At 43.3% G+C, this 288,358-nt stretch overlaps 13 protein-coding genes and 1 pseudogene across 29 annotated transcripts; 9 read left to right on the top strand and 5 right to left on the bottom strand.

The window, feature by feature from the left end:
* Nucleotides 1-11,204: 11,204 nt before the first annotated feature.
* On the bottom strand, nt 11,205-14,667 carry LOC115176885 (thioredoxin-interacting protein). Its single transcript, XM_029737242.1, has 6 exons — nt 14,146-14,667; nt 13,688-13,763; nt 13,431-13,578; nt 12,593-12,952; nt 12,164-12,478; nt 11,205-12,015 (listed from the first exon to the last, which is right to left on the bottom strand). The coding sequence occupies exons 1-6, from the start codon at nt 14,399-14,401 to the stop codon at nt 11,956-11,958; spliced, it is 1,215 nt and encodes a 404-aa protein (XP_029593102.1). The 5' UTR covers nt 14,402-14,667; the 3' UTR covers nt 11,205-11,955.
* A 27,063-nt stretch (nt 14,668-41,730) lies between these two features.
* smad10b (SMAD family member 10b) lies at nt 41,731-55,686 on the top strand. 4 transcript variants are annotated; one of them, XM_029736619.1, is made up of 11 exons: nt 41,731-42,536; nt 43,634-43,874; nt 51,636-51,810; nt 51,966-51,989; nt 52,935-53,111; nt 53,262-53,465; nt 53,567-53,668; nt 53,773-53,829; nt 53,989-54,172; nt 54,349-54,656; nt 54,763-55,686. In XM_029736619.1, the coding sequence occupies exons 2-11, from the start codon at nt 43,638-43,640 to the stop codon at nt 54,981-54,983; spliced, it is 1,689 nt and encodes a 562-aa protein (XP_029592479.1). In that variant the 5' UTR covers nt 41,731-42,536; nt 43,634-43,637; the 3' UTR covers nt 54,984-55,686. The 4 variants fall into 4 exon arrangements, with proteins under 4 accessions (XP_029592479.1, XP_029592478.1, XP_029592476.1 ...); XM_029736618.1 differs by having other exon boundaries at nt 52,926-53,111; XM_029736616.1 differs by having other exon boundaries at nt 51,966-52,037.
* A 1,997-nt stretch (nt 55,687-57,683) lies between these two features.
* On the top strand, nt 57,684-66,586 carry LOC115176559 (synaptotagmin-11-like; annotated as a pseudogene).
* A 16,885-nt stretch (nt 66,587-83,471) lies between these two features.
* On the top strand, nt 83,472-98,959 carry LOC115176546 (uncharacterized). The gene is given in 9 exon segments (XM_029736599.1): nt 83,472-83,632; nt 84,389-84,434; nt 84,528-84,726; nt 84,906-84,988; nt 85,474-85,495; nt 85,498-85,710; nt 86,742-86,923; nt 92,863-93,129; nt 93,475-98,959. Coding segments are annotated over 8 exon segments (5,850 nt in total). The 5' UTR covers nt 83,472-83,632; nt 84,389-84,404; the 3' UTR covers nt 98,329-98,959.
* Nucleotides 98,960-99,046: 87 nt separating this feature from the next.
* On the bottom strand, nt 99,047-100,964 carry zgc:171704 (RERG_RasL11_like domain-containing protein). Its single transcript, XM_029736600.1, has 4 exons — nt 100,786-100,964; nt 100,487-100,540; nt 100,314-100,390; nt 99,047-100,196 (listed from the first exon to the last, which is right to left on the bottom strand). The coding sequence occupies exons 1-4, from the start codon at nt 100,898-100,900 to the stop codon at nt 99,780-99,782; spliced, it is 663 nt and encodes a 220-aa protein (XP_029592460.1). The 5' UTR covers nt 100,901-100,964; the 3' UTR covers nt 99,047-99,779.
* Nucleotides 100,965-102,813: 1,849 nt separating this feature from the next.
* Nucleotides 102,814-116,838, bottom strand: trim33l (tripartite motif containing 33, like). Of its 5 annotated transcripts, XM_029736626.1 has the most exons (15): nt 116,600-116,838; nt 116,304-116,493; nt 114,862-114,977; nt 114,594-114,729; nt 114,108-114,228; nt 113,748-113,864; nt 110,630-110,744; nt 110,360-110,506; nt 106,912-107,023; nt 104,413-106,034; nt 104,076-104,275; nt 103,841-103,943; nt 103,635-103,703; nt 103,330-103,464; nt 102,814-103,186 (listed from the first exon to the last, which is right to left on the bottom strand). In XM_029736626.1, exons 2-15 carry the CDS (start codon nt 116,491-116,493, stop codon nt 102,908-102,910), a joined length of 3,462 nt encoding a protein of 1,153 aa, XP_029592486.1. In that variant the 5' UTR covers nt 116,600-116,838; the 3' UTR covers nt 102,814-102,907. The 5 variants fall into 5 exon arrangements, with proteins under 5 accessions (XP_029592486.1, XP_029592487.1, XP_029592489.1 ...); XM_029736627.1 differs by lacking the exon at nt 114,862-114,977; XM_029736629.1 differs by lacking the exons at nt 114,594-114,729; nt 114,862-114,977.
* A 562-nt stretch (nt 116,839-117,400) lies between these two features.
* On the bottom strand, nt 117,401-141,134 carry dcst2 (DC-STAMP domain containing 2). 2 transcript variants are annotated; one of them, XM_029736597.1, is made up of 18 exons: nt 141,057-141,134; nt 140,683-140,954; nt 139,673-139,843; nt 139,368-139,469; nt 139,038-139,232; nt 136,316-136,381; nt 135,922-136,135; nt 135,302-135,459; nt 134,881-135,045; nt 134,170-134,337; nt 127,282-127,382; nt 124,232-124,362; nt 123,886-124,013; nt 122,828-122,921; nt 122,323-122,553; nt 121,256-122,206; nt 118,964-119,095; nt 117,401-118,013 (listed from the first exon to the last, which is right to left on the bottom strand). In XM_029736597.1, the coding sequence occupies exons 1-16, from the start codon at nt 141,083-141,085 to the stop codon at nt 121,933-121,935; spliced, it is 2,499 nt and encodes an 832-aa protein (XP_029592457.1). In that variant the 5' UTR covers nt 141,086-141,134; the 3' UTR covers nt 117,401-118,013; nt 118,964-119,095; nt 121,256-121,932. The 2 variants fall into 2 exon arrangements, with proteins under 2 accessions (XP_029592457.1, XP_029592458.1); XM_029736598.1 differs by having other exon boundaries at nt 122,323-122,484.
* dcst1 (DC-STAMP domain containing 1) lies at nt 122,108-151,946 on the top strand. Its single transcript, XM_029736535.1, has 20 exons — nt 122,108-122,130; nt 122,388-122,490; nt 134,867-135,034; nt 139,663-139,845; nt 140,839-140,965; nt 141,505-141,630; nt 141,726-141,800; nt 141,901-142,029; nt 142,144-142,283; nt 142,831-143,002; nt 143,121-143,264; nt 143,364-143,485; nt 143,715-143,872; nt 144,245-144,344; nt 145,394-145,489; nt 145,696-145,822; nt 145,910-146,026; nt 146,358-146,500; nt 150,683-150,793; nt 151,307-151,946. Exons 1-20 carry the CDS (start codon nt 122,108-122,110, stop codon nt 151,544-151,546), a joined length of 2,604 nt encoding a protein of 867 aa, XP_029592395.1. The 3' UTR covers nt 151,547-151,946.
* Nucleotides 151,947-152,045: 99 nt separating this feature from the next.
* adam15 (ADAM metallopeptidase domain 15) lies at nt 152,046-182,637 on the top strand. Of its 5 annotated transcripts, XM_029736591.1 has the most exons (25): nt 152,046-152,924; nt 154,377-154,480; nt 160,959-161,035; nt 161,285-161,363; nt 161,504-161,580; nt 162,531-162,747; nt 162,910-162,975; nt 163,127-163,198; nt 164,718-164,887; nt 165,036-165,120; nt 165,248-165,396; nt 165,622-165,799; nt 166,401-166,493; nt 166,850-167,045; nt 167,451-167,559; nt 167,741-167,936; nt 168,094-168,171; nt 168,296-168,407; nt 168,598-168,757; nt 169,813-169,927; nt 175,663-175,728; nt 175,946-176,011; nt 178,157-178,225; nt 180,008-180,177; nt 180,335-182,637. In XM_029736591.1, the coding sequence occupies exons 1-25, from the start codon at nt 152,660-152,662 to the stop codon at nt 180,399-180,401; spliced, it is 3,036 nt and encodes a 1,011-aa protein (XP_029592451.1). In that variant the 5' UTR covers nt 152,046-152,659; the 3' UTR covers nt 180,402-182,637. The 5 variants fall into 5 exon arrangements, with proteins under 5 accessions (XP_029592451.1, XP_029592452.1, XP_029592454.1 ...); XM_029736592.1 differs by lacking the exon at nt 175,946-176,011 and having other exon boundaries at nt 152,047-152,924; XM_029736594.1 differs by lacking the exons at nt 175,663-175,728; nt 175,946-176,011 and having other exon boundaries at nt 152,047-152,924.
* A 20,889-nt stretch (nt 182,638-203,526) lies between these two features.
* Nucleotides 203,527-207,160, top strand: LOC115176574 (membrane-spanning 4-domains subfamily A member 4A). The gene is made up of 7 exons (XM_029736642.1): nt 203,527-203,732; nt 204,247-204,488; nt 204,706-204,807; nt 205,143-205,199; nt 205,474-205,659; nt 206,121-206,258; nt 206,686-207,160. Exons 2-7 carry the CDS (start codon nt 204,288-204,290, stop codon nt 206,806-206,808), a joined length of 807 nt encoding a protein of 268 aa, XP_029592502.1. The 5' UTR covers nt 203,527-203,732; nt 204,247-204,287; the 3' UTR covers nt 206,809-207,160.
* A 5,758-nt stretch (nt 207,161-212,918) lies between these two features.
* Nucleotides 212,919-217,832, top strand: LOC115176877 (nucleoside diphosphate-linked moiety X motif 17-like). 2 transcript variants are annotated; one of them, XM_029737229.1, is made up of 8 exons: nt 212,919-213,910; nt 215,545-215,658; nt 215,845-216,028; nt 216,121-216,146; nt 216,317-216,409; nt 216,603-216,701; nt 216,842-216,978; nt 217,144-217,832. In XM_029737229.1, exons 1-8 carry the CDS (start codon nt 213,836-213,838, stop codon nt 217,313-217,315), a joined length of 900 nt encoding a protein of 299 aa, XP_029593089.1. In that variant the 5' UTR covers nt 212,919-213,835; the 3' UTR covers nt 217,316-217,832. The 2 variants fall into 2 exon arrangements, with proteins under 2 accessions (XP_029593089.1, XP_029593090.1); XM_029737230.1 differs by having other exon boundaries at nt 212,941-213,910; nt 215,567-215,658.
* A 3,722-nt stretch (nt 217,833-221,554) lies between these two features.
* On the bottom strand, nt 221,555-230,476 carry LOC115176977 (flocculation protein FLO11). Of its 2 annotated transcripts, none has more exons than XM_029737403.1 (8): nt 230,132-230,476; nt 228,603-228,799; nt 228,005-228,072; nt 227,750-227,892; nt 226,447-227,603; nt 226,157-226,282; nt 224,633-224,699; nt 221,555-222,664 (listed from the first exon to the last, which is right to left on the bottom strand). In XM_029737403.1, exons 1-7 carry the CDS (start codon nt 230,181-230,183, stop codon nt 224,640-224,642), a joined length of 1,803 nt encoding a protein of 600 aa, XP_029593263.1. In that variant the 5' UTR covers nt 230,184-230,476; the 3' UTR covers nt 221,555-222,664; nt 224,633-224,639. The 2 variants fall into 2 exon arrangements, with proteins under 2 accessions (XP_029593263.1, XP_029593264.1); XM_029737404.1 differs by having other exon boundaries at nt 221,555-222,661.
* Nucleotides 230,477-238,553: 8,077 nt separating this feature from the next.
* LOC115176752 (metaxin-1) lies at nt 238,554-258,760 on the top strand. Of its 2 annotated transcripts, none has more exons than XM_029737012.1 (8): nt 238,554-238,669; nt 251,974-252,043; nt 252,511-252,590; nt 253,506-253,598; nt 254,202-254,384; nt 256,325-256,401; nt 256,521-256,678; nt 256,812-258,760. In XM_029737012.1, exons 1-8 carry the CDS (start codon nt 238,574-238,576, stop codon nt 257,042-257,044), a joined length of 990 nt encoding a protein of 329 aa, XP_029592872.1. In that variant the 5' UTR covers nt 238,554-238,573; the 3' UTR covers nt 257,045-258,760. The 2 variants fall into 2 exon arrangements, with proteins under 2 accessions (XP_029592872.1, XP_029592871.1); XM_029737011.1 differs by having other exon boundaries at nt 256,809-258,760.
* Nucleotides 258,761-260,435: 1,675 nt separating this feature from the next.
* Nucleotides 260,436-287,685, top strand: LOC115176756 (thrombospondin-3a). 2 transcript variants are annotated; one of them, XM_029737029.1, is made up of 22 exons: nt 260,436-260,599; nt 277,040-277,243; nt 277,530-277,777; nt 278,146-278,248; nt 278,362-278,394; nt 278,508-278,590; nt 278,703-278,754; nt 278,877-279,025; nt 279,317-279,457; nt 279,568-279,642; nt 279,921-280,073; nt 280,220-280,438; nt 280,553-280,712; nt 280,931-281,049; nt 281,179-281,231; nt 281,828-282,009; nt 282,180-282,358; nt 282,631-282,679; nt 282,881-283,077; nt 283,383-283,555; nt 286,438-286,577; nt 286,694-287,685. In XM_029737029.1, the coding sequence occupies exons 2-22, from the start codon at nt 277,048-277,050 to the stop codon at nt 286,753-286,755; spliced, it is 2,766 nt and encodes a 921-aa protein (XP_029592889.1). In that variant the 5' UTR covers nt 260,436-260,599; nt 277,040-277,047; the 3' UTR covers nt 286,756-287,685. The 2 variants fall into 2 exon arrangements, with proteins under 2 accessions (XP_029592889.1, XP_029592888.1); XM_029737028.1 differs by lacking the exon at nt 260,436-260,599 and adding an exon at nt 275,285-275,596.
* Nucleotides 287,686-288,358: the final 673 nt, after the last annotated feature.

The raw sequence follows: 288,358 nt of genomic DNA, 5'->3' as shown, positions 1-288,358 counted from the left end.
ATAATGTGGTCTACAGCTTATCATGAGAAACTCTACCTCAGGCAAGCAAAACCTCGAGACTTCCTTAGATTTCGTGCACCAGCTGTTGTTTAGAAATATACATAGACCGCCCCCCTTGTCTTTACCAGAGGCAGCTGTTCTATCCTGCCCAAAAAGTTTAAAACCCGCCAGCTGTATGTTATTCATGTCATCGTTCAGCCACAACTCAGTTTTTGAAGGAACTCGGCAGGTAGGTTGGCCCAAACATTTTGGAGAACTAACCACAGATCTTCTGTGGATTTAGGAAGCCTCAGGTGCTTCTCTTTCTTCATGTAATCCCAGGCAGACTTGATGATGTTGAGATCAGGGCTCTGTGGGGGCCATATCATCACCCCAACTCCATTTGCAGAAATGCAGCCCCAAACTTGCAAGGAACCTTCACTATGCTTCACGGTTGCCCGCAGATGCTCAATCGTGTACCGCTCTCCAGCCCTTCAGCAAAACAAACTGCCTTCTGCTACAGCCAAATATTTCACATTTTGACTCATCAATCCAGAGCACCTGCTGTCATTTTTCTGCACCCTAGTTCCTGTGTTTTCGTACATAGTTGAGTCGCTTGGCCTTGTTTCACGTCGGAGGTATGGCTTTTTGGCCGCAAGTCTTCCATGAAGGCCACTTCTGACCAGACTTCTCCGGACAGTAGATGGTTGTACCAGGGTCCCACTGTTTTCTGCTAATTCTGAGCTGATGGCACTGCTGGACTTCTTCCGATTGCGAAGGGAAGTAAGCATGATGTGTCTCTCATCTGCTACAGTAAGTTTCCTTGACTGACCACTGCGTCTACGGTCCTCAACATTACCCTTTTCTTTGTGCTTCTTCAAAAGAGCTTAGACAGCACATCTGGAAACCCCTGTCTGCCTTGAAATTTCTGTCTGGGAGAGACCTTGCTGATGCAGTATAACTACCTTGTGTCTTGTTGCTGTGCTCAGTCTTGCCATGGTGTATGACTTTTGACAGTAAACTGTCTTCAGCAACCTCACCTTGTGAGCTGAGTTTGGCTGTTCCTCACTCAGTTTTTTTCCTCCTACAAAGCTGTTTCCGTTTCAGTTAATGATTGTATTTCAACCTACATATTGAATTGATGATCATTAGCACCTGTTTGGTATAATTGTTTAATCATACACCTGACTATATGCCTACAAAATCCCTGACTTTGTGCAAGTGTACCTAGAAGAATGTATGCTATTTTGAAGGCAATGGGTGGTCACACCAAATATGGAATTGATTTAGATTTTTCTTCTGTTCAATCACTTTGTATTTCGTTAATTGATAAATATAATCTATTAACATGTCTATTTTTTAAAGCATTCTTACTTTACAGCATTTTTTCACATCTGCCTAAAACTTTTGCACAGTACTGTACGTGCTCGTAGTTCGTCTATTTTATTATCCAATGATTGTACATTGGCTAATAGGACAGATGTTAAAGGCAGATTACCCACTTGCAGTCGGATCCTTACAAGGCACCCAGACCTACGTCCCCGATATCTCCGTCTCTTTCTCCTGCGAATGACGGGGATGAGGGCCTTGTTGGGTGTCTGAAGTAAATCCTTTGCGTCCAACTCGTTAAAGAAAAAAATCTTCTTCCAGTACGGGGTGAGTACTGGAAGAAGATTGTCACTGTCCTGATATCTAGAAGCTCTTTTACGTCATAAGAGACGGTGGCAGAAACATTATGTACAAAATAAGTTACAAATAACACGAGAAAAACACACACAATAGCGGTTAGCGGACCGTAAAATGGCAGCCATCTCCTCCGGTGCTATTATCAAACACCCCACTTGTCTATTGTACATTCAACATATTCTTTCAATCCTTAATGGTGATGGTGAATGTGCCGTGTAAAGAACGTGTTGCCCATATGAGACAGACGCTAGAGCCACATTTCCATGGCACAAACTGTGTGTTATATGAGCTCATGACTAGTACATTGGGACTTCACTAACCTGTTAAATATGGCATATATACTGAGTGTCTCAGTTTCACTGCTTGGGGTCATGACCCTGCCTCAAATGCTGTAGCTCAGTAATTACAACACAACATTGGTACAGAATGATAGTGACAAGTAAAGTATTCCTCTCATAACATTCGAATGATAGGTACGGTTATTGAATCTCATCAGCATGCAGTTCTTGCTTGCTTGAGTAGAGTGAGATTGTCCTTGTCAAGAAATAAAGAAAATTCACAGGCATCCGATGATCAACTACAATACATTTAGAGTAGACCCTGGCAAGCTATGGCAGTATTTGTAGATGGTTATGCCAATACCCACAGGCTGGTACGTCACGGTAAACCCCGTCAGCCCGTGGTGGTTGTCATGAAGTTGATTTGAGCTATATGAATGTTCTCAAGGTCACAGAATCGAAAAAGCAAAACACTCATATAAGAGGTCAGACTCAAGTATTGTTTTCACCGTTTGGGTTTTCCAGACAAAGGACAAACACTCCACTATTACCTGATATCTCTGACTTACCAACTGCCCAATATCATTTCACCACTATCAGCACAACTGCTGTTGATATAATAACCCTGCTGACATTATCAGGATAATAGAAAGACCATATACAACAGGGTAAGCTGAAGAGTATGTTTAACAAATAGGTTTTATTGTCATGAATTTGAATTAAACTAGACTAACTTTATGAGGACATCATGTTTTGGACGGTGTAAATTGCATTAAATGTTCACATAGTCAAGTAACAATGTAAATGTGTACACGTAGACTGAGCACATCTTGAATTGTGTCTATCCTGACCTTGCATGTCTGCTATTGTTTCTGGTTTTGGCACTCACAATTCAGTGTTTATTCCAGACTTCAAGGCTTCCCTGATGTCCTCAGTGTGTGTGTGTGTGTGTGTGTGTGTGTGTGTGTGTGTGTTGTGTGTGCCATTCTTGATATCCTGTTTTGACTGAGATTGTATTATTCAAATTTAGTTTCTTGCAATGTGTTCTACTTTCAGGGGGGGTGAGTTAGTTATAAACTTTGTCTCATAAAATTATGTTATAAAAGGAGTATGAAACATAGACAGGGTCACTGCCATCTGTCACTGCCAAATGTGTACAGCATGCAGCAGTGTGAAGATTAGCCAGGATGTAGGGAATACACCCTCACCCACACAAAAATGAACACGCATGTCCTAGTGACTGTACTCACGAACACTATGCCACATCCAATGGCAGTAGAGGTCAACTTTGAAGAATATTGGCTGTGAGTGGTTGTAATATTCCTGAAAACATGAGATGAGTGCATGTTCAGTTCATGGGGAAAATGAAAAGTGTGCCAACTTGAAGAGTGGGGGCAGTTGGTGTTCATCCCCATGGCTCAAACACGAGAGGTATGTGGCAGGGTCTACAGTCAATCACGGACTACAAAAGAAAAACCAGCCCCGTCGCGGATCACGATGTCTTGCTCCCAGACAGACTAAAAAACGTTTTTGCTCGCTTTGAGGACAATACAGTGCCACTGACACGGCCCACTACCAAAACATGCGGGCTCTCCTTCACTGCAGCCAACGTGAGTAAAACGTTTAAACGTGTTAACCCTCGCAAGGCTGCAGGCCCAGACGGCATCCCCGGCCGCGTCCTCAGAGCATGCGCAGACCAGCTGGCTGGTGTGTTTACGGACATATTCAATCAACCCTTATCCTAGTCTGCTGTCCCCACATGCTTCAAGAGGGCCAACATTGTTCCTGTTCCCAAGAAAGCTAAGGTAACTGAGCTAAATGACTACCGCCCTGTAGCACTCACTTCCGTCATCATGAAGTGCTTTGAGAGACTAGTCAAGGACCATATCACCTCCACCCTACCTGACACCCTAGACCCACTCCAATTTGCTTACCGCCCCAATAGGTCCACAGACGACGCAATCACCATCACACTGCACACTGCCCTAACCCATCTGGACAAGAGGAATACCTATGTAAGAATGCTGTTCATCGATTACAGCTCAGCATTTAACACCATAGTACCCTCCAAACTCGTCATTAAGCTCGAGACCCTGGGTCTCGACCCCGCCCTGTGCAACTGGGTCCTGGACTTCCTGACGGGCCGCCCCCAGGTGGTGAGGGTAGGAAACCACATCTCCACCCCGCTGATCCTCAACACTGGGTCCCCACAAGGGTGCATTCTCAGCCCTCTCCTGTACTCCCTGTTCACCCACGACTGCGTGGCCATGCACGCCTCCAACTCAATCATCAAGTTTGCAGACGACACTACAGTGGTAGGCTTGATTACCAACAACGACGAGTCGGCCTACAGGGAGGAGGTGAGGGCCCTCGGAGTGTGGTGTCAGGAAAATAACCTCACACTCAATGTCAACAAAACAAAGGAGATGATTGTGGACTTCAGGAAACAGCAGGGAGAGCAGCCCCCTATCTACATTGACAGGACAGTAGTGGAGAGGGTGGAGAGTTTTAAGCTCCTCGGCGTACACATCACGGACAAACTGAAATGGTCCACCCATACAGACAGCGTGGTGAAGAAGGCGCAGCAGCGCCTCTTCAACCTCAGGAGGCTGAAGAAATTTGGCTTGTCACTAAAAACACTCACAAACTTTTACAGATGCACAATCGAGAGCATCCTGTCGGGCTGTATCACCGCCTGGTACGGCAGCTGCTCCGCCCATAACCGGAAGGTTCTCCAGAGGGTAGTGAGGTCTGCACAACGCATCACCGGGTGCAAACTACCTGACCTCCAGGACACCTACACCACCCGATGTCACAGGAAGGCCAAAAAGATCCTCAAGGACAGCAACCACCCGAGCCACTGCCTATTCACCCCGCTATCATCCAGAAGGCGAGGTCAGTACAGGTGCATCGAAGCGGGGACTGAGAGAATGAAAAACAGCTTCTATCTCAAGGCCATCAGACTGTTAAACAGCCATCACTAACATTGAGTGGCTGCTGCCAACATACTGACTCAACTCCAGCCACTTTAATAATGGAAAAATTGATGTAATCAATTTATCACTAGCCACTTTATATAATGTTTACATACCCAACATTACTCATCTCATATGTATATACTGTACGCTATACCATCTACTGCATCTTGCCATCTTGATGTAATGTATCACTAGCCACTTTAAACAGTGCCACTTCATATAATGTTTTCATATCCTACATTACTCATCTCATATGTATATACTGTACTCCATACCATCTACTACATCTTGCCTATGCCGTTCGGCCATCACTCATTTATATATTTTTATGTACATATTCGTATTCATTCCTTTACACTTGTGTGTATAAGGTAGTTGATGTGGAATTGTTAGGTTATATTACTTGTTAGTTATTACTGCATGGTCGGAACTAGAAGCACAAGCATTTCACTACACTTGCATTAACATCTGCTAACCTTGTGTATGTGACAAATAAATTTGATTTGATTTGAGTAGCTTTGTACCCTAGATATCACTATTACTGCATTGTAGTTATTGCTTTACTAAACTCAGTATTATGAAATCTTTCAGTGCTGTTCACAAATATCACCTAGGTCATAGCCATTCTGATGTACCACCATTCTGATGTACCAGCATTCATCATATGACATGTTTTTCCTCTGGTGTTGAATTCAAGCTGAGTAGATCTGGGCTCAGGAAGGACTGGTGGTACGGGATAGTCAGCGACCCCCAACATGGATAGGTAGATAGTCACTCTCAAATGTCACCAGCCCAAGATATTAGTGACTTTAAACAAACAACTACATCAATCAGTCGCTAACTGGATGGCTAAGAGAAACAACCTTCGTTTAACCTTTTGTCCTAAATGACTACATGAGGAGTATGTCATAGCTGAACATTGTAATGTATCAACAACCAAATACAGATGTGCTTTGCAATTCAATAATATGTCATTCAGGGACGATTGCGTCACTTCATTATAAGTGATATTGCAAATCTATTATAGTTGACAGTATCTTTTATTAATCTACAGTATATAGCTCCATTGATTATGTTGTGACTTGTAATGATTGTGGTAAGTGGTTGTTTCACTGTCCATTCTACTAAATTTCTCAGATGTCAAATTTTCTAAAAACCAGGGGCTATGTAATATTTGCTAATGGTACATACCTATTTTGCTCTTATCAAAATGAATGCTAAAAAAGCGACCAGGTACATTATTACAGTAATGTATGTGAAAATGCATATATACAGTATACAGTACCAGTCAAAAGTTTGGACACACCTACTCATTCAAGGGTTTTTCTTTATTTTTACTATTATTTGTACTAGTGTGCAAAGCTGTCAAGGCAAAGGGTGGCTACTTTGAAGAATCTAAAATACATTTTGATATGTTTAACACTTTTTTGGTTAGTACATGATTTCATATGTGTTATTTCATAGTTTTGATGTCTTCACTATTATTCTACAATGTAAATTCATCAGAAATACAATGTAGACATTGTTAATGTTGTAAATGACTATTGTAGCTGGAAATGTCTGATTTTTAATGGAATATCTACATAGGTGTCCAGAGGCCCATTATCAGCAACCATAACTCGTGTTCCAATTGCACGTTGTCTTAGCTAATCCAAGTTTATAATTTTAAAAGGCTAATTGATCATTAGAAAACCCTTTTGCAATTATGGTAGCACAGCTGAAAACTGTTGTTCGCGTTAAAGAAGCAATAAAACTGGCCTTCTTTAGACTAGTTGAGTATCTGGAGCATCAGCATTTGTGGGTTCGATTACAGGCTCATAATGGCCAGAAACAAAGACCTTTCTTCTGAAACTCGTCAGTCCATTCTTGTTCTGAGAATTGATGGCTATTCCATGCGAGAAATTGCCAATAAACGTAAGATCTCGTACAACGCTGTGTACTACTCCCTTCACAGAACAGCACAAACTGTCTCTAACCAGAAAAGAAAGAGGAGTGGGAGGCCGTGGTGCACAACTGAGCAAGAGGACAAGTACATTAGTGTCTCAAACAGACGCCTCACATGTCCTCAACAGGCAGCTTCATTAAATAGTACCCACAAAACACCAGTCTCAACGTTAACAGAGAAGAGGCGACTCCGGGATGCAACTAAGAGTTGTGAAATTTTACCACATACTTGTGAAAATAGTACTAAAGCGATAAAAAAACAGTAAAAGCCCTGATCTCTAATTTACATGGCATGTCATCATCATCACACACTGAATTAATGTAAATTAGACGTCCACCAACCACAGACTACGTGACTGGCACTATTGGCCAATAGGGTAGTGAGGATGGCTCATTATCACAGAAAGGTGATATCATGGGTGAGGGGGAAATAGTGTGCTTGAAAAGAGGGTGAGGGGCATTGTACGAAGGCAAAGTGAGGTCAAATGCAAAATCAACCCAACTCTCGCAAAGGGACCCTGAATGAAATGGTTGGCCTTTGAAGAGCTGTTTCTTTTTTTCCCGAATTTCATGTTTAACCTTTGGAGGAAGTTGTAGCAATTAGCCTATATTTAGCGGGTTTGTTGACCATCTCTTCTTATCTTAATTTCCTTTGCTGCAGGATTTGCTTTCAAGGTAGCTATTGGGACATCTTGGGGTGGGTTACCTATAGTGCCCTTTTAGGCCAGCACATTTAGGTGAGGAGCATAGATGGGTATATGTGTTACCTTCTTTATAACAGTAGCTGAAACAGAAGTATGATAGAATGCATGCACACAGTCCTATAACTGTAACAAGTCAAACCTTTAAATCATATAGGGCAGATGTGAGTGAATAAGTCAACCCACTTAAAATACAAAATGGATGTAAGGTTGATTACCGGCCATATAGACTGCAACAGTACTGAAGGACAATGATACAATATACATGTGAGATTAAAAGGACATAAATTAAAGCGTTTCAACAAACTGTCTTTGTCAGAGCAACTGATTTTCATTGTGTTGCACAGTACAGCTATGATTGAGCAGTGGTTCAAATGGGCGACATGCACGCGACGGGAGACGTCAGTCACAATCTCGAGGAAAGTTCAAAGTTTAGCTGGTTATATAAACACACATGGTTGAAACACAATGTCCAACGGACCCCAGAGGACTTTTTCACCATAGGACCAAAAGTTTAGCGCGATATTATTAGACCCCAACTAAGTTTGATCTGCTATGCTAGTGCTATATCGAGAGGTGTCAGCTTATAATGTTATCACAGTGGGATATACTCGTTGATATGAGAAGTGTGTCATTGTACTACAACACATACTAACAGTTCTAGGGATATAAAATATTGGGTTATTTTTAAGTACTTATGTGTGTCTCTCTGTGTGTAATATAATTGTTTTGATGCATACAGGTTAACAAAAAGAATGTAGTTCTGTTTGGCCAAAAGGTGGCTTGTGCCAAATCATGCCTTGAGATTCCTAGTTGGGTAGGGTTTAGGTGGGCATCAGCCATACTCTAGAGGTAGATGGGGTGTAGTGACAACAACTTACTTGGCAAGATTCTTTGGGATAGCATTGAGTTGGTGGGTCCTCAACAGACAGCTAGCAGGGCAACTAGGAAAGAGAGAGCGAGAGAGAGGCTTTTTTGAGAGGGGTTGCTCTTTGCGAACAGCTGTAGAAGTGAGTAAACAACAGCATAGGGTTTCTGGTGGCTTGCTGCCGGCTACCCAACTTGGTGTGGTTGTCATTAACCACCACCCCAGCCCTCTGCTGTGTAGGCTAACGCATGCATAGAGAGTGCTACATGAATGCCACTTTACGATCCTGTATGTAATGGGAGCAGCGGTAACCTCGATGGGAGGGGGGAGTGAGCCGGCAACCTACTGCTGATATTCCCTTGAGCAAGGAACTTAACCCCCTAAACTGCTCATTTCAGCTAATCAGAAACTGTGTGTGTGTGTGTGTGTGTGTGTGTGTGTGTGTGTGTGTGTGTGTGTGTGTGTGTGTGTGTGTGTGTGTGTGTGTGTGTGTGTGTGTGTGTGTGTGTGTGTGTGTGTGTGTGTGTGTGTGTGTGTGTGTGTGTGTGTGTGTGTGTGTGTGTGTGTGTGACAGATTGATGCACTGGGTTATTTTGGTCAGCCTATCTGTTCATTTCCATCACTCACCTTTATATATAGTGTATGCTGATTAACCTTTCCCCTAATTCTTCTTGAGGTCTTTATAATTAGTGGATTCGTCTATTTCAGCCACACCCGTTGCTGACAGGTGTATAAAATCTAGCACACAGCCATGTAATCTCCATAGACAAACATTGGCAGTAGAATGGCCTTAGTGACTTTCAATGTGGCACCGTCATAGGATGCCAACTTTCCAACAAGTCAGTTTGTCAAATTTCTGCCCTGCTAGAACTGCCCTGGTCAACTGTAAGTGCTGTTAATGTTATGTGGAAACGTCTAGGAGCAACAACGGCTCAGCTGTGAAGTGGTAGGCCACACAAGCTCACAGAACAGGACTGTCAAGTGCTGAAGCGCAGTGTAAAAATCCTCTGTCCTCGGTAGCAACTCACTACCAAGTTCCAAACTGCTTCTGGAAGCAACGTCAGCACAAGAGCTGTTCGTCTGGAGCTTCATGAAATGGGTTTCCATGGCCGAGCAGCCGCACACAAGGCTAAGATCACCATGCGCAATGCCAAGCGTCGGCTGGAGTGGTATAAAGCTCGCCGCCATTGGACTCTGGAGCAGTGGAAACGCGTTCTCTGGAGTGATGAATCACGCTTCACCATCTGGCAGTTCGACGGACAAATCTGGGTTTGGCGGATGCCAGGAGAATGCTACCTGCCTCAATGCATAGTGCTCACTGTAAAGTTTGGTGGAGGAAGAATAATGGTGTGGGTCTGTTTTTCATGGTTTGGGCCTGGCCCCTTAGTTCCAGTGAAGGGAAATCTTAACGCTACAGCATACAATGACATTCTAGATGATTCTGTTCTTACAACTTTGTGGCATCAGTTTGGAGAAGGCCCTTTCCTGTTTCAGCATGACAATGCCCCCGTGCACAAAGCAACGTCCATACAGAAATGGTTTGTCGAGATCGGTGTGGAAGAACTTGACTGGCCTGCACAAAGCCCTGACCTCAACCCCATCGAACACCTTTTGGATGAATTGGAATGCCGACTGTGAGCCAGGCCTAATCGCCCAACATCAGTGCCCGACCTCACTAATGCCCCTAACTGAATGGATATAAGTCCCCGCAGTAATGTTCCCACATCTAGTGGAAAGCCTTCCCAGAAGAGTGGAGGCTGTTATAGCATTAAAGGAGGGACCAACTTCATATTAATGCCCATGATTTTAGAATGAGATGTTCGAGGTGTCCATATACAGGTGTCCATATACTTTGGTCATGTAGTGCACTTATTCTTCCTTTATATTTCCTGGGGTATTTGAATAAGCCAAATGTATATTCTCTTGCTCTTTGATATTTACAGAAACTGTGTGAACAACTTTATGGGAATAAGAAGTGTTCTATCATTTGAACGTTTTTCTATGTAGTCAATAATAATAAAGCCATGTTTGTTTTCCATGTGAAAAACATCTGAGCAGTTTGAATTTATGACATTTCATTGGTATCAGTGTCTAATTTGGTCATGAGTTACAGTTCATGGTCAGTGAACTACAACAATAACATCTCAACATTTCATTCTGCTGATGAACAGTGGTTCAACTAACATAAAAGGTCATTCGCAGCAGGTATGTTAATTTCGTCTTGATTCCCTGTTGTCAGCTGTCAGCTCCATAATTATATCATTTTCCATGAGTTACTGTTTAGTAAGGCTGAATAAGTGACTTAAATACTAAAGTGTTGCGCTACGCTTCCTATTGTTTCAATGACCTTGTCAATATGCAGCCCCTCTGCTGAGGTCATTTATGAAGGGCCATTGGTAAAATGCACTGGCATTGTGGTTAGTGTCCACCCTGATATTGGAAGGTTGGGGGTTTGAGTCTTACCAAAGACGCCAAAAATGGGACCTGATGCCTCCCTGCTTAGCACTCAGCATTGAGGAGATGGATTTGGCGTAAGGCCCTGTTAACAGACTAGCGTCCTCTCCAATATGTACTTGTACATCAAGCTGCAGAAACAAGAGATAGGCTCCTGCCGTTCTGGCTTGGACAAGGGTTACTTACTGTTCAAATGCATTGACAACCTTGCTGGAATAGAACCAGAACACATTCCAATTTGTCAAATCTAGAATAGAGACAAATATGTTTCATTCCTTGAAAGAAAGCAAATATAATAAAGGCAAAGAGAGAGGGAAACAATTCAGAATGTAATATATATTTTTTCTTTGCATAGAAAACCAACCCATAGGTTCTCCTCATATAAAATACTTCTCGCATTTTCACATACCCAAATTCAAAACATAATGTAGATCTCTCATTTAGTCATTCCCATTCGACAAGATTGGTCGTTACCATGAAAAGTCACTCTCTTCTACCATAAACCACTGAGTTAACATTCATGCTAAATGATCTGGAAGACTATTATGAATACAAAAATATGTCATTTTTCATTATCTAATTACAGAGCCATTTATATTAATATAAAGTGCAATAGAATATAACATTAAAACACTTTCTATCCCTTCATTACTTTTGCATGGTCACAGCAACGTATCTGTCTGACCTAAAATGATAGCTGTGCACACTCAATGTATGGATGTGAATTCTAACATTGTTTCATTCCTCTGAGAGAATATGGCAACTGTCAAAATGCTCAAACACACTGAAGTACAGAACTACTGTGGAATGGCAAGAGGGTTACAGACAGACATAGAACAATCCGTTTCTGAAGACTGCAATGGTGATAGTGAACGTGGACACCAACATCTACAATCCATATTCATTCAGCCTGAATAATTTCACTTAAACTTGACTCTCAAGTCCACATCTCAGTTCTGTTTCTTGAAATAAACTTCAGGGCTAGGGTCCCCCACTCTTTCTGCTTCACAGCTGTGCTGCTCTTTAACCAGTCACCAGTCCGTTCCCTGATCTCACTCAGGCAACTCTTACTCGTGGTTCAGCAGACCTGAAGAACATGGCCCTTGCTGTTTGAGATCCTCGTCGACCTGAGAGAAAGTTGGAAAGAGAAACAGTTGTAAAGAAAATAATTAGACTACATTTGCAACGGTACAAATTCAGTGCTATCTGCTTCACTTTTCACTAGTAACTGACTATATCTGTTAAATGTCCATCTTCTATTCTCCATCTCCTTACCTCGGAGTAGGCAGGGGGAGGAGGGTACCAAAGCTCGGGGGCGCGCATGAACAGTCCTTCATCCTCATCTGCGTCGTAGTCGACCAGCAGTGGTGTGAGGGGGGAGTCGATACGGCAGTCGCGGGAGATGTTGCTGTAGCTGGGGGGTTGTGACGGGAGGCGCAGCGACCCAAAGCTACTGGAGGGGGTGTTCAGGGACTCTGCCTGGCTGCTCATGCTGTTGGTGCGGCTGCCAAAGCCATTGAAGGGGATGGTCCCGATGACCAGGGGCAACTCTAGGACCACCTTGTCACTGCCGGGAATGTGGACATAGATCTGATGGATAGACAGATATATGTCAAGCCTAGGTCACAAGTCCTTTCATTCATTTTCAATGTGAGGTTTATGGTATTAAATCAAGCAACAAGTTGTCTCAAGTTTATGACTCACCCTAAGGGCATAGTCCACATGAATGATGTCGCACCCCAGGAGTGAAGGCTTGAGCCTGGGCACTCGGATGGTCTTGCCCTGCCACATGTCACACATGCCTGAGATGATATGGTTGCCCCTCACGACTGAGAGCTTCTGCCCTAGGACCTTGGTCCGGCCATTTGCCTGGTAGGTGTGCTTGACCATGATGGCTGCCTTGGGCACCACGATGCGTGAGCAGGTGTTTTCAAACTTGGCATTGATGCAGATGTCCTCGCCCTCGCAGAAGCCCTTGCGGTCGATCTTGGCACTGATGGACACATGTCCATCTGGGATGAACATGCAGGTGAGCTTCTTCTCCTTCGTACCTGCAGCTGGAGCCTGGATGAGAAACAATGAGAAACATTAACATGAGTTAAACATAAATCACCAAGCATGTTGATTCCAAGTCAACCATTAAGCCTAACACCAACCGCCCAGACCTCAAAATCTCTCACGTATAGCTAGTTATGGCAAAGTTATACAATTGTCATTAACATTATTAATTTTAATATCGAACCTTTATTTAACAAGGCAAGGCAAATTATTATTTACAATGACGGCCTAGGAACAGCGGGTTAACTGCCTTGTTCAGGGGCAGAACGCCAGATTTTTACCTTGTCAGTTCGGGGGATTCGATCTAGCAACATTTCAGTTACTGGCCCAACGCTCTAACCACTAGGCTACCTGCCACCATGCATTAAGCCATGCATCATCATTACATGGCTCATTCAGGAGAACAAGGTGTATAATGTAATAACTTTCAAGTGGCATATATTCCTTGTGGTGATAATTATGATGTGAATGAGCTGTTATGTACCAGGAGGTCAGGGGTGTTGACGTCCAAGGGCTCCTCCACCTCAAAGTGTTTCTCGCACTGCAAGGCAGGCTGGGAAGGCCTCTCTATCACGGCCCTGACATAATACTGGACACAGCCAAACTTCCCCTTGTAGGAAGACACCAGTTGCCTGTTACAAAAGCAGGAGGAATTTTTATTGTGGGATGCTGTCATTATTACATAATGCTATGCCTTTATAGGTAACAAACAACAAGGTTTTTACAGTCCTTGATGCTTACCCAGCATGCGGCAGCTCGAAGCCAAACATGTACTCATATCTGTTCCCTGGTCTGAGAGTTACCGAGCCATTGGAATCTGAGGATGAGAGAAATACACGATGGTCCATTCATTAAACTATGAACAGGTTCATATATTTTAGTCTATTTGTGCAATCCACTGTAGACCACAGCACACCCTTGGTCCACTTCTAGTGCTTATCGGCCAATAACAACCACCACTGGCGCATTTGATCACCCATAAACATAGACGTATGCAAATAAATCATACAGCAAGTCCATAACGCATAATTTCTCATGCTCCATCTTTGCGTACTGTACTCGCAGAATTCAGTAGCCAACTAGTGGCAGTGCATAAAACCTGAATGACACAGGGTGTAGCCTGCCGACTGCAGTGAATGTCTATATTCACATTCGATACAGACATTTACTTGTGTTTATATTTTAGTTTATAATATTACCTCTAGTCTGGTGGTCCAGATAAATGGTATCTTCGTATTTCAGATAGTCAATGTCTTCACGGCATCTGTGCTTTCCTTTCGCGTACTCTACTTTTGCGCATCCAATTCCAAACACTCTCATAGAGGACACGGTGGTCACCTCGGACACCTCAACCACAATATTCCCGGCTACCTTGTCGCCACTGGAGTAGAAAGCCTTAGTAGGGTCATGGAAAACGATCTCAAATATCTTCAATTTCTTTGTAATGATTACCATTTTAATATTCGTTTAGTGTGCCAGTGGGTAAGAAAATATAAGTGGAAAATAGCCGACCACTATTATTAGCTACTATTGAATTCCACGGATGAACAAATGTCCAACAGTTTGATTGCAATCTAAATCACTATACTGTCACAATGTTAGCTACTTATCGTCATAAACCGTACAATTCGGAGCTGACTGTAAACAGCAAGACTCCGCTTTGGTTTTATATGGATGGGGAGTGGACATCCCGACCCAGTCTCGCCGGCTGCATACTCACTATCCTGTTACGGGACTGTGCATGCTGTCGGTGAATGCACAGTCTGAACTGCTGCATGTACAGCGTTCTCATTGGTAAAAATATATTGTTTGTGCCCCTCCTTGCCAATCAGCACACAGAAAGACCGCGTGGACACCTCATGGTAGAGTAACGAAGAAGAGTAGATATATCTCATGTATGGGCGTGGTTCAGGGGTTAGATTCATCTAGATATTGTCCTCCAAAATGAGTCAACCAATCATTACCCAATCAATACCCAACATACACGTGTTAACAGAAAATGTTCTGTCTCTAATAATAAAATGTTGATTGAACGCAAGCATGAACAAGTTTGTTACCTCCAACAAACACCTTTCATTTGGGTAGGTAGCCAAATATGTCTCTGATGGTAGGCTATGCTTGCTGACGGTCAACAACACGCAAAAGGTACGTAGCCAATAGGGTAGAGAGTCGGGTTCAAATCCCAAATCTGACAGGAAGATCTGGTGGGATGTGACAGGATGTTGCAACATGGTCTCAGAGCATTTCGTATTGTAGTGACCCGCACAGACAGCTATGAGTTATGCTGTTTGTTTGTTGTGTTGTACTTACCAGTACCCAGTATTCCGACATGCCAGTCAACCTGCTATCTGCCAGCCTGGAATGTTCCGGTGCGGGCATCCTTGTGGTTGGTGGAGCGGTGGGGGGGTTTGGCAGGGGGTGGAGCACCGCAAGTTTAAGACCATGCTTAGCCATTGTTCTCTCTCTTAAGTTTTGTCTTAAAACAATGTCAAGTCCACGGGATGGTTGAGCTAACATAGGCTAATGCGGTTAGAATGAGGTTGTAAGTAACAAGAACATTTCCCAGGGAATAGACATATCTGATACTGGCAGAAAGCTTAAATTCTTGTTTATCTATCTGCACATTCTAATTTACAGTAGCTATTACAGTGAAATAATACCATGCTATTGTTTGAGGAGAGTGCACAGTTTTGAACATGAAAAGTTATTAATAAACAAACTAGGCACATTTGGGCAGTTTTGATACAACATTTTGAACAGAAATGCAATGGTTCATTGGATCAGTCTAAAACGTTGCACTTACACTGCTGTCATCTAGTGGCCAAAATCTAAATTGCAGCTGTGCTGAAATAACACATTATGGCCTTTCTCTTGCATTTCAAAGTTGGTACAAAACAAATACAAACGAACTGTTGTTTTTTTCTTTGTATTATCTTTTACCAGAACTATTTTGTTATATTCTCCTACATTCCTATCACATTTCCACAAACTTCAAAGTGTTTCCTTTCAAATGGTACCAAGAATATGCATATCCTTGCTTCAGGACCCGAGTTACAGGCAGTTAGATTTGGGTATGTCATTTTAGGCGAAAATTGAAAAAAAGGGATCCTGAAGAGGTTTTAACAAGAGATGGTCACTGTATTGTGATCCTTGATTTATTTGGCGTGGGCTACGGCCAAACAGTAGCCTGTGTTGAGTTGGGTTAATAAACCGGGAATTCGTCAACTCAAGCCTCTGTCTCGACATTTGTTCATTTATGGTCTAGCCAGGTCATTACATTGGTGTCAGAAGTAAAAACAAAAAAGTTTGCACGCTGGTTGGAGGATCTTCAGTCGTACGACTTCATAGTGGTGCACAGGGCAGGGGCATGCCACTCCAACGCCGACACCATGTCCCGTTGGCCCTGTACTGCAGACAGGTGCCGCCACTGTGAGTGGAGAGATGCCTGTGAGAGAGAGCAGTGTGCGGAGGAGGGGGTCCGGCCCACAGTGTGTCGGGCGAGCGGGCCTGTCTGCTCTGAGCCGCAGTCTGTCGACGTGGCTGAATGGGGGCAGCAGCAGGGACGGGACACAGACCTACAGCCAGTGCTACAGTGGGAAGAGATGGCAGCTCTCTCACTCACGACCAAAGGGTTGTGGTCAAAGTTTGAGAGACTGTGGCTGGCTGATGGTGTGCTACAGCGGGCATTAAAGGAGCCAGCTACGAGAGAGAGGTGGCGGGTGGTGGTCCCAAAAGCACTGCGGTAGGCTGTGCTCCATGGCATTCATGGGGGGGTGGGGACTGGACACTTTGGGGTCACAAAAACCCTCCACCGCCTCCGCCAGGGCTTTTACTAGGGGCAGCACAAGAGGGATGTGGAGGACTTTTGCCATTCTCATGTTCGGCTCCAACAGTTCCCAGTTGGGGCTCCCATGGAGAGGGTGGGAGTGGATGTGGTTGGGCCATTCCCCACCACAGACAATGGAAACCGCTGGGTGCTCACAGCCATGGACTATTAACAAAATGTCCTGAGGCCTATGCTCTGCCCGACCAGGAGGCAGAGACCATCATTGACGGGGAATAAAGGTGGCACTGCACCGGGACAGGCTAGCCCCATACAGAGGGGCCTCTTCTCCCCAAACCCCAGGGACCCCCACAATTCCCCCCTCTGGCAATAACATTCCCCAAGCACCAGCACCCAGACAAGGCTCCAGACAGCCCACTCATCAAGTCTTCCTCCCTGTGTCACCGAGTGGTTCCCCGGAGCCACGGACTGTATCCCCTTGTCACGACTGCCGCCGAAGTCGGTCCCTCTCCTTGTTCGGGCGGTGTTCGGCGGTCGAAGTCACCGGTCTTCTAGCCATCGCCGCTCCACCTTTCATTTTCCATTTGTTTTGTCTTGTTTTCCCGCACACCTGGTTCACATTCCCTCATCAGACTAAATGCATATTACCCTCTGTTTCCCCTATGTCTGTGTGTGGAATTGTTCTTTGTGTAGGGTGTTACGCTACAGGCTGGCTTGCACTAGGTTTGTTTGTTTTTGTTTAATCCGGTTCATGTTACCGTGGTTGTGCTTTGTGCTGCCTCGCCTGTGCCTTTGGCCTAGGGTGTATATTAAAGTTCTCCTGTTATCACCCATCTCTGCTCTCCTGCGCCTGACTTCCCGGCAACCAGTCACTCACCCCGTTACACCCCTGTTCCCTCATCCTTGGGGGAGGGGGGGGGGGGGGGGGGGGGTGGAGCACCACAATTTTAAGACCATGCTTAGCCATTGTTCTCTCTCTTACGTTTTGTCTTAACAAGAGATGGTCACTGTTGTTTTATAATAATCCTTGATTTATTTGTTGTGGGCTACGGCCAAACAGTAGCCTGTGTTGAGTTGGGTTAATAAACCGTGAATTTGTAAACTCAAGCCTCTGACTGGACATTTGTTCATTTATGATCTAGCCAGGTCATTACAGTATTATTCTGTAAGTTTATCTGAGACACTCCATTTTGTATGATATGTTACATTTCGTATGGTATGTATTAATTTCTGGATGTCCATCATCCATTTCTTATGATATGTTACGAATTACAATTCATATGATACTCTACGAATTGCAATTTGTACAATATGTTACATATTTGCAAAATGTACAATATGTATTGAATTTGCAAAACATGTTAGGAATTCCAATTTGTTATGGCTAATGTTAGCTAGGTGGCTAACACTAATGTTTTCTAGCTCTAGGGGTTAGGGTTAGGAGTTAAGGTTAGGAGTTAGGTTAAAAGGTTAAGGCTAGGGTTAGGGTTAGCTAAAAAGGTTTGGGTTAGGGGAAGGGTTAGCTAAAAGGGTAATGGGATAGCTAACATGCTAAGGAGTTGCAAAGTAGCTAAAAAGTAGAAAGTAGGTGCAAATTCGCTCAAATTGTCCGTAATGAGATTCGAACAAATAACCCTTAGGTTGCTAGACTTTCTTGTTATATGCCCACCCCGAACAACCACCCTCCTTTTAACTTTTTAACCATACCAAACCAAACGTATATCCTACTAATTTGAGTGTCCCGGATTTACATTTACTATGTTACGTCTAGTCTATAAGACCAGTCTGGATAATGGGTTGTTGCTGGTTTAAATCTTTTAACGCATTCATAAAGCTCCTGTGGTTCCCTTTGCAAGGCATGGTCATAAAGCCTGGTTGCCTGGTTGCTATCTGGAACAGTGAAAGACAATTTTTCACTACACAATCAGAGGTTAAACATAGGCATAATAATTTCACAGCGCTGAGGTAACAAGTAACAACCTTCAAAGGCATGGACACACCTGTAGCGTTTGCCGGCAGAGTGTACTTGACAGAGATTTGGCTACTTGGCACCTTTGGAACAGAGTGCAGGCTGTAATGTGCAAACCAAGAGCAAACCCATTGTACATTTTAGAAACGGGTGAAAATGTTAGCAGTCAGACACCTACCTAGATTTGTTTCAGGAGAAAAACACATCGCACTGAATGACGGTCTGCCTTGCCTAGAACGTCGGTAAGCCTCTGACTACTGACATTTTCCCCTGAATCCCCTTACGAAAAAAGATTGCAGTCAGAGAGCAGTATAACTGCAATATGCTGCAAATACTGCGTCCAAAATAACACAGTTTTTTTAACTGTAGTAATTTTGCAGTGTAACTGCAGTTAGAGTGCAGTATAACTGTAGTTCACCTGCAGTACACTGCAGTTATTAAGCAAATACTAGGTCCAAAATACCACAGTTAAATCAAATCTCGAATCAAATTTTATTTGTCACATGCACCGAATACAACATGTGTACCTTACTGTGAAATGCTTACTTACAAGCCCTTAATCAAGAATGCTTTAAGCATTTAAGAAGAAAATATAGATAAGTAAACAAAATTGAAAACAAAAGTAACAAATAATTAAACAGCAGCAGTAAAATAACAATAGCGAGGCTATATACAGCGGGTACCAGCACAGAGTCAATGTGCGGGGGCACCATTTACTTGAGGTAATTGAGGTAATATGTACATGTAGGTAGAGTTAAAGTGACCATGCATAGATAATAAACAGAGAGTAGCAGCAGTGTAAAACAGGGTCTGGGTAGCCCTTTGATTAGCTGTTCAGGAGTCTTATGGCTTGGGGTAGAAGCTGTTAAGAAGTCTTTTGGACCTAGACTTTGCATTCCGGTACCGTGCGGTAGCAAGGAGATTAGGGTGGCTGGAGTCTTTGACAATTTTTAGGGCCTTACTCTGACATCGCCTGGTATAGAGGTCCTGGATGGCGGGAAGCTTGGCCCCAGTGATGTACTGGGCCGTACGCACTACCCTCTGTAGTGCCTTGCGGTCAGAGTTCAAGCATTTGCCATACCAGGCATTGATGCAACCTGTCAGGATGCTTCGATGGTGCAGCTCTAGAACCTTTTGAGGATCTGAGGACCCATGCCAAATCTTTTCAGTCTCCTGAGGGGGAATAGGCTTTGTTGTGCCCTCTTCACGACTGTCTTAGAGTGTCATGATAGTTTGTTGGTGATGTGGACACCAAGGAACTTGACATTCTTTACTTGCTCCACTGCAGCCTCGTCAATGAGAATGGGGGCGTGCTCGGTTCTCCTTTTCCTGTAGTCCACAATCATCTCCTTTGTCTTGATCACACTGAGGGAGAGGTTGTTGTTCTGGCACCACACGGCCAGGTCTCTGACCTCCTCCCTTTAGGCTGTCTAATCGTTGTTGGTGATCAGGCCTACCACTGTTGTGTCATCGGCAAACTTGATGATGGTGTTGGAGTTGTGCCTGGCCATGCAGTCATGAGTGAACAGGAGGGGACTGCACCCCTGAGGGGCCCCCGTGTTGAGGATCAGCGTGGCAGATGTGTTTTTACCTACCCTTACCACCTGGGGGCTGCCGTCAGGAAGTCCAGGATCCAGTTGCAGAGGGAGGTGTTTTGTCCCAGGGTCCTTAGCTTAGTGATGAGCTTTGAGGGCACTATGGTGTTGAACGCTGAGCTGTAGTCAATGAATAGCATTCTCACATAGGTGTTCCTTTTGTCCAGGTGGGAAAGGGCAGTGTTGAGTGCAATAGAGATTGCATCATCTGTGGATCTGTTGGGGCGGAATGCAAATTGGAGAGGGTCTAGGGTTTCTGGGATAATGGTGTTGATGTGAGCCATGACCAGCCTTTCAAAGCACTTCATGGCTACAGACGTGAGTGCTACTGGTGTGTCTGTGCCTTTAGTATGGCCATCCCACTGGGCACAGACGTCAGTTCAGTGTCTAGTTTTGATTTACATCAGTTTCACGTTGATTCAACGTCATCACATACATTTCTGGGGGTTGAAATGGAGTGGAAACAACGTTGATTCAACCAGTTTGTGCCTAGTGGGATGGCTCCTGTTCAAATTCCTGCCAATTCAATCAAAACATGCCAGTAGCTGACTATGGCCCAGTCCTTTCTGTGTTTTTTGAGAGTAGACTACTGGAGAGTGGTGGTCTCTATGGATGTATAATGTTCTGAAACCACTTGTGTCTGTTGCATAAAATTAGCCAGACCAGGTAACGTTTGACGAGTGACTGCTGAGGTAGAGGAAATGGGCTTGTTATGGTATGGCGCCATCTAATGGTTAGATTAATTGGGGTTTGGTGTTCAGAATGAATGTTCAGAGCTCGACTTGTCAGTTAAAGCAGCCGCATAATTACCACAACTGTCTGTCTGTGAAACTACTGCAGTTATTTTTGAAATTCACATACTATTACTTTGGCTATCAGTCCTAAAAATATACCCCCTAGGGCAGGTCATCCTCATCGTGAGCCTATAACGCCCGATTCATACCCGCTAACATTCACCCCCTTGTACCTCCTCCCCCACAAGAGACTGCCCCACATTGGGTGCCATTGTAACGGGCCGGATCTAAACCCTGGTCTCCCATGGGAGAAACTAACATCTTGACCATTAGACCAAGAGGAGATTCCCTTTGGGCTGAGGGTGACACTTATTTTGAAGTCGCAGGCAGGGCTACCTCATAACGAGAACTTGAGCCTGACTCATGTCCACTACATAGAAATTTTGTACACATACATGTTGGTTGGTGTAATACCGGTAAAAAGCAATAAAGATTCAAACAAATTGGTTTGGTGACATCAGAGACTCTGACCATGAAGGGTATTGCCTGGGTCACACATCAGCTGGGCCGAATCATGTAACCCCCTCAAGGAAGGCCCCAGTGATAATTGAACTTGCGAACCCTGATTAACAAGACCAGTGTTCTAACCCTGCTCCTCTTCTAGGCGCTGCCCTTCACAGTCGATGGCGTGACACAACCAATGGTTGATGCAGGCGGGTTGATGCAATGAAACGCCTGCGCATTTAGTTGGGCAGGAATTAGACCTATGGGGGATGATTTGTGCCAGAGTTAAGCCTTGTGAAGCTACTGATACCTCTCACCAAGTCACCTAACATCTTCCTAACGCCATTAAATACCGGCATGAATTAACATGCTCTGTCAATGGAGACGTCAAGGCGTCAAACTGCTGACGCGTTCCAGTCACGTTCATGTTACGTGACACGTACACGTCATGTAGACGTAGTGTTCACGTCATGTAACGTGGCACTGACACGTCAAGTGTCAGTTTGCTTGTAAGTTTACTATTAAAGATCCCACCATGAATGCCTTAAAAATGTCTACATGGCATCTACGTGTACATCATGCTTTCACGTTGTGTACATGTGACACTTACGCATCATGTGTTAGTTTAAGTGTGTTTAGTTTATTATAAATCTCACCATGATCTTTGTAACAAAAATAATAATTGCCAGAGTAATCTAATCAATTTCATTTGTCTATTTAGCTAAAATAGGCATATCACTTCAATACAAATGTTATTAGGCTAGTTGATTTGCAGCCAGCCACCATTACTGTGCACTGTAGATATGCATATTTCTCAAATCAATATGGACACAAGGGCTTCTTTGTTGGAGGTAGCCCTATTCAGAAATAAGAGTTAACCTAGGTCTCAAGGTGCACATTCAAAACAACTCAAAACTTGTCAATCTCTGACTTCCGACATCAGTAAAGTCGTGGGCAAAAGTTTTGAGAATGACACAAATATTGATTTTCACAAAGTCTGCTGCCTCAGTTTGTATGATGGCAATTTGCATATACTCCAGAATGTTATGAAGAGTGATCAGATGAATTGCAATTAATGGCAAAGTCCCTCTTTGCCATGCAAATTAACTGAATCCCCAAAAAAACTTTCTACTGCATTTCAGCCCTGCCACAAAATGACCAGCTGACATGTCAGTGATTCTCTCGTTAAAACCTCTCTAGGGTATCGTCCCACCTAGTCAACAGCCAGTGGAATCGAGTGGCGCGATATTCAAATACCTTAGAAATGCTATTACTTCAATTTCTCAAACATATTACTATTTTACACCATTTTAAAGACAAGACTCTCGTTAATCTAACCACATTGTCTGATTTCAAAAAGGCTTTACAACGAAAGCAAAACATTAGATTATGTCAGGAGAGTACCCAGCCAGAAATAATCACACATCCATTTTTCAAGCTAGCATATAATGTCACAAAAACCAAAACCACAGCTAAATGCAGCACTAACCTTTGATGATCTTCATCAGATGACACTCCTGGGACATTATGTTATACAATACATGCATGTTTTGTTCAATCAAGTACATATTTATATCAAAAACCAGCTTTTTACATTAGCATGTGACGTTCAGAACTAGCATTCCCACCGAACACTTCCGGTGAATTTACTAAATTACTCACGATAAACGTTCACAAAAAACATAACAATTATTTTAAGAATTATAGATACAGAACTCCTTTATGCAATCGCGGTGTCAGATTTTAAAATAGCTTTTTGGCAAAAGCACATTTTGCAATATTCTGAGTAGATAGCTCGCCATCATGGGCTAGCTAATTTGACACCCACCAAGTTTGGCGTTCACTAAACTCAGAATTACTATAAGAAAAATTGGATTACCTTTGCTGTTCTTCGTCAGAATGCATTCCCAGGACTTCTACTTCATCCACAAATGTTGTTTTGGTTCAAAATAATCCATAGTTATGTTCAAATATCCTCTGTTTTGTTCTTGCGTTCAAGACACTATCCGAACGGTGACGCGCGGACGCATGTCGTGACAAAAAATGTCAAAATATTCCATTACCGTACTTCGAAGCATGTCAAACGCTGTTTAAAATCAATTTTTATGCGATTTTTCTCGTAAAATAGCGATAATATTACGACCGAGAGATGTCTTTTTCGTTCAAAGACTGAAAATGTAAAATGGACTCTTCACGTGCACGCGCGCACCCGTCTCATTGTTCTCAGATCGACCACTATCCAAATGCGCTACTGTTTTTCAGCCAGGGACAGCAGAGTCATCATTCAACGTTCTGGCGCCTTCTGAGAGCCTATGGGAGCCTTAGAAAGTGTCACGTTACAGCAGAGATCCTCTGTTTTCGATAAAGATGGTATAGAAGGCCAAGAAATGGTCAGAGAGGGCACTTCCTGTACAGAATCTTCTCAGGTTTTGGCCTGCCATATGAGTTCTGTTATACTCACAGACACCATTCAAACAGTTATAACAGTATATTTGGATGGAAAACACTCTGAAGTTTCTAAAACTGTTTGAATGGTGTCTGTGAGAATAACAGAACTCATATGGCAGGCAAAAACCTGACTAAAATCCAAGCAGGAAGTGGAAAGTCTGAGAATTGTAGTTCTTCTTTTGATTCTCTATCGAAACTACACTGTCTGTGGGGTGACGTTGCACTTCCTAAGGCTTCCATTGGTTGTCAACAGCCTTCAGAAAGTGGTTTGAGCATTCTCCTGTCACTGGGAAGATAATAGGAGCTCAGTTTCTGAGTGGACTGCCTGGCAACAAAGGGATTGGATATGCGCGGTCACGCGAGCGCGCCGTTACTTCTTTTTCTTCTTGAATGAATATGCTATTGTCTGGTTGGAATATTATCGCAATTTTACGAAAAAAATACCATAAAGATTGATGTCAAACAGCGTTTGACATGCATCTAAGTACGGTAATGGAACATTTTGACTTTTCGTCTCTGGTTCCGCGCTCGCGTGTTATGCCTTTGGATAGATGATCTGTACGCACGAACAAAACGGAGGTATTTGTACATAAATATGGATTATTTCGAACAAAAACAACATTTCTTGTGGAAGTAGCAGTCCTGGGAGTGCATTCTGACGAAGATCAGCAAAGGTAAGAAAATATTTCTAATACTAATTCTGAGTTTAGGTACCCCGAACTTGGCGGGTGTCTGTATAGCTCGCCGTGATGGCTGAGCTATGTTCTCAGAATATTGAAAAATGTGCTTTCTCCGTAAAGCTATTTTAAAATCTGACAGAGCGGTTGCATCCAGGAGTAGTCCATTTATAATTCTTTAAATAATTGTTATATATTTTGTCAACGTTTATGATGAGTATTTTTGTAAATTGATGTGCACATTCATATATATATATATATATATATATATACACACACACCCATACATATACACACACACACACACACACACACACACACACACACACACACACCATTTTCCTCTCCCCGCTCGGCACTTCTCTCACCCCATCCTCATCATTGCGTCTCTCAATACATACATTTTAAAGAAACATACAAACAGAAATTAAAACCAAAAAAGCTCAGTTTAAACCAAGAAGTTAGGTTCCCCACATGGAACGTACAGTGTAGTTCTGAAATACATAGATCACCACCATTCTAAGAGAATCCATTTACATCTACATTTACGTCATTTAGCAGACACTCTTATCCAGAGCGCCTTACAAATTGGTGCATTCACCTTGCAGCATAATAGCTGATACTTCAGGTTCTAGGTAATTTAGGTAAGGTTCCCATACTTTGTAGAACTGATCTGTCTTAGAATGCAATGTACATGTCAAATATTCCAGTGGCACCCATTCAAATAGTATCCTATGCCAATCTTTAATAGAAGGAACCTTATCACTAATCCACTGTAAAAGGATGTTTTTCCTCGCTGCGAAGGTAAGGATGTTGCCGAAGTAACATGCCTACTAGGGAGACCTAACAGTAGAGAAACTGGGTCCAATTCTAGATCGACCCCTAGGATCTTTTACATTTTTTGCAGAACACCAGACCAGTATCTTTGTATTTTGGTACATGACCATAAACAATGTGTTAGGGTGCCTGTATCAGTTTTACAATTGAGACACTGAGGAGAAGAGGAAGAGGGGCTAAAAGCATGTCTGCGATTTGGGGATATATGCAATCTGTGTATTATTCTTAATTGAATTGCTCTAGTACGTTTACATATAGATATTGTTTTTGCATATTTCCAAATGTCCTCCCACATCTCTTCGTCAATAGTAACAGACAATTCTTCTCCCACACTTGTTTCACCCTCTGTGTGTCGACAGCAGCAAAGGACCTTAAAGTATCATAAAACAGACTTACAGACATTTTCCTTTGTGGCAAGAAAAGCATTATTTCAATGACAGACATATCAGGGTTGCCAATTAAGGTGGTGCTCTACAGAATATAATGTCTTACTTGTAGGAAGCGGAAAAAGTCCTGCTTTGGGAGTCGATATATTTCTCAACCGTTTGCTCAAATGACAATAAAATCTTATCAGCAAATAAGTAATTTAGTCTGCGTATGCCCTTATTAAGCCAGAAGTTAAAGCCAGCATCCAGAAATCCTTGGCCAAAATCTGGGTTGTTAAGAATTGGGGTAAGAGCAGAGGTTAGTTTGGACCTTCCCAGGAAACGTTGAACTGGCCTCCATACTTTGAGTGTGTTAAGTGTAATGGGGTTATTACAGTGATCTTTTACAGACTTGAAACTTCTGAAAAATAAAAGATCCTGTAAGGGGTATTTTGAAAGAGAAGTCTCAATGTCTAACCAAATAGAGGAGTCATCATTTGTGATCCAGTCAGAAATATAGCATAGGTGGGCACACCACTGATAGAACCTGATATTGGGCAGATCCAAGCCGCCCATAGAACTTGGCAGCTGCAATATTGCCATCTTAAGTCTTGGCTTGCGTTTACTCCATATGAAAGGAACTTAACCATCCATTTACATCCTTTATTACCTTATTGGAGAGTGATACTGGGATCATTTGGATTGGGTAAAGTAGTCTAGGTAAAATTTTCATTTTCAAGAGGGATATTCTACCCAACCATGACATCGGAAGAGAGTTCCAGTGCTCCAGATCCTGTCTTATTGTATCAAACAAGGGAACAAAATTGGCTTTGTACATTTGCTGGAATTTAGGGGTTACAAATATACCCAGATACGTAAAACCTGAGGGAGACCATTTAAACGGGAAGGGGGAGAAGTATTAGGTACAGAGTGAAGGTTACCAAGTGGCATAGCCTCTGATTTAGTTAAGTTAATCCTGTAGCCTGAGAATTCGCTGAATAATTCAATAATATTAATAAGAGATGTGATTGAAGTCTCAGGACTAGAGATGAATATCAGGACATCATCAGCATAAAGCTTATTTTATGGTGAACATCACCAATGAGCAGCCCCTGTATAGCAGGCGTTACCCTGATGGCCTCGGCCAGTGGTTCCATAACAAGTGCAAATAGGAGGGGGGACAGAGGGCAGCCCTGTCTGGTACCTCTGTGTATAGAGAAGCTATTTGACCTTAGTCCATTAGTAAGGACAGCAGCCTGAGGATCATCATATAAAACTTTCACCCATTTTATAAAGTTGTCCCCTAGACCAAATTTATTTAGAGCAAAGAATAGGTAAGACCACTCCACACGATCAAATGCTTTCTCAGCATCTAGGGAGAGCACAAGACCATCCATAGCACTTCATTGGTAGGCTTGAATTACATTAAGAAGCCGCCTGACATTGTTGCATGACTTACGGCCCTTAACAAAGCCAATTTGGTCTCCTTTCACAATTAGTGGCAGTGAGTCCTCTAATCTTGTGGCTAGAATTTTAGAAAGCAATTTTCTATCCACATTCAGAAGGGAAATTGGTCTGTACGAGGAACAAGACTCTGGACATTTTCCCTTTTTGAGAATAAGTGATATGTTGGCTTCTCTCAACGTTTGGGGGAGCTGGTCATTTGAAAATGAGTGGTTAAACATCACGCAATGGCTCAAGGATCAGGCCATGGAACTCTTTATAGAACTCACTACGAAACCCGTCTGGTCCTGGGGCCTTACCATTTTGCATATTCTTAATTGCGAACATTATCTCTTCCTCGGTAACAAGGGCATTAAGGAGAGACCCTTTTTCTTCGGAGATAGTAGGGAGCTCAATCTTAGAAAATAAGTTCTCCATTAACTTGGGTGCATCATTTGGCAGTTCTGAGGCATAAAGATTTGCATAAAATGTCTTAAATGAGTAATTTATCAATTTATTTTCATATAAATGATTGCCGTCAGAATCAGTAATAGTAGCAATTGACTGTGAGTCAGCTCTCTTTTTAGATAGGTACGCCAAGTACTTTCCTGGCTTATCGCCATGTTCATATAGCTTTTGCCTGACAAATCTCATTTTCTTTTCAGCGTCCTGTGTTAGGAGAGAGTCCAACGTTGATCTAAGGACTGATATTTATTTTAATAGGGCAGGAGTGGGAGTTTTAATGTAGTCCTTCTCTTTAGTACCTAATTCACCGTCTAACGTTTTTTGCATTTCACGCTTTTTCCGCCTCTTAGTGGCTGTGTATGACATAATCAGACCCCTGGCGTACGCTTTACAGGTTTCCCAAAGGAGCGAGGGGTTATCTGTTGATTGAGAGTTAATAGAGAAAAATGCTTTAAACTCTGTAATAAAATATGATGTAAATGTATGGTCTTTAAGAATGGTTGTATTCAACCTCCAATGTCTTGACTGATTGAATGCCCCGTTGAGTTTTATGTCCAGGATCACCTCCGCATGATCAGATATGACTATGCTTCCTATCCTAGCGGATAAAACAGACTGCAAAGACGTCCTGGGCATAAAAAAGTAATCTATTCTAGTCTGACATCCATGAGGTGCAGAGAAAAAAGTGAACTCTCTGTTGGAGGGATGAAAAGTTCTCCAAACATCAGCATACCCCAGATCATCACAAATAGCTTTAAGTGACTTACCCTGAGGAGAGAGTGAGGCTATACCGCTGAGAAACTTATCAATAAGGGGGTTCAACAAACAATTAAAATCTCCTCCAACCACTGCAGTGTCTGAGTTTAATTCTGAAAAGTCTAGAAATACCTTAGTGAGGAAGTCAGGGGGGTGGGCAGGGGGGGAAGTAAATATTCATTATGGAAATGTTCTGCCCTTGTAAAGTACCATTAATTATAACAAAGCGACCCAATTTATCTTTCACACAATTCAAGACCTTAAGTGGTAGGTTATTTTTCACAAGAATTGCTACACCTCTACTTCTGGATGTAAATGATGAGAAAAACACTTGACCAAACCCCCCTTGTTGTAATTTCAGATGCTCCTTATCATCCAAATGAGTTTCTTGCAACAGGTAAATATCAATATTTTATTTTTTCAAAAAAGACAGTACCTTCTTCCTTTTAATGGGGTTATAGCTCCCTCTAATGTTCCATGTACATACACGTAGTCTGTTACCTACCATTGCGCTTTGACCATTCAATATCCAGACTGAATCCTACTGTAAAAATGGGGTGATACCTTTTTCCATGTGTTGAACTCTCTTCTATCTCACTGAGCATAAACAAACGATATGAACCCTGAACTCGAACTATACTAAACCCAAAAATGAAACATGTAAAGATCCAAAAGGGGGTTTTCCCACTAGCTAACATGCAGGGGATTTCAACTTTCCAATGTAAACTCTTAAGTCCGCATTGCCACTCACTAGCCTCATCCTTTATATATATGGAAATGAAAATCAATAGAAGAAGATTGAGGCTCTTCCACCTAAAACCAAGCCTGGGCACCAATATAGATTCACACATATCTCAGTCTGAGCTACGGCGGCAGTTACTTTAGCAAGAAAAATAATACCGATACGAATATTACTGAACAGGAGCACGTGAGAACTCACACCACTGTTTCATGCTCAGATTCAAATAAAAAGTTATCCAATGCTGCGGAGGTGCAGCTTAAAGTTATTTACCCGAGCGAGTCAATAAACGCAGCAGCCTCTTCAGGTGTGTAGAGTTTTTTAGGCGATCCGTTGACCATAATCTTCAATGTGGCCGGGTACAGCAGTGCGTAGTCCATCTTCATTCTCTTGAGTCGAGCCTTCACCTCATCAAACGCTTTGCGCCTTCGTACAACCGCTGTGGAATAATCATTGAAGAATGAGACCTTTGGACCTTTACGTTGACTACCGTCAGAACCGATGTTTCTAGCCGCATCCATGACGCGCTGCTTGTCGGTAAAGTTGTGGAACTTTATAACCACTGGCCGTGGGCGCTGGTTGGGACCGGGTATCGGTGCTTGTGAGCGATGGGCTCTGTCCAGCTTCACACGACCAGCCTTAGTGTCCATTTGTAGGTAGCTAGGGATCCATTCCTCAAAAGATTTTACTGAACGTGTCCCTTCAGAATTTTCCTGGAGTCCCACAACACGAATATTGCATCTGCGTCCTCGATTATCCAAGTCGTCAATGTGCTCCACCATTTCGCGCACCTGTTTCTCAAGTGCTTTTATCTTAGTGTCCATAGATGTAGTTGAAGTTTCCACTGTAGCAATTCTTCCTTCCGCCTCATCAACACGTTTGACAACCCTCTGTAGTTCAGCTGAATGGCCTGCTATTGCTTCCAGGACCATTCTTATCTTAACATCGATCACTTTAGTAATGTTATCCGTCATCCTTTGAATCACCAGGTCCATTGTGCCAGGATCCGCAATGGTGTTAGCTTCGCTAACGTTAACTAGCTCCTCCTGCACATCTACAGGGATGGTGGTTTTGGTCGAGTTCTTAGTAGTTCTGTTGGGCATGTTGTCGGAGATTTTGGAGAAATAGCCGTCAAGACTCATTGTAGGGTAACTTATTTAGCCAATTCTACCACTTTTTCAAGCTAGGAGATTAATGTAAGAATATAAATTTACGAATGCCACGTGAGCTCGCTGAAACACCGTGTTCTCTCTACGGCGCCATTTTTCTCCCCCCTTTTATTTAATTCTAAATCTTTAGTACAAACCTTTTTAAGACATGTTATAATTATTTAAACAATTTTACTGCGCAATATTTAAACATGCACGAATGTTTTATGTATAAACATTGTTGGACTACAGTTGTACATCATTACCACACACAATACTACACTTTAATAACCTTTTAAATATTTATGTTTATAACTGGCTGTTGTAGGAAGGACTGTATTCGTATAAAATAATACATTGTTTTGAAACGCACAGACCCATTTTCCCTGAAAAGCCTTTCTCTGCGAGAGAGAAAACGACCGATTCCCGTTCGTTAAAGGGTGAGATACAATTTTAAAACCATTTATTTAATTCTAAATATTTAGTACAGACCTTTTAAAACATGTTGTAATTAATTAAACAATTTTACTATTCCTTTCTTACAGATAAAGGGCCCGGTTCTAGGTTTATACATCCTGCCGTTTCCAATTCCCCGTCGTCAAGACAGGCTCTCCTGCTCGCACGATATCCCACACAAGCCCCGCTCCGTAGGTTTTCCTGGCACAAAGTAGTTCACATCCAGACAGGCTTTGGAAAATACATACGAACTAGCAGATTTTGTAGCATCTCTATTATATCTGACATGTTACTGTGGTCTTTTTTTAAGTCAATAAACATGTGTGTAAAGTATACACTTTTGTTTCACAGTAGATTTGTTTAAGACCACCAAATTACCCTTTCAAAAAGAGGCTGGCATGATTGACTGTGACAGGCCCCACCCTGGAGACAGACACACACACACACACACACACACACACACACACACACACACACACCACCCCCACCCCCCCCCCGGATAGATCAAATGCATACACATGCTTTAACATATACAGATGCACTATCTTGTTAAATAAACACCTACTAAAGCGTGACAGCTTCAAAGGAATAGATGCACTATATGCATAAATTAACACTCACTCTAAGGCGTGAGAACAGGAACAGGATGTCCTGACAGGATGCCCATATATTGGCACTCCCTAGAGCACATGATATCTTCCCACCAGGATGTCCTGACCGGATGCCCAAATATGGGCATGCACACGTCATCCGGACAGTGTCATAAATCAAACTTCTGACGCGTGCCGTCTACTTTATTCTCTCTTGCCTGGCTACAGTGTTTTCAGGAGAGACAGGATTGAAGGAAGAGGAGGGGATCTGATGATTTACATTAAAGAACATATCCAATGTAAACAAATTGAGTGGTCATGTGATAATGAACTAGAATGTATTGTCCTGAACGTTACACTGACTCCCCAAATGTCTTTTACCCTTATTGGAATATATAGACCACCTTCCACCAAAAGTGTGTTTTTTTATCAGTTTAATAACATGCTTAGGGAATGTGATTTTGGGAAAGAGGTCATCTTAATGGGATATTTTAATATTAATTATGAAGACAAGTCTTGTAGGAAAACCCTCAAATGGATCACTAATACCTTTGACCTTACACAGCTAGTTAAAGGGCCGACCAGGATGACTTGCTGTTCTAAAACAGATTGATTTGGTGTTCAGTAATAAACCAGAGAGAGTGACTAAATCATTCAATGTGGTTAATGGGCTGTCTGATCATAATCTGACACCTATAGCCAGAAATCTTTCCAAGAACAGTTTTAACCTCTCTACTGTTAGAAAGCCTGATCAGCTCAGAATACCTAAGAGTGAATTAAATTATTTTGAAAATGCAATTAAGGGAATTAACTGGAATGATCTCTTGTCCTATACAGATGTGGAAGCTGACAGTCAGGTGTTTCTATCCACAATCCAGACTACAATAAATCCAAACCTGGCCAAAAGAGCACTCCTCCTTGGCTAAATAGAGAAATCTGGAAACTGATGAAAGAACGAGATCATGTTCTAAAAACAGCCCTAAAGTCCAAATTAGAGCATGAAATCCAACAGACCAAGGCAAGCTTTTTTATCAACATAATTGGTGAAGCAAAGGGAAATTCTAAATTGATCTGGGAGAATCTAAAAAAGTTAACAGGGAAATACCATAGTAACACTGCAAAAAGACTAGAAATCATGGTGAATGACAATCTAACACAGGATGCAGTCAAAATAGCAATAGCCTTCAATTTCTACTTTGTTGACTCTCTCATGGTACTGACACAGAACCCCTCCACTGGTTTCTTGGGCTCAGTGCTAGTGAATGACGTTCAACCTGTCTTCATCATAAGGGAGGTTTCTGAGTCAGAGGTGAACAAGGTGATTAGCTCACTAAAGAACTCTAAAGCCAAAGATGTGTTTGGGCTGGACTCTACCTTTCTTAAAAACTACAAAGAGTCACTCATTGGCCCCATTACTAAGGTCACCAACACATCTATTGGTCAGGGGGTGTTTCCAAGGGTCTGGAAGTCGGCCATAATAGCAGTCATCTTTAAATCAGGTGACCCTGCTGACGTGAGTAATTACAGGCCCATTAGTATACTACCTGTGGTGTCGAAAGTTGCTGAAAAAAGTGTGTAGTAGAGCAACTGATAGCCCACCTCAACAACAGCCCCTTCACATTACACGCCATGCAGTTTGGCTTCAGAGAAAAACACTCCACAGAAACGGCCAACTGCTTTCTTCTGGAAAATGTGAAGTCCAAGATGGACAAAGGGGGAGTTATTGGGGCTGTATTTCTAGACCTAAGGAAAGCTTTTAATACGGTTAACCATGAGGTTCTCATCACAAAATCGTCCAAGTTCAACTTTTCCCCCGATGCCTTGAGATGGATGAAATCATACCTTGAAGGCATTACCCAGTGTTTCAGATACATTTGAAGTTCAAATGTATGCAGATGATACAGTGATATATGTGCATGCAAAAAGCAAACATCAAGCTGCACAATAACTCACTACTGTAATGGTCCAGGTTACAAAGTGGCTCAGTGACTCGTGTTTGCATCTCAATGTGAAAAAAAAACAGTTTGCATGTTCTTCACAAAGAGGGCAACTGATGCTACTGAGCCAGATGTCTATATGTCAGGGGAGAAGCTCCAGGTGGTATCTGATTTTAAGTACCTTGGCATCATACTTGATTCAAACCTCTCTTTAAAAAGCAGGTGAAAAAGGTAACTCAAATAACCAAATTCAACCTATCTAAAATCCAATTTATGCGAAAATGTTGATTACAGAGGTAGCAAAACTGTACTTCAAATCTATGATACTCCCCCACTTAACATACTGCTTGACTAGTAGGGCCCAAGCTTGCTGTTCAACATTAAAACCCATTCAGTCTGTCTACAAGCAGGCTCTCAAAGTGCTTGATAGGAAGCCCAATAGCCATCATCACTGTTACATCCTCAGATAGCAGGAGCTCCTGCGTTGGAAAAAAATCGATGCAGGTCTTGTATTCAAGATCCTAAATGGCCTGGCTCCCTCCGCTCAGTACTTCTGTTAAACAGAAAACCCAAATCCATGGCAGCAGATCCACAAGGTCTGCCATGAGAGGTGACTGTATAGTTCCCTTAAGGAAAAGCACCTTTAGTCAATCTGCTTTCTCTGTGAGAGCTTCCCATGTCTGGAACACACTGCCATCGGACACACACAACTGCACCACCTATCACACCTTCACAAAAAACATGAAGACATGGATAAAGGCCAATCAGACTTGTGAACATAATCCCTAGCTGTGTATTGTCGCTTTCCATGTTGTCTGTAGCTTGTGAGATGTGGAAACACTTTGTTGCTTTTATGTATTTTGTTTTGTTGCTTCTTGTGCTATTGCTCTGTCTGCATGCTACGTGTTGCTTGTCCTATGTTGCTCTGCGTGTGCTCACTGCTCATTGATTGTCTGTACTGTTATTGTAACTGTTTTTAATAACCTGCCCAGGGACTGCGGTTGAAAATTAGCCGGCTGGCTAACACCCGCACTTTTACTGAAACGTTGATTCATGTGCACTGTCCCTGTAAAAATAAAAAATAAACACCCCACCACCAATTAACTTTTTTTTTTAACAGAAAACCACAGAACCACCACTGCAATATAGGCCTACACTATCTACAACCTAAAAGGATTATTTCGCTGTCCCCATAGGAGAACCCTTTTTGGTTCCAGGTAGAACACCTTCTGTGCCTAGGTAGAACCCTTTTGCGCTCCATTCCACAGAGGGTTCTACATGGAACCAAAAAGGGTTCTCCTTTGGTGATAGCCAAAGAACCCTGTTGGAACCCTTCTCAAAGAGTGTACCCAACAAGTTTATCCTATTAAGTTTACACCATTTAATTCTGTACTCAAACATCTGCCTGGTATTCAAGATAACACGCAACATAGCACCACCACCTTTGAAGGTTTTCGTCAACCTCTGCTCAGACTTAAATAGCAGTGTTCCAAGAACCTCCACCAGGGGTGACTGTAGTATCCCATTCACTATCTCTGCCATCTTCTCATGTCTTTTCTTGGAACTCCATTCATCCATCCACCCACGCACGCACACACGCACGCACGCACGCACGCACAACTGTAGCATCTTGTTTACATTTCTCACATTTTAGGTGTCCAGCTGAGGCCTTGGATGGATCATGTTACACTGAGATGGGCACAGGTGTATATGTACAGTCATTTTCAGTGTGGCGGCAAATTAGTTGAACAGAAGAAGAGGATGTGGTTGCTTGTGGAGGGAGATCAGTGTGGGTGGTGGGTAGAACAGCTGCAGTGATGCTGATTGGTTGCTCTCGCTCATCACTTCTTGACTAAAAGAAAGATGGATATAGAAATTAGTTTGACATTGCCATAATTCAACAGCTGAAAAGCCTTCATTAACATACTCCCAGAGATAGCAAGAAATTCAGTATACACTGAATGAAATACCAAAACCTGCGGGGTCTCCTTCACTGCAGCCAACGTGAGTAAAACATTTAAACGTGTTAACCCTCGTAAGGCTGCAGGCCCAGACGGCATCCCCGGCCGCGTCCTCAGAACATGCGCAGACCAGCTGGCTGGTGTGTTTACGGACATATTCAATAAATCCTTATCCAAGTCTGCTGTTCCCACATGCTTCAAGTGGGCCACCATTGTTCCTGTTCCCAAGAAAGCTAAGGTAACTGAGCTAAATGACTATCGCCCTGTAGCACTCACTTCCGTCATCATGAAGTGCTTTGAGAGACTAGTCAAGGACCATATCACCTCCAGCCTACCTGACACCCTAGACCCACTCCAATTTGCTTACCGCCCCAATAGGTCCACTGACGACGCAATCGCCATCACACTGCACACTGCCCTAACCCATCTGGACAAGAGGAATACCTATGTAAGAATGCTATTCATCGATTACAGCTCAGCAAGTAACACCATAGTACCCTCCAAACTCGTCACTAAGCTTGAGACCCTGGGTCTCGACCCCGCCCTGTGCAACTGGCTCCTGGACTTCCTGACGGGCCGCCCCCAGGTGGTGAGGGTAGTAACAACATCTCCACCCCGCTGATCCTCAACACTTGGTACCCACAAGGGTGCGTTTTCAGCCCTCTCCTGTACTCCCTGTTTACCCACGACTGCGTGGCCATGCACGCCTCCAACTCAATCGTCAAGTTTGCAAACGACACTACAGTGGTAGGCTTAATTACCAACAACGACGAGACGGTCTACAGGGAGGAGGTGAGGGCCCTCGGAGTGTGGTGTCAGGAAAATAACCTCACAATCAATGTCAACAAAACAAAGGAGATGATCGTGAACTTCAGGAAACAGCAGAGGGAGCAGCCCTCTGTGTGTATGCAGTTCCTCGGCATACACATCACGGACAAACTGAAATGGTCCACCCACACAGACAGCGTGGTGAAGAAGGCGCAGCAGTGCCTCTTCAACCTCAGGAGGCTGTATCACCGCCTGGTACGGCAACTGCTCCGCCCATAACCGGAAGGCTCTCCAGAGGGTAGTGAGGTCTGCACAACGCATCACCGGGTGCAAACTACATGCCCTCCAGGACACCTACACCACCCGATGTCACAGGAAGGCCAAAAAGATCATCAAGGACAACAACCACCCGAGCCACTGCCTGTTCACCCCGCTATCATCCATAAGGCGAGGTCAGTACAGGTGCATCAAAGCAGGGACCGAGAGACTGAAAAACAGCTTCTATCTCAAGGCCATCAGACTGTTAAACAGCCATCACTAACATTGAGTGGCTGCTGCCAACATACTGACTCAACTCTAGCCACTTTAATAATGGAAAAATTGATGTAATAAATGTATCACTAGCCACTTTAAACAATGCCACTTTATATAATGTTGTCATACCCTACATTACTCATCTCATATGTATATACTGTACTCTATACCATCTACTGCATCTTGCCTATGCCGTTCGGCCATCACTCATTCATATATTTTTATGTACATATTCGTATTCATTCCTTCACACTTGTGTGTATAAGGTAGTTGTGAAATTATTAGGTTAGATTACTTGTTAGATATTACTGCATGGTCGGAACTAGAAGCACAAGCATTTCGCGACACTCGCATTAACATCTGCTAACCATGTGTATGTGACAAATAAGATTTGACTTGAAGTAGCCTACCCATCCCCATTTACAATTTCATTCATCAAATTTCTTGTTAACAAACTATAGTTTGGCAAGTCGGTTAGGACATCTACTTTGTGCATGAGACAAGTAATTTTTCCAACAATTGTTTACAGACAGATGATTTCACTTATAATTCACTGTATCACAATTCCAGTGGGTCAGAAGTTTACATACACTAAGTTCACTGTTCCTTTAAACAGCTTGGAAAATTCCAGAAAATTATGTCATGGCTTTAGAAGCTTCTGATAGGCGAATTGACATAATTTGAGTCAATTGGAGGTGTACCTGTGGATGTATTTCAAGGCCTACCTTCAAACTCAGTGCCTCTTTGCTTGACATCTTGGGAAAATCAAAAGAAATCAGCCAAGATCTCAGAAAACAAATTGTAGACCTCCACATGTCTGGTTCATCCTTGGGAGCAATTTCCAAATGCCTGAAGGTACCACGTTCATCTGTATAAACAATAGTACACAAGTATAAACACCATGGGACCACGCAGCCGTCATACCGCTCAGGAAGGAGACGCGTTCTGTCTCCTAGAGATGAACGTACTTTGGTGCGAAAAGTGCAAATCTATCCCAGAACAACAGCAAAGGACCTTGTGAAGATGCTGGAGGAAACAGGTTCAAAAGTATCTATATCCACAGTCAAACGAGTCCTATATCGACATAACCTGAAAGGCCGCTCAGCAAGGAAGAAGCCACTGCTCCAAAACCACCATAAAAAAGCCAGACTACGGTTTGCAACTGCACATGGGGACAAAGATCATACTTTTTGGAGAAATGTCCTCTGGTCTGATGAAACAAAAATAGAACTGTTTGGCCATAATGACCATTGTTATGTTTGGAGGAAAAAGGGGGAGTCTTGCAAGCCGAAGAACACCATCCCAATCGTGAAGCACAGGGGTGGCAGCATCATGTTGTGGGGGTGCATTGCTGCAGGATGGACTGGTGCACTTCACAAAATAGATGGCATCATGAGGAAGGACAATTATGTGGATATATTGAAGCAACATCTCAAGACATCAGTCAGGAAGTTAAAGCTTGGTCGCAAATGGGTCTTCCAAATGGACATTGACCCCAAGCATACTTCCAAAGTTGTGGCAAAATGGCTTAAGGACAACAAAGTCAAGGTATTGGAGTGGCCATCACAAAGCCCTGACCTCAATCCCATAGAACATTTGTGGGGAGAACTGAAAAAAAGTGTGTGCGCAAGGAGGCCTACAAACCTGACTCCGTTACACCAGCTGTCAGGAGGAATGGGCCAAAATTCACCCAACTTATTGTGGGAAGCTTGTGGAAGGCTACCAGAAACATTTGACCCAAGTTAAACAATTTAAAGGCAATGCTACCAAATACTAATTGAGTGTATGTAAACTTCTGACCCACTGGGAATGTGATGAAAGAAATAAAAGGAAATAAATCATTCTCTCTACTATTATGCTGACATTTCACATTCTTAAAATAAAGTGGTGATCCTAACTGACCTAAGACAGGGCAGTTGTACGAGGATTAAATGACAGAAATTGTGAAAAACGGAGTTTAAATGTATTTGGCTAAGGTGTATGTAAACTTCCGACTTCAACTGTATCCTATAGCACCATGTGTATATTTTCATTTACAATTTAATTAATCCATTAAATAAATAATACCAGCACATCAAATTACTTTATTATTGTACACTAGCCTCCTCCCCTATCGACACAGTAAATAATATTGCCTACGTGCTTTCGACAATACGTTATCAACTTGTGTAGTTGATCACTATGTGTTCTCTCCCTGGTGCTTGTAAGAGCGCAGGTGACAGACAGGTAGGATTCAAATCAATTTTATTGGTCACATACACATATTTAGCAGATGTTATTGCGGGTGTAGCGAAATGCTTGTGTTCCTAGCTCCAACAGTGCAGTAGTATCTAACAATTCACAACAATACACACAATTCCAGTTGAGGTAGTTTAATGACGCTGATTCACATAGAGCAGGAACAGTATAGTGTATGGCTTGACAATTGTGTTAACCAAGAGTGTGTGTGGTTCTGAAAAGGGGGAAATTAAATACAATAGTAAATGGCAGGTATAAACTTAATACAACCTCCAATTACATAAGCTATAAATAATATGGCTACAATAGGTTATCTGCTGCACAGGGCAATACAACCTAACAACATGGCTGCGACTTCACTAATGAATGATCAGAGGAGTGCAACTACACAGCCCTACCAAGCAGCACCATCATCCTCACACAACTGGATGAACTTGAATGTATATCCACAAGGCTCATTGCTAACAAAATACCCACATAATATATACAGTATATCAGGTAAGACCCAAGTGCAGACAGTGTTGAAGTAACAATGTTTATTGCAACAACAGGGGCAGGCAAACGACAGGTCAAAGCTGGCAGGGGTCGATAATCCAGAGTAGTGGGGCCAAGGTACAGGACGGCAGGCAGGCCCAGGTCAGGCAGAGGTCGGTAATCCAGAGTAGGGGCAAAGGCACAGGACGGCAGGCAGGCTCAGAGTCAGGACAGGCAAGGGTCAAAACCAGAGGGACGAGAAAAAGAGAGACTGGGGAAAAGCAGGAGCTGAGACAAAACGCTGGTTGACTTGAACAAACAAGACGAACTGGCACAGACAGACAGAAAACACAGGTATAAATACCCAGGGGATAAGTGGGGAAGGGGGGTGGAGACAAGCACAAGGATAGGTGAAACAGATCAGGGCGTATACATCCATACAACCACAGCGCATATTAGACTAGACACTGATGGACATTATACTATACACTGAAATTCTAAATGTCTGAAATGAGATAACAGAAATAACAGGGTTAGCAAGCTTACAGTTGCTAGCTCGCTGGTAAAAACACTAATTAGCATAACAAAGTGGAGTGTGTCCACAATACATGAATAGTAAGAAATATGAACTCACATTTTTGAAGGACGCACACTGGCCTTGGCTAAAACAAAAAATGCTAACTAAAGGTAATCACAGAAGATGGCTGGAACTTATCACTTGGCTTGTGTACTTTCTCTAGTTACTTCCTTCTCCTTAGTTAGAGATCGCCTAGCATGCTCTGTTCCACATCACCGGTGGGCGGAGCTACAGCTCTCCTATGATGAACTAATATTTACTCTCAATAGTCTTTCGTACAACTCGTTATCAACAAAAAGTCATTATCAACACAGTAGGACTAAATATTTCCTAACGATATCAAAACTTAAATATTGCGTACTTACTCCTCAATCGGATCAAGGACATTTTGGTAATTATTTTCATCGTCTCTAAGGAAACTATCTGGGGCAGACACTCTCGAAAATCGCATCTGCATCTTTAAAAAAAAATTTATGTCTGCGTCGCCACCGAGCTCTCAAATATCATGCCCGATGCCCGTCTCTCACTCTATGAACGGTCACTGCTATCCAGATTCTATCCAGATATCCAGCTATCCAGATTCCTTGTTACGTCCCTAAATTGAACCCTGAACTATAACCCTTAACTAACACTAAACTAAACTATTTTACATTTATACTTGATTGAGGTAGGGACATCCCAAGGAACCCGAATAGCACGGACCTTCTGGGAAAGACTATAAACTCCTCTATTTGACTAAAAGCCACTGACAAAACTCTTATTGGTTGTCTGACACTGGGAACTGGTAACAACACAGTCTGTGATTGGCTAACAACATTTAGATCTGTATACAGCGAGATAAGATAACATACCATTCCATGAGGTGTTGAGGGAAAGACAGACCTATAGATGACCATAATATTTTCTAGGCCATTAGCGATAACAGGAAATACACAAGCCGTAGGCTACACTATAGCTCAAGGTGGCTACATCGGAATGTCGGCTTGCACAGGAAAAATGTTACTTTTCTAACATTTATGGTTAATATTTAATTCATATAAATATAAACTATGCACCTTATGACTTTCATTAACACGTAGATGTTAGTAAGGCATTGGTATCATGTCATGTCAGTCAGACGTTCAATGGCAGGCGACAGCCACACGGTGGTACGGTTGTCTAGGTTAAATTCTGGCACTTATCACCCCCCATAAGACCGTTGCCAACTAATCGACAAGCGTAAGGCCACACCTCATGACACTCACTCAACCTTACTCAGCTGTTAGTGCAGTCTGCCCCAAGCAGCTAAACAGGCTGTTAGCAAAGTCAACTACTCTAGGCTTGAGTGTCTGCAGGTTTTCAGTCTTTACATTACATACAAATGTGATTCTAAGAAACATACATTTTTACATCGCAATTTGATCAGAGAACACACACGCGCGCGTTCTCCTAGCCACTAGAGAGCAGCAACAGACCATAAGATGCAGAGACATTAATATACAGAAAACAAACACCTCGAGGTGATGGGTCCATACTGCTATCTGACAGTTGCCCTCCAGCGGAAATGGCCGTCAATGGCAAATCCTTTGTAACCTGGAATCAGGTAGAGGATTCAGGACCACACCGCATGATTTGATGGACAGACAACACCATTGAAATTCACAAGAGTACTGTCCCTGTACCACCTCTGGGTAGTTAAGAAAACCATATGGGTTTGTTGGGCAGGTAGCCTAGCGGTTAGAAAGGCGAGCCAGCAACTGGAAAAATTTGAAACCTTTATAAATTATGTGTGTCTTTTTGGAGTGGTTGGGTTAAAAACGGAAGTCAAATTTCAGTTGCATAATTTACCGATAAAATGATTTTAATCTTAATAATTGCGATGTGTTGGCGGAGTGTACCATCGAGTCACTATCAGTCGATACTTGAAAAATGTTCATTCGTTAATCCTTACCTTGTACCTACGTTTGTCCAGTGTAACTGCGTTTTTTTATTTGGGTGCTGCAATCAGTAGTTTTAGTTAGACACTACATTTGTTCTGTGCCGCAATCGGCAGTGTTCGTTAAAAACTTAATTCTACACACGGTTGTTTAGCTATCGGGGAACGGCGTCCAGAGTTTGGTCACACAGGCACTCCGTTTTTTCTACACAGAGAGGAGATCCACTGGAGTTGGTGGGACTAGAGGGGAGCGAGAATGGGCGGGGTAATCTCACCGGCGCCACTTTAAAAAAAAACAGCCGCACAGACCTGTCAATCAACAAGCAACCCAGACAGACATCAGCCCCCGGTGGCTGGCTGTGAGCTGTAAGAGAGCAGCGTCATAGTTGGCGGAGAGCCCCACCGTCTGGAATGAAACGGGCGCAGCGATTGGCTCGACTTTTTGCCTGAGACAACTCACGCGTACGATGTTCTCTCTCTCCCCCCTTTTGTTATTGCAAGCAAACTAGAGAAGAGCCGAGGGAGCAGCAGGATGAACGAAGGGAGCGAGAGAGGGTGATAGACTGACAACAGTCGAGACAGACAGCTCCACAGAGAGAGGGGTAAAGGGGGAAATACATTTGGAATACTGCTTCAGAGCTCCCTCTACATATTTGTCCAGTTCTCCTGTTGATTTGTAAGTAAACTACATTTTGGTATTGATTATTCCCATAGGGATTTTTTAGCTGACCAAACCAGTCTGAGTCACATGGAATGTTGACAGACCTATAGCCTACAGTTAGTGAGACAGACAGCCAAGACAGAGCCCCCCCCCCCATCCAACTACTCTCAAGTCAATGTGTCTATCCTCTGTCAAAGTACTGTGTACACTGTAGCCAACATGTAGCCTACACATAACGTTGCTTTGCTTGTAGAGGTGATTATGTGTTTTTCCCCAGTAGGCCTACATGCTTTTGTAAACATGTAAACAAATTACTTTTGACCTTCTAAATGCTCTTAGAATTTCTTGAGTGGAGCGTTTATGTTTATTATAGTTTATTACAGTTGTATTATCGTTATCAAAGTGGATTGTTATATAGCCTACTTTAGGAAATCACAAATTTTCTGCATTATTGTTTTTTTCAGACTAGTTGTGCAAAGCAAAACAAGCTCAACTTCATCACTAGTACGACACACATGGAGCGATGTTTGTAAACAACACACTCAGTCACCTACATTTACATCATTTAGCAGACTCTCTTATCCAGAGTGACTTACAAGAGCAATTAGGGTTAAGTGCCTTGCTCAAGGGCACATGGACAGATGTTTCACCTGGTCGGCTTGGGGATTCAATCCAGTGACCGTTTGGTTACTGGCCCTACGCTCTTAACTGCTAGGCTACCTGCCGCCCTACACTTCAGATGGATCATAAGAATGTCCATTTTCTTTAGGTTCATGTAATGTATTTTCAAATAAGTAGTAAATACCTATTTAAGGATAAAGTTATTTTGGCCAACTCAATTCTGTGTTTACATGGCCTGCTTTGTATCTTCTGCTTTGTAAAAGTCCCATACATTTTGTGTTGTTAATACTGGTAAAGTTGTTATTGGATTGTTATAGGGACCTTGGTTGCCAATAGCCAATAGCCTATGACTTGAACCTTGATCTGAAGTACCATCTCAGGTCCAGACTTCAGTGTTGTGTCAGTGATCAAACAACGATCAAATAAATAAATTGCATTCGGTTGCTTCACCATAGTGGTCTCTCACCTCCTCTCAACCCCCCTCAACCCAGGGAGATGTCAGTGAACCCCCCCAACAGCAACGATGCCTGCCTGAGCATCGTGCACAGCCTCATGTGCCACCGACAGGGCGGTGAGAATGAGGGCTTTGCCAAGCGTGCCATAGAGAGCCTGGTAAAGAAGCTGAAGGAGAAGAAGGATGAGCTGGACTCGCTCATCACCGCCATCACCACCAACGGAGTTCACCCCAGCAAGTGTGTCACCATCCAGAGGACGCTTGATGGACGCCTGCAGGTAGGCTACTGTTATGTTGGGTTGAATGAGGCTTAGGCCGGTATGGTATCACTGATTATAGAGGGACTGTAGAGGGACTGTTTATGAAATCAGTGGATCTCTGTAACGATCGTCGTGCAGGAAGGAAGAAGTGGACCAAGGCGCAGCTGGGAGCGAACACATGTTATTTATTTCAGACTGAAATAACACGGTCAAAACAGAGAATAAACGTATCGCTACTGCTCAAACAAAAAGAGACAACAACCCACAAACATCGTGGGGGGAAAAGGAACTTAAATATGATTCCCCAATCAGAGGCAACTAGCGACAGCTGTCTCTGATTGGGAATCGACATAACCCAACATAGAAATACGCCCCAAAGCAAGGCTATACCAAAACATAGAAAATAAACTATAGAAATGCCACACCCTGACCAAAATAGAAGAGTTCACCTGGTCAGGGCGTGACAGTACCCCCCCTCCAACGGTGCGTACTCCCGGCGCACCAACTTAAAGTCTATTAGGGGGGGGACCCGGGTGGGCGCCTCACCCTCGGTGGAGGCTCTGGCCCCGGGCGTGTTTCTCCCCCTGCCTCCACCCTAGCCCTACCCCTCTGGCCCGGACTGGACCACGGTGGAGCGGCATGCTCAGGCTCCGGAGCGGAGCCGCCGACCGGAACAGGACTGGTCACCGGTGGACCGGACACAGGCCGTGCCGGACTGTGGACACGCGCCGTGGGCCTGGTGCGGGGGACAGGGACGGGCCGGACAGGACCGGGGACACGCACCACCAACCTGGTGCGGGGAGCAGGGACGGGCCGGACTGGCCTGGGGACACGCACCTCCGGCTTGGTGCGGGGAGCCGGGATGGGCCGGACAGGACTGTGGACACGCACCACTAACCTGGTGCGGGGAGCAGGAATGGGCCGGACAGGACTGTGGACACGCACCACTAACCTGGTGCGGGGAGCAGGAATGGTCCGGACAGGACTGGGGACACGCACCACTAACCTGGTGCGGGGAGCAGGGACGGGCCGGACTGGACTGGGGACACGCACCACTGGCTTGGTGCGGGGAGCAGGGACGGGCCGGACTGGACTGGGGACACGCACCACTAACCTGGTGCGGGGAGCAGGAATGGGCCGGACAGGACTGGGGACACGCACCACTAACCTGGTGCGGGGAGCAGGGATGGGCCGGACAGGACTGTGGACACGCACCACTAACCTGGTGCGGGGAGCAGGGACGGGCCGGACTGGACTGGGGACGCCTGGCAGCTCGGGACAGTCTGGGCAGTCTGGCAACTCCGGCAGTTCAGGGCAGTCTGGCCACTCCGGCAGTTCAGGGCAGTCTGGCCACTCCGGCAGTTCAGGGCAGTCTGGCCACTCCGGCAGTTCAGGGCAGTCTGGCCACTCCGGCAGTTCAGCGCAGTCTGACCACTCCGGCAGTTCAGCGCAGTCTGACCACTCCGGCGACTGTTGACTGGCGGGCAGCTCCGACGACTGTTGACTGGCGGGCAGCTCCGACGACTGTTGACTGGCGGGCAGCTCCGACGACTGTTGACTGGCGGGCAGCTCCGACGACTGTTGACTGGCGGGCAGCTCCTGCCCCGTCAAACAGCCCTTGTGCCCCCCCCCTAAAAAATTCTTGGGGATGCCTCTCGGTCTCCCTAAACTCTTCCATCGCCCTGGAAATGCTCCTCCTTAACTCGGCCCATGTCCGTCCTTCCTCTTCGTTCCTCTGCTGCTTGGTCCTGGTTTGGTGGGTTGTTCTGTAACGATCGTCGTGCAGGAAGGAAGAAGTGGACCAAGGCGCAGCTGGGAGCGAACACATGTTATTTATTTCAGACTGAAATAACACGGTCAAAACAGAGAATAAACGTATCGCTACTGCTCAAACAAAAAGAGACAACAACCCACAAACATCGTGGGGGGAAAAGGAACTTAAATATCATTCCCCAATCAGAGGCAACTAGCGACAGCTGTCTCTGATTGGGAATCGACATAACCCAACATAGAAATACGCCCCAAAGCAAGGCTATACCAAAACATAGAAAATAAACTATAGAAATGCCACACCCTGACCAAAATAGAAGAGTTCACCTGGTCAGGGCGTGACAATCTCATTAATGAATTATTCACTGATGAATTGTTATTGGTGGTATGGCACAAAGACGCTGTCAACTCAGTGACCAATAGCTGGTCGCTTTTGATGACTGACTAATACACCTTTCAGGTACTGCCAGCAACAAAGCCTATACTTTTATTTCAGCCAGTCACGATTGCGGTAATACACTACATGACCAAAAGTAGGTGGACATCTGCTTGTCGAACATCTCATTCCAAAATCATGGACATTAAAATGGAGTTGGTTCCCCCTTCGCTGCTATAACAGCCTCTACTCTTCTGGGAAGGCTTTCCCACTGGAACATTGCTATGGGGACTTGCTTCCATTCAGCCTCAAGAGCATTAGTGAAGTCAGGCACTGATGTTGGGTGATTAGGCCTGGCTCGCAGTCGGTGTTCCAATTCATCCCAAAGGTGTTCGACAGGGTTTATGGTCAGGGCTCTGTGCAGGCCAGTGAAGTTCTTCCACACCGATCTCTGCAAACCATTTCTGTATGGACCTTTCTTTGTGCACGGGGGCATTGTCATGCTGAAACAGGTAAGGGCCTTCCCCAAACTGTTGCCACAAAGTTGGAAGCACAGAACTGTCTAGAGGAGGAGGAATAATGGTCTGGGGCAGGTGTTGCTTACAGGCTGTTTTTCATGGTTCGGGCTAGGCCCCTTATTTCCAGTGAAGGGTAATATTAATTCTACAGCATACAATGACGTATGCTGTAGAATTAATATTACCCTTCACTGGAACTAAGGGGCCTAGCCCGAACCATGAAAAACAGCCCCAGACCATTATTCCTCCTCCACCAAACTTTACAGTTGGCACTGTGCATCAGCTGAGCCGTTGTTGCTCCTAGACGTTTCCACTTCTCAATAACAGCACTTACAGTTGCAGCTCTAGCAGGGCAGACATTTGACAAACTGACCACGTTGAAAGTCACTGAGCTCTTCAGTAAGGCCATTCTACTGCCAATGTTTGTCTATGGCTGTGTGATTTTATACACCTGTAAGCAACGGGTGTGGCTGAAATAGCCAAACACTAATTTGAAGGGGTGTCCACATACTTTTGTATACATAGTGTATGTTTAAAAGTCCCGCCAACCCCTCAGTAAACGTCCCTTTTCATCTTACCGGTTTTGGATTGCTTTAAATCATGAACATTCTATTGTTGTTCTCAGACATCAAACTTGTCCTTTTCATTATGAAAAAGTATAAACAAAACGTCAGTCTGCATGCAGCAACGTTACCTGCTCTTATGTTTTGCCCCCAAAAAAACATTTGTTAAAAAATGTATTTAGGATATGTAAATCTAGCAAGCCAGGCAACTAAAAGCAGCTTTCTGACAATGTTTTGGTTTGTTGCTAGCTTGTTAGCTAGCTAACTTAGCTAGCTAGCTATCGATCTGGCTAGCCAGCTCATATAATTTAGGGTGTCCACCCACTTTTTGGTGATGAAATTCACTTCCTTATGTTATAAAATACATTTTATCAAGACAAATATGATTATTCATGTTTTGAATCGTTCAGTGGGGTCTTTCTTTAACATTTCATTAACAGTAACCTAATACATCCAATAATAAGCACTGAGCTTTGTTGACATAGCGGTGCATGTTTCTCGTAACAACTTTTGAGGATTTTACATTTTGAGGTCGTTGTCTTCAAAGTTGTTTCTGCTGGTCGCAAAAAGCAAAGTTATCATGACACAAGAAGAATTAAATGTAAAAGGCTTTGAAAATAAAAAGCTTGTTATACGCTCAGTGCACCGTTGACATTTCTCAAAGACACGCTTGCTTGGGCAAAAATCCGGTGTTTCTATGTCAAACGGTTTTGTCATATTTCAGTCTTCTGTGATGTGTATAAAGTGTAATATTGTGACGCAAAATCAATCCTGAATACATTTCAACTCTATATCTGACATGGTACAGGTGTCTTCCTTTTTTTAAGCCCATACCATGTGTGTGCAACCTGGTGTCAGAGCATTTCATATTATTCTGTACATAAATCTGAGACACTTCATTTAGTATGATATGTTACGTATGGTGTATATTCATTTGTGGATGTCTATCACCTATTCCGTATGATATTTTACGAATTACAATTCGTATTATATGTTATGAATTTGCAAAACATACAATATATTATGAATTTTCTAAACTTATGATATGTTACGAATTCTAGCCATGTGGCTGTTAGAGTTAGGTTTAAGTTTAGGGGAAGAGTTAGCTAAAAGGGTTAAGGTTAGGGGTAGGGTTAGCTAAAAGGGTTAGGGGTAGGATTAGCTAAAAGGGTTAGAGGAAGGGTTAGCTAAAAGGGTTAGAGGAAGGGTTAGCTAAAAGGGTTAGAGGAAGGGTTAGCTAAAAGAGTTAGAGGAAGGGTTAGCTAAAAGAGTTAGGGGAAGGGTTAGGGGAAGGATTAGCTAAAAGGGTTAAGGTTAGGGGAAGGGTTAGCTAAAAGGGTTAGGGGAAGGGTTAGCTAAAAGGTTTAGGGGAAGGATTAGATAAAAGGGTTAGGGGAAGGATTAGATAAAAGGATTAGGGGAAGGGTTAGCTAAAAGGTTTAGGGGAAGGATTAGATAAAAGGGTTAGGGGAAGGGTTAGATAAAAGGGTTAGGGGTAGGATTAGATAAAAGGATTAGGGGTAGGATTAGATAAAAGGGTTAGGGGTAGGATTAGATAAAAGGGTTAGGGGAAGGATTAGCTAAAAGGATTAGGGGAAGGATTAGATATAAGGGTTAGGGGTAGGATTAGATAAAAGGATTAGGGGTAGGATTAGATAAAAGGGTTAGGGGAAGGATTAGCTAAAAGGATTAGGGGAAGGATTAGATATAAGGGTTAGGGGAAGGACTAGCTAAAAGGATTAGGGGAAGGATTAGATATAAGGGTTAGGGGAAGGGTTAGATAAAAGGGTTAGGGGTAGGATTAGATAAAAGGATTAGGGGTAGGATTAGATAAAAGGGTTAGGGGAAGGATTAGCTAAAAGGATTAGGGGAAGGATTAGATATAAGGGTTAGGGGAAGGATTAGATAAAAGGGTTAGGGGAAGGGTTAGATAAAAGGGTTAGGGGTAGGATTAGATAAAAGGGTTAGGGGTAGGATTAGATAAAAGGATTAGGGGAAGGATTAGCTAAAAGGATTAGAGGAAGGATTAGATAAAAGGGTTAAGGGTAGGATTAGATATAAGGGTTAGGGGAAGGATTAGATAAAAGGGTTAGGGGTAGGATTAGATAAAAGGGTTAGGGGTAGGATTAGATAAAAGGATTAGGGGTAGGATTAGATAAAAGGGTTAGGGGTAGGATTAGATAAAAGGGTTAGGGGAAGGATTAGCTAAAAGGATTAGGGGAAGGATTAGGCAAAAGGGTTAGGGGAAGGATTAGCTAAAAGGATTAGGGGTAGGATTAGATAAAAGGGTTAGGGGAAGGATTAGCTAAAAGGATTAGGGGTAGGATTAGATAAAAGGATTAGGGGTAGGATTAGATAAAAGGATTAGGGGTAGGATTAGATAAAAGGGTTAGGGGAAGGATTAGCTAAAAGGATTAGAGGTAGGATTAGCTAAAAGGATTAGGGGAAGGATTAGCTAAAAGGATTAGAGGAAGGATTAGATAAAAGGGTTAAGGTTAGGGGTAGGGTTAGATAAAAGGGTTAGGGGAAGGGTTAGCTAAAAGGGTTAAGGTTAGGGGAAGGGTTAGATAAAAGGGTTAAGGTTAGGGGAAGGGTTAGATAAAAGGGTTAAGGTTAGGGGAAGGGTTAGATAAAAGGGTTAGGGGAAGGATTAGCTAAAAGGGTTAAGGTTAGGGGAAGGGTTAGATAAAAGGGTTTACCGGAAGGATTAGCTAAAAGGGTTAAGGTTAGGGGAAGGGTTAGATAAAAGGGTTAAGGTTAGGGGAAGTATTAGCTAAAAGGGTTAAGGTTAGGGGAAGGATTAGCTAAAAGGGTTAAGGTTAGGGGAAGGATTAGCTAAAAGGGTTAAGGTTAGGGGAAGGATTAGCTAAAAGGGTTAAGGTTAGGGGAAGGATTAGCTAAAAGGGTTAAGGTTAGGGGAAGGGTTAGATAAAAGGGTTAGGGGAAGGATTAGCTAAAAGGGTTAAGTTTAGGGGAAGGGTTAGCTAATGTGCTAAGTAGTTAAAAAGTTGAAAAAAGTAGTAAGTAGTTGAAAAGTTACTAATTAGCTAAGTTGTCCGTGATGAGATTCGAACTCAACAAGTGAATCATTCAACACGTGGGTTACTTACACACTTCAGGGAGGAGGAACAGGAGAAAACATTCAAGGAGTTTAGGTCTCCCTATAGGCTAACTTCTAGAGAATGAACATACTATTGAATATGTAGAAGTGTAACCCACAAGTTGCTTACAGAGAGAGCGAGGGAATGAGAGAGGAGACAGAGGGAGTTCCCCTCCCCCAGCTCTTGTGAGGGAGAGAGAGGGAGGGAGTGCTGGAGGGGTAGCGCGGGTTGTTTTGTCTGAGACACAGGAAAGGGGCAGGGTTATGTTAAGCCTGTCTGTCTCTGGTGTGTGTGTGCGTATGTGCGTGTGTGTTTGTGTCTGGAGTTTTTCAGTGTTAAAATTTGTGGAACTATATTTGTAATCTCAGACATACCACAATATTTTGTGTGTGTGTGTGAGATTGTGATTATGAGAGAGAGAGAGAGAGAGAGAAAAGTGTTTATTATTGAATGCAGGTTTTGACTTACATCAACAGTTTCTACAATTGAGATTGCCTGTGGATATATGGATGTTAGTGACACGTATTAATGTGGTGTGAGAACTAGATATGAGAATGTACTGTATTATTCTCTGTTCAGGACTACAGGCTGTGTGTGTGTTTGTCAGTCTGCTGGCTGGAATTGGGCTGGCACTCTGCCAGCTCTGACTCTTTGTCTGAGGAAGGTCACTTTGGTTTTCAAGAAGAAAGAATAATAAAAAAGAAAAGGTAAAAGTTTATGGAGTCCATTTTTGCTTTCTCTTTATGTTAGTGGAGAAAGGGTATGTTGATCCCAAAATACTGATCTCTCTCTATCTCTGTCTGTCACACACACACACACACACACACACACACACACACACACACACACACACACACACACACACACACACACACACACACACACACACACACACACACAGAGCAAAGGTGAGACAATGTCATTCCTCTCCAGCTCAGCTTGTTGAGTTAACCCTATACCAGCTCCTTCTTTTGTCACACTCACACTCTTCCTCAATAGCAAATACTCAGATAGTCACTATTTGTGCTATTCATCTCAGTCTGAGATGTTTTAATGGCTCCAAGGCTATTCTTCCCTACCCAGAGTGTGTGCCTGGAGAGAGTGTGTGTGTATGTGAGTGTGTTTAAACGTTGATGTAAATTTCCATTCATGACCTGTTTCCTCGACCACTCCCTGTCTACCAGCTCCCTCTTGCTGTCCTCATTCTCATTCTCCCTCTCCCATCTTTTCTCTCCGTTTCTTTCCCCTTTTCCCCTCCACTTAGATTCCCCACAGTTACACTCCCTCCATGCTCAAATTCCAACCCCGTCAAAGCCTCCATACTGTCCCCCATTCCCTTTCTGAGACTCACCATCCTATTGTAAATAATCACCCTAAAATTCCTGGATGGATGTTGGAAAGGAATTACCTCCATGCCCTCATTCTCCATTCTCTCTCCTCTGTCCCTCCAGGTAGCTGGGAGGAAAGGATTCCCCCATGTGATCTACGCTAGGCTCTGGCGCTGGCCAGACCTCCACAAGAATGAACTGAAGCATGTCAAGTTCTGCCAGTTCGCCTTTGACCTCAAGTATGACAACGTGTGTGTCAACCCCTACCACTACGAGAGAGTGGTATCGCCAGGCATTGGTGCGTCTGTTCACAATTTCACTTCCTCTAATGAAATAGAAGCACAAATGGGGAAGGGGAATATGAAGTTGTTAACAGGCTCTTTGGGTCACAGGCTTTTTCAGAACTACCATGCTGTTTCTAACTTTGTTTCCCTTTCTGTCCCTCTCCTCAAGTTGGTCTCAGCATTCAAAATGCAGGTGAGGAGGAAAACACTATTTTCAGCATCATCAAACATCATCAAAATGGTAATAAGCAATAGCGAGTCATTCTAACCAATCTGTTTTTATCGCATTTCCCAAAGTGCACAGGCAATACTACTGTTTTGATACAGACATACTGTAGATGTGCTCTTGGCAATCTGAGGAAAAATATGGAATGCAGAGCTTCCAAACCAGCCAGATTCATACCTGTCTGAGCTAGTCTACACTACAAGTAGGACACCTCAATCAAATTGCAACAAGGTGTCTCAGGCTGCATGACAGGGCAAAAATCACTCCCAGATAGAGGCAACAATAAATAGGATCCATCAACTTGATCTAAATTACAGTAAATTCCAGAATTTATTAAAAATGTCAAGGCAGGCAGGGGTCAGTAAACCAGAGGTGAGGCAACGGTACCGAATGGCAGGCAGGGTCAGGGTAGGCAGAGGTCAATAAACCAGAGGTGGGGCAAAGGTACAGGTCCACAGGCAGGCTCAGGGTCAGGGGCAGGCAGAGTGGTCAGGCAGGCGGGCCCAGAGTCAGGACAGGCCAGGGTCAAAGTCAGGAGGGCAAGAAAAAGAGAAACTGGGAAAAGCAGGAGCAGAAGCAAAAACGCTGGTTGACTTGACAAACAAGACAAACTGGCAACAGACAAACGGAGAACACAGGTATAAATACACAGGGGATAATGGGGAAGATGGGTGACACCTGGAAGGGGTTGGAGACAATCATAAAGACAGCTGAAACAGATCAGGGTGTGACAATAATAACATGACATGACTCATGCCTGATTTCTGCCTGTCTCTGTCTATCTCTATCTCTCTCTCTCTCTCTTGCTTTCTGTTTCTCTCTGTTTCTCTCCCTCGCCATCCCTCCCTCTCTCTCCCTCCCACTCTGTCTCTCTCTCTTTCTCCCCCCTCCCTTCATTACAAGGTCCTCCAGGTCGGCTGATCAAAGAGGAGTACATCCATGACTGTTATGAGATGGACCTCCCCCCCAGGATGCCCCCCCAGCCCGAGCACTACAACCAGCCCCTCCCCCCTCTGCAGATGCCCCCCGTGCTGCCCCGCGCCCCATCCTCCGTCAACCTCTACCCCAGCATGCCCCTCTCTCCGCCAGGTGAGATAGACTAAAACTGAACTTGGTAATAAGAAGTACTACCGTACAAGCAATTCAGCTGAGAAGAACTAGACTCTTTTGCTTTCATGTCTAACTCTATCCCTTACAATTTCCATCCTTTGTTCCCCTTCCCCCATCTCCCTTCTCCAGTGAGCAGCTCCATGATGGGGCCCATGTCTGGGAGCCACGGCGAGGGCCTGCTTCAGATCGCCTCTCCCCAGATCCAGGGCATGCCCCAGACGCCGCCCCCCACCACCCCCACACACGGACCACCCCCCCAGCCCCCTACCCCTCACAGCCAGAGTGACTACAGCAGCAGCTCCAAACACACACAGACACAGAGCTCCTATCACAGTGAGTTACTAACGAACCACGTTGGCAGTGTCACAGAGATGGTGTCAATTCCATGGTGTCAGTTTCAACTCTGTTTGTTCTCTTCCTTCACAATCTTCCAGCGACCTGGACAGGCACCAGCACGGCCTCCTATACCCCTGTAGGACCCCAGCAGAATGGGCGTGGCCACCAGCAACCACCACTGCACCACCCCAACCACTTCTGTATGTCAATCACCTGTCAATCAATCTTTCTGTCAGAAATGAAGGACTGTTACTATATTTATATGGTAGCGTTGTCATATTTGCTAATTAATTTATCTTAAAAGGGTCTCAGCAACATCACAGCGCACCCGCCTTTCCTCAGCCAGTCTCCAACCATCCAGGTACACACACAACGTTTACCCACTCACACACACTTACCCACACACATGGTGTTGGGCATCTCACCCCATCCACCACCAATGTACAGTACCCACATGAGGGACACATGGCAGCCATTTTGCAATGTTTCATATTATATTTCATGCTGTGTGTGTTGCCAGGTCCAGAGTTCTGGTGCTCCATCTCCTACTTTGAGATGGACATCCAGGTTGGGGAGATGTTCAAGGTCCTGGCTAACTGCCCCGTGGTGACAGTGGACGGATACGTGGACCCCTCGGGCGGCGACCGCTTCTGTCTGGGCCAGCTCAGCAACGTGCACCGCACCGACGCCAGCGAGAGAGCCAGGTCTATCAGAGTGCCCCTAATATACCCACCATGCCTAACCGCTAGCTATTGGAGAACTTTGTTGGGGTGCAGAATACACAGGGCAAACGTATTTATCACCTGTATAGAAATAAATACAATCCCCAGTGTCTGTGATTTTCTCTTCACTAGTGTGAACTCCCATCTCCATTTCACAGGTTGCACATTGGGAAGGGGGTGCAGTTGGAGTGTCGTGGTGAGGGGGATGTGTGGATGCGTTGCCTTAGCGACCATGCAGTGTTCGTACAGAGCTACTACCTGGACCGGGAGGCGGGGCGAGCCCCGGGAGACGCAGTTCACAAGATCTACCCTGGGGCCTACATGAAGGTGTTTGACCTGCGTCAGTGCCACAGGCAGATGCAGCAGCAGGCAGCCACGGCCCAGGCTGCAGCAGCAGCACAGGCTGCAGCAGTGGCAGGCAACATCCCAGGGCCTGGCAGTGTGGGGGGAATCGCCCCGGCAGTCAGTGAGTGCTTCTGTCCTTCTCTCTCACTCTCTTTCTTTCTCTCTTGCTCTCTTTCTTTTTTCCTCTCTCGCTCTCTTAATCACTCAGTAAATCTCTCTTCTCCCAGGTCTGTCGGCAGCAGCCGGGATAGGTGTGGACGACCTGCGGCGGCTGTGTATCCTGCGGCTCAGCTTTGTGAAGGGCTGGGGGCCCGACTACCCCCGGCAGAGCATCAAGCACACCCCCTGCTGGGTGGAGGTCCACCTGCACCGTGCCCTGCAGCTGCTGGATGAGGTGCTGCACACTATGCCTCTGGCTGACCTAGGAGGACATGGACATGTCAACTAAGCAGTGTGTGTGTGGGTGTGTGTGAAAGAGAGGTGGCGGTGTCTCAGTTGCTTGGTTTGGATGATAACCTTCATGAACACTACAGTACGTTTTGGATTGGATACCCTTTTCCTCAGCACCTGAAACAAAGACTGTAGACTTTAATAGAAACTTGTATCGAACTTCTATGGTATTTTAATGCTTTTATATATTTTCCTGTTTGAATCGCCTGATTTTCCTGAAGCAGTTTAGACTGCAAAATGTACTTGCTCAACAGCCAATCTTTTCACAGAGACTGGAACTTGCACTAAAGGCATCAATGCTTTTTAGTAGTGGTAGAGACTGTAAGGGATGGACTGTGTCACAACAATGGAAACTGGCCTCGCACCGCCAATGACCTGGTAACCTGCCTGGATAAAACACTTTGGCAATTGTTCAGAAAGTCAGAATAATAGCACATGTGCTGCAGTGGATTCTCACTTAAGCAGTGTTAGAATGATGCCTTTATTACAGGGCAGCAGACTCAGACATGTATATTGCATCTGGAGAATGCTGCTGTCCTTTAACTGCCTTCAGTAGGGTCTTTTGTTCTTCAGGGAGAAATTGAAATAATAGTCACCACAATCTCCATCAACCTTTTCTCTTATCAGTATTTTTAATTAACCTGCATCATGTGACTCAGTTATATTTATACTGAACAAAAATATAAAACGCAACATGTAAAGTGTTGGTCCGGTGTTTCATGAAAACCCTGAAATTTTCCATACGCACAAAAAGCTTATTTTTCTCAAATTTTGTGCACAAATTTGTTTACATTCATGTTGGTGGGCATTTTAGCCTTTGTCAAGATAATCTATCCACCTAAGAGGTGTGGTATATCAAGAAGCTGATTGGACAGCATGATCATTACACAGGTGCACCTTGTGCTGAGTACAATGAAAGGACACTCTAAAATGTGCAGTTTTGTCACACAACACAATGCCACAGATGTCTCAAGTTTTGAGGGAGCGTGCAATTGTCATGATAACTGCAGGAATGTCCACCAGTGCTGTTGCCAGAGAATTCAATTCTCTGCCATAAGCAACCTCCAATGTCGTTTTCGAGAATTTGGCGGTACGTCCAACCAGCCTCACAACCACAGTTCTCATGTAACCACGCCAGCCCAGGACCTCCACATCCGGCTTCTTCACCTGCGGGATATTCTGGGAGTGGGGTATTTCTGTCTGTAATAAAGCCCTTTTGTGGGAAAAAAAACTAATTCTGATTGTCTGGGTCTGGCTTCCCATTGGTTGAGCCTGGCTCCGAAGTGCGTGGACCTATGTGCTCCTTGGCCCACCCTAGGCTGCTCCCCTGTCCACTCATGTGAAATCCATAGATTAGGGCCTAATGAATTTATTTCAATTTACTGATTTCCTTATATGAACTGTGGCTCAGGAAAATCTTTGAAATTGTTGCATGTTGCTTTTATATTTGTGTTCAGTATAGCTACCAAAAACAAGAAATGGAATATCAAGAATCTCATTGATTATATTTATTGATGGAAGGTTCTACACAGTATTTGTAACGTTTTCTTCATTCAGATAAACAGACCAAAGTTGTCAGAAAGTGAAAGATTTTTCACTGCTATTTTATGGCCATAAAACCTTTGCTGAATGTGCCTATATTCGTTTTGTGTCCTGGCTTTGTTCAACCAAAGCATGTATTTGTGTTGATGTATGCCAAGATATGCCTTTAACTAAAGTACTTCTAGGCCTAATTAAAGAATCGGTAATTAATTCATTAAATTGGTGCCTTAATTTTGAAGTACTGACAAAAGATTACAAACCCCACAGAAAACAATGGCCGTTGGTTTTCTCAGTACATTCCTGCTTCAATGCTCCTCCTGTCAGCCAAAGTGATGTATCTACTGCTACTTAAGATTGTGTGTTAGTAAAGTGAGAAAACAAATAGCCTCGTGCTGTACATGTCATACAGGATGACTTCATTGGCTGTATTAAATGTGTCCAGTAGGACACCTAGTGAACTTTCTGGGTACTACGTGCATTTGCAGTCCATGTTGATGTTGGGCCTGTGACTGGTTTACTTCAACAAAATGATATATCCAGAATATAGTGGTTAATAAAACAAATGTATTGTTTTATAATGTTTATTTATGTCTAATTTGGGACACTTATAAAACACACATGAGGGTCTCTGCTTCTCTTCAAGCTCCTAATGGTAATCATGTGAGGGTTAAAGATGAGAACATATCTATAATATTAAATTATTTGTTATGTGTTCTCCTTGTAAATCATAATATTAGCAGCAGTCATTGTTTTTTACAGTATACTTTCAGCTGTCTGTAGTCAGCTTGTTTAGGTTTCTAGTAGATAACAATATGATTTATTATTGAGTTAGAATTGACCAAAATATACTATTTTGCATTAGTCTTGAACATACTTTATAATGGTTGTTTTAGTGGGGGGGGGGGGGGGGTTATGTCAAATGATGTGCTTTCCAAATGCTGTATGTATGTTATAACTATTCCAAAGTTTGCCAAGAATTAAACAGTTTTTATAAAATCTGTATGGTGCTTAGACCTATTGTGTAATGTTGCCAAGCAGCTATTTGAATGAAAGTGTGCTACCCATCCACCAGTAATTGGTCATTTACATACATACACTGTATCATACAAGAAAAAAATGACATTCTGACGCCACCCGGGGGCGGGTCTAAACCCTCCTGCGTGTCCGTGAGTACCAGTCTCGAGCCCCACGCAGCATCCGAGATATAATAGCATCATTGAGTTTGGCGTATAGAGAGCGAATAGACCATATGAAAAGAGGAAGACAATCATTATTTATTAACCTGTGAGCTCATTTACTGGAATATTTGGTTGAAGTATCGTTACTCATTCTCTATGGATATAAAATAGGGACAAACCATCTTTATATTCTTTCATTTACCCTTTTTATCTGGACGGCCAGTAAAGCATCTTGCGTTAATTCTCAAAATGGCTGAGATTACAGAATTACGACCTGCATATGGTAAGTAGCAGACATTTTTCGGAATTATTTAGCATTTTGCTTATTGTGTCGTCAGATATTAACGTTATATGATATCTGGTATTTACATTACGCTAAATGTTAAAATAATGCCCATTCGTTTTAGAAATAAGGCCATATGAGAGTGAACACACCCAAATAGCATGATTAACTTTATTGCTACCATCAAAGATTGCCAAATGTAAATTTGACATTTATTCATTACCATGGCCTATGTTCATGTAAATAGCATCGAATGTAATTTGGAAATTGAACGAAACTGATTATACAGGCCTATTCAGAGATAGTAACATTACTAGGCACAGACGTCAATCAATTCAACGTCTATTCCACGTTGGTTCAACTTAATTTAATTGAAATGACGTGAAAACAACGTTGATTCAACCAGTGTGTGCCCAGTGGAAGCATATTATTACAGTATTTGCTATTATGAAATTATTTGTTTTCAATCAGTGAGTAATTTGGTCCAACAACATAATAATTGTAGGCCTATTCTATCAAAATGTATTGAGTACTGCGGCCCATTCGCAACATTGTCACTTCTCCCCGTGATCTTCAATGTGCGCGTACGATGGGGTGGATAGGATGACGTGATGTCTATTCCTGCATAAGCATCGCCAGCCCCCGTTCCTTTGTTTTTGTTAAAGCAAGCATCCCGGAACTAGGAGCTTGGCCAAATTGACATCTTTTCATTGGATCAGACCTCGAGCTTTAAATTAAGATCCTTGAACAGTAGTTTAATGCCACATTGCCATAATAAAAAGTGTAGTGCTCTGAAGGCAAGGGATGTTGGTGACCAAAACAGTGCCAGATCCTCTCAGCAAGTGACATGAATAGGTGATGGAGAATGGGGAGGGTTATGGATATTATATCATCAGAAGAATAGGACAACCCAAGTGCAGAAACAAAACGGATTGTTCTAAACCCTAAAAACCAAGAAAATATAAACCAATAAGCATATTAACACTGTCAGGAATGGGCCTGTAACCTATTGGAGTTGATTAATGTCCATGTGGAAGAGGAGGCTTTTGTTAATAAAGGCATTGTCACATTTCTTGGTTGATTTAAGATTAAACCATCAAGAGCATCTAGACATTGAACTGCTTGAAGAACCTCATTACAACAAGCAGTTGGCCTCATCTCAAACAGGCTCAAGATAAACAGTTGTGCAATCAAGGCTTGAGTGTTAGAGATGTGTTATTGCAAACATAATGTTGGCCCTGAGCCTGCTGGATGCAGCAGAACATTTCATGGCAGCAAAGAAACAAGAGAGTACTGGAGTTGGATATCTGCAATTCAGCCCAACAGGCTCCAGAAACCCAGATTACAGCCAATGATCTAATCTGGGTCACTCATCAGGATTAAGACACATCTGGTCCACATCACAATCTGAGTTCTGCAAATCAACTGAATCTTATGCTCACAGGCGGTATACAATAAGACATGTTGCCAATGCAGACAGATTGTCTCTCAGTGCTCCATGGTCACTCAGCACTGTTTCCCAGGCTGGTGGATGATGGGGTTTATGCTGTACCAACCGGTGCCAGACAGGAAGAAAGACAGGCAGTTGGTCAGAAGTTGGATAATTTTGTATTCTTTAAACACCAGAAACAGCTTTTCTTGCAATCTAGAGCCATAGTCATTATGACTACTTATATGTCAAAACTATATCTATTTTTCTGCATAAATTATCTAAGCATATCTCCTTACCTGTTCAATTGTCATTTTAATTAAGGATGCACATTGATTCTTTAAGAACCGTTTTGCCTTAGAAGTTTAGTACAACTGCCACACTGGTATATTGTATCATAACCCAATAATTAAAGCAATTGTAGTCAATTATGTATCAATTTATTGTCATTTGAGTTTTGAAAAGAACAATCAAAATGTCTGTCAATCTTTGCATGCATAGCTCTGTCTATGAACAGTGGTTACATTTCCCCAGCCCTATTACTCAGTTTATCAACAAAGTGGAAGGGTCAGGCACTGGAAATGGCTAAAATCAAATCAAACGCTGTGTGTGTCACTCTACACTCTCTCCTCCTCCACTGACGATACCTCACACACTAGAGTATCTAGCGTCCTGCCGAGGCATCTCTTTGCTCTTTGCACCTTGGAAGGAACCACTTAATAGGGGAGAATAGGTAGGGGGGTACACTTTGCCTGGTCCAGTCAGTGTGCCCCCTGCACAAAGTACCGCTGACATATCTTTTTATAAATAATTATGATCAAATTCATTTTAAAACATGACAAATCTTAGGGGGCACATTACTTTGTGTCCCCTATAGGCATGATGCCACTGACAGTAGCTGTGCATATTTATACGAAAGGATGTCTTGAACTCGGCATGTGTGTGCTGTTCATATTTGGAATGTCAAACTACCTACACAGTAGTGTGGTCTGATCTGTAATCTATGGTTAGATATAATTGCATAATTCCTTGCAAATCAAGCTGATTTCATGATGAAGGATCTGAAATGGGTTATGCAGAAGGCTAACAGATGGAACCCACAGAAAAAATATCTTTAAAGTTACCCACAGAAACAAAAACTGAACTGAGGAGATTGGCATTGTGTCTAATTAGTAAAAAAATGTAGGGTGTATTTTTGGTTCTGTTAATCGGCACACTCAATTTATGCTTTTACTTAACACATTTTGTGAACAATGCCTGGACCCACTGAAGCAGAAGATTTGAGAGCTCACTACTGCCATCCCCCTGGGGTATGTTTCCAGGGCAACGGGCTCAGCTGGCATTAAGCTCCTTCCAAAATCTGACATCATCCTCCCGGTATCCCTACCCAGAAGGCCAATGAACAACAACAGGAAGGAAGGGCACAGTATTTTGTTGAAAGACAGACAGTTGAAGGAGGGAGAGGAGAGACAGATAAAGACAGATGAAAATGGAGACGGGAGAGAGATAGAGAAAAACAGACGTAATATAAATATAGTTCAATAGCTGAGGTAAAGAGGGTGAAAGATAGAGTGTGTGCGTGTGTGTGTGCATGCATGTGTGCCTCGTGCGTCATATATGTGCATGCTCATGCACATTCACTGTATAGACTGACAAGTTTACCAATTGGAGTATGGTGACATGCTCAGAAGGCCAGCGCAGCTAGGGAAATGTTCCCTGTGGTGGGGTGAAGGGGGGAGAAGGCAACAATGCGTCTCTTTTCAGGGGCTTGGCCAAACAAAGGGCCCTCTCCCGGCCCTCCCGCCCCGCTGCAGCAGGCTCTGTCCACTGAGTCCCATTACAGCTGGGATCAGCACAGTCAGCCTTACCATGTGCGCACAGCACATAGTCACAGTCTCACATTAACCTCAGCAGCAAATGAGTGAGTGGGGGCTCACACACACATTCACACATAGATTCATGCGTACCTGCATGTGCACAGACACTTAGACCCTCACCCCTCGCACATACACAGACACACAGAGACAGGGTATGGGACTATACCTCCCAGACACATTGAGACAGACAAAACACGCCCTTGTCTGGTGTAATGACCAGCCCTGGAACACGGTCTGTCTGCTAGATAAAGCACACCGTCACTGGGATCAATTAAGGGAGGCAAATGACTTATGACTTAAATAAAGAGGTGGACTGTGTGTGTGGATGTGTTTAACTATAGTAAACTAACACTAAAACATTTTTTATCAACTGGGGACATTTTGTTGGTCCCCACAAGGTCAAATGATATTTCTAGGGGGTTTAGGGTTAAGGTTAGAATTAGTGTTATGGTTAGGATTAGGTTTAGGGTTAGGAGCTAGGGTTAGTTTTAGGGTTAGGGTTAGGAGCTAGGGTTAAGGTTAGGTTTTTGTTTTGGGGTTAGGGTTAAGGTTAGGTTTTAGGGTTAGGGTAAGGAGTTCGGGTTAGGGAAAATAGGATTTTGAATGGGACTGAATTGTGTGTCCCCACAAGGTTAGTTGTACAAGTCTGTGTGTCATTGTGTAAGTGCGTGTGTGTATGTAGCCTGACCTGGCTGTGTGTGTTTCCACAGACTGCTCCTCATGCTCCTTTTTACCCTCCAGAGTCAGACAGACATAGTTGCACTTGCATGCAGTGCATGTGTGTGTGTGTGTGTGTGTATGTGTGGTGTGTGTGTGTGTGTAGGTGTGTGTGTGTGTGTGTGTGTGTGTGTGGGTGTTTGTGTGGTGTGGGGGGCTGACATTTTAGCAGCCTGGTGACACCTGGTTGAATGGCGTCCATATTGCTCATGTCTTTCCCACTCACACCTTGCCTTGTGCTCTGTGACACTGTAGTGAAGTCACTCCTGCTGTATGGCACAGTCACAGTATTGAGTCACAGTGGAGTCACTCACCCTGGGTGGTGTGGTCACACGACTTACATTATTTAGCCTACCTGACAATAATGAGCCACTGGAGGGCAGTTACATGATTTCCTATTTGATGTTCAGTGCTGCATCACTTGGTGCAGCTGAAAGAGTTGAATTTCTTTAATCTGAGTCAGTTCCAGTTCATGGCTGAACTAAATGCAACCGACAGTATGACTATCTACTTTATTTAGAGACTTCAGTATAAATATTTCTTACACCAGACATTGCAAACACATCCCAGTCTAGACTGTGCAAAGGTGTTAACTCATTCTATCTTCACCTCTCTTTTAGACATGTCACCGGTGCTGGCTGGTTTTATCGGTGCAGCGGCGCTGGTGGTTGCCGTGGTGATCCTGGTTCTCCTGTGGTCCTTCTGCCAGCGTCGCAACCTCCGGGTGATGGGCCGCTACAAGCCCCATGGCAATCAGTACTGTGACTCGGCTGAATACCCGCCCTACAAGTTCATCCACATGCTGAAGGGCATCAGTATCTACCCAGAGTCCCTCAGCAGCAGCAAGAGGATAGTACGGGTGGCCAGGCGTGCTGGGTGGCAGGGGGAGAGAGACAGAGAGAGGGGTGGTGGCCGCGGGATGGTCCTGGTGGATGCTGAGAACAACATCCTGGATGCGCCTACCCATCTCCAGATGAGCCACCTGGTGCCCCCTGCTGGCCAGCCCAGAATGGAGCGGGCACTGCCCGTCAGGGCCGACTACTGCTGCCTGGATAGCTCAGCTACCAGTAGCGAGAACAGCAGCAAGACCGTTTCACCTTTCACCCCCGCATCCTCCGACCCAGAATCAGAGCCTGAAGTCAGCCTGGGCTCCCTCAGCCTGGCTTTAGACTACAACTTCCCCAAGAAGGCCTTGGTGGTGACCATCATTGGAGCCCATGGCCTGCCTGCAGTAGACGAACAGGGGAACAGCTCCGACCCCTACGTGAAGATGACCATCCTCCCTGAGAAGAAGCACCGGGTGAAGACCAGGGTCCTGAGGAAGACGCTGGAGCCGGTGTTTGACGAGACGTTCACGTTCTATGGCGTGGCCTACAGCTCGCTGCCCGAGCTCACACTGCACTTCCTGGTGCTCAGCTTCGACCGCTTTGCCCGAGATGATGTCATAGGGGAGGTGGTGGTCCCGCTGACAGAGTTGGAACCCAGCACGGGGCGGGTGCACATCACCCAGCAAATCAGCAAGAGGAACATGCAGGTGAGGAAGGGGGGGGGCGACCTAGACATGTTTAAAAGCATGAACAGACAATTCCGACATATCAATCATTCTTAAAAGTAGGGGCCCGGCTCACACATACACACACACACATACACACATGGAATTGAGCGCAGTGCAGTACACCGAGGCGATTGTCTGACAGGAAGGTCAATGTGTCTCTATTGATTCTGTCCCCATTCAAGTCTTAACTGCAGCCAAACTGAGGAGACAAAAAAAACACCTCCATGTAATCTCTCAATGCAGCCAGCCATCCATCAGGCTCCCTTCATCATCACAGCCACACGTGTGCATGTGAGTGTGTACCCAACTCGGACTCACCAAGAACTTGTTTTGTTTTTTGTTCCTACATGTACCTGTGGCACTATTCCTCACTATGTGGCCATTGTGTATAACCCATCTGCTGTTCAATATAAGAAGGGATTGATATGTTTTGTAGGGATACAATGCAGGAGTTATTACTTCCTCATTGAAAGAAGACGTCTGATCGTAAAAACGGGTGATGTTCCTTAGTACACATTGTGGAGGGCAAGGTATTGCAGTAGCATGGGGGAAGTCGATACACCATGCATGGGAATCGACCTCATACCTGACTAGGATACTAAGTTGCAGGTGTCTTAAAACTACACTAGAATGAGAACAGAACTTTGGCTCACTGAAGTGGCGTCAGGGCACATTTGTGTGGCTAAGCTTTCGGTCAAACAACCTTCATCAAAGCAATGTCATCTTCTTGCTTATTGAAATAATCCATCATAAGCATACAAATCACCAGGACACTCACCTAGGGATTTTTCTCAGCAAATCCTCATTTTATAATCATTAGATAAGAAAATGCCCTTTTAGTGATGGGTTGGAATAATATGAAATCAATTGCAAGTCAGTGAATATGAGAAAGTGCATGTGTGTGCTGGTCTGTAGCATCATACATCATGTCAACTTACTGTCTATTAACTATTAATATATACAGTACCAATGTCTGATTTATATGGATATAGAGTGTAAAGGCCCGGCATGACAGATTATTTTCACAGTTTATCTGATTCATTGTTTAATTTCCTTGCTCTTACTATGCAGAACACCTAGATTATACAAACCGCTATACTGTATACGTTGTGCTGTTTCTCACATATACACTAAAAGAATCACACTAGTCTGTTTCCACACGCAGATATGTATGGTATATTTACAGTCAGGGGAAAAAGTATTTGATCCCCTGCTGATTTGGTACGTTTGCCCACTGACAAAGAAATGATCAGTCTATAATTTTAATGGTAGGTTTATTTGAACAGTGAGAGACAGAATAACAACAAAAAAATCCAGAAAAACGCATGTCAAAATTTTATAAATTGATTTATTCTGTTATTCTGTCTCTCACTGTTCAAATAACCTACCATTAAAATTATAGACTGATCATTTCTTTGTCAGTGGGCAAACGTACCAAATCAGCAGGGGATTAAATACTTTTTTCCCTCACTGTAAGCAATAAGGCCTGAGTGGGTGCGGTATATGGCCAATATACCACGGCTAAGGGCTGTTCTTAGGCAAGACACAATGTGCCTGGATGCAGCCCTTAGCCAAGGTATAATGGCCGTATACCACAAACCACAAATACCACAAACTTATTCCTATAATAAACTGGTTAACAACGTAATTAGAGCAGTAAAAATAAATGTTTTGTCATACAGCCAATCAGCATTCAGGGCTTGAACCAGCCAGTTTATAATTGTGCATGTAGAACAAGGTTGGCAAATAGATAATCCCAAAGACTGCTGAGTTTTATTGTCTTGGCAGTTGGTGCCCAATTACTCTTTTAATCTATGACTGTACGATTATGGCTGTTTCATTGTTGTATTGTGTCTTAAAGGCTGAGTAGGTGGGTTTGATGATTGTTCCTCTTGAATGAATCAATAGTTAAATCCTCTATGTGTCTGTCTCTTCCTGCAGTGCGAGAGCCGTGGGGAGCTGTTGGTGTCTCTGTCCTACCAGCCTGTCTCCCACCGCCTCAGTGTGGTGGTGCTGAAGGCCAAACACCTGCCCAAGATGGACATCTCTGGCCTGTCTGGAAGTGAGTTCAACCACTGTGTATGTCAGTGTGTGCGTGTGTTCCTGTGGACAATTAAAAAATGCGGAGCTTGTGTAGATGTTCCCTTTACATATGACAATATTCCAAAATGTCCTTCTCTCCCTTAGACCCATATGTGAAGGTCAATGTGTTCTACGGACGCAAGCGCATCGCCAAGAAAAAAGACGCACGTGAAGAAGTGCACGCTAAACCCGTCTTCAACGAGTCCTTCATCTACGACGTGCCCCCCAGAGCTGCTCCCTGAGATCTCCGTGGAGTTTGTGGTGGTCGACTTTGACCGTACCACTAAGAACGAGGTGGGTGGGGCGTCTGCCCCTCGGCCTGCACAGCCCCTGTCCCTCTGGCGCCGCCCACTGGCGGGAGGTCTGCGAAACCCCCGTCGGCAGATCTCAAAGTGGCACAACCTCAGTGAATACTAGCTCCTCACAACACCTAATGCATATAGTTCTACCTGTGTATAGGGGGAGGTGGAGGAGGGGAAGAGAGGGACTTCTTGCCGAGAGAGTGGCTTTTCCTCATGCCATACTTTCTCTTGTGAATAATACCAACAAAAAATGAACCACATTCCTGGTGGGACTTGTACAGTGGACTTTACAGTGGTTAAGGTTCAAATACAGGATCGAATCAAAGTAACAAACATGCATACAGATAAACATACACATATATAACCACACCACTACAGAATTATAGAAACATAGTCTCAGCATTTGGTTAAGAGTAATGAAAATAAAAAAGTTGTTGTTAACCAAAATCTGACCAGGATCACACATTCAAGGCTGTTATGAATTATTGTCTGGCCATGTTGTATGAAGTTTAGGTGACGGGATACATGCAAATGCTTAAAAAAAAAGAATTGTCAGACTTCAAAATCCTGCCCTTGACATTATTGTACTTCATTTCATTGCATGTCTGAATTAAACAGAAATATCATCAAATCAAATGTAGTAAGGAAACAGAAGTATTGCTTATATTGATAGTGAGAATTTTTTTCTTCCCTCTTAAAATGAGAAAATCTCATGCAACCGACTCTCTGTTGCAGTTTCTCTAAAGGTAGCAACAAATAGCTAGAAATTTCTACCCATGAAATGTTTTGGGGCCTAACTGTTGTCGTTTAGTGGCATTACCATATTTGATGACAAGCTCTGTATCTAACATGAAAACAAGGTTTCAAACCAATTGATGCTTTGTTGTTAAGACAAATGTGGTTTCACTGCAAATCAATTTATTTTGGGTCCATTTTTAGAACTAATTCGGTCTGAAAATATGAATGTAATAACAACCACAACATTATTACATGGATACATGTGATCACAAGAAATATGACATCTTCTCATACTGTGGCATTAAAAAAAGCATTCACCACAGTATAAGCGAATATACTGAAATATCACTGCAGGAGGTTAGTCTTAGTACTGTAATAACCAGGTAATAACACATGCTAGTTAGGAGCTTGTCGTGCCAGAAGATATTTTTTGAAAGTCACTGATATTATTGTGAAAAATGGTTTTGACATGAAGAGTTGTAAAGGGTCATATTTTGCTGTGTGGTTTCCAAAAGGTTTATACAGTATGTTCCACTATTTTTGCCTTTGCTGACATGCTCATCTTTAGGACTCGATTCAATCCGAATCACCGAAGTTCTGCGCTATAGCGAGCTTGAAATGTAAATGTAATTTTTTATTGAGCTGACATATGCAGCGTTTACCGTGAATGCAGTCTTTGCGAACTTGGGAACATTGCCTTTACATTGCCTTTACTTTTCAATAGCACTGAACTTGAGCGATACGGATTGAATCGAGCCCTTCGTGTATTTTTGCCTCTTTCATTTGGCTAATTTCAAGAATATATTGTATAAAAGAACAGTACTTTATATCTTGAAGGCAACAATTTTCTATAGTGAATAGCCTCACAGGTTGAAGCTCCTGTATGTTGTTGGTGATACTCTGTGTGTGTGTGTGGAGACTGCAGAGCCCAGGTGCACTGTTTAGAACAATATAAGTGGTGATGGGGTTCAGAGCAGGACATGGCAGTGGGGTGGCTACTGCTAGCTTCTGGCTTGGCTAGGCTTTTGACCAGAAGGACGAGACACAGGTGGGCAAAACCCCCACGCGTCCATTGTCACCAACCGCTCCATCCTCTCTTCCTCCTCTTTTTCTCTCGCTCTCCTCTCACTCTCTCTCACCCTCCTTTGCACTTTCTTTCTAGCTCTCTCTTTACAGTCCCTTATTTCCTCAATCTCCTTCGTTTCTCCCGTCTCCTCTCTTTAACTCTTTCTTTGCACCTTCTTTCTTTGTCTTTTTATTGGATAACTAATATCTCAAATTCTTTTTAATGCTTCATTCCTCATAATGAGAGAAGCCACAGTATTTGACAGATTAGTGAACCCATCATAACACCTATCACACCCTGTGAGGATTTGGCTGTATGACTGTGATGCTCTGTCATCATTGTACCCCGTCCAGGGGGTGTCAAACTCATTCCATGGAGGGCCTTGTGTCTGCAGGTTTTTCTTTTTCTTTCATGAAGCCCTAGACAACAAGTTGTGGAGAGTTCCTTACTAATTAGTGACCATAATTCATCAATCAAGTACAAGGGAGGAGCGAAAACCTGCAGACACTCGGCCCTCTGTGGAATGAGTTTGACACCTGTGCTGTAGGCCTACTCAGTGGAGACATGGGGAGCTGTAAGTCTAGCTGCAATGGCTTTACATCACACTGTGTAACATTTACTGCAGTGCAGTCTGGCAAATTGACTGTACAAACTCTGGGAGGACAGTAATCTCAGTGAAGCCAAGGTGAAAATACTTAAGTAAGACTGCAGGTTTGTGTCTTGACAGGGCAAGGGGAAGGCATAAAATTGTGTTGCAATACATATAAGCTGCCTTGTTTGCTTATGGCAGCAAAGTCCTGTGATCAGAACCCCCACCATTTGACTGTCTATAGCCCCGTTTATACCTGGCGCTAACATGGGTCCTTTGTCCTGATCTTGTCTACATTCTGATTGTGCCCAGCTTCCAGAAGTGTGTCTACACATGGTATTAAAATGAGTCTGTTATCCGTCACTGTGTCTGCATTGTGACCAGAGTTCCTGGTCCCTTCCTTTATGCAATCATTTCACAGCTAGAATATTTGTATATGTATTTACTGTAAGACACATATTGATGTAATCAGCGTAAACTGATTTTAGAGACCGGAGTAATGATGATTTAAATGGTTTCTCTGTCCAGATCTGTCTACACTTGTAAGATGTCCAGACACAATAAGATCACAAGCAGATCACAATGTTCTTTTGATTGTCAACACCTGTCTAAAAATCTGGGCACAATCAGAATGTGGACAAGATCAGGACAAATGACACAAGTTAGAACCAAGGTATAAAAGGGGCTTACTTCACCTCGTCTCCCCACCTTTGACCTTCAGTGTAGCTATTTCCTTTGTTGAAATACCCTTGTTAACTAATTGGAATAAAATATGAAACGTAATGTACACAAAACTGTAATAATGACTGATCGTGGACTGGTACAAATTATTATTTCAAGGTATCTTCTGTCCAAATACATGGAGTTAAACTATGTAATGAAATACTTGCCAGTATGCAATCAGTGTCTAAAACTTTAATTTTCCTATATGCTGAGTATATTAGCGCGGATACTAACTTGTGTGTTTTTTTTCATTAACAGTACTTCAAACGTGCAAATAAAAAGTTATACTCCAGTGTTTGCAGCTAATTTAAAAAAAAACAGCTTACTTCACAGAATCTTTGACACACATGCATGGAGGCATGCGTGCACACAGGCTTGTAAGCATGTACACACACTCACACACTCCTCATAACTGAGCTACATTAAGCACAATATGCAACATGAAAATATAGAAAATACCATGACAATCAACACCCTCTTCTGGTGTAATCTAGTTCTAAGTCCTGGACTGAAGTAACACTAGTCGTCTGTGTAATTGAAGAAGGGGTCACATACATGGATCAGTGGAATAAAAGTGTTGTCATTGGTCCGTAACGATATTTCATTTGAACTGTTACAACAACAACGAAAAAACAGCAACAATATTCATACAACTGTAATAGAGTAGCAACAAGGATAACTTCAATAATCATAGAAGTAGACATCAAGTTCAAATTTAACAACAAAAGAATCATGTAGAAACAAGATGTGGAATATTATGTGGATTATAATTAATGGACCATTTTGTAGGGGTTATAACATTTTTCTTAGTGCAAATCAAGTCTGAAATGGTAAAGTGGAAATTACAAACTTAAGAAGTGTTACAACCCTGATCTGTTTAACCTGTCCTTGTGCTTGTCTCCACCCCCCTCCAGGTGTCGCCCATTATCCCCTGTGTATTTATACCTGTGTTTTCTGTCTATCTGTTGCCAGTTCATATTGTTTGTTCAAGCCTACCAGCGGTGTTCTCTCAGCGTCTGGTTTTCCCTAGTCTCGTCTTTTCTCGTCCTCCTGGGTTTGACTACTGCCTGTCTCTGAGCCTGCCTGCCGTCCTGTACCGTTGCTCCATCTCTGGATTACTGACCTCTGCTGACCTGAGCCTGCCTGCCGTCCTGTACCTTGACCTCTGCTGACCTGAGCCTGCCTGCCGTCCTATACCTTGACCTGAGCCTGCCTGCCGTCCTGTACCGTTGCTCCATCTCTGGATTACTGACCTCTGCTGACCTGAGCCCGCCTGCCGTCCTGTAACTTGGCCTCTGCTCTGGATTATCAACCCCTACCTGCCTTGACCTGTCATTTGCCTGCCCCTGTTACAATAAATATTGTTACTTCACACAGTCTGCACTTGGGTCTTACCTTGATTCCTGATAAGAAGCCTTTTTAAAACTTGAATACACTGCTGTACAGGAAAATGTTTCGTTACAACAGAGATTCGGTACCGGTAAGAGGCATGGGGTGGATCACCTGATTGGAGGAAAGATGGCAGAAGCAGATGCTGATGTGGATTGTGAATCTAATGGCAGTAGACTCAAGGAGAATTGGAAATATTATCCCAAAAAATTGACATTATCTTGTAGGCGCACTGTTTGTTAATGAGGAGCAGCTGATCAGATTACCAATCTTGAAGAATCCATTTACGATATCCAAACTGGTGGAGAGAGTACTGGGTAATGTTAAGGTTGTGAGGATCACGAGAGGCAGGCTTGTTTAGATTTTTTTGTACTTCTGAGGATCAGAAGGAACGTGTGTTGCGTCTCACCCGATTTGAGAAGTTTGACGTGTCGTGGGTGTCTCGAGGGAAGTCAATGTTGAAGAGATTAAAAATATTCCTGGAGTGATTGATGCACGTCAGATGAATTGTGTGGTGAAAAAGTGAAGAGTCTCTGTTCTTTTGTTTTTTGATATGGAGTCTCTTGCTACTCAAGAGCAGTTGGGGTATATCAACTACAGATTCAGAGCATTTATCCCAGACCAATGATCACTGTAAAACTTTTGGACATGTTTCAAGTGTTTGTAGAAGGGAGAAGCCAATATGTCCAAGTTATGGAAAAGATAATGTGTTTTAAAAGGGATAAAAATGTGACAAGTTGCAATTGTGGTTGGAATCCTGAAGCCACGTCTTTGGAATGCCCGACAAGGGTAAAATAGAATGAGAATGAGGTGGCCAAAGTCAGGGCTGTCCAGAGCATTTCATATGCAGCGGATGTTAAAAGGGTTTGAATGGTGCTCCTGAAGAGTCCATAGTGGTGGATAGGCCTTCACTGCAGACTGTATGTGGACACCCCTTCAAATGAGTGGATTCGGCTATTTCAGCCACACCCGTTGCTGACAGGTGTATAAAATCGAACACAGCCATTCAATTTCCATAGACAAACATTGCAGTAGAATGGCCTTCCTGAAGAGCTCAGTGACTTTCAACATGGCACAGTCGTAGGAGGCCACCTTTCCAACAAGTCAGTATGTCTCAGCTGCGAAGTGGTAGGCCTCACAAGCTCTCAGAATGGGACCACCAAAGTGGTTGGAGTGTGGTTGCACTCACTACCAAGTTCCAAACTGCCTCTCGAAGCAACAGCACAAGAACTGTTCGTCGAGAGCTTCATGAAATGGATTTCCATGGCTGAGCAGCCATACCCAAGCCTAAGATCAGCATTCGTAATGCCAAGTTTCGGCTGGAGTGGTGTAAAGCTAGTTGCCATTGGACTCTGGAGCAGTGGAAATGCGTTTTCTGGAGTGATGAATCACGCTTCACCATCTGGCAGTCCGACGGAAAAATCTGGGTTCGACGGATGCCAAAAGAATACTACCTGCCCCAAGCATAGTGCCATCTGAAAAAGTTTGGTGGAGGAGGAATAATGGTCTGTGGCTGTTTTTATGGTTGTCGGTCCAGACCCCTTTGTTCCAGTGAAGGGAAATCTTAATGTTACAGCATACAATGACATTATAGACATTCTGTGCTTCCATCTTTGTGGCAACAGTTTGGGGAAGGCCATTTCCTGTTTCAGCATGACAATGACCCCGTGCACAAAGTGAAGGTCCATACAGAAATGATTTGTTGACATTGGTGAGGAGAACTTGACCCCTGACCTCAAGCCCATCGAACACCTTGAGATGAAATGGAACGCCGACTGCGAGTCAGGCTTAATCGCCCAACATCAGTGCCTAATGCTCTTGTGACTGAATGGAAGCAGGTCCCCACAGCAATGTTCCAACATCTAGTGGAAAGCCTTCCCAGAAGAGTGGAGGCTGTTATAGCAGTAAAGGGGCGACCAACTCCATATTAATGCCCATGATTTTGGAATGAGATGTTCGACGAGCAGGTGCCCACATACTTTTGGTCAGGTAGTGTAGCTATGGTGATTAATGGCACTGCCAAGATGGAGAGGAGGTCCAGGAAAATAGATTTCAGTGTGGATGAGAAAGGAGCGGTTTTTGGGACTGAAAGATTTCTCTGTGGAGGAGTTGCATGGAGTATTGTCACAAGCCGTACCACCCTCTCAGGCCCTAGAGCCTGAGAAGGGAGATATGGAGATTTGAAGGAAGGAAGAAGTGTCAGGGATTTCTTCGTCGTTTGACGATATAGCGAAATCATCGTCGGAAAAAAGATGACCAATATGCAGCAGAGTTGTGATAGTTCATTTTGAACATTTAATAAACTCAAAAAACGAACATACAAAAATAACTCACGATTTACAGACAGTCCTGTTAGGCTCACTTACGCTAAACAAGAACAATCTCCCACAATTAAACAGACAACAAACCCACTAATATAGGACTTCCAATCAAAGGCAACACCACACAGCATGCCTTCAATTGGAAGTCCACCCCAATTAACCAAACATAGACATACACTAACTAGATCAACATAGAAATACGTAAACCAAGGAACAGTGCCCAAAACCCCGTAATACTTAAATCAAATGCCCTTTTTAGAAAAAACACCACCCCTAACCACATAAAACAAATACCCTCTGCCACGTCCTGACCAACTACAATACCAATTAACCCTTAATACTGGCCAGGACGTGACAAGAAGTGGTCTTTTTATTTCGTTTTTTCAATGTACAATTATTTGGGGGGGTGAGTAAGTTAGTTTTCCATATCACGCATGGATTTTCTTTTAATCTTGTTTGAGTCCTATACGGGAGTTGCAGCGATGGGACAGGACTGTAACTACCAATTGGGGAGAAAAAAAGGAGAAAAAAACTGTGGTTATATGTAGAAACCAGAACAACAAAGTTTTAAAATTAAGCCTCTAAAATAATAAATCAACATACAGTATCCCCAAGCAACTAGGAGAGAATTGAGCGGTCAGTTATGTACAACAGCGAACCAATCAGTTGTAAAGCGCCGCCGTGACACAATCCACAAACCCGCAGAGGAAAAGACAAGGAGCAACTAGCAGATGCAAAACTAGAGTAATGAACAGTTAAAGGATATCCAGGAAAACATAGCTAAATGATCTCAATGCTCACCTCACCAAAACAAACAAACTGCTACAATAAAAGTAGAGGCTATCGTGTCAGACATGCACAAACAAGGTGTGCGCAAGAGCAAACAACACAACAAATGTTTATTTTGGAAACAAGTTGCAAACTTAGAAGATTAATTGACCAGCAAGATAACCAAAACAACATGAGAATATTGTCCTTACCGTAAGATGAGGATAACGGAGACCTTTCCAGCTAAGTGGTCAACTGATATCAGAAACTTGCATGGGTATATCAACCAGACAATCTGGAAGCATGCCATAGGATCACTGTGAAACAGAAGAATGCTAAATAGGTTCACTGTGGCTCAGTTGGTAGAGCATGGTGTTTGCAACGACAGGGTTGTGGGTTTGATTCCCACGGGGGGCCAGTACAAAAAAATATATATATATTAATAATAAATTTTAAAAATTAAAAAAACATTTAAATAAAATAGTAAACAAAACAAAATGCATGATATAAATGTATGAAATGTATGCATTCACTACTGTAAGTCGCTCTGGATAAGAGCGTCTGCTAAATGACTAAAATGTAAATGTAAATGCCCTCTCATGGTAATCTTCAAACTGTAGAACTATCAGACCAAATCAACATGCTGATGGCACAAGGGGAAAGGAGATCAAAATCCACGGCCAATCCATTCAATTCACCCAGGACCTGTATGCTAGGCTGAGAATAAAACCAAGGATACAGTTCCGATCCGACAATCATTGGAGAAAAGGGGATCAAGTCTCAGCTCAGATTCCAGCGTGCTGTGGGTATAGAAGGAAACGCATAGGATGGAATTCACAAGCGCCGATGAAGCCCTAGTCAAACTGCAAGAAACCTTTCTAGTTGAAAAGAGGAGAGCCCCCCATACTGAAGAGAGGACGACGAGGGAAAAAGTGATAAACACAGTAGGCTAAATACAGTGACGCCTGATACCAGTTTATCGTAAATTGAGACAATATTTTCCCCCTCTCTCCGATACAATCTACTGTATACTCTACTTTCCCCAAGTAAATGTTATTTTCTATGAAGTAACAATAGAAGTAGTCGATGCCAATGTGTCTCACAGTCTTATGTCAGAATTATACATTCATCCATGTTTCTCAAACGTCAAATTTTGAAGTGTTCAAGATTAAGTTCAGGCATTTTTCCGGTTAGGGTTAGTTTAGGCATTAACTCTGAAATCTTAAAGTTAGGCATAAAATCTGAATGGGTAATTTAAGGGTTAAGGTTTGGGATAGGCTTAAAACAAAAATAATTGTATATGCTGGATTCAAACTTGAAACCTTTGAAATCAAAGGCAGATACTTACAACCCATCCACCATCCCCGTTCAACAACATGCTAGCAAAACAGAAACCTACTTTGAAGGTAACAGCGCTCACTGTTGCCCTAGTGGCAGGTTTCCACGTCACCTCATGATCCCTCCGACATGGATCGACGTCGAACACTGACTTGTATCACGGGTGACCTGGCTGGAAATATAGCATGTATGTCAATAACTCTTCTATGTTTCTCTCTGTTGTTGTGTGGTGCGTGCGTGCGTGTGTGTGTGGTGCGTGTGCATGAATGGGAGTGTGAGGGATGGTAAATATGAATATGTGTAGGAGGGGCGGGAGAGAATGGGTGTGTGGATGCATAGAGTGAGTATATGTTGTGTGAGAATGGATTAGTTTGTAGACGGATAGATGGGTGTGAGTGTCTTTGAGAGGAAGGGAGTGTGGGAAAAGATGGGAGGCTCTTATCCAGAGTAACCTACAGTAGCGATGCATACATTTCATTTTCTGTACTGGTCCCCCGTGGGTAATCGAACCCACAACCCTGGTGTTGCAAACACCATGCTCTACCAACTGAGCCACACGGGACCAGATTCAATGGTTGGTTATTGGTTATTTGGTGGAGATTGGGAAGGGGTGGCTAGGAGGGCATCGACACTTCTTTGAAGTATGTGTGGTGCCGCCCTCCACTCATCTCACTTCGGTCTCTTGGTGGACCCACTCTCCCCAAGTAGAGCCCACCAGCCACTATACTTCAACTGATTCACAAGGTATTACAAACTGACCTAAGGACTTAAGTGGTAGTCTTTCTTCAATGTATTGTACAATGACATCCAGTTGAAGTCGGAAGTAACATACACTTATGTTGAGTAATTAAAACTCGTTTTTCAAAACACTCCACAAATTTCTTGTTAACAAATTATAGTTTTGGCAAGTCGGTTAGGACGTCTACTTTGTGCATGACCAAGTCATTTTTCCAACATTGTTTACAGACAGGATTAGTTCACTTATAAGTACTGTATCACATTCCAGTGGGTCAGAAGTTTACATACACTATGTTGACTGTGCCTTTAAACAGCTTGGAAAATTCCAGAAAATGATGTCATGGCTTTAGAAGCTTCTGATAGGCTAATTGACATCATTTGAGTCATTTGGAGGTGTACCTGTGTATATATTTCAAAGCCTACCTTCAAAACTCAGTGCCATCTTGCTGTCATCATGGAAAATCAAAAGAAATCAGCCAAGACCGCAGAAAAAAATTGTAGACCTCCACATGTCTGGTTCATCCTTGGGAGCAATTTCAAAATGCCTGAAGGTACCAATTCATCTGTACAAATAATTGTACACAAGTATAACACCATGGGTCCACGAAGCCGTCATACCGCTCAGGAAGGAGACGCATTCTGTCACCTAGAGATGAACGTACTTTGGTGCAAAAGTGCAAATCAATCCCAGAACAACAGCAAAGGACCTTGTGAAGATGCTGGAGGAAACAGGTACCAAAAGTATCTGTATCCACAGTCAAACGAGCCCTATATCGACATAACCTGAAAGGCCGCTCAGCAAGGAAGAAGCCACTGCTCCAAAACCGCCATAAAAAAGCCAGACTATGGTTTGCACTGCACATGGGGACAAAGATCGTACTTTTTGGAGAAATGTCCTCTTTCTGGACGAAACAAAAATAGTCATGTTTGGCCATAATGACCATCGTTATTGTTTGGAGGAAAAGGTGGAGGCTTGCAAGCCGAAGAACACTATCCCAACCGTGAAGCACGGGGATGGCAGCATCATGTTGTGGGGGTGCTTTGCTACAGGAGGGTCTGGTGCACTTCACAAAATAGATGCATCATGAGGTAGGAAAATATCTGGATATATTGAAGCAACATCTTAAGACTTCAGTCAGGAAGTTAAAGCTTGGTCGCAAATGGGTCTTCCAAATGGACAATGACCCCAAGCATACTTCCAAAGTTGTGGCAAAATGGCTTAAGGACAACAATGTCAAGGTATTGGAGTGGCCATCACAAAGCCCTGACCTCAATCCTATAGAAAATGTGTTGGCAGAACTGAAAAAGCGTGTGCGAGCAAGGAGGCCTACACACTGACTCAGTTTCACCAGCTCTGCCAGAAGGAATGGGCCAAATTCACCACCTTATTGTGGGAAGCTTGTGGAAGGCAAGTTAAACAATTTAAAGGCAATGCTACCAAATACTAATTGAGTGTATGTAAACTTCTGACCCACTGGGAAATGTGATGAAAGAAATAAAAGCTGAAATAATCATTCTCTCTACTATTATTCTGACATTTCACATTCTTAAATAAAGTGTGATTCTACTATCTAAGACAAGGAATTTTACTAGGATTAAATGTCAAATATGTAAACATTATTAAGTGAATGAGATACCGTAGAAGAGTATAGAAAACAATATACACATATGAGATGAGTAATGCCAGATATGTAAACATTAAGTGACTAAGATAACAGTAGAATAGTATGGAGTACAGTATAAACATATGAGATGAGTAATGTAAGATTTGTAAACATTAAGTGACTAATATACCATAGAATAGTAATAAAATACAGTATATACATATGAGATGAGTAATGCAGATATGTAAACATTAATAAAGTGCCTAGTGTTCCATTCCTTAAAGTAGCCAGTAATTTCTAGTCTAATGCCCATGGGCAGCAGCCTCTAATGTGCTAGTGATGGCTGTTTAGCAGTCTGATGGCCTTGAGATAGAAGCTGTTTTTCAATCTCTTGGTCCCAGCTTTGATACACCTGTACTGACTTGCCTTCTGGATGATAGCGGGTGAACAGGCAGTGGCTCGGGTGATTGATGACCTTGATGATCTTTTGGTCTTCCAGCTCAGTAGGGTAAAACTAACCTGTCTCACGACGGTCTAAACCCAGCTCACTTTCCCTATTAGTGGGTAAACAATCCAACGCTTGGTGAATTCTGCTTCACAATGATAGGAAAGCCGACATCGAAGGATCAAAAAGCGACGTCGCTATGATAAATACAAATTACATGGTATAACATTATGGGATAAAACAGTGGTATAAAATGGGGTATAAAAATACACTATAGAAACTACATAGAGTAACATAACATGCAGAAACGAACCCTCTTCATCAGGTGTCCTGGAGGGCGGGTAGTTTTCCCCCCAGTAATGTTTTGTGCAGACTGCACCACCCTCTGGAGAGCCTTGCTGCTGCGGGCGGTGCAGTTGCCGTACCAGGCGGTGATACAGCCCGACAGGATGCTTTCAATTGTGCTTTCAATTGTTTTCATCTGTAAAATGTTGTGAGGGTTTTAGGTGACAAGCCAAATTTCTTTAGCCTCCTGAGGTTGAAAAAGGCTCTGTTGTGCCTTCTTCACCACACTGTCTGTGTGGTCAATCATCAAGTTTGCAGACGACACAACAGTACTAGGCTTGATTACCACGATGACGGGACAGCCTACAGGGAGAGGTGAGCGCTCTGGGAGTGTGGTGCCTGGAAAACAACCTCTCACTCAAAGTCAACAAAACAAAGGAGATGATCGTGGACTTCAGCAAACAGCAGAGGGTGCAACCCCCTATCTACATCGACAGGACCGCAGTGGAGAGGTGGAAAGCTTCAAGTTTCTTGACTATAGCTCAGCATTCAACACCATAGTACCCTCCACCTTCAAATAATATTTTTGCAGGAATCTCCTTGCGAATGATTTTGCCGAAGATTGTATCTCCGCCGGCCTGGGCAGACCTGAGCTTTAGTTGTTTTTTATGCCTTTGTATTTCAAGCTATATTCTAGGATGTGTTTGCAGTTCCAATTCCAAGTGTCTTAGTTTCTATGCCTTGGTGTGTTGATACCATGATTTTAATATTAGTTGCATGAGTTGCATGAGTTGCATGATTTGTATGTAGGTGGAAAACTTGAGCTTTCCACCTTCTCCACTGCGGTCCTGTCGATGTAGATAGGGGGTTGCACCCTCTGCTGTTTTGCTGAAGTCCACGATCATCTCCTTTGTTTTGTTGACTTTGAGTGAGAGGTTGTTTTCCAGACACCACACTCCCAGAGCGCTCACCTCCTCCCTGTAGGCTGTCCCGTCATCGTTGGTAATCAAGCCTAGTACTGTTGTGTCGTCTGCAAACTTGATGATTGAGTTGGAGAACGTGCTTGGCCATGCAGTCATTGGTGAACAGGGAGTAAGGAGGGAGCTGAGCACGCACCCTTGTGGGGCCCAGTGTTTGAGGATCAGCGGAGTGGAGGTGATGTTTCCTACCTTCACCACTTGGGGCGGCCCGTCAGGAAGGTCCAGGACCCAGTTGCACAGGGCGGGGTTCAGACCCAGAGCCTCAAGCTTAATGATGAGCTTGGAGGGTACTATGGTGTTGAATGCTGAGCTATAGTCAATAAACAACATTCTTACATAGGTATTCCTCTTGTCCAGATGGGATAGGGCTGTGCCAAAGTGATGGTGATTGCATCGTCTGTGGATCTATTGGGGCAGTGAGCAAATTGAAGTGGGTCTAGGGTGGCAGGTAAGGTAGAGATGATATGATCCTTGACTAGTCTCTCAAAGAACTTCATGATGACAGTGGTGAGTGCTATGGGGAGATAGTCGTTATGTTCAATTACCTTTGCCTTCTTGGGTACAGGAACATGGTGGACATCTTGAAGCATGTGGGGACAGCAGACTGGGATATGGAAAGATTGAATATGCCCGTAAACACCCAGCCAGCTGGTCTGCGCATGCTCTGAGGACGCGTCTAGGGATGCCATCTGGGCCGGCAGTTTGAGAGGGTTTACAACATTTAAATGGTTTACTTACGTTGGGCTAGGAGAAGGAGAGCCCACAGTCCTTGGTATGGGCCGGCGTCGGACGGGCACAGTCTTACTCTCAAAGCGTACGAAGAATAAACTTAATGATGGGGTTGGAGTCGTGCCTGGCCTTGCAGTCAGGAGTGAACAGGGCACGCATCCCTGAGGGGCCCCCATGTTGAGGATCAGCGTGGCGGAGGGGTTGTTACCTACCCTTACCAACCTGTGTTTAGTGTTTAGGTCCCAGGGTCCTTAACTTAGTGATGCGCTTTGAGAGCACTATGGGTGTGAAAGTTGAGCTGTAGTCAATGAATAGCATTCTCACATAGGTGTTCCTTTTGTCCAGGTGTGTAAGGGCAGTGTGGAGTGCATCATCTCTGAATCTGTAGGGGCGGTATGCAATTTGGAGTGGGGCCTAGGGTTTTCCTGGGATAATGGTGTTGATGTTGAGCCATGACCACCTTTCAAAGCACTTCAGGGCTACAGACGTGAGTGCTACGGGTCGGTAGTAACTTAGGCAGGTTACCTTAGTGTTCTTAGGCATAGGGACTATGGTGGTCTGCTTGAAACATGTTGGTATTACAAACTCAGACACGGAGAGTTGAAAATGTCAGTGAAGACCCTTGCCAGTTGGTCAGCGCATGCTCGGAGTACACGTCCTGGTAATCCGTCTGGCCCTGCAGCCTTGTGAATGTTGACCTGTTTAAAGGTCTTACTCACATCGGCTGCGGAGAACGATATCACACAGTTGTCCGAACAGCTGATGTTCTCATGCATGTTTCAGTGTTACTTGCTTCGAAGCGAGCATAGAAGTAATTTAGCTTGTCTGGTAGTCTCATGTCACTGGGCAGCTCTCGGCTGTGCTTCCCTTTGTAGTCTGTATAGTTTGCAAGCCCTGCCACATCTGACGAGTGTCCGGAGCCGGTGTAGTACGATTCAATCTTAGTCTTGTACTGAACTTTGCCTATTTGATGGTTCGTTGGAGGGCATAACGGGATTTATTATAAGCTTATTATAGCTTCAGTGTGGATGTTGCCTGTAATCCATGGCTCTGGTTGGGGTATGTACGTACAGTCACTGTGGGGACAACGTCATCGATGCACTTATTGATGAAACCAGTGACTGATGTGGTGTACTACTCAATGCCATCAGAAGAATCCCGGAACATATTCCAGTCTGTGCTAGCAAAACAGTCCTGTAGCTTAGCATCTGCTTTATCTAACCACTTTTTAATTGACAGAGTCGCTGCTGCTTCCTGCTTTCATTTTTGCTTGTAAGCAGGAATCAGGAGAATAGAATTATGGTCAGATTTGCCATGGAGTCATCTGAGAAATTCAGCAGGGTTTCTGGAACTTCCACTATACAGAAGTCCATTCATGTCAAGTGATTTCAACTCCTTGAAATTGAAATGATCTAAATGTAAGATTTGGCTTGAAATAAGAAAAGTGTATTATGTGAATAACCATTGCCTTAAGCTAGCATCTTGCCATCTAAACTAAGAATCAGCCTTCAACTGTGATAGGATTGGGGAAAATGACAGTAACAGTGTTGAAAAGAAAAAAGTTTTACCACAGTAGGCCTTCTTTGTTCAGGTCAAGTAGTTAGGCCTAATCAAATCAAATCAAAATAAATTGTCACATGCGCCGAATACAACAGGTAATTATTTATATTTAGGTATTTATTTATAAATATTTAGGTATTTACCCCTAAAATGCTTCCTTACAAGCCCTTAAACCAACAATGCAGAGTATTTAAAAATTAAGTAAGACAAACTTGTTAAATAAACTAAAGGAAAAATAGTACACAATAAAAATAACAATAACAAGGCTATGTAGAAGGGTTACCGGTACCGAGTCAATGTGCAGGGTTACGGTGTAGTTGAGGTAAGTAAGGTAATATGTACATGTAGTAGGGGTAAAGTGACTATGCATAGATAATAAACAGAGAGTAGCGGCAGCATGAGAGAAGAGTGTGAAGGAATGTGAATGTGTGTGTGTGTGTGTGTGTGTGTGTGTGTGTGTGTGTGTGTGTGTGTGTGTGTGTGTGTGTGTGTGTGTGTGTGTTGTGCATGTGTGTGGTGTGTGTGTGTGTGTGTGTGTGTGTGGTGTGTGTGTGTGTGTGCGTGTGCGTGTGTGTGTGTGTGTGTTGTGTGTGTGTGTGTGTGCGTGTGTGTTGCGTCAATATGCATGTGTGTGTGTGTGTCTTGTGTTGTGTTGTGTTGTTGTGTTGTGTGTTTGTGTGTTGGAGTGTCGGTGTAGAATGTGTGGGTGTGTGGTAATGTGTGGGTGTGTGGTTAGAGTCCAGTGAGTGTACATCGATTCTGTGCAAGAGGACAAAATCCTGTATCATTGCAACAAATAATAATAGATAAGAATAAAACAAGGGGGTCAATGCTGACAGCCATTTGACTGTCAGGGTAGCCATTTGATGAACTGTTCAGTAGTTTTATGGCTTGTGGGTAGAAGCTGTTAATGTCAGTGAAACTCTGTTTAAACGATATCTGTGGCATTTTCAATTAAATTAGCTTTGGGTAACTAAGAACATGTAAAGAATGTAGGTTTCACACAATGTATCCTCTGTTAAAATTTGGAGATGTCCAGATATTAGTTACCCGGAAAGGTTCTTGGGTTGTTTTTCCCATATCCTCACACGTCATTTTTAAACTGGTTCACATAATTGAGTCATTAGAGCTGACCAACTTTAATAGCCTCCTCAAGTGGGGCTCTGGTGCTGTTTTTTATTTTGTTACTTAACCTTTATTAAACTAGGCAAGTCAGTTAAGAACAAATTCTTATTTACAATGACGGCTTACCCCAGCCAAACCCAGACAACACTGGCCAATTGTGCGCTGCCATATGGGACTCCCCAATCATGGCTGGGTTGTGATACAGCCTGGAATCAAACCAAGGTGTTTGCAGTTGACACCTCAAGCACTGAGATGGAGTGCCTTAGACCGCTGCGCCACTCAGGAGCCCACATTATGTTAGCCTACCAACCAGGATCCCTAAGTCATGGAGTTCAGCGGCATAGCTATAGTTGGCCATGTTTAGCTAGACACTAATCAATGTATTAGTCTACCTAGACGACTAATAAGTTTGTAGTAAGCTTTCAGATACTTTAAAAAAACTTTTCAAAAGTGGTAACATCATCTACTTTGTCAAGGTCAAGCCCTCTAAGACCTTGAGCAACTTCATCTCTAAATAATTTCAGTAGTCACAGAAAGTTGACTCAATCTTGTGCCTGTAGGCCTTGTCATGTTTTCTGGTTGAACCGGGTATGGTGTTTCCAATGATGCTTTGGAAATCAAATCACTTATGCATGTCAAATGTATTTATTCAGTGACTGTTGCAAAAGATAGGACATTAAAAGCCCCTACTTCAACATTACGTTTCTAGTACAGTTTTTGAAGGGCTAAGTAGTAGGCCATTGCTTTAATTTAGACTGAGCGCTCAGGCTTTAGAATCCTGTTCAGCCGTCTTGGAATACCTGATGTTCAAATGCTGACCCTTCTACCTCCGGAGGGAGTTTTCAGCTGTTATCGTGACTGTTGTAGACATTCCACCACAGAACAAGAAAAATAACAAGCTGGCACTTAACAAACTGTACAAGGCTATAAACAAGCAACACAACAAAATACATCCAGAGGCTGCTTTTCTGGTGGAGTAAAGCCTAATGCATGAAATATCAATGCAGAAGCAAACGTATCTGTCAATTTGATATGCTCCTCTAATTGCTGAGAGCAAAACTGTGATTCGCAGTTCAATCACATGCGCATCCTTTCCAAATTGCAAAGATGTCATAACCTGCGCACTTCAGCAGCGATACTTATTTGGTGCTGGACGGCTCTGGAAGCTCGGGAGTTGATAGGCCGAATTGAAAGTTGTGCAAGCCAGACCTGCATTAAAACTTGGAGAAGAGTTTGTTAAATTTGATATTATACTTCAAATCTTTAAAACTATACTTTTCTGAGGTAAGAACGTTATTCCATTGTTTTTATCAGCCTTCAAGAAATGTTTTCTTATTTGCCTAGGCGAGGCTACCTAGTTGGTCAATCTTGAGGCAGATGGAGTCATTAGCCTGGGCTACAACAAGGTGTTAGTGGTAGCCTATGTTGGCATATAGTTTTATATATATCATTGACAGTAATTCTATCCAAAGCTCTGCTTACTTGATCTTATTCCAAGCATATAATTGTCTTGTCTTTCAATATTTTCCTTTAAATTTGATAGTCTGAGCAGAACTGCTTTCTGTGTTCATGTTTCTGGTCAATACCACTAGGCTGTGGCGTAATATTTGATCATACTGAAACCTTGATGTAAGGATGGATGACCTCTGGTTTATGTAAATATTTATTGAGTTCCTTATTGTTGCTAAATTAATTACAGAATGGTTTGAAATGGTTTCTTCATTACAACACTTCTGAACAGTTCATTCCCTTTCATGACTCCCATTGTTCACTGTCATCCTCCTTGGGTATGGTCAGCACCCACTGAAGGGATAACTAGATTTCCATGCTAGGAGCATAGAACAGCTGTTTTCATTGTGGCACCCTAGCAGCTGACATTACCATGTAAGCAGGATGTTAGATTCAAGATAAGGAAGTCATTATGAAACAGATGTGGGAAAGAGCGCTTGGGGTATTCTGCTTTGCTCCCTGTGTCCCTATGAGGTGTTTGCCTGACAGTCACTAAGGTAATTCACTCTTTCTACATATTCTGTTTTACAGGATTGGTGAAAAAGACATGTCGTACACAAATAATCATCACATTGAGGTGGGCTGGAAAATATATAAAAACAATAACCAGGGGTTAAACGTTTGATTCCAAGGGAGTAAATTGTTCTCTTGGCTCTCCTCCTTTCTCCAGGCCAACGCCGTGCAACGGCTGGCTAGTCTGCCGCTCTTCGACTCCGCCCTGAAATCTGTTGTTTCAGTTTACACGGACGTAAAGGGCCGTTACCCGCTCCTGGGTGTGGTGGGGGGCGTGGCTGAGATTGGGGTGCGTAATGTGTCCCAGGCTGCCATTCTCCGTGCCACCCCCCTCCTACTTAGTCTGGAGCCCCAGAGTAAGTCCACTGAATACTGAAAACTTTACTGATTGATTCTACCCTATGCCTTATAACTCTCATCTGCCATCAAATATAAAATGTAAAATGTAAATAACTTTAACATGAATGCCACCGCTGCCATCAAATAGCTTTTGGTTCTCATCCCTCACCATTGCTTCCCCTCCTCCATATTGCAGTTGAGGTCGTCAATAACTATGCTTGTATGGGCTTGGACCAGCTGGAAAAGAACTTTCCCGTCCTGCACCAGTCTACAGAGGAGGTGGGTGTCTCCTCTCTCTGTTTCTGTTCTGCCTGGCCCAGTGGGTGATGATGCAGTGTGTGAGCCTGACTGACTGGTCTGTTATAGTAGACACATTCTGATTGTTCCAGCATTAACTGACCTTTCACACCACTTTATAGTCTATTAGATGCATTACCAGAGTTCAATAGTTGACATTGGACATTGAGTTTAATGACGTTAGACTATGTGGAAGGATACTGCTATTGACCATCAGTCATGTGGATGGATTCCATTTATAATATCCTACTATTGCTCTGACTGATTATTTCTCCCCTTTTCTAAATTACAAATTGTCCTCTCTCCTTTCTTTCTGCCTTATCATCTACAACTATTCTACCACTCCCACCTCCCCCTTTTTCTTCACTCGCTATCTTTCACTTCTTTCATTATCTCAACACCCTGCTACTTCTTTATCACCCTATTCCCTACAACCCTCCTCTCCTCCACCCCCATCCTCCACACAGGTATTGGGTAGCCTGAAGGATGCCTTTTCCTGGCCCTGGATGACGTGCAGCTGCGTGTGAATGACGAGCTGGACGGGATGCAGGGGCGCTGGGACAAGCTGACCGATGCCACCTGGTACTACCTCCTGGCTCTGCAGGAGTCACAGCTGGGTCAGATGGCCACCTCGGGCCTGGACGACATCCTCACACGCTCAGAGGAGGCCATGGTCAAGTACACGCCCCTGACGGCTACACTGCGTGAGTTTGGGTGGAGGGTAGTGGAGGGGCTAGTGCACTTTACAACAGTCTTTGCCGAATGGTGGATTGGGAGGCTGTCTTTCCGCTGAAGGTGTATTCATGATGCTTTATGAGGTCTTTGGTCTAAAGTCAGGTTACAGTATACAGTGTACACCACAATCTGAATGGTCATCCTATTGCGTCTTTCTGAACTTTACCACAGGGGGGCGTTAATGCTCTTCAAGTGGTTGATAATGTCCCTACTAATTTGCTTTGAGGCTGTTCTAATACACAATGATATCCATAACAACAGACATGAGAATAAAAACTTATTTTCAAATCTTTCTATTGTGTTGTTTTGTAATATTTTAATCATAGGAAAAATATAATAAATAATTCATTAAAATAGAGTATAATTGATATCCTGCTGTCTGTAAAGGAGATCAAATCAATATGAAAACCAGATTGATGTGATGCACTGTTGTCTTGGTAATATTGCAGTACATTATCAAATCATACTGACTCATATCCTCACTTGAAATATAAAGTGTGCTTGGAAATTCAATTTCCTTTCATCATTCATCAACTTGTAAACAGTCAAGCATGTTTTTAGATGATGGTGTGTAATTGTAGAGTGCATAGGACTGTTTTAATCACACAGCGTGTCACACTGATAACGCTCTGTGTGTGTGGGAAGAGGTGTTTGGAAGGGGTGATAGGAGTTGTGACGTCTGTGTGAAAGAAATGACACAGCCTACCGTGCAAATACAACCAAACTACTAGTAACCCACTGGGCACAGACGTCAATTCAACGTCTACTCCACATTCGCCATTTCATTGAAATGACGTGTAAACAACTTTGATTCAACCAGTGTGTGCCCGGTGGGAAGTACTAACACCTCGCTCTGTCTATATGGCTATGTCCAGTCAGCTTTGAATATTGGACACTACAGTTACGAGGGCAAGTTTTGGCAACAAAGACACATCTACATCTTTCTGTTGAGTTGACCACACCATATTTGTGTTTTGACTTGCCTCTGTGTGTTCCCCAGGCCTAGAGTGGGAGAGGAGGACACAGCAGTATGAGGATGAAGACGGGGAGGATGAGCCTGGGTTGAGGACGCGGTTCCGAGGCCTCCTGCTCTGTCTGAGCCTGCAGCTGTACCACCGCCTGCTGAAGCTCAGAAACAGGCTGGAGCGGGCCATGGGGATGCTGCAGGATGCTACCGACAGGGTGAGAATCACCTAGAACCCTCTCTATGGTTGTGTCCCTAAAACAAACCTTTGCCTGCTTTCGTCCCCTGTAGTCTCAACTACAGGCCTCTTGCTTTACACTTAATCACATCCTAGCCCAGGTCAATCTGCTCTCTCCTCTTCGTCCTTTCTCACACTCTCCACTCTCATACATCTGAACAACCCATCCTTAGCCACCGTCCGTGTCTCACTCTCCTGTGTTTTTTGACACCTTTCTCTTCCTTCTCGTTTTCCTCCACCACACCCATCTATTCCTCATATCTGTCAGACATCTCATCCATCATGATAAACTATACCACCCTCCTCCTTATTCAATCAGGGTACAGCACAAAATCAAACAAGGTATTAAAGACATTTAGATGTACCGTTAAAATAGTCTAACATTCAGACAACATAATCATTTATACAAAAAGTGTACATAATGATAATAACAATGTAATAATAAAATAACAAAACAACAGAATAACTTTAAATGGATGAATAAAACAGAGCATTTTCAGGCAGCACCTCAGCTGCTCTTTGTTGACCTCCTCTGTAATCACTTGATGCTTGGTCCCTCGGGAGGCTGTCTAGTCACCACAACATCCTCTGCTGTCTCTGTCTGCTTTTATTGGGTTTGGGGTAAATAGAAGCAGGCTACGTGCCCAGAGACATGGTCAGTGCTCTCTGTGAAGGCTCTAGGGCACTCCCTGCATTTCCTGTCTACATGGGCAGAGGGCTGGGGCTCAGTATTACCCTTACCCAGGCACGGATTTCTGAGCACATAGATCCATCATTAAGATGTAACAGACTCAAATCTTCTGGGGCTTTAGCAGACTTTATGGCTTAGGACAGAAGGAAGGGACAGAGAGATTATGAGACAAGTGACAAGGCAAGTCAGTTAAGAACAAATTCCTATTTACAATGACAGTCTAACAGGGAACAGTGGGTTAACTGCCTAGTTCATTGGGAGAACAACAGATTTTTACCTTGTCAGCTCAGGGATTCGATCCAGAAACCTTTCAGTTACTGGCCCAACGCTCTAACCACTAAGCTACCTCCCGTCCCAAGAATAGTCCCTGTGGGATTTGGCCTACGTGAGGTTTTGAGCCTACCACTGCCCCTGCAGCACAAACTCAGACAGACAAACACACAGAGCGATGAGGAGATCCGAGAGCTGGGGGGCAAGACTTTGATGGACCGATAAGACACAGACTGTCACGATCGTCGTAAAGATGGGACCAAGGCGCTGCGGGAATGTGTAAACTCATTTTATTTATTGAGAAGAAAATGTGAACACAGAAAAACAAAATAACAAACAATGACGAAGACGCTAACAGTCCTGTAAGGCACAACACTATACCAGGAACAACGACCCACAAAAACCCATGAAAAAATACCCTACTAAATAGGACCTTCAATTAGAGGCAACGAGAAACAGCTGCCTCCAATTGAAGGTCAAACCAATAAACTAAGCATAGAAATAGATAAACTAGACACAGACATAGAAATAGACTAACATAGAACATTGCCCAACAAACCCCGAAACACATTAAACAAACACGTCCTGCCACGTCCTGACCAAACTACAATAACAAATAACCTCTTTACTGGTCAGGACGTGACAGTACCCCCCCCCCCCCCCCCCCCCCCCAAAGGTGCGGACCCCAGATGCACCTCAAACAAAAAAATTAAATAAAATAAACACAAAAATAAACACCAAAACAAAAATACTCCAAAACTAAAGGGAGGGAAGGGTCCCCAACCTAACCTGTCCACCCCGCTGAAGGCTCAGGGCTAAGGCGCGTCGCTGGAGACCTCGGGCTGATGCGCGTCGCTGGAGACCTCGGACTGGAGGGCGACTCTGGGAGCTCCGGACTGGAGGGCGACTCTGGGAGCTCCGGACTGGAGGGCGACTCTGGCTGCGCCGGTTCCGGACTGGAGGGCGACTCGGGCTGCGCCGGTTCCGGACTGGAGGGCGACTCGGGCTGCGCCGGTTCCGGGCTGGAGGGCGACTCGGGCTGCGCCGGTTCCGGACTGGAGGGCGACTCTGGGAGCTCCGGACTGGAGGGCGACTCTGGCTGCACCGGTTCCGGACTGGAGGGCGACTCGGGCTGCGCCGGTTCCGGATTGTAGGGCGACTCTGGCTGCGCCGGTTCCGGACTGTAGGGCAACTCTGGCTGCGCCGGCTCTGGACTCTAGGGCGTCTCTGCAGGCTCCGGACTGTGGGCCATCTTTGCAGGTTCCGCACTGTGGGCCGTCTCTGCCGGTTTCAGACTGTGGGCCGTCTCTGCCGGTTCCGGACTGTGGGCCGTCTCTGCCGGGCCAAGAACAAGTACTGGAGATCTGGAGCGCACAGCCTGCACAAACCGTCCTGGCTGGGTGGTAACAGTAGCCCTGCACGGGCGGAGTGCTGGCACAGGGCGAACTGGGCTGTGCAGAGGCCTGATGGCTGCTGTGCGTAGAGCAGGCGTAGGGTAGTCTGGGCCTAGGAGATGTACTGGTGGCCAGATGTACTGCGCAGGCATACTCCTACCTGGCTGGATGCCCACTCTAGCACGGCACTTGCAAGGGGCTGGAATCGCTCGCACTGGACTGTGCGTGCGCTTGGGCAAGATCGTGCGCACTTCCGCATAGACCGGCGCTCTTCTGATCCGCTGCTCCCCATAATAAGCACGGGGAGTTGGCTATGGTCTATTGCCTGACCTAGCCACACTCCCCGTGTGCCCCCCCCAAAAAATTTTTTATTGGGGGTGCCTCTCGGGTTTGCCAATCGGCGCGTATAATGCCTCGTAACGGCGCCGCTCCGCCTTGGCTGCCTCCAGCTCCTCCTTAGGGCGTCGGTATTCCCCAGCCTGGTGCCATGGTCCTGCCCCATCCAAAATCTCCTCCCATGTCCATGATTCCAGATACCTCTGCTGCTCTCCCTCCTCCGCTGCTTGGTCCGTTGGTGGTGGGTAGTTCTGTCACGTTCGTCGTACTGATGGGACCAAGGCGCAGCGGGAATGTGTAAACTCATCTTCTTATTTATTGAGAAGAAAAGCATGAACACAGAAAAACAAAATAACAAACAATGACGAAGACGCTAACAGTCCTGTAAGGCACAACACTATACCAGGAACAACTACCCACAAAAACCCATGAAAAAACACCCCTACTAAATAGGACCTTCAATTAGAGGCAACGAGAAACAGCTGCCTCCAATTGAAGGTCAAACCAATAAACTAAGCATAGAAATAGATAAACTAGACACAGACATAGAAATAGACTAACATAGAACATTGCCCAACAAACCCCGAAACACATTAAACAAACACGTCCTGCCACGTCCTGACCAAACTACAATAACAAATAACCTCTTTACTGGTCAGGATGTGACACAGACTGTAAACATACACTGCTCTCTGAAAGCAAGAGTTGTGGAAACTAACAAAAAACAGTATGGTGGCATGTTTAGAAATGAATTCATTGTGAGGCTTGTTGTTTTATGAAGCTAAAACTAGGTTTAGGTCAGTTGAAATTGGGGGATATTTTCAATAACAGGATCACTATATGGGTCACCTCAAGGAGGCTTTTAGGAAAGAGGATGAACATTGAGAAGAATAACTACTAGAATTTCAATGGATTGTTTTATAACACATTCATTTTTAGGTTTACGGTTCTCTGAACTCAAATTGGGTTTATAGTGAAGCTGTCAAAGTAGTTACTGAATAGAAAAATATAATAATAAACAGTAACACTAGGAACTGTTGAATGAACTTTCATAGAGAGATTTTTTACAGCACATTGTAATAAACCACATCACATTTGTAAGGATTAGAATTTTACAGTTTGGTAAAGTGTCAAAGCAATTTGAAATAAAAAAACAACCTTACAACTATAGGGTTTCCAGCAGTCTCTTTGCTTGAACCTCATGTAATGTGCTGTGAAGGAACGACCTGAGCCACATTTTTCCCAGAATTTGATTCAGGGGTAATTGGTGCTAAATGACCCTAACTGCTGCTGCAGGCTGCTGGCTGGAGAGAGAGGAGAATAGGCTGGTGCTGAAAGCCCACCAATGAGGGTCGGCCACATCAGACAAACACCCTCATTATGGCTCCTGCACACTATCCCATAGAGACTGAGGCACTGGGAGAGAAACGTGTGTGTGTGAGAGAGCGTTTGTGTGTGTGTGTGTGTGTGTGTGTGTGTGTGTGTGTGTGTGTGTGTGTGTGTGTGTGTGTGTGTGTGTGTGTGTGTGTGTGTGTGTGTGTGTGTGTGTGTGTGTGTGTGTGTGCTGTCCTCAGATGTCCTACATCGATGAAATTTGGCAGCGGGTACCATGCTGCATTGTTACGTTTGCCCTGAGTCTGTCCCCAGGCTACTTTGGGCCAGTGTCCTGCCCCCTCACCAGAATCCTTTGTTTGGTTTCACACAGCAGAAACAGAAGGGGATTGCGTGTCACTTAGCTGACCCAAATACCTCTTCCACCTCTTTTTGTCTTCCCCACCAAAACTGTGGGACTTTTGGCCTAGTTCTAGAGACTTGGTAAAATGTGTTTGCCTATCTGGAGCTGTTGATCCACACCACAAGCTCACATGTATAAAAGCCTGGAGGATGGTGGGATTTGATCTGCTTCTAAACTCAGCTAAAAAAGAAACGTCCTCTCACAGTCAACTGCGTTCATTTTCAGCAAACTTAACATGTGTAAATATGTGTATGAACATAACAAGATTCAACAACTGAGACATAAACTGAACAAGTTCCACAGACATGTGACTAACAGAAATTGAATAATGTGTCCCTGAACAAAGGGGGGTCAAAATCAAAAGTAACAGTCAGTATCTGGTGTGGCCACCAGCTGCATTAAGTACTGCAGTGCATCGCATCCTCATGGAATGACCAGATTTGCCAGTTCTTGCTGTGAGATGTTACCCCACTCTTCCACCAAGGCACCTGCAAGTTCCCGGATATTTCTGGGGGGAATGGCCCTAGCCCTCACCCTCCAATCCAACCTGTCCCAGACGTGCTCAATCTGATTGAGATCAGGGCTTGCCATCCTGTAACTGTCCCGCAGGTGTGATGTTCGGATGTACCAATCATGTGCAGGTGTTGTTACACGTGGTCTGCCACTGCGAGGACGATCAGCTGCCCGTCCTGTCTCCCTGTAGCGCTGTCTTGGGTGTCTCAAAGTACGGACATTGCAATTTACTGCCCTGGCCACATCTGCAGTCCTCATGCCTCCTTGCAGTATGCCTAAGGCACGTTCACGCAGATGAGCAGGGACCCTGGGCATCTTTCTGTTGGTTTTTTTCAGTCAGTAGAAAGGCCTCTTTAGTGTCTTAAGTTTTCATAACTGTGACCTTAATTGCCTATCGTCTGCAAGCTGTTAGTGTCTTAATGACCGTTCCACAGGTGCATGTTCATTAATTGTTTATGGCTCATTGAACAAGCATGGGGAACAGTGTTAAAACCCTTTACAATGAAGATCTGTGAAGATGTTTGCATTTTTACGAATTATCTTTGAAAGACAGGGTCCAGAAAAAGGGACGTTTTGCTGAGTTTAGTTCCACGTTACTGCTGCGGGTAAACAAGATACGCTGCCAGGCATTTTTTCGCACCCACATCGAGCCAAGTGATGGGATATGTCAGATCTTATAATACAGAAGAGAACAGACGTATAAAGAATGAGGCATTTCAACAGTGGTCATATTCAAGTGTCCTCCAGGTCAGATGACATCCTCTTGGCAGTGGATGGACATTGATTGTTTTTTATGGGTTAATGACTAGTTTTACAGTAGCTGTCAGTTTGTCATGTTTGTTTTTTCAACTTCACAAATAGTGGCGAGAAATTCATTTAAAGGGTCCTTCAACAATTTCCCCAAAGACGGATTCAATTCATATAACTGCCATTATAAGTCTGTACGTCTTCAGCTAAGTGCCTTATCATTGTATCATCAGATGGGCCTGAGCAGGCTGCTGGAGGTGGTGGGCTCTGTGCTCCAGATGCTACAGCTGTTCTACGTGTCCCAGGTGTTGCGTCTGGAGGCCATGAGGAGGCTGGCCCTGGACCAGCTGAAGGCCCAGGTCTGGGTCCTGGCTGAACTGGGACCCATCAATCAGCTGCTGGGACTGCCTGCTCAGGTGCAGCTTGTGGTGGCCGACCTGCAGGAGCTGGGCAAGATCCTACTGCAGCTGCTGGTCAACAACACCCCTCTCTACAACATGGTGAGCATTCTAGATTTTAGTTGCACCCTTCCTTACTAGGTTATTTAACCTTCCTCATTGTATCAACTCCCCTCGTCTAATCTCTCCTTTATTTGCCCTTATATGTCTCTCTGTATGTATATTCCCAACAGTCTTAATCCCCTGTGTACCCCCACCTTTTATCTCGGTCGCTTTCTCTCTCTGTCTTTCTCTCTCTCTCTCTCTCTCTCTCTCTCTCTCTCTCTTTCTTTGTCTCTGTCTCTGTCTCTCTTTCTCTGTCTCTCTTTCTCTCTCTGTGTCTCTGTCTCTCTGTCTCTCTTTCTTTCTCTGTCTCTCTTTCTTTCTCTATCTCTGTCTCTGTCTCAGCTCCAGCAGCCAAGTGATCAGGATGTGGAGGGCTTCCTCAACCAGCAGGAATCCATGTCCTCTGACTCCACTTGCCGCAGTTCTGCCAGTAGCCTCTTTCTCAAAGCCATGGACGGCCGCCCACACAAACGCAAGAGCTCGTATGCCCGCTCCCAAACGGGCTCAACCAGTGCCCCCAGTCCAGCCTCAGCCAAATCGCCCAATGGCAGCCGTGGTAGCCAGAAGCAGGATGACCAGACTCTTTCTCTGGAGCTCAAGAAACAGGATCTCCCTTCCACCATCGCTGCGTGTCGTCGGTCTTCAGTACGCAGGGGCTCATCCAGCGGCATCAATCTCCCAGACCCCAGCCCAGTCCCCGGCCCAGCCCCGGCCAACACAGCCAATGACGATGACCAGTCTCTCTCTCGCCAGGGCAGCCAGAAGCCTGATGACCAGCCTCTTTCTCGCCAGGGCAGCCAGAAATCTGACGACCAACCTCTCTCTCGCCGGGGCAGCCAGAAGCAGGAAGACCAGCCTCTCTTTGTGGAGCTGGACAGCACTGTGTGTCGCCGCTCCTCAGCCATCGAGTTCCTCTTAGCCCCCATCATTCAGTACCTGAGCCCTGAGCAACTATCAGATGAGACTGATATACCTGAGGTGGAGACCACCAAGTTCCATGCAGACACAAGAGACGAGAGCCTACCCAGACACCAGAGCCTGTCTGCCCGCTCACAAAGAAGCTCATCAAGTGCTGGCAACCCGGATGACCAGTCTCTCTCTCGCCGGGGCAGCCAGAAACAGGATGACCAACCTCTCTCTCTGGAACTGGACCCCCTGGAGCTTCCTTCTACAAGCACCATGCGTCGCCCCTCCTCGGCTGCCGAGGTCCTCCTAGGTTCCATCCTCCAGTACCTGAGCTCTGAGCCACCCTCAGACGAGACCATTATACCCGAGGTGGAGACCACCGAGAACCACACAGAAACCAGAGACGAGAGCCCACCCAGACACAAGAGCCTATCTGCCCACTCCCGCAAAAGCTCATCAAGTGCTGGCAACTCGGATGACCAGCCTCTCTCTCGCCGTGGCAGCCAGACGCCTGACAACCAACCTCTCTCTTTCCGGGGCAACCAGAAGCCAGACCAGCCTCTCTCTCTGGAGCTGGACCCCCTAGAGCTTCCTTCTACCAGCATCGTGTGTCACCCCTCCTCGGCTGCCGACGTCCTCCTAGGTTCCGTCCTCCAGTACATTAACTCTGAGCCATCCTCAGACGAGCAAGGCTCAGATGAGGCCATTACACTTGAGGTGGAGGGCATTGAGTACAACTCAAACACAAGAGACATGAGCCCACCAAAACGCAAGAGCCTGTCTGCCCGGTCCCGTCAGAGCTCGTCCAGTGCTGTTGCACCCGAGATGGAGGCATCTGAGGGCCTGAGACCTGAGAAAGTCTCAGATGAGATCGTTGCACTTGGAGAGAGCACTGAGTACTACTCAGACGCAAGAGAAGAGAGCCCATCCAGATGCAAGAGCTTGTCTGCCCGCTCCCGCAGAAGCTCATCAAGTGCTGGCAACCCAGATGACCAGCCTCTCTCTAACTGGGGCAGCCAGAAGCCAGACAACCAGCCTCTCTCTCGCCAGGGCAGCCAGAAGCCAGACGACCAGCCTCTCTCTCGCCTGGGCAGCCAGAAGCCAGACGATCAGCCTCTCTCTCTGGAGCTAGACCCTCTGCAGCTCCCTTCTACAAGCACCATACTTCGCCCCTTCTTGGCTAGCAAAGTCCTCCTTGGCTCCATCCTCCAGTACCTGAGCTCTGAGCCACCCTCAGATGAGACCATTAAACCCGAGGAGGAGACCACAGAGAACTACACAAAAGCCAGAGACGAGAGCCCACCAATACGCAAGAGCCTGTCTGCTCGCTCCTGCTGGAGCTCGTCCAGTGCCGTTGCACCTGAGGTGGAGACCACTGAAGACCAGAGCCCTGAGAAAGTCTCAGATGAGGCCGTTGCACTCGAGGGGGAGAGCACTGAGTACTACTCAGATGCAAGAGACATGAGCCCACCCAGATGCAAGAGCCTGTCTGCCCGGTCCTGTCGGAGCTCGTCCAGTGTTGTTGCACCCGAGGTGGAGACCATTGAGGGCCTGAGACCTGAGCAAGTCTCAGATGAGGTCATTGCTTTCGAGGTGGAGAGCACTGAGTACTACTCAGACGCAAGAGACGAGAGCCCATCCAGACGCAAGAGCCTGTCTGCCCGCTCCCGCAGAAGCTCATCAAATGCTGGCAACCCGGATGACCAGCCTCTCCCTAACCGGGGCAGCCAGAAGCCAGATGACCAGCTTCTCTCTCGCTGGGGCAGCCAGAAGCCAGACGATCAGCCTCTCTCTCTGGAGCTAGACCCCCTGCAGGTCCCTTCTACAACCACCGTGCTTCACCCCTCCTCAGCTTCCGAGGCCCTCCTAGGTTCCATCCTCCAGTACATTAGCTCTGAGCCACCATCAGATGAGCCTGTTGTACCCGAGGTGGTGACCACCAAGATCCACACAGAAGCTAGAGACGAGAGCCCACCCAGATACAAGAGCCTGTCTGTCCGCTCCCGCAGAAGCTCAACAAGTGCTGGCAATCCATCCAATGTCTGCCAGGGCAGCCAGATGCGGAATGACCAGCCTCTCTCTGTGGAGTTCGACATCCTGGAGGTCTCTTCTACCAGTGCTTTGCGCCGCCAATCCTTGGCTGCCGAGGTCCTCCTTGGCCCCATCCTCCAGTACCTGAGCTCTGAGCCACCCTCAGACGAGACTATTATAACCAAGGTGGAGACCACAGAGAACCAAACAGAAGCCAGAGACGAGAGCCCACCAAGACCTAAGAGCCTGTCTGCTCGCTCTCGCTGGAGCTCGTACAGTGCCGTTGCACCCGAGGTGGAGACCACTGAGGACCAGAGTCCTGAGAAAGTCTCATATGAGGCCGTTGCACTCGAGGGGGAGAGCACTGAGTACTACTCAGATGCAAGAGACATGATTCCACCCAGATGCAAGAGCCTGTCTGCCCGGTCCTGTCGGAGCTCATCCAGTGTTGTTGCACCCGAGGTGGAGACCATTGAGGGCCTGAGACCTGAGCAAGTCTCAGATGAGGTCATTGCTTTCGAGGTGGAGAGCACTGAGTACCACTCAGACGCAAGAGACGAGAGCCCATCCAGACGCAAGAGCCTGCCTGCCCGCTCCCGCAGAACCTCATCAAATGCTGGCAACCCGGATGACCAGCCTCTCTCTAACCGGGGCAGCCAGAAGCCAGATGACCAGCCTCTCTCTTGCTGGGGCAGCCAGAAGCCAGATGATCAGCCTCTCTCTCTGGAGCTAGACCCCCTGCAGGTCCCTTCTACAACCACCGTGCTTCGCCCCTCCTCAGCTTCCGAGGCCCTCCTAGGTTCCATCCTCCAGTACATTAGCTCTGAGCCACCCTCAGATGAGCCTGTTGTACCCGAGGTGGTGACCACCGAGATCCACACAGAAGCTAGAGACGAGAGCCCACCCAGATACAAGAGCCTGTCTGTCCGCTCCCGCAGAAGCTCAACAAGTGCTGGCAACCCATCCAACGTCTGCCAGGGCAGCCAGATGCGGAATGACCAGCCTCTCTCTGTGGAGTTCGACATCCTGGAGGTCTCTTCTACCAGTGCTTTGCGCCGCCAATCCTTGGCTGCCGAGGTCCTCCTTGGCCCCATCCTCCAGTACCTGAGCTCTGAGCCACCCTCAGACGAGACTATTATAACCAAAGTGGAGACCACAGAGAACCAAACAGAAGCCAGAGACGAGAGCCCACCAAGACGCAAGAGCCTGTCTGCTCGCTCCCGCTGGAGCTCGTACAGTGCCGTTGCACCCGAGGTGGAGACCACTGAGGACCAGAGTCCTGAGAAAGTCTCAGATGAGGTCGATGCACTCGAGGGCGAGAGCACTGAGTACTACTCAGATGCAAGAGACGTGAGCCCATCCAGACGCAACAGCCTGTCTGCTGGCGCTCACAGAAGCTCATCAAGTGCTGGTAACCCGGATGTCCAGCCCCTCTCTCGCCGGGGCAGCCAGAAGCCAGAAGTCCAACCTCTCTCTCGCCAGGGCAGCCAGAAGCCAGACGACCAGCCTCTCTCTCTGGAGCTGGACCCCCTAGAGCTTCCTTCTACCAGCACCGTGCGTCGCCCCTCCTCGGCTGCCGAGGTCCTCCTAGGTTCCATCCTCCAGTACATTAGCTCTGAGCCACCCTTAGAGGAGCCTGTTGTACCCGAGGTGGACAACACCGAGAACACAGAAGTCAGAGACGAGAGCCCACCCAGATGCAAGAGCCTGTCTGTCCAATCCCGCAGAAGCTCATCAAGTGCTGGCAACCCATCCAACGTCCACCAGGGCAGCCAGATGACGAATGACCAGCCTCTCTCTGTGGAGTTCGACATCCTGGAGGTCTCTTCTACCATTGCTTTGCACCGCCGATCCTTGGCTGCTGAGGTCCTCCTTGGCCCCATCCTCCAGTACCTGAGCTCCGAACCATCCTCAGACGAGATCGTAATACCCGAGGTGGAGACCACAGAGAAGAATGCACAGTTAAGTGATGAGAGCCCACCCAGACGCCAGAGCTTGTCTCCCCGCTCCCGCAGGAGCTCGTCCAGTGGAGGCAATGCTCCAGCCCCCCAGATAACCCCGGACAACCCACACAATGACCTCCAGGGCAGCCAGATGCAGGACAACCTGGAGGAGTTAGACACCAACGCCGTGCATCGCCGTTCCTGGGCTGTCGAGGTCCTCCTAGACCCCATTCTGCAGTACCTGAACCCTGGGCACTCAGAAAAAGCCGATATAGAAGAGGCCGAAATACCCGCGGTGGAGGCCACAGAGCACTAAGAAGTCACCAGTGTCCTAGAAATGGGCCCCCTTTGAAGGCCCAGGTGTAAGACTCAGTTGATTTTAGTTTGTGGGTACACATAGGAGGACCATAGTTCAGCAGACATAATCTGTGATATATCCATTGTAATACACAATGTGTCAATGCATGTGACTGAAAGATTCAGCCGCTCTACTTCATGTACAGACACCAACCCAAATTTGTTTTGGTTTCCTGAGCATCATGTGACATTATACACCTTGTACCCCATTATATATTAGACCTAACTATTCTTAAATGACGTGCTAACCTGATGTCGCATTCTGTTTTCTATTTCCCAAAGTAGCCGTGAGAAACAAAGCTTGTCATGATTAAAGGTAAAGTCTGGATTGATTGGCCTAAATATGGATGATGGAAGGAAGTTGAATGTGTTGAGGAATGAGCATCGAATAGACAGTAGAAAATGTGTCTTTATTACAATTTCATAACATTTAATATTTCATAACATATAATACATGACACATTTAGATTGTCCTACAGTATACATCAACATAACATTGGTTGTATTCAATAAATAAATAACATTTGTATTGCTGATGTGAAATGTATTGAGGTTATGAAGAGTGAAATAAAGTGTTATTTCTCCATCTACAGTACAGTATTCAGCTCATACATGTACTTTCCCAGATGAACCCATTCCGGTTTCATGCATTGTATAAACATTACAATTACAACATATAACGTTTCCCCAAGATTTATTACACAGAAATGAAATAGTTTTATCCACATTTCAATATATTCATTTATTTATTTACAATTCTCAACAAACGTGTGCACAGCACATATAAGCATCAAGTCTGCTAGAACTTGTAACATAGAATTACTAAATTTAACGTTGTTCGTTTTCAGATTAAGTATAATACTGAAATGTAATTGTTTGCTGTTTTGCATTGCTGATTATACACACATCAAGCCTTCAACATTTTACAAACTTTGAGTGTACATTGTCACTGAAAATAAATTCCCTAACAATTGGCAATGGGTAGGACTTCCATCAGATCAACAGTATTGTCAGAGGTCAGCTACTCCAGATTCCTGCTCATGCTTCACATTGAATACCTATGATGGAAGCGCACATGATTTCTCATACAGTTTATCTACAGTACTGTATACCTACTTTTCAACTTCAAAAAGTAGAATAAATTATTGATTGACTGCTTCCATCTGCAATTCAAACTTTTGTGTAACTCTACAAAAGAACCAATTTCTCCTCTCTTAAAAACGTCCCAATTAAGTTCCCTATCAAAACCTGTTGAAGTTGTTAGAACGCAACTGCTGTTGGACTACAACCTGCCATAGACCATTTTTCTCAATTGCGCCTCAAAGCCTGCATTGGCCAACCGCGTAGCATACCTACATGTTCTGACTATCCAAATCCCATTGCGCATAATGTAGTCTATCCTGTGGTAGATTACTCTGCACGTTTCTTCCCGAATACAGCTGACATGCTTCTCACTATACTTTTAATACCCGCGGCACCTTTCCGCAGAGCTCTCGACTCTTTGATTAGATCTATCAGTCCATGGAACACAAGCAAAACACCGTGGTATGTTTCAGCTGCGGATATCTCGAAAAATACGCAGTCTTCCGAGAGAGCAAGGAGTCGGCCCTCCTCACTTGAGACTGTCCGTCGGTGCTGCAAATCGCGTTTGTTTCCAACAATGATGATGGGCGCTGTTGCAGACATCTTCCTACTGGCGTGGCGGATGCGCTGCACTTGTTGACGCACTACCTCGAAGCTGGAGCGGTCGCATATGCTGTATACCAGTATCACGCCGTCTGCCCATTGAAGCTGTTTCTCACTTATCGACTCAGTTATTGCACTGTCCTAAAAACACATAAAAACATGACATATGATTGGTCACTATGGCTAGATGACAAACATTTGCCAATGGCAAATGCGTAATGATGAATGGCGACATTTGGGTAGTCCAAGAGTGTTTACCTGTGGGTAGAGCGAGTCCCATATGTTGAAGGATATTTCCCTCCCGTCAACTGTGTCAATATGACTGTAAATTGATTCTGACGGAGACACATATGAATTAAATCAAAAACATCATAATGTATTAAATAGTCAGCATTGCGCACAAGATGTATGTACTCATTTGGCAGGCTTACCTATTTCACCGTACTCGCCAATAAATCTTCTGGTAATAAATCGGACGGTGAGCGCTGGAAAAGACAAAAAGTTGTGTACAGTTAAATCAAAATGTATTTTAATGGCTTGTACAAACTTTTGAGTGTACATTGTCACTGAAAATAAATTCCCTAATATGCAGTTGGTAGGTAGGCCTTCCGTTAGAATGCCCGTTGAGTGAAGGATGGCAAAGCACATGATAACTCGTTAACTGTTGAAATACCTCTCTGTGAACATTGCAAGGTGCATATTAAACACAAAGACAAGAACACATTCTTACCTGATTTCCCTACATTTTCAGCCCCAAGTAATAAGATATTAGCTTCCACTTTTTGCTGAGTTCCCTCAATTGTCTTGCTGCAGTGATGCGAGCTAGGTTTGACTTGGACAACCATTTGGAATGGATTATGCTTCAAAAAGCTCTTTTAATTACCCTGTTTTAATATAGGGTACTGTACAGTGACAAGAAATATATACAGTTTGCAGAGCTGGAGGATAGGTGGAGCCATTTATGAACCAATGAGAAGATAGCCTGTTTAAGTGGGCTGGGTCACAACTCTGATTCATTTGATAGGGCTGTTATGTGATCATGATGGCTAGTTTTCTTGTGATAATTGAAATAAGTTTTTCAGGTTGGTTTAAATCTTACATTCAACATTTTTCATTACTTTGATCTATTGGTAAATCCCCTCTACACAAACCTACTGAAAATATGAACATGTCAAAGAAATGTGAATCACTAACCAAATCATTTTATAAACATTTTGATAATTTTAGACTGCTTTAACTTTGGGAGGGCAAATGTGTGCACTGCACACACCATTGACAGATATTAAAATCACTGATTCCCCAGTGTAATATATCAGTTAAGGGAAAATCAAAAACCATCAAGAATGCAGCCCTCGAGGACAGCCAGAAGTTGTTCACCCCTGATCAGTGTGCTTTTACTCAGGCGCCATCTGGTGGCGTTGTATCAGCATCGCCAAGACCACTGGTTTAATCTTTGGCTGCCTTATTCTCATGCAGTGCACCTTTCTAGGCCAATTTAAGTACGTTCGAAACACAGGCATACATAGAATATTTTATATAAACTCAGCAAAAAAAGAAACGTCCCCTTTTCAGGACCCTGTCTTTCAAAGATAATTTGTAAAAATGTAAATAACTTCACAGATCTTCATTGTAAAGGGTTTAAACAGTTTCCCAAGCTTGTTCAATGAACCATAAACAATTAATGAACATGCACCTGTGGAATGGTCGTTAAGACACTAACAGCTTACAGACGGTAGGCAAATAAGGTCACAGTTATGAAAACGTAGGACACTAAAGAGGCCTTTCTACTGACTCTGAAAAACACAAAAATAAAGATTCCCAGGGTCCCTGCTCATCTGTGTGAACATGCCTTAGGCATGCTGCAAGTAGGCATGAGGACTGACGATGTGGCCAGGGCAATAAATTGCAATGTTCGTACTGTGAGACCCTAAGACAGCGCAGACAGCTGATCGTCCTCGCAGTGGCAGACCACGTGGAACACCTGCACAGGATCGGTACATCTGAACATCACACTTGCGGAACAGGTACAGGATGGCAACAACAACTGCCCGAGTTACAGCAGGAATGCATAATCCCTCCATCAGTGCTCAGACTGTTCGCAATAGGCTGAGAGAGGCTGGACTGAGGGCTTGTAGGCCTGTTGTAAGGCAGGTCCTCACCAGACATCACCAGCAACAGCGATGCCTATGGGCACAGACCCAACGTCGCTGGACCAGGCAGGACTGGCAAAAGGGCTCTTCACTGATGAGTCGCGGTTTTGTCTCACTAGGGGTGATGGTCGGATTTGCTTTTATCGTCGAAGGAATGAGCGTTACACCGAGGCCTGTACTCTGGAGCGGGACCGATTTGGAGGTGGAGGGTCCGTCATGGTCTGGGGCGGTGTGTCACAGCATCATCGGACTGAGCTTGTTGTCATTGCAGGCAATCTCAACGCTGTGCATTACAGGGAAGACATCATCCTCCCCCACACCAGATACTGACTGTTATTTTGATTTTGACCCCCCTTTGTTCAGGGACTCATTATTCAATTTGTTAGTCACATGTCTGTGGAACTTGTTCAGTTTATGTCTCAGTTGTTGAATCTTGTTATGTTCATGCAAATATTTACACATGTTAAGTTTGCTGAAAATAAACGCAGTTGACAGTGAGAGGACGTTTCTTTTTCTGCTGAGTTTACTAGCGTACAGTACAAAGGCTACAGTAATGCATAGTATATTGCATAGTTGTTACAAATGTGCAAAAACAAAGTCACACATAATCCCTTTTGTATTTAATTTAATGAAAAAAGTACAATGTCAGTTGTATATAATTGACTAACAACATAGCATTTCTCCACTTCAAATGGCCATTATTCAGTCTGCATCTTTTTTCATTTTTTTCATATTAGTTTCATTTTCATCTGTTGCAACTCTGACCTGGGAGTGACGTTTCTTAGCTTTTGGCACTTTGGTCATATTCAGCAAATCCCTCATCCTCTTCAGAGACTCTGCAGCCGTTGGTTCCTCAGGTTCCCCCGTCTCAGTCCAGCTGCTGTTAGGGTGGCTGAGGAGGGAAGGGTGGAGAGCTGTCCCAAACACTTCCCCTAACTTCCTCTGAAAGCTGCCCCGTAGCTTGACAACCAACTCCTGGTCCTTTGAGATAATAAAAAATACACATTCAATGTCATTTGCCTGGTATTTTTGTCTGTAAATTCTCAGGTAATTTGGTAGTTTAGCAAATGCTTTCAGTAGTGATTTTTTGACTATATAAATTACATTTTAGAAGATGTGACAACCTTTGAGTTCATCAACATGGTGTCGAAAAGGACCCAGACGTCAGAGACAAATTCGGAGGGGGTACGGTAAGGGGGTGATCGATGTTGTAGCAGCCTTCCATGTATGGAGTCAAGACATATTGAATCTGAGGTGGGCTGAAGAGACAAAAGTATGAGAGCTCTCATTATAAATGTGCTAAATAATAGCAACAGATAAGATTATTTACAAATATCATTAATGCCATTGAGTTACAATAAGCCATTTTGGTCAGGACAGCGTAATCATAAAAAAATAACATGTTTTTAATATATATTTTCATACACACCTCAGCCGTGCTGCAAAGGATGTTTCTGTCATTCTCACACCTTAGAAAGAGTAGGAGATGCTCACATTTCTGTTAGCAAAGAAAATAACAAGATCTGGTTAATGCCAGCATTGAATCTAAGAAGTTGCAGGTCCAAAAGGTCAATTTAAATGCTATCCGACTCAGCAGGAGGATCCGTATTCAAATGCACAACGGGCAAATTTTACCCGCTGGTCTGCTAGGCTGAGGCACATAGTCCTGTGCCTGTCATCACTGTAGGGGTCTGTGGTGTCGGCCAGGTCCTGACAAAGTGAACACTTCCATTCCTCCCTACCAGAGAGGGAAACAGACAGCACACAGCTTTAACACAAGGAACTCAGACTAGAGTATTCCCTCCATATCAACTCCACCAAACTGGAACTGTACACAGAAACTACTACTGTAAATCTTTAGGGAGATTACCAGAAGGAAGGACCAATGGGTGGGATATGACAATCTTGGTGGTAGCCCCTCCCACACTCTACACAGAATAGCGAACCGCCAACAGTGTGACAGGCCGCACAGGTCACATACTGGAGCAGTGGGGGACTCTCTGGGGAGGACAGGGCCTTGGTCCAGAGGAGGCTGTCTGACTCTGGTGGTGTGATGTCATCGCCATGGGACTGCAACAATAGCGGAGGGGATAGATCATCATCATCATTATCTTGCTAAGCTAAAAAGGGAAGTAAAGTGCTTTATCACTAACCTTAACCCAGACTTTAAATCAAGAACAAAACATGTAGTGCAGCAACGTGCTTACCTGGTGGTCTTCTGCAATCTCTTGCAGAATAATCTCATCTTTGCTGGCCCCTTGGACGAGCAGGAACTGAGGAAGAGCGCATCCAGGAGTGGGGGTGGAGATGGGTAGCCGAAACATCAAGACCCTGGGTTGCCAGGACCTTGAGTTGTTAACATTGTTGCCATTGGTCAAGCTCGGTGGCTGGGTGGTGTTGGGTTGCCTGGTTGGCATTTCAGTGGCCACCACCGAACCTGTCCTGGTGGGGAGTGGAGAGGGGCCCTCCAGTAGCACTCTAATGCGTGTTGGCAGCTCAGTTCTCCAGTTATTCACACGCCGATGAAGTGACCTGATAGCCTTAGCGTCCTCTTGTTGTTGGTCATAAGCTATTTTTTTATTGTTGTGGGGGGCAGTATGGGTCCTACCCACAGAATAGGGTTTACTGTTAGGGTCTGTGTCAGTTTCTTCTTTGGGGTGGTGGGTGTGGGTTAAGACACTGTAAGAGAGATGATTAGAGGTCCTCTCAGTAGACAAAGTCCCTGTGAACGGCAGATCTGAAGAAGTACTGTCCGAGCAGGCAGCTGCCTTACTATCAGCCCAGGCTGATGGGACCTCCAACTCCATAGCACTGTCTGCCTCTGTGTCAGTCTCCAACTCAGTGACAGTAGAGGTGGGCTCGTTCTCCCTGGCCTGAGAGTTTGGGTCAGGGTCTGCAAGACCAGTAGGAGGCAGGCTTCTATCACAGGGGGAGTCTGCTAGGGCTTTCACCGGGAGGACAGGGATGGGGTTTACAGAGGGAGGCTGATGGAGGATCCACAGTAGCTGCGATTTTGGAAAGTTCCTATTCTGATGCTGAGCTACGGCTGCAGGAGAGGAGGAGCCAGAAGGTGGGTGGCAGATCTCTACAGGTGAGTATGAGTGGAACGTCCAGGACTTTCCATCCTTACCTCTCCGAGATCGTCCAGGTCCAGGTGGAGGAGTTGCCTTGAACATACCATAAAGTCTAGGTGTGGCCTCGATCAGTGGTTGGAGAGATGGGGAGGTTGGAGGCTGAACAGGGGATAGCCGGGCAGGGTTTGTGGGGACCAACGGTGACTGGACATGAAGTGCAGGAACAAGTGATGGCTGGGCATGGTTTGTGGGGACCAACGGTGACTGGGCATGAAGTGCAGGAACAAGTGATGGCTGGGCAGGGTTTGTGGGGACCAACGGTGACTGGGCATGAAGTGCAGGGACAAGTGATGACTGGGCAGGGTTTGATGGAAGACAGAATGGTGGATTATGTATATTCATGGAGGGGTGAGATGGGGCTAGTGTAGACGGGCAGGGCTGGGGTGTCACAGGATGGCTCAATGGAAGTCTTGAAGGGGTGTGGACAGGCAGGGAGCGATAAGGAGGAGGCTCACGGGAGGTGGAGGGCTGGGAAGTTGAGGGCTGACTGAGGGGGTTGGATGGGGCAGTGTAAGAGGGGCGTGGGGGATGGAAGACAGGGTTATGTGGAGGGGGAACAGAATGGATGGGCATGTTAGGAGCACTGGAAGAGGTCTGGCCAGAGGGAGCATTGGGTCTTTCTTGGTTTTCCAGGGGGTTGTTGTCTTGACTAACATGTGATTGGGCAAAGGGAACAATATCACCCAAAAGTTTACCTGGAAAAAAGGAAGAAAAATAATACTATCGTAGGAGCAATGATATAAATGAGATGGTCAAGACCAGGCGGTCTCAAGCTTGTGTCCTGGGGTCCCCATTCCCAATGACAAAATTCCTTGGGTTCATTTTGGCATGTTATTTTAACAACACTAAATGGGCAATACTGGACTACCACATCGTTATGTGGCAATCAATGCTAAAACCTTTTTTTCTTGATTTAATCTAAGAATTTTGTTAAGATCCAAGCCAGCACAGTGTAGGGGAAGGGTACCAAAGACCCTCCCCATTATTGATTAAGGGGACCTTAAAACTCATATGCTTGCTACAGGCCTTATAATAGCAGGTCTCACTATTATACTGTTGCTGTGTGTCTGAACTCTGCCACTATACTTTGCATAAGATATCTATATTAGTCATTGTGGTTAAGACCTAGTTGTTGCAAGAACATGCCCGCAGGCTAGGCAAGAGACCGGAACTAGATAAAGAGCTGAGAAGTGAACACTGTCTAGGTTGGCCACTTTGATCTCGTGCGACAGTGGAAAATGCTGATAATACTTTGAATTCAGAGAATGTACTGTTCTAGGTATTTGCATTAAGGTAACCTCAACTCATTGGACATATACATTGACGAAGGTGATCACACCACCAGGGAGGGATCACTGGTATATAATCAGCTGAGCCCTTTGCTGAGCCCTTTGCTGTGTTTCCATTGTTAACTTCTGTCTGCAATTGCATTAATAAAGAGGTTTGATTGATTTACTTAAAGAAGATATTGTCTGACTGCTGATTTCACCAATAAGCCAATGATTGACAGGGAACAAGGAACCTACCCTGACAACAGCCTACATGAATAGGAGATTGAGTATCTTGACTTACCAAAGGAAGCTATTTGTTTCTTGAAGTCATCCGTAATCACCAGCTGCAACTTAAGCATGGTCCCCGGGGGCTCAGTACTCTGAGTCAAGAGATGCTGTAACTGGGATCCAATCTGTGGAGTGAGAGGAGCATGTGTCCATAGGGTTGCACATGTGTATTAATGTGGTAATGTTTGTGACGCAGGATTGGGGTCAATTTGGAATTTCTGAATTAAATTCAATTTCGAACAATACATTTGAATTGAATTTGAATTGGCCACACCCCACAGAAAGCAACATTTGAATTGAATTTGAATTGAAGGAAGTAACGTTTAATTCAAACTAGAGGTCGATCGATAAGTTCCTCGGCGTACACATCACGGACAAACTGAAATGGTCCAACCACACAGACAGCGTGGTGAAGAAGGCGCAGCAGCGCCTCTTCAACCTCAGGAGGCTGAAGAAATTCGGCTTGTCACCAAAAACACTCACAAACTTTTACAGATGCACAATCGAGAGCATCCTGTCGGGCTGTATCACTGCCTGGTACGGCAACTGCTCCGCCCATAACCGTAAGGCTCTCCAGAGGGTAGTGAGGTCTGCACAACGCATCACCGGTGGCAAACTTCCTGCCCTCCAGGACACCTACACCACCCAATATCACAGGAAGGCCAAAAAGATCCTCAAGGACAGCAACCACCCGAGCCACTGCCTGTTCACCCCACTATTATACAGAAGGCGAGGTCAGTACAGGTGCATCAAAGCTGAAACCGAGAGACTGAAAAACAGCTTCTATCTCAAGGCCATCAGACTGTTAAACAGCCATCACTAACATTGAGTGGCTGCTGCCAACATACTGACTCAACTCCAGCCACTTTAATAATGGAAAAATTGTTGTAATAAATGTATCACTAGTCACTTTAAACAATGCCACTTCATATAATGTTGACATACCCTACATTACTCATCTCATATGTATATACTGTACTCTATAACATCTACTGTATCTTGCCATCTTGATGTAATGTATCACTAGCCACTTTAAACAATGCCACTTTTATATGTTTACATATCCTACATTACTCATCTCATATGTTTATACTGTAATCTATAGCATCTACTGCATCTTGCCTATGCCGTTCTACACCATCACTCATTCGTATATATTTTTTAATGTACATATTCTTATTCAGGTAATTGTGAAATTGTTAGGTTAGATTACTCGTTGAATATTACTGCATTGTCGGAACTAGAAGCACAAGCATTTCACTACACTCACATTAACATCTGCTAACCATGTGTATGTGACAAATAAAATTTGATTTGATTATGATTTTTCAACGCCGATACAGATAATTGGAGGACCAAAAAATGCAGATACTGATTAAATCGGACTATTTTTAAATAATTATTTGTAATAATGACAATTACAACAATACTGAATGAACACTTTTATTTTAACTTAATATAATACATAAATTGATTTTATTTAGTCTCAAATAAATAATGAAACATGTTCAATTTGCTTTAAATAATGCAAAAATACAGTGTTGGAGAAGAAAGTAAAAGTGCAATATGTGCCATGTAAAAACGCTAACGTTTAAGTCCCTTGCTCAGAACATGAGAACATATGAAAGATGGTGGTTCCTTTTAACATTTTAGGTTGTAGTTATTATAGGAATTCCAGGACTATTTCTCTCTATACCATTTGTATTTCATATACCTTTGACTATTGGATGTTCTTATAGGCACTTTAGTATTGCCAGCCTAATCTCGGGAGTTGATAGGATTGAAGTCATAAACAGTGCTGTGCTTCAAGCATTGCTAAGAGCTGCTGGCAAACGCAGTAAAGTGCTGTTTGAATGAATGCTTACGAGCGAGCTGCTGCCTACCACCACTCAGTCAGACTGCTCTATCAAATATCAAATCATAGACTTAATTATAATATAATAAACACACAGAAATACGAAACTTAGGTCATTAATATGGTCAAATCCGGAAACTATCATTTCGAAAACAAAACGCTTATTCTTTCAGTCAAATACGGAACCACTCTGTATTTTATCAAACGGGTGGCAACCCTAAGTCTAAATATTGCTGTTACATTGCACAACCTTCAATGTTATGTCATAATTATGTAAAGTTCTGGCAAATTAATTATGGCCTTTGTTAGGAAGAAATGGTCTTCATACACTTCGCAACGAGCCAGACGGCCCAAACTGCTGCATATACCCTGATTCTGCTTGGACTGAACGCAAGAGAAGCGACACAATTTCCCTAGTTAATATTGCCTGCTAACATGAATTTATTTTAACTAAATATGCAGGTTTAAAAATATATACTTGTGTATTGATTTTAAGAAAGGCATTGATGTTTATGGTTAGGTTTATTGGTGCAACGATTGTGCTTTTTCTTCGCAAATGCGCTTTTGTTAAATCACCCGTTTGGCGAAGTAGGCTGTGATTAAATGATAAATGAATAGGCACCACATCGATTATATCCAACGCAGGACAAGCTAGTTAAACTAGTAATATCATAAACCATGTGTAGTTAACTAGTGATGTTGTTAAAATTGTTTGTTTTTTATAAGATAAGTTTAATGCTAGCTAGCAACTTACCTTGGCTCCTTGCTGTACTCGCGTAACAGGTGGTCAGACTGCCACCTGGCTTGCAATGTAATCGGCCATAATTGCCATCCAAAAATGCGGATTACCGATTGTTATGAAAACTTGAAATCGGCCCTAATTAAATCGGCCATGCCGGTTAATCGGTCGACCTATAATTCAAACCAATTGAACTAAGACATGAAAGCATCATTAATTTGACAAGTATTTTATCAAAAAGGATATGCCACTTATTAATGCAAAGAATACACACATACCATTTCAAATATTAGTTTGATTATAACTCAAAGATGTCATTTTCTTTGTCATGAGATGTTAGATTATTCCCTTCCATACTGCAGTTTTTGACAAGATGCATTCTGGGAAATGTATTCTGATATCTAAAAACATTAAGGGAATGATGAATTATTATAGAAAACCCACAACAGGATCTTAAAATATTTCCAGACCACTGTAATTATTTTAAATGGTTTTAGGAGAATGAGTTTTAAAAATGAAAATGTTCAACCTTATGCTACATGGTATTGGTAACCATACATTATGTGAAAATAAACATTTCTATGGTGATTAGTTGAAAAAAATAAGCCATTTGAATTTCATTTCATTTTATAGAATTCAATTATACTTCCTTTCATTCAAATTCAATTGAAATTCTGCTTCATGTAGGGTGCGGCCAATTGAAGTTCAATTCAAATTCAATCATTTAAATTAAAGACAAATTCGCAACTCAATTCAGAATGAAGTGTCTTTGGGGGAGATGGGGGATAAGGCACTCTCATATAAGCCAAAAGAAAAACAAGGATAAGTGTGAGTAGCTTTGTACAGGCAGAACAAGTGGGTTCGTACCTGCCCTTTGCAGGAGAGCAGGGCAAAGAAGTCCTCCACCTTCAGGGCTTTCTCAGCAAAGTCAGCAACATAGTCCTGCCTCTGCCCCAGTTTGCTTAGTGCACTCCGTCTCGTCTCGATCCCTGCCACCTCGGCATTACACATAGTCTGGGTGGACATGAGCAAGCATTTTATCGACTCAAACTGAGAGCAAAATCACATGAACACACACGCACACACACACTTTCTTTAGCTTTCATGGATTGTGTTAGTCTTGGATAGCTGAAATACCTCTATGTTGTTGTAGAGCGACGTGGCTCTCGATTTCAAGAGTTGAACAGTGGCAAAAAGCATTCTCTTCAGGCTCTCCCTCAGCTTTGACTTGAGTTGTGTTATGTCTAGCAATCTGCGAGTGGGAGAGAACATGTGGGTCTTTCCACAAAATTAATGCCTTTTGTATTCCTTTGATATATACAGAACCAGTCAAACGTTTGGACACACCTACTCATTCAAGGTTTTTCTTTATTTTTACACTTTTATACATTGTAGAATAATAGTGAAGACATCAACACTATGAAATAACACATATGGAATCATGTAGTAACCAAAAAAGCGTTAAACAAATCAAAATATATTTTATATTTAGATTCTTCAAAGTAGCCACCCTTTGCCCTGATGACAGCTTTGCACACTCTTGGCATTCTCTGAACCAGCTTCATGAGGTAGTCACCTGGAATGTATTTCAATTAAAAGGTGTGGCTTTTTAAAAGTTAATTTGTGGAATTTCTTTCCTTATTAATGCGTTTGAGCCAATCAGTTGTGTTGTGACAAGGTAGGGGTGGTATACAGAAGATTGCCCTATTTGGTGAAAGACCAAGTCCATATTATGTCAAGAAGAACTCAAATAAGCAAAGAGAAACAACAGTCAATCATTATTTTAAGACATGAAGGTCAGTGAACCCAGAAAATGTAAAAAACTTTTAAAGTATCTTCAAGTGCAGTTGCAAAACCCATCAAGCGCTATGATGAAACTGGCTCTCATGAGGACTGCCACAGGAAAGGAAGACACAGTGTTACCTCTGCTGCAGAAGATATGTTCCTTAAGAGTTACCAGCCTTAGAAATGTTAGCCCAAATAAATGCTTCAGAGTTCAAGTAAGAGACACATCTCAACATCAACTGTTCAGAGGAGACTGCGTGAATCAGGCCTTCATGGTCGAATTGCTGCAAAGAAACCACTACTAATGGACACCAATAATAAGAGACTTGCTTGGGCCAAGAAAGACAATCAATGGGCATTAGCCAGGTGGAAATCTGTCCTTTGGTCTGATGAGTCCAAATTTGAGATTTTTGGTTCCAACCGCCGTGTCTTTGTGAGACGCAGAGTAGGTGAACGGATGATCTCTGCATGTGTGGTTCCCAACGGGGAGCATGGAGGAGGAGGAGTGATGGTGTGGGGGTGACACTGTCAATTATTTATTTAGAATTCAAGGTACCACAGCATACGCCATCCCATCTGGTTTGTGCTTAGTGGGACTATCATTTGTTTTTCAACAAGAAATGACCCAACACACCTCCAGGCTGTGTAAAGGCGACTTGACCAAGGAGAGTGATGGAGTGCTGCATCAGATGACCTGGCCTCCACAATCACCCGACCTCAACCCAATTGAGATGGTTTGGGATGAGTTGGCCCACAGAGTGAAGGAAAAGCAACCAACAAGTGCTCAGCATATGTGGGAACTCCTTCAAGACTGTTGGAAAAGCATTTCAGGTGAAACTGTTTGAGAGAATGCCAAGAGTTTGCAAAGCTGTCATCAAGGCAACGGGTGGCTACTTTGAAGAATCTAAATATAAAATCTATTTTGATTTGTTTAACACTTTTTTGGTTACTACATGATTCCATTTGTGTTATTTCATAGTGTTGATGTCTTCACTATTATTCTACAATGTATAAAAGTGTAAAAATAAAGAAAAACCTTGAATGAGTAGGTGTGTCCAAACGTTTGACTGGTACTGTAAGTAGAAGTTGTGCACCAAAAACATGTTATATTAAATGAAGTACCCTTTAATATAGACCTCATGGTGAATTAAATAAATCATACTTTCATTATGAATAAAGACTTGCTAAAGTACCAAAATTCTGCATTTTGACATGTCCCTCCGTGCACCCTCCATGAACCCTCCGTGAACCCTCCGTGAACCCTCCGTGAACCCTCCGTGAACCCTCCGTGAACCCTCCGTGAACCCTCTGTGACTTCTAGGAAGATTTTAACCTATTTACCTCCAAAATTTCTCAACGTTCTCACCATCATTGTAAAGCCCTAGTTATTTTGTTGCCTTGACAAAGTCATTTCTGAAGATTATTATTTATTTCATGTCATTAGAGATGAATCTACGTCTGTCCCTCATTTTATGGTCATCCATGTTACTGTACTCTCGTTTTAATATGGAGAAACAATTCCTTTTGAAATCTTTTTTTAAAAGAAACATTGAACATTTAATTGTCAAATTATTGTCTAAAAGCAGGTGAGCTGGTTCTACTATTTTTGGCCATTTTCTGGTGTTTTGTGATGGAAAACTGAGTGGGACGAGCATAACACGTCAACCTGTTACCCATGGATAGACAGGCTAGAAATGTTTTAATTTCAACAACAAAAAATGAAGCTTGCACTCAATTGCCCCTCCCTGTTGCACACAACAGGCTTCCATTCCCCTGTCACAATTGGATTTATGATGAAATCGTCAACCCTGTTACAGTCAACCCTGTTATTTATTTGAAACTTAAACTTACTATAGTCATATTCTTTTATTTAACCTCGAGTTGGGTTAACTAGTTTTTTATGAAGTTGAACATATGCTGTTTATGACCGAACAGTAAAATTAGATGAAATCAAACTTTTTTGGATCTAGTTACACTTCTCAAAAGGCACCGAATTGGTGGAACGTCCCATGTAATAAAATGTCTAGTGGATCATCCACATCAAAGTTTGTCTAATTCAAGCTACATTTCATGACATCTATTGTCTAGATTCCGCTAAAAATATTGCCTCAATCCAAAATTTGTGGGTAGGATATAGCACTTTTGTCTAGGTATTGAAGGCATGGGCCCGGAGGTAAACCTTAACCCTAAACAAACATATAATTGAATAGACCTGCACAGATGCTCAATCTTAGCTGTATTTGCTTACACTAACAGTTTCAATATGCAGCTGCAGTCTTTAGAAACGAACCAAAAACATCCTACTATCTTCAGCTGAAGGTTTCTGTTCCAACTAAGATGCAGAGGACGCAGTTGTAAACAATACAGCAGATAGAAGATTTACTTCTGTGACATGAAGTTCATGCCCTGTGACAAGAAACTCCTGTTCCAATATTGTCATTTCATTCCAGTGTAATTGACTAGTTATTACCTGCCGTCCATGTCCAGGAGGCTCTGCTTCACTGCAACTCTCTGCTGCCTCACTCTCTGCACCAGGGACTGAAGCTGATCTTTCTGGCTAGCCATCGCCTCATGGAGGAACTGGAAACTGCATGAGAATGGAAGAGGAGACTCAGGAGAACAGGAGAAGAGACTTCGGCCCAGTTCAAATGCTTAAAGAATCCATCTTGTCCTCCTCTCTTCCTTGAAGTAATCACGTGACTTTATCTTATTTTTTACCTATCGAATTGTGTTTTAGCGATTACTTCAAGGTAGGTAAGGATGCTTCTTCTACAGTATTTGAACTTTCCATGATACTGTGACTGTACTTACAATATGCCAGGAAACTTACCTGTGGTTCCTGTGATCCATTAGTTGGCAGTCTCGACAGGTCAGCTGATCGCAGGTCAAACAGAAGAGCTTGATTGGCTCATGTTTGTGTGTGGGACAAAACACTGTGGGAGCGGAGACTCCTGCAGGGGAATAGAAAAATATGATACATTCTAGTATATGAACATGCTATTTTAGTGTCCTGGTATTATCAACAAGTGTTTGACGGCTGTGTCTGGCTCAGTCGAATTCTAAGTAAATGTTTGGGAGGCCCATATTTGTTTTGTGTGTGTGTGCGTGCGTGCGTATGTGCGTTTGTAGTGACCAGATAATAAAATATAACTTGAATATTACAAGGTGTTTGCATAAGATGGTATGATGTTTGAAAAAAGATTTGAGCAGAAAAGATGTCTGTGGATAATTTAATCAAATTCTACATGAGTAGAAGTCTCTGAAATGAACAGCCATAGTGCTCAATAGCATGGTATTGAGGGTATATAGGGCAGACCTGTTGGGGGTTGGAGCCGGATAGTGTGGTCCTTTGTGACCTTCACTCTTCTGTGTGCAGATACACACTCTGAACACAGCGCCTCTCCACACTCCACACACCAGCCACTCGCCACGAACCCCTCACAACAGGTACACTGCAGTCACAGACGTGATGATGGAATACACAGAATTTATAAAGGCATTCACAGGCTATGGGAACAGCACTATCATTGACTGAGTTAATATTATTGATGGAGTTATTCATATTAACCCCCAAAGTGTCTCACCTGGACATTACCAGTCCAGAGATTGTTGGAAGAGTTCTTAATAAAGAGATTATCTTTGACTTCCAGAATATTAAATGGCATGTCACAGGACGGACATGCTGGAAAGATAGAGAGATCTGGAGAGAGAGAGAAATAGACTATTGTTGTAATGTTGTAACGTTTCCCTTCTCAATGTTTCCTGTCTAAAACACTGTGATTGTCTTGTGGGAGTCTCTGAATAGTCGTTGGTCTCTCCCCTAGATAATGATACCGTGACTTTGGAATTATAAGGTTCTATCTGCCAAAAGTCTAGTTATGAGATATTGAGCATTCTCATATGCGGATCTGGGTTGAGTAAAAAGGTTCTGATACTGAATCATAAGATTCATTTAATTTCAAAAGAAAAGTAAAGCCATTTAATCATTAAGTAAAGAGTATCCCCTCCATCCTCCAAACCACAAAATGACAAATACACCATGGATTTGTCCCATGTGGCTCTGTTGGTAGAGCATGGTGTTTGCAACGCCAGGGTTGTGGGTTCGATTCCCACGGGGGACCAGTACAGAAGGGAAAAAAATGTATGAAATGTATGCACTCACTACTGTAAGTCGCTCTGGATAAGAGTGTCTGCTAAATGACTAAAATGTAAATGTAATGGAGAACTAGCAGGATGGCTAAAGCTTAGCTCTGGATGAGTAAACTGATATATCTGTCTGGTCTTCGATGCCCAGAGCAAGCAAACTAGTTATCCATGAAATCTGGTAAGTTTGTATTTTCAGTGAAATTCTCCTTCAATATATTTATAGAACAAGATAAAAACAGGGATGCCTCTCCAATGGGCCTTTAACATGCTCCAAGGTAACTGTATTTAACTATTTTTGCCATAAAGAGCAGAAGTGGCCAGGCACTATTCAACAAAAGTGCTGAAAAAAAAAAAAATGCAAAAGAGCGTCAGAACCCATGATATGAATAATCAAGGACATGGAACTATTGGTTTTATCAAAATGTATAGTTTTGTATCGCATAACTGTTTTGTTATGTCTTCCTCTTTCACGGCATCACTTTACATCATTTTTTATTGGAAATGCAGAATTGTGTGATTGAATTGCAAATAGAACCAGAACTGTTTTGTGATGTCTTCCTCTTTCATGACATCACTTTACATAATATTGTATTGGAAACCCAGCATTGTGTGATTGAATTGCAAATATAACCTTATAAATCCAAGTTCCAGGCAAAGCTGTTTGTGAAGATAAAACTTCCTGTTTTTTTCCGTCGTAAATTGTGAAGACCATCTAAAGAGCAACTCTGTGTAGGACACCATCTAAAGTCAAGAGCAACTCTAACTGGCTATGTGAATAACTCATTTTTTACCAAAATGTCAGATAGAACAGTACTTATTCCAAAAGCTCGATACAGTAAATTCACTAAACCCAGTTGTGTTCAACAAAAGTGCTTCATACCTTTCTGCAACCCTGGATTGACTGGGGGCAGGCATGCTTGACAAATAGAGTGCAAACAGGGAAGAAGTTGGGGATATCGCTCATGGTTTAAAGTTAACCCACAGAGGACACAATTTCCATAGGTTCCCGATTCTTTTACTACGTCCGGCCCAAACGGAAAGCCACCGCCGCTTTGCCCGCCATGGTACATCTGTGTGGAAGAGTCATTCCGGGATTAAAAAAAAATTATGAGAGAAAAACGAGCCTTGCATTACTATTCATAATCATAATGTATGCATATTTAAGGAGAGACGTACCTCTATTGATGATCGTTCGCACGCAAATGAGAATAAAAACCGTTCAACTGTTTTTGCATTTACCTTGCGCAGGTTCTAAACCAGCGCAAGGCTCCTCCGGATATTCTTTCAGACTGAAAAAAAATATGGAACGGAAGAAGTTTGAGCATAGTCAAAGATAGTCCAGCTAGCCAGAAACTGCTTCTCCCGATCACGACGGTTGCAGTAGGCGAGGTCCATGGCTAGCTAAACTCATGCGCATTTTGTGGTTGGCTAGCTAAACTCATGCGCAGGATCACGTCATCTGGTCTAACGGTGGTTTTGCGCCGAACTGCGCATGTGCAAGCCGTCAGGCACTGGTTCCACATAAATTCGTTTTTGACGAAAATATGACATTGTGACACTTTCCATCATTTACCCATGATACGTTACAGTTTTGATCCTATTGAGCACGGCCATTGACTTCTCGAACCCAAAGTCTAGGCCTAGTCTGCTTGGTTTGTTTAGCAAGCATATTCCTTGAAGTCTCGCAATGTTGCACCTCTGTGTTTAGAAACTCTCTGGTTCGGTTGTTTTGAGCGATTGCCGCATAACCACAAATCTAGGATCAGATTACTCTACCTCTAATTCTGACATTAGCTCTAGGAATGACATATTATCAGATCCAGAGTCAGTAGGTGGAGTCAGACCTACATAAAGGAGTAGACTGTATAGTGTTGGTGTGTATTCTAGAGTTGGTAGCGTCCATGATATAAGCCTAGCCTATAGCCTATAGCCTATACTTACGATAGAACAAAAAGCATAAATAACACAAAACATGTAACAAAATTAAACGTTTTATTCAACAAGTAATACAATTATCATGAACATAACACGCATACTATGTTTCATTTCTAGTTATTTTAGCATTTGACATGTTGGTTTTAATAAGTGTGACAACAATGTAAATAATGAAAACATAAATAGCATGCTATTATCCATAAGAACTGACATAACAATGCAGTTGAAATAATAATGTTGGGTAATTGCAGATGGAATAGAAGACTATAAAGTAAACCTTTCATTTAACCATCCAATAGGCCTAGAACTTTATTAGCCCCTGCAGACACATTACAACCTGGTGTGAACAGCCAGGGAGGAGTTAGGGAGTTAGAATACTAGGATGGGGTGGTTGGGAGGGGCCCAGGTTAAAGTGTGATTTTCTGGGTGGTGTAAACTGTTCCCTTAAGTGGTAGGTTTCCCAAGATAATGTTTGACCAGCTCCTCACTGTAGAACGCAGCTACACTTGATTGTCTTCTCCTGGCTCCTCTGTCCGTATTGAATGGTGGCCAGTGTCTGGACTAAGTTCCAAAAGTTCTCAAAGGAGACCCCCTTTCCATCCTTCACTCCAATCTGCTGCAGCAGCTGGCTCAAGCCTTGTTCATCTCCTGCTGTCTATTAGAAAGGTTGGAGTTAGAATGTCCAAAAGTTATGGGTGGAGTTAGAAAGTTGGCTGTCAGAAGTATTACAATATAAATGTACTTTTAATCCGTCTGGCTGCATATTTCAAGACATGGCATATGAGGGTGCAGTGGGATACCCAATGTGTTGGACGATACTATTCTCGTCAATCATCTTTAAAAAAAAACGTACACTTAAACTGTAAATCAACCAATCCTTTGTCGTTAACACAATGTTGAATGTTTGTGGGTGACAGAGAAACAAAATGGTACAGTTTGAGGCCATGTGGCAGAGAGTGATGCGGGCGCTGGAGATCGGGGCGTGAGCATGTGGGTCTGGGCAGGTGTGATGTAGTTGATGTTTGTGTGATGTTGTCGTTTGTACGTGTATGTTATGTTTTAAAAATTATATATTGAAAAAAAAGGGTTGAAAAATATAACATAATTTATGGTCCATATTTAAAGAGAGCCATCCAAACCGCTCTTATTGAACCCTACCCCACCCCATCAATTCACCCTCCATGAATCAGTAATGTCTGGATAGATGTAAGCGTGCTGAACTACAGTTGAACTACAGTAGGTGGAGCCACAACCTAATTCCAATCCTCTCAGATCCACAAGGGGGAGGCAACACACAGCCAGAGATTAGACTGTAAGGGATCATTTTGGGATTGCACTTCTATTTGTTCACAGAGGTTGCCATGGAAGGGAAGAATCTGTCATGCAAAATGGAGGGACCTCTCCCTGGCCCAATACTTAAAATGAATTCTTCCTTCATCCTTTCCTTGGCATAAAAATGTATATAACATGGCAGGACGTTTAAACCAGGGTTAAACTACACATATATTCTGAATTTAGTGATGTCAGATCAGTGATTACCGCAAGGAAGGAACAAATTGGAAATATTGGAACAGAGTTGTACTTTACTGTGTGGGTTCATATTACCTTGTCAAGGGTGGGTAGCTGTGTGGAGACCAGGGTCTGGAACTCCTCTGTGGTTAGTGTGGGGGCATTGTTGGCTGCAGCACCATGGAACTGACTCACCAGGGTGTTCAACGCCAATTCCAGATCTGAGTACTTGTGGTGTGTGAGAGAGAATAACACACAAGGATTAAGAGCAGATATGAAGGGAGTATCCACTTTTTTAATAGTGTATGACAGATAAATTGTACTATGCATAACACAACATAATCATGAGTGTAAGTTACTCATTTGCAATCACATTATGATCCGTATCCTGCACAGTGCACACCTGGTAGTAAAAAATGTATGCGTCACGCACACTACTGTTAGGCTAATGTTTACCCAAGAACAATACCGCGATGTGTTAAGCCTCAGGGCTAGTCATGAACATTGTTTAAAGCTTGTTGCTTGACACACCCTTATGATAAAATGGCCTGTACTTTTGAAGCATTTGAATGGAATTCGCCAATTGTAATTAATGAAACCGCTATTACACAGCAGACAGATTGTGACATTTCCTCATGTATTTGATATTTCAGCAAATGTTGATTTACGTGCCACAATATCTGCATCATCATGGGGAATTTTTTGTTGTTGCAGAATCTCAGATTCAGAACGAATTGCTACAATTCAAAAATTCAATTGAGGGTGGATTGTATAGGATTCTGACGTGTTTAATTTGTTGACATATACACTGAGTTTACAAAACATTAGGAACACAAGTTTTAGACTGATCCAATGAACCATTTAATATCTGTAAAAAATGTTGTATCAAGTATGCCCAAATGTGCCTAATTGGTTTATTAATTCATAGCTGTGCACTCTCCTCAAACAATAGCATGGTATTATTTCACTGTAATAGCTAATGTAAATTGGACAGTGCAGTTAGATTAACAAGAATTTAAGCTTTCTGCCCATATCTGATATGTCTATGTCCTGGGAAATGTTCTTGTTACTTACAACCTCATGCTAATCACATTAGCGCATGTTAGCTCAACCATCTCGGGTGGGGGACACACCGATCCTGTAGAGGTTTTAAATCTAATTTAATTAGTGTATATTAAGGGGAGGAGACAGGTTAAAAAAGGATTTTAAAGCCTTGAGATATTGATTGTGTATGTGTGCCATTTAGAGGGCAATTAAAAATATTTAAGTGCCTTTGAACAGGGTATGTAGTAGGTGCCAGGCGTACAGGTTTGAGTGTGCTAAAGAACTACAATGCTGCTGGGTTTTTCACACTTAACAGTTTCCCGTGTGCATCAAAAATGATCCACCACACAAAAAGGACATCCAGCGAACTTGACACAACTGTGGGAAGAATTGGAGTCAGTATGGGCCAGCATCCCTGTGGAACGCTTTCGACAGTGTAGAGCCCATGCCCCGATGAATTGAGAGCAAAAGGGGATGCTCCTAATGTTTTGTACACTTAGTGTGTATTTCAGCAGAATTTTATTAAACTAATAATTGACTGACTGATTCATTCACTAATTTAACAATCCCACTCAAGCGTTGTAGAACCCCGTCAGTCTGCAATGGCAGCTCTCACAGATTTACCTTCTGGGTGTTGGCCAAAGCTGCAGAACGTTACTCCTATTCATCTCGGGTAGCCTTTTGCCATACATTGCATATCCATGCGCTGAACTTTGGGCTCATTAAATCCCACTGTACTGCACCTATTCTATGTGTGAGGCGTCTACTTTTACTGTCAATGGTGGCTGGAAACCAATTTTCAATGCAAGAAATTCAGATATTATTCAAATAGCCAAGCAAAATTATAGTCGTTCCTCCTTAACAAAAAAGCGTATGGAAACTGTGCATGCAATGGACTCCATTCCAACGTTTCCGTAGGAAGGGATGCGTGAACCTGATTGATTCCCCGTGCTTTCTATTACTCTGCGCCGACAGTCGAGGCACAGGGCACTCAACTGCTCCAAAATAACAGGCACCCAGATTGCGCATTCCGTGTAAAAATGAAATCCACAAGGCCAGTGAGCATAATGTAGGCTAATGATATACTCTGGTTAAATCCCAAAATTGGTTTCGATTTGTTGCGCTTTAACATGTTAGCACTTCATCGTACATCATGCGCTGATGTCAGGAGAATATAACACAATAAAGTCCTATAGGTGAGAGCCGGCGCCCTAGCTTATAACTTGATGAGTCTCCTGCGCGTTTGAATAACAAATTATGGATATCAAAATAATAAACAGATAATTAATGACTTAAATATTACTAATGGCAAGAAAACAACTCTTACAAGGTGATATATCATACCTTCGTCGCCATTGAATCCGTTTTGGTCTGTCCAGTCAAGAGGAAACGGACTAAACTTTTCTTGTCAGCGTTCCATTGCCATCCTGGCTGGAATCTCGTATCCTCCCACAAAAAAAAAAAACAGGATTCCACCCCCCGCATCAGACAAGGAATGGGGAGGAGAAACACAGAAATTTAACACGGCCTGTATAACGAACTGAGGGTGGAAACATGAGACGTGTGTGTGTTTGTTGTTATTCAGTTTACTTATTTATTGTACTTTTTAATTCCAACTTTGTGGGCGTTTGCCACCCCATTTACAAAGTCATAGTGTCCTTATCGGTTTCCAACTTTCCACGGAGACATACAAATATGAATATCACAAAACAGTCTTTGACTAACATTATAAAATGTAAATCTTAAATAATGTATTTATTCTCTTAAAACACTTCAAATGCATCTACTAGTTCACTATGAAGGTCCCCTATTACTATCACACTTACATATGGAAAATAAATGGGCCAATGCTTTGATAACAAGGAAAACATGTTTTTTAATACCAAATGAAATTGAAATAACTTAGAAAGTAATTTGCTCATCCCTATTAGCATCTGTAGCCTCTGTCACAGACTGCAGTGTTCTGAGCTGAGCCCAATGAGTTCCTTCTGAATGTCAGTGGAGCTGGTTGGTTAAGGTGGTCATCCCTGAGAAAGTTGCGGTTGTGAGTTGTGGTCAAGGCTGTGGACTGTGACCGTTCTCAGGGATCCATACTGAGAGTGGTCAATCCGGCCAGAGGTGACAGAGTGAAACGAGGCGTCACTGTCTGAAGTGTCACTCTCGCACCCTTGGGTCTCCAGCCCTCCGCTCACACAGATGGCCGAGAGGGACAATGTTGGGTTGGGGTTATAGTCATCGTCACTAGGCTCAGAGTGGTCCTGTTCTGAGTAGTCTTGGTAAGTCATATCTGGCTCACTGGGGATGACAGGCAGAGATAATGAATGCTCAATTAAATGTCAGATCATGTTAATTCTGATGGTAATGACAGTAGTGATCATAATCATAAATATGAAGAGTCACATCTCCATTACCTGTGTTCAGAGTCACTGGGGGGACTGATATGACCACTACTGTCCCCACTGTCTCCTTCCACCAGCCCTATACTGCTGCAGGCCCCACGCTGCACCCTGCTCTCTGAGGGCCGCCGCCGGGTTGCCATGGAGATCCTCCTCTTCATCAGTCTCCTGGTGCCCCTGTGGGTGATGTGGGGGGAAGTTAGGGCAGCGGTCCACAGGCCCAGCTGCTCATCATCACTGGAGTCTCTGGAACATACCACACAACTGCTATTCTGTACGACTAAGGGGCACATTCTAGGTCATTCATTCATTTTTATTCCACATTAGTTATATGTTTAGTTACTATGTGACAAGTGGTTTCTATTGACAAAATGCAATTGGGGCAAGTGAGTATATTACTGTATTTTAAGTGTAACCAAACAAAGTGTAACATGATAGTTAAGTGGTCAGCTAGAGTCTAACAGGTTTAACAGTCTAACAGGTGGTCATCATGAGTAATGTGTCCCTGTGGAAGACTCACAGCTCTTCCTCACAGTCCTCCTGAAAGGTCAGGGGTCCCATGCAAACTGCACACACCTGGCCCATACTCTGGAAGCACTGCTTACAGTATACCCCTGTGTAATGTTAGAACAGCACACGGGTTAGAGTGCAACAAACCACAGTGGAGCAGTTGAATGGAACAGAAATGTCAGATGCCAAGGGGAACATAAAACAAATCAAGACCAGGGGCTATGTCACAAAATAATATCAAAGATATGTGTCACGTCCTGACCAGTATAGGAGTTATTGGTTATGGTAGTTTGGTCAGGACGTGGCAGAGGGTATTTGTTTTATATGGTTCCGGGGGTTATGTGTATGTAGAGGGGTATTGTATTTATGTGTTCAGGGGTTTTTGGTGTATGTTCTTGTTTTGGGTTTCTGGGTTTTCTAGGTTTTGTATTTCTTTGTTGGCCTGGTGTGGCTCTCAATCAGGAACAGCTGTACATCGTTGTTCCTGATTGGGAGTCATACTTAGGGAGCTTGTTTTCACCTGTCTCATTGTGGGTAGTTGTATTTTGCACTGCTGTTATTGTAGCCTGTGAAACTGTCGGTCTGTCGTTCTTGGTTTCGTGTTCACTTTAATTAATATAAATAATGATGAGCACGCAACCCGCTGCGCCTTGGTCCCCTTCTCTCTTCAACGACGGCCGTTACAATATGGCTCGCAAATCTGGGTTAACATTTGAAACACAAGTAATCCCTAAGCGGTTTCAAAGAGTTTTGAAAGGGGTTTTGAGAAACACCCCTCGTGGTGCTTCACCAAAGGTGTTAGCTGATTTCTTATCCTTCTAGGGTGACTCAACAGTTTAACAGAGTCAACTCCCTCACTGTACACACAGTGAGGTCAAACTCCATTTCATTTTACAAGGAAAAAGGAAAGATTTTATGACACTCAAAGAAAAGCGGTACATGAAAGGCAGGTAACATTTATGAGCTTGTAGAGTTTTTAAAGGAAACAGATCTACTTTTCAAGGGGGTCCTATAAACAAAAATTCCCAAACAAAGACAACCTTAAAGGTCTGAGTTCGGCTGCTGTACCTTTACACTGAGGGGTGATGCATGTGACCATGCTGGGGTCGCTCTGTCCCTCTCCTCCCCTTCCACAGGCCATGCAAGAGACAGAGGACACCCCCAGAATTTCAGCCAGGTAGGACCCACCTGGGAGGCTAGATTAAATAACACATCATTAGCTGTAATAACATTAGTGATGTGTCAAAGTTATCTGTACACACATCCACTATAAATATGTGTCATGTGTTACAGTCCTTGACGACTATGGATTTGCATGGGCAAAGAAAATGCACTAGTTAAAATACTAATATGGTGAAAAATGTGAAATGGCTTCAAGAATGGGAGATTTAGGTGAAATTGACATTCATTTTACCAGGTTGTGAGTGTCTGGAGGAATCTGGTCCCCTCTCCGTCTGCCCTGCTCCTGGCTACAGACCTCAGCAGGGCTTTACCTAGAGACGTACGCTGGCTCTGGATCCTTCTGTGGAGGAGCTGCACCCGCTCCTGCCCCACAGAGGAACGAGAAACACCATTACCTGCTCTATGTAATGTTAAAAGTGTCTGGATCTGGAAAAGGTGCTGGACAAATAGAATTAATCTGCAGCCTGGCCCAGTTGATAATCTATAGAATTTCCTGATCATGCTTGTCAAATCTCAGAGAGGAAATTAGATTGTTAGAAGGGCAAGACAATAAATACCCATCGGCTGACAAGACAAATACAGGTAATTGCCAAAATAAAAGGAAACACTTGAGTAAATGAGGGATACAAAGTATATTGAAGCAGGTGCTTCCACACAGGTGTGGTTCCTGAATTAATTAAGCAATTAACATCCCATCATGGGTCATGTATAAAAATGCCCTGTTGCCAATTATTTTGGCTAACATGGCTAGAAGAAGAGTTCTCAGTGACTATGAAAGAGGGGTCTCAAAGCAGTATAGGGGGTTTAAAGGGTGTGTGTGTCTCAGTCACCAGATCTCAATTCTCAATCCAATTGAACACTTATGGGAGATTCTGTAGTGGCGAATGTTTACGGCGCCCTGTTTACACCGTGACGTATTTCATTTACATTTAAGTAAATGAAATACGTCACTACACCGTACATCATCTTCACGGAGTCTTGCCCCGCTACTGAACGGACAAGTGTAGTGTTTGCAATGCAAGATGGAGGAGAGCCTGTCTCTCGTCAGAGATTGCATTTATTTAGTGAGATTCCAAAATGTGACCTTTTCATTCAATACAGGATAAATATATTGTTTTATACATGTTTTGTTTAGTTACGTTTTCCTCAACTTGTTTCTATAACTTTGTAGCAAGTCAAGCTAGATTGCACTGCAGAACAGCTAGCTAAAAGCTAGGGCTAGGTTGACGATACCATTATAGCTAGCGACCACCTAATAATTATCATCAAAAACAAACGTTATTACCATCACAATGAACTTAAAAAGGAGGAAACAGTCATATAGTAGAATTAGCTTAACAGCCTATGTGTATTATTTAACATTACTATTAAAATAGTATTCACTTATAGGAATTTGCTAGCTATCGCTTAAAGCCATTACCGAAAACAACATATTATCTTCTGTGGTCTGCCAACTTCCTGTTCTTCGACGGACTCGGGCTGGACTGAAGATGACGCAAAATTTGAAAAATGTCAAAGTGTGCGTTGTCCATCCTGCAACAGAGCATTCAACCGCAAGGGGGCATTGCATTTGCACTCCGTTGTGGACGTCTCCATTGAAATGCATGACATCTGGTGCAACGTAACGGAGTGCTTATGGGTAATGTGAACGAGGCTTAAAACAGCGTTTTCTACCACCATTAATCTTAGGGATAGGCATTCCTCTAGTGGCACACCAGTCGACAACATCCGGAGAAATTGGAGGGCGTGCAATTCAAATAAATAATCGTAATATTAAACATTCATGAACATACAAGTATCTTATATCATTTAAAAGCCTAAATTCTTGTTAATCTAACTGCGTTGTCCGATTTACAATAGGCTTTACAGCGAAAGCATATAATGTGATTGTCTGAGGATGGCTCCCCACATCAACATATTTTTCAACCAGCACAGGCTTCATAAAATCACAAATAGCGATTAAATAAATCACTTACTTTTGAAGATTTTCTCTGTTTGCAATCCCAAGGGTCCCAGCTACAACACGAATGGTCGTTTTGTTAGATAAAATTCTTTATATCCCAAAAAGTCTGTTTAGTTGGCGCCGTCAATTTCAGTAATCCACTCGTTCAACATGCAGACAAAGGAGTCCAAAAAGCTACAGCTAAACTTCGTCCAAACAAATCAAGCGACATTTCTATTTAATCCTCAGGTGCTCTAAAATGTAAATAACAGTTTTTGAAACATCAAAGTGTTTTCTATCCAATGCTACCGATTATATGTATATCCTGGCTTCTGGGCCTGAGTAACAGGCAGTTTACTTTGGGCACGCCAGTCAGGCGGAAATTCAGGAAACTAGACCCTATCGCTAAGAAGTTTTAACAAAACCCAAAACTATGGAACTTCTCATGGAAGAATGGTGTCGCATCCCTCCAAAAGATAAATAGAGTTCCAGACACTTGTAGAATCTATGCCAAGGTGCATTGAAGCTGTTCTTGTGGTGGCCTCACGCCCTATTAAGACACTTTATGTTGGTGTTTCTTTTATTTTGGCAGTTACCTGTACATCGAGTTGTGTGCACATAGACTAAGTTACGTTACACAGACCCGGTGTCGATGCTCAACATTCTGTACATGGTTTGAATTCCATCTGATCCAACAGTCTAGTATAAAATGTAGTGACACTAAACCTGAAGCTGCTGGCAGAGTGTATGAACACTGCCATTAGAATGATGCAACACCTTCCCTGTCACACCAGTTTGTAATAGATCATGGTTGAGTGTGATGCTAACTGTGCCACGACTAGCATAGAAACAGTGACAAAGACCACCACTATATAAGACCAGCATTCAATTTCTGTCTGTTCTTTTGTCCTGAAATCAAGATAAGCACATCTGTATTGCAGTGCAGTGCTGACCTGCCTGTTCCACTGAAGTCTTGAAATTGTTTCAATTCTATGCATGGTTCACATTCTTCTTAGACTCCCAGACCAGCAGACTACTGCAGAACAAGTTCTATTGTGCCTGCCCAACACCACAACCTGAAGTGGCTATTGTGAACAAATCTATCTGTGGATCTTTTTATTTCAGTGTAGGTTTTATGTAACTGACAGCCCCTAACTCATCAGTGTTTGCAGATCTAAAGGAAATGGATAGATGGAAGCAACAGCTAAGTCCACTGGAAAGGTATCCATCTATTACTACCTGGTTCCTTCAGATCAGCAAACACAGAAGTGGTAAGGACTAGAGGAGGGGGTTTGGGAGTGGACAGAAAAGGAGAGAGGTGTGACTGAGTAATAACATACCTGTTCTCGTTTCGGGTGGTACCTGGCACACACCAGCCTCCTTAACCGCTTGACGTAGCTTCCAGCGAACACAATGAACAAGGAGAGTCCATAGAGGAATCCTGTGATAAGAGAGGAAGCAAAGTGAAAAGGTTATTTTGGCCACTGGGTGTCAGTGTCTTTTAGCAAAAAATATATATTTCCTTTCACAACAATTGTCCATTACAGAGACCCTGTAGAATTTACTCCATATCCCTGGGCCAAGGGCTAGATATAGATAACTGCCAAAATAAAGGAAACACCAATATAAAGCCTCTTAATAGGGAGTTGGGCCACCACGAGCCAGAACAGCTTCAATGCACCTTGGCATAGATTGTTGTGTCTGGAGCTCTATCGGAGGGATGAGACACCATTCTTCAACAAGAAATTCCATCATTTGGTGTTTTGTTGATAATAGAAAACGCATTCTCAGGCACCGCTCCAGAATCGCTTCCATAAGTGTTCAATTGGGTTGAGATCTTGTGACCACTATCGCCCTGTGGATGGGAGCATTGTCATCCTATGGGAGCATAGCCATGGTAGCAAAAATAATGGGCAAAATAATTTTATACATGACCCTAAGCATGATGGGATGTTAATTGCTTAACATTAATTGCTTAAGCATATGCTTTCAATATACTTTGTATCCCCCATTTACTCAAGCATTTCCATTATTTTGGCAGTTAATGTTAGGAGCAAGTTCTACCAGATATTTTAAGGTTAAAAGTCCCCAAAAAATATATTTACTGAACAAAAATATAAACGCAACATGTAAAGTGTTTGTGCCATGTTTCATGAGCTGAAATAAAAGATCCCAGATATTTTCCATATGCACAAAAAGCTTATTTCTCTCACATTTTATGCACACATTTGTTTACATCCCTGTTAGTGAGCATTTCTTCTTTGCCAAGATAATCCATCCACCTGACAGGTGTGGCATATCAAGAAGCTGATTAAACAGCATGATCATTACACAGGCGCATCTTGTGCTGGGCACAATAAAAGGCCACTCTAAGATGTGCAGTTTTGTCACACAACACAATGCCATAGATGTCTCAAGTTTTGAGGGAGCATACAATTGAAATGCTGACTGCAGGAATGTCCCCCAGAGCTGATGACAGATAATTGAATGTTAATTTCTCTACCATAAGCTGCCTCCAACATCATTTTAGAGAATTTGGCAGTACATCCAACCGGCCTCACAACCGCAAACCACGTGTAACCGCGCCAGTCCACAACCTCCACATCCGGCATTTGCACCTGTGGGATTTTCTGAGATCAGTCACCCGGGCAGCTGATGATACTGAGGAGTATTTCTGCCTGTAAAGCCCTTTTGTGGGGAAAAACACATTTTGATTGGCTGGGCCTGGATCCCCAGTGGGTGGGCCTGGCTCCTAAGTAGGTGGGCCTATGCCCTCCCAGGCCCACCCATGGCTGCACCCCTGCCCAGTCATGTGAAATCCATTGATTAGGGGCTAATACATTTATTTCAATTGACTGATTTACTTATATGAACTGTAACTCAGTAAAATGGTTGTGGACTATATTGCCACTCCTATTTGCCATCTCTTCAATCTAAGCCTACAGGAAAGTGTGTGTATTCAGACCTGGAGGGAAGCTAAAGTAATTTCACTACCCAAGAAAAGCAAAGCACCCTTTACTGATTCAAACAGCCAACCAATCCTGCTACTAACCCTTAGTAAACCTTTGGGAAAAAAATTGTGTTTGACCAGATACAATGCTTTTTCACAGTAAACAAATTAACAACTGACTTTCAGCACGCTTATAGAGAAGGGCACTCAACATGTACGGCACACACAAATGGCTGATGATTGGCTGAAAGAAATAGATAATAAGAAGATTGTGGGAGCTGTTTTGTTAGACTTCAGTGCAGCTTTTGACATTATCAATCATAGTCTGCTGCAAAAACATATGTTTTATGGGTTTACATCCTCTGCCATATTGTGGATTGAGAGTTACATATCTAACAGAACACAGAGGGTGTTCTTTAATGGATGCTTCTCTAACTTAAACCAATCAATCAATAAAATGCATTTATAAAGCTCTTCTTACATCAGCTGATGTCACAAAGTGCTGTACAGAAACCCAGCCTAAAACCCCAAACAGCAAGCAATGCAGGTGTAGAAGCACGGTGGCTAGGAAAAACTCCTTAGAAAGGCCAGAACCTAGGAAGAAACCAAGAGAGGAACCAGGCTATGAGGACTGGCCAGTCGTCTTCTGGCTGTGCCGGGTGGAGATTATAACAGCACATGGCCAAGATGTTCAAATGTTCATAGATGACCAGCAGGGTTAAATAATAATAATCACAGTGGTTGTTGAGGGTGCAACAGGTCAGCACCTCGGTAGTAAATGTCAGTTGGCTTTTCATAGCAGATCATTCAGAGTATCTCTAACTCTCCTGCTGTCTCTAGAGAGTTGAAAACAGCTGGTTGAATACCAAGTAGATTTAGGCATACCTCAAGGTAGCTGTGTTGGTCCCTTACTTTTAATATTTTTACTAATGACCTAACTGACCATCCTACCGATCCTCGACTTCGGTGATGTCATTTACAAAATAGCCTCCAATACCCTACTAAACAAACTGGATGCAGTCTATCACAGTGCCATCCGTTTTGTCACCAAAGCCCCATATATTACCCACCACTGCGACCTGTACGCTCTCGTTGGCTGGCCTTCGCTTCATAATCGTCGCCAAACCCACTGGCTCCAGGTCATCTACAAGACCCTGCTAGGTAAAGTCCCCCTTTATCTCCGCTCACTGGTCACCATAGCAGCTCCCTCCTGTAGCACGCGCTCCAGCAGGTATATCTCTCTGGTCACCCCCAAAGCCAATTCCTCCTTTGGCCGTCTCTCTTTCCAGTTCTCTGCTGCCAATGACTGGAACGAACTACAAAAATCTCTGAAACTGGAAACACTTATCTCCCTCACTAGCTTTAAGCACCAGCTGTCAGAGCAGCTCACAGATCACTGCACCTGTACATAGCCCATCTATAATTTAGCCCAAACAACTACCTCTTCCCCTACTGTAATTATTTATTTTATTTTGCTCCTTTGCACCCCATTATCTCTATTTCTACTTTGCACTTTCTTCTACTACAAATCTACCATTCCAGTGTTTTACTTGCTATATTGTATTTACTTTGCCACCATGGACTTTCTTGCCTTTACCTCCCTTATCTCACCTCATTTGCTCACATCGTACATAGACTTATTTTTCGACTGTATTATTGACTGTATATTTGTTTTACTCCATGTGTAACTCTGTGTTGTTGTATGTTGTCGAACTGCTTTGCTTTATCTTGGCCAGGTCGCAATTGTAAATGAGAACTTGTTCTCAACTTGCCTACATGGTTAAATAAAGGTGAAATAAATAAATAAATAAAAATAAAGTCAGTGCATCCATGTATGCTGTTGACTCAACATTATACACGTCAACTACCACAGCAAGTGAAATCACTGCAACACATAAAGATCTGAAGTCAGTTTTAGAATTGGTGGCTAGTAATAAGCTAGTCCTAAATATATCAAAACCTAAAAGCATTGTACTTGGAACAAATCATTAGCCAAACCAGTGGTTCCCAAACTAGGGGTCCCCTGATATGAAAATGGGGTTGCGGGAGAATTTCCAAAATCCCCTCAAAATCTAAATATATACCCTTATATATAAATTATTTAAATCTAAAAAATAAAATGAAACCAGAGAGCGCTGTTAGATCATGGGAAAAGGCCGCACTTGACCATTGCACTTGAATCATTCCCACGGTGAATGGCTCGGAGAGACTTTGATATTACCGGCTGCAATTGATATGGTGAAAACAATGTGTTGGGAGGCAGAGGCACAGAAACTCACTTCAATACCTTTGTCAGATAACACTGTTAAACAAATAATTTATGCTATTGCTAGCAATCAAGAGGAAACTCTGACTGAATGACTCAAAAACTTCCCAGCTTATCCTCTCCAAATGGACGTCAGCTGTTATGGCCGAGATGCCTATGCATTTACTTTTGTTTGCTATTCCTTTTCGGGGGAAGCTATTTACAAGGACATATTGTTCTGTCTCACGATTCCTAAGTATGAAACGACATATGGGATGTTGAGTGTGCTGCATGGCTATATTGACGACGAACAGATTCCATACGGGATCGAATAGTGGACTTTTGCACAGATATAGCTCCATCTATCACGGGACAGCGGGCAGGCCTCTGCACTCTAGTTATGAATGTGTCTCCCTCTGCAATATGGACGCATTGTATGATACACCGAGAGCAACTGGCGGCAAAACAGCTGAGCATAGAACTCGAGATATACTGCAGCAGGTAACTTCAATGGTTAACTACATCAAACCACATCCACTGAGCCCACGCGTGTTCGCATAACTATGTGGAGATATGTGATCAGAGCATAGCAATGTTTCACATCGAGTCTTGGTGGTTATCAAGGGGGAGTGTTGGGAGAAAAAATGTGCATTGAGAGAGGAACTGTTGTCATTCACAATGGATATAAAAAGAAAAAAACCAGACTTGGTTGACTTTCTGTGTAATGAAAAGAAAATAACAAATAACAGCATCATCAGTAAGTGTCCCACACAAGTGATTACTGCTCACCTCCAACACTTGGATGAGCACTTTGGGACGGACCTACTTGCCAATCCATTTGAATGTGATCCTGGCTCAGTTGACATGCCGGTAAGTGAAATTGAACAGCTGACATAGCTGTCATGTGACCGAATACTGCAGACAATGCATTCACGGGTCACTACAGAGGAGTTTTGGTTCTTGACTCAAAGGCAATACTCTGCTGTCTCCCTCTGAGCATTAATGCCGCGTTCAAAACAACTGGGAACTCAGAAATCTCCGACTTCCGTGCGCTCAAGGCAACTGGGAACTCGGAAAGAAATTAGCTCAGACTGGGAAAAATAGTTTTGAACGGTCATCCAACTCGGAATTCCAACTCAGGAACTCAGGCCTCTTTCTAGACCTGACTTTCTGTCCTAAAGATCACTGTCGTCATGATTTGAACTTGTATTTTTCAAAGTTCCCAGTTGTCTTGAAAGCACCATAAAACTCATGGTAGGCTACCCTTCGCCAGTTTATATCTGTGTGAAGCTGGATTCAGTGCTCTCTTCTGCATTAAAACCAAATATCGATCCAGGTCGACCACGCCCCCTGACTTTGAGAAGCTCCGATGCAACATGAATCAAGCACACCCATCTCATTAGTGGTGGTGAGGGAAGGGACATTATGTCAGACTAATTTGCAATTGACTGCTCTACATTCAAAATATGTGATGGTGAGTTGAGAAGACAATCAGAAAAACTGTTAGAATGTTTTTCATTTCACTGCCTTAGCCCCAGCCCCCCCCCCCCCCCAAAAGTAAACATTGGCTGTAAATTGTATACATTTTTTTCACATGGGGTGGGGTCACCAGAATTTTCAGGTTTGGGAACCCCTGCACTAAACCCTAAACCTAATCTACATTTTTGACTGAACAATTGAGCAAGTTGAGCATACTAAACTGCTTGGTCTAACCTTAGATTGTAAACTGAAATGGTCAAAACATATTGATGCAACGGTAACTTAGATGGGGAGATGTCTGATAAAGCGCTGCTCTGATTTCGGACATCATTATCAACAAAACAAGTCCTACAGGCCCTAGTTTTATCACACCTGGACTACTGCCCAGTCATATGGTCAAGAAGGACATAGGCAAATTACAGTTGTCTCAAAACGGAACAGCACGACTGGCCCTTAAATGTACACAGAGTGCTAATATCAATAACATTTATGTCAATCTCTCCTGGCTCAAAGTAGAGGATAGATTGACTGCATCACTACTTGTCTTTGTTAGAGGTATTGATGTGTTGAAAGCACCGAACCGTCTGTTCAAACAGCTAACACACAGCTCAGACACCCATACATATCCCACAAGACATGCCACCAAGGGTCTCTTCACAGTCCCCAAGTCCAGAACAGACTCTGGGAAACGCACAGTACTACATAGAGCCATGACTACATGGAACTCTCTTCTACATCAAGTAACTCAAGCGAGCAGTAAAATCAGATGAAAAAACAACAGATAAAAACAACACGTCACAGCACAACACGGACTGTGAAAAGACACACACACTCTCTAACACACAAACATTGTAATGTAATATTGTATTATACCATGATATTCCTTTTTGATTGGCTTTAAGAGCTTGGTATATTTGCACTGTAGAATTCAATGGCTATAGTTAATTTTTATATGTTTTGTTTGAGCTGGTTTTAAAAGCTTAAGTCGAATTGAACACAGTATTGGTATTGTTGAATTTGATATTCATAATAGCAAGCTAGAACTGATGGCTTGGTTAGATAAAGTCTGTTTGTTTGGTTACCACGGACACTACTGTAGCCATCTAGTAAACTTGCTAGCTACTTTAATGGACGTTGAACACATTTCTACAAACAAATGAACACATTTCTAGTGCCAAATGTGTTAAATTGTAGCCATTGTATAAAAGGGATAATTAACTTATGGCTCTATGCATTCTCTGGAAAAGAATGTAACTCCATGGACGGTCAGTTCCACTCCACTAGCGCTTGGTGGAACACGCCTTCCACGTCGTTCATCATTTTCCATAGAACACATAGCTCCTCGTTGACTATCCCTTACTTAATGTAGTATTGTAAATGTTATATTGTACATTTGTAATAAGAGTAATAATGTACTGTATTAAGTATTATTGTATTTATAATGTAGGCTGTTGTTTTGTTTTATTCCTGTTTGGACCCCAGGAAGAGTAGATGCTGTCTTGGTAACAGCTGGGGATCCTAGTAAATACTAAATAATACTAGTCTAGGTGTTACCTATGAGCATGTATCCTGAGTGGTCTGGCTCGGAAGGCTCCATCAGACACTTCTTGCTGAGAACAGTGATGTTGCCCTTCTGCAGAATGGCGAAGGCAGCCACTATGTCCTTGAAGATGTCCGAGGCATAGCCTGAGCCATTTACTTCCACCGCCACTACGATGGGTGCTAGAGAGCGCACAAAGAGAGAACAATGTCTTGGATGATGTTGTTCGTTCCAAATATGGTTTGATATACAATTTCATTAGAATAATCTGTACTATAGTATTTAATTGGAAACTGATGTCCAGTTTAATTCCTTGATTGTACTGAATAGAATGGAGTAAAGTGATGTTCAGGACAAGTCTCAGGTTTCAGGCAAGGTTACTCATCACACCAAACAAACACTTTCTCTCATAAAATAAACTGTTCATTATGTCTAAAAAAAACTAAGTCCAAAATATCAGCCCAAACAAAATGTGTACAAATAAAATAGCTTGAGACTTGGTTTGTTTGCAGTGTTTCTGGTTTCATTCAGGGAAATATCATTTTTGGAAGCAATAACGAATGCAGACATTATACCTCTCGTCTATTTCTGTTTTTAACCATGCACCTGTGAGTACACTGATGGGTGGGGTGGCTAGTAGGATTTCCAATGTATTTATTACACTAAATAACTTTGAACTGAACTGAACATCATCTATTTATTTCCCTGTAGCCGGACTGTCTCACCTCTGGCCACGATGTCCCCCTGGGCTTGGTGGTGCACCAGGTCAAACATCCAGAAGACCACCAGGTCCAGCGCCACCACCAGGCATCCCATGGCTATGTGCCTGAGAATGGACACTGCGCTGAGGGCAGCCGTCTGCCGCTCCCTGGCCGTCAGGTACACTGAGACTAGAGGACAGAGATGGGTGTGGGGTAGGGGAGGTTAGGTGGGTGTTTTCACTGCCATGACATCAATGTTACACTGACTTTCTCTTTCACCTTTCTAGACATTTTTGCTGTTGTTGTTCTCTCTCATTTTCTAACTTCTCTATATCCTTTTACTTTGTACCTTTTCTCTCAACACCCACACTGCTTCCTCCCTACAATTCATTTATCTTTTCTTCTCCTCTTTTCTGTGCATTCCCTCTCTTCCTGCTCCACTCACATGGTCTGATGTAGGTGCGGGCCTCTCTCTGGCTGAGCGGTAGGACAGGATGTTTTCCCTCACTAGCCAATCTCTGGTCGAGCTCCTCAAACTGCTCTGTGATGTAAGTGTTGTCAAAGTCATCCTGGTGCAGGTACTTGTGTTTGTACAGGACAGCCCTTTAAAACACACACACAGCACACACAGCACACACACACACACACAGTATAGAGCAGGGTTTCCCAAAATCGGTCCTGCCCCCCCCCCCGGTGCACGTTTTGTTTTTTGCACTATACAGCTGAGGGGGCCCCAGGACCGGAGGGGGGAAACCCTGGTATAGAGTATACCTTTCTTGTCAAACCTTGTTTGTGTAACCGATGTGAAATGGCTAGTTAGTTAGCGGTGGTGCGCGCTAATAGCGTTTCAGTCGGTGACGTCACTCGCTCTGAGACTTGAAGTAGGGTTTCCCCTTGCGTTGCAAGAGCCGCGGCTTTTGTGGCGCGATGGGTAACGATGCTTCGTGGGGTGTCAGTTGTTGATGTGTGCAAGGGTCCCTGGTTCGAGCCCGGGTTGGGATGAAGAGAGGGACGGAACCTACACTGTTACATTTGCATGGCCCATGTGAATGAATATAGACTCACTGTAGGTACATTAGCAGCAGAAGGAAGAGGCCTATGTAGGCTATTAGCCCCATCACTTCCTGGAAACGTCCCAGCTCCACCGACACTTCCTCCATCATATCCTGTGACACCTGCTGCAGCGACTGACTGCTGTTCACATTCGTGTCAAAGTGCATAGAGGCCGATATGTTGAACTCAAACTCCTTCTTCATCTTCTCGAAAGCTGCTATGGTTGCTAGAAGAGAGCAAAGAGACACGCACCAGAATGTGCCACTGTGCATTTGTGACTGTTTAGAATGGCCATCAAAAAGGTGTTACAGTAGAATGATGATATATAAGAATGTTCTACCTTTGAATAGAGAAGTAGTAGAAACTATTATGAGGGCAAGGTTTTGTACCTCTGCACTTTACTTACGGGCAGCAATCTTTGTCTTCATGTGGCCAACAATGTAAGAAGGGATGATGCAAAACAGCTGACCAACTGAAATCAAATCAAATTTATTTATATAGCCCTTCGTATATCAGCTGAAATCTCAAAGTGCTGTACAGAAACCCAGCCTAAAACCCCAAACAGCAAGCAATGCATGTGAAAGAAGCACGGTGGCTAGGAAAAACTCCCTAGGAAAAACTCCCTAGAAAGGCCAAAAACCTAGGAAGAAACCTAGAGAGGAACCAGGCTATGAGGGGTGGCCAGTCCTCTTCTGGCTGTGCCGGGTGGATATTATAACAGAACATGGTCAGGATGTTAAAATGTTCATAAATGACCAGCATGGTCAAATAATAATAATCATAGTAGTTGTCGAAATGAGAGGAATGTATTGAGAATTACTGTCCTCATACCTACAATGACATAACCTCTAGCTAATTTACGTGACAAATGCATCTCTGCATCACAGACTCTATTCATTGTCTCATAAAACCATTGTGAACGGTCATTAAAAGTAAACCCAAGTGTCATGTCAGGTTTATAAGACAGCATTATATAGGATTTATGACCCATAGTTTAGAAAGTAAAATGCCACCATTCACTTTATGCTGAGAGCAGCATTCTAGACCTCCCAAGGGCCGGAAGTGTGTTTTATCTTTTCTTTCTCTTCCTCCTGTCTCTGGCCCTCAGTCATGTTTGGATTAAAAAGTCACCAGTGCCCGGCTGGCCCGAGATAAGTGGTGGATATGAAACAATAATTCATTTGAAAAGAAAACATGGGAGGCAGAGGGATGGAGGGTGACTCACGGCTGCACTCCTCCTGGGAAATGTGAGAGGAAACCTGAGAGCGGCGTGGGGCTGGAGGGTTTTAACAAGGCCTTGGCCCCTAATTTACCCTGCCCTCCTAGGCTAAAGAATAACACAGAGCACCGCAGAGCTGCTAGAGAGGAGGGCTGTGCTGTACCTCTACACTGATGTCAACCTCACAACAATGGGTGATCTATTTTTCCATGAGCTTACATATTTATAGTCAGCACTTTTTCACTGAAATCGGAAAAAAAACAGGCTTGGGTGCAAAAAAAGGTAACATTTTAACTGAATTTCAAAAGATTTTAAACCACTGACAACCCAGCTAGCACATAATGTTCTGAGAACCATATGTTGCTTAGAGCTTGGTGAGAGCGTGGTTATCCTATGGTTATTTTGCATACAACCTTCCCATAACATTTCCTATAGGTTTCTTCATGGTTCTACTTAAAATAATTTTTTCAAATTGTTCAGAGAACGTTAAGAAACAATGTTCTTCTGTGGTAATTTCAGCATAAGGTTTTCTACAGGTTTCCTCATGGTTCTATTTAAAGTCATGTTCCCCGAATGTTCAGAGAACATTAAGAAACAACGTTCTTCTGTGTGAATTCAAGAACTTCAGCATAATGTTTTCTGCAGGTTTCCTCATGGTTCTATTTAAAGGAATTTTTTCAGAATGTTCAGAGAATGTTAGGAAACAAAGTTCTTCTGTGGGAATTCCAGTACTTCAGCATAACGTTTTTTGCAGGTTTCCTCATGGTTCTATTTAAACATTAAGAACATTAAGAAAACTTTCCATAAAAACTACAGGAAAACATTAACGTTTAAAGAACATAAACATTCCATTGTCAGCATCAACAAAACTCTCTCTATCCTCTATCTTGTTCAGTGTTTTCAGGTGTGTTGGCCACACCTGATCTTAATGAGTGCCTGTTTCCTTTGAAATGGGGTCTGTTGGAATTGACAAAAATTAACGGCTTTGTATTAGTTAAAAAACCTGGCATGCTAGTTCCATCCTCGTGGCACAGTGGACTAATTCCATGGATAGAGAGCAGAAGATCATAGGTTTGAATCTCACTGACACCATGACACAATAAAAAACAAATGTGCTTGCATGATTAATGCCTAAGCAAATTAATTTCCATGTGTCCTATCTATGCTTGGAGTTCAAAACAGTAAATCTAAGCTAGCAGTGTTTTTAAAAGTCTTATTGAAACATGTTCTCAGAATGTTATTTAATTACCTTAAAATAACCTATCATTTCCATGCGTTAATAAAACCTCCCTGGAAAACTTTCAGGAAACCATAGGAAAACTTTCTCAGAACCTCCCTGCAACCTGAAAATGTATGTTCCCAGAACTTTTAGAAAAGCCTTAACGGTAAGGAAACTTATGGCTTTGTTCCCACAACCAATGGGAAACCAAAAACGTACTTTCTCAAAACTGCTAAGGAACCAAATTTGCTAGCTGGGAATGACTTAAAAACAGAGAACAAACATCTCAGATAAAATATGTAATGGTTAGGAGGCAAGGCCCTAACAAAGTAGTTCATCAAAATGGCTCTTTAAGAGAAACATTGAGCTAAGACTGCAACAATGACAATACAGATATGACAACCTAATTATAACACTACCATAGATTTTCTTATTTTTAAACAACAGACACCTTCCACAGTGATTGATGTCATTTTCACATTTCCTTTGCTCTATTGATACAGCTGTATATGTGCTAAAGCCTCTCAGGTTCCTACTCTTGCGATTTGATCCTGCTTCTTTGTGGACAATAATTTATCCCTCTGACACTATGACAAACAGCTACCCTTCCTCTACTACTGACAGCTGACGGAAGTAAGGGTGAGTGAGGATAGTGATTCTACTGTATGATGGAACAACATGTCAACCAACCTCGAGCGAGACCACAGAGGGGGCGGAACCCATCCACAATGTGACAAAGGAAGTTGAACACAGACAGGAGCTCCATGCAGTCATCACGGGCATCATCAAACAGCTTGTTACACTTCTTATAGGGGGTGCCCAGTTTGTCATTACACACCTCGCCAATGCCGACCAGATAGTGTAACACGTTTCTCAGGGAACGAGCTGTAACAGGAGGTAGAGGGCACAGAAATCAATGGAAGGCTTCATTTGGAGAGTTAAATTGTTAGATACAGTAACTGTACTAACAATGTCTTCAAGTAATGACAGCGCTAGAATAAGCATGGCCCACAGACATACCTACATGGCGGACAGACTCAGTCAGGGCCTTGATTAAGTTCTGTACCCGCCCAGCCACGGAGTGGACATTTTTGGTGATCTCTTTTATCTTGCCCAGCACAGCTGCAACAAGTGGACATTAGGAGCTTATAAGGGTGTGTGACATTGCAGAGCACTCAGATAGATTGTGTAGAAATTGTATTGTAAAAGGAGTCATCCACCATATTGTCTATACCAACAAAGCAAGTGTGAACTATTTGAGACACCATGTATAATGAGTGTAATTACAGCTGTGTTGTGTGATTTTATGGAACAGCTGGACCCACAGAGAAGAGGTGTAGCCGCTCGCTCCATCAGCTGCTGGGTCTGGTTCATGGCAAGTTCGGCCCCACACACCACGCTGTCCGCTGCACGGTCAAAATTTTCCAGGGTGTTGGTCATGGGGCCCTGGACCAACATGGAGAAGATGAGGAACAGGAGGAAGTTCTTGCCCTTCACTGTGAGGAAATTCATAAAAAGGTGCGTTAGTGGTACCCAGAACAAGTTGGTCTACTGAGTAATGCATTGTAGGTCATTCCTTCCACCCAGGGCATTTCTCAGATTTTTTTCTGGGGTGGCCAAGGTGGGGGGGGGGGGGGGCAAGAACCAATCATGATGGCTGGCCATGGGAAATCATCAAACTGGATCACAAATAGCATAGAAAATTGGCAATTGCAATGCATTGAATAACTGTTTCAACTGTTAATTTGTATCTGCCCTAATTTATTCAAGGATCTACACTGATCTCAAAAACGACCTCTCAGAATCCATATGATGGAAATCCGTCGCAGTAATGGAAAACTTTAACCCCTGAATGAACGTCTAGTCGGGTTCTTTGACTAAGCAAAAACAAGCAAAAATGACTCCAGCCATTATCACCTTGGCTGCTTTAGCTTCATTCACCCATCGATAAGGGACATACATAACATTCTAGAACAAACACATGCCATAGCCTACAGCTATTAGCTGCTATACACTAGCTCAGCACCGGGATTAAAAACTTGAGTTTATTTTCCTGTCAAGTCAAACAGCAGTTACCTACACATCTTCCACATCTGCACTGCTTTTGTCAAGTCGGGGGCGGACTGGGACCAGAAATCGGTCCTGGCATTGCTAACACACTAGCCCATTTTTTCCCCCCACCAATTAGTGGGGGGAAAAACGATCAGAATTGGGCTACCTGTCTAAATATTGCCAGTGTTGATTTGACTGGGTAACTGGATACATTTCAACACCCAGCACATATACCATTTTTTTGTGGTATGGTTAAAACAATCTTCATATATAGGCTACTCACTTGAACACAGCATTGGCATCATTAGCATAACATTCGCTCGCACACGGATGGAGAGGCCCATACCAAATGCTGTGAGGAAAGCTATGGCGATCGTGGTATACACGCAATACCACAGTCCTTGGTTCTGTACAAAAAGTGCAGTCATTCCGTACACAGAGGCAAGGAATAGGCCAAACAAAAACCCGCCCAAACTCCGCACAAGCCCACGGAGACGAGGATCACGGAAAGGTTTGGTCTTGCTTCGTGGGCGTCGCCTTGGGAATCTGGGAACCCTGTCAAAAAGGTTAGATATTTAGGCTAAACTCACCAATGACAACATTATGTAGTAAGCCTATGCATCTCAATAATGTCAATTTGACCATTTATTTCCTTACCGCTTGAGTACCCCCCTCAAACACTCCATCGCGGATTGGCCACTTTGCACGAACCTTGGAAAAAGACCATGTATGCTATGCTGTCCCCATAGACATAAGATTTGTTTTCTTATTTCTAACTGTCACTAGAGAATCGTTATTGTTACAGGCCTCCACAGAACTAAGTTGCATTATGAGGTCACCAAGATGGAGTTCTTCTTCCCTCTTCTGGAATTATTCCCTCTTCCAGCATGTTCTAAACAAGTGAATGCAAAATTATAAAACAAGCTAATTATTTAATGGCAGTGATGGTTAAATTGAGTGAACTCCGAAGACTCAAAAAAGCACCACATTCCAGTTAGTAGATTCCAGATAATGAGTTGGTGTTTGTGCCACTGATGATCAATTTGATAGACATAGACAACTTCAATGTACTATACTTACCGTGTTTGTGTGCGTTTTGTCACAGCCTTGGAGAGGATCAGTAGGTGGGTTCTGCCAGATTTTGCCCACCGGTTCCTCTTTAGTCAGTCACAGGAGTTCCCAGTTGCTCGTTTCTTCCTGGGAGCATTATTTGGTGCTCTCAGCGGTGCAGGTAGGGTTGGCTGATTTCACAACGCTACAATGTTTCAGTTTATAGTTTGGGCAGTTCATTGTATTAAAACCTGTCTTGTGAATTCTCCCCTCCAGGTTTATTTCTGGGTCTCTTCCACAATGTCTCAATGACCAGTGTAAACAGGCTCTTAGCAGCATATGCTTTTGTTGGTGAGTAGATTATGGTACTGCAATTTAACACTGTTTGGAGTCAATCAGTAAAGTTAACAAATTGGAAACATATTAGTCATGCTCTGTGTGTGTTTTTCAGCTGTATGTATTCTGGGTGGGGCGTTTTCCTCCTACTTTCGCTGCTCGGTCCTCCTGATCTTTCCCAGCATGCTCGGCTCTCGTGGCAGGGCGTACCTCATGCTGTTTGTCCTCTACGGCCTGTATATGGGTAAACTGAAAATAGCTCTGGAAAAAATGTATTGCCTTGATACTTGCCAAATAGATTGCTAGCAATATGGCTTTGCTGTGGTGTAAACCAGCAATCCTCTGATCATCCTGTCAGGCCCAATTGCTAACATCCACCGTAATGTCCAGGATGTGGCCTTCTCTATGGGGTGCAACATCGAGCTCCAGATCAAACACAGCAAGGTCATGTGGAGGGTGGTGATGGAGCCCTTCATACAGGTGGTGCAGGGTATTGTGGTAAGTTACACATTATCAGTGGACCACTATTGGCAGAATAGCATTACATTTTACATTACATTTTAGTCATTTAGCAGATGCTCTTATCCAGAGCGACTTACTGTAATGAATCCATACATTTCATACATTTTTTTCCCTGTACTGGTCCCCCATGGGAATCGAACCCACAACCCTGGCGTTGCAAACACAATGCTCTACCAACTGAGCCACACGGGGCATTAGTAGAAACCAAGACTGTTCTCAGGGCAGGCCTGGTTCTAGCTAGATATATTTGCGATGAGAATTTTGGCTAACCCTTTTCCTAAACCTAATTATCCTAACCTGCCACGTTAATTATCCTAACCTGCCACGTTAATTATCCTAACCTGCTACGAAAAGTCACTTCTGCTAGTCAAAACCGGCAGACCTGCCCTAAGAGCAGTCTGAGTATCCACTAATGGGACACAGTTCACTATTGTATTAGTTCAGTAGGTTTGTTTGACATTATCAACTGATATTTCAAGGATATGCCCCAACATTTCCTTCATTCCTTTCTTTACTGGGTCAGGAGGATAATGGGGAGTTCCAGGAGGAGGCTAAGAGTGTGAGCAGGAAGTTTCAGAGCATCAGGGATGAGGTCATGGGGCAGTATGGCTATGACTCCATGGAACAGGGCCCTGTTGCTGCTGGCAACAGCACCCAGGATTTGTATGCAGCAAAGACGATGATGCGATGTGACAGTGAGTATTGGTTTGCATTTAAAAACCTATTCAGCAGATTGAAGTTGGTTGTTACTGGTCAATAATTAGTTGTGAATGTATTAACATTACTCACCTATTTTTCTGCATTGTGGGACAGATGTGGTGGAGCAGGGGATAGAGCGCTGTCGGGAGTGGTTTGAGGTCAAGTGGCAGGACTGCATGGATACCATCAAAGCCCCAGTCATCAATCACATCCTGTGTGTGTCCATGAGATTCCACTTCCTCTGTGACATCATGAGAGGTAGGGGTTCAACTTCATTAGTAGCCCAGGTGTTTAGTCAAGTGGGATGATATACTTTTCTGATTACAATGATGTTTGCTTGGTTGCTTTTCCTGTCAGTCATGAAGACCTGGTGCAGGGAGGATATCCCAGTGGAAGGGAATTTTGGGCAAACATTCGACAAGCTCAACTTCTCTATTGACGCACTGTCCAAAGAATTCAGCACTAACGTGGTGCTGCAGGTACAGCCCAACTCCTCTGTCTGCTCTCACTAATGAAAGAAATACAAGGCTGTAGTTTACACATAATTAGGTCATTTGGAGGTTTTCTCTACTCGAAATACATGTATTATGCCTTACTCTTTTGAAGATCCACTTTGCACAATACTTTAATTGGATGTTATTTACAGTTCCTGAGCTTCCATCTTTCCCTCTCGTGTGTGTGTGTGTGTGTGTGCGCGAGAGTGTGTAGGAGGAGGAGCAGCAGTCTGTGTTTGGTGTGTCAGCCCTACAGGAGGATTTCACAGAGGGTCTGAGTAAAGCCTTCGAGGAGACCAAGGTCATCCTGGACCAGTTTCTGGGCCTCATCCAGCTCCTCCTCTCCTGCACCTTCATCACTATCTTCACCTCGTGAGCCTACTCAACCACACAGCAACTCAGTTAGATATGATGGAATGACATGTGTATTTATGCTATCTAATGTAGGGGTGTGTTAGATGTTATGCTTTTTGAGAAGCTGGCTATTTTAGTTCTCCAAAGTGGCAGTGTCCTTTTCTTTTATTTTGTCAGTGATTGGCCAGAGTCCATACATCCAGTTTCCCAGGCCTGAATCAGTCAAGGTTGAAAGCCAGCCTACTGCAGGCCTCGAGGACTAAAGTCATGCACCCCTGCATTGAACTCACTGCAGTACCATGATGTCGTTTATTTCTATAAAGTGTTTATACAGTTTCTAATGTAATCAGCGCATGTGTGCTTCTCTTCGCTCTCTGCCTTCCTGTAAAGGGCGTTTGGATATGCGAGGCAGTATACACAAGACATTCGGTTTGACAACATCTACATCACCACCTACTTCAGACAGATTGATGCCAGGAGAAAGAGAGCCGTAAGCAAACAAAAGATAACGTATATATTTGGTCAGTGAAGCTACAATGTTTAATTTGGCTCTATACTCCAGCATTTTGGATTTGAGATCAAATGTCACCTTTTATTTGAGGATATTTTAATACATATCTGTTTTACTGTTTAGAAATGAATGCACTTTATGCATCTAGTCCCCCCATTTAAAGGTGTCACAGGTCCCATATTCCTAGCACGCAATGACTACATAAAGCTTCTGACTCTCTACAAACTTGTTGGATGCATTTGCCATTTTTGTTATGCCCAATAGAAAGTAATGGTAAATAATGTATCATTTTTGAAGTCACTTTTACGTATAGCATATGTTACTGAACAATTTTACATTAATGTGGATGCTACCATGATTATGGGTAATCATGAATGAATTGTGTGTAAGTTGCACAAAGATCATGTCCCCCAAAACATGCTAACCTCTTACCATTACCGATAACAGGGAGGCGAACGTTTGTGTGGGGTGGATAATATTTGCGTGTCTAACTTTCTCACTCATCATTATTCACGATTCATTCATGATTATCTGTAATCATGGTGGCATAATGTAGAAGTGTTCAGAAACATTCCTATTTACAATAAAAGTGACTCCAAAATGACAGGATGCATTATTTACCATTAATTTATATTGGGCACTACATAATCTGAAACAACCAAAACAAATGCATCCAACAAGTTTGCAGTCACAAGCTTGATGTATTCTTTGCATGGAATATGGGACCAAATAATACATTTTTGACTAAATTGAATACACTATAAGTTAATTTTTCCAAATACTTATATCTTCAAATGGGGGGACTAAATACATAAAATTCTTTCATTTCTAAACAGAAAAACGAGTGTATGAAAATATCCTCAAATCAATGAGGACATTCTATACTGTCACCTCATGTAAAACATTTGATCTCAAATCCAAAATGCTGGAGTATAGAGCCAAATTAATTGTTTTAGCTTCACTGTCCAAATAAATACGTAGGGGAGTGTATAACGTTTGGAAGCTGATATGTACATTTGACATTTCAGGACAAACGTTATCTGTTACCTTTGAAGAAAGCTGAGCGGAGCCTTTTCATCAACCCTCGCAGCCTGTCCATACATCCCAGTGAGCTTAAACTAGTGGTGCGTTGCTGATCTCTCCTGGGTGTATTTCAATCCAATCATTTTCTCCAATGACTTGTTCATTACTATCTTTCCATTCCTTGCTGACTTTAGGGATGTATAGACTGAAGAACAATCTTGTGATTGATCAAAATACTTGTCCAAGTCTTTTTACAATCACAAAAGGGAGTCAAGTCTAATCCCAGATCTGTGTCATTGGGCCACAGATGGCGGGCCTGCTGCAGGTAGTCTCTCTGGCTGTGTTTGTCTGTGTGCTACTGGCTGTCGACATGGTCCTCCACCACATCTTTGACATCATCCGCAGACACACTTTCACAGAGTTCTCCCTCACCAGTGAGTCTCACACACAGACACACTTTCTCCTGTACCATATCATTGTCACAGTGTGATTGTGTTAACTCATGCCACTGTGTTCCACAGGTAGCCACCACATAGACATCAACGTGGGAGGACAGTCCATGATGGCCAAGCTGCTGAGGAAGACCATCGGGGCCTTCAACACCTCCTCTAACCTGGATATGCAGTCTAGTAACCAGCGTAGGTGGCCTCTCTGCTGTTCTCTCACTGCTCAATGTGTCAAAGACTGATGTGCCAGACGTGTGTGTTGTGGCTAGCTAGTGTTGACCAGTTAACCTGTCCCTGTCTGACTGGCTGCAACACTAATCTGCTCTGGTCTAGTGGTGTACAGCCTTGTCTTGGCTAGATAGTTTAGACAGTATCACATGTCTGTCCATATGAAGGATGGCAATTAGGAGTTATCCATGCAAAATAAAATGGTCATTCTCATAGTATGTGCTAATAATCAGGATTAAGTGAGACCACAGATTAGGCAACAACAATCCCCCTTTCTCTTTTTATTCTCTCTCAGACTGTCTGCCCCAGCCGAGGGCCCTCACCATAGAGGACTACCTGTGGAGTTTCGTGCCCCTCTTGATGATGGCGCTGATGTGCTGCCTGCAGGTGTACAGCAACCGCCTGCGCAGGGTCATCTCTGCCTTCTACTTCCCCAAGGTAAGGCCACACACACCCACTCTCAACCACACCTACCATCCTCTTTGTTGAACGAAACCTCTGCATACAGTAACTCGGATGTATGACACAATGTATAACATGTTCATGGCACGTTAGGCTTGCCTGTATGTAATCTGTAGTATTTGTGTTAATTACAGTTCTCACATTAATACCTTGTCCCAGTCATACATGTAGATCTTAAATCCTCTAAAGGTAATCTCTGCTTTTAAATCCTGTAAAGGTATTCTCAGCTCTTAAATCTGATAATTGAACGTTCTCTTGTTAAGAGCCTACACTACAGTGTATGTGCGTCAAGGTGCTGATTGATTGCTCTGATTGATATACCCACTTGGATGGTTTCTCTGAAGTTGCAACTGTCTTTCAATGGGTCGAAAGAAAGGTGTGTGTGTGTGTGTGTGTATATATATATATGCGCAACAATTTCTAAGCTTTTACTGAGTTACAGTTCATATAAGGAAATCCGTCAATTGAAATAAATAAATTACACCCTAATCTATGGATTTCACATGACTGGGCAAGGGCGCAGACGTGGGTGGGCCTGGGAGTGCCAGTCTCAGCCAGTCAGAATTAGTTTTTCACCACAAAAGGGCTTTATTACAGACAGAAATACTCGTCAGCACCCCTCAGACAATGCTGCAGGCGAAGAAGCTGGGTGTGGATGTCCTGGGTTGGCGTGGTTACATGTGGTCTGCGGTTGTGAGGCCGGTTGGACGTACTGCCAAATTCTTTGAAACGACATTGGAGACGGCTTATGGTAGAGAAATAAACATTCAATTTTCTGGCAACAGCTCTGGGGGACATTCCTGCAGTCACCATTTCAATGGTACACTCCCTCGACCTGAGACATCTGAGGCATTGTGTTATGACAAAACTGCACATTTTTTAAAGCAGCCTTTTATTGTCCCCAGCACAAGGTGCACCTGTGTAATGATCATGCTGTTGTGGTGGATGAATCAGAATTAGTTGGGTAACATAGATAATTAAGATGTTTTATTAGTATAATATGCTTATGTGAGATACTTGTCATTAGAAAGTGTCCTTTGGACTCTGGTGTCTTTCAGTTGCACGTTTCCCTTACCTGGGGCTCAGTCACTTGGGGCCCAGAGAGGGGAGAGGTCAGACTTGTTTTTTACATGTCTCTGTTGCTATGCAGAATATCAGCAAGAGAGGAGGACAGAATGAAACATTGTCTTCATATGTGAATGTGTCTTTACCTATTCTTAAACCATGTGAAGGGATGGCGTGATTAATGGGGAACCAATTATTTGTCTCCACAATGTCTGTGCGCAAGTCACTCCCCTCAGTGAGCTTGTCCAGGAGTGAGAACAAGAGGTGTCTTACTGAGGATGGGCCTCTATGAGATAGCACTGACACAGGAGATTTATGATGTATTTTGATAAGAACGCCTAAAAAGCATTCCAGAGGACATGAGCTAATGGTTTTGTTCTATACCGTACCAGAGAGGGACGGTTCTAGGGAGACCAGACACCGGTCTATATAATGAACACTGTTGAGATAGCAGTTGCTGTCTGCTGTGTTTTATAGATATCTTTTCATACAAAACTTAACCTTTGTGAACTGTTCCAATGTACGTTGAAGGGGTGGATTCATGGGTATAAAAAGCTCTTTGTATTGTTGTATAGAGACCTTCCTGGTTCATTCGAGAGAGCGCATTATTGAAGGTCAAAGTACTTTTGCAAAAGTATCTTAATTATTAAATATGTAGTTTAACTCAGACTGGTGTGTTTGTAACTCTCCTCATTTGGTAATGCAGAAATTAGCCACCACACTGTTTAATCGGCTTCTTGATATGCCACACCTTTCAGGTGGATGGCTTATCTTGGCAAAGGAGAAATGCTCACTAACAGGGATGTAAACAAATTTGTGCTCAATTTAAGAGAAATTGCCTTTTTGTGTGTATGGAAAATTTCAGGGATCTTTTATTTCAGCTCATGAAACATGGGATCAACACTTTACATTTTGCATTTATATTTTTGGTCAGTATAGTAATAAAAAGGAAGAGGGGGGAAAAAAAGTATATTTATAAGGTCATAATATAATGTGTGCAATGTATCAAGACAGGTGACGACACCCACTGTGATCAAAACATCAGTAGCTACATTAAAACTCTTGGAGCCTCTACACAACATGCACATAGACATGTTGACATTGGGCCCAGCCTATGTAACGTTTTAAATAGGCAGACTAACATTTATTATTCCTCTCATTTTTTATCCCTGGTGGAATTGGCACAGGGAAGGTTTGAACAAACAGTAGGGTCCTGTCAGTCGACCTGCAAATAAACAAAGAATACAATGTCCCACAATGTCCCCCGTATACTGAAGTATTTACAGTCGATCTGGATATCACAAAGGGTGGATTTTCCCGAAGTTCTTATAGATGGTTTACGGATATCTCCCCGGAAGTTGGAACAGCTACTGGGTCGACTGCTGAGTATAAATGGAAATAAAACAAATCATTGTTCAGGAGAAAGCTTGGCCTTATTTGACCTCATTCACTATTTGTGTGAAATTCAACAGATAAGCTGAGCTACCTCATTAAGGCCAGTTGTGCACATAGTTTTTTTTTTCTTCAAATTTCCCTTAATTGTTCCAAATGAAGCAATGGGTTTAATGAAATGAACACAAATGAAGTCCAGGAACCTCTAGGCTTATAAGATGCACGTTCTCCATAAACATGCACATATGCATATAGGAACGTGACTAAAAGAAGAAACCTAGCCTAATCCAGATGTAATAGATATAACTGTTCATGCAAACTTGTGCAACATTGCTGGTTGAGGTATATTTAAACAATAAGCACAAGGGGGTGCGGTATATGGCCAATATACCACGGCTAAGGGCTGTTCTTAGGCAAGACGCATTGCGGAGTGCCTGGACACAACCCTTAGCCATGGTATATTGGCAATATATCACAAACCCCTGAGGTGCCTTATTGCTATTATAAACTGGTTACCAACGTAATTGGAGCAGTAAAAATACATGTTTTGTCATACCCGTGGTATACAGGTTTGTCAGCCAATCAGCATTCAGGGCTCGAGCCACCCAGTTTATAATTCAATAGGCTTTAGCACAATGTGTACACAGAGTGAATGTGGCCCTTTTCCCCCAATCCTGTAAGAAATGCACTGGCTCGTGTGTGTCGAGTAAAGCAGTGCTTACCTGAGAGCAGCTTATTGTAATAGCATTAGACACTACGTATTCTGCTCATACTGAAGCCCTACCTACAGTACTGCACAGAGAGGGGCAAAGGGGTGAAGGTGTGAACAACTGTATGCAGAGAAACTAAGAATTAGCGGGAGTAAGAGATTAACGGAAGGAAAGTGGGATACAGACATTTTTCATGCTGGCATTTCCACAACAGGGAGAGCGTTTCAAAGGCATTTTGAGCATTTAAAATTCTGGCCCCTGTTTGAAAATGCATGTGTGAAATCTGGCCCTTGAGGTCCGATACACTTCTGGTTTTCATTCTTCTCTAATTAGGGACTGGTTTAGACCTGGGACACCAGATGAGGTGAGTGCAATGATAGATCAAGTAGGAACAAAAACCAGAGTGTTTCGCCATTCCAGGATCATAATTGAATAGCTGCCTGGGTTGACTAAGGGTTGAAAATGCCAGTGTGTAAGCACCTACAGAGAAACTACAGCGAGGGGAGAGACTGGCGTAGTAGATAGAGTGAAGGATTGCCCTCTGTGTGTTTCACTTAGCACTAAATCAGCTGAAGTGTCATTACTGTTATTAGTCCTCCCCTTATGCTCTCTGAAGGGGATTAGTTTCACAAATCAAGCAAAATTAAGCTGCTGCACATTCAGCATGTGGGAGAGAAGTGCAACATGGTGAAAGTGTGCAGCCCACAGACTAATCCGACTGGCCTCAGGTGTTCAGCGCTCCAGAAGCATCCTCATGGTGGACAGTACTGAGTGTTCATACAGCAGTGGTGAAGTCTAGTACCCATGTTCAGGGTGATTCAAATATCTAATTCAACAGAAAAAAAGGTATTATCTTTTCATGTCTCAACTTTTCTATATCTTGCCTGTCTGTGGCCCTACTGTTCTACACGCTATATTAGCTCATTGTAATTTATCTGACTGCCCCATTTCTCTGTCTGTCCACCCTCCGCTGTGGCTGCCTGTCTGTTAGCGGGAGAAGAGGCGTGCTCTGTTCCTTTATAACCTGCAGATCCAGAGGCGCATCTCATACACCAAAAGGCAACGGACACGACTCATGCAGCTAGGAACAGGAGAGAAAACAGTGCGTACTGTGTGTATTTAACTACTCTCTCATTAAACAGAGTTTAAACATCTTTATTTTCCTAAAGGTCTTTGAACCCTTCTATTTCCTGATTTAGTTGATGGGATGGTTCTTGGATGACCTCTGAGAACTCATGACAGAATGACAGTGCCTTTAATTTTGAAGTCAAATGGGCTCACTATTTTCCAGGAATGATGTCCAAGACAAATCTAAACAAACACAGACAAACTCTTTGGGATGCAGTCTCCCTCCCACTCTCCTTCCTGGGCCCTTCCGTCTCCATCCGGTCTTACATGCTGTTGTATTATCCTCTGTTCTGTCTTCACTAATGCTTTTCATTCCATACCCTGTGACCCCCCAGTAATCTAATTAGGGAAAATATGTTCCTTTCATTGAATTGTACTGTTATTTAACACTACCCCTTCTACCTCCTGTACTCTCCCCATCCCACTCTCTCTGTTCCTCCCACTTTTCTGCTGTCTCTCCCCTTCACCTCCACTCTCTCCCTCTCAGGTGTTGTCTGGTGTGTTGTCTAGACTGGAGAGGCTGGGCTGCAGGCTGCGGTGGTGCTGTGTGTGTGGGGAGAGGCAGAGGGGTGACCGGGCCGTGGAGTGCACAGTCCCAGGCTGCCAGGCGGCCTACTGTCCCCAGTGCTGGAGGGACCTGAGCAGGATCTGTTACGCCTGTGTCCCCACTAGTAACTGGGATCCAGCAGAAAGCTGTTCAGACACAGACATGTATTATGTCCATTAGGACGACCACCTAAATCACACGCAGACACAGTAAAGATATTTATCATATTAGCCCATTACAGGTTTTGGTCCTCAATCTTTTTCAATAGCAATAAAAGCAAACTTGCTGAATGAACAGTTGATCATCACACACTGTTAAATGTTTATCTTTGTTCATTTCTTTCAAGTATTGTTCTGAAGGAAATTGTTTCATTCCTTGAATCCCTGTCCAAAGTTGTATTTCCTGTGACTAATTAATTCGACTAGACATGTAAAACAATAGCATCTGTTTCTCCAGAGGTTTTATTTATTTAGCAATGCTGACAATTGGCAAAACTGTAGATACAGCTTATTATTTGGGTTGTTCAGACAATAGGATTACATATTATCAGATGAAATAGCCTATGTCTGTGTAAACTAAACATTTGCATAATTTAGTCACACTTAATTAGCTTAAAAATGCAGGACTCGATTTTGTATTCTTTATTTTTATTTTTTTATTTGCTTAATAGAAATGTTGTGTAAGGTTTGTTAGAATACGCGGCCGTCTAGAATGTGACCGCAGAAAGATTCAGGCAGTAAAGAGTTAAAGCACAAGAGAAAATCCCGCCCTGTACGGGGGTTGAAATGCGATTACACCATCGCTGTAAACACTCAGTCTTTTGACCGAATGTCTTGCATGTGCGAAACTGTCTGCCTTTCAGGAATTAAGATATTCTGGATAGCACTTTGGGAGTTTAACAAGATCACAGTGGGCTCATCTCCGCTACGGAAGGGACATATGTTGTAGTAGCTCTGTGTGTGAAGGTAACGGTACTGGAAATATGACCCAGCGATAACTGCAGAGGCTACGGACAGCGGGCCGGTCTTGTTTAGAGGCTTGTTACAGGACTTTTTGGTGTGGACTAATGGCGCAGGTGAATGAAGCCGCTTGAAATAAAGTTACACGTTCGGTTGACTGGCCCATGCAACACTTCTGCTCTGCGCGTGCCTTTGTGGATGCCTATCATGGACTTTCGCTTGACATTTGCCCTTGTAGGCACATTGAGGTAGCCATATAGTTGCCTCCGACAGAACCTGTTGCCTTTCTCCGTTTCTGAATGCCTTTTTTTACACCCTTTAGGTGGATTAATTGATGGACACGAGCCAATGTCACTGCGCAACAATGTTTCTGTCTGGAGCTCTGGTAACATTGGTGCTACTCGAGACTGTTACATTTCGCGGTACTCAATCAAATACGTTAATTACTAGCCAGTTAGGATTACTGGACGATAACGATTTGCAGGAATATCTGCTGGTGGAAAGTCATTTGAACTCAAATAAAACAGAGATGGAGAAGCCACAAGAGAAGCTGTCTCCTTTGAACGCAACAACAATATCGTCTCACTCCTCACTTACAAGTAGGTATTTGTTTAGCCTAGGCAACTTCAAAGGAACTGTCATTAAAATGTAATTTCAGTCCTTGCCTGGGCACTCTCAAATTCACCCAAAATGACCTTACATTTTAGGCCTATCCTACAGTCAGTTAAAACTCTCTCTATTCTGGAGCCTAGCATGTAACGTTATGACAATTAATATTTATCTGATACCTTTACTTTCTAAACACTTATAATAACATGTTTCATGTGAATTCGGGTGTATGCCCGACCAGGACTTGGACCCTGGCTCAGTGACTGTCAAACCCAACACTTAGCGACCTGGTGAAGAGGTTCAGACCTTTTCGCTTAACTTTTAAGTTGTTGGCTTGACAGTCGCAGGGCACATGTTCAAGTCCCAGTTGGGGCAAATTCTGTAAAATGATGTTGGAGGTGGCTTATGGTAGAGAAATAAACATTAAATTATCTGGCAACAGCTCTGGTGGACATTCCTGCAGTCAGCATGCCAATTGCACACTCCCTCAACTTGAGGCATCTGTGGCGTTGTGTGACAAAACTGCACATTTCAGAGGGACCTTTTATTGTCCCCAGCACAAGGTGCACCTGTGTAATGATCATGCTGTTTTAACCAGCTTCTTGATATCTTGGCAAAGGAGAAATGCTCACTACAAGGATGTTAACAAACTTGTGCACAGCATTTGAGAGAAATATGTTTTTTGTGTGTATGGAAAATGTTGGCAATCTTTTATTTAATCTCATGAAAACGTGTTGCATTTATATTTTTGTTCAGTGTACATAGGTAGGCTATTGTAAAATGGGCACTGGGAGGTGGTCTGCTGCTTTTTAGTCTTCAAGACACCTGTCAGCCAGCCAGTCATCTATAACAAGCCTAATACAGGTTCTGGACAACAGCTGTACTATGAATGGACAGGGGACACAGAGCATCTTGTACTGAAGTTAATGCAGCTGTGTCTGTTTTATGTGTGTGAAGAAGGGAGTCTGAAGATATGCCGGCTGAGAAAGAGAGAGCATGAGCTATTAAGCACATCCGGCATCACTGATTGGCTTGTGCAATTAGCTTGAATTGTACATGTTTAGATTGTGATGCTGAGCTTTTTTCCTGGCATATTGAAACCATTTAATGAAAATTGTAGATTTCCTGCATTTCCTACCCTAAGCCGGTATACCACATTAGTTTGTCCTTAACTACTAAGGGATATCCATCTGAGATATGGCTGACTTGATCTTAGAATTAGCATTGCCCCATGGGGAAGGGGGTTCACTGACTACTAGGGCTGGATAATAGGTTGCCATTAGCTGAGAATTTAGATTTTAAGGTCACTACTAGCACTAACAAAAGAGTTTCTCCATCCCCTGATGTTATAGCATCAAACTGATATTTATTATTCTGAATATAGCGCCTCAAGGGACATAAGACAATATCTTCCTATGAATCCCATCTCTCCCTGTCCCCAGGTCCAGAGCACCACCATGGTAGTAGGCACGGCAAGCCACTGGAGAGGACCAGGCCCTTTGTGGTAGTGGACGGACACAAGAGAAGTCTGAGTGAGGCCTTGCAGGTGAGACTACAGACATCAGGAGAATGTGTGTGTGTGAGAGTATCGTTCTACACAGAGCCATACACATACTATTACTCTGGTCCCACTTCCACTACCTGCTTTCTATTTCCATGCTTCCATGTTACTGTTCTTCATTCAGTGATCCCAGAGCACTTTTATAAAGTGGCCTTTATGTTTTTAGATGGTGTCAGAGGTTAATAACCGTTCTATTTTTACAGGTCCCATAGGAACTCTAATTTTAAACTGCAGTTTTATATCTCAAACTAACATCAAACCCACACCTGGTTATTCCAATTGTGCGGCTCACGTTTTTTTTTCCAGTCGAAGGTCATCAGTGTTATGATGTTCTTCTCTCTGGGTGGAGTGAGTGATATGGGGGAATTCTTCAGGATATGATTTCAGACCTCCTGTCAGCTGCACAGGAAGTGTCCGTCCTCTTAAAGTGCCCCAGTCCCCCCCACCTTCTTCAGATCATAGTTTTTATTCAGGAAGCTCCCTGTAAAATATGTCAAGGCGCCTACTTCCTTCCTCTGTTATATTAGCGCAAAAAAGGAAGCCAGACAGCAGACCCTCCCTCCTCCTTTACACACACACACATAGAGGAAAGTAGAGAATACGAGCATGACAGGGCTACATTTTTGCACATCACTTTTTAAGCCAGCTACTGGATCGGAATGTTAACTTTCAAAAGGTTGAACCCCATTGGCAAAGCAGTCTCCATCAGGCACCCAGATGTTTGTTTACTGGTTTCATAACCAACCAGGGCACTGCAATGTCATACAAATAACAGTTGAGTGGGCCTCATTGGCTAAGACTCAGTGGAGAGTCACTCCTAATTCCTACATTATTGTGTGGTTTATCCTCTGAATCCCTGCAGTCATTGATGAATGAGTAACCGTTTTTTTACTTCTCATGAGGTTACTGCACCCACAGCCTACTGCTCATACTGACGAACGTAACACCAGTGATTCACATACTCCCTCAAAATACACGCAATGTGTAACCATGGTAACCGGGACCTGTTTTTAGATTGTCAGAAATGAGAGGAAAGGTGGGGGATGGTGCCGTATGGGAGGGGTGTGACTGTGTGTGTCTGACTCAAACTTTGTCCGTCCACCCTCATCAACACCCACCCATCCCCTGAACAATGTCATTCCTGTAACGTTCCATTTCCCAGTCCAGGGTATTCAAGTGATAAAGATCACTCCAACCCGAGCCAAGTGTGACCTTAGAAGTTAGAGCCACCGCTTGTGCTCTAAATAACACCAATTAAAAGTATTTAAATTCATCACTCGAAACTGAGTGCACTTACTTGAATGTAATCACCATGATAATGTGCAACTTCACGTTAAATGTAGATCTTTATTCGTCTAACAAAGCAAGATCAGCTATAGATAAGACGATCGTAAATGTTCTCTCGAGGCAAAAAGATCTGAGTGTATATTCTTTGCATATCACTACCATGCTATAAATCCAGAAGATTATTTTAGTTCGTTACATTTACGTCATTTAGCAGACGCTCTTATCCAGAGCGACTTACAAATTGGTGCATTCACCTTATGATATCCAGTGGAACAACCACTTTACAATAGTACATCTATATCTTTTTTTTTGGGGGGGGGGGGGTTGGAAGGATTACTTTATCCTATCCTAGGTATTCCTTAAAGAGGTGGGGTTTCAGGTGTCTACGGGAGGTGGTGATTGACTGCTGTCCTGGCGTCGTGAGGGAGCTTGTTCCACCATTGGGGTGCCAGAGCAGTGAACAGTTTTGACTGGGCTGAGCGGGAACTGTGCTTCCGCAGAGGTAGGGGGGTCAGCAGGCCAGAGGTGGATGAACGCAGTGCCCTTGTTTGGGTGTAGGGCCTGATCAGAGCCTGAAGGTACGGAGGTGCCGTTCCCCTCACAGCTCCGTAGGCAAGCACCATGGTCTTGTAGCAAATGCGAGCTTCAACTGGAAGCCAGTGGAGTGTGCGGTGGGGTGACGTGAGAGAACTTGGGAAGGTTGAACACCAGACGGGCTGCGGCGTTCTGGATGAGTTGTAGGGGTTTAATGGCACAGGCAGGGAGCCCCGCCAACAGGGAGTTGCAGTAATCCAGACGGGAGATGACAAGTGCCTGGATTAGGACCTGCGCCGCTTCCTGTGTAAGGCAGGAATGTTGTATAGCATGAACCTACAGGATCGGGTCACCGCCTTGATGTTAGCGGAGAACGACAGGGTGTTGTCCAGGGTCACGCCGAGGCTCTTAGCACTCTGGGAGGAGGACACAATGGAGTTGTCCACCGTGATGGCGAGATCATGGAACGGGCAGTCCTTCCCCGGGAGGAAGAGCAGCTCCGTCTTGCCGAGGTTCAGCTTGAGGTGGTGATCCGTCATCCACACTGATATGTCTGCCAGACATGCAGAGATGCGATTCGCCACCTGGTTATCAGAAGGGGGAAAGGAGAAGATTAATTGTGTGTTGTCTGCGTAGCAATGATAGGAGAGACCATGTTAGGATATGACAGAGCCAAGTGTTCAAAAGAACTACGAGTTTCTTTTGATGAAATGCATGTAGCTCCCAGCACCATTAGGATCTCAGATTGATTATACGTGTGAGATATTAAAGAAGAAAACATGCCAGTCACCACAGTGTTAGTTTCATTTCTTATGGTGGTGCAGGCGACTTGTGTCCTCTTGGGAGAGGCACTTGACTTGGCCTGAATAGCTTCTGTCAACGTTGAACCATGAATACATCTACTTTGTCAGACAAACTTTCAGACAGTTGCCACATTGATGTTGGAAATGAATGTTTTAAGAAGAAAATACAGACATGTATGACATGTTATCAGTTTGCAGGTAACACTTTTTTGTTGTTCTGCTGCTCAATGCTCACCTCTCTGGCGCCTGCTATTATTAGCCTCCACACCAACTTGGTTATGAATGGATTTGTGACACCACACACAGGGAACTCTGATGTGTAAGGAGTGCAGCAGGGAGCTTCACCTTAATGCAGCTTAAGGAGGAGATCTCAGCTAATTCAGAGCCTGATCGCTCTGTGTTGACAGTGAGCATTTCTGCCACCCCAACCCTTTACCCTACCATTAAGACGTGTGTGTGTGTGTGTGTGTGTGTGTGTGTGTGTGTGTGTGTGTGTGTGTGTGAGAGTAAGGGGGGCATGGTAAGACTGATTCTTTACGTGAGGGGGGGCCCTCTTATCTATTTAAGAAAGTGTCTGTAGGGAAAGTGTGGTGGATTGAGCTGGTTAAAGAATGGTCTTGAGTTAATCCCCATCCAGGGGTCCTGTTTATATAACCAGATCATTCATTATACCCCAAAAGTAATTCAAATCACTGAGTACCTCTCTGAGCCCAAGTGAAGGTAATGCCAGTAGGCAGGCTGGCTACTAGTTAAATGGGAATGAATCTCTTTTCCTATTGGTGAGGTTAGTTCTGGATATCCATGCACAGAAGTAAAGAAACAGTCAGAGGCAGACATGAGTTCCAGTGAAATGGTTTTCACTCTTGCCTTCATACCACAATCTGTTGAACATCTATAAACCAGGAAGTGTTGACTCTCTGGTCCATCAATATTAATAAGTCAAGTGCTAGGGAAGAGTAGCAGAGCCAGCAAACACCACTTTCCCTTTGGGACTGGAGTTGAATGTGACACTCCTCTACTTCATGTTGCCCATTGTACATTCATTCACTTGGCTGTTATTGTAATGCAAAGGGATACACAAGTCATGAACGAACCCAGAGATTTCCCCCAGATAGTGGACAGGCACACTCCATTGACATGTCCAGACTTGATCCATAAACAGGATCCAGGGCTGCTCTGGGTCAGACTAAATAACAGAGAAGCACTACAGGGACTGAGGAAGACAGACATCCTAGGAGCTGACTGATTGGATTTCCCTCCCTCACACTCTTCCGTTGAGCTGAAAGAGCTGGAGAGGAATCACAACTCGCCCTGTCCCTCCCTCTCTCCCTTCCTCCGTTACACCCCCTCCGCCCATGTTCTCCTCTCCTCCCTGGTTTATTTCTTCTGCTGCGGGTCACAAGCAGCTCTGGGTCTGAATGGACCCCACCCAGCATTCATGTGGCGATGAGCTCATCTTGTTGCTAGCAGGAGATCGGCCTGGGACATTTACCTCACTGAGGGAGAGGAGGGGGAATAAGAGGAGGAGAGGGTGAAGGTAGAGAGAGTGGGGGAAGGAGAGGTAATGGCAGCAGAGATGGAGTGGACATGGTTGTCGATAGGATAAAGAGTGACAGAGCGGTGTAAGAAGCCAGTGAGAGTGAAACGAGAGACCTGTTGCGAGTGTGAGGTAAGGGTTCAGCAGGGGGGGAGAGAAGAGAAGGTAGAGACAAGGAGAGAAATGTAAGAGAAATTGTAATGCTCAAAGAAGAGGGAGAGGGCGAGAAAGGTAGAAGTGAGGCAATGACAAAGTGTGGAGAAGGTGGGTGTTTCTTGGCTGAGCTCTAGATATTTGGGTGTGATCCTCCACTAGAGCCCTGAACAGATGTAGCTCTGCTGTGCTCTGGAAGGAGCCCTGTTTCTACTCTGACCTCTCACCCCAAAACCACAATCCAAGGCAGCTTGCCAAAAGCCGCAGATGTTTGAGTGTGAACATGTACTGTATGTCTTCCCATCTCGTTCTCTCCCTTATTCATTCTTCTCTTTGGTTGCATAACTGACTTTACTGTAGTTTGTTTTTTGCCTTGTAGTTTGTAGCCAGATCTCCACCATTCTACCTGGAGTCTTTGTTGGTTAGCCATTGGACTCTTGCCCTGGCAGTACAAAAACACAGACCCACCCAACATAACTCAGTCACACTCTCCTTACATACTGTGGTGAATGACCTCACCAAAGCCCTCTGATTCTAATAAAGACTATAGAAACTAGAAATAGACCAGAGTTATGTTTTCATTCAAATGTATTGGAAATCCCCCTCAATTATCAGCATCTACTTCTGGGATTCTTCTTGGATTGTGATATTCTTGGATGTGGAACCAGTTATATTTTGTACTAATCCAATGACTGGGTTCCAGTGTGAATAGATATGTTATTACCAATAGCCTCTTAGAGCCTATGGTACAGGGACACATTTGTGTCATATGAACCATGATGTTGTTACAATATTTCTGGGACTGTGGACAGTAGAATACTTCTGAGTGAATTGGGTGTAAGTTGTTGTTGGATTTGGGTACCCGGCAATGACATTATCCAGCATGATTTCGCCGGTCCACAGAGGAGATAGACTTTTTGGTTCCTCATAGTCACTAACTGCTACTTGGAACTGAACTGACTTCTCTGGCATGTTGTCACCACCCATTACCTTACTGCCAGTACTCCTAGTTCTAGTCCCATTTCCAAGCCTCTGCCAATTCCTGTCAGTTAGCTGGAGAGGAGAAAGCGAGGAAGCAGCACTCTGCGGTGGGGAAGGAGGGAAGCACCAACAGGAAGGGTTTCACTTACTCACTGTCTTCAAAGGTGGAGCCGCTAAACGTGCTAGAAAGCGACTGATTGGCAGGAAGAGAGACGGTGTTGAGGGGAGACGGGTTAGTTCCCGCTGGGGGGGAATGACTGTAATGAGATGGAAGCGCAGGGGAAACGGACATGAAAAGAGGGATAGGATGTAATTTATCCACCGCCGCCTCTGCGTTTGGTGAGAGAAATGTGCAGCAGGTAAAGGAAGGCCATTTATAGCCTGGTCCTTAGTGCCTATGAGGGGTAACCCTGGCTGACAGTCTGATTCAGCCCATTTGGGCTCTAGTATTGTGCTTAGGTGCCAGTGCCAATCAGGGACTGGGTGCTGCACGCATTTAGAGACTGGGTCTATTTTAGAGAGCATGCAGGTGTAAGCGTTGACAGGTAGTGCTCAGCGGCGGCTGCAGCCATAGACAAAGTATAACTTTAATCGCACCATCTCATTTCATGTCTGCTGACTGGTTTGATGGGATGAGTATTGATTGGCTGAAGGGATTCAAAGTATATAGTATTATCCAATCTGAAATGTTGTCCATCAGCCTCTAAAGGATATAGGTCATTGTGTACATGACATGCTCTTTATGAACTATGCAGGACTTCCTAAGCCTCAATACTTTTACCTTCGCAGGGTTAATAAGAAAGACCACATGGTGGTACTGGCAATTACTGCTGTTTCACTAAGAAGATTGTCCCTTTGCCCCGTTTGCCACTTCAAGCTGCTCTTGGCTGCATTCGCTCATTATTAAGACACCCATCACATGCTAATCATGAATACACCATGTTGAAACATTGAGCGATTACAATAACAACAACCGCAAACAAAGTCATTTTTGTTGGACGATGAGTTAATTTGGCCACACAAAGTCCTTGTTCACCTTTAGCACAACAGTTGTTAGAGGGAATTGTCCAACTGGGTTTTTGTAATAGTTAGTTAAATTATCCACTGACTTATGAGGGAAACAATTACAGTACACATTACCAGGTGTATGTTTCTTTTCCTTTCACAGAAAGGTCACCCAGACAAGCTACAGTGTGGTCTTCAATTTGGAGGCAGCATCTATCTTTTGGACCTGGAGAAAAACCAGTAAGCTCACTAACAAATTATACTCCATTTTGAAATATCAGAAAAGGACATATATTTTGATCTTAGGCCTTAGCTTTTTGAATGGGGAGATGTGATGCTGAAGTGCCCCAACCTTTGCCATTGTTGAGTTAAGACTTCATAGTTTCATAAAGGGGTTTATCATTAGCAATAAAAAAATTCGGACTTCAGACAAATCTTCAGAGGAAGTAGTCTGAATGAATGTACAGTAACCCTGTCCTCTCCCTGCAGTGATCTCCTGCCCAGGCCCCCCAATGTCTTCTACTACCTCCCTAATGGCACTGGGGTTTCTTTAGAGGAGGGCACAGTGGTAAGTAATGTGTTGTAAATGTTCTGATTTCTTATAGGTAGAATTGTTATAGGGATAGTTAACGGTAAGTTAGTTCATATGAGCTTGGATAATGTCATTATATTATGTTGACCACTCTCTCCCTGGTTGTTATCTCCTAGACTCACTGCTACTACCACGGCTCAGTGAGGGGCTTCCCACAGTCCAGGGTGGCTCTCAGTACCTGCTCTGGACTCAGGTAATAATAGCAACGTTAACTCTGTCAAAACCACAGGATGGTATGCAGCCTGTCAAAATTAGGATCATTTCCCCTCTGTCACTACCCAAAGGAATGTACAATTTCACGGAACTTCACAAGCAAGGCAACAGTATTCGAACAATGTTCCCTGTAGATGTACCCAGTCAACATTCTTGATTTGAGAATGGTGTCCATGGAAGTGAGATCATACAAATTCATACTGTGTAATCATGCCTTTTAGGTTTTCCATTAAGAAATAGAGCCTAACAGCTCAAAAAGTTTACCCTTATGACCTTAAGCATATGCTTTTCATACTCTGTGATGTAATGGTTAATGCATTTAAAACCAGTAAAGTGATCTAAACAGGGGTCAGCCTTATTCCACTTAATCACCCACCTCAGTTAAACCCTTTGTGGTGCACTATATGGTAAACCTATTATTATAAAGGGGAAGTCTTTACTAAGGGCACTTCACCTTTGCCTGCAGTACAACGTCATGGTTATGTGAGCGCCATGGTTTTGTGAGTGGGGCGGAGTGATCGACCATGAGGTGGCTTTAATCCAATCCAGATTAATCTGAAAGAACTCTGACCTCCTCAAGCATACTAATCACCCGATTTTGAGAGAGCACCAGTTTTAATCTAGGGTCCCTTCCGCTGGCTTGGATACTTTAGGGATATCCAAATTAACTTGGCGGAAATCCATGGAAAATCCTCTTGACCTTTATTTAGAGTTGGAGTTATTTAGAGCTCTTTACTCGCGTGGGCAGACCGTGTGGCTATATACTCGGTTTAGGGTCATGTTTATGTAGCGAATGTAATCCGGTTGCTAGCAGAGCCTTGAACAATGTCCTCACCTGAAGTAACTGTATTTACTTTGAACTTGGACGCCATTTTGTGTCCCTGTTGACTCCCTGTTGAGTGAGTCCCTGTTTATTCCCTTCTCCTTCAGGGGTGTGGTGGCCATCAACTCCACCCTGAGCTTTGAGCTGCAGCCTGAGGAAGAACACGAGGATGAGGAGGGGGCAGAGGAGAGTGGAGGGGTGGAGGAGGAGGGGATGCACCTGCTCTACTCCACCAGACCTCTGGAGAGGGGTAGTGTTGGGGGCTGTGGAGTGTCCCATACACCTGTACCCCCCATCCACATCCCACCACAAGTCCCACACAGGGTGAGAGGGGCTGGAAGCACAATCAAATGTTTGTTTATCCTGGGATTGGAACTACTGATGTTTTCGCCACTGCTGGAAATACCATACTGACTTCCCTGAATTGTCGACAACATAGTGTACATTGGCCCAAATGTCTTTTGTTTACACTTTGCTTTTTTGCAGAGTAAGAGGGACATTCTCTCAGAGACCAAGTACATAGAGCTTGTGCTTGTAGCTGATCACAAAGAGGTAATGTACGATAAGGCTAATGTACGACAATGCCCCCTAGTGTAAGCGAGGCACTGACATAGCTGCACTTTGAAGAGACCCCAATACATTTAGACCAATCCCATCATGTTCTGCCTCTGTTGTCCTAACCAATAACTGTTATTGTTTACAGTACCGTAACTACCAGAAAATCAACAAGACTATCATCTATCGAATGCTGGATGTAGCCAACCAAGTAGACTGGGTATGTAACCTAATATTAAAGTTGTCTCCTTTTCACCTCATTTAACACCTGATTTACTTGACAAAAGCCACATCTCAGTAAGTGGTCCAGGTAAGTCGGGACATGGCACAAGTGGGGGGGGGGGCCTTTCCTGTTCTATCGTCTACTGCTTCTCTATTGTTCCTCAAGCAAGCAGGAGGCCGGCGATATCACGTATTCCCAACAGACCAACTCCTTGAATGCCCTACTCCTTGAAGTTTGCAGGTGTCTAAAAAATATTATTTTGCTAAAAACAAATGTTTTCCTCCGTTTAGTGTGTGTACTTTACTGTATTTATACTTGGGATATCGCTTTTCAAAAGTAAAATTAAATCGCTGGAGGATGTCTTACACCCAGTTTATTAGGTACAGCATCCCGTTCACAAAAATGGTTCGCTCCTACAGACAGTGTGTCACGTGGCTGTGGCTTGCTGTATAAAGGAGGCAGACAGGCATCAAGGCATTCAATTACTGTTCGATTGAACGTTAGAAGCGACTTTGAGCGTGGTGTGATTGTCGGTGCCAGGCGCGTTAGATCCAGTATCTCAGAAACGGCTGGCCTCCTGGGCTTTTCACGCACGACAGTGTGCAGGATTTACAGAGAATGGTGCCACAGACGAAAAACATCCAGTCAGCGGCAGTCCTGTGGGCGAAAACAGGTCAATGAGCGGTTAAAGGAGAATGACAAGAATCGTGCAGGCAAACAGGCAGGCCACAAACAGGCAAATAATGGCGCAGGACGGCATCTCACACACACAACTCGTCAGTCCTTGTCACGGATGGGCTATTGTAGCAGACGACCACACCAGGTTCCACTCCTATCAGCTAAAAACAAGAAGAAGCGGCTGCAGTGGGCATGTAATCACCAACACTGGACAATTGAGGAGTGGAAAAACATTGCCGGGTTCAACTTTTTTATTTATTTTATTTATTTCACCTTTATTTAACCAGGTAGGCAAGATGAGAACAAGTTCTCATTTACAACTGCAACCTGGCCAAGATAAAGCAAAGCAGTTCGACACATACAACAACACAGTTACACATGGAGTAAAACAAACATACAGTCAATAATACAGTAGAAAAATAAGTCTATATACAATGTGAGCAAATGAGGTGAGATAAGGGAGGTAAAGGCAAAAAAGGCCATGGTGGCAAAGTAAATACAATATAGCAAGTAAAACACTAAAACTTAACCTGGTTCCTGTTGCGTCATGCTGATGGCAGAGTCAGTATTTGGCGTAGGCAGCATGAATCCATGGCACCGTCCTGCCTGGTGTCAATGGTACAGGCTGGTGGCAGTGGTGTAATGGTGTGGGGAATGTTTTACAGGCACACATTAGGTCTCTTGATACAAATTGAGCAACGTTTCCATGCCCCAAAGAATTCAAGCTGTTCTGGAGCCAAAAGGGGATCTGACCCGGTACTAGATGGGTGTACCTAATGTATATTTGTATTAGATTTTCATTGGTTTGTCATGGTGGTCCTCATCTACCCCTCTCTAGTTCTACCGGCCGCTGAGTGTGCGTGTGGCTCTAACTGGGATGGAGATCTGGAGTGACCAGGATAAGATCCAGGTTGACAAGAGTCCCTCAGACACTCTCAACCGCTTCCTGGAGTGGCGCACCAGAGAGCTGCTGCCCCGCCTGCGCCACGACAATGCTCAGCTCATTATGTGAGTAGTCAAATGGACTTGGTTGAAGCCTTTCTCACACCTGTACATTATGGAAGCAGATTCATCCCAAATACATGTGTATATACCAGTGAATGTCCTCTTTGTGAAAATAGACTAACTATAACTGTATGTGTTTGATCTGTTCCAGGGGGGGCTCATTTGATGGAACTACAGTGGGAATGGCATCTCAGTCTTCCATGTGCTCCAAGGACCGGTCAGGAGGGGTGAATGTGGTGAGTTAGTTAGCTTCAGTTAGGTTTATCAGTGGAGTACAGGGGTATCTGCCCCACAATGACAGTATGAGTCTGGTAGTTGACTGTCTGTCTGTCTCTGTCTGTCTCTGTCTGTCTCTGTCGGCAGGATCACCTGGTCAGTGTACTGGGGGTGGCGTCCACCATTGCCCACGAGCTCGGGCACAATCTGGGCATGAATCACGACACGGCCGACCGGCGCTGCCAGTGTCAGAACGAGCCACGCCTGGGAGGCTGCATCATGGAGCCATCTACTGGGTGAGGGGCTAGGGGGCTATGGTGGGCTAGGTTTGACATGCATTACAAAAGCACCAGGCCATGCAAAGTCAATGATGCAAAACAAAGGGTCAGTTATGTGCAGCTGTGATCCTCACTTGCCTTGTATTATGTCAATTTTGAGGCACTTCATTTTAATGCACTTGTAAGAAGCTCTGGATAAGAGTATCCACTAAATGTCTTGTTCTCTTTACCCCTCTGTTCCAGGTTCATGCCAGGCCAGCTGTTCAGCAGCTGCAGTGCCAGAGACCTGTCCCTCAGCCTGCTCCACGGTGGGGGGATGTGCCTCTTCAACGTGCCCCAGCCTGAGAAACTGCTGGGGGGGCCACGCTGTGGAAACCTCTATGTGGAGAAGGGAGAGGAGTGTGACTGCGGCCTGCTGGATGTATGTTGGACAGTAAATTTGATATTTTTAGGGAGGACAGCATAGCTCACCATAGATGCAGGTTGACCTTTATTTGGATGGATCTTGCCCTGGAAGCAGCACTGAGCGGTTTCCTCTAGATGGGCCAGCTGTTAAGTCAAAATTGGCTATATCATACAAAATTAATGAAAACAAAAATTTGCTTTTTGGTCTTAATATAAGGTTAGCAGTGTGGTTAGGGTGAAGGTTCGGGTTAGGTTTAAAATCAGATTTTATGACTTTGTGGATGTGCCAGCTACTGACCACCCTGCAGAGCTGTCTCCTGGACAAGATTCATCCCAATGACAAGATTCATCACCAACCTGCCACCATAGATGATAATTCAATTAACAGACTTTATGATTTAGGTCAGGGGTATTCAATTAGGAGGCCCACAAAAATATATATATATCAAATTACACATTTTATTTTGTTATTTCAATGTTTATATTACTAACGTATGATGGGGGTCCCTGGGTCGCCAGTTTGCCTGGGACGGGATCTCTGGGAAAGAAAAGGTTGAAGAGCTCTAACTTTAGGGTTTAGGATTAATTATTAAGTGTCTGTCTCTCTGGATGTCCAGGAGTGTAACGATCCCTGCTGCAACGCCACCACCTGTAAACTGGTTCCTGGGGCCCAGTGTTCCTCCGATGGCATCTGTTGTGACAACTGCAAGGTGGGCAAGCCTTTCTCTCCTTCACTGGACCCTTACTGACAGTCACTCATTCAACCCCATCACTGAACACACTACTGAACACCTACATTTAAATCAGCTCAGTTCATTAGTCTCATATTTATTATAACTATAATTATATATGTTATAACCCTGATTGTTATGTTCTTGTCTAGTACGGTTCTGTATTTTGTCGTATGTTATATGTGGACACCAGGAAGAGTAGCTGCTGCATGTGCAATAGCTAATAGTGATCCTAATGAACTAAACTGTTACATGATCTATCACAAGAAGCTGAACAAAGGTCCAAATCATAAACCCCTTTACTGATCTACTGTCCATTTTCTCTGTCTGACCAGCTGCGTTCAGGTGGATGGATGTGTCGGCAGCCCCTGGGGGAGTGTGACCTCCCAGAGCACTGCACCGGTACCTCTCCCTACTGCCCCCCCAATGTGTTCCTGCAGAACGGCGAGCCCTGCGAGGAAGGCTCCTCCTACTGCTACAGCGGTGTCTGTGCCAGCCTCAACACACAGTGCCAGATGTTGTGGGGACCTAGTGAGTTACTCTATTGGTCAAATGTTCTGGACCCGATAACCATTGGGATTGATACCACTGTGGGGAGCTAGTGGCTAGTTATTTTGACTTGTTTCAGTACTTTTACCAAGGACTCTAGAACCTCAAGAGATCCGAACCCCAGAGTTCTGGACTGACTGGTCAGCGGAACTGGAACAGAGAATACTTCCCTGGACAAAGATTCCTATATATAATGTCACCACTAGTGTTTGATTGAAGAAACTGTTTTGGCGAGTTATTACATCATATCAAATCTTCATATGCCATATGTTGCAGAGATGGAGAATTGAGAATGGCTCATGAACTCAGGAGGCAGTGTTGTTCAGACACTTTTACTGTATAATCTTTGAGACAATTCTGATTGTTTAAACTCCCTTTTCTTTTCAGATTCCACCAGGGCTCCGCCTGTCTGCTTTTCCTCCGTCAACAAACAGGGCAACAAATACGGCAACTGTGGCCAGATGGCCAACGGAACCTACATCCCCTGCCCTAGCAAGTAGGTACCACATTCATTAGGGAACATCGTAGCAAAATGTTTTGCAACAGATATGCTAATTTGCAATCTTATTGGTAAGTTTATGTAGTCCTGCCCTGTTTCAGTCCTTTTTCTTCCATTTGGTGCCTAATGAACACTTCCATATGTCTGACTGTTGCTCTGACTGTGTCTGACTTTTCAGAGATGTGCATTGTGGGAGGCTCCAGTGCCAGGGAGGCAACGACCGTCCGTTGCTAGGCACCAGCGCTGAGATCCTGACCACTAAAGTAAAATTTAACTACAGCGACTTTGTCTGCCGGGGAACCTACTTCCACCTTGGCGACGACGTCTCCGACCCTGCCATGGTGGCACAGGGCACCGCGTGTGGTCTTGGCAAGGTGCACATCTCCTCAACTATAGAAATACAATGCAACATCTGGTTTTGTGGAACGGGCCATTTGACCCTTTGGAATAGGGAGGTTTTCTGTGTTGTTATCTAAGCTTACATGCGTATCTAAAATGATGATTGGTATTACTGACCATGTTGTGGTTCAGGCCTGTTGGAACCAGCGGTGTCAGGATGTGTCTTTGTTCGGCGTCGACGAGTGTCAGAGCAAATGCAACGGACACGGGGTGAGCAAGCCAGCTGCCTGTCTCCCCTTATACGAGTTATATTGTATAGCTCACAATGGACTGGCCCATACTATTGATGTTAAATGAATAATATGGCTCAATATCTACTCTCTGACATTGCCAGGTGTGCAACAGCAATAAGAACTGCCACTGTGACGTGGGATGGGCTCCTCCAGACTGTAGGTACACGGGCCATGGAGGCAGTGTGGACAGTGGCCCTGCAAGAGCACCTAGAGGTACCTCAGCGTTCCTCTGTTAATGCACAACTTGACTGCACTCATAGATATACACTCCTTATCTTAATCAAATCCTTGAGAAATTGGGACACCGTATCAATAAAACTAGGATGAAATAAGTAACATGCACCCAACTTTAATTCTATGTCTGTCATGATAACCAAGACCTCAATTTGTTCTGTATCTACAGGATCTGACCCGGCACGTGTGGCCTTGCTGGTCATCTTCCTCTTCATCCTGCCAGTGGTTCTCCTCTTCCTCGCCCTGCGTTTCCCCCGCTGTCACCGCAACCTGCCCTGCCTGGGCAATACCAGCCTCTTCCACAAGGGCACCGGACGCCAACAGAGCCGGTGAGAGCCCTGACCCAGGGGACACCAGCTGTGTTCACATATTAGTTACAATGTTTATATAGTATGTATATGTTTGCGCAGTGCAGAAAACCGCTATCAGTATGGATAGAATTTCGGTCATAGTGTTTTTTTAATAGCTATAATGGAATGAATGGGGCTATGGCAAACTACAGTATGTGCAAGTTTGAAACCTTGTGCATGTCCAATTATCTTGCACTTCATCAATCAATGGAGGTCAGAGTTAACTGTGTTTTTCACTACTCAAAATTGAGTGGGGTCAGTGTGGCCCATAGTGAGAATTGGGGCTTGGTGTTTGCTGTAGAACAGGCTAAAAGGTAGTAAATGTTAAGGGTAGAGTGGAATTAGTTTCTAGCTGCTCAGTTCTGGCCTGTGTCTTTACGACGAATCGTTACTGAAGTGCAAAGTTAATACTTAGTGTTTCATATAACACCCAAGAGTGTCTCTAGTTTTTAAAAATATCTGTGAACGTTGGTCCATAATAAAATAACTCACTATAATCTAAAGAGAGGGTGACTCAATTTGATTGATCAGTTTTAGTTCAACATATGTTTTTTGAGTAAACAGCTCAGATACTTTAAGTAGGATCTAACGACTAACTAAATGCTACGAAGGCTTTGGGAAACTCACCCCAGTTTAGCTCCCCATTTCTTCAATGTTTTAGATAACTCTTTTAGAGCCGGTTTCATGGATATGGATGGTGACCATTCTGTAGAGTCTCAGTTCTATACGCTTATTTTGAGTGTTACTTCTGTCAACCTCATTTGTACTTATACTGTACCACTGCAATGACCTCTGACTCTTCAGAACCAGAACGGATTATTCCCCTAGGTTGTAACATCATGTATATTAACCAGTGTATTGTAATCAAACGCCCATTCTTTGAGGGCTGGACCAGTGTTATAGAGAAACATCATTCTTAACGCTTATGACAGTGCTCAGCTTACTATTTGTAACGCTTCAGCACCCCCATTATTGAAATTGTGGTGTGAACTTTATGGTAGTGTGTTAATGTGTGAGTGTGTGCTGTCTCCCAGGACCCCGGCCACAGAGCGAGTGGATGCTCGTAACGGGGAGCAGGTCCAACCTCTGAGGTACCACTGGAGCCGTCAGAGTGACATCCAAATGACCCCGTCGCTGCCTTCTAACAAGGTACCACGATGACCCAGCCTGGCCTTCCCTGGCTGCCACTCAAATCGTTTTTCCACCTACACTGTTCCTATGTGCCCCTTGTTACAGGTACATGGAATCGATAACACTGACTTTGTTGTAATAATATTGGCCATTTAGCAGACGTCAATCTCTGAGTTGACCCACATGAAAAAATACTAGTTTACTGTAGAATTTACGATAGAATTCTGTAGTAAATTGTGGAATAGGGATTAACATGGGTAATCGAGATCCCTTGACTGACCCATGAACACACATTTCCCGAAAAGATTAAATGACAACACCTGGAAAATTACAAAAATGCTCCCCAATGTCAGCACTAATGCCATTCCACAAAATACACAACATGCGCAGCATCAGATTAGTCAAATATTTAATAGCACATTATCCAAACAGGTTGTCGCATGGTAGCCTTTAGTCTAGCGTATTTAATTCACACAAAGTCACCATAAATTCAAAGTACACTCGTAATTGCCACTGCTGGACTGCACATGCGACCCGAATGCCGTTAATGAACCCTATTGGAAACCCCTACAGTATAGCCTATAAAACAACATGTGCCTCTTTGAGCTGTCATTGACTCTTCAGACATTCACAAATTTGATAGGCCTATGCACAATTTATTACATAGTCATCTCTGTCACAGGCATGAAGTCTGTGGGTAGGGATGAGGGAAAATGATATATTCTCCTGTCCTAAAGCCTAGGCTATTTTCTAATCCAAAACCGTGACTCCTGTCTTGCATGAACATTCCTAACTTTATTCTGTAATCCATAGGTTGCATTATCAAAGCACGTCTCTTGCCTGTGCATGTCAGAATACCGCTATAACATCTCTGCGCTGTCTCGGACTTGCTGCCATAGAGCTTTGGTAGAGAATGTGTGCTCAACAAACAATATGGGAGTAGATATGGATATTTTGAAAACAGAGTTACTTTGATATTTAAACAATTTCCACTCTTCATCTCCCTGTTATTCTTGAGCTGATCTGTTATCCGTATAATCATTAACTCGATTTTTGCCAAAAGAGTAGATATTCTGTCATTCGTTGAAGGTTATCTAGCAAGCTTGGCAACTTTGGTCATTTGACTTTTGTTTGACTGCCGTTACAAAGTTTGAATGATTCAACAACTCTATACTCTGGGTGCGCTCTGTGTCGACATGGCTTACTGCTGAAATTTGCTGAATTAATTGAGGAATGTAAGGCTCAGAATTTATGAACGGCCTGTTTTGCAATTCACAACGATGTCATTGGCGATCAAACACAGTTGCTCTATCATTACTAAATATCAGTTTCATTTTCTCTGAAATCTTTACTCTCTTATTTGGGGAGAAACCTGGCAGGCATAGTGACCATATCTTGGTTTTAAACTCTTTAAATGGGCACATCTGATTTTTGCGCTATTTACCGGAACTTTCAGGATAAATATGAATTATTCCCAATATTGAAACTTGTATGGAAAATATTAATCCGTACTGTTAAACTATGCTACACACTGTAGTATCCCTCGATCGTGTAGTGTTTACTATAGAATTTTGTAGTATGCTGTAGAATACTGTACCACACTGGTATTCCCCTCGATTGTGTAGTGCTTACTATATAATTATGTTGTGTACTGTAGAATACTATACTACACACTGTAGTATACCTTAATCATGTGTAGTAGTTACTATAGAATTTCTACCTACAGGTTATGGAAATGTTTTAGTATTTGTCCAGTAGGTTTCCTCAAGGACAAAGCCACCAATTCTATGTCAAAGATAATAAAACTAAAACACTATAGTAAATACTATAGTATTTTAGGCTTGGGCAGTATACCATATACTGGGGTATTTGGAAATAGCCACAGGATGGTTTTTCAATGCTGTCAATATCTTTGAAACTATTTATTAGAATTTTTTTATACATTTGAAAATTTGTAGCTACTTTTTAAGTAAGGTACCTGCAGTCAACTTGTGTAATACGTTAGGAGATAAAGATGATTGCGTTCTTCATTTCACCTGTCACATTATTTTTCATTATGAAGTTTACTGGTAGTCCCTAATCACATTGTTTGTTTACAAGCACACAATGACTAGAGACCGGAGCCTTGTGAGTCACACACTGTTGCGCAGCACACGCCTGGTGATCTAGTTACAGTATGGAATTCACAACTAAATGTTTTACAGCTAGATATCTTATAACTATTAAGTTAACTGTCTAAAATATGTTCAATACTTTGTAGTTGGGCATTTGCTTTGCTAATTTAGTAGCTAGTTATCTATTAGCCAGCAGATCCAAGCCGCTTGCTTATAGCTGCACTAGGGTCAAACAGCATTCCTGTGTAGATTAAAATGTACCTCAATCCAGGGATGAGAAATGTATTGTTCTCCTAATTGTCCCATTGTCTTCACGGTGTAACAGTTGAGCTAATGGGACAATTCGGAGTACAACACGTTTCTCATCCCTGGATTGAGGTACGTTTTCTGAGCCATATCTTGCGCTGACTCCGTGGTGTATTAATATACACAGGAATGCTGTCTGAACCTAGTGCAGCTGTAAATCAGCGGGTAGAATTTTCTGGCTGCCTGGTTATCCAGCTAAGTGGTTAGCTTCTTGCAAAATCAGCATTGCTAACCTTTGGATTACAGAGGCTCAATGGAGTTTGAAAATAGCACCCCTTCTGTTCAGTGCCGGTATTACAGAATATCCCGGGATGGCACAAGGTCAGTATGACAATCTGGATACCGCGGAAGTTCCAACTATAGAAATACTACTGCATTTATACTATAGTGAATTGTAAATACTACAATCATGTCCACAAAAACACTACAGTGTAAAGTCAAACACTACAGTGAATACTATAGTATATAAATATGGTAATACTACAGTATTTACAGTGCCTTCAGAAAGTATTCAGACCCCTTGACTTTTCCCACATTTTGTTAGGTTACAGCCTTATTCTAAAATGTATGAAATTGTTTCTTTCCCTCATCAATCTACACACAATACCCCATAACGACTTTTTTGCTAATTTATAAAATAAACTGAAATATATTTACTTAAGTATTCAGACCCTTTACTCTGTACTTTGTTGAAGCACCTTTGGCAGCGATTACAGCCTCAAGTCTTTTAGGGTATTGGTTAAGCTACAAGCTTGGCACACCTGCATTTGGGGAGTTTCTCCCATTCTTCTCTGCAGATCCTCACAAGCTCTGTCAGGTTGGATGAGGAGCATTGCGGCACAGCTTTTCCAGGTCTCTCCAGAGATGTTCGATCGGGTTCAAGTCCAGGCTCTGGCTTGGCCACTCTTTGGTAGGGTCGTGTTTCAGAGACTTGTTCCGAAGCCACTACTTTATTGTCTTGGCTGTGTGCTTAGGGTCGTTGTCCTGTTGGAAGGTGGACCTTTGCCCCCAGTCTGAAAACCTGCTTCAGAGCGCTCAGGACTTCATCAAGGGATCTCTGTACTTTTTTTTGCTTAACCTGGAAGCCAGCCACACCAATGTGTTGGAAAAAACACGGTACACCTTGAGACCATGTCAGCGTCCATACGCCCGGCCCGCCAGAGGAGTCACTAGAGGGACAATGATATCCCTGCCGGCCAAACCCTCCCATAACCCGGGACTCGAACCAGGATCTCTAGTGGCACAGCTAGCAACTGCGATGCAATGCCTTAAACCATTGCACCACTCTGGAGGCCCTCTCTGTACTTTGCTCCCTTCATCTTAGCCTTGATCCTGACTAGTCTCCCAGTCTCTGCCACTGAAAAACATCTCCACAACATGATGCTGCCACCACCATGCTTCACCTTAGGGATGGTGGCAGGTTTCCTCCAGACGTGACACTTGGCATTCAGGCCAAAGAGTTCAATCTTGATTTAATCAGACCAATTTGTTTCTCATGGTCTCAGAATCCTTTAGGTGCTTTTTGGCGAACTCCAAGCGGGCTGTCATGTGCCTTTTTACTAAGGAGTGGCTTCCGTCTGGCCACTCTACCATAAAGGCCTGATTGGTGGAGGGCTGTATAAATGGTTGTCCTTCTAGAAAGTTCTCCCATATCGACAGAGGAACTCTAAAGTGCTGTCAGAGTGACCATCGGGTTTTTGGTCACCTCCCTGACCAAGGCCCTTCTCCCCCGATTGCTCAGTTTGGCCGGGCGGCCAGCTCAAGGAAGAGTCTTGGTGGTTCCAAACTTCTTCCATTTAAGGATGACGGAGGCCACTGTGTTCTTGGGGATCTTCAATGCTGCAGAAATGTTTGGTACCCTTCCACAGATCTGTGCCTCGACACAATCCTGTCTCGGAGCTCTACGGACAATTCCTTCGACCTCATGGCTTGGTTTTTGCTTTGACATGCACGGTCAACTGTGGGACCTTATATAGACAGGTATGTGCCTTTCCAAATCATGTCCAATCAATTGAATTTACCACAGGTGGACTCCAATGAAGTTGTAGAAACATCTCAAGGATGATCAATGGAAACAGGATGCACTCAAGCTCAATTTTGAGTCTCATGGCAACGGGTCTGAATACTTATGTAAATTAGGTATTTCTGTTTTGTATTTTTGTTGACTCCAATGCCTCCCATAGTTGTCAAGTTGGCTTGATGTCCTTTGGATGATGGACCATTCTTGATGCTTTGTCATTATGGGGTACTGTGTGTAGATTGCTGAGGATTTATTTTCATTTAATCCATTGTAAAATAAGGCTGTAACGTAACAAAATGTGGAAAAAGTCAATGGGTCTGAATACTTTTCGAAGGCACTGTATACTATAGTATTTTTTTCATGCGGGGAGCTATGTAAGATTTGCCTGAAGATGGAGAGCATAAAGAAAATGTAAAAAAGCATCTAACACATTAACAAGTTCTACAGTAACTACACTGAACAAAAATATAAACGCAACATGCAACAATTTCAAAGATTTTACAGAGTTGCAGTTTATATAAGGAAATCGGTACATTTAATACATGTATTTAGTCTATGGATTTCATATGACTGGGAACACAGATATACGTCTGTTGGTCACAGATTTGTATTTTTTTTAAAGGTAGGAGCATTGATCAGAAAACCAGTCAGTTTCTGGTATGACCACCATTTGCTTCATGCAGCGGATCACATCTCCTTCGCATAGAGTTGATCAGGCTGTTGATTGTAGCCTGTTCCGCTCTTCAATGGCTGTGCGATGTTGCTGGATATTGTCGGGAACTTGAACACACTGTCGTACAAGTCTATCCAGAGCATCCCAAACTTGCTCAGTGGATGACATGTCTGGTGAGTATGCAGGCCATGGAAGAACTGGAACATTTTCAGCTTCCAGGAATTGTTTACAGATCCTTGCAATGTGGGGCCGTGCATTATCATGCTGAAACATGAGGTGATGTCAGCGGATGAATGGCATGACAATGGGCCTCAGGATCTTGTCACGGTATCTCTGTGCATTCAAATAGCCATCGATAAAATGCAGTTGTTGTAAACAAATTTGTGCACAACATTTTAGAGAAATAAGCTTTTTGTGTGTATGGAATATTTCTGGGATCTTTTATTTCGGCTCATGAAACATGGGACCAACACTTTACGTGTTGCGTTTATATTTTTGTTCAGCATATGTTCAAGAAACCAATTCATATTTTCTCAATCTGAGTTGTATATGTTCTGCTTAATTCTAATAACTAATTTACCCCCCAATGCATGTTTCCATTGGCTGTCAAAACCCTTTGCCTCCTGTTTTCTCCTATCAGGTTCAGGACAGACCTGCTCCGCCTACTAAGCCACTTCCTCCTGACCCTGTCTTAAAACAAGCCCAGGTAACCTGGCCTAGGCCTGTGAGGTGATGGGTAGCTTGAAAAATGCTTGTGTGTGTGCGATGCAAAGAGATGCAATCTCTAACTTACTTCTCATTTATTTATCTATAAGAATGCTCATGTTTTCTAGAACTAACATTCTGTCTTTATGTATGTGTAGTTGCAGTATTATAGCGAAGTCGTGTTTGTTCCTCTACTTTTTCCAAATATCCATCATTAGATAAGAAAGAAACGGCCAGCCCCCACCAAGCCCCTGCCCCCCGACCCCAGCACCCCTAACAACCAGGTACAGTCAGAGGTTGCCATTAATGAGGTCTTCGTCCATATGTAGTAACAGTTGTAGTTGTTGTTCAGAGCTGTGGTTCCAAAATGGATTCTCAAGCAATCACCCTTTTTGTATCTGTTTAGAGGGCCATGCCATCACACTGTTTCTGTAAAATTATTCTATGAGGGGGCCTCCCGAGTGGCGCAGCGGTCTAAGGCACTGCATCGCAGTGCTTGAGGCGTCACTACAGACCCGGGTTTGATCCCAGGCTGTGACGCAGCCGGCCGCTACCAGGAGACCCATGAGGCGGAAAACAATTGGCCCAGCGTCGTTAGGGGAGGGTTTAGCCAGCCAGGATCTCTTTGTCCCATCATGCTCTTGTGGCACGCTGACTTCTGTCGCCAGTACTGTGTTTCCTCCAACAAATTTGGTGTGGCTGGCTTCCGAGTTAAGGGAGCAGTGTGTCAAGAAGCAGTGCGGCTTGGCAGGGTTGTGTTTCGGGGGACGCATGGCTCTCGACCTTCGCCTCTCCCGAGTCCGTACGGGAGTTACAGCAATGGGACAAGACTGTAACTACCAATTGGATATCACGAAATTGGGGTAAAAATAAAGCATTAAAAAATATATATTCTATGAGGATATGACATCATGTCAGTCTGAATGGAAACCTGCATGTACAGGGTGACTTAAAAATTGATGTTGAAAACCAACCACAGCATTACTTAGATTATTTAGCATTACTTACTGGCATGGGGGGAGCATGTTCCTCCTAGTAAGCACCAACAGTCGCCACAGTGTCTAATGCTTAACGGGTTTAATTTGGACAAGATTAACTCTCCTGTTTAGATGTGTAAATCTGTCACTTAGCAAACGAACCCTCCACATGAGCGAACTCTATCCCCAGCTTAGATCTGGAAGAGTAGCCTATGTGCTAAGACACAATGATTGAACTAGTTGACAAAGACCGTGGCTCCACACACCAGAGTTGTTAATCTCTTTAGTTACAATCACTTTCGTAAATTGTGTGTTGAATCTTCTGTGATGATGCCTACAAAACACGGTAGGCATTATTACATAACATTCAAATCTAGAGCTATATAGTTAATTAGCTGATGCTCTAGAATCAATGTACACTGAGTGTACAAAACATTAGGAACAACTTCCTAATTTTGAGTTGCAATCCTTTTTGCCCTCATAACAGCCTTGAATCGTCGGGGCATGGACTCTCCAAGGTGTTGAAAGTGTTCCACAGGGATGCTGACCAATGTTGACTCCAATGCTTCCCACAGTTGTCAAGTTGGCTTGAGTGGGTGGTGGACCATTCTTGATACTCTCGGAAAACTGTTGAGCGTGAAAAACTCGGCAGTGTTGCAGTTATCGACCCACTCAAACTGGTGCGCCTGGTACCCACTACCATACCCTGTTCAAAGGCACTTAAATATTTTGTCTTGCCCATTCACCCTCTGTATGACACACATACACAGGTCATGTCCCCAAGGCTTAAAAATCCTTCTTTAACCTGTCTCCTCCCCTTCATCTACTGTACGTGGATTTAACAGGTGACAACAATAAGGGATCATAGTTTTCACCTGGATTCACCTGGTCAGTCTGTCATGGAAAGAGCAGGTGTTCCTAATGTTTTGTACACTCAGTGTATATTCCTACCACTGTTCCTCAAAAAGTATCTTATGGTCATTGGTCAAGTTGCTGATTTCTAACGTTTGGTCAGTGTGGGTAAATTCATCTCATCTGTATGGCTTTGAGGAGCACTGGTGTCGATCATCTTTCCCTCTTATCATCTACTTCCATGATTGGAATCTGTCTTGTCAACAGTAACGTAATGGATACTATTCCATTACTTTAGAGTGCATTTGTTACCTGCATGGAACTGAGCATGATGGCGAATGAATAGAGGTAGCTGTCTCGTCTCTGTGGTTTGCTAATAGAAATTATTTGTGTATTTGACGTCTCATTGCATGAGAATTCATCTGACGTTTGTTTTTTTTATCGTACAAAAAGCGAACATTTGAGTATTGTGACTACTCTGGAGTCTCATTCAGTTAAAATACCTGAATAGTCCCTTTCCTTTGGTTGGTCTCTTCACCCCTCTCTCTCATTCTCTCCATCTATTCCTCCTGTTCTTCTGTTTTCCGTCTGTTATTCTAGCCATCGTTGAGTCGGCCGGCTCCTCCCACCAAGCCTCTACCCCCTGACCCTGTGCTAACAGGCAGCCAGGTACCAGAGTAGCATGTAGACATGGCTGCATGTGGGCATTGGGTCTGATTGGTTGATTTATCTGATGAGTGGGGTGGGTTGGTTAATTGATTGTGGAGGGATTTAATGGTTGATTGTGTGGTTAATTGATGAGTGTATGTAGTTGATTGATTGGTTGATTCGATGGATTTAATTATTTGAGACAATGAATATAATCACACTAATCAAGCTTTAGTTCAGAATTGTATTTTATTGCTGAATTTACAGTTATGTGCAAATGCAGATAAAAAAAGTACTTCATAGTCACTCCCTTAGACAGAAGTGGAAGTGTCTCTAAAAAGTTGGTTACAAAAGAATGCACAGCTAATCTATGGCTATAGCTAATGGCAATGTTAGTAACTATTTGAAAGAAGAAAAAAAAGAAAATTGTGAAATTTGCATTTTTAACTGCATTTTATTCATGTTGATACTTAATTTGCATATTAAACCATGCTTAATATATTGGTGTAGTGTAAATACACTCACTGGTACAGCACCCCATTCACGAAAAGGGATCGCTTCTACAGACAGTGAGTCACGTGGCTGTGGCTTTCTATATAAAACAGGCATCGAGACATTCAGTTACTGTTTGATTGAAGGTTAGAATGGACAAAATAAGTGGCCTAAGCAACTTTGAGAGTGGTATGATCGTCGGTGCCAGGCGCACCGGGTCCAGTATCTCAGAAACAGATGCCTTCCTGGGCTTTTCACGAGTGTCTAGGGTTTACTGAAAATGTTGTGACAAACAAAACATCCAGTCTGCGGCAGTCATGTGGGCGAAAAAAAGCTTGTTGATGACAGGTCGAAGGAGAGTGGCAAGAATCGTGCAAGCTAACAGGTGGGCCACAAACAGACAAAAGGCGCAGTACAACAGTGGTGTGTAGAATGGCATCTCAAAATGCACAACTCGTCGGTCCTTGTCACGGATGGGCTATTGCAGCAGACGACCACACTGGGTTCTACTCCTATCAGCTAAAAATAGCAAGAAGCGGCTCCAGTAGGTACGCGATCACCAACACTGGACAATCGATGAGTGAAAAAACATTGCCTGGCGTGACCTGCGCAGTCCCAGACCTTAACCCAATAGTGCATCTTCGGGATGAGGTGGAACAGGCTGTTCGCAGCATAAATATACCACTGTCCAATAAGCAGCAACTGCATGATGCCATCGCGTCAGCATGGACCAACCTCCTTGTGGAACGTTTCTGACACCTTGTAGAATACCCAGAATAATTCAGGTTCTTCTGGAGGCAAAGGGGGGGTCCGACCCTCTACTAGATGTGTGTACCTAATAAACTGGCCAGTCAGTGTAGTTTGCATCACCCACGTACAAGCAGGCAACCTTCAACACATCAATATCAGCAAGTCGCATAAATTATTTCTAGTGCTATTGGCAGAACAGGAAACTAAACCAAAAGTGAATCAATTAAATCTACTTTTGGTCTAGAGCAGGGATGGGCAACTCCAGTCCTCGGGAGCTATAGTGGTCACATTAGTTTCTCATCCCTAGCAAACACCGCTGATTTAAACTAATTGCGTTTTTTTAAACTGAAGATCATTAGTTGATAATTGGAGTCGTGTGTTAGCTGGGGCAAAAGTGACAGTAATCAGGCCCCCGAGGACTGGAGTTGGTCTAGAGCCCTCAATTTTCAATTGTCTTGTCTCTGTTACCTAAACTCTATGTGACGAGACGGCTATAATCAACAAAAATCATCCTGTGTCACACCTGGATTGTATTATATGTTTCTATTGTATTTTCTTCAGGCCCTTGTACCACCCAAAAAACCACCAGCCCCCAGGAAGTCCTTGCCTTCGGACCCCCCGTCACATCCCACCCATCCTGGGTACGCTGCATCTGGTGCCCCCATGCAACATGGAGCGAGTATAACTTCAGTTCCACCTGTTGGCCCTCCTGTTGCAGCCATCCCTTCCAGGTACTTCAGTGACTGTATTTGTTCGGCTAAGTTGATGAATGTATAGATGTCAGATGAATGGGCAGATACACATACAGTTGGCGTTGTACAGTATTGTAACAAAAGCTGGAGGTGACCTTCTTTTCTGTCTTTTTATATCCCTCTCTCTCTCACATAGACGTGCCCCTTTACCTCCAGTACGGACGTCACAACCCAGAAAACTTAACTCGACACCTCCGATTTAACCACCAAAGACCCACAAAACCACTAGGATTCTCTTAAACCGGACCTGACAGCACGAATTGCACTGATTCAGCCAGGAGTTTTAATATGGAGACCCTTATAGAACGGCTCAGAAGTCTCCAAACGAAGGCTGCGTTTCCCTCTCCCTGCCCCCCTAAACTATTTCCTGTTGTCTTCCTACTGAGAGACTTACAGGTGCCTTGGTTGGTTACCTGCCATGTTGGGACAGACTGGGACTCCGAGCAAAGCAGAGAAGGTCTGGAATGTTCAGTCGAGTTGATCCGTTGGCCATTGAGAAACTGGATGGATGTAGTTAAGTATCCGTCAAAGATGTAACACTACATGAAAACTGTGTGGCTTTTGACATTAACTGACCATTACAAAACGGATGTCTACACAGAGGATAAGCTCAATCAAGATTAAAGGCCCAGTACTGGTTTTATAGCACTAGCACATTTGAATATGCTCTGTGATGCTTCAGAATAGTTTATTACTCTTCAAATTATAGGTTGAAGCCCAAGTCATCCTCCCAATCCGACTGTAGCCACCATTTTGCAGTATTTTATTTTAAGTGGCTTGGCTAATGCAGGCCTCAGGAAACAAGTCCTGACCACGTCTTGCTCTTTTTCTGGAATAAAGAAGCATATCAACACTTTTATTCACCGCAATGATTCCTTTGATCTCCATCACAATGGTGTCATTGAGGGGAGGACCTTGCATGCAACCCTCTGACTAACCCTTGAGATGAAATGAGAATAGTGTCACAGAAACTTTAGTTGTTCTCGGTTGCAGAGCTGTACAACTAACTGTAACTGCACAACTGTAAATACCATAGAATTGGAACTTGCCTACTAGTTTTAATTCTACAGTAAGGACTATTTAAAAGCCAAAGAGATGGATCTCTGGAGAAGTGAGGGGGGAAGTAGATTGAACTTTGTGAAACGCGAGGCCACTTCTCGAAGACTGACCTACGTTTTGACAGAAGATCGGTTGCCTTTTTTGTACCTTTGGTGATCAGTTGTGCCGCACCAGTGTTGGCCGAAATGAGTTAAGTGCACTCCTAGAATATCTTTACATATTCAGGTGAATTAAAACCAAGCCATGGGATTCACTTCTTAAACTGGGGAAACGCACAGACTGAATGTACGAAAAAAAAAATAGGCTCACACTTTACATTAAGTCACAGCAATGCCATGTAGTTACACCAAATATCATTTTCTCTGTCTTATTTCATGTAACTAGATTGGTAATTAATGTCAAACATATTTTGTCACTTATCCTTTTAGTGCAATTCAAGCATTGTTATGGTCCTTCTCTGCAGTTTGAGTAACTACATGGTATAAGGGGAACTTAATATAAAGTGTTATGATGGTCTGGAATAAACCACAATATAAGTACTACTACTCCTGAAGTGGTGGGCCACCTGTACAGGGGCTGTATGTCGACAGGCAACAGTATTGCTTTTGCCTGCATGTCATGAAAGTATTTCATTTCTAGTGAAAGATTGTTGTTTTCTATGTCAAAACGTTTGTTTGTCTTCTATTTAATATTGTTTCAAGTGATGAATTCCAAGCCTTATGAGTTTTAAGTTGATAACATACTCTTAACTCTTATGAAGACCAAGTGGTTGAATTTGAAAGCACTCCTCGGCAATATGGCTAACTGTGTTTATACAGCAAATAGATGATTTTGTGCATCAATGATCGCTTATTTAGTCAACGAGAACAGCTAGCAGGTATGATAATTGAAATTGGTAACTGATACTCTTCATCCTGATTTGAAATCTGCCAATACTTCTTGGTCATTTGGATAAATGCGCACTGGTGTGCAATATACATTACAAGCATTTCAGATCATTTGACTGTTAATTATTTTGATTAATTGCTAAAGTTGTCAAGGTTGATAATGAAAACCTCTAAATGGCGCAGGCATGCACATGTGATTATGCCTTCCATCGGTCCATTTGATTTAGAATTTGTTAATGTCCTTTTTTGACCTACTGACTGATCTGTTCCAGTGTTCTGAAAACACTCTCCCTTTGGTTCTATTCATACGTCTGATTATCAGTAGGAGAACACTCAGATGTAACATGAATTGTTACGAATTTTGCTCAATGCAATTATGGGATTGTCTTTATAGGAGACGGTTCTACTTTGACCTCTGTCTGCAGTTTTCCTACTATCTCAATTGAGACATTCACTGCTGCTGAGGGAAATAAAACAGACTGTGGAAAAATGACTGGTTTTGTTGGCTGCTTAATTTTCCTCTTTTTAATTACCTATTGGGCTGACTTACCCTTTCACACAGTGATATCACAGCTTTGGGTGTGCAACTAAGTTGAAACAAGACATGGTGCTTGGGAAGGAGGAAGCGGTTCACTGGCTGATGATAATAACTTGCATGCCAATTTGTTCTAATACATTCTTCTCATACATGGGGTGTGTGTGTGTGTGTGCGTGCAGCCTGGATTTGCAGTGACTGGTTTCAGGGGATACAGATTAGAGAAATGATGTCATGTCGCTCTCACGTTTAACACAGAAGGAAACAACATAAATAGAAGGCTTGATTCTGAGAAGTCAGACTTCCTCTGAACATTTGCAATGAATTGTGAAGTTGTCTTATGGGGAAATATGTATTTGTCTATCTCCAAGTAATGGAAGATGAGTTGGTTTATTTTGGTTTGTAATTTCTTGAAATGCTTGCCTACAGTATTCTTCATCTGTTGTTGCTCGTGTCAACCCTTTTGGATCCATAAGTGTAGGTTTTGATGAAATGGCACGACTGCACTACGCACCATTCACCCTTCCTTGCACACAGTTGTAGAAAGTGTGTTGTTCAAAACCTATGCTTGTGTACTTAACACTAGAAAAACCGGGCCTCAAGGGACCCCACTTTGAGCCAATGAGGGGTCATTTTGACTGCAGCGTAATAAATACATACTATCGGAAAAATTCGAATGTGTTTTTATGAAGGCCTTGTAACGTCAGAATACGGAAATTAGTTTTTCCTCTTTAAACTGCTTATAACACATTGTTCGCTAACAACATTCTGTTCGCTAACAAATGCTAACAACGTGTGTTAACTACTTATTTAGGAATAGTCAGAGGGGGGGGGGCATGACTTTAAAAATGGCAGAGATATTTAAATGAATAAACAGTTAAAATAACTGCTTCTGTGCTTTTAGTGTTAATGCAGGAATATTTTGACAATCTGGGCAGAGGTCTGCCAACCTCTGCCCAATGCACTTCCTGCCACAGAGGTGAGGTGAGGTGATTGGTTGTCTTGGTCCACATCTCTGCCTACTCCAGCCATCCTCCGTACCCCCTCCTACTTCCCAATGACATTGACAGTAACCACAAGTGGGTCATTAGTGTACCTTTGTCAAAAAAACATTTGATTTAACCTAATTTTACATTGTGTCATAAAGAGCACATGTTAAGATGGTGCCGAAGAGGATGACACGCTCCTAACCAATTGACCCACTCCGTTTTCATTTACCAGAGCGACTTACAGGAGCAATTAGGGTTAAGTGCCTTGTTCAAGGATACCATTACCGATTGTTCACCTAGTTGGCTCAGGGATTCAAACCAGCAGCCTTTTGGTTACTGTGTAACGGCCGTCGTTTGTAGTTGAAGGAGAAGTGGACCAAAACACAGCATGGTAAGTGTTCATGATATTTATTTTCAAGAAACACTCAAACAAAATAACAAAAGGGGAAACCACACAGTTCCATCAGGCACATCGGCTAAACAGAAAATAACTACCCACAAAACACAGGTGGGAAAAGGCTGCCTAAGTATGATTCCCAATCAGAGACAACGATAGACAGCTGCCTTTGATTGGGAACCCTACTCGGTCAAAACAAAGAAATAAACAACATAGAATGCCCACCCCACATCACACCCTGACCTAACAAATAGAGGAATAAATATATATAAATAATAAAATAAACATACCATTAAAATTATAGACTGATCATTTTTTTGTCAGTGGGCAAACGTACAAAATCAGCAGGGGATCAAATACTTTTTTTTCCCTCACTGTATTTGATGTATTCAGACCCTTTACTCAGTACTGAGGTCCTGAGCACTCTAGAGCATGTTTTCATTAAGGATCTCTCTGAGACTAGTCACCTTTACCTCAATCTTGACTAGTCTCCCAGTCCCTGCTGCTGAACAACATCCCCACAGCATGATGCTGCCACCACCATGTTTCACCATAGGGATGGTGGCAGGTTTCCTCCAGACGTGGCACTTGGCATTCAGGCCAAAGAGTTCAATCTTGGTTTCATCAGATCAATTTGTTTCTCATGGTCTGAGAGTCCTTTAGGTGCCTTTTGGCAAACTCCAAGTGGGCTGTCATGTGCCTTTTTACTGAGGAGTGGCTTCCGTCTGGCCACTCTACCATAAAGGCCTGATTGGTGGAGGGCTGTAGAGATGGTTGTCCTTCTAGAAGGTTCTCCCATTTCGACAGAGAAACTCTGGAGCGCTGTCAGAGTGACCATCGGGTTTTTGGTCACCTCCCTGACCAAGGCCCTTCTACCCTGATTGCTCAGTTTGGCCGGGAGGCCAGCTCTATGAAGAGTCTTGGTGGTTCCAAACTTAAGAATGATGGAGGCTACTGTGTTCTTGGGGACCTTCAATGCTGCAGAAATGTTTGGTACCCTTCCACAGATCTGTGCCTCGACACAATCCTGTCTCGGAGCTCTACGGATAATTATTTTTTGCTCTGACATGCACGGTCAACTGTGGGACCTTATATAGACAGGTGTGTGCCTTTCCAAATCATGTCCAATCAATAGCTTTTTACCACTGTGCTCATATGAGGAAGTCCTCTTCAACTACAGATCCTTCCACATCCTCTTCCTCAATCTCCATCTGTTGAGAGGAGCACCCCCATCATGGCACATGGGATCCTGGCCTGGTATCTCTCTGCTCTACTGGGGCCTCTCCTGACCCCTTCACTAGGGTTGGAACCTCCACGGAGCTCCTTCCCCCTCGGTTAGTAGAATATTTGATTCTTTATTGTTTTTTCATTTTTCTTTTTTATGTATTTGCATGTGTGTGTGAATCTTGCAAAGATGCAGCATTCAGGCAAGTCAGATATGATTTCAAGTTTATTTCATGTAAATATATAATTTGTCAGAATATAATATGACCCAAAAACTTTTTCATGTTGAACTGCTGAGACATTTTCCAACTAGGCATAGCTTGTGGCTGTATGCACATCACTTGAGTTTCAGTTTGTGCCTCTTCCTCTAAATCTTAAGGAAACATGATGGCACGATAGACACCAAGGCACATAACCTAGGCCAGGGGTTCCCAAACCTTTTCACTCAGGCCCCCCTTCCAGCATTGGGGAACATCCTGCTCTGCACGCGCTCCCACCACATCTATTTCTATGGGCACAAGCACTGTTCATGACATACACCTCTTGTGTTGGTGGAGAGAACATTTAGCAGGTTTAACTCTTATTTCCTGCTATGTTAACCCATTTGTCATGGGGTGAAGAAACATTTTTCTAGTTTTAAAGCTAATTTTCTTGCAATTCTATAGATTTTGCCATGTCTAATGTGTATTCATGTGACATTTGAGTGACGCAAACGTTCCAACAGAATCTCTGGGCTAAAAAAACCTAGCTAAAACACTTTAGCTGACATGGGCTAGTTGATCTGGACATTTCTGACAAGTTATAAATAGCAAAGACAGTAATACATGTTTAGGTCAGGTGACAGTTGTGGTTGATTTATGCTACTTGGGGCATCCAAGATTCTTTATTTTTTTTTAGACTTCATTTACTTTTCCCCTCAAGCTTTTACCCAATCAATACAATGGTCCATTATATCCCCTCTTTCTCTTTTAGCTACAATACAATATTTGGACACTTTTTATTTTGCTCTTTGTGGTGTACTCATCTGCCTGCATACCGTTTTACAAGAAAGTCAATGACCACAAGCAGAGATGTCGCTAGATTCAAAGGGCAAACAACTCAATCTAAAATTAAACTGTGCACAGCGCTACATGTTCAAAAGTGAGAACACATAGAGTCTGAGTTTTTGTTTGGATACCTACAGTTGAAGTCGGAAGTTTACATACACTTAGGTCGGAGTCATTAAAACTCTTTTTTCAACCACTCCACAAATTTCTTGTTAACAAACTATAGTTTTGGCAAGTCGGTTAGGACATCTACTTTGTGCATGACACAAGTAATTTTTCCAACAATTGTTTACAGACAGATTATTTCACTTATTTTTCACTATATCTCAATTCCAGTGGGTCAGAAGTTTACATACACTAAGTTGACTGTGCCTTTAAACAGCCTGGAAAATTCCTGAAAATGATGTCATGGCTGTAGAAGCTTCTGATAGGCTAATTGACATAATTTGAGTCAATTGGAGGTGTACCTGTGGATGTATTTCAAGGCATACCTTCAAACTCAGTGCCTCTTTGTTTGACATCATGGGAAAATCAAAAGAAAATCAGCCAAGACCTCAGAAAAGAATTGTAGACCTCCACAAGTCTGGTTCATCCTTCGGAGCAATTTCCAAATGCCTGAAGGTACCACGTTCATCTGTACAAACAAATCAAAGTTTATTTGTCATGTGCGCCGAATACAACAGGTGTTACAGTGAAATGCTTACTTAGAGGCTCTACCCAATAGTGCAAAAAAGGTATTAGGTGAACAATAGGTAAGTAAAGAAATAAAATAACATTAAAAAGACTATATACAGTAGCGAGGCCACATACAGACACCGGTTAGTCAGGTTGATTTGAGGTAGTATGTAGATATGGTTAAAGTGACTATGCATATATGATGAACAGAGAGTAGCAGTAGCGTAAAAGAGGGGTTGGCGGGTGGTGGGTGGCGTGACACAATGTAGATAGCACGGTTAGCCAATGTGCGGGAGCACTGGTTGGTCGGCCAAATTGAGGTAGTATGTACAAGAATGTATAGTTAAAGTGACTATGCATATATGATAAACGGAGAGTAGCAGTAGTGTAAAAAGAGGGGTTGGGGGGGGGGGGGCACACAATGCAAATAGTCCGGGTAGCCATTTGATTACATGTTCAGGAGTCTTATGGCTTGGGGGTAAAAACTGTTGAGAAGACTTTTTGTCCTAGACTTGGCACTCCGGTACCGCTTGCCATGCGGTAGTAGAGAGAACAGTCTATGACTGGGGTGGCTGGGGTCTTTCACAAATTTTAGGGCCTTCCACTGACACCGCCTGGTGTAGAGGTCCTGGATGGCAGGCAGCTTAGCCCCAGTGATGTACTGGGCCGTACACACTACCCTCTGTAGTGCCTTGCGGTCAGAGGCCGAGCAATTGCCGTACCAGGCAGTGATGAAACCAGGCAGTGATAAAACCAGTCAGGATGCTCTCGATGTTGCAGCTGTAGAACCTTTTGAGGATCTCAGGACCCATGCCAAATCTTTTTAGATTCCTGGAGGGGGAACAGGTTTTGTTGTGCCCTCTTCACGACTGTCTTGGTGTGTTTGGACCATTCTAGTTTGTTGTTGTGGACACCAAGGAACTTGAAGCTCTCAACCTGCTCCACTACAGCCCCGTCGATGAGAATGGGGGTGTGCTCGGTCCTCCTTTTCCTGTAGTCCACAATCATCTCCTTAGTCTTGGTTACGTTGAGGGATAGGTTGTTATTCTGGCACCACCTGGCCAGGTCTCTGACCTCCTCCCTATACGCTGTCTCTTCATTGTCGGTGATCAGGCCTACCACTGTTGTGTCGTCTGCAAACTTAATGATGGTGTTGGAGTCGTGCCTGGCCATGCAGTCATGGGTGAACAGGAACAGGAAGTACAGGAGGGGACTGAGCACGCCCCCCTGGGGAGCTCCAGTGTTGAGGATCAGTGTGGCTGATGTGCTGCTACCTACCCTCACCACCTGGAGGCGGCCCGTCAGGAAGTCCAGGATCCAGTTGCAGAGGGAGGTGTTAAGTCCCAGGATCCTTAGCTTAGTGATGAGCTTTGAGGGTACTATGGTGTTGAACGCTGAGCTGTAGTCAATGAATAGCATTCTCACATAAGTGTTCCTTTTGTCCAGGTGGGAAAGGTCAGTGTGGTGTGCAATAGAGATTGCATCATCTGTGGATCTGTTTGGGCGGTATGCAAATTGGAGGGTGTCTGGGATAATGGTGTTGATGTGAGCCATTACCAACCTTTCAAATTACTTCATGGATACGGACGTGAGTGCTACAGGCCTGTAGTCATTTAGGTAGGTTGCCTTTGTGTTCCTGGGTACAGGGACTATGGTGGTCTGCTTGAAACATGTTGGCATTACAGACTCAATCAGGGACATGTTGAAAATGTCAGTGACGACACCTGCCAGTTGGTCAGCACATGCCCGGAGCACACATCCTGGTAATCCGTCTGGCCCCACAGGCTTGTGTATGTTGACCTGTTTAAAGGTCTTACACACGTCGGCTACGGAGAGCGTGATCACACAGTCATTCGGAACAGCTGATGCTCTCATGCATGCCTCAATGTTGCTTGCCTCGAAACTAGCATAGAAGTCATTTAGCTCATCTAGTAGGCTCGTGTCACTGGGCAGCTCACGGCTGTACTTCCCTTTGTAGTCTGTAATAGTTTGCAAGCCCTGTCACATAAGATGAGTGTTGGAGCCGGTGTAGTATGATTCAATCTTAGCCCTGTATTTACGCTTTGCCTGTTTAATGGTTTGTCGCAGGGCATTGCAGGATTTCTTGTAAGCTTCCGGGTTAGTCCCGCACCTTGAAAGCGGCAGCTCTACCATTTAGCTCAGTGCGAATGTTGCCTATAATCCATGGCTTCTGGTTGGGTTACGTACGTACAGTCACTGTGGGGACGACGTCCTCGATGCACTTATTGATAAAGCCAGTGACTGATGTGATGTACTCCTCAATGCCATCGGAAGAATCCCGGAAAATGTTCCAGTCTGTGATAGCAAAACAGTCCTGTAGTTTAGCATCTGCTTCATCTGACCACTTTTTATAGACTGAGTCACTGGTGCTTCCAGCTTTAATTTTTGCTTGTAAGCAGGAATCAGGAGGATAGTTGTGGTCGGATTTACCAAATGGAGGGCGAGGGAGAGCTTTGTACGTGTCTCTGTGTGCGGAGTACAGGTGTTGTAGAATTTTTTTCCCTCTGGTTGCACGTTTAACATGTTGATAGAAATTTGGAAGAACTGATTTAAGATTCCCTGCATTACAGTCTCCGGCCACTAGGAGCGCCGCCTCTGGGTGAGTGGTTTCCTGTTTGCTTATATCCTTATACAGCTGACTGAGTGCGGTCTTATTGCCAGCATCTGTCTGTGGTGGTAAATAAACAGCCACGAAAAGTATAGCTGGACACTCTCTAGGCAAGTAGTGTGGCCTGCCATTTATCACAATATACTCTACTTCAGGTGAGCAAAATCTAGAGACTTCCTTTGATTTCGTGCACCAGCTGTTTACAAATATGCACAGACCGCCCCCCCTCGTCTTACCGGAGTGTGCTGTTCTATCTTGCTGGAGCAGCGTATATCCCGCTAGCTGAATATCCATGTCATTCAGCCACGATTCCGTGAAACATAGGATATTAGTTTTTGATGTCCCGTTGGTAGGATATTCTTGATCGTACCTCGTCTAATTTATTGTCCAATGATTGCACGTTGGCGAGTAGTATTGACGGTAACGGCAGCTTTCCCACTCGCCTTCTCCGGGTCCTGACCAGGCATCCGGCTTTGTCCTCTGTACCTGCGTCGCTTCCTCTTGCCAATAACGGGGATGTCGGCCATGTGGGGTGTTTGGAGAATGTCTCGTTGTACAAAAAATCTTTGTCTAATCTGAGGTGAGTGATCGCTGTCCTGATATACAGAAGCTCTTTTTTTGCTGTAAGATACGGTTGCAGAAACATTATGTAGAAAATAAGTTACAAATAATGCAACAAAAAAAAATAAGAATAGCGCAATTGGTTGGGTGCCCGTAAAACTGCTTCCATTTCTTCCGGCGCCATTTTAGATTTAGTAACAATAGTACGCAAGTATAAACACCATGGGACCACGCAGCCGTCATACCGCTCAGGAAGGAGATGCGTTCTGTCTCCTAGAGGTGAACATACTTTGGTGTGAAAAGTGCAAATCAATCCCAGAACAACAGTAAAGGACCTTGTGAAGATGCTGAAGGAAACGGTTACCAAAGCATCTATATCCACAGTAAAACGAGTGCTATATCAACATAACCTGAAAGGTCGCTCAGCAAGGAAGAAGCCACTGCTCCAAAACCGCCATAGAAAAAGCCAGACTACGGTTTGCAACTGCACATGGGGAAAAATATCATACTTTTTGGAGAAATGTCCTCTGGTCTGATGAAACAATAATAGAACTGTTTGGCCATAATGTCCATCGTTATGTTTGGAGGAAAAAGGGGTATGCTTGCAAGCTGAAGAACACCATCTCAACCGAAGCACGGGGGTGGAAGCATCATGTTGTGGGGGTGCTTTGCTGCAGGAGGGACTGGTGCGCTTCCCAAAATAGATGGCATCATGAAGGAAGAAAATGATATGGATATATTGAAGCAACATCTCAAGACATCAGTCAGGGAGTTAAAGCTTGGTCGCAAATGGGTCTTCCAAATGGACAATGACCCCAAGCATACTTCCAAAGTTGTGGCAAAATGGCTTAAGGACAACAAAGTCAAGGTACTGGACTGTCCATCATAAAGCCCTGACCTCAATCCTATAGAACATTTGTGGGCAGAACTGAAAAAGTGTGTGCGAGCAAGGAGGCCTACAAACCTGACTCAGTTACACCAGCTCTGTCAGGAGGAATGGGCCAAAATTCACCCAACTTATTGTGGGAAGCTTGTGGAAGGCTATCTGAAACGTTTGACCCAAGTTAAACTATTTAAAGGCAATGCTACCAAATACTAATTGAGTGCATGTAAACTTCTGACCCACTGGGAATGTGATGAAAGAACCAATGTGGTACGGATCTGTTATTTTTATACTCAAGCCAAACAGGAGCTAGCCAGCTAACTATCTAGTAGTCAGCTAGCGGCCATCAGCTTCCTCTAGCACGGACAACTCTCGCCAGTCTGCACAGCGCGACTCAAACCAGAGCAAATCGGACTTATTTTTCTCCATATCTCCGGATTCCTACCGCAAGCTCTGAACTTTTTTTATTTATTTGTCCACATGGATCATCGCAGCTAGCTAGCTGCTATTCGAGTGGCCACTCCTGGCTAACGCCTCTGTCCCGAAGCAAGAACCAATTAGTCTGGAGCTAGCCTTGCTAGGCCCATCTGCTAGGCACATCTCCCAGCTAGCCAAAGAGGTCCATCAGCCACTCCTTGGGCTACAATACCTATTTTGCCAACTGGCCTGGATCCCCGCCGACCCATCACGACTGGACCACCGACGTGATTCGCCCGATGGGGGTTTTCTCAACTGGCTCCGCCGTCGCGTCGTCCCCTGAATACCCATCCGCTAGCCGAGTCCCGCTAGCTGTCCAGAGCACAGGACTGTTAGGTTAAGAGGCCCATCGGACAAATTCTTTGGCCACTATACCTATTTTGCCAATTGGCCCGGTTTACCACACGGAGCCCTGCTGATCCGTCTGCCGACGTAATAGCACGAGGGGGCCACAACAGACTTTCTTCCGTCGCAACGTCCTTCTGCTAGCTTGCTAAACCCCGGCCAGCTAGCTGCCTGAAGCCACTCACTGGACTCCTATGATCACTCGGCAACGCATGCCTCTCGCTAACGTCAATATGCCTAATTATTGCCTTATTTCACTGTAGAGCCTCTAGCACTGCTCAATATGCCTTATTTAACACTTTAGTTCCACCTACCACCCATGCGGTGACATCACCTGGTTTAAATGATATTTCTAGAGCCAATATCTCTTTCATCATCACTCTATGCAAAGGTTTACCCTCATTGTAGTCATATCCTACCATACCTTTGTCTGTACATTGCCTTGAATCTATTCTACTGTGCCCAGAAATCTGCTCCTTTTACTCTCTGTTCTGAACGTACTAGACAACCAGTTATTTTAGCCTTTAGCCGTACCCTTATCCTACTCCTCCTCTGTTCCTCTGATGTGGAGGTTAATCCAGGCCCTGCAGTGCCTAGCTCCACTCCCATTCCCCAGGCGCTATCATTTGTTGACTTCTGTAACCGTAAAAGCCTTGGTTTCATGCATGTTAACATTAGAAGCCTCCTTCCTAAGTTTGTTTTATTCACTGTCCTAGCACACTCTGCCAATCCGGATGTCCTAGCCTTGTCTGAATCCTGGCTCAGGAAGACCACCAAAAACCCTGAAATTTCCATCCCTAACTATAACATTTTCCGACAAGATAAAACTGCCAAAGGGGGCGGTGTTGCAATCTACTGCAGAGATGGACAGAATTCTGCAGGCTTACTATCCAGGTCTGTACCCAAACAATTCAAGCTTCTACTTTTAAAAGTCCACCTTTCCAGAAACAAGTCTCTCACCGTTGCCGCTTGCTATAGACCACCCTCTGCCCTGGACACCATATGTGAACTGATTGCCCCCCATCTATCTTCAGAGCTCGTGCTGCTAGGTGACCTAAACTGGGACATGCTTAACACACCGGCCATCCTACAATCTAAGCTTGATGCCCTCAATCTCACACAAATGATCAATGAACCCACCAGGTACAACCCCAAATCTGTAAACATGTGCACCCTCATATCATCCTAACCAACTTGCCCTCCAAATATACCTCTGCTGTTTTCAACCAAGATCTCAGTGATCATTGCCTGCATCCGTAATGGGTCTGCGGTCAAACGACCACCCCTCATCACTGCCAAACTCTCCCTAAAACACTTCAGCGAGCAGGCCTTTCTAATTGACCTGGCCCGGGTATCCTGGAAGGATATTGACCTCATCCCGTCAGTAGAGGATGCCTGGTCATTCTTTAAAAGTGCCTTCCTCACCATCTTAAATAAGCATGCCCCTTTCAAAAAATGTAGAACCAGGAACAGATATAGCCCTTGGTTCTCTCCAGACCTGACTGCCCTTGACCAGCACAAAAACATCCTGTGTTCTGCATTAGCATCGAATAGCCCCCATGATATGCAACTTTTCAGGGAAGATGGGAACCAATATACACAGGGAGTTAGGAAAGCTAAAGCTAGCTTTTTCCAGCAGAAATGTGCATCCTGTAGCACAAACTCAAAAGTTCTGGGACACTGTAAAGTCCATGGAGAATAAGAGCACCGCCCAACTGCCCACTGCACTGAGGCTAGGAAACACTCACCACCAATAAATCCACTATAATTGAGAATTTCAATAAGCATTTTTCTACGGCTGGCCATGCTTTCCACCTGGCTACCCCTACCCCGGTCAACAGCCCTGCACTCCCCACAGCAACTCGCCCAAGCCTCCCCCATTTCTCCTTCACCCAAATCCAGATAGCTGATGTTCTGAAAGAGCTGCAAAATCTGGACCCCTACGAATCAGTCGGGCTAGACAATCTGGACCCACTTTTTAAAATGATCTGCCGAAATTGTTGCAACCCCTATTACTTGCCTGTTCAACCTCTCCTTAGATTGGAAAGTTGCCGCAGTCATCCCCCTCTTCAAAGGGGAGACACTCTAGACCCTAACTGCTACAGACCTATATCTATCCTACCCTTCGACTCTGTCAATCACCACATTCTTATTGGCAGACTCGACAGCCTTGGTTTCTCAAATGATTGCCTCGCCTGGTTTACCAACTACTTCTCTGATAGAGCTCAGTGTCAAATCAGGGGTGCCACAGGGTTCAATTCTCTGGCCGACTCTTCTCTGTATTCATCAATGATGTCGCTCTTGCTGCTGGTGATTCTTTCAGCCACCTCTACGCAGACGACACCATTCTGTATAATTCTGGCCCTTCTTTGGACACTTAACTAACCTCCAGACGAGCTTCAATGCCATACAACTCTCCTTCCGTGGCCTCCAACTGCTCTTAAATGCAAGTGAAACTAAATGCATGCTCTTCAACCGATCACTGCCCGCCTGTCCAGCATCACTACTCTGGACGGTTCTGACGTAGAGTATGTGGACAACTACAAATACCTAGGTGTCTGGCTAGACTGTAAACTCTCCTTCCAGACTCACATTAAGCATCTCCAATCCAAAATTGCATCTAGAATTGGCTCCTCGTAAAATTGACCATCCTACCGATCCTCGACTTTGGCGATATCATTTACAAAATAGCCTCCAACACTCTACTCAACAAATTGGATGCAGTCTATCACAGTGCCATTTGTTTTGTCACCAAAGCCCCATATACTACCCACCACTGCGACCTGTACACTCTCGTTGGCTGGCCCTCGGTTCATACTCGTCACCAAACCCACTGGCTCCAGGTCATCTACAAGTCTCTGCTAGGTAAAGCCCCTCATCTCAGCTCACTGGTCATCATAGCAGCACGCACCCGTAGCACATGCTCCAGCAGGTATAGATCACTGGTCACCCCCAAAGCCAATTCCTCCTTTGGCTGCCTTTCCTTCCAGTTCTCTGCTGCCGATGACTGGAACGAACTGCAAAAATCACTGAAGCTGGAGACTCCCATCTCCCTCACTAGCTTTAAGCACCAGCTGTCAGAGCAGATCACTGCACTTGTACATAGCCCATCTGGAAATAGCCCATCCAACTACCTCATCCCCATACTGTATTTATTTATCTTGCTCCTTTGCACCCCAGTATCTCTACTTGCACATTCATCTTCTGCACATCTACCATTCCAGTGTTTAATTGCTATATTGTAATTACTTCGCCACCATGGCTTATTTATTGCCTTTCCTCCCTTCTTACCTCAGTTGCACTCACTGTATATAGACTTTTATTTTTTCTACTGTATTATTGACTGTATGTTTGTTCCATGTGTAACTCTGTATGTGTCGAACTGCTGTGCTTTATCTTGGCCAGGTCGCAGTTGTAAATGAGAACTTGTTCTCAACTAGCCTACCTTGTTAAATAAAGGTGAAATAAAAAAAATATATACATAAATCATTCTCTCTACTATTATTCTGACATTTCACATTTTTAAAATAAAGTGGTGATCCTAAGACAGGGAATTTTTACTAGGATTATATGTCAGGAATTGTGAAACTGAGTTTAAATGTATTTGGCTAAGGTGTATGTAAACTTCCGACTTCAACTGTGTATATATACAGTACGTATGCCGTTTTACAATAGTTGTGGTAAAAAGAGATGAGAATATGAGCTAACTATCAGTCTAAAAGTGAGCACTAGCTGCTACATTTTGGAACCCCATTATAACTTTTTAGCTGTGTGTGGGGGTGAAATTCAAAGGAAAGTCTTATTGATTGAATGGAAGGATATCAAACAAAATTTACAAAGAATGTATCAATGCTCATGGTCCGGTGTTAACTGGTGGTCCACACAATAAACATAGTGGCTTGCGACAGTATTCAACCCCCATCACATTTTTCCTATTATGTTGCCTTACAACCTGGAATTAAAATTACTTTTTGGGGGGTTTGTATCATTTGATTTACACAACATGCCTACCACTTTGAAGATGCAAAATATTTTTTGTGAGACAAAAAAACAACTTGAGCATGCATAAAAATTCACCCCCCCAAAGCCAATACTTTGTAGAGCCTCCCTTTTGCAGCAATTACAGCTGCAAGTCTCTTGGGGTATGTCTCCATAAGCTTGGCACATCTCGCCACTGGGAGTTTTGCCCATTCAAGGCAAAACTGCTCCATCTCCTTCAAGTTGGTGTACAGCAATTTAAGTCATACCACAGATTCTCAATTGGATTGAGGTCTGGGCTTTCACTAGGCCATTCCAAGACATTTAAATGTTTCCCCTTAAACCACTCTAGTATTCCTTTAGCTGTATGCTTAGGGTCATTGTCCTGCTGGAAGGTGAACCTCCATCCCAGTCTCAAATCTCTGGAAGACTGAAACAGGTTTCCCTCAAGAATTTCCCTGTATTTAGCGCCATCTATCATTCCTTCAATTCTGACCAGTTTCCCAGGCCCTGCCGAGGAAAAACATCCTCACAGCATGATGATGTCACCACCATGCTTCACTGTGGGGATGGTGTTCTCGGGGGTGATGAGAGGTGTTGGGTTTGCACGAGACATAACGTTTTTCTTGATGGCCAAAAAACTACATCTTTGTCTCATCTGACCAGAGTGCCTTCCATATGTTTGGGGAGTCTCTCACATGCCTTTTGGTGAACACCAAATGTGTTTGCTTATTTTTTTCTTTAAGCAATTGCATTTTTCTGGCCACTCTTCTGTAAAGCCCAGCTCTGTGGAGTGTACAGCTTAGTGGTCCTATGGACAGATACTCCCCATCTCTGCTGTGGAGCTTTGCAGCTCCTTCAGGGTTATCTTTGGTCTCTTTGTTGCGTCTCTGATTAATGCCCTCCTTGACTGGTCTGTGAGTTTTGGTGCATGGCCTTCTCTTGGCAGGTTTGTTGTGGTGCCACATTTTCAGAATGCCCTTATACTTCCCATTGTAAGAGGATGGTCTCTTTGGTTTTTGTTTGGATTTTCTCCTACCATATCTATTGTTATATTCTCCTACATTATTTTAACATTTCTATAAACTTCAAAGTGTTTAAGAATTTTTTGAAACAAGTAATTTTTTTTCATTTCACTTACACAAAATTGTCAATGTCCATTACATGAAATCCAAATAAAAATCCATTTGAATTACAGGTTGTAATGCAACAAAATAGGAAAAAATGCCAAGGGGGATGAATACTTTTGCAAGGTACTGTACTACATCATACCATTTTTATTTGCCTTTCCTTTCAGAATGCCCAGAGAGACCTCTTCCCTTATTCAGCTACCCAGACATTAAAAACACAACCACAATGTTGCTAAAAGACTGATGGCTGAACTCTGTTCGTAGGGGCACAAGATGCTGTGCTCTCATTGGATGTCAGCCAGCCTGATGTCATTACCATGAAGATTAAGGTAGGCAAATTAGAGCGGAAGAGGGGCCCTCTTATTTCATCAGAGATACATTTATAAAAGGTTCCAACAGTCTTACAAATATTCTGTTTCTCCTATAGATGGAATAGAAGCCCTCTCGATGATCTTTACATGTGTACCACTAAAGGCAAGAAAGAAAAGGTATTAATTGGGGTCCTCATGCACTTAAATGCACACACTTGCCTTTACAAGAAACCATGAGAACCACTCTCACCTCTTCGATATCTGCCTATGTACTTATTTTTCTCAGACACTGTCCCAACTTTGCGAGTTCTGCAACCCATTAATGCCACCCACTTGTATGCCTGTGGAATATTTGCATACAACCCTCATGATACCTATATGGTAAGACTCTGCAGATTTCCTAGACTGCAGAGTCTTAGACACCGTACACATGGTGACCGTGTCAGTGTGCACTGCGTCCGGCCCGCCACAGGAGTGCGCGATGAGACAAGGATATCCCTGCCGGCCAAACCCTCCCTAACCCGGACGACGCTGGGCCAATTGTGTGCCGCCCCATGGGCCTCCCGGTCGCGGCCGGCTGCAACAGAGCCTGGACTCGAACCCAGAATCTCTAGTGGCACAGCTAGCACTGCGATGCAGTGCCTTAGACCACTGCGCCACTCGGGAAGCCTCCACTTTCCCTTTTTATCCCCCCCCTCTCTCTCCCTAACGCCATCCTAATCTCCCTCCCTCCACTTCCATCCTCATTCCTTCTCTCCTGCTCTCTCCCCTCATTTTCTCTTATTTCACTCTCTTTCCCCATCCAGTCTTTCAGCTCATCCCACTGTACAATGATATCATACTTTAACTCTCTGCTTCTCAAACTGACTGGTCTCCTTCTGACAGTCTCTCTACACACATTTTGTTGTCAGTGTGGGTTGGACAATGCCCCAGATACCACTCTAATGGCAGTCAAGGAAAGTTTCCTAGCCAGTGGAAGTGTGCGTCCGATAGGCAATGCACCAGTTCTCAACTCCCCTGACCAGCGCTACAGTCGGATTGCTGCACTACGGACAAAAGCGGCCAATGGACAGGACTACACCATACTCTTCCTGCTTAGTGGTGTCATAGTTATTTTCAAACTTCTATGCAATTTTTGTGTGGTGATATGACTCCCATCCCAAATTTGATGGCAGATTATTTTGTCACAGCACATTTTCTTTTGGTTGCAACTTTTGTCTTTCACTCTTCTCTTGGTCAGAGTCTGGGTTTCTCCACAAAGCTGTGCTGTTGAACAAGGATACCCACATCATAGAAGAGATCCAAGTGTTCAGACAACCACAGCTGGTGAAAAACATACCTCCAAGGTACACATATCTCCAAGGTACACATTGAGCCAATCTTAACTTTTGTCAATGTATGTTTTCAATGGGTATCTCTCTGTATACTGTGTACTGTCTGTGGCCTTTCATCCACTGAAACCCTTTGCCTGTTCCTCCTATCGCAGGGTTTTCTTTATGTGGGGTCCTCTGAAGGGGTGACCCAGGTGCCTGTGTCCCAGTGCCCATCCTATAAGAGCTGTGCCCAATGTGTGTTGGCACGAGACCCCCTCTGTGGCTGGGACCCTGCCAGTGGACACTGTGCCAGTGTGTCTGCTATTCCAACCAATGCGTGAGTCCAACTTTAGATCTTTAGATGAATCACTGGCCTCCACATACTGCTGGTTCCCCGTGGCACTTCCATCCATTAATTAAAAACAAAAACAAATGTGAAATCGATGACACCTCAGCATAGCACTCATGCATGTGTTTGTGCAATGAAGAGAACACAGTAAGGGCACCAATGTTAATGGACATCCCGCTCTCTCACCTACCTTTCCATCGCTCTTTCTCCCACTCCCTCTTCGCATTTGTCTGTTGCTGTCAGACGGCAGGATGTGAAGCATGGCAACGTGATGGAGTGTCAAGTTTCCCTCACTGCTAAACCTCTGCCAGGTGATCACTACAATTAGACAAGTGTATTGGGATTATACAGTAATAAAACCAGTAATAAACCATTATATTTAAGCATTGAGTGCTCTCTATGTATAACTCACTAATTTGTCTATGCTCACATTCTATCCCCAGTGTAGGTGTACGTACAGCTAAATGAAGTAGTGAGGTTGAATTGTTCCACATCCTCCAATCTGGCAACCCTGAGTTGGAAGTCCGCCAAAGCCAGCGCTCTGCCCCACAACCTCTTTCACCCTAGAGATGAGTCTGGTCTTCATGGCCACACCTGACACCTTTGGAATCTACCACTGCATCTCTGTGGAGAGGGGTTATGAGGAGATGGCATCTATCAACACTGAGACAGTGTCTCTCCTCGGGCCATTGATACTCCAGCCATTCAAATCCGGATCACCACAAACATCCAGAGGACCACAGAGACTAAAGACCAGATGACCACCATGATGGAGATTCCAAGCGACACAGGAGAAGCTAGACCTCATCAACTTTGGGGAGGATCCAGTCATCACCACAGACGTAACCACAACCAACAAGACTCCAGACACACAGTCCACGACTGAGCATCTCGAGGACAAGACCCCAGACACCAATTCCAGTCCTGAGAAGCCAGAGGATATGACCCCAGACCCCCAGTCCAGCAGTGAGAAACCAGAAGACATTGTCAACCACAATGAACCCTTAACATCCAAGAGTTACCAAAGTGAACTGGTGGCAGTATCATTTCTCCTGGCTGTGTGTGTTTGTGTGCTAGTGCAGGGAGGGGTCTATGGGTGGCGCCTGCTGGGCAGATATAAAATGGGCCCCTGGGACACTGCAGAGGGGGGATAAAAGGAAGTTTTGACACTGGCACAGGTTATTGAAGTAACGTAACATTAGCTAGTTTAACGTCCGATTACTCTGACCATCAAAATAGTCTGTTAACCCCACTTTTCATACTAATCTGGAGTTATTATTTTAATGATATTTAGTTTATGGAGATGATAAATAAGTAAAACAAATAATCGTCTTTTGATGGCGTTTAATCTATTGATCCAATTAAATTAATAGTTCTACTTTTCAGCCCTTCCAGCCAGTATTTGAAGTATTTATAGTGATGACTTGCATTTTAAATTATATACTAGGCCTACACAGTATGTCTCATGTGATATGATGACCTGTCCTTTGGGAATCAATACATTATTTCTCGTGTGGGGATGGTGTCTTTTGATTTCAGGGAGAGATGTATGCCTTCCCAAGGGATGGCAAATCATTTTGCCTGATGTGAACCATAAGTGGGTGTCCAAGGCATTGTTCAGGTGGTCTGGGAATGGGATTCCAGAGATGGACTTTGCCAGGGTTGACAAAACATGGTGGGACCACCCCCCACCACCATCTGCAGCTCAGTAGAGATGGAGAGGTACTTTTCCCATCCTCTGCTGCTCTGGATACCCAGGAAGCTCTGGCAGGCAAAGCTGTATTGCCCACATTCTGTGCAGTAAGAAGGTCATCATTTGGAACATATGGTTTCTTACACGGTTCCACGCAAATACACTGGTAATGGCGATATACTTTTAATGTAATTAATAATCTAATGCTGCTTTTATATTTAATACAAACAGCAACACATTTCTCGTTGTGAAATGTTATTATAGAATTATTCCATTCTCAGTCCGGTGTATTCTCATATTTGTTTTTTTCTTTAGGAGAACTAATTTTGAGTACCTCTTCAATCAGACTGGTTTGGTGCTGCAGGATTATACGGCTGCCATTGAGGAACTGGAGACAGGTGATCCTGATGTCCAAGGGGAGGATGAGGGGTTTGTCGAGCTTGTGGAATTTCAGGGCCTGACAGTTCCAGTGCTGGAGACAGCCCTGCATCTTGTTGGCACCTTTCATCCTACTCCCACCCCCTCTACCAACATCCAGTCCACAGCTGCATCAGTCAGTCCCCTGTCCTCCACTCCTGTATGGGCTACTCCACCCCATGGGCCTCTGTCCTCCACACCTGTGCTCGTCAGTCCCCTGTCCTCCACTCCTGTATGGGCTACTCCACCCCCTGGGCCTCTATCCTCCACACCTGTGCTCGTCAGTCCCCTGTCCTCCACTCCTGTATGGGCTACTCCACCCCCTGGGCCTCTATCCTCCACACCTGTGCTCGTCAGTCCCCTGTCCTACGTTCCTGTTCGGGCTACTCCACCCCCTGGGCCTCTATCCTCCACACCTGTGCTCGTCAGTCCCCTGTCCTCCACTCCTGTATGGGCTACTCCACCCCCTGGGCCTCTATCCTCCACACCTGTGCTCGTCAGTCCCCTGTCCTACGTTCCTGTTCGGGCTACTCCACCCCCTGGGCCTCTATCCTCCACACCTGTGCTCGTCAGTCCCCTGTCCTCCACTCCTGTATGGGCTACTCCACCCCCTGGGCCTCTATCCTCCACACCTGTGCTCATCAGTCCCCTGTCCTATGTTCCTGTTCGGGCTAACGTTACTCCTTAGTCCATGGACCATAAATGTTATTTTTAAAGTGTGAATTGGCTTTGGCTGTCAGCTTTAATTTGAAGGTATTTTCATCCATATTACAGGACTTTTTTATTACAACACTTTTTCTACATAGTCTCCCCATTTTAAGAGGAACCAAAAGTATTGGGATAAATTCACTTGTGTATTTAAGTAGTCAAAAGTTTAGTATTTGGTCCCATATTCCTAGCACACAATGATTACTTCAAGCTTGTGTCTCTACAAATATTTGCTCTTTTGTTTTGGTTGTGTTTCAGATTATTTTGTGCCTAATAGAAATTACTGATAAATAATGTATTGTGTTATTTTGGAGTCACTTATTGTAAATAAGAATGTTTCTAAACACTTTTACATTAATGTGGATGCTACCAGGATTACGGATAGTCCTGATGAATTGTGAATAATGATGGAGAGACACACAAATATCATACCCCAAGACATGCTGTATGATAAGGGCTATGTTGAGGTAGCTTGCAAGTAAGCATTTCATTGTACTGTACTGTTCATTGTTCTGCATATATGAGTAAAATTTGATTTGACAGTAAGGATGCTTGCCATTTCAGTAGACATAGTTCTAAAAGAGAGTACAGCAGGGCTATATCTCTGGATAAATTTGGCCAGGAGGGCTGTACTGCTCAGAATTGGCAACAAGGCACATTTGTTGGGTCAACATGAGATGCAGTTCAGCCTTTAGAGGAAGCAGACCTTCACATAGGTTGTTGAAAATGCTCTGTGGTATGCTGGGTATTTGGTGGCATTGATGAAGAGTGATGCAACAAAAAAAATGCTTCCAATCAGATTACTTTGTAGGAGTCCCAGCATCCATTCCACACCTCTTAGTCCTCCGCTCCTGTACGGACTACTCCACCGCTAGCTGGTTCTCTGTCCGTGGCCTTGACGCCTGTGCCCGGCTGGGCCTCTGATTTCAAACAATTAGAGTATATTTGTCATTCTCACGTCTTCCTCCAATTCTGTGTCTTGAATTACTTGTTTTACAATCAAAACAATTTCGCCAACATTACGTTGATGTGAACTTGATATTGCATTTATAAATTAAGACATTTCTCTTATTTGAGATAAACAAGATTCAACTCCTGTGGTGTTTAGGCTTAACACATTTAGGCTCCCCTTCTATAAATTCGAATCCTGAAGAGGGTGAGCGGTTTGACAAAAAGAGACAGGTTTTCATAAAAAGTTAGGGATGACAGATTTACAGGCTGAGAGGAACGAGGATTGTCGGATGAAGCCCGATACTTTTCAACTCTGACTGTCACCGTAAGAAAAAGAGAGCATTAAAAACGATTCAAGGCTAAATACAGCAGCCGTGTTGGGATTCGATACATCGGCGAGTATGTTCATTCTTGGTAGAAAATGCACCCCGAATTTGATACACTCTTTATTCCTGGTGTCACAACCTCTATTGATGAACTATATCCTCCATACCCTGCAAGTGTAATCTCGTCATGAAACGTCATCAGAAGTGTCGACTAAATTTGAGGGCTGAGGGTGTGTCTGTTGAAGCAAAGCGTTCCCAGAAATCTCGCGATGTTGCGTCTCTTGAGTTTTTAAACTGTGATATTGGTGCTTTCAAGCCAACTGGGAACTCGGAAAAAAACTAGGTCAAATCATGACGTCAGTGATCTTCAAGTCGGAAAGTTGCAGATCAAGAAAGATGCTCCAGCTTCCGACTTTGAATTCCGAGTTGATTGACAGTTCAAACGTTTTTCCCAGAAGTCCCAGTTGTCATGAATGGACTGAAGTCGGATATTTCCGAGTTTCCAATTGCTTTGAATGTAGCATATGATATAAATTGATAGAGCAGACGCAACAGGGCTCTGTAAACATTGAAACAGTAGCCTAGGTTATATCCTAGTACTTCCGTGTTTGTACATTAGCTGTTCCCGAACCTGGAAAAAGTGGATAAGTGGTAAGTTGTCCAATTTGAATTGTTACAAATGTTGGCTAAATTGATGTTGGTTAGGCGATTTGTGTTAACAGCTGTAGGCCTAATAACTGTAATCATTTGCAAGCTTCCATAGTTTTACATTCAATTCCAATTGAAATACAAAACACAGATTTACAAGTGCAACTCAAATGTGGCTTGAAAAAAGGCTATCATATATTGTAATCATTGAGTGTTGTCAATATTGTATTGATTTATTTAATTAACCTTTCAATGACGTTAGTCTCATTCTCCTTTGCGAGACCTAAGAAAGGCCCATTCTGTGCTAGTTACTGCTGTTTTTGGTCATTTGAAGTACACCTACATTTTACTCTTCAAACCTCAATTTTGTTCTTCAAAAGGCTATTGTTAATGTTATTTCTAAACCAAGGACAACCTAGAGAAGACTTAGGCTATCTTTAATGCCATAATAAACACTGACAAAATGTCTGCAGCTGTATTAAAGTATCAAGCTTTCAGTGTGTAGTTTTCTTTGCAGGTGTTTGTTGAAGTGAACCGCCCTCATAAGGATCATCAACCATGTCCACCTCTATCACCACTGCAAATGGAGTTGTGGTAGTGACACAAGTTTTCCCCTTGGCGGAGAGTGGCAAGGCTTCAGTGCCACTTCTGAATGTCACTCCCCAAATCCAGAGTGTGCCCCCCGCTGTGCCACTGCTGACCACTAAAGTGTCAGAGATGACAAGGGTGTTCCTGCAGGTTCAGCCACAATCTCTTGGGGTGAGAACAGAATATTACTGTCCTTTGTCTTTTGTGCTCATTCCATCCATTTGCCATTGGATTCAATCATCGGCTGTGATATTGTAGAGATCTATATTTAAGATCCTTTGAGGGCAATTTGATTTAGAAGAAAACAAAATCTAGGCTAAACTGTGAAACACTATTAGTTACCATTTCCACTTGTTACTCAATGTTCCCAGAATTACTGTTGTCTCAGATTGTGCAGATCGTCCTTGGATTGGTGTGTATGGGGGTGAGCCTGTCTGCTCTTCTCACCCCTATCCTGTATGACCAGTTCCCACTCTTCATGGGAGTTTCTGTAAGTTCTGGGTACCAAGGGGGCAAGTAATATCCAACACACTTAATGCTACACGGACACATGCAATTTTAGAGATGTTTCCTCAGAGTGAATCTGCCGTCATCTATCTTACAGTAGTTCTGTTGTAACCTAGAAAAGTAGGTGAACAAGCAGGATAGCACTCATGACCAAAGTGCACCCCACACCCACAGGAGACAGCAGAACTTGTTTATCTATAAAGTGTAGGCCTCTACAGTAGGTGACATTGGATGTGGCAGTTGATTGGTCAGCGTCACCTTAGCTTCATATGTCAATGGTCTAAAGTCTCTCTCTTTCCTGTGTTGCTCACTCTCCAGTTTGTCCTCTCTGGATCTCTCACTGTGGCTGCCCGGAAAGGAACACGTTTGAGTCTGGTTAGTCATTCACTGTGACTGTGGTTAATAGCAGTGTGCACTTCAAGTTTACTTTATTAGATTTATAAATTGAGATGTATATCAGAAATTAAATCTTTGCTATTAGGAAGTAAAACAGGATATATTTTCCTAGACAAACTCACAAACCAAAAATCTAACCAGTTGCAACAGTTAATAGCAGTTAATATGTCCACATATTTTAAAACAAAACAAATTAACACTGTCATGCAATGGTTGTTCAGTTTCCCCTCCTCTCCATTTCCCACCCTGTCAGATTAAAGGGACTCTGGCTGTGAATGTTGTCAGTGTTCTTGTGGCCCTGGCTGGGGTTGCCTATATTTGCATGCTGCTGACTGTAAAACATGAAGATGGTTTCTGCACCGAAACTGCCGACAACTATACTTCCAATTCCAACCAGAACAGGATAAAGGAATGCACAATCATGGTTAGGACACTATATGTAAGTATTCATGGTAGTGACCTGGTTCATGTAATTTTGCTGTATGCATTTGTTATACTAACTTCAGAGAACTCCGTAACCTTCCAAACACAGGAGGTTGGTGGCACCTTAATTGGGGAGGATGGGCTTGTAGTAATGGCTGGAGCAGAATAAGTGGAATGGTATCAAATGCATCACTCTGTTTCTGTGTTTTATGCCATTCCATTTGCACCGTTCTGGAAATGATTATGATCCATTCTCCCCTCAGCAGTCTCCTGTGCTTCCAAACAGTTTGTTTATTAAAGGTTGCAAGGAGCTAGAGAAATGCATCTTTGCAGGCTTATTAAATGTTTTATGTATTTACGAGATACCGTTGATATTGTTTTACCAGGATGAGAAACCTGAACAAAACTTGTAAATCATTCTAAAGTTAGCCCAACCGTTGATGCATTTTCCTCTTGTTTTACCTCTGTGTGCATCAGAAAGTCTTGAATGGGGTGAAGGGCCTACTGCTGGTCCTGACGGGGATGGAGCTCTGTGTGGCTCTCACTGTCTGCATCTTCTCTGGGAAATCCATTCACCTCCGTGGGTACTACAGCCTGAGCTGTGGCCGGGGGATGGTAAGCTTGAGAACGCTGCAGTCATCGCTTACATCAACAGGTTAATAGTCTGTTGAGCAGGCAGAAAGTGCAGCAGCTGTACATACATTTAAAAAAAAAAATTCAAAGTACAGTCTTACAGTAGCTCAAACAAACGCTATGGGGCATGAATCATTTTGCCTGTTTAACAGAACATTGCTACAATCCCTAACTTTCCCCAACACTTGTTGCTTCTTGACTCCCCCTCTTGTAAACTCCTAGGTACCAACAATAACTGAATAGCTCCACCTAGTCCTCTGGTAGTTTACACGCACCAATCCAGTCCTTTCAAATCCCCAGAATGGTGAAGTGTATATGGGTCATGTTGAATGGTCATTTTGAGATGATGCCAGTCTGTGCTAGTTCCTCACTTCATCTGTCTTCTCCTGCACCTTGTCATTGGGTCTAGGTGGTGGTAGAGACTGGTACTGACCCCACCGGAGCCAGCCAGGCCTCCCTGAGCGACAGTGACGTGGCCTTACTGGGCAGTGTTGAAGACTCTGACACCCCGGCTCCACCATACTCTCCTTGAGGCAGAACCATACCATACACATCACCCTACTTCTCACAACACGTATTGCATTGTAGTATACCCTATGTACTCATGTGTGTACTCATGTTTCTCTTGTTTGCATTTATTTCACAATTGCTTACCTAAACTGCATGAAGATTATTATTATTATTATTAGGAAGTGTGACGCCATTGTGAATGTTTCCGACGTTTTGTTATCAATGTGAACAGTCATGTGTCCTGATGAATGTAGTGCTTACTAATTCATGAAGTAGGACTATTCTCTTTGCTATTTCATATTACTAGAGAGTTGATATCTTGATTTCTGACAGTATCATTCTTTCATTCAATAAATGTAATATTTCCTCTTCAAGTGTTAGTGTCTACATTGGTAGAAGTTTACACAGATCACTGTAACCTTATAGCTATTTCCATCTGGTTCCAACTGTTTAATGCTTTTCTGGAGGTGAAATGCCAACCTGACATCACATGCACTCAAGTCACCCATTCATCTTTTGCATTATTGATTGAAGTGCAACTGAGAATGCACGTTGAGTGGCGCTCTCCTAAAAGCTGGGGCTCTGTAGGCTAAATATAATTAATGACATGAGGGCAATTTCATCCATCCATCCCTGGTTTAATAGCCTCACCCTCAACAGTAGGAGTCGACGACTAGTGCTCTTGCATTGGGCGAGTTTGTTATGCATGGCCTGGTGTCCCGGGTGGGTGGAGACTTTTATTTAGGACCAATGGAATGGTTGAAAATGAGCAAACTCCTGGGGGACCGGGCCACGCAAAACAAATTTGCCCATTGTTTTTCCAGTGATGTCCAGTGTTACTGGGGAAAATAACTGCTTATCCCATTCGTTTTAACAGAAGGCAACGGTAAGTGATCTGAAATTGTATCATTATTATAAAATGTTTCTTGAGAGATTCAATATAGCAGCACATTACTCAATTAGAGGTGACTCTTTATGAGTAACTAATACAAAGACAAATTAAATGACGGTGCTTGCTGAATTGGTAACATTCACAACCACACCCGTTGAAGTATCCTGTAAAGACTATGAAGGAACAACATGCCGACAACAAATGTCATGCATTGCCTATTAATTTAAATGTAACTAGCCTATATACTTAGCTAAGTATAACTATGGTAAGATTTTCTGTTTCACACCTCCCAACAGTAAGTGAGCAAGCTTTGATTCAATTTGCTACAACATGAATGTTGTGCCCCGCCAATATCCTCTCAGAGGAACAGCTGTCTATAGTTATTCCAGTGGAAGCCCCAAGACTCTGGGGTGAGCACTCAGTTCATTCATAGATGTTTATAGAACAGTTAGGATACTAGGAATGGAAGGTATGAATGTGGTTTTGTACTATATATACCTATAGTAGTAGCTGTTCTGTCATGTTCATGATGCACTGATGTAGCTTATAAATGTGTAATCGGTTCATTTAATATTCTTTTTTTTTTGTCTCTCACTACACACTTCTGTGGTAATTTGAGATGATCATTGGGCTGCTAACGGTCTCCATGGCTGGGAATCTTTTTCAGCTGAACAGTTTCTTTAAAAGATATGTCTTTGTCATGTTAATTGTTGGAGGATGGGTAAGCTAAATATTGGTCAGTTGTCTTTTAGGTTAAACTAAAAAGAAATTGGAACTGTGCTATATATATTCATGCCACTTGCATTGTTGAACGATACTTCCACACATTGTGTATGTGATCTGTCTCTAAAGTTCAGGATTTTGTTTATTTATCCCATAGGTCCTCATTAGTGGAATTACTCTTGTATATGCTGGCATTAACCCTACATAAAGTACTTCTGGGTAAGTAGGAGAAAGCTGTTTAGATGGCGTTCAGAGGCTGGCACCTAGGGTGGTGTCCAGTTCAATCACTTAACTCAACCAACCGCTGTCAACCCCTTATAACTCATGAAATCAAGTAGTTGATTTGGTTCTGGGTTCAAGATCAGTCAACCCCTTAGTCAATTAGTCAACCAAGGGAAATATATTTGTGTTTTCTTTAAGAGTATGTCGCCTCTGTTTCCACAGGTGAAGTAAAATGTCTCACTGAGCTGATTTAAATGTAGGTGTTCAGTAGCGTGTTCAGTGATGGGGTTGAATGAGTGACTGTCAGTAAGGGTCCAGTGAAGGAGAGAGAGGCTTGCCCACCTTGCAGTTGTCACAACAGATTCCTTTGGAGGAACACTGGACCCAAGGAACTTTCCGAATGCACTGTATGTCCAAACATACACCCTACAAACAGGACAAATACCCCTGCAAAGAGGATCACCACTACTCCAATTTCTATGGAGACACTGTGGTAGGTATTTTCTTCAATACCCCTGAATTCAAGCAAAGGCCAGATGTAGATTGGTCTGTGTTGCTGCATCTGATAACATGACCATGACGCTGGTGTGGTGTGTAAATGTCTCCTCTGTTGTGTGTCTCTGCATGGCTTCCTTCCTGTGATGCTCTTGATCAACGGTATGCTGGGCATTCTGATTGGTTTCTTGGTGCTGGAGATGCTGATCAGTGTGGTCGTTATTCTGTATGGGCTGTGCACCATGGGTACTGACGGCCCAGAGGTAAGAACCATCTCCTCACAACCTACTTTTGGGCTGCGTTTACACAGGCAGCCCAATTTTGGTCTTTTTTTCACTAATTGGTCTTTTGACCAATCAGCTCTGAAAAGTATCTAATGTGAAAAGATCTGATGTGATTGGTCAAAAGATCAATTAGTGGAAAAAATATCAGAATTGGGCTACCTGTCTAAACGCAGCCTTGATGTCAGTTTCTGATTAGGTGACTAGATTCACTAAGATTAGATAAGTCCCTCTCTTCTCCCTGCTCAGGTCCCTCAGGAAGAGACTCACACTCCTCTGTGTGTTCCCAGCAGCACTGCAGACCCCCTGTGCTTCCCTGGCACTCAGGGTGAAGTCACCACAGTGTTGGCACTGCCGTGAAACATTCAGACATGAAGATAAATGCTAAATCTCTGGCCTAGTGGCAAGAAAAAAAAGGGGGAAAACAAATACCTTACTGTTATGCTTGCCTTTCTTGCACTAAACCACTTGCACTTGTGTTTTCTTACTAGCACTGATTCTGCTGAAAGTTACTTTGTTGAGGAATGTTTTACTTGCATCTTATTCATCCCTTACATTTGTGTGTATAAGGTAGTCGTTGGGAATTTGTTAGATTACTTGTTAGATATTACTGCATTGTCGGAACTACAAGCACAAGCATTTCGCTACACTCGCATTAACATCTGCTAACCATGTGTATGTGACCAATACAATTTGATTTGATTGTGATATGCGGTTGTCTTACCTAGCTAGCGCATTATGTTAAATCGCTCTGGATTTCTACTAAGCTATATACAATTATTTTAAGAAGGTCATACCAAGGATTATTTAGCTATTTCATTTTGAATTTTAAGACCTTGAAGAATCCCCAAAAATATTGAAAAAAAATATTTGATGAAAAATTGTATTTGGCCCATACAAATGCATTGAATAACAAATTCACTACATGGAACAACAGATAGTCCCCCCCCAAAAGAATCAAAAGGAAGTTTGATCTGAACTATCTGTCCTATATCTGAAAGCTATAACAAAGATCAGGAACATTTATTTGTATTATTATTTGTATTTATTTGTACATGTATTTAACTCCGTATTTTTGTCACTAAACAGTGTCCATATATACTTCCATACATTTTTTCAACTTGTACTGAGGACCTTCAGATGAGTCTTGAGGCCTGTGGGCATCCTAAAGCAAAATAACATGTACGTGTTTGTGAGTCTCACCTTTCCACAGAGGGGTCATTTTAGTGTGTAGCCCAAACAGTTTGGATACTACAGACAGAAGTTGGCAGATCAGCAGTAAGATTATGGGGGTCATAGAGCAAAATGGAGAACATCATCGTGAGAGTCTCATCTTTCCATAGAGGGGTCATATTATTCTTTTTTTAAATCGGACACTACAGATGATTTTGTGAGAAGATAGATTTTCGGGATGTCTCATGGTCTGACAAAACACTGTTCTAGCTCTGTCACTTTTCATTGCAGATGTGGAAGAGTGACATATGGTGGATTGAGAAACATCATGCTAAAATTGTGCTGTTTACTTGCGTGAATGTATTATTTTTATATAACTAGGCAAGTCAGTTAAGAACAAATACTTATTTACAATGACGGCTTACCCCAGCCAAACCCGGACAACGCTGGGACAATTACAGCCCGATGTGATACAGCCTGGATTCAAACCAGGGACTATAGTGATGCCTCATGCACTGAGATGCAGTGCCTTAGACCGCTGCACCACTCAGGAGCTGAACATAAAGAAACTAAAATACATCTCATTCTCCCATACATTAGATCTTGCATAGATGTATATCTTACATTGTTGGTATCAGTAGATTTGAACAGTTTAGTTGTGTTTTTCCAAATTGTTATTTTAGGCAAATGTATTTTACTGAAGCATCTTCAAAATAATATTGGTCTTTGGCGCCACCTACTGGATTAATAATACATTGAAAGGGGCGGCACATGGGCGCAACCACAGTCACAGAGGAAGAGGCAAAGCTAAAGGTTTCACTCTTGCTAAAATCTGTCCAAAATAAGGTCAACGCGTTTCTATTGGTTTATTTAAACATAAACTTGTCACCTGCTTTCCCGCCTTTGGGACAACGACTCGTTAGGGCGGAGACATTAGCATCTCCTCATTACATACAAATCTGTATATGGGGAGCTCAATGTCAGAAAGTTATGAGGTAGATAATTGTGTGATTAGTCCTTTGTTGTTCTCCATTATAATTGATTATGTATTCTCTCAGGGGAGAACAGATATTGGGAGGTCTTTGTTTGCGGACGACAGGGCACTGTGGAAGAGAGGGAGAAATATTCCCCATAAAGTCAGGAGAGTTCAAGAAGGATCAGAGAAGTTAAACAGTGGTCCCACAGGTGGGGCTTCAAGTTCTCAGTTGAGAAAACACAGACTGGTTGGGGAGGAAATATGCCTGAAGCTGTACGGGAGGAATCTGGAGAGGGTGAGAGTGTTTAGGTTTCTGGGGATCTGGTCTGACACTCGAATGACATGGGCGGAACACATTAACAGAGTAGTTATCAAAGGAAAGAAAATATTGAATGTGATGCATTGCCTGTCAGGAATGACGTGGGGGGGGTGGATAGAATGGCATTGAAAACGTTATATATATCAATATTAAGATCATCACTGGACTATGGTAGTGTAGCATATGCATCAGCAGCTCAGACATCTTTAAAAAAGCTAGATGTAATCCAGGCTCAAGTGTACAGCCATACTCTTGGCTGCAGAGTGGGTGGAGGAGGTGAGGCCAGATAGGGTCGTCATCTGCTCTGACTCATGTGCTGCACTGATGAGCTTTAATTCATTTGTGTCACGGAGCAGACAAGATGTATTGTATGACATTTTGCAGTGCCTGTGTAGGGGGAGACAGATAGGGGTATTTGTGAGGTTCCTCTGGGTACTAGCTCCTGTGAGAGTAGAGGGGAATGAGGAAGTGGATGTTCTTGCCAAGCAAGCTCTCAGACATCATAACATTGAAATGGAATGGATTTGTCAATCAGTAAAGCACAAGCCAATGGGTTAATAAGAAGTGGTCAAAAACAAATGGCAAGAGTTGTGGAATAGGGATGGAAAGGGAAGACTCCTGTGTAAGATCCAGGAAAATGTGGGGTCAGGGAGGTCCTCAGGTCAAGAGAGAAGGGAGGAACGTGGAATCACAAGGCTCTGGGACACACAAAGCTCAACAGTACAAAACATCTGACTGGGTGTGATCACTGCCAGGAGAAGATGGAGACAGTGGAAAACCTGTTATTTCAGTGCCAGCACAATGGGAGGGATTGTTATCAGATTTAAGGACAAATATATAATATATGCCATTTAGCAGATGCTTTTATCCACAGCAACTTCGTCATTCGTGCATACATTTTACGTATGGATAGTCCAGGGAATTGAACCCACTACCATGGCGTTACAAGCGCCATGCTCTACCAACTGAGCTACAATGGTATTAAAGGGCCAAGCTTAAGTTAATAGCTGAGAAAATCTTCAGGGGATGTAGTATTTAATTATGTATTTAGTTTCCTTAAAGGAAAAAGGTTTCCTTAACTATCTTTCCATATATGTTTCATTAGTAATTTTTTTACATTGTCAGCATTCCTTCAAAATACAGAAATACAGCAGGTAGGATGCATTTTGCATCACATGATGCTGCCTTTTCCATTATATGATTCATAATGCATCATACCAGCTGTATTTCTGTATTGTGAAAGTTATACTGTATATCTTGAAAACTTTATTGCTGACATGCAACACCGTTTGATATCAACAATGGACTAATTAAAAAAATAACAGAAGATGGTTTTTGGATGGACATTTCAGGAGACGAGAATAGTGGGTAGGCTTTAGATTTTTTAGACCTGGTCCACACTCCAGTCCAGTTCGTGGCGGTAAAGCACATTAAAGTTAGTTGCCAACCGCCATATATAAACTGAAGAAGAAGAAGAAGAAGAAGAAGCACATGTGATACCAATGTAGCCAATGAATGTAGGTAGCTAGCTACGTGTCCAATTGTTTATATTCCTTGGACATGACAGCTCCAGCATAGAAGCTAAGATCAGTGGGCAGGAAACAATTTTGTTGCATGAACCATCGACCTAGCTAACAAGGCAGGAGCCCACTAGATAGATAGATAGCAAAAACAGCTTGGGAGTTGATCATAATAATAACGGCTAGCAATAGAGTTAGCTTGGTTGTCAATACTTCAGGGAACTGCAGTGGGATGTCAATTGCGCTACTAGTGCTCATTTGAACAAATGTGTAATGTGGTTATATTAGCTAGCTAGCTAACACGCATTGCCATTCTTATATTGCTATCAGAAATCTGATTTGTTATTGCTCAAAGGATCATTTTACACATTGTTTTGTAAATTAGGCTAGCTATCTGTCACCTGCATTAAACTACTGTATCTATCAATAAGGATAATAATTTACAACCATGGAAAAAGTCACGAAAATACTGGTTCATCTGTCGAAGAATAATGTCGCACCGCAATGTGCCCGTTTTGCACAGGTCAGTTGTGCATGTGCTATATTTTTGCTTTGTTGTCACTTCAACAAGCCAAATGCCAGTGTCACGTGTCATTTTTGAAAACGAGGTGGGCGCTATGGCAGTGTTTGGTTTTACTGTAGTACCATTTTAAAGGGGTAGGTCACCCAAATTAAATGGAAGGTTAAAGATATACACGTAGTGTATATGTACAGTATGTGGACAACTTCACATCGAACATCTAATTCCAAAATCATGGGCATTAATATGGAGTTTGTCCTCCCCTTTGCTGCTATAACAGCCTCCATTCTTCTAGGAAGGCTTTCCACTAGCTGTTGGAACATTACTGCGGGGACTTGCTTCCATTCAGCCACGAGCATTAGTGAGGTCAGGCACTGATATTGGGTGATAAGGCCTGGCTTGCAGTCGGCGTTCTAATTCATCCCAAAGGTGTTCGATGAGGTTTAGGTCAGGGCTCTGCTGGCCAGTCAAGTTCTTCCACACCGATATCAACAAACTATTTCTGTATGGACCTCCCTTTCTGCACGAGGCCATTGTCATGCTGAAACAGGAAAGGGCCTTCCCCAAACTGTTTCCACAGTTGAAAGCACAGAATCGCCTGGAATGTCATTGTACACTGTAGCGTTAAGATTTCCATTCACTGGAACTAAGGGGCCTAGCCCCAACCATTTTAAAACAGCCCCAGACAATTATATCTCCTCCACCAAACTTTACAGTTGGCACTATGCTTTGGGGCAGGTAGCGTTCATCTGGCATCCGCCAAACCCAGATTCGTCTGTCGGACTGCCAGATGGTGAAGCGTGATTCATCACTCCAGAGAATGTATTTCCATTGCTCCCGAGTCAAATGGTGGCAAGCTTTACACCACTCCAGCCGATGCTTGGTGATTTTAGCTGTATGTGCGGCTGCTTGGCCATGGAAACCCATTTCATGAACCTCTCTGCGAACAGTTATTCTGACATCTGACGTTGCTTCCAGAGGCAGTTTGGAACTCGGTAGTGTTGCAACGTAGGACACATGATTTTTACGCACTGCGTGCTTCAGCACTCGGCGGTCCCGTTCTGTGAGCTTGTGTGGCCTACCACTTCGTGGCTGAGCCGTTGTTTCTCCTACTTCACAATAACAGCACTTATAGTTGACCGGGGCAGTTCTAGTAGGGCAGAAATTTGGTGAACTGACTTGTTGGAAAGATGGCATCCTATGACAGTGCCACGTTGAAAGTCACTGAGCTCTTCAGTAAGGCCATTCTACTGACAATGTTTCTCTATGGAGATTGCATGACTGTGTGCTCGATTTTATACACCTGTCAGCAACAGGTGCGGCTAAAATAGCTGAATCCACTAATTTGAAGGAGTGTCCACATACTTTTGTATATATAGTGTATATTTCATTAATTTATGGGCCAGAGATTGCCATCCATAATCAGGATGTATATATTGATAACCAAAAAAACAATGGTTGAATGGACCCATAGCAGGCCCATTATTTTCCCTTCCAAAATACATTGAAATCAAGTAATTTAGCTAAATGGTTAGCCTTTATTCTTGTAGTTGCCGATACTTCAAAGGTTGTTATATGAGGGGAATTGTGCAACAGTTAAAAAAAGCAATTTTTTTTGCCACTTAATTTTCTGTTAGAGCATAACAGGTCATTTTACAGAGACTCTTGATGAGGTGGAGGTGAAGTGTTCTTTGGAGAACAATCGCTTTACACTGTGTGAGTGCGAGAAGGGGAGAGGAATTCCGCTAAAGGTAATGGCTCAATGAAACACATTCAATTTAATAAACTGATAGGTTTAATTGTTTCATCAGTTGTGGCCACGTTTCCATACCTCAGACAGTTGTTTTGTGTATCCCATAGAAATGATTGTTGGTTGACTGAAAAAAGTATAATGGAAAATGTTTGGGTTTATTTGGTTGATATTTGTTTTTTTTCAGAGGGCAACCTTTTGCCCTTTCAAGTATCTGTCTGTCGCAGAGGCAGCTGCAATCCCTTTGGATGTTCAGAACCGCGGAGTGGACGTGGGGGTTGCTATTCTTCTGCAGTCAGCCAATCAGAAGGTGTTGTTAACTCGACGGGCGTCCAGTCTCCGCATTTTCCCCAATGTGTGGGTTCCACCAGGTATGGCATCATTCTGCGGAAGTAACCTTTCAAAATGAAATGGCATTCCATAGGAAGACACTTTGGGTAACCCAATTTACCTTTTTTTTCAGGTGGCCATGTGGAACTGGATGAGAGGGTAACGTTTCTAGTTGCAATAGCTATTAAACAGTGGAAGATAAATTAGATTATTCCTCATAAGTGTCTTTGCCTGTGGTTTCAACCCCCTCATGGTCTCTGGGGTCAATTCCCTTTTAGCTCAATCAAGCTTGGTGTGTGTGTTTGCCTCATATCTCTCTTGTTTGTCAGCTGCTGGACGCAGGGCTGAGGGAGCTGAGGGAGGAGACAGGACTGAAGCTGGACCCTGGAGACGTCTCAGCTCAGCTGCTGGGGCTCTGGGAGGTGGGAAATCACTGCCACTACACATCACATTTCTAGGCCCAGGGAATAGTTTGTTAAATAATAATAATCATATGTAAATATATTAGAAAAAACCTAATGGCCACAATTCCACAGACATTTGATCAATTCTGATTTGTCTGACAGTCCTGTTTGCTCATGTTGGCTTAAATGTTTGTTCTGTTTCTCTTCACAGTCGGTTTTCCCGCCCATGCTGAGCAGAGGGATGCCACAGAGGCACCATGTGGTCACCTACATGCTCCTAAACACCTCCCTCACACACCAGCAGCTTCAGGTGTCTGTCTGTCTGTCTGCCTGACTGTCCTGTCTGCCTGACTGTCCTGTCTGTCTGTCTGTCTGGTGTTATCATTAAAGGCACACAAAGCCAAATCAAAGAGAATGCCTCTGACTCACTAAAGACTATCTTTATTCTAGGCCTCTCTGCGCCCCGAGCCCGCTGAGGTCAGTGGCTGTCTGTGGGTGGATGCCTCGCTGGTCAAGGCCATCGTGTCCGCCGTAGATGGAGAGGAGGGTTCTGTGACACCGCTGGAGGGCCTGGCTCCAACCATAAGGTACATCACATCCACAAAGTAATGTACTCAAAACAATAACACATAAAAAAATATATTATATACTGTACCAAAAGTTTTACTGGGCTAATTTCCTCTGACATTAATTATTTCATTGGTTTCCTCTTAACAATGTTGCCATTTTGTTTCTGTGGTGTTGTTCTCCAGTGTATCGGAGGTCTCTCCGGAAGGTGTGCTCAGTGAGTCAGTTTTGCCATTGTCTGTTTTGTGTAACCGGGCCCCGAATAGTGGAGAGGATGTGGAGCGGGTTAGCACTGGTACCAAATACGCCCTGGTGCTCTGGCTTAAGAACCTTGAGGGACAGGGGACCCGGTGTTAACTGTCTTCACTAAACCTGGATGTCTAGCCCTGTGATGAAGTGACTTCCTGGAGGATGACATCACTTCCTGGAGTTTGCCTTAACCGGTGAAGGTCACCTAAAGTGAACTATCATCTTTCAAAAAAATCTTGTACGTATTAACCAATAATGAACTTTGGGTGAACTATCCCTTTAATATCAACAGCAACACCTACAAGTCTTATATGGCTGTTTTGAGGGCTTTGCATGAGCTATCAATTGTGTTGTGTGTAAGAACAGTTTTTATTGCAAGGGTGTTGTTAGTGATGAAATGTTATGAACAAAGTGGATTTATACTGCAGATGCTTTTATGATCATTATATTCCATTTGCGCCTTCAAGCCACAAGATGGCAATGCATAGCCTACACAGTGATTTCACATTTGGAAACAAGCGTGAAACAATCAGAATTCTGATTTAAGTTTACATAATTATCTTGACTTGTAAATAAGAATGTGTTCTTAACTGACTCGCCTGGTTAAATAAAAATCTATAAAATATTTCATTTTTCTAAATGTAATTATTTTCCTCAACCAGCATATTTCCTATTATTTAAAAAAATAAATTGTATTATACTCAGACAGAAGTTAGGTCTCAAGTTAGTTAGGTTAGGTCTTCATTGTAAATATTGTGTTGTACTTTGTGTTGTACTTTCAACTGAAGATAGTAAATATTGGATATTTGCAGTGATTCAATAATTCACATTTAAAGACTACATTTTTAAATGTCATGAGTGGAAGGTGTGTGTGTGTGTGTCATATAACGAAACCTCTTTTCTCACCAACACCCAGATTAATATACTGTACATCATGGCAACCTCACCCATGGATAAGCTACTGGGAAATATCCTTACTTTGTTCTTTGGCTGCATTTAGACAGGCAGCCCAATTTTGATCTTTTTCCCACTAATTGGTCTTTTGACCAATCACATCAGATCTTTTGCAGAGCTGATCTGATTGTTCAAAAGACCAATTAGTAGGGATAAATAATCAAAATTGGGCTGCCTTTGTAAAGCAGCCTTTGTGTGTCAGCTGTTTATGTAGGATTTAACAGCTACTGTTACAGCGTTGCAGTCTCATGGTTGATCTGAAGCAATGCGTGACATTTGAACACAAATCAGCCAATTTCAAAGAGAAATCTTGAATGTTAAATGGGGGAGGGGTATGGGGGGGTAATCATGAAATGTAAAACAGTTTTTAAATGGTTTTCTACAGTAACTAATTAACTAAGTGACTACAATTTGTGCGTTAATTTAGGGACACAATTCACATCAACAAGTCAGAATCCACAGTAAAAAAATTGGAAGGGTTGGATTTCTCTAATTCATTATAAGTCATTACATTTTAATCTCACTAGGAATAACATTCAGGTGGAAAGAGTTGGAGAATAATCTTCATAAGATCCTGAACTATCCCATTTTCCCCGAACTGTCCTGGATTTTACCATGCAGAGGTAATCGGACCTGCTGTTAGTATTAGGAGCACCACACCCTCTGTGTCAATATCAGTGGGCACTGGGAATTACAGTGGGCAAATATGTGGCAGGGCATTCAAGGTATAATCAAGTCTTGATGCCACATTTCCTTGCCAGCATATTGTCTGTATTGGTGATGTCATGATATTACTGTATAGGTTATATTTTCTAGATTTGTCTTACCGTCATAGTGTGTCACTTGTCTGATTTGTTTATAAGTTACATGAGAGTGACTCAGTGACTTATTCATTAAAACTAAGGTATTTGTGTCTGCATACCTTCATATGTGAATTTTACCTTTTGCCATAGACAACTGACAGACAACTTTTGTCATATTGGCCCAAATGCAAAGACATTGACTTATCCTCTTGATGGTATTAAACTTAGCAAAAAATGAAACGTCCCTTTTTCAGGACCCTGTCTTTCAAAGATAATTTGTAAAAATCGAAGTAACTTCACAGATCTTCATTGTAAAGGCTTTAAACACTGTTTCCCATGCTTGTTCAATGAACCATAAACCATTAATGAACATGCACCTGTGGAACGGTCGTTAAGACACTAAAAGCTTACAGACGGTAGGCAATTAAGGTCAGTTATGAAAACTTAGGACACTAAAGAGGCCTTTCTACTGACTGAAAAATACCAAAAGAAAGATGCTGAGGGTCCCTGCTCATCTGCGTGGACGTGCCTTATTCATGCTGCAAGGAGGCATGAGGACTGCAGATGTGGCCAGGGCAATAAATTGCGATGTCCGTACTGTGAGACGCCTAAGCTGATCATCTTCGCAGTGGCAGACCACGTGTAACAACACCTGCACAGGATCGGTACATCTGAACATCACACCTGTGGGACAGGTACAGGATGGCAACAACAACTGCCTGAGTTACACCAGGACAATCCCTCCATCAGTGCTCAGACTGTAGGCTGAGAGAGGCTGGACTGAGGGCTTGTAGGCCTGTTGTAAGGCAAGTCCTCACCAGACATCACCAGCAACAGCGATGCCTATGGGCACAAACCCACCATCGCTGGACCAGACAAGACTGGCAAAAAGTGCTCTTCACTGACGAGTTGCAGTTTTGTCTCATCAGGGGGGATGGTTGGATTCGCGTTTATCGTCGAAGGAATGAGCGTTACACCGAGGCCTGTACTCTGGAGTGGGATCAATTTGGAGGTGGAGGGTCTGTCATGGTCTGGGGCGGTGTGTCACAGCATCATCGGACTGAGCTTGTTGTCATTGCAGACAATCTCAATGCTGTGCGTTACAGGGAAGACATCCTCCTCCCTCATGTGGTACCCTTCCTGCAGGCTCATCCTGACATGACCCTCCAGCATGACAATGCCACCAGCCATACTGCTCATTCTGTGCGTGATTTCCTGCAAGACAGGAATGTCGGTGTTCTGCCATGGCCAGCAAAGAGCCCGGATCTCAATCCCATTGAGCATGTCTGGGACTTGTTGGATCGGAGGGTGAGGGCTAGGGCCATTCCCCCCAGAAATGTCCAGGAACTTGCAGGTGCCTTGGTAGAAGAGTGGGGTAACATCTCACAGCAAGAACTGGCAAATCTGGTCAGTCCATGAGGATGAGATGCACTGCAGTACTTAATGCAGCTGGTGGCCACACCAGATACTGACTGTTACTTTTTTCAGGGACTCATTATTCAATTTCTGTTAGTCACATGTCTGTGGAAGTTGTTCAGTTTATGTCTCAGTTGTTGAATCTTGTTATGTCCATACAAATATTTATATTCATATATTTATATATATGTTAAGTTTGCTGAAAATAAACGCAGTTGACAGTGAGAGGACGTTTCTTTTTTTGCTGAGTTTATTTGAATAGGTTGACTCTGTTGGCTAAAGAAACCTTGCACGGGTGTATGGTTCTATCACTATGTACATCTACATGCTTGAATAATGTTTGGTTACACTGTTAGCAAATGACTTAAGATTGCATTCTGACTTCGCCCTTTTGGTTGATAGATTTTTAAGCCCAGCCAAGCGATAAATCATATTGTCTCTGAGGTCATAATCAAACAATGACCTCAGTGTGTCAGAAACATTAAGAACTGATCTTATTTGTTTTGGTTGAAAGTTTCTCTCTGATTGATTATCTTCCTGCTGAACAGTATTAGTAACAGCAACCACTGTGATGTTTTCCTGGAAAAATACACAATGCAACTGTAGAAAGACTTATCTAATACAGACTACAAAGGTAGGGGATATGGAGAGGAATGGACATATTCACCTCATGCATTTTGGATAAGAATGCGATTTGTACTGCACACCTTGAAGAATGTAAGTCTTCAATTCTCAATGTCACTTGGTAGCTGGTTATCATGAATGTTATGTATCTGTTACCAGGACATCCATATGTCAAATATTTATGTTAAACCTAGCCCATTGGCCCAAATAGCAGAAAGAGGTGTTGCCTTTTTAACACACACTGACTTGCATATAATGGACAAAGTTTGAGTAATTCGTAAATTTATGTAGTCGGACTCATTTCGTAATTTAATACAATACCTTATTCTTTATCACACCGCCACACCCAGCCTAACTGCAAAGCACGTTATCTAGATAGCTATTTACTTGTTCTTTTCGCACAAAGAATAAAAGAGAAAAAGAACGCCAGGGGAAGGAGGGCAGGCTTAGATACAAACAGAGGCGTGTCTGTTCTGCCCTATCTTCAGTTCTCCTGATGAACAGAATCATCCAACTCTTTTACAAACCATGAATGCATCCAAACCACTTCTGCCCATAAAAATCTAACTTTATTATTTACAAATATTTAATCTAAAAATGATTTAGATTTCTTTTTATGCAAAGTTTAAAGCGCCAATGCACGATCACTTCAAATGTTTACAGATAGTTTCATCTCACAGATTTGATTAATAATGGTGGATTTATTTAATCAGATTGTCAAATATACACAATATTGGTGTTTTACTCACTCGGTTGGGTTTGTGGAAGAGTTAACTTTTTTGGCATGCTAGTATCCTATCTCAAAACATGTCTTATCCAGAGGTAGGGAATTAGATCTGGATCTCTCAGCCCAAGTCAAAAGGTTTGATTTATAGTCTTTGAAAACAATGACATTCTTGTTAACTGTACCTGATTGGGTATTGCACCCCTACTCATTCTTCTTAAATGTTAATTGCAGGATACATATGTTGACCCCATTTACTGATCTAGGATCAGCTTTCTTTTTTACCAAGGTTAAGCTTGCCTTCGGTAAAGACTGAAAATACAACTCAAACTATTGCCACAATGAAGCCAAAATGGCCAGCCTGGTCTCAGAGCCATTCAAAACATACTTTACATATTTCTGAGCACATCAAGACATATGATACCTTTCAATGGCCTGGTTACTTTAGACAGAATCTAAAGTAGGGAGGTTGGTCGGGGAGGCGTAACATATACTAAATGGAGTGTCTCAGATTTACATATAGAATGGAATGGTAACAACCACATGGAAACCAGGTGTTTGATGTGTTTGATACCATTACATTGACTCCATTCCAGCTATTACTATGAGCCGTCCTCCCGTCAGCAGCCTCCACTGGTAAAAGCATTAGGAATAAAATAACATTAGGACATCTGCATTGCTTGCTGTTTGGGGTTTTAGGCTGGGTTTCTGTATAGCACTTTGTGACATCGGCTGATGTAAAAAGGGCTTTATAAATAAATGTGATTTGATTTGAATAAATACAGGTTGAAATTACAATCAGTGAGCCAACTCCATGATCTTCATTCAGATACTTCAGAGATAATTGAACCATTTGTACAGAATTGTCATTGCTCCCATGCATATTACTTCATAAGGCCATTTCAGATGGTATTTTTACCCAATTGACTGGAGCTTCTGTAGGAAAGAGAAGTAGGGAAGGGACAACAACAAACAATATCGTAAAAACAGTAAATTACTTGAATTAAATATATGCAGTATCTTCAACATTACATGATTGATGTGTTTACTTAGAAAGCTAATTCAATGTGTTTAATGAATATGTATGTTGACACATCTCTAAACACCTATATCTACAATAATCAGTAGTCTACCTATTCAAACCTCTCATTGAGCCCCATCCCCCTGATGTACAGTGGGGGAAAAAGGTATTTGATCCCCTGCTGATTTTGTACGTTTGCCCACTGACAAAGAAAGGATCAGTCTATAATTGTAATGGTAGGTTTATTTGAACAGTGAGAGACAGAATAACAACAAAAATATCCTGAAAAACGCATGTCAGAAATGTTAAAAATTGATTTGCATTTTAATGAGGGAAATAAGTATTTGACCCCCTCTCAATCAGAAAGATTTCTGGCTCCCAGGTGTCTTTTATACAGGTAACGAGCTGAGATTAGGAGCACACTCTTAAAGGGAGTGCTCCTAACTGCAGCTTGTTACCTGTAAAAAAGACACCTGTCCACAGAAGCAATCAATCAATCAGATTCCAAACTCTCCACCATGGCCAAGACCAAAGAGCTCTCCAAGGATGTCAGGGACAAGATTGTAGACCTACACAAGGCTGGAATGGGCTACAAGACCATCGCCAAGCAGCTTGGTGAGAAGGTGACAACATTTGGTGCGATTATTCGCAAATGGAAGAAACACAAAAGAACTGTCAATCTCCCTTGGCCTGGGGCTCCATGCAAGATCTCACCTCGTGGAGTTGCAATGATCATGAGAACGGTGAGGAATCAGCCCAGAACTACACGGGAGGATCTTGTCAATGATCTCATGGCAGCTGGGACCATAGTCACCAAGAAAACAATTGGTAACACACAACGCCGTGAAGGACTGAAATCCTGCAGTGCCCGCAAGGTCCCCCTGCTCAAGAAAGCACATATACATGCCCGTCTGAAGTTTGCCAATGAACATCTGAATGACTCAGAGGACAACTGGTGAAAGTGTTGTGGTAAGATGAGACCAAAATGGAGCTCTTTGACATCAACTCAATTCGCCGTGTTTGGAGGAGGAGGAATGCTGCCTATGACCCCAAGAATACCATCTCCACCGTCAAACATGGAGGTGGAAACATTATGCTTTGGTGGTGTTTTTCTGCTAAGGGGACAGGACAACTTCACCGCATCAAAGGGACGATGGACGGGGCCATGTACCGTCAAATCTTGGGTGAGAACCTCCTTCCCTCAGCCAGGGCATTGAAAATGGGTTGTGGATGGGTATTCCAGCATGACAATGACCCAAAACACACGGCCAAGGCAACAAAGGAGTGGCTCAAGAAGAAGCACATTAAGGTCCTGGAGTGGCCTAGCCAGTCTCCAGACCTTAATCCCATAGAAAATCTGTGGAGGGAGCTGAAGGTTCGAGTTGCGTCAGCCTCGAAACCTTAATGACTTGGAAAAGATCTGCAAAGAGGAGTGGGACAAAATCCCTCCTGAGATGTGTGCAAACCCGGTGGCCAACTACAAGAAACGTCTGGCCTCTGTGATTGCCAACAAGGGTTTTGCCACCAAGTACTAAGTCATGTTTTGCAGAGGGGTCAAATACTTATTTCATTCATTAAAATGCAAATCATTATATAACATTTTTGACATGCGTTTTTCTGGATTGTTTTGTTGTTATTCTGTCTCTCACTGTTCAAATAAACCTACTATTACAATTATAGACTGATCATTTCTTTGTAAGTGGGCAAACGTACAAAATCAGCAGGGGATCAAATACTTTTTTCCCCCACTGTATGGAAGGAAAGAAAGCATTCAGGGGAGATTGTCTCCTGGAATTGAAAACATGAAAATACATTTCCTCTGTTGTCTACCTGACAGTACCACTGAAGTACATAGCATACAGATAGTGTGTCACCTACTGTACCTGTGTGTCAGTACTCGTTCACCACATACATCCCTGTTTGGTTTTTAGATGATTCTCCCATTTCGTCCTGTATCAGAGAAAGTATCAGCTCATCAAAGGTGTAAAACAGTCTGTGAAGATGATACTGCACACAATATCATTTATCAGGCAAAACTGAATTTGCAGTCTGTTTTTGACCTGTTGTATAGAACTGCAATGTTAGCTTATCATGCAGATGTTCGTCTGTTCTAAAGCCTTAGTTAACTAAGCCTGAAAGACATCCACTCTGCTTAATTGCAACAATAAATCAAACCGGTGATTCATCAATTAAAGGGGCTTTGGGAGGAGAAGGTTATGTAAAGAGAACAGAGTGGTTGTGGATTACAATGTGTCTGTCTACTACTCTGTTGCCATAGAGACAGGTGACAGAGGGGGCACTCTTCTCATTATATGATAGTCAGTCTCGGAGCAAATGTTGGCAGACTAGTATGGAACGACTATGCTCAATAAATTGATCAAGGAGAGTTGGAGGCTGTGAACAAATAGTCCTCCAATGTCTTCCGCTGTCCCCTTTCCAAAACAACATAACAAACATGTTCAAACCACTGCTAGCAGCAACACAGAATTAAAAAATATATCTACGTAAATGTAGCACAATTATATGAAGTGCATAAACACAAACACACAACAATATCCTTATACAGTAGATTGAATATACGCAATATACAGTGTAAGCTAACTCAAACTGTACATTTCCAAAACTAAACAAATATCTATGACGCTACATATCAACACTAGAAAAAACCTGAGTAGATTCCCTCCTCACTTCACTACCTCTCAGGTGTGTGTGTGCTTGAGGTGTGCACTGCAGTGGGACGAACATGCAAGTCTCATTAGTGCAGTCAATGGTCTCTTTGTTTGGTGTTAAGGGAGAGATCTCTCTCTCTCTGACGTTGGTAGATCCCATGGCATTTGTATTTAGCATCCCTTCATAGCTCAATCAAAAATATATATTTTTGATGTCCAGAATAAACACTGCTTTTTTTCAGTCAAATCATGGTGTTGCCAGTCATTCAAAGTGACATTGATGAGTAACATGCCCCATACAGGAAGGTCCTTGGATGATAACTCTGGTATCATCCCTCATACGTACCCAAGGCAGGATTAAAGCTATAAACTCACAGCTCACAGATGGTTGCTTTAAATTGGTTGTCTGGTCTACCAAGAACATCTGCTTATGTAGGGGTTTGATTTCGGAGATAAGCAACTTGGTGCATCAATGAATATAGGTGGCTTGGGGGAGGAGTATGGCTTGGGACCCCTCTCTGGAAGCTGCAGGGGTAGATCGGCTGAGAGGGTAGAAGGGAAGGCTAGTGTTTCCCACGCCTCAGGTTTCCCTGGTCAAAGCCGGAACGGCACAAAGAGACGTCTATCTAACACTGAGGCAGAGCGGCCAGTCTTAGTAACCATAGCCAACCTGCTGAATGCAGAATCTGAGCCTGTGTGTGTGTCTATCTGGCCTCTCTGCCAAGACATAGGACTTACATTAGGCTTGCCATTGGGCACGTTGAAGCGGCTGTGTGTGGAGTACATTTGGATGTCTGCCCCGTGGTTGATCTGGTCATATGGGCTGAAGCTTCCATATCTCTGCCTACAGCACAACCACACTAGCTGAAGGTCAAGAAAAGACAAGAATCATAGTAAAATGGCCTTCTTAGCATGACATACTGTAACTGTTAGAGCAGGGTTGTGGCTGTTTCTGAGAAAATGGAGGTCTACAATGCATTCAGGGAGAAACAGTGTGCATCTGTATGTCTGTTTGTTTTTGTACTCACCAGCAGTATTAGGAGAATAAGGAGGATTAACAAGATCAGGGCAGCCAGTACCAATAGAGCGATCCCCCATCCTGGGACTCCCTCACCGCCCCCAGCAACTACAGCTGCAGCATGCTCTGTGGTCTTATGGGTTGCCTCCGTATTCTCTGTGTTCTTATGACTGGTCGTTTGGCCCGTAGCAGCCTGATACTTGCTTGTTGCTCTCTCAGTAGGGGCAACTGGGGGGTTAGATTGGCCCGAGGTAGTTGTTAATGGAGAGGTTTTACGTAAGACTGTCGTGCTACTGGTCTGGGGAGGATTTTTAGGGGTAATAGGGTTAGTTGTTTTGCTAGTTGTAGTGTTATGCTCTCCAGGACTAGGGGGGGTTGTGTTGCTAGTTGTAGTGTTATGCTCTCCAGGACTAGGGGTGGTTGTGTTGCTAGTTGTAGTGTTATGCTCTCCAGGACTAGGGGGGATTATGTTGCTAGTTGTAGTGTTATGCTCTCCAGGACTAGGGGGGGTTATGTTGCTAGTTGTAGTGTTATGCTCTCCAGGACTAGGGGGGGTTGTTTTGCTAGTTGTAGTGTTATGCTCTCCAGGACTAGGGGGGGTTATGTTGCTAGTTGTAGTGTTATGCTCTCCAGGACTAGGGGGGGTTATTTTGCTAGTTGTAGTGTTATGCTCTCCAGGACTAGGGGTGGTTGTGTTGCTAGTTGTAGTGTTATGGTCTCCAGGACTAGGGGTGGTTGTGTTGCTAGTTGTAGTGTTATGCTCTCCAGGACTAGGGGGGGTTATGTTGCTAGTTGTAGTGTTATGCTCTCCAGGACTAGGGGTGGTTATGTTGCTAGTTGTAGTGTTATGGTCTCCAGGAATAGGGGTGGTTGTGTTGCTAGTTGTAGTGTTATGCTCTCCAGGAATAGGGGTGGTTGTGTTGCTAGTTGTAGTGTTATGGTCTCCAGGAATAGGGGTGGTTGTGTTGCTAGTTGTAGTGTTTTTGTCAGGACTAGTGGTGGTGGTTGTGAGGGTATGACTACTTGTGATGTTGCCAGATGAAGTAATTGCTGTAGATGTAGTTGCATCCCAAGCCCTTCCTGAACGGCTAGCCGTACTATCTAAGGCAGCTACGGTTGCTGTGGTACGTGCTACAAGATGTAGTGTGGCTTTTATTGGAAGTTGACCTAAGGAATAAAGAACATATTTGTGAATCCTGCTTTATATTACTAATAACAGTTTCTTAAGCTATTTACAATACAGGTTTTTTTAAACATACAAATGAATCAGGCTGCTACAAAGCAGAAGTAGAGAAGGTTGCCATCTTCTTTACCTTCAGTATAGGCGAGGTCCAGGTCAAGGGTTTTGGATTTATTTGATTGGATATGAGTGGAAAATAGACCTTTAACCAAAGTTGGAGTTATCATCAATGTAGTCCCAAACATTACTGTCGAGTTTGCAATGACGGATCCATTACTGCAAGAGTGAGACCAGTAGTAAAAAATAATTAGAACGTATAATTGTCAATGTCCTTAAGAATGCAATTTTTTTTCAATGGCAGAATTTTAAATTCAACATTAGAGTTCACCTGAAGATTATATCAAATACACCCATATATTTGACAGACTCTGACAAAGGGCTGTGGACGTCATCCATCTGAAAAAGAAAGACACAGCAATCAGAGGAGCACTTCAATATTATCCTACAGGCCTACAAGGCATGTCTTCACACCTTTACTTGTTTGAATATTGAGTAACAGGTTGTAAGGGAGGTGTCTATAGTATCCTTGTCTATGGTGTAGTGGAGTGGGTCAACTGGAGTGTGAGCTAGTAGTGATGGCTCATTTTGTTGTTGACTGTTAAAATAGTGCTCACTGCTAGGTGTTGGAGAGCTGATGATGTTGGTGACAAAGAAAAGAGTGAATAGAACAGCCTTGGGGACATCTAACTCTGGCAATTTGACTGGTAAACTCATGGGTACACTACACTCACAATGGTTGCTTGGTATAAATGCAGCAAAGACGTCAATGGAACATGACCAAAACAATGGAAATGCCATGGAGCATTTCCATTTTCTTGGCAAGCATGAAGTATCTCCAGGACAAAGAGTTATTTTGGGGGTATAGACTGAGTGATGAGTTGAGGCTCTATAGACTGACTTGAGCAGTAAAAAAAACAGACTCTTACCATCTGCTCCACTTGTTTCCTCAGCTGTTTGTACTCCTTAGAGTTTTGATTATTGAGTGACTCAGTGTAAATCCGGTTGGTGATTCTGACGCATATGTAGTAGGCGGACAGCGTAGCTGGGGTGGTCTTGACATTGCTGCTGGGTGTTGCCCTCCGTAAATGGGAAACAGGCACAACATCATCAAAGAAAAGGAGTGCTGTACGGGTGAATGGAAAACAAGCCGAAATTCTGAAATTAGCAGAAATACTGTTACACAGCCATCTAATAAATTACTGCCATTACCCTTAGAGACTGACTCATTGATTGAAGTGCCAATTACAGCCAATAAAGGATTTGTACTGTGGAAATGATTATCTGTAAACAGACACTTTGAGTTGAAAGGCGGGGGTCACCATTTGTGATCTCAATCACTGCAATAATGCATTATTTAGACTAATTTAATCCAAAACAAAGTTTGCAAATGTGTTTTCTCAGGGCGGGAAATAAGTTGTTTTGTCTTATCCCAGGGTTTTGTCTTATCCCAATATGTGGGGTCGATTGTAAATCCATAATACTATTCTGCTACTGCATAACCCTGAGACACTTTATACATTATGACAGATTATGACAGATTATGATAGATGTTTTGCTAAGATTTAAAAATCTTCTCAATGTGGGTTTTAACTCCAGTATTTTGGTATCACTCGAGGCACCTGAGGAAGCAATTTAAAGTAAAAAAACAATAATAGGGCAAAATGTCATCAAAAAGGCTCCAGAGCAGCCGGGGACAAGAAAATCATGAAAAAGTGGTATTCTGGTTGTGTGCTGATAAGGTTTGTCTCTACGTAAACCTCAAAGTATGATTTACTTAGATACAGGTAACTGACAAAATAAAGGAAAAACCAACAAAGTGTCTTAATAGGGCGTCGGGCCACCACGAGCCAGAACAGCTTCAATGCACCTTGGCATAGATTCTACTAGTGTCTGGAACTCTAATGGAGGGTTGCGACACCATTCTCAGTTTACAATCATAGCCTGAATAAAAGCAGGCTTCAGGTAATGCATGAGATGCCATAATTTTTTCAGACCTGTTTAGCATATATTTTCGGTCCTGTTGATTGTCACATTAACAATTGAACCCCCATCTGACTCCCACGTCTAAGAAGTGTAGGTTACAGTACAACAATGCTTCCCATGCAACAGTGGTTCCCAACCTTTTTGGGTTACTGTTACACCAACAGAATTTTTCTCTGCCCGGAGTAGCCATGAAATACCCCCTCGTGCATTTTACCAGTAGGCCTATGGTTTGATGAGTCTTCTCAAGTACCCTCTCTGGATAGGCCGAGTAGGTCCTAGTACCACTGGTTGGGAACCACTGCTCTACAACAGAAGTCTCTAAAGAAATGTAATGTGTAAATGTGTTATAGGCTACATATTTTAGTATAATCAATAAATGAAGATGCATGGAAGAGTAGATAGATAGATAGATAGATAGATAGATAGATAGATAGATAGATAGATAGATAGATAGATATGTTTTATGTCATACCTGAAACAGCCAAAGTAAGAATAATCCCAAATATGATTGTTTTTTTCTCCATGATGTATCAAACTGGTAGCCTAACGTTTTTAAAATAAAAGCCAAATATACACAGTGGACGTTGGGAATTAGCCGGGTTGCTTACTTGATGAGAAACGATTTATGTCTGAAAGAAACGGTTATTTTATCATCCAGATAAGTGCGCAGGTAGGACAGGTGTATGGAGCGGGGCGGACCCTAGAGTGTGCGCGCTGGAAGAGAACGCAAATATAGACATTCGTGGTGTATGACGCCACCCCGTGGCCAGAAGGATTTGTTGTCGGAGTAATCAGTTTCACCTTGATGCTATAAGCCTTTGAGAAAAGCAAGGCACAAAAAGGCACGAGGCAAAATCAAGAGCCTGACCCAGCCACTATTTAGTAAACTGAGGGAAACTACTCTCAAATTCATAAATGGAGCAATGGCAAGGACTGACAGTCAATGAGGTCGACATGACGTGTGCAAAGACTAAAATAACAACAAAAACATAAACCACCCTTTGATTTTGATAAACGATAGGATTACTTGTGCTAAAAATTGCACTAAAATCATTTATATCTTTCCAGAATAAATGGGTGTGTATCATTCATTGAAATGGCTATTGAACAACGGTAATATATATATATATATATGTATGTCCGTTTTGAAACTGCAGTAATAGTGCAGTAACTGCAGTCGACTGTGGTATTTTGGACGCAAATATTTCAGAATACCTGCAGTGTACTGCAGCTACACTGCAAAATTACTGCAGTAAAAAAAAAAGTTGTTATTTTGGACGCAGTATTTGCAGTACACTACCGTTATACTGCACTCTAACTGCAGATAATCGCAGTGTACTGCAGTTATACTGGAGTCTGATTTTTTCGTAAGATTGTGCATATCATTCACAACTTCCCTTATCCGTATGTGGGACCCTTGTCTTCTACTCGGAAAATTGATGACTTTGCAGTATCTGAATAAAGGACATGCAGTTGTTAGCCTACTTACTATTTTATTTGACCAAAAACACAAGCGAGAATGCATTTGAAGCAACTACGCAAAGTAAACTAGCTAGTTAAGCTTTCCTACAAGTGCACGATTGTTACTTACCTGCTATAATGATACTTTTTCTCCCTGATAACAGTAATCAAAGACATTGTGACACATCTCTCTTTCTCCCTATCCTCAATCCCACCCACTCTCCAAACTCTCTCTCTCTCGCGCGCGCATGGTACAGATATAAAGATCAAGGAACAATATGTGAGGTAGTTGGAGACATGTAGGCTACAGTTTGGTGTACTGTAGATGTCAGGGTATCGCAAAATTGAGGACAGGGAGGTGAATTATAATACAAACACTGCCAAATGGATTAACCTTCTTTGTACTTCTTGGCACATTCGCCACTCACGTTGTTCTGCCACCCTATTTCACAACAACATTGATGTAAAAAGTGTAATGCAGCATTCCATCCTGAGGCTTTGAAAGTAAACCTGAATTGTTAAACATAAATATGGGGTAATATATTACACGTGTTTTCACTTGTGTGAAGGAATTTCCATTGATTTAAAAAAAAGAAAAGTGTGTGTTTTTATGCTACTCCAGGCTGTAGAACAATGACATTGTTCATGCATCACTTTGAAGCACATTTTATGCCATGTGATGACTTGGGTCAGTGCTGCTCTCTTCTGCAATGATGGAGGAGTGGTGTGAGTTGGTGACCTATTCCAGTAAATAGATATTCCGCACTCTTTGGCAATCTCGGCAGTTTGACACTTGATATGTGTGCTACAACTCCACCATTATTACTGAGTGACAACACCTCAGCCTAAAGATGTGTTCAAGTTGGATGCAGGTGACATTTCTCCTTGCACACTTGGTAAGATTATTGAAACGCACAACATTTACTATTGTTGTATATGACTGTACATTAAATATCAAGTTGCAGATGATTTAGTCCCTATAGTCAGACTTTTAACTATGTGTATGTAACAGTGTAGGTTCCGTCCCTCTCTTCGCCCCAACCCGGGCTCGAACCAGGGACCCTTGCGCACATCAACAACTGACACCCACCGAAGCATCGTTACCCATCGCGCCACAAAAGCCGCGGCCCTTGCAACGCAAGGGGAAACCCTACTTCAAGTCTCAGAGCGAGTGACGTCACCGATTGAAACACTATTAGCGCGCACCACCGCTAACTAACTAGCCATTTCACATCGGTTACACTCACCCCCCCTTTGACCTCCTCCTTTTCCGCAGCAACCAATGATCCGGGTCACGGCACCAATGTAACAGTGTAGGTTCCGTCCCTCTCTTCGCCCCAACCCGGGCTCGAACCAGGGACCCTTGCACACATCAACAACTGACACCCACCGAAGCATCGTTACCCATCGCGCCACAAAAGCCGCGGCCCTTGCAATGCAAGGGGAAACCCTACTTCAAGTCTCAGAGCGAGTAACGTCACTGATTGAAACGCTATTAGCGCGCACCACCGCTAACTAACTAGCCATTTCACATCGGTTACATGTATGCTGTCACGTTCGTCGTGTGGAGTGGACCAAAATGCAGCGGGAATGTGTATACTCATCTTCTTTTATTGAGAAGGAACGTGAACACTGAACAAAATAACAAACATCGACGAAGACAGTCCTGTAAGGCAACACGCTATACACGGAACAACTACCCACAAATCCCAATGAAAAAACACCCCTATTAAATAGGACCTTCAATTAGAGGCAACGAGGAACAGCTGCCTTCAATTGAAGGTCAACCCAATAAACTAAGCATAGAAATAGAACAAATTGTCACGCCCTGACCTGAGAGAGCCTTTTTATGTCTCTATTTAGGTTTGGTCAGGGTGTGATTTGGGTGGGCATTCTATGTCTGTATTTCTATGTTGGGGATTGCTTTGTTTCGGCCGGGTATGGCTCCCAATCAGGAACAGCTGTACATCGTTGTTGCTGATTGGGAGTCATACTTAGGCAGCATGTTTTTCCTTTGGGTTTTGTGGGTAGATATTTTCTGTTTAGTGTTTTGCACCTGACAGAACTGTTTGGCTGTCGGTTTCTTGTTTTTTGTGTTTAAAGTGTTCGATCTTTAATAAATTCATGATGAGCACTAACCACGCTGCGCCTTGGTCCACTCTCTCCAAAGACAGCCGTTACACAAATAGACAGACATAGAAATATACTAACATAGAACATTGCCCAAAACCCCCGAAACACCCCCTGCCACGCCCTGCCACGCCCTACAATAACAAACAACCCCTTTTACTGGTCAGGACGTGACAGTACCCCCCCAAAGGTGCAGATCCCAGATGCACCTCTCTGCAGGCTCCGGACTGTGGGCCGTCTCTGCAGGCTCTGGCCTGTAGTACATCGCCGGAAGCACTGGACGGGGAACTGTCGCCGGAAGCTCTAGACGGGGAACTGTCGTCGGAAGCTCTAGACGGGGAACTGTCGTCGGAAGCTCTAGACGGGGAACTGTCGTCGGAAGCTCTGGACGGGGAACTGTCGTCGGAAGCTCTGGACGGGGACTGCGCACTGAAGGCCTGATGCGTGGGGCTGGCTTTGGAGGCGCCAGACTATTTACACGCACCACAGGGCTAGCGCGAGGAGCAGGAGCAGGACGTACTGGACTGGGCTGACGCACTAGAGGCCTGGTGCGTGGGGCTGGTACTGGAGGTACCAGACTGGAGACACGCACCTCAAGGCTAGTGCGAGGAGCAGGAACAGGACGTACTGGACTGGGCTGACGCACTGGAGGCCTGGTGCGTGGTGCTGGCTTTGGAGGCGCCAAACTAGGGACACGCACCTCAAGGCTAGTGCGAGGAGCAGGAACTGGATACACCGGGCAATGGACAAGCACTGGAGGTCTGGAGCGCACAGCCTGCACAACCCATCCTGGCTGGGTTGTAACAGTAGCCCTGCACGGGCGGAGTGCTGGCACAGGGCGAACTGGGCTGTGCAGAGGACTGATGGCTGCCATGAGTAGAGCAGGCGCAGGGTAGCCTGGGCCTAGGAGACACACTGGTGGCCAGATGTGCTGCGCAGGCATACTCCTACCTGGCTGGATGCCCACTCTAGCCAGTCTATGCGCACTTCCGCAAAGACCGGCGCTCTCACCTCCAAACGCTCCCCATAATAAGCACGGGGAGTTGGCTCAGGTCTATTGCCTGATCTAGCCACACTCCCCGTGTGCCCCCCCCCCAAAAAAAACAATTGGGGGCTGCCTCTCGCACTTGCCAATCGGCGCGTATAATGCCTCGTAACGGCGCCGCTCCACCTTGGCTGCCTCCAGCTCCTCCTTAGGGCGTCAGGACTCCCCAGCCTGGTGCCATGGTCCTGCCCCGTCCAAAATGTCCTCCCATGTCCACGACTCCAGATACCTCTGCTGCTCCTTCCTCCGCTGCTTGGTCCGTTGTTGGTGGGTAGTTCTGTCACGTTCGTCGTGTGGAGTGGACCAAAATGCAGCGGGAATGTGTATACTCATCTTCTTTTATTGAGAAGGAATGTGAACACTGAACAAAATAACAAACACCGCCGAAGACAGTCCTGTAAGGCAACACGCTATACACGGAACAACTACCCACAAATCCCAATGAAAAAACACCCCTATTAAATAGGACCTTCAATTAAAGGCAACGAGGAACAGCTGCCTCCAATTGAAGGTCAACCCAATAAACTAAGCATAGAAATAGAACAAATAGACACAGACATAGAAATATACTAACATAGAACATTGCCCAAAAACCCCCGAAACACGCTAAACCAACACCCCCTGCCACGCCCTGACCAAACTACAATAACAAACAACCCCTTTTACTGGTCAGGACGTGACATATGCTCTCAGCAGGAGCAGGGGTATACCACTACCCAGGGTCACTAATAGTGGCAGAGGGTACCAATGTGACATTTCACTGTGACATCAGTGAAATGGGAGGGGAATGCTCTTATATCGTATGGGTGCAAGTGGGACCTATGAGAAAGCTCATACTCTGGCCTCGAAAAACCTACAGTGTCCACACCAACACTGCCTGCCTCCTGAACATCATCAATGCCAACAGGACAAGTGTGGGCATCTTCTAATGTGCCCTGCTTAACGGTGCCATGATGAAAATGGGCAATGGGAGTGTGCTGGAAGTCTCTGGTAAGATCAGATGCTTCTCCATGGTTTATATTAGTGTTCATATTTTCTAGTCCTGGGAGGTATACATTTGGTAGTTATGCCATGTCATGTAATGTCCTCTGTCTTTCAGACCCTATCACCTCTGATGCTACTCTGGAGGTCCTGGTGCCCGTGGACTGGCAGGAGGCCCCCTCATCCCCATTCCCACTCCTGTGCCTGGTGTCTGGACTGGATCTCAGTCAGGCCAGGGTGTACTGGGAGGTAGAGGGGAAGATTCAGTCCTCAGAGCATTTACCTGAGGTTCTGTCAGAGAAGTCAGCCAGTGTCAGAGTCCAGATCTCTGTACCTGGCCATACCTGGGCTAAAGGTGAAAAGATTACCTGTGTTATGGAGAGTACCAGTGGGATGAAGATGAACAAGACCGTCAGCAGGATGGGTAAGAGAGATCGCCACAGGGCTCTGAGTTGAATTTGTTTAGAATGTCTCTCTGTACAAGTTTAAACGGATGTAGAACTCTTATGTGTCAAAACAAATTGTGTCTTTTTAGGAATGGAGCGGTCCAGACAGGGACTGTTTCTGGCCATCTCTTTGGGCGGCATGTGTATCCTTCTTTCTATTGTGGTGATTAGCATCACCTTGTATGTCTGCAGACTGAGACACGACCCTTGTAAGTACTGTTTGTATTTGATTAGTTATTCATGATTGATAACTTTATTACATCTATAGCAGCAGCATATTATATAGGCTATCAATTGTATCTTTAACATATTGTATCATAATATTTCCAAAGGAAAGAAAATATTTCAACCCTATGAGCACAACCAGGATGGAGCACAGGTAAAATAACTTTTTTATAAATGTTTGTGTATTATACTATTATAAGTATTATTTTTGTGAGATTATACTATTACTACGTTTTCTATTATTACTATTTGTAATGATGATGGTCATGGTGTTTCCTTGTCATTCAGGGTCTGACTGAGGTGCAGTAGGACAGTTTGAAGTTTGGAGCTGGTCGTGGGAGACCCTTCCTACAGCCTCAGCTAAAGAATAAGTAGGCTAAAGCTGCCCTTGTAAGACCTTACATGTGAATTCAATTTTCTACAAAAACATAAAAGAAGTGCTTATTCATTCAGGGTCATCGTTTTGTCAAAATGCTCCTGTGCTTTCTCGCTTATGTTTTCTGATCTACTTATTTGAGTCAATTTAAGGATTTTTGCTTTTAGAATAAGGAATTTATGCTATCGGATTGTGTAGTCATTTTAAAGCTTTGTGATTAAAAACCATTCATCTTGTTGAAATAATAGACAAATGTAAATTACATTAAAGACAAATACAAGTTTCATTTATGGAGTGAACTAATTTCTCTAGTCATATGCTGATGAGACTTTTGTGATAATAGTCTGCTATAAAAATGGGTCACAGATGGAATCTTTTTCGTCTTCAACATAAATAGTACATCCTGTTTGTTTCACATAATGCTCAGCAAGTACAACAGCACAGCTCCATTTGATGGTAAGCATTTTTGTCCAAATGCTTTGCCTCCTAGTATTTCAAAATGTCTCAGAAGTTCGGTGCGTTCTATAACTTAAATGACTGAGCATCTTTCATCTCTGTGATGTTGCAATACAAACCCACAGATTTACATCATTTTAGCAGACGCTCTTACCCAAATAGAAATGGTGTTTGACCTTAAGCTATTTGAAAGTGGTAATAATTAATGTATTATCTATACAGTATTAATATTCTGTGTCATTAGTTTATGGTTCCCATACACACTGGCTGTAAATCAATAATTGTATTGTAGGATGTGTCAGTTTCCTTCACTTGAGACATCATTATGTTGCAGTCACTGTCCACCAGAAGGTAGTAAAGAGGTGTAACTTAGTTTCTGCTTAAATGCTCCCTGAGTAAGCAGAGGCCATTCACCCCTCCAGGTGCCATAGCAGCCCAGAAACCAGAAACCTGGACATATTGACTTCCATTGCAAAAACATTAGAGTTTTAGATAACTGACCCATATATAGACTGCTCTAAAATACTTTATCTAAGTCCCCTTTTTCTCTTCAAAAGATCAACAAGCTGCTTTCACATTAGACTTTCTTAAAGTCCTTCATGTCAGATTGAGGAGTGTGCAGTTGTGCTATCTATAAAATACGTGTTGACACTGAGCATATATGTAGACTGTTTGATAATCAGTGTATAGGACCATGGGAGGAAAATTGAGGGGAATGGGGAGAGGGGTTAACATTTATCAATGTGTGCAGAGACTAGATGTGGAACCATTGTAAGGAAGGAAGGAATGGTGATCTTTGGCTCCTGCCCCCCTGTCCTGATAGGAATGAGTGAACTCCTTTTCTCCTGCTTGGTTTGATGATGTCATGGCTTGTGCATGTCTCTCTGGCATGGGCTCTTTGTGCTGCTGAGCTGTTTGTTGCAAAACAGACACAGCATTATTTCCATGTTTAAGAGCTCCGTTGCGTGGGTTAAAACATTGCTTTTAGGTGGATCATTCTACCCTGTCTTCTCCTTCTATCAATGCTTACATTGTAGGTAGACCTGTTGACGTTAATCTTTAGTGAGTGGAAGAAAGTAAAACAGAAGCATTTGATATAGATTATACAGTAGTTTCATTCATATTTTATATTCTACCTTATGGATAGATAGGTTGAGTTCAAAGTTATTGTTACAGTACCACTCTTAAGAACACATAGAAGTATGAATTATCCATTGCATGAGTTTCTTTCATTTTCCACAGATGTCAAAAGTACAAAAGCCTCTTTAACTGCTAAAGTGAAATATTCCAGCATTAATCTTCCTCAAACACATATTAAAAAGCCATGTATTGGTTTAGAAGAAAAAACACACTATCCTTATTCAGGACATCTGCTAAATCTATTCTGACATAAACATGGGAAGCATTTTCCAGGTCAAAGTCCTGCTCCAAGTATTTGGAAAAGACAGTCTTGACCAGAGTTGACCACAGTTTGTTGGACCAATTTGGCCACTGTTTATAGAATATTTACAACATTCGGATAAATATTGCACCACAAAAACATAGGGAAAGCACATACGTTGAATTCTATTTCTAATGGCAAATGTTGTTCAAAGTTCTATTGCAATAGACATAATATTGTTAATCATACATGATTTTGATATCAAGGGACTCTATCAACGGGCCGGGTGGCTAGTTTCAAAAACGTCTAGACAGAACGTTCTTGAAGTCTGGAGTCTAAACAAGAAACGTAAACGTTGTCATTGGCAACGAGAGGTATCACTTCCGAGTGAAAGGTTGTTCAATTATTTCAAGATGGCTGCCCCCTCGCAGATGGCAACCTCTGAGCTGTACTGCTGGGAAGGCGATTGGGATTTACCGTCTGTCGATACTGAGTGTTTAATTGTATTGGTAAGATAGCAATTATGATGTAATTATCGTTATATGGGCCGTTACCATGTAATTGCATTGCAAGGTGAACATTGTTACATTAGCATCTACGGCTGGCTATCTGGCTAACTTATACCCCTTTCAGACACTTTGCAATTGTCTGAAAGGTTAACAATTGTCGCTGTCGACCCGTTACTGTAGCGGCGTCCTATGTAAGAAAAGGTTATTAGCTAACTTAGCTAGCTAACGGCAGCTAAATAGCAACAACAGCAGCATGCGCTGGCAATTTGCAAATAAATCTCACAAGAATGTAGAGAATTGAATGTACTTAGCTAACCTCAATCAATGCAAACAAGCAGGTGTAGTTAAACAGCTGTAAGTACAGTAAACCTTCACTCTACCTGCCTTTGTGTGTGTCTTAGTGAAGGCTACTCAGAGGAGGAAGGGGAGGACCATCCTACTCAGTGAATTTCAGAAAAATACAAATAGTGAAACATTTTAAGTTAGCCTTTTTAGATGATAAAACCATACTAAATATATTCACAAAATAACTGATTTAAAACAGTGTATTGTAATTAAGTTCTACAGTAGCCTTAACAGTGCCCTCTAGGGTAGCACCATGGTGTAGCCGGAGGACACCTAGTTTCCGTCCTCCTCTGGGTACATTGACTTCAATTTAAACCTTAGAGGCTCATGGTTCTCACCCACTTTCATAGACTTACACAGTAATTATAATGGCTTCTGGAGGACGTTCTCCAACCTATCAAACCTCTTGCAGCATGAACTGACATGTTGTCCATCCAATCAAAGGATCAGAGAATGAATCTAGTACCGTAAGCATAAGCTACAGCTAGCTAGCACTGCAGTGTAAAACATTTGGTGAGTAGTTAACTCAGAGAAAAACAATAGTTTTACAGTTTAAAAAAAAAAAATTATTAAAAAATTAAGTAGAAGCAGCAGAGTGAGCGAGAGAGAGGGGAGCTAGCTATATTTTTAGTTAGTTTACCTTTAACTTACTTAGCTAGCTAATGCAGCTTATTTAGCCTACTCAACAACCTGACACAAACAGAGAGGAATGCTATTTTTATGTTAGCTAACTAGTTAAGGCTGTCCTAGGTAAGGTATGCTTTCGGTTTTATTAATGTATTGCCACCGAGCCCGTCGGTGTAACTGCTAAACTGCTTGCTGTTCACTGGACTGTGTGATTGTACACATGGATTGGATTGTTTACTAACGTGTTAGTTCTAGTAGCTATGTTGACTATGATGTTAACTGATATGGTGACAACGATGTAGGCTATGTAGGGGTTAGCGTTAGCGATTATGCTATGACAGTTTGGCTTGTAGAGGAGGAGACCGCGTAGATGCGAGAAGGATTTATTCAATGAGCAAAGTGATGATGCTGTATGGCGCTGCTATGAAAGTGAACTGTGTGTGCGGGTGATCAGGGGTGTATTCATTCGACCGATTTCTTTTGCAAATGTTTATTAAACGGAACGAAACGGGGATGGACCTACCTGAATTTGTCAAATTGAAACTTTGGACAAATGATTAAACCCCAGATCAGCTAGATACAGCCAAGATTGTTCCAGGCGGTATTGAATGTGTTACTGTTTGTCACCCTGTCACTCCAATTTGTCTCTCAGCCTGTACACCTACGTTATAAACTTTAATTTGTAGTCTAGGTTGTAGCAACGATGGGTATAGGGCACATCTTTGTATCATGTAGTAGCCTAAACCTATCAATGTTACATTGAGCTGGGTGAATGGAATAGTAATGACAGTCCTCCCTAATCCTAAAATGCACCGACCACTACTGGTGTGAGTGTTTTTTGTTTTACTATCATTGTGGGGACCAGAAGTGGGGACATTTTGCCGGTCCCCACAAAGAAAATGGCTATTTTAGTCTTAGGGGATAGGTTTAGGGTTATGGTTACAATTAGGGTTTTAGGTTAAGGTTAGGGAAAATAGGATTTTGAATGGGAATCAATTGTTTGGAAAGGAAAGGGTTTACTCAGTTGTACAACTGAATGCATTCAACTGACCCCACAAGGGTAGTAGAACAAACGTGTGTGTGTTGCCATACAATATTCTGCAACACAGCTATAATAATAGGCCTAGATTGAGAAACAATGGCATTAAAGCAACTAGCTACATGTTGTGACACCCAAAGAATCCTAATAATTATTAGGATCTGGACTGGACAGTTTATGACCTGTCATCTAGGCTATCCCTAACTACTGGTGCCAAATGTTTGAACATATGATTGATTACCTGTCAATCATGAATTATGAACATTACAATCATAATCCATAAATTCAACATAGGAATGCAGCATAGCCTAACACATGATTAACCACACAGACCATGCAGGTGTTCGGCTACCCTCCCAAAGTTATAGCCCTAAAGTTGACAAATGAAGAGGAAGTAATGAAGGAATATGTGCAGTGTGCAATCTTGGAAGACATCTGGAGCAAAGAGAAGGCTGTTCTTAAGGCTATTGTCTGGTGCCCTTTGTCTTACATGCACCTCTCTATGCACAGCTTTTATGGGATATGGCTTTATTAGCTAACTCCAAGTCTCTCGCTACACTGCATCAGAGGCAACTCTAACTGGCTTTAGCGCCCCCCTCAGTTTCTTACAGGAAATTCCTGGTATGTCCATCATACATTTACATTTTAGTCATTTAGCAGACGCTCTTATCCAGAGCGACTTACAGTAGTGAATGCATACATTTCATACATGTTTTTTTTCCCGTACTGGTCCCCCGTGGGAATCGAACCCACAACCCTGGCGTTGCAAACACCATGCTCTACCAACTGAGCCACACGGGCCCATGGCCACACGGGCCCATGGTTTAGTTCTCATGGTACTCATGTATACAAACCCCAAAGATTGTGTTGTACGTATCTGACTGGAAGCAGTGTTTTTGATTTAGCTGAACATTCTTCCAATGTAAAACCTCTAATAATGTTCCATTTGGTTTGCTCTTAATACAAGGCCACCCAAAACATCTAATGTATTACAGTAAACCACAACATTTCCATTGTGCATGTTCAGTTAAATGACTGATGTGTTCACAAGCCACATACGACCGCTTATAATACCTTGCAGGCTTGAGTAAACCAGACTTGAGCATCATAAGCTACCTTTTCCTCCCTGGCAAATTTTCAGACATAATTTTTTTTTTTTAACATGTATATTTTGGACCCACATCTTACTGGAGGGAACAAGATGTTAAATGTGGGTCTGGAAAGTGACTTTCCTCCCCTGATACTTTTTTGGTGGTTGGAAAATGCAAATCTTGCTTTCTTTTAGTTTGTGTCTCAGTGTCATCTCTAAAACCACAAATTGGCTATTGAACTGCAGCCATGTTAGTGACACATCATACTCTTGGACAAACTCTTGTCTGGAAATGAGCAATTTCATTCAGTTTTCCAGGATGCCCCCCGGGTTTTCACTGCAACTGGGTAAATTTGTGTCTGATGATGTGTCACATTCACAGACCTCATTCTTTCCATTCAGTGAACTGGCAACTTCATTTAGGCTAGAGGTCTGTACATTCCACCTATTAGGTAATTGCCAAGATGAATTAGAGAACCCTACAGATTTTTCTTTAAAAAATCTATATTTTTGAGTTACTTAAAAATTACAGCATTAGCATATCTACTTGATGGTTACTGCTGGATTAGCCTATGTTTATAGCATATGTTATTGCCAATGGCTAGTTTTAATTATCATAGTAAGCATAGTTAATTAGAAAATCATGTAAGAGTTTGATGTTTAGTTAGTAACAGACTGATGCTGGGACTCAGATTTTTTCACTTTAAAATGTAGGTCAAACAAAAACAATGATTTCAAAGTTTAACAAACCATACAACTATGCACAGGGACTACTTTTAACAATACAAAAACACATTTACTTGAAGAACAGTGCAGATGCAAAGTTTGGCATACATTTTAAAGTGAAAAATCTGAGTCTCAGCATCACTCTTTTACTGTGGAATTGCCCTTAGCCTAACCCTAGTCTAGTGATACCCTTCCACTGGTAGTGCTCTTATTTGTAAAATACATTCAGTAATAGCCTACCATGTCTTTCTACTACAGGTAAGTGGCATTCATACATATCTAGAAGAGGAGTGTCTCTCTTTACATTCCTCAGATGAGAAGTGTGTTGCTCTGTTTTATTAAGCAATGACGGAAAAAAATGATTGGCAGTGCAGTGTAGGCTAGCACTCAATTACGAGCACCCGTTTGTAGTCTCTCATGCAGAGGAGAGGACTGTGGGCTCTGAATACTTATGTAAATAAGGTCATTCTGTTTTTTTATTTTTAATACATTTGCAAACATTTCAACAACAAAAAAATATATATTTTCACTTTGTCATTATGGGGTATTGTGTGTAGATTGTTGAGGAAATGTTTCTATTTAATCCACTTTAGAATAAGGCTGTAACGTAACAAAATGTGGAAAAAGTGAAGGGGTCTGAATACTTTCCCGAATGCACTATATAATATATACACTGAGTGTAGAAAACATTAAACACCTTCCTAATATTGAGTTTCAGCCCTTTTGCCCTTAGAACAGTCTCAATTCGTTGGGGCATGGACTACAAGGTGTCGAAGCGTTCCACAGGGATGCTGGCACATGTTGACTCCAATGCTTCCCACAGTTATCAAGTTGGCTGGATGTCCTTTGGGTTGGGGACCATTCTTGATACACATTGGAAACTGTTGTGTGAAAAACCCAACAGTGTTGCAGTTCATGACACTCAAACCGGTGTGCCTGGCACCTACTACCATACCCCGTTCACAGGCACATCAATATTTTGTTTTGCCCATTCATCCTCTGAATTGCACACATACACAATCCATGTCTCAAAGCTTAAAAATCATTATTTCACTGATCTCCCCTTCACTGATAAAAAAAAAAAAAAAAAAAAATGAATTTAACATGTGACATCAATAAGGGATCATAGTTTTCACCTGGATTCACCTGGTCAGTCTGTCATGGAAAGAGCAGGTGTTCCTTATGTTTTGTGTGTGTGTGTGTTATGGTATGCAGTATGCACAATCATTTATTCTAGCTAGGCCTACACCTAGGCTACATATCTGTATAGGCCTACCAATATACACTGCACAAAAAAATTAAGGGGACATTTAAACAACACATCCTAGATCTGAATGAAAGAAATAATCTTATTAAATACTTTTTTCTTTACATAGTTGAATGTGCTGACAACAAAATCACACAAAAATAATCAATCCAATTTATCAACCCATGGAGGTCTGGATTTGGAGTCACACTCAAAATTAAAGTGGAAAACCACACTACAGGCTGATCCAACTTTGATGTAATGTCCTTAAAACAAGTCAAAATGAGGCTCAGTGGTGTGTGTGGCCTCCACGTGCCTGTATGACCTCCCTACAACGCCTGGGCATGCTCCTGATGAGGTGGCGGATGGTCTCCTGAGGGATCTCCTCCCAGACCTGGACTAAAGCATCCATCCACCAACGCCACATTGCACCACAGACTGTCCAGGAGTTGGCGGATGGAGCGAGACATGATGTCCCAGATGTGTTCAATTGGATTCAGGTCTGGGGAACGGGTGGGCCAGTCCATAGCATCGATACCTTCCTCTTGCAGGAACTGCTGACACACTCCAGCCACATGAGGTCTAGCATTGTCTTGCATTAGGAGGAACCCAGGGCCAACCGCACCAGCATATGGTCTCACAAGGGGTCTGAGGATCTCATCTCGGTACCTAATGGCAGTCAGGCTACCTCTGGCGAGCACATGGAGGGCTGTGCGGCCCCCCAAAGAAATGCCACCCCACACCATGACTGACCCACCGCCAAACCGGTCATGCTGGAGGATGTTGCAGGCAGCAGAACGTTCTCCACAGCGTCTCCAGACTGTCACGTCTGTCACATGTGCTCAGTGTGAACCTGCTTTCATATGTGAAGAGCACAGGGCGCCAGTGGCGAATTTGCCAATCGTGGTGTTCTCTGGCAAATGCCAAACGTCCTGCACGGTGTTGGGCTGTAAGCACAACCCCCACCTGTGGACGTCGGGCCCTCATTCCACCCTCATGGAGTCTGTTTCTGACCGTTTGAGAGGACACATGCACATTTGTGGCCTGCTGGAGGTCATTTTGCAGGGCTCTGGCAGTAATCCTCCTACTCCTCCTTGCACAAAGGCGGAGGTAGCGGTCCTGCTGCTGGGTTGTTGCCCTCCTACGGCCTCCTCCACGTCTCCTGATGTACTGGCCTGTATCCTGGTAGCGCCTCCATGCTCTGGACACTACACTGACAGACACAGCTAACCTTCTTGCCACAGCTCGCATTGAATTGCCATCCTGGATGAGCTGCACTACCTTTGCCACTTGTGTGGGTTGTAGACTCCGTCTCGTACTACCACTAGAGTGAAAGCACCGCCAGTATTCAAAAGTGACCAAAACATCAGCCAGGAAGCATAGGAACTGAGAAGTGGTCTGTGGTCTCCACCTGCAGAACCACTCCTTTATTGGGGGTGTCTTGCTTATTGCCTATAATTTCCACCTGTTGTCTATTCCATTTGCACAACAGCATGTGAAATTTATTGTCAATCAGTGTTGCTTCCTAAGTGGACAGTTTGATTTCACAGAAGTGTGATTGACTTGGAGTTACATTGTGTTGTTTAAGTGTTCCCTTTATTTTTTTTAGCAGTATATTATTTATCTCTTTTAGACCTGTAGGGTAGGTATGAATATATTAATGTTTTATTTTCAATCTAGCTAGTCTTCAGTTTACGACCAAAGATAAAAAGTTGAGGAGGAATTTCCTAATAAAGTTGTAGCCATGATGTCAGCTTTTGATGTGTTTAATAACATTTTTTCCAACTGGTTGGGTAACTTTGGCCAACAGCGGACAGCTTCTCTCCATTCCTCCCTCCTAACTTTCACTGGCTATTCCATTATTGAAGATCTAGTTCTGTTTCTTGAATGAGTTTTTCTTTCAATCTGAAGTGAGATCTGTCCTTCACAGTGGAGCACCAGGCCCAATGTTGATACTATTGCTGTACATTGTACACTCTAAAGAAGCTATGATTGTGTACACTCTAAAGAAGCTATGATTGTGTACTGAACTTGACTTCTTACAAATGTCTGCTTGTGATTGTGATATGATCAGTTTGACATTGTTGTGGGCAGACCCTAAATTACATGATTATATTTCTTCTGAGGTAAAGGGTATTGAATGACTATCTAAATTATTTTAGATGTGTTATCGGTTTTGATGATTGTAGGTTGCATTAAAGCAATAAGGCCTTTCTCAATCCCCTGGGGCCAGCTGAAAGTGGGGTTTGTAAGTACTTGCGGACACTGTGGAAGGAATTACCTCTTCCATGAAATGACGTTCCGTCACGCCTGTCTGCAAGCATAGTCAGGTAGAGCTGTTCAACTCTGCCAAACCACATTTATAGGAATGTCATTTTATGTATAGCTATCTATCAGCCAGACACAATCATAAATGTTGCTGTGCATTTGCCTTGTCAGTCTACAGTGCAATATGTCTTTAGGCTACTTTGTATCAAGTCTGCTGCAATATAACAATTGCTTTGAGATCCATTGAAAGGCATATTAATGTAGTGGATTACGGTTTGCTTATTTCATTCTGGAATATGATTTTCCTTGTGAGTGCAGGACACAGTAAGCAGAAATGCAGGACCATACGTTCCATGAATGGTGACCTGGGCCCAGATTGACACAACCTTCTTAAGAATACATTTCTTCTAAACTGCCATTTTTTCCATAACTCTTAGATTTATGAAGATTGTCAAGCAAAGTTGCAAAAAAAAATATTGGAAATGTTCTTGCTCTATTTCTTATGTTTCTCCTTAAGCAAAAAGTTAAGAAGAAATTAGATTCTTGAAAATAAAGTTATTGGATTTGTACTTAATTCCAACATAGCTAAACCCTTGTCCTAAACTCAGGGCAGTGAGAGAATAAGCTCATGAAAGCAATTGAACATGTTTAATTCACTCACAAACTTTATCTGACAGTTTCTGGATTGATTATTTTAAACCCAAGAACATGTTTTAGAACAGTAATCTCAGTACGAATTATGCTAACATGATTGCCATTGCTGGCTAGATAGCTAGCTAAATTAGTTGCCTAGCAACAAACATTTAAAGAACATTCATTAAATCTTAAGATATTGTTGAGCAATTGCACTTACGAACTATCTTATGAGCTTGTTTTTTTTCTTAAAAGCTTAAGTTTTTGTGTAAGAAGTGTTTTGTGAATCTTGGAGCTGGTCTTAGTTTGAGAATGTAGGCTATGTTTAGACACCTAATCCGTTTCTATTAGGCCTATTGAAGTTTTTCCTTCACAAGCCTTTTTACTCTGGGATTTTACTGCGTTCCTTCTACTTTTTCAATCTCCTTATAGGCTATTTATCTCTTCAGGAACAGTTTGTTTCATCACAACTGGCACAGCTACCTGCCACTCCCCTTCCCTTGCCTACTTACACTGCATGCTCCAGGACTCTTTCAGGCAGGGCAGGCTCCACATCCATTTTTCCATAATCTCCATCCGAACAGTCTAAAGCGAGAAATGCCCCTCGCCCATTGATAACAATAAGTATTGTGTAATCTACAGTTGAAGTCGGAAGTTTACATACACCTTAGCCAAATACATTTAAACTCCGTTTTTCACAATCCCTGACATTAAATCATAGTATAATTCCCTGTCTTAGGTCAGTTAGGATCACCACTTTATTTTAAGAATGTGAAAAGTCAGAATAATAGAGAGAATGATTTATTTCAGCTTTATTTCTTTCATCACATTCCCAGGGGGTCAGAAGTTTACATACACTGAATTAGTATTGGTAGCAATGCCTTTAAATTGTTTAACTTGGGTCAAACGTTTTGGGTAGCCGTCCACAAGCTTCCCACAATAAGTTGGGTGAATTCGACATTCGCAGAGTATGACCCTGCCTCACACAGGAAGCGGCGCAGGTCCTAATCCAGGCACTTGTCATCTCCCGTCTGGATTACTGCAACTCGCTGTTGGCAGGGCTCCCTGCCTGTGCTACAACTCCCTGCCTGTGCTACAACTCATCCAGAACGCCGTAGCCCGTCTGGTGTTCAACCTTCCCAAGTTCTCTCACGTCACCCCGCTCCTCCGCACACTCCACTGGCTTCCAGTTGAAGCTCGCATCTGCTACAAGACCATGGTGCTTGCCTACGGAGCTGTGAGGGGAACGGCACCTCCGTACCTTCAGGCTCTGATCAGTCCCTACACCCAAAGAAGGGCACTGCATTCATCCAGCTCTGGCCTGCTCGCCTCCCTACTTCTGCGGAAGCACAGTTCCCGCTCAGCCCAGTCAAAACTGTTCGCTGCTCTGGCACCCCAATGGTGGAACAAGCTCCCTCACGAGGCCAGGACAGCGGAGTCAATCACCACCTTCCGGAGACACCTGAAACCCCACCTCTTTAAGGAATACCTGGGATAGGATTAAGTAATCCTATCCCAGGTATCATAAGGTGTATGCACCGAATTTGTAAGTCGCTCTGGATAAGAGCGTCTGCTAAATGACGTAAATGTGAATTTTGGCCCATTCCTCCTGACAGAGCTGGTGTAACTGAGTCAGGTTTGTAGGCCTCCTTGCTTGCAAACACTTTTTCAGTTCTGCCCACACATTTTCTATGGGATTGAGGTCAGGGCTTTGTGATGGCCACTCCAATACCTTGACTTTGTTGTCCTTAAGCCATTTTGCCACAACTTTGGAAGTATGCTTGGGGTCAATGTCCATTTGGAAGACCCATTTGCGAACAAGCTTTAACTTCCCGACTGATGTCTTGAGATGTTGTTTCAATATATCCACATAATTGTCCTTCCTCATGATGCCATCTATTTTGTGAAGTGCACCAGTCCGTCCTGCAGCAAAGCACCCCCACAACATGATGCTGCCACCCCGTGCTTCACGGTTGGGATGGTGTGCTTTGGCTTGCAAGCCTCCCCCTTTTTCCTCCAAACATAACGATGGTCATTATGACCAAACGGTTCTATTTTTGTTTCATCAGACCAGAGGACATTTCTCCAAAAAGTACGAACTTTGTCCCCATATGGGGACGGTAGTCTGGCTTTTTTATGGCGGTTTTGGAGCAGTGGCTTCTTCCTTGCTGAGCGGTCTTCCAGGTTATGTTGATATAGGACTCGTTTTACTGTGGCTGTAGATACTTTTGTACCTGTTTCCTCCAGCATCTTCACAAGGTCCTTTGTCGCTGTTCTGGGATTGATTTGCACTTTTCACACCAAAGTGCGTTTATCTCTAGGAGACAGAACACGTCTCTTTCCTGAGCGGTATGACGGCTGCGTGGTCCCATGGTGTTTATACTTGCGTACTATTGTTTGTACAGATGAACGTGGTACCTTCAGGCGTTTGGAAATTGCTCCCAAGGATGAACCAGACTTGTGGAGGTCTACATTTTTTTGGGTGTGAGGTCTACATCCATAGGTACACCTCCAATTGACTCAAATGATGTCAATTAGCCTATCACAAGCTTTTAAAGCCATGACATCATTTTCTGGAATTTTCCAAGTTGTTTAACCTCTCTGGGCTAGGATTCAGCCAGTTGAATCCCGTGGCGCGTTATTCAAATACCTTAGAAATGCTATTACTTCAATTTCTCAAACATATGACTATTTTACACCATTTTAAAGACAAGACTCTCGTTAATCTAACCACACTGTCCGATTTCAAAAAGGCTTTACAACGAAAGCAAAACATTAGATTATGTCAGCAGAGTACCCAGCCATAAATAATCAGACACCCATTTTTCAAGCTAGCATATAATGTCACATAAACCCAAACCACAGCTAAATGCAGCACTAACCTTTGATGATCTTCATCAGATGACAATCTTAGGACATTATGTTATACAATACATGCATGTCTGTTCAATGAAGTTCATATTTATATCAAAAACCAGCTTTTTACATTAGCAGGTGACTAGCATTCCCACCGAACACTTCCGGTGAATTTACTAAATTACTCACGATAAACGTTCACAAAAAACATAATTATTTTAAGAATTATAGATACAGAACTCCTCTATGCACTCGATATGTCCGATTTTTAAAATAGCTTTTCGGTGGAAGCATATTTTGCAATATTCTAAGTAGATAGCCCGGCATCACAGGGCTAGCTATTTAGACACCCAGCAAGTTTAGCACTCACCAAAGTCAGATTTACTATAAGAAAAATGTTATTACCTTTGCTGTTCTTCGTCAGAATGCACTCCCAGGACTTATACTTCAATAACGGGGGGGGGGGGGGGGGGGCACTCTTGACCCAAATTGCTACACACCTATATCGATCCTACCCTGCCTTTCTACGGTCTTCGAAAGCCAAGTCAACAAACAGATTACCGACCATTTCGAATCCCACCGAACCTTCTCCGCTATGTGATCTGGTTTCAGAGCTGGTCATGGGTGCACCTCAGCCACGCTCAAGGTCCTAAATGACATTGTAACCGCCATCGATAATAGACAATACTGTGCTGCCGTATTCATTGACCTGGCCAAGGCTTTCGACTCTGTCAATCACCACATCCTCATCGGCAGACTCAATAGCCTTGGTTTCTCAATGTGTCAAATCGGATGGCCTGTTGTCCGGGCCTCTGGCAGTCCCTATGGGGGTGCCACAGGGTTCAATTCTTGGGTCAACTCTTTTCTCTGTATACATCAATGATGTTGCTCTTGCTGCTGGTGAGTCTCTGATCCACCACTACGCAGACGATACCATTCTGTATACTTCTGGCCCTTCTTTGGACACTGTGTTAACAACCCTCCAGACGAGCTTCAATGCCATACAACTCTCCTTCCGTGGCCTCCAACTGCTCTTAAATACAAGTAAAACTAAATGCATGCTCTTCAACCGATCGCTGCCCGCACCTGCAGACTCACATCAAACATCTCCAATCCAAAGTTAAATCTAGAATCGGCTTCCTATTTCGCAAACAAAGCATCCTTCACTCATGCTGCCAAACATACCCTTGTAAAACTGACCATCCAACTGATCCTCGACTTCGCCGATGTTATTTACAAAATAGCCTCCAATACCCTACTCAATAAACTGGATGCAGTCTATCACAGTGCCATCCGTTTTGTCACCAAAGCCCCATATACTACCCACCACTGCGACCTGTACGCTCTCATTGGCTGGCCCTCGCTTCATACTCGTTGCCAAACCCACTGGCTCCAGGTCATCTACAAGACCCTGCTAGGTAAAGTCCCCCCTTATCTCAGCTCACTGGTCACCATAGCAGCACCCACCTGTAGCACGCGCTCCGGCAGGTATATCTCTCTGGTCACCCCCAAAGCCAATTCCTCCTTTGGCCGTCTCTCCTTCCAGTTCTCTGCTGCCAATGACTGGAACGAACTACAAAAATCTCTGAAACTGGAAACAAATCTCCCTCACTAGCTTTAAGCACCACCTGTACATAGCCCATCTATAATTTAGCCCAAACAACTACCTCTTCCCCTACTGTATTTATTTATTTATTTATTTATTTTGCTCCTTTGCACCCCATTATTTCTACTTTGCACTTGCTTCCACTACAAATCTACCATTCCAGTGTTTTACTTGCTATATTGTATTTACTTTGCCACCATGGCCTTTTTTGCCTTTACCTCCCTTATCTCACCTCATTTGCTCACATTGTATATAGACTTATTTTTCTACTGTATTATTGACTGTATGTTTGTTTTACTCCATGTGTAACTGTGTTGTTGTATGTGTCGAACTGCTTTGCTTTATCTTGGCCAGGTCGCAATTGTAAATGAGAACTTGTTCTCAACTTGCCTACCTGGTTAAATAAAGGTGAAATAAATAAATAAAACTACAGACCCTGGTTCGATTCCAGGCTGTATCAGAACCGGCTGAGATTGGGAGTCCCATAGGGCGGCACACAATTGGCCCAGCGTCGTCTGGGTTAGGGTTTGGCCGGGATAGGCTAAAGGTTATCGAGTATAGCCTGGTGACTGTGGTGTCTAGAGTTAGGCAGCCTATCCCACAGTCATGTTTAGATGCTTGCTGTTTGTTTTTACACACTGTCTATTGGGTCCTATGGGTCGGCCTTAATTGAGGTGTTCATGCCTCCCTACCCCTCCCTTTATGTCAGTGGAATTATTTTGGGCCCAGCTCGGATACTTCCTGGGGTATTTGGCCTGTTTTAAATAAAATAAAATAATAGTTTCCACAGCCTTGTATAATTAAGGTATGTCTGGCTCAAGATGTTTTAGCTCAGTGTTAATCTGTTAATCATCTCCCTTTACTTCAGGCTTATGCAAAGTTTGCAGGCGCACCCCTCAAACTTCACAAGATCGGCAACCCCTGGAGAAGTCCCACTGGTAAGATGTCTTCTCTTTTGTTTTTAGAGCCTTTAATTTTTTGTTGTCTCAACTCGAGAAACATGGCTGCATTAATTTACTTCAGAACTAGGCATATTCTCCTATAATCACAGGGAGCACAGGGAGACTAATAAATGGAATGGAAGGAAAATGTGCTCTCTATAAAATGGGCAGAAAATAGATCCTTCTTTTCCCTTTGTTCTTGTTTGTTATTCCTTTCTCTTTTACTACATTATTTCTCCATCTGTATAGTATGTTTTTCTTGATTCTTACTTTCCAGACTTAATGTCTTCTCTCTCTTCACCAATGGCTCTTCTGTCTTTTCTCTCTATTCTTTCTCTACATTTTCTTTCTATCCCACTCTCCTGTTCTCTCCATCGGTCTGTAATGGTCACATTAACAGTGGCTGTTAATGAGTGGTGTTGTGAGGTGCCTGTCTTTATGATGCATTTTTCCCCTTTTGGTAGGCTCCCTGCCTGCCCTGAAGACCAGCGAGAATGGGAGCCTCTCTCGGCCCAGTGACATCATCATCCACCTCAGGAAACAGGTGACCGAGAGACCACCTGCTCATGTACAGCACAGTCCTCTGCTTTGTCTGAAAGAGTTGCTCCATGCTCTGTTACACACTTTCTTAAAGTGAATTATGGCCCCTGAATTCAAAACTACTGATGGATTCTCATCACAACATTTCCTATGACCCGATTTCCCATTGAGAAAAGCAATGCCTCCTATGATCTTTCCTCCCATCCTTCAAGCTCAATTAAATGCACACTTTAGCTAATGCCCAGATGGAACCCATTAGCCAAGATAATAACTGCCCCCTGACTGTGGTAGGTTGGTTGGGAGCTACTGTAGTAGGGATGAAAGAAACCACAATGCAAAGCAGATTGGTAAGTGCTGTGGTGGTGTAATAGTGAGCGAACGGGGGAAAGCCTGGTGAGATCATCCCAAAGGATTAGACAGTAAAGGGGTAAGGATGGTGTGGTTTCCAGACAAACCTCCCAAAGTCAGTCAAAAACTGCTTATTTTACCCTCCGGAGGGAGGGAGGGAGGGAGGGAGGGAGGGAGGGAGGGAGGGAGGGAGGGAGAGAACCTCTTAGATTTCCAATCATGTTGAGTTCTTCTTGATCCCAGCATGCACCATTTCAGACTGACTGCCCTTCAGTCATGAGGTTAGATGGAAAACACTTGACCTAGACTGCCAGGAGTCCCATAAAGGCCTTCACTTAGAGGTAGCTTTTCAGTTTTTTGAATGGGTTTCTGGAGAACCCAGAAAGTGATAATGGTGTAATCGGGCCAAGGCGGCTCATGCTATTGTTCCAGAAGGGCTTTAAAAACTATTTTGAATATCTGACGACAGCGAGACTGGTTTAAAAAGTTGTGGTCCGTGAAATCCTGTCATGATGTTCGTGAAAGGTGATGAATCTCCTGAAGTGTATCGTGATATGATCCTATCTTTCAGAAATACAATGCCGATTTCGACCTGTCTGCCAAAGAGGGAGCAGACACTCTGGCCTTCGTCTCACTCCTGGAGGAAAAACTGATGCCAGCTCTGGTGAGGATCACTGTTACTCAGAGAGAACAAGACAGATAGATAGGGAGGGGGCTGAAGGGAATGAGAGAGAGCGTGTGTATGTGGAGAGAATGAGTGAGGAGGTTGTAGAAGACATTTCTGCAAGAATGAGATGACGTGGGAGATGTCACTCGTTGTGCACTAGTGACTGGGTTGTGCCACATCACTCCGATTATGGCAAAAAGTTATTAGGATTTGCTTAATTTATTTTATTTTGTCACATAACCGCTTTTTGTCTTTCTTAATCTCGCTTTTCTCTGTCTCACTAGAAATATTGTAGGTAATTATACCTGGTGCTTCATTGTGTCCTATAAAGAAATACCTCAAACGTTGTTTCCTGTGCCAGCAGAACCGTGTCAACATGGAACAACTTGTGGCTTCCTGCAGCACTTTGAAGTGGGATAAACAGCCACTGTGCTCTCAATGCCAAAATGTGTAGCTCAACTGCTGTATTTTGTGTTGTTTAAAATAATCTGAATATCCTAAGGATTCTAATTCATAGTAGCTACTATGTCATTACCTCTAGCTTGTGGAAGCCCTTTTGCATCTCTTTCACACTTTTGTGCTTCTCTCTTTCTGGTCTAGGTCTATACTCGGTGGATTGACCCTAAGAACTATGTGGAGGTGACTCGGCGCTGGCATGCGGAGCACGCCCCATTCCCCCTGAACTTCTTCCTGCCCGGCAGCATTCAGCGCCAGCAGCTGGAGAGGCTGAGGCTGGTCAGGGGAGACGAGGAGTTGACAGCAGGGGAGGAAGTGGAGAAGGAGGTGAGTGGAGGGGGAGATGGAAGCGGTAGGGTAGGTACACCCAAGGCAACTGTTGTTTTTAATAGTCTTTCTAATCTTTCCAAATACAATTTTATTATGATGCCCTTTACAACCAGTCTAGTATGTGGGGCATACTGTATTGGTACCATTTCATTTATATTGTTTATACAGAATTCTTAATGTAAAAAATAACACTGGGATGATTTTAAAAAAAAAATAATTGGTATGAAGGAAAAACCTTATCTACATATATTGTTGAGGAAGCATCACTCTGCAAAAATGTCACCTGATACCAAAATATGCGGTTGGCACTCATGCAGTCATGCGTTGAGAAAGGAATCCATGCTGAAACACCTGTGCACAGTAAAAAGCAATAAACAATTTTCTAAATGAAAAAATAGATTCAGTGCCAACCACATGTTTTGGTTTTGAGTTCTTGTCCAGTTCGGTCTTGTACAACACTCATTTAAATATACCACAGCCGTTAGCAAGTTAGACTACTACTTTTCATTAAAAACACCTAAAAATGGCCATAAAATTCCAGGTGTGTGAATTGGGATAGGTTATCAACAAAAAAAAAGAATGATGTGTGAATAGGGCCATTGGGGGTGTTACGCTGTGATTAAACCATGTGCCGAGAGAGGTGTGAAGATTGGACTTGCCTCCGTAGCTGAGCTGACTCATGCTTCAGACATCATTGCTCCCTGTGATGATGTAATGGTTTATAGGGTTGCCATGGGAACTCAACTTGTTTCCCAAAGCGCTGGTCCAGGGCAAAGCCTTACCTAAATACACGGCTCTGGTCCAGGGTACCTTTTTTCAGTCTTGTAATGGTTAAAGACTTGTAATGGTTAAAGCCCCCCCCCCCCCCCCCCCCCAAAAAAAAAAACACCATTCTGCACTAACTGTAATTTTTATTCAGACATTTGGAACAACACAAATAAATAATCATAACATTTAAAACTATATAAATATATATACAAAAATAAGACCTATAAATATCAAAAAGAAGTAACAAATAACAAAGACAACAAATTGTAGTATATAAATACAAATAAAAAAGATAATCGAATTATTACACTATTACCCTATTGCTAACAAAAAACACACAAATAAAACTAAATTGCACAAATCCTATATCCCACAAATATACAAATAGAATTATACACTTATGAAGAAGAGAACCTGATTATTGCACTTCAAACAAGAAACACACAAACTAAATTGCACAACTAATTGCATTAGTACTGTACAAAGTTAGAGGTGCGCTATTTGATAGATTCCCCCGCTCCCCCTACCTCGGGCTTCCAGTGGGGAGACCTGAGGTCAACCTACTCCCGTCCCATCCCCATCTCGTACTTCTGTGTGGGAGACCTTCCCAGGCAGTAGCCTGCCTAGCTCAAACTAGAATCAGGGCGCCCACTCCGACAAGGTTAATTGACCCACAGTGCCACACGGTGACATGATATAGTTTATGTGAATTGCAAACGAGCGATAGAAAACCAATTGCGCAAATGTCACCATTCAAAATTTTTAATTTGTTTAATTTTTATTTTTTTGTCCGGGTGGCCCATGCCACCCCAAGCAAGATGCCGCCCTGGGCGGCTGCCCATCTCGCCTAAGCCTCAATCCGCCACTGGTTCTTATCCACGACGCAACGCGGAGTGCCTGGACACAGCCCTTAGCTGTGGTATATTGGCCATATATCACAAACCCCCGAGGTGCCTTATTGCTATTATAAACTGGTTACCAACGTAATTAGAGCAGTAAAAATACATGTTTTGTCATACCCATGGTATACGGTCTGATATACCACAGCTGTCAGCCAATTCAGCATTCAGGACTCGAACCACCCAGTTTATAATAAGGAATATATCATGATTCAAAATTATTTGAGAATTTGGCCTGATGTCGGTTTGTCAACACCTTTCTCTCTGCAGCTGTACCGCGATGCTAAGGAGTGTATGAACCTTCTCGCGCAGCGGCTGGGCTCAAACAAGTTCTTCTTCGGAGACTCGTAAGTCCACACAGAGAGGTTCTACCTCAATACATTAAACTGGGAATTCAGCACCTCAACTTAATTCACTTGCATGGCATCCCTATGCATCTCTAACTACATGACACTGTTCCCTCCAGACCTTCATCTCTGGATGCTTTTGTCTTTGGCTACTTGGTGCCCATCCTGAAGATGAAACTGCCCAATGGAAGTCTCCAGCAGCACCTCAAGTCACTGGACAACCTGAGCCACTTCTGCTCCAACATCCTGGCGCTCTACTTCCCCAGTGAGGGACGAGGTGTGGGACCACATAACATACTGTACATGCAGTATGATATTGTATTCAATGATATCTATTATATAACTTGCTATTGTTGTTTAACTTTTGAATTCCATGTCTCACTTTTTCTTGTTTATCTTTTGTGCAGAAGATTTTAGTCGCAAGGTGTCCTCCCAGCCTGAAGGGGGTGACGCTGATAACGAGCCTGGTAAGAGGCGCAAGCAGCTGCTGTCGGTCCTGGTGGCCCTGGGCGCCATGTTGAGTTACGCCCTGCTTACCGGCATTGTGGCTATTCAACACGTCCAGCAGGAGGCACTAGACCACCGTTCCCCAGGTCTCAGGTCACTCTCCTCCAACGAGGAGGAGGAGGATGAGGAGGGCTGAGGATGGGGAGGAGGAGACGGCTGCAATTCAAAACTGATCACCTGTGTCTATTCCTAATTCTTCGTTGACTCTCCCTCAGAAGTCTGGAATGACTGGATAGGTGTTAACCAATATGGCAGAAACTCCAGTTAGCCTTCTAGACTTGGTGGAACGTTTACTCTACTGCTGATGCCTCAACAATCCCTTCTGATCCTGGAGGAGGACTCAATACGAAGAAGAGGCAAGGGGTTGGTGTTTGATTGGGCCAAAGCAGTAGAGTATGATGAAGAGGAGGAGGAACACTGTGGAAATATGCATTAAGATGCTTCAAAACTCACCAAGAGGGCTTTGATGTCTTACTCGGAGAATGTTTGGATGTTTTCTCTGCTTTATTTTGACTCTGTCATTGCATGATAATCATAGATTCAAGTCATGACATTGCTTTGCTTTTCTCAATTTCCTGGTGCTTTATCTTATCCAAATGAAAATACTTTTATGTGTAAGTTATATTATTGAGGGAACAAATCCCAGGTAGCATTCGTGAAAATTGAATTGGTACTGGATTCTTAGTAGCATTAGCACATTCTTTCTGAACACTTGCCAAAATAACCACCATCTAGGTCTCTAGATTTTTTCATTTGACCTTTATTTAACTAGGCAAGTCAGTTAAGAACAAATTCTATTTTCAATGACGGCCTAGGAACAGTGGGTTAACTGCCTTGTTCAGGGGCAGAACGACAGGTTTTGTACTTTGTCAGCTCGGGAAGTCGATCTTGCAACCTTTCGGTTACTAGTCCAACGCTCTAACCACTAGGCTACGCTGTTTAAATGTTTAAAATAATCATTTCAACAGAGGAAATGAAGGGGTGACTTCTTGGTTTATGTCCTTTTCATATTATTGCTTGTCAGGCTGAGAACTCTTTTATACTTTTTCACCTACCATGGTATTGAGGGCCAGGCCTGAAGTTTGGGGCATTTTAAATGTTTCAGGGCTGCTTCAAAATCTTTTGGAAGTTGCCCTCCGAGTGAAATTTGCACTCAAACAACATGTGCATAATGTGTGCTATAGAGAAGCCCTTGCTGGCCCTATTCCTGCATTGCATCAAGTCAAAGCATCATTCAATAAAAGAAACAGCGGAGTTCAGTAAACCACTTTAATGTTCCAATACATCAGCTCGCTGTGTAAAGGCTTCCCCTGCTTTAGGATGATAGGCTACTGTTGATCTCTTCAGCCATTACATTATTGTTTAATTCAGAGTTGCAAGAAGCTCTTTGACTTTGTATTTCTCAATTTCTTAAAGGTAGCCTGTTGGAGAGAAATAATTTATGCTATGTAAATGTGTAATGCAGTTGTTAATAGAGTTAACCTTATTCAATCTTGGTTTGAGGGCAGAACTAATGTTACACACAGGTTGCCGTACACCTTAACCCTAAACATTTGTTGCCTAAACTTAATCCAACCCCCTGAACCTGCCTGACCTTAACCAATTAGGATTACTTGCCTAAACTTAACCAAGCACATTTGTTTCTGCCCTCGAGGCAAAGCTGCCCTCAGGATCAGATACAATAAATATATGCCAAAATGAGGATGTGGGGTGTAAAGATGAGGGGGGAACACCTGTAGCATGAATATATATAATTTTTTATAGTGTAAATAGGAGTTGAAAAACCAAACTAAATATATTCATGTTGGCTTTATTTTCATGGTTGAATAAATGGGTCACATACATACTTTAATATTGTGTGGAGGAGATATGTTTTTTTGGTGTAATAACTATTGTGATACCCTGACCTTTTGATAGGCCTATCTGGGACAGGGGTACTTGTGCTTGGAAAGATAAAAGAGCATTCTGCACCTCATCTAACATGTGACAACTCATGGATACATATTTCCGCCTGGTTTCATAGATTAGACGTAACATAGTAAATCCAGGAAACTCAAATTACACTGAACAAAAATATAAATGCAACAACTTCTAAGATTTTACTGAGTTACAGTTCATATAAGGAAATCAGTCCATTGAAATAAATTCAGTAGGCCCTAATCAATGGATTTCACATGACTGGGAATACAAATATGCATCTATTGGTCACAGATACCTTAAAAAAAGATAACCAGTCAGTATCTGGTGTGACCACCATTTGCCTCATGCAGCGCAACACATCTCCTTCGCATAGAGTTGATCAGGCTGTTGATTATGGCCTTTGGAACGTTGTCCCACTCCTCTTTAATGGCTGTGCAAAGTTGCTGGATATTGGCGGGAACTGGAACACGCTGTCATACACGTTGATCCAGAGCATCCCAAACATGCTCAATGGGTGACATGTCTGGTGAGTATGCAGGCCATGGAATAAATGGGACATTTTCAGCTTCCAGGAATGGTGTACAGATCCTTGCAACATTTATTGCCATCGATAAAATGCAAGTGTATTTGTTGTCCGTAGTTTATGCCTGCCCATGACATAACCCCACCGCCACCATGGGGCACTGTTCACAATGGTGACATCAGTAAACCGCTCGCCCACATGATGCCATACACACTGTCTGCTATCTGCCCACTACAGTTGAAACCGGGATTCATCCTTGAAGAGCACACTTCTCCAGCAAGCTAGTGGCCATCGAATGTGAGCATTTGCCAACTGAAGTCAGTTTTGACGCCAAACTGCAGTCAGGTCACCCTGGTGAGGATGACAAGCATGCAGATGAGCTTCCCTTAGGTGGTTTCTGCCAAATTCTCTAAAATGACATTGGAGTGGGCTTATGGTAGAGAAATGAACATTAAATTCTCTGGCATAAATTCTGGTGGACATTCCTGCAGTCAGCATGCCAATTGCACGCTCCTTCAAAACTTGAGACATTTGTGGAATTGTGATGTGACAAAACTGCACATTTTAGAGTGGCCTTTTATTGCAACCAGCACAAGGTGCACATGTGTCATGATCATGCTGTTAAAACAGCCTCTTGATATGCCACACCTGTCAGGCAGATGGATTATCTTGACAAAAGAGAAATGCTCACAAGCAGGGATGTAAATACATTTGTGCACAAAATACGCTTTTTCTGTGTATGGAATATTTCTGGGTTCTGGTTGGTATTCAAATCTCATCACGGACAATTTTAGCAACTTTTCAACTACTTACTACTTTTTAGCTACTTTGTAACTACTCAGCATATTTGTTAACCCTTCCCCTAACCAACATCTGCTGTTGACGCCAGCGGCAAGGAGTCCCGCATTGGCTCATGTTGACGCAGAGTTTTTGTTTTGTTTAGCATGTGCGTGCGTGCGTGGCGTGGCATGCGCGTCTCTTTCCGCATCGGAATATTTGAGATCCACCCGTTTCTTCCCCCTTACGCGTTTTGGAACAATCACAGAGCTACACCCCGATTAAAAGAAACTCCCTCTGCTTTCAATGAAATCTCTAGGGGCTGAGTTTAATGGCCTTGAAAAATTATCTGGGAAAGAATTTCTGTTTTAAGAGCGGGGAAAAAACGCAACACTGCATGTGCGCAATCTGCAACAATGAACAGAGGTCAGAAAATCGGCTGGATTTAGTTTGGTAAATAGTGCTATAACGGTGAGTCATAACATATTCAACTCGACCGGGATAAGACAATACATTCACTCATATTTTCCTCTCAGGAAAACCCATATGAAAAAACAGACACTGGAATGCAAAACCATACATAGTACAGGCCTGTTGGAAAGGTGTCAATCCAGAAATGTGGCAACAATGAGTGGGTCTATATTTTGCATAGGCCTATCCAGTTGTCATCATGGTCCAATAAAGAAAATGTATGAGAAATATATTTTCTCCATCACATGCTGTTAAACCCAAGTTGCCCCGGCAACACATAAGTAATCAAACAAAAACATTTCACAAGCTGAAGGATAGGAAAAGAAGGAGGAGGACTGGAGACTTGAGGAGAGAAGTTTTATTCATGTAGAAGATTTACTCATGTAGTCTTTTCATGAGAAAGCGAAATGGCCATTTTACAAAGATTCAAAATATTTGTTGAATGTAGTCATTTCTGTAGCCTTCTGTTAACACTGATATTAAAATGAGATTTGTGTGCTTTGTACACATGCAGTAATACACTTGGTAATGACATGCTCTCCAGTGCACATTTATACTGGGAAAAAATAGAAATGCAACAATTTCTAAGATTTGACAGAGTTACAGTTCATATAAAGAAATCAGGCCATTTAAATAAATTCATTTGGCCCTAATCTATGGATTTTACATGACTGGGAATACAGATATGCATCTGTTGGTCACAGATACCTTAAAAAACAGGTAGGAGTGTGGATCGGAAAACCAGTCAGTATCTGTCGTGACCACCATTTGCCTCATGCATCACGACACATCTCCTTCACATTGATCAGGCTGTTGATTGTGGAATGTTATCCCAGTTGCTGGATATTGGCGGGAACTTGAACACGCTGTCGTACACGTCGATCCAGAGCATCCCAAACCTGCTCAGTGGGTGACATTTCTAGTGAGTAGGCAGGCCATGAAAGAACTGGGACATTTTCAGCTTACAGGAATTGTGTACACATCCTTGTGACATGGGGCAGTGCAGTATCATGTTAAAACGTGAAGTAATGGCGGAGGATGAATGGTACGACAATGGGCCTCAGGCTCTCATCACAGTGTCTATGTGCATTCATATTGCCATCGATAAAATGCAATTGTGTTCCTGCTGTTATGCCTGCTTATACCATAACCCCACCAACATCATGGGGCACTCTGTTCACAGAGTTGACTCAGCAAACCGATCGCCAACACAAAGCCATACACGTGGTCTGCGGTTGTGAGGCCAGTTGGACGTACTGCCAAATTATCTAAAATGACAATGGAGGTGGCTTATGGTAGAGAAAATAACATTCAGTTATCTGGCAACAGCTCTGGTGGACATTCCTGTAGTCATCATTCCAATTGCACGATCCCTTAAAATTTGAGACATCTGTGGCATTGTGTTGTGGGACAAAACGGCACCTTTTATTGTCCCCAGCACAAGGTAGACCTGTGTAATGTTTAATCAGCTTCTTGATATGCCACACCTGTCAGGTGAATGGATTATCTTGGCAAAGGAGAAATGCTCACTAATAAGGATGTAAGCAAATGTGCACAAAACATCTGAGAGAAATACACTTTTTTTGTGTGCATGGGATCTTTTATTTCAGCTTTTATTTCAGCTCATGAAACATGGGACCAACACTTGACATGTTATGTTTATATTTTTGTACAGTTTTGTTACAAAGGTTTTGTGCTACTTTAAATAACAACATTAATTTATTTAACTGTTATTTCAATTATTAACCATGTTTGCATCCACAGTTTTTATGCAAGTAAAGTTATACTATACATAAAAAATCATAACAGCTGTGATGGAAAAAGGAAGTTTCAGTAAAATTGTATAAATGCCAACAGATAATTTCTTCATTAGACATGGTGGGTCTGTAAAATTAATAATGTGAGAAATTGTGGTGGAAACGCATTTTGGTGCAAATATTGATTTAATAACAATTATTTTGAAGTATAATTGGAGTCACGCTTTGATATGGTGTGTGGTTCTCCCACTAAGGACTTGCGAAACCATGCAGTCTATTTGGTAGGCTACAGATGAAATACAGTGGGGGAAAAAAGTATTTGATCCCCTGCTGATTTTGTACGTTTGCCCACTTGCAAAGAAATGATCAGTCTATAATTTTAATAGTAGGTTTATTTGAACAGTGAGAGACAGAATAACAACAAAACAATCCAGAAAAACACATGTCAAAAATGTTATAAAATGATTTGCATTTTAATGAGGGAAATAAGTATTTGACCCCTCTGCAAAACATGACTTAGTACTTGGTGGCAAAACCCTTGTTGGCAATCACAGAGGTCAGACGTTTCTTGTAGTTGGCCACCAGGTTTGCACACATCTCAGGAGGGATTTTGTCCCACTCCCCTTTGCAGATCTTCTCCGAGTCATTAAGGTTTCGAGGCTGACGTTTGGCAACTCGAACCTTCAGCTCCCTCCACAGATTTTCTATGGGATTAAGGTCTGGAGACTGGCTAGGCCACTCTAGGACCTTAATGTGCTTCTTCTTGAGCCACTCCTTTGTTGCCTTGGCCGTGTGTTTTGGGTCATTGTCATGCTGGAATACCCATCCACGACCCATTTTCAATGCCCTGGCTGAGGGAAGGAGGTTCTCACCCAAGATTTGACAGTACATGGCCCCGTCCATCGTCCCTTTGATGCGGTGAAGTTGTCCTGTCCCCTTAGCAGAAAAACACCCCCAAAGCATAATGTTTCCACCTCCATGTTTGACAGTGGAGATGGTGTTCTTGGGGTCATAGGCAGCATTCCTCCTCCTCCAAACACGGCGAGTTGAGTTGATGTCAAAGAGCTCCATTTTGGTCTCATCTGACCACAACACTTTCACCCAGTTATCCTCTGAGTCATTCAGATGTTCATTGGCAAACTTCAGACGGGCATGTATATGTATTCTTGAGCAGGGAGACCTTGCGGGCATTGCAGGATTTCAGTCCTTCACGGCGTGGTGTGTAACCAATTGTTTTCTTGGTGACTATGGTCCCAGCTGCCTTGAGATCATTGACAAGATCCTCCGGTGTAGTTCTGGGCTGATTCCTTACCGTTCTCATGATCATTGCAACTCCACGAGGTGAGATCTTGCATGGAGCCCCAGGCCAAGGGAGATTGACAGTTCTTTTGTGTTTCTTCCATTTGCGAATAATCGCACCAAATGTTGTCACCTTCTCACCAAGCTGCTTGGCGATGGTCTTGTAGCCCATTCCAGCCTTGTGTAGGTCTACAATCTTGTCCCTGACATCCTTGGAGAGCTCTTTGGTCTTGGCCATGGTGGAGAGTTTGGAATCTGATTGATTGATTGCTTCTGTGGACAGGTCTTTTTTACAGGTAACAAGCTGCGGTTAGGAGCACTCCCTTTAAGAGTGTGCTCCTAATCTCAGCTCGTTACCTGTATAAAAGACACCTGGGAGCCAGAAATCTTTCTGATTGAGAGGGGGTCAAATACTTATTTCCCTCATTAAAATGCAAATCAATTTTTAACATTTCTGACATGCGTTTTTCAGGATATTTTTGTTGTTATTCTGTCTCTCGCTGTTCAAATAAACCTACCATTAAAATTATAGGCTGATCCTTTCTTTGTCAGTGGGAAAACGTACAAAATCAGCAGGGGATCAAATACTTTTTTCCCTCACTGTAAGTTATGATCAACTTCACAGGGTGGTGAAAGTGTGTGGTGATCTTGATTCTCCTTTTCAAGAAATGTCAAGGGTCTTATTCTGGTGACATGATCAAAGCTTGACTGCCGTTAGAGAAATAGAAATTAAGGCAGTTATACAATTTTAAAAACATTATTATACATTTGCAGATTTCACAACACACTGTATGCCCTCAGGCCCCTACTCCGCCACTACCACATAACAACAATACAAAATCTATGTGTATGTGTGTGTCTAGTGCGTATGTTATCGTTTGTGTATATGCATGTGTCTCTGCCTATGTTTGTGTTGCTTCATAGTCCCCCTTGTTCCATAAGGTGTATTTTATTTATTTTTTTGTATCACATTTTACTGATGGATCAGTTATTTGATGTGGAATAGAGTTCCATGTAGTCATGGCTCTATGTAGTACTGTGCGCCTCCCAAAGTCTGTTCTGGACTTGGGGACTGTGAAGAGACCTCATGTGGCATGTCTTGTGGGGTATGCATGGGTGTCCAAGCTGTGCGCCAGTTGTTGAAACATATCAATACCTCTCACAAATACAAGTAGTGATGAAGTCAATCTCCACTTTCAGCCAGGATAGATTGACATGCATATGATTAATTTTAGCTCTCTGTATACATCCTAGGGACAGCCGTGCTGCCTTGTTCTGACCCAATTGCAATTTTCCTAAGTCCCTTTTTTGTGGCACCTGACCACACGACTGAACAGTAGTTCAGGTGTGACAAAACTAGGGACTGTAGGACCTGCCTTGTTTTTAGTGCTGTTAAGAAGGTAGCGCAGCAATTGTTGTATCAATATGTTTTGACCATGACAGTTTACAATCCAGGGTTACTCCAAGCAGTTTAGTCACCTCAACTTGCTGAATTTCCACACTATTTATTACAAGATTTAGTTCAGGCTTAGGGTTTAGTGAATGATTTGTCCCAAATACAGTGCTTTTCGTTTAATAAATATTTAGGACTAACTTATTCCTTGCCACCCAGTCTGAAGCTAACTGCAGCGCTTTGTTAAGTGTTGCAGTCATTTCAGTTGCTGTAGTAGCTGACGTGTATAGTGTTGAGTCATCCGCATACATAGACACACTGGCTTTTCTCAAAGCCACTGGCATGTCATTAGTAAAGATTGAAAAAAGTAAGGGGCCTGGACCTCTTTCTGGGATTCACCCACAAACAGGACCAAGCCTGGCCTGCTGAGGAGTGACGGACTCCATCCTAGCTGGAGGGGTGCTCTCATCTTATCTACGAACATAGACAGGGCTCTAACTCCTCTAGCTCCACAATGAAATAGGGTGCAGGCCAGGCAACAGGCTGTTAGCCAGCCTGCCAGCTTAGTGGAGTCTGCCACTAGCACAGTTAGCGTAGTCAGCTCAGCTTTCCCCATTGAGACCGTGTCTGTGCCTCGATCTTGGTTGGGCAAAATTAAAAATGGCGGTGTTCGCTTCAGTAATCTTACTAGTATAAAGACCTCCTCCATTCCTGCCATTATTGAAAGAGATTGTGATCCTTCACATCTCAAAATTGGGTTACTTAATGTTAGATCCCTCACTTCCAAGGCAGTTATAGTCAATGAACTAATCACTGATCATAATCTTGATGTGATTGGCCTGACTGAAACATGGCTTAAGCCTGATGAATTTACTGTGTTAAATGAGGCCTCACCCCCTGGTTACACTAGTGACCAAACCCCCCGTGCATCCGGCAAAGGCGGAGGTGTTGCTAACATTTACGATAGCAAATTTCAATTTACAAAAAAAAAAACAATGACGTTTTCGTCTTTTGAGCTTCTAGTCATGAAATCTATGCAGCCTACTCAATCACTTTTTATAGCTACTGTTTACAGGCCTCCTGGGCCATATGCAGTGTTCCTTACTGAGTTCCCTGAATTCCTATCGGATCTTGTAGTCATAGCAGATAATATTCTAATTTTTGGTGACTTTAACATTCACATGGAAAAGTCCACAGACCCACTCCAAAAGGCTTTCGGAGCCATCATCGACTCAGTGGGTTTTGTCCAACATGTCTCTGGACCTACTCACTGCCACAGTCATACTCTGGACCTAGTTTTGTCCCATGGAATAAATGTTGTGGATCTTAATGTTTTTCCTCATAATCCTGGATTATCGGACCACCATTTTATTGCGTTTACAATTGCGACAAATAATCTGCTCAGACCCCAACCAAGGAAGATTAAAAGTCGTGCTATAAATTCTCAGACAACCCAAAGATTCCTTGATGCCCTTCCAGACTCCCTCTGCCTACCCAAGGACGTCAGAGGACAAGAATCAGTTAACCACCTAACCGAGGAACTCAATTCAACCTTGCGCAATACCCTAGATGCAGTTGCACCCCTAAAAATTAAAAACATCTGTCATAAGAAACTAGCTCCCTGGTATACAGAAAATACACGAGCTCTGAAGCAAGCTTCCAGAAAATTGGAACGGAAATGGCGTGTTTCAGACATAAGGAAGTGGATGGCTGCAAATTTTCTACTTTTAAACTCGGACAAAACAGAGATGCTTGTCCTAGGTCCCAAGAAACAAAGAGATCTCTGTTGAATCTGACAATTAATCTGGATGGTTGTACAGTCGTCTCAAATAAAACTGTGAAGGACCTCGGCGTTACTCTGGACCCTGATCTCTCTTTTGAAGAACATATCAAGACTGCTTCAAGGACAGCTTTTTTCCATCTACGTAACATTGCAAAAATCAGAAACTTTCTGTCCAAAAATGACGCAGAAAAATTAATCCATGCTTTTGTTACTTCTAGGCTCGACTACTGCAATGCTCTACTTTCTGGCTACCCGGATAAAGCACTAAACAAACTTCAGTTAGTGCTAAATACGGCTGCTAGAATCCTGACTAGAACCAAAAAATTTGATCATATTACTCCAGTGCTAGCTTCCCTACACTGGCTTCCTGTTAAGGCAAGGGCTGATTTCAAGGTTTTACTGCTAACCTACAAAGCATTACATGGGCTTGCTCCTACCTATCTTTCCGATTTGGTCCTGCCGTACATACCTACACGTACGCTACGGTCACAAGACGCAGGCCTCCTAATTGTCCCTAGAATTTCTAAGCAAACGGCTGGAGGTAGGGCTTTCTCCTATAGAGCTCCATTTTTATGGAATGGTCTGCCTACCCATGTGAGAGACGCAGACTCAGTCTCAACCTTTAAGTCTTTACTGAAGACTTATCTCTTCAGTAGGTCCTATGATTAAGTATAGTCTGGCCCAGGAGTGTGAAGGTGAACGGAAAGGCTGGAGCAACGAACCGCCCTTGCTGTCTCTGCCTTGTCGGTTCCCCTCTTCCCACTGGGATTCTCTGCCTCTAACCCTTTTACAGGGGCTGAGTCACTGACTTACTGGTGTTCTTCCATGCCGTCCATGGGAGGGGTGCGTCACTTGAGTAGGTTGAGCCACTGACGTGGTCTTCCTGTCTGGGTTGGCGCCCCCCCCTTGGGTTGTGCCGTGGCGGACATCTTTGTGGGCTATACTCGGCCTTGTCTTCGGACGGTAAGTTGGTGGTTGTAGATATCCCTCTAGTGGTGTGGGGGCTGTGCTTTGGCAAAGTGGGTGGGGTTATATCCTGCCTGTTTGGCCCTGTCCGGGGGTATCATCGGATGGGGCCACAGTGTCTTCTGATCCCTCCTGTCTCAGCCTCCAGTATTTATGCTGCAGTAGTTTATGTGTCGGGGGGCTAGGGTCAGTCTGTTACATCTGGAGTATTCTCTTGTCTTATCCGGTGTCCTGTGTGAATGTAAATATGCTCTCTCTAATTCTCTCTTTCTTTCTTTCTTTCTTTCTCTCGGAGGACCTGAGCCCTAGGACTACCTGGCATGATGACTCCTTGCTGTCCCCAGTCCACCTGGCCATGCTGCTGCTCCAGTTTCAACTGTTCTGCCTGCGGCTACGGAACCCTGACCTGTTCACCGGACGTGCTTGTTGCACCCTCGACAATTACTATGATTATTATTATTTGACCATGCTGGTCATTTACGAACATTTTAACATCTTGACCATGTTCTGTTATAATATCCACCCGGCACAGCCAGAAGAGGACTGGCCACCCCTCATAGCCTGGTTCCTCTCTAGGTTTCTTCCTAGGTTTTTGGCCTTTCTCAGGAGTTTTTCCTAGGGAGTTTTTCCCAGCCACCATGCTTCTTTCACATGCATTGCTTGCTGTTTGGGGTTTTAGGCTGGGTTTCTGTACAGCACTTTGAGATTTCAGCTGATGTACGAAGGGCTATATAAATAAATTTGATTTGATTTGATTTTGATTTGGACAGCTGCCCTGGGGAAATCCTGATTCTACCTGGATTATGTTGGAGAGGCTTCCATTAAAGAACACCCTCTGTGTTCTGTTAGACAGGTAACTCTTTATCCACAATATAACAAGGAGTGTAAAGCAGTAACACATACGTTTTTCCAGTAGCAGACTATGATCGATAATCTCAAAAGTCGCACTGAAGTCAAACAAAACAGCCCACACAATCTTTTCATCATCAGTTTCTCTCAGCCAATCATCAGTCATTTGTGCAAGTGCTGTGCTTGTTGAATGTCCTTCCCTATAAGTGTGCTGAAAGTCTGTTGTCAATTTGTTTACTGTAAAATAACATTGTCTATGGTCAAACACGATTTATTCCAAAAGTTTCCCAAGGGTTGGTAACAGGTTGATTGGTTGGCTATTTGAGACAGTAAAGGGGGCTTTACTATTCTTACACTTTCTAGAAGGCTTAAATTAAAAATATGGCAAATAGGAGTGGCAATATCATCTGCTATTATCCTCAGTAATTTTCCATCCAAGTTGTCAGACCCCAGTGGCTTGTCATTGTTGATAAACAAAAATAATTGAATCACCTCTTCCACAATTTCTTTATGGAATTCAAAATTACAATGCTTGTCTTTCATCATTTGGTCAGATATACTTGGATGTGAAGTGTCAGCGTTTGTTGCTGGCATGTCATGCCAAAGTTTGCTAATCATGCCAATGAAAAAATCATTAAAGTAGTTGGCAATATCAGTCGATTTTGTGATGAATGAGCCATCTGATTCAATGAATGATGGAGCTGAGTTTGACTTTTTTTTCCCAAAAATGTAATTTAAGGTGCTCTAAAGCTTTTTACTATCATTCTTTATGTCATTTATCTTTGTTTCATAGTGTAGTTTCTTCTTCTTTTAATTCAGTTTAGTCACATGATTTCTCAATTTGCAATACGTTTGCCAATCGTTTGTTCAGCCAGACTTATTTGCCATTCCTTTTGCCTCATCCCTCTCAACCATACAATTCCTCATCAATCCATGGGGATTTAACAATTTTTACAGTAATTTTCTTAATGGTGGCATGCTTATTAGTAACTGGAATAAGCAATTTCATAAATGTGTCAAGTGCAGCATCTGTTTGCTCCTCGATATACCCCACGGACCAACAGATATTCTTTACATCAACAACATAGGAATCACTGCAAAACTTCTTGTATGACCTTTTGTACACTATATTAGGCCCAGACTTTTTTTTACTTTGGTTTTCCTAGATATGGCTACTATATTGTGATCACTACATCCAATGGATCTGGATACTGCTTTCAAGCACATTTCTGCAGCATTAGTAAACATATGATCAATAGATATTGATGATTTAATTCCTGTGCTGTTTGTAACTACCCTGGTAGGTTGACTGATAACCTGAACCAGGTTGCAGGCCCTGGTCACAGTTTGAAGCTTTTTCTTGAGTTTGCAGCTTGATGAAAGCCAGTTAATATTTAAATCACCCATAAAATATACTTCACTCTTGATATCACATACATTATCAAGCATTTCACACATGTTATCCAGATACTGACGGTTAGCACTTGGTGGTCTATAGCAGATTCTCACAAGAATGGACTTTAGGTGAGGCAGATTAACCTGTAGCCATATTACTTCAAAAGGATATAACATAAGATCCTCTCTAAGCTTTACATGAACGTGGTTCTGAATATACATTTATATATTTTTTTACATTTTAGTCATTTTAGCAGACACTCTTATCCAGAGTGACTTACAGTAGTGAGTGCATACATTTCATGCATTCTTTAAAAAAAAAATTGTACTGGCCCCCCGTGGGAATCGAACCCACGGGGGGTGGGTTCGATGGCGTTGCAAACACCATGCTCTACCAACTGAGCCACAGGGAAGACCTATAAACAGCAACACCTCCACCATTTGCATTTCTGTATTTTCTGTCAATGTTTTAACCTTGAATTGCTACCAAAGGTATTATATATTATAAGTGAGTTTCAGAGATAGTCAGAATATGAATGTCATCTGTTACTAGCAAATTATTGATTTCATGAACCTTGTTGCTTAAGCTACATATGTTAACATGGGCTATTTTGAGCACTTTTCTGGGATGCTTACTATTTTTCATTGCTTTACTGGGAAGCTTAGGACAGAAGTAGATATGCTCACGTTATTTACGTTAGTGCAGGGTGAGCTGCACACAGTGGACTTCCTACTAGGGCACACCACCTCAGTGCTAACATTATAAATCTGGTTCATAGGCACATGATTACTGCATACAATAGCTGTTGGATCAGTAGAGGCATTCAGCACAGTTAGAGGGACATCAATTAGGCTACTTACATTGTGTCTACCAACGCCCCTAGTATAATGTGCATTTGCTGAAGCATTATGACAACTCAATGTCACAATGATAGGGATAAGATGAGTTGGGCTTGGGTCATTGATAAGTCATTGTCTCAACACAGCCTTATAATTCTGTGAAAGGATCCAGGATCTCAAATGATTTGGGTGGATCCCATCCTCCTTATAAAACGTGTTTTGTTTCCAAAAGGTATCGAAATTGTCAACAAAAGTTACACCCATTGAGCTGCAATAATCACGTAGCCAGTTGTGAGGATAAATAATCCTGCTAAAGCGTTCAATGCCACGATTCAGAGAGGACACAGGGCCAGATATGATGGATCTTTTATTAGTGTCTAGCAGAGAGTCAATCAGCTCTTTAAAATCCAGTTTCAACTGTTCAGAGCTGCCCTTCATAATGTCATTAAACCCCACATGTACTACGATAGAATCGATTTCCATGTCCTGACGTAGTACATTCGGGAGCAGCTTAGTAATGTCAATTTCTTGAGCTCCGGGATAGGACATTACAGGCAGGGCTTTATCTGCAAGCTGTTGGCTAGATCGCTGTTGGACGACCAGAGTAGGCTATACACATTTGCTGTTTCAAATCAAATCAAATGTATTTATATAGCCCTTCTTACATCAGCTGATATCTCAAAGTGCTGTACAGAAACCCAGCCTAAAACCCCAAACAGCAAGCAATGCAGGTGTAGAAGCACGGGGGCTAGGAAAAACTCCCTAGAAAGTCCAAAACCTAGGAAGAAACCTAGAGAGGAACCAGGCTATGAGGGGTGGCAAGTCCTCTTCTGGCTGTGCCGGGTAGAGATTATAACAGCACATGGCCTAGATGTTCAAATGTTCATAAATGACCAGCATGGTCAAATAATAATAATCATAGTAGTTGTCGAGGGTGCAACAAGTCAGTAACACAAGAGTAAGTGTCAGTTGGCTTTTTCATAGCCGATCTTTGAGAGTATCTCTACCGCTCCTGCTGTCTCTAGAGAGCTGAAAACAGCAGGTCTGGGACAGGTAGCACGTCCGGTGAATAGGTCAGGTTTCCAGCAGGTCTGGGACAGCAGGTCTGGGACAGGTAGCACGTCCGGTGAACAGGTCAGGGTTCCATAGCTGCAGGCAGAACAGTTGGAACTGGAGCACCAGCACGGCCAGGTGAACTGGGGACAGCAAGGAGTCATCAAGCCAGGTAGTCCTGAGGCATGGTGCTAGGGCTCAGGTCCTCCGAGAGAGAGAAAGAAAGAAAGAGAAAGAGAGAATTAGAGAGAGCATATTTAAATTCACACAGGACACCGGAAAAGACAAGAGAAATACTCCAGATGTAACAGACTGACCCTAGCCCCCTGACACATAAACTACTGCAGCATAAATACTGGAGGCTGAGACAGGAGGGGTCAGGAGACACAGTGGCCTCATCCGATGAAACCCCCGGACAGGGCCAAACAGGTAGGATATAACCCCACCCACTTTGCCAAAGCACAGCCTCCACACCACTGGAGGGATATCTCCAACCACCAACATACCATCCCGGGACAAGGCCGAGTATAGCCCACAAAGATCTCCGCCACGGCACAGCCCAAAGGGGGGCGCCAACCCAGACAGGAAGACCACGTCAGTGACTCAACCCACTCAAGTGACGCACCCCTCCCAGGGACGGCATGGAAGAACACCAGTAAGCCAGTGACTCAGCCCCCGTAATAGGGGTAGAGGCAGAGAATCCCAGTGGAAAGAGGCGAAACCGGCCAGGCAGAGACAGCAAGGGCGGTTCGTTGCAAGCCCATGTAATGCTTTGTAGGTTAGCAGTAAAACCTTGAAATCAGCCCTTGCCTTAACAGAAAGCCAGTGTAGGGAGGCTAGCACTGGAGTAATATGATCACATTTTTTGGTTCTAGTCAGGATTCTAGCAGCCGTGTTTAGCACTAACCGAAGTTTATTTAGTGCTTTATCCGGGTATCCGGAAAGTAGAGCATTGCAGTAGTCCAACCTAGAAGTAACAAAGGCATGGATTAATTTTTCTGCGTCAGTTTTTGGACAGAAAGTTTCTGATTTATGCAATCTTACGTAGATGGAAAAAAGCTGTCCTTGAAACAGTCTTGATATGTTCTTCAAAAGAGAAATCAGGGTCCAGAGTAACGCCGATGTCCTTCACAGTTTTATTTGAGACGACTGTACAACTATCCAGATTAATTGTCAGATTCAACAGAAGATCTCTTTGTTTCTTGGGACCTAGAACAAGAATCTCTGTTTTGTCCGAGTTTAAGAGTAGAACGTTTGCAGCCATCCACTTCCTTATGTCTGAGACACAGGCTTCTAGCGAGGGCAATTTTGGGGCTTCAACATGTTTCATTGAAATGTACAGCTGTGTGTCATCCGCATAGCAGTGAAATTTAACATTATGTTTTCGAATGACGTCCCCAAGAGGTAAAATATATAGTGAAAACAATAGTGGTCCTAAAACGGAAACCTTGAGGAACACTGAAATTTACAGTTGATTTGTCAGAGGACAAACCATTCACAGAGACAAACTGATATCTTTCCGACAGATAAGACCTAAACCAGGCCAGAACTTGTCCATGTAGACCAATTTGGGTTTCCAATCTCTCCAAAAGAATGTGGTGATCGATGGTATCAAAAGCAGCACTAAGATCTAGGAGCACGAGGACAGACGCAGAACCTCGGTCTGACGTCATTAAAAGGTCATTTACCACCTTCACAAGTGCAGTCTCAGTGCTATGATGGGGTCTAAAACCAGACTGAAGCGTTTCGTATACATTGTTTGTCTTCAGGAAGGCAGTGAGTTGCTGCGCAACAGCTTTAAAACATTTTTTTGAGAGGAATGGAAGATTCGATATAGGCCGATAGTTTTTTATAATTTCTGGGTCAAGATTTGGCTTTTTCAAGAGAGGCTTTATTACTGCCTCTTTTAGTGAGTTTGGTACACATCCGGTGGATAGAGAGCCGTTTATTATGTTCAACATAGGAGGGCCAAGCACAGAAAGCAGCTCTTTCAGTAGTTTAGTTGGAATAGGGTCCAGTATGCAGCTTGAAGGTTTATAGGCCATGATTATTTTCATCATTGTGTCAAGAGATATAGTACTAAAACACTTTAGTGTCTCCCTTGATCCTAGGTTCTGGCAGAGTTGTGCAGACTCAGGACAACGGAGCTTTGGAGGAATACGCAGATTTAAAGAGGAGTCCGTAATTTGCTTTCTAATGATCATGATCTTTTCCTCAAAGAAAGTTCATGAATTCATCACTGCTGAGTGAGAGCCATCCTCTCTTGGGGAATGCTGCTTTTTAGTTAACTTTGCGACAGTATCACAAATACATTTTGGATTGTTCTTATTTTCCTCAATTGTTTAATGCAAAGGTTTTTGTGACAGACTATTGGTAGAGTTGAAAATGCGATGGAAACACATTGAACTTTAGATTTGGCCTACAAATGAATATAACCCCTCTATGGAAAGATGAGACTCTCATGAACAGGATGGTGTTCTCAGTTTTGCTCTTCAACCCCTTGTCTCATAGTATCCCATACAAATGAATGGAAGTATGGAGGTAGTTTGTGCCAAAAAGTTAAGGAGTGTCCAAAAAAATATAAATTCCTGAGCTTTCTTCTATCTCCTAGATATAGGACAGACACTTCAAAACCTTATTCCTTATTATTTATTTATGGACTGTCTATTTGCCATTTATGAATGTGTTATTCAATGCTTTTCTATGGCCTATAGTATTTACATTTTTATCAACAACCAAAAAATATTTATTATTTTGATAGGCCACCTAAAGGGGTCCTAAAATGTAAAATCAAATAGCTAAATGATCTATGGTATGACCATCTTAAAACAATTCCAGATGTTAGCTTAGTAGAACTTAGCCTACAATCATGGAAACACATGTGAACCATTTTATGACATCTTGTTTGTTTTTCTGTTTTGTTCTTCGTTCCTTCCCCTCTTATCTTAATGCCCTGGGAGGATAGTCTGATATGTTTGAAGTACATCGCCTACTTAAGGCTATATGCCCCTCAAACTCAACTCTGGACCTCGAAGCCAGTTCTACCTGCGTTCATTCATTGTTCCCTTCTAATCAGGGACATATTTAGACCTGGGACACCAGGTGGGTGCAATTAATTATCAGCTAGAACAGAAAACCAGCAGGCTCCGGACATCATAGGGTAAGAGTTGAATACCCCTGCTATACCTTAAACAAAGGAAATAACTTTATATCAGATTAATTACTATATAGACTACCGGCACAGCCTATATTATGTCTGTATAACATGAGAATTGAGAAAGTTGGACACACCGCACGCCTCAGTTTATAGCAGGCGAATGAACTCCCTCGCTCACTGTCACATCCACTTTGCGCGGACGAGGTACTTGGCTGGAGCGCGCCCGTAAGAAGCCAGTCGTCATTTGTAACTGCTCTTAAACCTACATTCTGCGGTCAACTCAGCCTGCAGACTTATTTTTGTTCACTTTGAAATTAAGCTCCATTCATCAACATCAAACGGGACTCTCGGCGGATAGTTATTTACTCCTGTTGACTTTCTTGTCAACTTTCACAAACCGTTTCTTGGGACATGGGTGCGAGGCGCGATGTGACAACTTTTCTGGCTCTATCCACATTTCTATTCGTTGCAACATGTGAGCCAATGGATCAGCAAGATATGCAAGGTAAAATAAATAATACTAACGAACTCATAGTAGTGCGCATTTTGTGAATAATCTAATTAAATTATGGGGAAGTGTGTTTTTTCGAAATGAATTGATGCAGACAGTTAGTTCAAACAAGCTCGCATTTTTGGTCTGGACTTCACTTTGTTGTGCCATAGACACACATAAACTCGAGATGGTTATTATAATCCTGAAAATATTAGTTACAACTGTAATAATATTTAAAATGAAGTGTCTGCGCGCCCTACAACCATTTCTAACTCGAGAACACTCCACACACAGGGCGCAAAGTTTGTCTCTCACCTTTATGGCTTGAAATGTTCTGTTTTATCTCTAGGCTACTTTCTATCATCTGTTGTCTCATTCATCTTGGTTATGTTGGTCTTGTTTCACTGCTGGTTAATTAGGTTATTTATTTTCCATTTCATACACAAATAATATTTTATATTATTTCTAATTGATATTTCCTCTTTCTTTTCTTTCTTTTTGAGATGACCAGTTTTTTCCTTCCACATGTCATAACTGATCATGTCTCCTCCACTTGTATTCTTTCTGACATAGACAGGAACAGAGAAAGTGCTAAGCCAACTATTTTAGGAGTTCCTTGGCTGACTTTCCCCCTATTCCCCTCTTTCCCCCTTGAGTGCTCACAGCCTGCTTGTGGCAGAAATCCTGACCATTGCCAAACCCCATTGTCCAAACCAGTGTGTGAATGGGTGAGGATGTGTCAGAAATAATAGCAGAGAGAAAAGGAGGAAGGGGAAAGCCTTCTTACTAAGAGCCAGAAAGCAGCCAGCAGTCCTGCTCCTTTTATTCCTCTCTCTTTTGTTTTCTCCTGGGTTTTAATATCCAGCAATGTGTCCGCATGGGCTTTGACTTTTGGCACTATGAAGTTCTCTGTGATAATGTTCAGGAATGCCACTGCTAAAATTGATGGAAGTAAATTAATTCTGTATTGGTGCACAATCTAGGAAAGACAACAAAGACAGAGGGAAATTCAAAGTCATAGGAAGAGAAAGCAAATTTAAAAATACATGTAAGAAAATAGTTGATATGTGCTATGTATTTGTACCTACAATGTCATAACACCGTACTATCTGCCTATTAAACGGACATGTAATCTATAGATTGGGACTATGTTTTTGTGAAATAAAATAACTTGTAAAACTTGTTTCTTAACAAGTCTTCATAAGGGATGTGGTTCTAATAAGAGTCAGAGTTGCTATTGTTAATTTGGATGTTGCTTCAGAGATGTCAACTAGTCACTCAACAGGTGTCCTCATTTACCTGGGCAAGGGTCAAAGGTGAAGCGTCATCATGGGACTGGATGAGAGCCTTTGATCAGGGAAAATGGTAGATAGATACCCTTTCTCTTCTTCATTATCAATCTCTGTCATTCTCTCCTTCATTCTCTCTCTCTCTCTCTCCCCACCCCCTCTCCAGTCATTGACATGCTAACCCTGGACTCCAAGACCAGTGTGTCTGCGGTGGAGAAGGTGACAGGTGCCATGAGTGTGCTCAGTGACATCTACATTGTGTCCACATTCCGCCTGCCTCCCAAGATGGGAGGGGTGCTGCTGGGCCTCTACAGCAAAGAGGGGAACAAGAAGTACCTGGAGCTGGCCATCATGGGAAAGATCAACAAAGGTACTTAGATACTGTCACTCTCACCAACTGACTAAATCAGAATGAACTATTTCCCAGTTTCTCTGTGACGGAGCATACAACTAACTCAGTCTCAAACCACCTTTAGTATTTAAAAGTGTTCACATGAATATCAATCTGTCCATCAAGTTTCCCTTTTTCCATCCACCTTTTTTGTATCCGTTTGACTTTTCTCTCCTTGTTCTTCGTTTGCTGTTATTAGTTACCTGTCCATGTTCAGTAAATCCCTAAATTTTAGTTTTTCTCCCCCATTTACCCTCTCTCGTAGCTCTGGTGCGTTACGTGAGGGAGGATGGCAAAATTCACACAGTGAACCTCCAGAGCACAAACCTGGCTGATGGTCGCACACACTCCATTATTCTCCGAATCGGAGGCCTGCGCAGAGACAACCTACACCTGGAGCTCTACGTCAATTGTCGATTGGCTGACTCCAGCCAGGGCCTCCCTCCATTGGTCCCTCTCCCCGCGGAGAAGGTGGAGATTCGTAATGGCTTCAAGGCCTACGCAAGGCTACAGGTGACAAGGAGCACTGAATCTGACACTAAGTCCCAAGTAAATCCCATGCCCCTTTAGCTAGGGGCCAGGGCTTCATCTCAATAGCCCAACGTGGCTTGCTCTCCTCATCTCCTATCCTCAATCTGCACTTATTTAAAACACAGGGTGAAGCGATATGGTGGATGCCTACTGGAAATTAGCTTTCACCTGTCAAGGTCTTTCACATCAGTGTAGTTGAAGTGCAGCAGACGAGGAGTGGAGGCAACTTTTTATTGAGAGGTGGTCCTCTTTGACTACCTTTAACCATAGCAACAGCTGTCATATCTAATCATATCATATCATAGCAGCTCAACCACAGCATGGTGTGATCCAAGCTTCTCCCATTACAGGGTGCTGTGGAGTCCCTCAAAATGGCGCTAGGGGGCAGTGTGGCCAAAGCAGGTACCCTGACAGACTGTCCATTCCAGGGGGATTCATCAGTCTACAGCACAGGTGTGTCCAAAATCACTATATGACTTTACAAGATGAAGTCTGTTATGAAAATGGTTAATCAGATGTGTATCCTGAACATGTTTCAACCAAAAGTCCTTTTCCTCTTCTTACAGTCGGTGCGACTGCAGAAGTGAACTCCATTCTAGGTGAGTGTATCCAAATGTCTCTTTTCAAGAATACAGTGAAATCAATGTCTTATGGAAATGTGTGTTGGCTTTACTTGACAATGATTGGGCATTCTGTGGGTATTGTATGTCAGGAGACCACACAAAGGCTCTGATTGGTCAGCTGATCATCTTTAACCAGATCCTAGGAGAGCTGCGAGAGGACATCAGAGAGCAGGTGGGTTGTGTGTGTGTGTGTGTGTGTGTGTGTTTGTACAAGTGTATGCATGCAGCATGTATGTGTGTCTGCATACTTGTATGTGATTGTGCATTTTCATTGATGTCTCCAGGTGAAGGAGATGTCCCTGATTAGGAACACCATTCTGGAGTGCCAAGTGTGTGGTGAGTGAACAGCCATGGAAAAAAAACTATGTGTCCTGAAAAATTTGACCCATCCCTCATGTTCCCTGTTCTTGTCTTGCTCTTAAATACAAAACCTAAACCAACAGTGTGTTGACCTCCAGGCTTCCACGACCCTCGTTCCCGCTGCTCCCCCAACCCCTGTTTTAAGGGCCTGTCCTGCATGGAAACCTTTGACTACCCAGGGTACCGCTGTGGTCCCTGCCCGGAGGGCATGATGGGGAACGGAACCCACTGCCAAGACATTGATGAGGTATGACACAATAACAGACAGGAAATGGAAATTAGTCTGGCTGGGTTTTAAATTGTGTTTTTTACACTGCCTCAAGCTCACAGTTGAATGAATGTGAATTGACAAGGCTTTTAGGGTGACAGCTAAGCTGTTGTCAAAATAGACCGCGTCACTTCAAGTACTGTACTCAGCACAGCTCTTATTTCAAAGAGCCCCTACTATACCACTTATCTCTGTCTATTTGTCTCTGGTCTCCCCCACGCTCTCTGTTCTCTCTCTATTTCTATTCTCTGTCTCTCTAACTTGTCTCAGTGTTCCATAGCCCAGCCCTGCTACTCTCCAGGTGCGTGTATAAACACAGTGAAGGGTTTCAGCTGTGAGCTCTGTCCCCCTGGTCTCTGGGGCCCACCCCTCTTTGGGGTCGGATTGGAGTACGCCAACCACCACAAGCAGGTACACACACACACACACACACACTATCACTTTTTTCCTTACTGACATAATCCATAATCCCCTATTGTTTTATTTCTTCCTCACACACCTTGCTGTGGTTTTGTCTACAGGAGTGTGCAGACATCGATGAGTGTATTGAAGTTGCCAACGCCTGTGTGCCCCACTCCATGTGTACCAACACCATCGTAAGTAGAAACCTTTTTCAAATGTGTTTATTACAATGTATGTACAGCGTCAAATCTTCACAAACGAGACATCGCTCTCTTGTGATCATGTGAGAGTACTGTCGAGCCGCTGTGTAGTAAAGCTGTTCTCTCTCCCTTGCTCCTCTCTCACCCCCAATCTCTCCTCTCTCGCCCCTGCTCCTCTCACTCTATCCCACCTCTCCTTCTCTCTCCCCCGTCCTCCTCTCTCTCTCTCTCTCTCTCTCTCTCCCACCTCTCCATCTCTCTTTCTCTCCCAGGGCTCGTTCAGGTGTGGTGGCTGTAAGGTGGGTTACTTGGGGAACCAGACAGTGGGCTGCGTGCCCCGTAGGTCCTGTGCCACACTCAGCTTTAACCCCTGTGATACCAACGCCCACTGCATCATAGAGAGGAACGGAGAGGTGTCCTGTGCGGTAAGCAACAGTGGTCTTTTACTACCTTTGCCCTTTTGGACAGGAACAAAGGAGCCACACTAACCTATACTGCCAGCCTCAGTATACTACTTTATAGATGTACTTTAGGTTTGGTTGAAAATGCTCTCCTTTCTTCCATTCTCCAGTGCAACATTGGCTGGGCCGGTAACGGGAACACTTGTGGCACAGACACAGACATTGATGGATACCCAGACCGCTCTCTACCCTGTATGGACAATGACAAGCACTGTAAACAGGACAACTGTGTTTACACACCCAACTCAGGCCAGGAGGACGCAGACAACGACGGCATCGGAGACCAGTGTGACGAGGATGCAGATGGCGACGGCATCAAGAATGTGGAGGTGTGTGTGTTTCCATCTCAGACCCTCTGTGATAATTGTATCTGGGTGTATGTGTATGATTGTAATTCATTGTTTCTCATTTTTTCTCATGACCATAACTGTTATATTTTGCAGGATAACTGTCGACTAGAACCCAACAAAGATCAGCAGAACTCAGACACAGACTCTTTCGGTGACGCCTGTGACAACTGTCCCAATGTCCCTAACATTGACCAGAGGGATACAGACAGCAACGGGCAAGGAGACGCCTGTGACAATGACATAGATGGAGATGGTGTGTATTCACACAGGCGCGTGCGCACACACTCACACTTTCACTCACACACTCACACTTTCACTCACACACTCACACTTTCACTCACACACTCACTCACCCATAAACAGCAAGATGTCTGGGAGACAACTTTGTGGGCTGCAGTTGAAATTGACATTACACTCATTGCAACTAGGTGATGGCCCTCATGTCACACCCTGTCTTACCCTGGTGTTCAGGTATCCCCAACGTGCTGGACAACTGCCCCAAAGTCCCCAACCCCATGCAGACAGACAGGGACGGAGACGGGGTAGGAGACGCCTGCGACAGCTGCCCTGAGATCAGCAACCCCATGCAGGTAAAATAACCTTCACACACCCCCAACTCCCAAAATGTGGATCTACAGAAGATATTCAGCTTGGCTGAAACAGGGGTTTAGGCTGCTCATTTGTCTTGTCTTTGGTTTATTCTGAACCTCTCCCCCTAGACGGACATTGACAATGACCTGGTGGGGGATGTGTGTGACACTGACCAGGACACGTGAGTCTCTGACTTCAACATGCACGTACGCCTGCCCACACACAAACAAATACACATTGCACTCACACTGCTACAGCTGTCACACAGCGCTACACCTGCTGTGGCTAACACACACATACATACACCTGCTGTGGCTAACACACACATACATACACCTGCTGTGGCTAACACACACATACATACACCTGCTGCGCTCATATTCACAAAAACACACAGTCACTTTACACCTGTTGGGAATACAAATAGACACACTCACCTGCTGGGGCTTGTTTTTGTGCTGCAGTTGTTAGACCTTCCTGATGGTGTTTTTCTAGGTGATTAAAAAAACGCTAACTATTTCGGTACAAACAGAATTAGTAAACATAACATGACTTGGGCCAGGATTCAATGCAAGGCACACTATACCTGATTGTTAAAGGTAATGTACGATTGAGCCAACATGCGCAGCATTTACCATGAATGCGATCTCCATGAACGTTGTATAAAATGCCTAAGGCGCATTGTTGGTTGTCTAGTGCACTGCGCTAGAGTACGTCTTGAATTAAATCCCATCCTTTGAGTTGAACTGAATTCCAATGTGTCTATGTGTGTTCCAGGGATGGGGACGGTCACCAGGACTCCAGGGACAACTGCCCTGACCATCCCAACAGCTCCCAGCTGGACTCGGACAATGATGGCCTTGGGGACGACTGTGATGATGACGATGACAATGACGGATACCCAGACGTACAAGACAACTGCAGACTTATCACCAATCCCAACCAGAAAGATTCTAACAGTAACTAACTGTTATTAAAACTTGAACAGTGAACTATCCCTTTAAGAGTAATCAACCGTTAAAGGGATAGGTTCACTGTTCAAGTTTTAGCTTATTTTTACTTCTGCATTGCTAAATGCTTCAAAAGTGCCCCTCTGTCTTACTATGGCCATCTTCCTCTCCTCTTCCAGGTAACGGGGTGGGCGATGTGTGTGAGAACGACTTTGACAACGATTCAGTCTGGGATCTGATTGATGTGTGCCCTGAGAGTTCAGAGGTCACACTGACAGACTTCAGAGCCTATCAGACAGTCATTCTGGATCCAGAGGGCGATGCCCAGATTGATCCCAATTGGGTGGTGCTCAATCAGGTGACCCTTGACCTCTTTGGCTCAACACATGAACAACTTTGATCGTAGGCTGAAATATCCCTTTAAGGTTATCCTCCTACTCTGAAATCAGTTTACAAGGAGCACCATTATGGTTATTATAATTAGGCCTATGTTAGTGCATTGATTACAGTCTAAAGCCTGGTATATTGCATTGTGCATATTTGTCAAATTCTTATGGAATACTAAAAAATTAGGTGTGTGATTCATTGTGGATGCAGATTTTGATTTTAGCGAGTCCTCTTTTATTGCAGGGCATGGAAATAGTTCAGACCATGAACAGTGATCCTGGTTTAGCTGTGGGTAAGTTGATGTTATGGGTTATGTTTGTTACTTCTTGTCCTGGTCTTGTGATGTATGTACTCTAAATATAATTGCTCCTATTTAGGCCTACACAGTGATTTCATTATAGCAGTGTATTGAAAAGGTGCTGGAAAGAAATATATACATTTTTAAATTCCAATGAACTGAATTGACCTGACTCAACGTACTAACTTCCCCCAGGCTACACAGCGTTCAACGGGGTGGACTTTGAGGGCACCTTCCACATCAACACGGTGACGGACGACGACTATGCAGGCTTCATCTTCGGCTACCAGGACTCCTCTTCCTTCTACGTGGTGATGTGGAAACAGACAGAGCAGACCTACTGGCAGTCGACACCCTTCAGGGCCATGGCCCAACCTGGCCTGCAGCTCAAAGTGAGTGATGGGACACAAACACAGCAGCCTATAGGTGGTGCTACTGATAAGAACCTTGGCTGAATCGGGACACTTCCTGAGAATCACCTTCAGACAGACTCTGCTGTTGGATAGAAGTATAACAAAGCATGTTGTGGTGGCATTGTAAAAACCTTTGATAGTTATCCAGTTATAGTTATCCAGTGAAAAATAAAATAATCTACTACAGGGTTCAGAATATACAACAATCTCTGTCTGTCTGTCTGTCTGTCTGTCTGTCTGTCTGTCTGTCTGTCTGTCTGTCTGTCTGTCTGGTTCCCCTACAGGCAGTGAAGTCCCGTACAGGGCCTGGTGAGTACCTGCGTAACGCCCTGTGGCACACAGGGGACACCAACGAGGAGGTGAAGCTGCTGTGGTCGGACCCACGGAACGTTGGCTGGAGAGACAAGACATCTTACCGCTGGCAGCTCAGCCACAGGCCCCAGGTGGGCTACATCAGGTAGGCCACACCCCTCTTTCTCTCTTAGTTCTTTATTCTTTTTATTTTATTTTAATCTACTACTTTCTATTTGTAGCCAATGTTCAGTAATTGTTTTATTGTCAAAGTAATTTAGTACCTGCTTAACTATGTATCAGAATTCCATAGTTTTTTACTTAATCGGGGCAGATGGGTTCGATGGGTTTGCACTTGAAGCTGAGTTCATCCTCACTGGACAGAACACAGTTGTGGTACACAGCTGTGTGTGACCACTGTTGACCACTAGAGGGGGTTTACACTGCCTTGGCTTGGCTTGGATGATTAAAAAAGAAAAAGAAAGATGGCTGGTGGCAGTTTGGTGGACTTAGTGGCTATTCACCAATTTATACTCCATATTTTTTCCCTCCTAAACCTCTTTGTGACTTTTACAGAGAGACCGGCCCCCTGGCCCTCTATTGTCCCTGTTGCCATGTCAACCAAATCCTTGGCAAGAATTTTCTGAGTGCCCATTCATATGCAGATCCAGAGGAAACTACTGTAGAGTGGGGGGTCTGAGAGAGAGAAAGCGAGCGAGAGAGAGAAGGGGGGGAGAGGGAGAGAGCAGGGAGAGTATCAAAGTCAGAGAAATAAACAGAAAGATAAACAAGTGTGAGGGAGTCTGACTAGGGGCACTGAGAGTAACATAGCAGAGTAAGGAAAAATCTCAAGCAGATTGTCAAATTCTAGTGAAAGAGAAGAATCAGACGTCATATCCGAGGAACATTTTGCTTATGCAAATAGTTTAATAAACCAACTTTATTGGGTGGCATAAATACCACATTGTGCTCAACAAAGCATCAGCAAGACATTTTCAAAAGACACATTAATGTGAACCAACACCTGCGTTTGAGCATCTCTCAAAGCCCTCACATCTCTGGCCCATTATCAGTAACGATGTGTAGGTAAAATCACCGGGGAAGCCAAGCCAGAACAAAAAGCCATATTATGATTTGATAATTGCTTTATGTGCCCTATAACATGCCTTGACACCGTGATATAAAGGCCTAAGGCCGAGACAATAAGAAGACACAGCGGCAGAATAAATTCAACCACATATTTGTTTCATTACAAAACTGGAGAGCAACATCTGTCCGGTAAAGTCCACAAAACATATTGCATGTAACAAATAGTTACATGACCTACAGCATGGTCAAGCAAGGTAATGTTTCCGACATTTTTGGACAACTAAACACCTATTGATTTAGAACCACAGAGAGTTACCGGAAGTCGTAAAGAAAACAGGAGCTGCCTCCACTATTCCAGCACCATTTCAACTTCAACATTTCAACATCATCAAATCACCTCTGATTAGTCTAATACAGTGACAACTAAAAGATACCAAAAACGATTTAGTCCAATCAACGTAAGCTACATATGATGTGGCTGTCCATGGAACTGATTTCTGTATGTGTATGTATATTTGTGTGTGTTTGCATGCGTACAAGTAAAAAAAACTTGTTGACTCACCCTACTTGTAGAGAAACGCCAATGTCATCCTCCTCTTCTTTCATGTTGCCTAAACGACCTATGACTCCGTCATACAATACACACTTTTTGTTTTCCTTGCCATTTAGCCTAACCACCTTTCATGGGCAACGATGCACCAGGCCAGCATACTACATCTAGCTACTTGTTAACGTCCAGGGGCACAATGTATGAATTTATGGTTAGATCAGAATCGCTGTTGTAATCATTGGCCAGTATGGAGAATTAAGTAAAACTACAAGTCCAAATCCTTATCTCCATCCATTGCTAATTTTAGGAAAGGGACGGTTTTAGCAAGCTAGCCCCCGGAAGACAACAACACAAAGAGATGCAACAATTCATGTTTTTTTCTGTCAATAATAATGTTTGGCTTGTGATGTGATTAGTCTGAAGCCAAACCCAAACTGGTTTCCCTTGACACATTTTTTTTGTGCTCCAGGACCATTCAGAGCTGAGCTCACTCAGTTTAGCTCAACACTGATTGGCTATTATTATTTTTTATTTCTAATCACAATGGAGACCAAATGCTCGCTAGCTTCCCTTGCATTCAAAGCTACGGACGGGCAGCAACAATGTCATACTCTTTCTGACCAGACAGCGTCAGATAGATACGCTACACATACTGAGACAGAGGGACACTGTTACGTTAGATCCGATGCTTTGTCTGGTGAGATACATTCAGCCTGTTGCGAATTGAAGGAAATTTATGAAACACAGAAAGGCAAAAGATACATTATTTTGTATGTTTTTTTTCTTGGTCCATTTTTTGGGGGAAGCCTAGCTTCCCTTGGCATCCATGAATACAAGCCACTGCCCATTCTAAAAAAAAGTTGCCAGAGAAAAGGAGAGTTGGGGGTGGAGTTTGAGGTTGTGGAGGGAGGGGGGGGGTCTCTCCAGTGGGGTGCAGTGAGGGGAGAGTGGAGAGAGAGAGAGAAACATGTTTTTTAGAGGCAGGGAGGCCCTATTCAGACCCAAACAGAGAGACACCTGCTTTGTATGCTATGCAGAGGAGTCAATGGACCACTGCAGCGATGCACTACACTCGCTCAGGCAGCGACTGGGACAGGGACTGGGCCTGCTCTCTCTGTCTCTCTTTCTCTGTTCATCCAAATCACCCATTTTGAGTTCTGTGGTTACTTGCCACTGGGTTTTAGTTTGGTGGCACTTCATTTGACTAATCTCTTATATGACCACATGCCAACTACTACAGCTACCCACAACAATCACATGTTATAGGTATGTGACAGTGGTATAAAGAAGGGCAGTGTGAAGTTATAGGATGACTTTCATTTAGATAATTACTAGAGGGAACATTACTAGAAATGACAAGGGAATGTAAAGGTCCCCTGATTTGTGCATTGTCCCGTGCTCTGTGGCAGGGTGAAGTTATATGAGGGGACGGAGATTGTGGCTGATTCTGGCGTGGTGATTGACACTACCATGAGAGGCGGACGACTGGGGGTCTTCTGTTTCTCCCAAGAGAACATCATCTGGTCCAACCTGCGCTACCGCTGCAACGGTAAGACTCCGTTCTTCACATTGCTACTAACCACTAACGCTACTTGTACTGAACAACATAATGCTAGTGAACTAATTTACTTGTATGTTCTGCTTCATGTATCTGTTGTTTATTAGACACTGTTCCAGACGACTTCAACCCATATCGCAAACAGGTCCTGCTGCACATCAAGGTGTGAGAGGATTCGAGGATGTGTGAGTGCTGGGGCATGTAGATGAGTAACCTGTCCAGCACTGTCTCTCTACACACACACTCACACACACATTCACACACACACACTCTTACTGCCTCTCAGTACAGAATTTCAACTGCTGTTAAAATGTGTGTGACTGTGTCTGCCCATGAGTGAAAGGGGAGGGGTTTCAGAGTTGTAAAGGAGGAAGAAGTACCAATTTACAACATTGTTGTTATACCAGACTGGAAAAGCAAAAAGGTACTAGACTTTGGAAGAAAGTATACATGATAATTCATGAATGTAGGACTGTGTTACTTCTGGGTTTGAGTTACTGTCCTTGCCTTCAATTTCACTGTATGAACGGTGGTTGTGTGAATGACAGCGGTTAACCGCTGAGTTTGACTGTTGCGTTAGGTATGAGTGCTGTTGTTGCTTTGTGTTTGTGTATTTACAGCTATCATAGGAATAAATTGATTATATTTTGTGTTAAGACTGAACAGTTAAAGGATGTTTTTTTTATCTCTTATCTAACTGTAAAATAAAAAACATAAGCTAATGTTGCAGGGATGATGGGAATTTGAAATATACTATACATCCTCTGGATATGAAACTCCGGGTAACTCTGTCATGATCAGATAATGTTATCTCAGCAGCAAAATACAGATCTGTCACGAGACTGTAGACTTGCAGTTATTTAGCCATATTACTTTAAGCCTTTAATAGTGGAATTATGTCCCTAATTTGAATAAATGTGGATCTCTGTGGATTCTAGTGTATACTTTCCTGGACATCTGATTCTGTGCCCAGTAATTGAATATGAAATAAAGCCTTATTGGAAGTCATCTTTAACTGATTAATTAAACAGAAGCATAAACAAAGAGCAACCCAGTCTTTGTCCACAAAAAAATAATAAACAATTGAATTTCTTAAAAATATGTTTATTTGACCTTTGTGATTTTGTACACAACAAGAATGCTAATGACGATACTACAAAAAAAAAATTGTCAAAGAAATCAAGAGCAACAGTGAGTGAGCACTGCTGTTCCGAGGTCATCCAGTCAGTGAAGTACGTGGTGACACTGGTGCTAACGTTATCTAACCGCTGAGTGCTGTGGTTGTCATCATACCTCCCAGGAGCAGACAGACCCCAGGGCTCAACTGACTGAACTGCCCAGTCTGTCTCCACGGTCTGCTTCTCTGCTCCACATTAATAGCCAGTCATAGAAACCCATATACATGGTACAGAACTTGCTATATTTAATATCATATATTATGTGTCACATAGCCAAATTACATTATTCTTATGCCGGTGTAGTAACACTGTAATAACACTGTATTTTAACATGTTACATTGTAACTTGCTTTGTAATGGAGTTGAGCATTTTTGTTACCACATAAGTGAAATAAAGCCTCTTCCCATTCTACTTGTGTAATAAGAACAAAACAAGTTACCCTGAGGACAGACTTGAAAATGAATTTGGATTCCATTTAGAATGGAGTATTTGAAGCATTATTCTACTGAGCTGGAGATGTCCTGCTATTGACCCCTGACTACTGTGGCTGGATTCCAATGTGATCATTCATTCTCTTTGCTCTATCCTGACTA

The sequence above is a fragment of the Salmo trutta genome, chromosome 37 (assembly GCF_901001165.1).
Source record: "Salmo trutta chromosome 37, fSalTru1.1, whole genome shotgun sequence".
NCBI classification, from domain to species: domain Eukaryota; kingdom Metazoa; phylum Chordata; class Actinopteri; order Salmoniformes; family Salmonidae; genus Salmo; species Salmo trutta.
This window is presented reverse-complemented; position numbering and strand designations above follow the sequence as displayed.

Coding starts and splice junctions, on each gene's coding strand:
- LOC115176574 (XM_029736642.1), top strand. CDS start 204,288: ATGTCCACCTCTATCACCACTGCAAATGGAGTTGTGGTAGTGACACAA. Junction 205,200..205,473: donor AAGGAACACGTTTGAGTCTG/GTTAGTCATTCA, acceptor CCACCCTGTCAG/ATTAAAGGGACTCTGGCTGT. Junction 206,259..206,685: donor TGAGCTGTGGCCGGGGGATG/GTAAGCTTGAGA, acceptor CATTGGGTCTAG/GTGGTGGTAGAGACTGGTAC.
- adam15 (XM_029736591.1), top strand. CDS start 152,660: ATGGACACGAGCCAATGTCACTGCGCAACAATGTTTCTGTCTGGAGCT. Junction 161,036..161,284: donor TTGGACCTGGAGAAAAACCA/GTAAGCTCACTA, acceptor CTCTCCCTGCAG/TGATCTCCTGCCCAGGCCCC. Junction 161,581..162,530: donor AGTACCTGCTCTGGACTCAG/GTAATAATAGCA, acceptor CTTCTCCTTCAG/GGGTGTGGTGGCCATCAACT.
- LOC115176752 (XM_029737011.1), top strand. CDS start 238,574: ATGGCTGCCCCCTCGCAGATGGCAACCTCTGAGCTGTACTGCTGGGAA. Junction 253,599..254,201: donor AAAAACTGATGCCAGCTCTG/GTGAGGATCACT, acceptor TTTCTGGTCTAG/GTCTATACTCGGTGGATTGA. Junction 254,385..256,324: donor GGGAGGAAGTGGAGAAGGAG/GTGAGTGGAGGG, acceptor TTCTCTCTGCAG/CTGTACCGCGATGCTAAGGA.
- dcst2 (XM_029736597.1), bottom strand. CDS start 141,085: ATGGAGTGTTTGAGGGGGGTACTCAAGCG. Junction 139,470..139,672: donor AGCGGCTACACCTCTTCTCT/GTGGGTCCAGCT, acceptor CACTTGTTGCAG/CTGTGCTGGGCAAGATAAAA. Junction 139,233..139,367: donor TGAGTCTGTCCGCCATGTAG/GTATGTCTGTGG, acceptor CTCCTGTTACAG/CTCGTTCCCTGAGAAACGTG.
- LOC115176977 (XM_029737403.1), bottom strand. CDS start 230,183: ATGGAGAAAAAAACAATCATATTTGGGATTATTCTTACTTTGGCTGTT. Junction 227,893..228,004: donor GTATTTGATATAATCTTCAG/GTGAACTCTAAT, acceptor TCACTCTTGCAG/TAATGGATCCGTCATTGCAA. Junction 226,283..226,446: donor TTATTCTCCTAATACTGCTG/GTGAGTACAAAA, acceptor CTTGACCTTCAG/CTAGTGTGGTTGTGCTGTAG.
- trim33l (XM_029736626.1), bottom strand. CDS start 116,493: ATGTACCATGGCGGGCAAAGCGGCGGTGGCTTTCCGTTTGGGCCGGAC. Junction 114,730..114,861: donor TCTGGACTGGTAATGTCCAG/GTGAGACACTTT, acceptor CTGTGACTGCAG/TGTACCTGTTGTGAGGGGTT. Junction 110,745..113,747: donor CTCCTGGACATGGACGGCAG/GTAATAACTAGT, acceptor TCCCACTCGCAG/ATTGCTAGACATAACACAAC.
- LOC115176877 (XM_029737229.1), top strand. CDS start 213,836: ATGGAAAAAGTCACGAAAATACTGGTTCATCTGTCGAAGAATAATGTC. Junction 215,659..215,844: donor GGAGAGGAATTCCGCTAAAG/GTAATGGCTCAA, acceptor GTTTTTTTTCAG/AGGGCAACCTTTTGCCCTTT. Junction 216,147..216,316: donor ATGTGGAACTGGATGAGAGG/GTAACGTTTCTA, acceptor CTTGTTTGTCAG/CTGCTGGACGCAGGGCTGAG.
- smad10b (XM_029736615.1), top strand. CDS start 43,638: ATGTCAGTGAACCCCCCCAACAGCAACGATGCCTGCCTGAGCATCGTG. Junction 52,038..52,925: donor CATCAAACATCATCAAAATG/GTAATAAGCAAT, acceptor CTTCATTACAAG/GTCCTCCAGGTCGGCTGATC. Junction 53,112..53,261: donor CATGCCCCTCTCTCCGCCAG/GTGAGATAGACT, acceptor TCCCTTCTCCAG/TGAGCAGCTCCATGATGGGG.
- zgc:171704 (XM_029736600.1), bottom strand. CDS start 100,900: ATGGTTGTCCAAGTCAAACCTAGCTCGCATCACTGCAGCAAGACAATT. Junction 100,541..100,785: donor TGAAAATGTAGGGAAATCAG/GTAAGAATGTGT, acceptor TGTCTTTTCCAG/CGCTCACCGTCCGATTTATT. Junction 100,197..100,313: donor GGGACTCGCTCTACCCACAG/GTAAACACTCTT, acceptor ATGTGTTTTTAG/GACAGTGCAATAACTGAGTC.
- LOC115176885 (XM_029737242.1), bottom strand. CDS start 14,401: ATGGTAATCATTACAAAGAAATTGAAGATATTTGAGATCGTTTTCCAT. Junction 13,764..14,145: donor TCTGGACCACCAGACTAGAG/GTAATATTATAA, acceptor TCTCATCCTCAG/ATTCCAATGGCTCGGTAACT. Junction 12,479..12,592: donor ATGTGGACTATGCCCTTAGG/GTGAGTCATAAA, acceptor TCTATCCATCAG/ATCTATGTCCACATTCCCGG.
- dcst1 (XM_029736535.1), top strand. CDS start 122,108: ATGGCCGAGAGGGACAATGTTGG. Junction 141,631..141,725: donor TGGTGCTCTCAGCGGTGCAG/GTAGGGTTGGCT, acceptor TCTCCCCTCCAG/GTTTATTTCTGGGTCTCTTC. Junction 143,873..144,244: donor TTCATCACTATCTTCACCTC/GTGAGCCTACTC, acceptor CTTCCTGTAAAG/GGCGTTTGGATATGCGAGGC.
- LOC115176756 (XM_029737028.1), top strand. CDS start 275,503: ATGGGTGCGAGGCGCGATGTGACAACTTTTCTGGCTCTATCCACATTT. Junction 281,050..281,178: donor AGATCAGCAACCCCATGCAG/GTAAAATAACCT, acceptor CTCTCCCCCTAG/ACGGACATTGACAATGACCT. Junction 282,680..282,880: donor TGATCCTGGTTTAGCTGTGG/GTAAGTTGATGT, acceptor AACTTCCCCCAG/GCTACACAGCGTTCAACGGG.